At 44.4% G+C, this 258,676-nt stretch overlaps 2 protein-coding genes and 2 long non-coding RNA genes across 4 annotated transcripts; 2 read left to right on the forward strand and 2 right to left on the reverse strand.

Annotated features, from left to right (window-relative positions):
* Positions 1–19,595: 19,595 nt before the first annotated feature.
* LOC115087897 lies at positions 19,596–26,805 on the reverse strand. The gene is made up of 2 exons (XR_003855649.1): positions 26,566–26,805; positions 19,596–19,892 (listed from the first exon to the last, which is right to left on the reverse strand). It is a non-coding gene; the product is annotated as an uncharacterized LOC115087897 (long non-coding RNA).
* An 82-nt stretch (positions 26,806–26,887) lies between these two features.
* SLC17A5 (solute carrier family 17 member 5) lies at positions 26,888–109,305 on the forward strand. The gene is made up of 11 exons (XM_029595621.1): positions 26,888–27,018; positions 48,294–48,490; positions 66,712–66,945; positions 76,568–76,655; positions 79,374–79,460; positions 80,318–80,436; positions 92,675–92,833; positions 93,151–93,283; positions 96,779–96,926; positions 104,828–104,918; positions 106,440–109,305. The coding sequence occupies exons 1-11, from the start codon at positions 26,928–26,930 to the stop codon at positions 106,575–106,577; spliced, it is 1,485 nt and encodes a 494-aa protein (XP_029451481.1). The 5' UTR covers positions 26,888–26,927; the 3' UTR covers positions 106,578–109,305.
* Positions 109,306–126,142: 16,837 nt separating this feature from the next.
* LOC115087898 lies at positions 126,143–161,373 on the reverse strand. Its single transcript, XR_003855650.1, has 3 exons — positions 161,241–161,373; positions 158,259–159,011; positions 126,143–127,202 (listed from the first exon to the last, which is right to left on the reverse strand). It is a non-coding gene; the product is annotated as an uncharacterized LOC115087898 (long non-coding RNA).
* Positions 161,374–207,977: 46,604 nt separating this feature from the next.
* EEF1A1 (eukaryotic translation elongation factor 1 alpha 1) lies at positions 207,978–214,166 on the forward strand. The gene is made up of 8 exons (XM_029595622.1): positions 207,978–208,131; positions 209,340–209,514; positions 210,237–210,416; positions 210,728–211,024; positions 211,499–211,649; positions 211,885–212,141; positions 212,759–212,993; positions 213,155–214,166. Exons 2-8 carry the CDS (start codon positions 209,371–209,373, stop codon positions 213,277–213,279), a joined length of 1,389 nt encoding a protein of 462 aa, XP_029451482.1. The 5' UTR covers positions 207,978–208,131; positions 209,340–209,370; the 3' UTR covers positions 213,280–214,166.
* The last annotated feature ends 44,510 nt before the right edge of the window (positions 214,167–258,676 follow it).

Raw genomic sequence — 258,676 nt, forward strand, 5'->3', positions numbered from 1 at the left:
TGATTCATAGCTGAGGTACATGTAAAATAGCAACAAGGGACAGAGGAGCCAGGAGATGAAAGACTTCCTTTCCAGAGATATCCAGGCCCAAGAACACATGGCTAGATCACCCTCCTAAGAGACTGAGTTAAATAATCTAAACTTTGCACAGACAGCAGAGGAGGAAGAAGGTTTATTTCTTTGCCTTTTTGTCACAAATTCAGTATCTCATCCTAATTGCTTCAGCCTTTCAGCGGAAGTCAGGCATAAACCCTTGCCACAGCCACACCAGATAGAGCAGGGAAAGAGAAGCTGATGAACTGTGGTCTTTCTGTAAACAGGCCAGCTTTCTGTTTAGCACCAAGTAAACCATTTGGGGAAGCTCCCCAGGAGAGAGAGACCTTCCGCAGACTGCAATGCTCATCTGTTTTGTTTGTCATCTAGCCAGCTCCACCACTAAGAGGGACTTCTTAATTTTCTTGATGGGTTTTTTCCCACAAAATTTTGTGTTTAGGACAGGGTGCACCCTTTACAAACTGGAGCCATTGTGGTGGATCTGATGTTTGAAAGCTGTGTACGTCACTGCTTTTCCCCCCCAAACCTTTCTCTATTATTGCTCCTTATTGTTTTTACTATCCAAATGAGTATGTTGCTTGCCCTGGCTAACAAGCCATACCCAGTGTTATTTTTGCATTGCTTGATATAAAATAAGAAAACTGCAAGTTTGTATTATATTTCACTACTAAACTTTTCCCATTTAATGTTCTGGTTGGATTTACTGTCTACTTACATAATACTAGTAAAAAACGTTTTATTCTGGTGTGATGATTTTATCTGGTCTGTGGTGCCCCAAGTGAGAGGTTGTTTGGGAAGTGCACAGAAAAAAAGGATCCACACCCTGGGGAAAGAGACCTTGAGAAGAGCTAGTCAGGTGTCCCTGCCCCAAAGAACTATAAATAACTTTATGGCCCCACCAGAGTGAACATACCTCCTGAGGTGAGGTTACACGTACATACAAGAGAGAAGAAAAAAATGTCCCATGGGGTTGAAAATCCTTTTCTTGGGCATTAGGAACATAATGCTAGTAACTAGAATGAAAGAAACTTTTAGAATAACGTCCAGTCCTTATGGATGGGATAGTATTTAATACCATGGTCAACTTCTCCTTCTGAAGTCCCAGTTCTGTAGGTTAATGGGTGACACTATGAGCCAAGTCATGATTATTGAAACTAGGTGTAGAAACCAATACCATATCCTCTTCTCCTTCCACTTCCACAGTTTCTTCTGCTGCTAGAGTCCAATAAGTGGATGGACTAGCTTGCAAGGACACAGCATAATGAACTTCTCCCTCAAGCCTTCTGTTTAGGGTTTTAAGTGTGCTCTGCGCAAGTTACCCCCATGTAGAAATCTTACACCAAAAGTTACCATGGTTTTTCATTTCTATCCTCTAGGCACTAGAGAGCCTCCATGTTTATCCCATGCCCTTCTGAATTCCATTGACATTCTTGTCTTCACCACTTCTTCCAGGAGGGCATTCCAGGCATCCACCATCCTTTCTGTGAAAAAAAATATTTCCTGACTCTCTTATCCTATACCCTTAGGGCTTCATATCATGACATTAGTTCTACAGGTCCTTTTGTCAGGACCACGCTGACCGGTGAACCCCCAGGACAGGAGCAGCTGGCAGGCTGGAATCAGGGTCAGGGCAGGAAGGAGTTTTCACTTGTATCAGCCACCTCCCCCTCGAATTGGGCCCCTGGGTTCTGGTGGCTGGCAGGGCTTGGATGGTCCAAGAGCAGAGACTTAAAGAAACCCAAAAGAGCAAGGCTAACTGCAGAAACACACTCAGAACAAGGTGCCCGCAAGAGACAAACAGTATAAACAAGCTAGCCAAGACAGGGAGACACAAGACAGAAAAACACAAAGAAACCAGAAGGCCACAACTAAGGCCGCAGACAAGACAGGAACAAGTAACAGGAATACACAGAGCAAGAAGGCCTCTTATCAGAGAAGGGCAAAATCCAAGACAGGAGCAACTGGGGGGGGGGGGGGGCAGGGGGGGTCAGAACAAAGAGCAAGGAGACTCCAAGATGAAACAATGGTGGTGAGCATGAGGCAGGCTTTTAAGGGTGAAGCCAATCTGCTTTAGGAAACCTGCTAGGCATAAGCCTATACAACTCAGTCTGCAGCCCACTGAGGGCCCTTGCTGGAAGGAGGACTGTACAGCAGCCAGGATCTTCTCATTTTTCCACTGTAAAAGATTTGATTCTTGTGCATTATTAATTTATTTCAGGTATTTAAAAGTCTGTATAATATCCCCCTGTCTCTCCTCGCCTCTCGGGTATACATATTTAGGTCCTCAGGTCTCATCTCAATACCTTCTGGTGCAAAACCTATACCATTTGGTTGCCTTTCTAGTCTAGTCTCTGTAAATTTCATAACCCAAGCAATAGAAAGAAAACAACAGAAACAAGACCCCAGTCTAGCAGCCACTCTAGCATAAGCAAACAAGCAAGAAAATACATCAGGAGTTTAGGCTCTTTAGACCTTCCCCTGGCCCACAGCAATCTTTTTGCAGCCACTTTGGCTCAAACAAACAAATAAATTGTAACCCCAATCCATGGTATGTACTGAATTATGCTGGGGGCCACATTCAATCCCAGGGCTAATTCCAAGTTGCGCTGTCACCAGACCTTTCACCCCAGGATGTTGATTCATCTTGAGAAGGGAAAAGACTATCATTCAAGGCCCAAGATGTGTAAGTGGAATCTCTTCCTGTGTAATATCAGCTCTTTGGGGTAAATATAATGAAAAGAACAGAAAGGACTCACTGGTGGATCAACTGCCTCTCCCTCTGTGGAAATGTCCCTCAGTACTGGGTCCCGAGATGAGCTTTCTTTCCAGACTGTGGAAAGGTAAGTATCTCAGGTTGGTCGAGGTATCCAATCTAAAGGGATCCCTTCCCCAAACAGTAGTTGAGGTCCCAGCTGAACTCCAAATCTTCAAAAGTCAGTCAATGTCTTGTGTACCAGAGTGAAGACTCCAGTGGGTGTTTCAATACTTCTTCTTGCTCCCCTCTGTAAACTGCTAGTTGGACCTCTCAGGAGGAAGAGTTCTCAACTGGGAAATAAACAGATCTTCAATTTCCCCAACTTTAGGGAAAAGAAGGGTGGCTTCCAATTTCCTCCCCAATAGCAGAAAAATACCAGAAATAGAATCCTCACAATATTCCTGTTGTGGGCAAGGACCCTTGTACCAAGGTGGAGTTGGCGCAAGCTGCAGGGAGGAGCTGTTCAGGTCCCCACCAGTGGCTGGTGGAGCTGAAGGAAGCAGAGGCCCAACTGGAGCTTCAGCAATACCAGCCTACATGACCCTTAGGTTGAGTCCTTGAGTGCCAGGGCCAGCTGGGCTTAGGCATGAGCCTCTGCAGAGGTGAAGATCCGATGAGTAGATGACATTGCAGGCCACAGCGCAGGAGGAATACAGCAGAGATGGTGTCTGGGCAGCCATCGGTGACAGGCAGAGTTCAACGGGGTCAATATCCAGGCAATGGTCAGTGACAGGCGGAAGGCAATCAGAGTATTGTGGCAGGCAGTGGTCTGTGGCAGGCAGAGTTCAATCAGCGTCGAGAATCAGACCAAAGTCAAACCAGAGAGATCCGTCCAAGGGCAGGCAGAACGGAAGGCAGGAAGGAAGGAGAGGACACTGAAGAACTGAAGACCAGAACACAAGGAAGACAGGAACTGAAGACTGACCACGGAAGAAGATGAGAATTGAAGACCAAGACCAGGAACTCAGGACCAGGTAAACTCCATTTACCACCACCCTTTTTCACCTCTTACTCAGCCAGTTTCTAACCCAGTCAGTCACTCTAAGTTCCATAACAAGGAAGCTCAATTTATTTATAAGTCTTCTGTACGGAAACCGTGTCAAAGGCCTTACTGAAATCCAAGTACTCTAGCACTCTCCCCTGATCCAACTCTCTGGTCACCTAATCAAAGAAATTGATCAGATTCATCTAACAAGATTTACCTCTGGTAAAACATGCTGCCTTGGATCATGCTATCCATTGGATCCTATAAACTGCACTATCCTCTGTTTTAGCACTGATTCCATCAATTTGTTCACCACAGAGGTGAACCACCATAGAGGTGTTTAAAATCATGAGAGGTCTAGAACGGGTAGATGTGAATCGGTTATTTACTCTTTTGGATAGTAGAAAGACTAGGGGGCACTCCATGAAGTTAGCATGGGGCACATTTAAAAGTAATCGGAGAAAGTTCTTTTTTACTCAACGCACAATTAAACTCTGGAATTTGTTGCCAGAGAATGTGGTTAGTGCAGTTAGTATAGCTGTGTTTAAAAAAGGATTGGATAAGTTCTTGGAGGAGAAGTCCATTACCTGCTATTAAGTTCACTTAGGGGCGGATTTTCATACTCCGCGAATAGGCCTACTTTTGTTTGCGCTCCAGGCGCAAACAAAAGTACGCTGGATTTTAGTAGATATGCGCGGAGCCGTGCGTATCTGCTAAAAACATGGATCGGCGCGCGCAAGGCTATCGATTTTGTATAGCCGGCGCGCGCCGAGCCGCGCAGCCTACCCCCATTCCCTCCGAGGCCGCTCCGAAATCGGAGCAGCCTTGGAGGGAACTTCCTTTTGCCCTCCCCTCACCTTCCCCTCCCTTCCCCTACCTAACCCACCCACCCGGCCCTGTCTAAGCCCCCACCTTACCTTTGTTGGGGGATTTACGCCTCCCGGAGGGAGGCGTAAATCCCCCGCGCCAGCGGGCCTCTTGCGCACCGGGCCGCAACCTGGGGGCGGGTACGGAGGGCGCGGCCACGCCCCCGGACCGCCCCGGGCCGTAGCCACGCCCCCGTACCCGCCCCCAAAACGCTGCCGACACCCCCCGAAAACGCCGCGACGACCGGGACCGCCCCCGACACGCCCCCGACACGCCCCCCTCGGAGAACCCCGGGACTTACGCGAGTCCCGGGGCTCTGCGCACGCCGGTAGGCCTATGTAAAATAGGCTCACTGGCGCGCAGGGCCCTGCTCGCCTAAATCCGCCCAGTTTTGGGCGGATTTAGGCGAGCAGGGCTCTGAAAATCCGCCCCTTAGAGAATAGCCACTGGCATTAGCAATGGTTACATGGAATAGACTTAGTTTTTGGGTACGTGCCAGGTTCTTATGGCCTGGATTGGCCACTGTTGGAAACAGGATGCTGGGCTTGATGGACCCTTGGTCTGACCCAGTATGGCATTTTCTTATGTTCTTATGTACAGAGGGCAGACTAACTGGCCTGAAGTTCCCAATCTTCTTACTTCCACATTTATGAATATAATAACATGCAGAGTGCCTGTGCATTCTAAGAGGCATGGAAAAATGTTCTTCACTCTTAGAATGCACACACTCTGTATATTTGTGCAGTTCCCCCACATAAACCAGCCCAAAGCTAAAGGGCCAGCCAACCCCCTTTATGCGCGTGAGACATCCCTGTACCTTCCTACATCCCCCATCACAATAGATAGGTGCCTCCTAGCACAAGACAGATTCTTCTGTACTAACCGAATACATACACACACACACACACACAAACACACACACACACCCCAGTACAGGGGTGGTTCTATAATGAGGCAGGGTGAGGTGGCTGCTTCAGGTGGCAAAATTTTGGAGCGGCAAAAAGTGCCCTCCAAAACACTCAGTGGCCGCCTCCCCCTGCCTCCTGATACATATTTAGCTAAATGTCGGCGGGCTTCCAACCCCCTGCCAGCGAACGAAATAGAATACCCTGCGCGTATCCGGAAGCCAGATGGAGGGTTAAAATGTCCGGAAATTGGCCGGATTGTATCCCTCCAGTCCAGCGCAGCAACACATCTGCTATCTAGCCTGTAAGAGCTGTGGTTTCACTCCACAGCCTACGGTGGTGCTACACTATGAGAAATTGTATAAGTGCTTCCCCTTTCCTTCTTGTAGCAACAGCCCGTGCCTTGAATCTCCTTCTTCAGACTTCTGCCCACAGTGCACAAATTAAAGGTCACAGCGTGGCACGAAATGAGGAAAAGAGTGCATGGGGGTAACTTGCTGGTGTGGAGGTTACTACCCTTAACCAATAAGCCTTCATACTGTTGATGCAACTCCATTATTCCTCTCTACTTTATCGGCAGGGGGAAAAGGGGAATTCGTTTCAGACAGCAACCAACAAGGACGTTGGGAAAACAAATAAGCATGGGGTAATTTGCTGATGCAGCTGTTACTACCCTTAACCAATAAATTGGCCTTATACTTGTGATGCAACTCCAACCTTGCTCTCTGCTTCAATGGCAAGAGGTAATGGAGAATTGGACTCAGACAGCAACCAACAAGGGTCCTGCCTTTGATGGTATGGGAAACTAAATATGTGGGTGGACTTGTATGGCACGGCAGATGCTAATATTATGGGGGAGACATGTATGATACGGCTGATGCTACCATAAGCTTGCTGGGTAGATTGGATGGACCATTTGGTCCTTTTCTGCCATCATGTCTATGTTTCTATAATGGATTAAAAGTTTAAAAATGTGCACAAACTCAAAAATGTGCAAGAAGAAAATGCTTAGCAAGCCCAAAAACATTATTTCTCCACATACACCAATGGCTGATATTCAAAAGCCATTTAGATGGATAATTGAAAGTTATCCATCTAAATGGCAAAAGTGCGATATTAAAAGACTAATGGCTATAGTCTAGCTGTATAACCAGTTATCTGACTAGATTATAGCCGGTTAAGTCAGAGGTGGTCCAGGAGCAGGTAATAAGCATTCCAGGGAGGAGCACAGGTGGCCAGTTAGTTTAACCAGCTAATTCCGATATTCAGAGTCAGCCAGTTAACCTAAACAGCTAACTCTGGCTGCATCATAGGGCTGGTCTAAAGTTAACTGGATATACACTGAATACCCTGGTTAAGTTAGCTGGATAGGTGTATCCAGCCACTTTACCTAGTCGCTCAGCAGCTGATTATCAACCCCCATGTTTTCTGTGCATAAAATCCCAATGACAGGTTCTGCACCAGAATTACAGCTTCCGCACATAGTGGACTGGAGTTAATTTTCCAGCACTAAAAAAACATGAGGTAAGCCAGCACACCTCTCTGCAAGGGGGAGAATAGCTTATGCGATTGCCATCACTAGCAGGCATTAACCTGTGCACAAACTCCTTGCTGCACTGGCAGTACAGTTTGTGCATAAAAAATGTGAGCACAACTGCACTCTGTTGAGCGCATTTTATTACATCAACTCCTGTGTTTTTTTTGCATAACTTCATGTAACCTGTGATTTTTGCTTTCTTCTTCTCATGCAGCACTATGTATACTGATGTTGTTCTATAAATAAAAATGTGGCCATCATCCTCCTGTTGACAAAATTTGCTAACTTCAGTTTTTAATCTGGGACAGAAGTATTACTGAAATAAATTTAGACATTGATGCATCCGACAAAGGACGCAGGAACAGAAAAGAAGATCTGGAACGAGGGGTCAGGCGATGAAGGCGAAAGGCGGTAAACTGAGGCGTTATCTAAGGAAGTGTTTCTTTACAGAACAGCCTCTCCATGGAGATAGTGGAGACAAGGATAGTATCTGAAAGCATGGTATAAGCACAGGTAGTCTCAGAGGGTGTTGGAGGGGTTGTAGAACTGAGCAGTTTGTATAGATGGGCAGACTAGATAGGCCATCTGGTCTTTTTCTGCTGTCATGTTTCTATGAAACATGACAGCAGAAATACAAGCCAGTTACTTCATAACTGGCTTGTATTTACTTTTGCAAGCAATACCCAACTGGTAAAAGAGCAGAGCATAAAAAGGAAAGGACCACCCTCTAATGGCCAGAAGGCTGAACTACTATAACACAGTACAGGGTATTGCTAACAACAGACAAGGAAAAACTGCTTCCATGATCTTACAATCAGGATACTTAAAGGAAATTTCTAAACTATCCAGGAACCTAAGACACTCAAACATAAAATGATCAGACACTCTGAAACCTGCACATAAGGACTTAATAAAGACATTGGCTTTCTCACCCATTATCAAATACAGCTCTCTTCTCTCTCTCCTACCTTACTGTTGCTCTTCCCTCCCCCTTAGCACTCAGTCCTACTGTCAGCTTTGTTACATCCTCATGTAGAGTTGCCACCTTATCAAGATCAACCCACACAGACTGATTCAGACCTGGTTTTGCCCCATTGTTTACATGGAAATATAGTCCCTACTTTTCACAGAGAAATCAGAACTTCAACTAATGGAATTGCTGCTACAACATTGGATTCCAAAAATTGCACTGTCCTCTGGATTGCAAGATCTGAGGCAGCATAGTTTTACCAGAGTGTCAGACAAATCTGATCAATTTCTTTGATTGGGTGACCACAGAGTTGGATCAAAGGAGAGCGCTGGATGTAGTGCACTTGGATTTCAGCAAGGCCTTTGATGCAGTTCAGCACAGAAGACTTATAAATAAATTGTGCACCCTTGGTTTGCATCCTAGAGTGATTGACCGGGTTAGAAACTGGCTGAGTGAGAGGTGAGAAAGTTTGGAGTTTTCTGAGGAGGGGATTGTTACTAATACTGTGCCTCAGAGATTGGTCCTTGGACTGGTTCTTTTCAACATTTTTGTGAACAACATAACAAAAGAATTACCGGGAAAGGTTTGTATTTTTGACAATGATACCAAATTCTGTATCAGGGTAGACAGCCAGGAAGGAGTGAAAAACAAGAGGAAGGATCTAGCATAGCTCAATAAAAAGAATAAGGTCTGGCAGCTAAGAATGAATGCTAAAAAATGCAGAGTAATATGGTTAGGGTACAAAAAACCCCAAGAGAAAGGTACAGTTTTGGAAGTGAAATTCTTCTAAGCACAAATGAAGAGTGGGATCTGGGGGTAATTGTATCTGATGATCTTAAGGTTGCCAAACAAGTGGCTAAAGCAACATTAAAAACCAAAAAGATGCTTGTCTGAATAGGGAGAAGAATGGTCTGCTAGGTAAAGAATACATTGTACAAATCTAATCTTTTTGTACCTTTATTCACTCCAAATCACATAAAATCTTCACTGATGGCAACTGTGCTGTTCGTACCTCTGACTGTGCATGTAAAACTGACCCCCAAAACCTAGTCCACCCCCAAACCTCACCCCTAGTTACTAGTGGCCCCTCTTACAGTGGTATAAATAGTTAACTTATAAGTGAGCCTCCAGAGAGGTGCCAGAAAAATTAGCCTAACCACAACCCTTTTTTTTTTTTATCATAGGCGCTATTTTCTCTATATTTATAGCAAAATGATGAATCTAGGTCTTAGCAAGATAATTTTAGGCCTGCCTCAGAGTATTTCTAAAATTATCTGGCCCCATAAATGACACACACATAAAGAAATTCTGGGTCTGGCCTGATTCCCCCAGCTCAGTTACAAATAATTGGGGCTGTTGTGACGACACCCTCCCCCAACCCCCAAATTTAAAAAAAATTAATCTGTTGGGGCTAGTGCCCTAAGCCCAAACCCCCTCCCCACCCACCTGCAACCTCTATCCCTTACCTCAGATGACCTCCCCCCCCTAAGAAACCTCCTAGATCAGGAAAATCCCCAATAGTCTCTTGTCTGCTCCCAGCACTTCCAGTGTTGCTCTGCTAGCAATCCTGGACACGTCGAATCAACGTTATGTATTTCGGATCTGGTAACAATGACAGTGAATCAACTCCTATCCAGTAGAGCACAAAGGTTGTGAGTGCCCAATACCGAGGAAGTAGTATGCTCCTGTGGATTTGTTTAAGACAGCATTATTGCACCAGGTAGTAGAACTAGAGAAGGAAAGCCATGGCCACTAGAAAAAGTGCAGCCTTAGCTACAAGAGGAAAGCTGTGCACCACTTACAGGAAAGCCACATCCTGATTTCTATAGGATCTGAGGAGTGGCCCAGGCATTGGCTCCTGCTAGGTAAAATGGCCCCCAAGCTGTTGAGGCAAGATTGTGTGCAAGTCCTGGAAATAAAAGGGTCTGGGCTGCATGGGGTCCATTAGAGCAACAGCAGGAAGAGATAAGCTCCACCAGTCTGGAGTGGAAAACAACTTGGAGTGGTCAGGATCCAGAAGAGAGTGAACCCAAGTTTGATAGGGAGCGAATCTATGATACTGGGACAGGTGTTGGGAGTTACAGGAGGGTTATCAGGAATGCATCTGAACTGGCCAGTGGGGCTGGGGAGTGAGGTTGGTATAGGAGGGCTGACTAGTGGCGTGACTCAGACAGAAGCATCAGGGCCATTTTGAGGACATGTGAGTCTGAGACAAGGGACACATAGACTTACATTGCAAGTAAAGAGAGTTGCAGTAAGAGTCTGCAAATAAGTTGATGTGCAAGTATTAATTGTAGACCTTATAGTGATTATTATGTAGGCAAAGGGGTCGCACTCAGTCTAAAAACTTAGTCGTTGCAAAGTCCCAAATATCCCTGGCATGGATTCTCTGAAAGTGGGGGTGGGCTGACTTCCAGATAATGATGGATTTAAGATTCTGCCAGTCCTAGTCACTGTTTTACTGTCGCCTTCCCCTTCTCCCTCCCCTCCCACAAGCACAGGGGATCTCTGAGGGAGTGCTAGACAGACAAGATAACCTGAATGGTCTTTTTCTGCCATCACATTTCTATGTTTCTATGTAAAGTCGAACAACAGAATGTAGAAGGGCCTAAGGCTCAGCTCCACAGTTTCTGGCAACAGCTTGTGGATAGATTCTACGGCAAACATTTCAATCGGGGAATTTTTTTTGTGCGGTCCGATCGGTTCTTTTTTTTTTTTTTACCAGCTGCGCCTGAGCCGATAAACAAAAAACCCACCCCGACCCTTTAAAACACATGCTTTAGCTTCCCCCACCCAAACTTTTTTAAAGTACCTGGTGGTCAAGTGGGTGTCCCAGGAGCGATCTCCCGCTCTCGGGCCGTCGGCTGCCACTAATCAAAATGGCGCCGATGGCCCTTTGCCCTTACCATGTGACAGGGTATCCATGCCATTGGCCGGCCCCTGTCACATGGTAGGAGCACTGGATGGCCCGTGCCATTTTTAAAGATGGCGCCAGCCGTCCATTACTCCTACCATGTGACAGGGGCCGGCCAATGGCATGGATACCCTGTCACATGGTAAGGGCAAAGGGCCATCGGCGTCATTTTGATTAGTGGCAGCCGACGGCCCGAGAGCGGGAGATCGCTCCCGGGACCCCCACTGGACCACCAGGTACTTTAAAAAAGTTTTGGGGGGGGGGGTCGGAAGGGTGGGGGAAGCTAAAGCATGTGTTTTAAAGGGTCGGGTGGGTTTAGGGGTTATTTTTGTGTGCCATTTTCCCGCCCTCCCCCAAAACGATAAGAGAACTCCACGAACAATTTTATGGGGTTTTCCTATCGGTTTCGGGGAGCCCCCGATTTCTGACGAGTTTGAAAATATCATACAATATTTTCAATCGTCAGAAAAACGATTCACATCCCTAATTTGAACCACATTGCTAATCATGTCTATCTTGTATTTTATATTATACAAATAAAGTAGTTTTCCAACCTTGCTTGTGCCTGTATAATTTATTTTCTTTTTACTGGGTGAAGAAAATGGATCTCAAGTATCAGAACTGGAAGGAGAACTCAGGGAAGGGGAGAAGCAGGGCAGTGCAATGGTATTAGGTGCCCTAGGTGAACCTTCAGCCTTGCAATCCCTTCTGCAATTAGCTTTAAGGATGTGATGCCCCTGATATTTTATTTTAAATCTATTTTATTGTTATGTCATATAACAAGACCAACAAATCAGTTCATGTTGTGTTCGTTTCACATGTAGTACAATGAAAGAAGTTACAGATAAGCAAACAGTATTACACAAGTCATGTACTGATTCCCTCCTGACCCATCCAACCCCTTGTTCCAAAATTCCATTACTCCTCTTTCCCACCCCAAGCTGTCATAGATAACATAAAAAACAAGAAACAATATTGAAACTGTATCCTCTTTTTGGAGGATTTGTTGCTTCTAAGAGCACACAACTAATATGTTTATTTGTTGTTGCTCCGGCTAACCATTCCATCTCTTGCTGATTCTTAATCCCTGGGGGGGGGAGGGGACACCTCTTGTTAAGGAGGGGGGGGGGGGAAGATCTCGCTTATGGCCTAGACGATGAAATAAGGTCACGAGCGTGGTCATTTGGTGCTTCCCATGAGGTGATTGTTGCGACGTGGACCCTTGGGCTGAGGTGAGATTGACCCTACCCACAGGGGGGACCCCTCATATCCTCACCGGTGGCAGGCGGAGCTGAGTGGAGCAGAGCCCCAACAGGAACTTCATCAATACCAGTCCTTGTTCCCCTCAGATTGAGCTCTTGAGTGCCGGGGTCAGCTGGATTTAGGCGCTGACCTCTTGTGTGGAAAAGGATCCGTTGTAGAAGTGGTAGGCCAGCAAGAAGAAGACAAGGTCAGTCCAGGCTGAGGTCGGGGCAGGCAGCACATAGCAAAGCAGGAACAAACCGAGGTCAGGGCAGGCAGCAATCCAACAAAGTCAAAGGGGGTCCAAAGTCAAGCCAGGAATTCAAACAAAGATGAAGCCAGGGTCCAAGCAGAGGTCAAGCTGAGGAGTCAATCCAGAGGGAGGAAGGCAGGGCAAGACTGCAAGAGGAACGAAGACGGACAAGGGACCACCAGACAAAGACGTGGGACCATCGAGGAAACAGGAACAGGAACCAGGAACTGAAGACAGGAAACGGGAACACAAGCAGGATCAGGAACCAGTATCAACATGGCAAACAGCTACAGCAAGGAGTGGGACCTATTGCTGAGGCATCTGAGGCTGGTCTGGGCTGGCCTTAATTAGGGAAGAGACAGTGACGTCATCTGCGGGTGCTGCAGTGGTTTTTTTCCGCAGGCCCTTTAAATAGTTGCATGCACGCGTGCCTAGAGACGCCCCACTCAGCTGAGTGTCTTCCTCCATGAGGAGCGGCTCAGCCTGTGTAGTAGCCTGCCGCATCTTTGCAAGACCATTGCGGAGTCAGTGGCCTTCCTCCGGTCTGGAGCAAGAGGTGAGCAGCTGGTCGTGGAGCTGAGCCGCAACCAGCTAAACGTAACAGTGAGAGGCTGTAATGAATAGACAGGACCAGACTCTGGGTATTAAAATAATAGTTTACTGATTGGTAATAATAAATTAAAGTCCATTATCCAGAAGTGTGATTTTCCTTGGTAGGTAGGTGTCCTTTAAACAGACGTCTGGGTAGAGCCCATGGTGATTTTAATTGTACAAACTCTCCCAGTGCTCTCTGGGAATCCTATTAAAGGAGTTCCCCACTTCACTTTAAAAGTCCTACTTTTAGCTATCTTCAACTCAGACACCCAGCCTGTCCTGGTTCCTTGGTGTTGGTGGAGATCCGATTGGGGTCTCCTGCATTTGATCATCCATTCCTTCATACTTTAGTTGTTACTTCAGGGGATTTCTCTTGGGGAAAAATCTTTGGGATCAGGCTAGTTCTCAGCTCTAGATAAAAGTGAAAATGAAACACCCCAACATACACTTAACAAAAGCTGACTGGATATCTGCATAAAAATGATGATGAAAAGATAGTGGCACTAACAAAATGTATTGTGACAAAAATGATAAAATCTAAAATGTGAATACAATAGCCAAGCAGTTTTAACATCACCAATAGAAACATAGAGAGGAGGACATGAGATCCTTGATGTGATCTCTCTTATATACTGTTTACAAGAACAACTTCTGAATAGGTCAACATGTTTTGCATAGCTGCGTCAGGAAAATTCACATATACCTGGCTATTTACACATTAAAATGATCTCTAAATAAACCTCCAAGTAGCCTGGATATAGTTTCAAAAGGTGCGTATACAGAGCTTTAAAGTCTTTTGCTGAAAGTTTCACATTACAAGCTTTGATTCCTAAACAGAATATAATTTTACTTTTTTAAACAAATGAAATGGCATATATAGCTTAAAAATCTTTCACACAAACGGCTCACCACAATGAGTTGTAATAAAAGCCGTTGCACAGCTTTCTCTAATCAGTTCTTTATTCAAATGTGAATGCGTTGAATGTTGTCCTCAGCTTGTCTCCAAATGTCGTTGAGCCTTTTAATGGAGTGCCGTTTCATGAACCTAATCAGGCTAATCAGGCCGTTTCATGAACCTATGAATGTTTCACAGAAACATTTAAAATCCTACCAAGCATAATGGGGATTTGCTTGATCTTGCTTAGGAATTTCATTTGTTGTTATACTGGAAGACGTCGGATAGCAGTGTGGCATCATGAATGGCAGCTCCAGAACTCAGTTGTTAATAACAAATGAAATTCCTAAGCAAGATCAAGCGAATATACAAGAATTCTAAATGCTTGGCTGATGATACCATGCTTTTGTTGGGTTAAAACAGTGTTTTTAAGATTTTGCTTATAATCCACATTATGCTTGGTCTTAACTCTACTAGCAAGAAGAACCACTATCCTCTTCCCTTGATCTCCGAGCTCTTTAATCACCTTTGGGGTGCACAGATATTTACCAAGCTAGACCTTTGGGGGGCATACAACCTGATCAGGATCCGTGAAGAAGATAAACTGAAGACTACCTTCAACACTTGTGACGGGCACTGAATATCTAGTGATGTACTTTGAGTTGTGTAACGCCCCCGCAGTCTTTCAATTTATGGTCAGCGAGAACATCTGGGACCTTCTCTATACCCATGTGGTAGTTTACCTGGATGATATCCTCGTCTTCTCCAAGTCTTTGCTGGAGCATCAACGTCATGTGAAACATCCTCCAGAAACTCTATGAGCACAACCTCTACACCAAGTTAGTGAAGTGTACCTTCCGACAGGAAGAATTTCCCTTCTTGGGATATATTATCTTCCACCGAGGCCTATGAATGGACCCAGACAAATTAAAGACCATACTGGAATGGCTCCAGCCCATGGGCCTCAAGGCGCTGCAGTGCTTCCTGGGATTCGCAAATTACTATAGGCATTTTATTCATGATTACTCCTCCTTGACAGCTCCACTCACAGCCTTAACCAAAAAGGATGCAGACTTGAAAAACTGGACCACGGACACTATCCAAGCTTTTGAGCATATCAAAGAGGAGTTCACCCTTGATCCATGTCTACACCACCCAGACCCATCCAAGCCATTCATTCTGGAGGTAGATGCATCTACTCTTGGGGTAGGCACTAAACTCCTGCAGCATAACTATAATATGCTCTTGTGACCTGCTCCTATTTCTCAAAAAATTCTCTCCGGCAGAGAACTATATCATTGGCAACTGTGGGCTGCTAGCAGTCAAGCTAGCCTTAGAGAAATGGTGACATCTATTGGAAGGAGCTAAACACCCAGTAACCATCTATATGGATCACAAAGCCCTAAAATACCTAGCACAGCCACAAAGGCTGAACCCCCAGCAAGCCCACTAGTCACTGTTTTTTAATCAGTTTGACTTTGAGTTGCAGTACCATGCCCTGGCGAAAAAACAATGAGCCAATGCCCTCTCACACTTCTTTGAAACTGAGGGCTTTCAGGAGACTCCACGGCATATCATCAACCCTGTGAAGATTGTAATCGCTGCTACATTCATAGTCCCTCCTGGGAAGATTGTGGTTCCCCAGCATCTATGTCAAAAGGTTCTTCAGTGGACTCATTACTCCCACCTAGTGGGTCACTCAGGTGTCATCTGAACCTTGGAATTAATCTTCCGACACTACTGATGGCCCCAGATAAAGACCAACGTTAATACATTATGTGGAGTCCTGAACCATGTGTGCCATGAATAAAAATGTGCAAGCTCAACCTTGGGGGTTGTTACAGCCATTGCCAGGCCCCAATGAACCCCAGACCCACTTGGCCACTGACTTTATCACTGACCTTCTCTCTGGCAGCAACATTACCATATAGGTGGTAGTGGATAGATTTTCTAAGATGGCGCATTTCACAACCCTTCTGGGCTTCCCGTCAGTGCCAGAACTGGCTAAACTCTTTGTCCAGCATATCTTCCGTCTGCACAGACTCCCTCTTCACATTCTCTCAGACTGAGTACAGTTCATGGCCCGCTTCTGGAAAGGCTTGTGCAGGAAGTTTGGAATTACATTAGATTTCACTTCAGCTTTCCACCCCCAAAGCAATAGACAAACCAAGTGAGTAAATCAGAGTCTCAAAGCCTTTCTTTGAGTCTATGTGAACCAACAGCAGGTTAACTGGGCCTCCCTTCTCCCATGGTCTGAATTCTGCAATAACCACCATGCAAACAGTTCCATTGGCTCATTACCCTTTTATATAGAGTTCAGACGTCATTCCTTTATACCAACACCTGTTCCGATTTCAGTCACTTGCCCGGCAGCTAACCTAATGGGGCATGAACTTCAGGAACTTTGGCAGAAGACACACCACCTCCTAGAACAAGCAACAAAGTGGTTTAAAAACCAAGCAGACAAGAAACATCACCCAGTCTCTCAACTTCACCCAGGAAGCCTGGTTTGGCTCAGCACTAAAAACCTGCAGTTCAAAATGTCCTCATTGAAATTTGCTCCACGATTTGTAGGTCCATTCCCCATTGAACAACAACTTGGTCCAATAGCCTATAAACTCAAATTACATCATCTCAGACCATCCATGATGTCTTCCATGTAGTTCTGTTAACACCTGGAATTCTCTCTTGGCCAGGCCAACCGCCTCTCCAGGTCACCAAAGTCTCTACAGAGGAGGACACCCAATTCGAAGTCCAGGAGATGTTGGATTCCCAGAGGGTCCCAAATCAATTACAGTATTTAATCTCATTGAAAAACTATGGATCCGAGGAGAATTTTTGGGAGCCAGCCTCCAATGTCCAAGTCCTGCAGATAATACACTCGTTCCACTGGAGATTCCCCAGGAAACCCAAGCCCAGAAGATGGGGAAGGGGGCTATAGAGGGGGCTATTGTTACAATTGGCGGCTCAGAGGAGGGACCCACAAGCCGCCTCACTCACCCCTGATGTGGCCGGCCCTGTCCTGAGGTCAGTACACAGCCTTCTGATCCAAATGCCGCCAGCCACCGTTCCCAACACCATCTCTTAGACACACATGCATTATATAGGCCCTACAGCGGGAAATGTTGAGCAGCGCCCTCCGATATCTGACCGGCCTACTTAACCAAGGGCCTCACAGTATTACCTCACCTCATCAACAGGTCTCCTGCCTTACCAGTGCATTTTGCCTTTGAGTTCCTGTGTCCTGCATTCCTGATTCTTTGTTCATCCTTGCCTCTCAAGCCTTGCCTCATCCAGCCTTGTCTCTACAGCCTTTTCTATTCAAACCATCCTTGTCCATCCTTTCCTTGTATTGCCCATCTCGTACAGTGTCTTCTGTGTGTCCTTCTCCACAGACTTCTGGATCTGACCTCTTGCCTGTACCTAACCATGATTGCCTGCCATCTGGACATGATTTCTTGCCTGGACCTGACCACCATTGTCTGCTGCCTGCCCCGTCTTGGCCATCTCCAACTCTGTTAGTCTGCTGCCTGCTCTGATTCCAGCAGGCCATTGGTCTCATGCTCTAGCCTCCACCCTAGGGACCCGCCTAAGTCCTGCTGGCCACCAGAACCCAAGGACTCAGCCTGCGGGAGAGGCGGCTGGTATAGGTGAAACTTCAATCCGTCCCACTACAGGGCACGTACGCCAGCTGCCAACGTAGGCCTCGTAGGTTTGCGTCAACTATGCCACAGCACAAAGGGCTCACACTCATGCCACCCTTCACAGATAATATGCATAATATACTCTGAAGTACAAAAACAAGTTGTCTTTTTCAAACATCTGAAAGCTGCTGCAGGCATTTTTGTAAAACGGTAGTTTTCCTGTACCTGAACAAAATAGGCTGATACATTGTATATTAATATAACAGAGACAGTAAATATTAGCTTTACAAGATTACTCCAAGGAGAAATTCTTAGCTATGGCATTTTACAAGTAGGCTAAACCTATACCATAACGCATTATGATGGAATAGGCTCTTTCACAGTTGATATTATATTGAGAACCCTTTTCATCTGTAGAAGATGCACAAAAAATGGTATGCAGGGACAATTTAAGGAGCCAGTGTACTATTAAATGCACTAAATTCGACAGTTAACGCTTGTACTAATGGCAGGTGTTAATGACATGCAAATGAAGCAGATGGTATGGTAAATATGTGAGCATATCTGAATGGTATTACAAAACTGTAACCTCATTTCTCCAGATTTAAATAATGGGACACTGTATTTGCAGGGTACAAACTATATCAAAGTGACAAAGTAGTGGTCTTGAGCAGCCAATTGAATGCACAGGGGCCGCTTTCCCCTGTGCTGGCAGCCATCTTCCGGGGGAGGTAGGGGAGCAACGATATCTTCTACAGATGGCCGGACGGCTGCAAAAGTAAGTCGGGTCGGGTCCGGGTCGGGTCAGGTCAGGGTTACCTTTTGGTTTTTTCGCTTTTTTTTTTGGCTTCGCCGCTGTCGGGTCCGATCGGATGCAAAAGTAAGTTGCTTCGCCGCCGTCATCTCTTTCCCCTTCTCCCGGAGCAAGGCTGCTTTTCGCGCCCTGCTTCGGGAGGAGGGGAGAGAGATGACAGCGGCGAAGCAACTTACTTTTGCATCCGATCGGACCCGACTTCCTGGTATCTGTCATTTCAAATGACATTTGAAATGACAGATACCAGTGTGGCGTGAAGCCTTAGGCCCGCGCACCCAGGATACTGTATAGGCGCTCTATCCAGTAAAATGGGTTGCGCGGGCCTAAGGCTTCACGGACGCGGTTTACATTTAAATAAAATTAGTGTTCAGGATCGAGCGGTAGGTGAGCTGCACTGTGCGTGCGGCAACCGCGGGTGCCGCAGCTCTTCCTACCGCTCGGTACTGGATAGACCTGAAAGCAAGCTACTCACATCCTCCTTTGATCCCATCAATCATTCCTCCTTGTGTCCTGTCGTGTGGGAATTATAAGCTTTGCCAGCAAGCCATTTCATCAGGGTTTAACACTAACTTCCCTTCTCCCTGACCTTTGCGCTGAATAAAGCATCACTTGTGCTTAAGCCTCTCTGCCTAGGAGAGGATACCTGACTGTCATGTATTTCTCTGGCTTATAATTAACCCTGATTGCCTGAAAGAAAAGCTGGGTGTTCCCTAGTCAGAGGCAGGACAAAGACAGGAGGTATAGAATTCAGCAGCCAATGAAATGATCCGTACACACTCCCTGAGCCAAGCCAATAGTGTAGAGTCACGTCTGTTGCTATGTGGAAAGGAGCCAATCATGTGATGACACATCATCTGCCTTTGTATGAATGTACAATAAAAAGAGCACCCTTGGGAGTGCTCGGCCCTTTTCCTGCCTGCCATGCAACCTGCCTGATGCGTCTTCATTGCCTCCATATTCAATACTGTCGCACAAGATGTGTGCCACTGTTTATTGACTAATCTCATCAAGTTATCAAAAAATCCAGCTTTACCCCATTGTCCAACTTGCAGATTGTATGCATGGCTAAGACTAGTTCTTGCATTGCTCTTGGGATGATCATATTGGCCTGTTTGCTGTATTTTTTCATCATATGTGCACAAACTGCAATATTAGGAGACTGAGCGTCTAAATAGCAGATGAAATTTAATGTGGACAAGCGCAACATGATGCACATAGGGAAAAATAATCACAACTAACATGTACACAATACTGAATTCCTTATTAGGCATCACCACCCAGAACTGGACCACAGAGTCCTTACAGAGAATGTGCTGAAATCCTCAGGTCGCTGTGTGGTGGTGATCAAAAATGCAGATAATGTTAGGAATTATTTTGAAAAAATGAAGACTATCATAATGCCTCTGTATCAATCCATGGCGCAACCGCACCTTGAGTATTATGTGCAGCACTGGTCTCCTCATCTAAAAAAAATAAAAAATGATAGTAGAATTAGAAAAGACACAGAGAAGGGTGACGAAAATAATAAAAGTAATGGAACAGCTTCCTTATGAAAAAAAGCTAAACAGATTGGGCTCTTCAGCATGGAAAAGAGATAACTGAGAGGGGATATGATAGTTTATAAAATTATGAGCGGGGTGGAATAAGTAATTATGGGATGATTATTTCCCCTTTCAAATAATGCTAAAACAAGGGAACAATCCATGAAATTAACAACCAGCAGATGTAAAACCAAATTAAGGAAAGTATAATTTTATTCAGCGAACAATTTGATCATGTCCTCTGTTGCCAGAGGACATGATCAAAGAGACTAGCATGGTGGGGTTTAATAGAAGTTTGGATAAGATCCTGGCGTGAAAGCCTTGAATAGTTATTAGCCAGGTAGATTTGAGAAAACTATTGCTATTCCTGACCTTCCCCTTTCTTCCTCAATCGTCCCCATCTCCCATCTTCACTATCCCCAGTCCTCTTATCTTCTGTTCACACAATTCCTGATCCTCCTCCCTCTCCTCTCCATGTACGTGGTCCTTTCACTCTCTTTCCTTCTCCCCTTCTTAACCCAAAGATCTGTCCTGTATTGAGGTATCATTTCCTCATCCATTAAAAAAACAAAATAAATTATGTGGCAGGTCTCCTGCAAAGGAGCCCTCTTTTGTCACTGGGAGGACTCCTGGAGGGGATTTTGGGTGGGAGAGACAACTTAACCCTTTTTAGATAGTGATGGAAATTTTTGTGGATTAAAAGAGGTGTGAAGATACTGTAGGAGAGTCAGATAGATTTGCTGTTGAAGTGTGGTATCGCGAATAGCCACTAGATGGCATCATGTATGGTAAAATTACACTATGCATGTGTACTAAGGAAAATGTGAGAAGCATCCTTTGAATCTATGGGGGAAAATGTCTCCTTTTAAGAGGTGATAGGAGAGAGATCCTTTACGAAGAGTGTATTGGGACACTAAAAGTCTGAGTTAAAGGTCTGTTTGGTGGGAGAAGTTGCAGGGATCTCCCTTAATTGGTTGGTGCGGAATCTGCAGGGGCTTTCCCCCTCAAGAGGAAAGGCCCAAGGCTTGAAGGTGTTTCCTCTCACAGAGAAATAACCCAAGGAACTTGTCCAGGTTCCCAGAGAAAGAGAAGTGGCAGAAGGCCTCACCAGCAGGGAAAGACTGGGGAAAGAGGTGGTCCAGTAGAGTCTTGGATTTGGGGAGTCCGGAGAAAACCCCCTTCCGAGATATATTTCTAGAGCTATCTTGGGGAAAGAGAAAACTCCAGGGTGGTAAGAAGAGATTATGTGAGTGTATGGAAAAAAAGCATTAGTGTATCACTACCGGAACTTGTGACATGGCTCTCGTTAAGGGAGGGCACTGAATGATGGGAAAGAGGTACAGGTTACGTTGTATGTAGTACTGTTTTAGAAGTTAATGTTGGGAAGGATAAAGTGTATCAAATTATTAGACTGAAGGCTAATGCTGTTACCGCCTGGATGTAGAAACCTTGAGCACATTTGTGTATTCTGAGTTCATTTGTGACATCTGACTGCTGATAATCCCCAGTAATAAAAAGTTAATTGATTATATTTTGGAGAGGCTCTCCTAGCTTTATCTACTTGTGTGAGCTCCTGGGGAGCAGTCAATCTCTATCCAGCCAAGATTAAAAAAAAAAAAAAAAAAAAAGGAAAATCCCACCTTTGCCCCTGGGTTCAGGTCCGCTACTTCTTGACCCTGAGTGAGCCGAGAGAGTGGCACTCTATGTGCCTTCTGATGAAGGTTACATACAGACATAAATAACCAAGTTTGGAAAACTACTTCATTTTTATAATATAAAAGATGGGTGTTAGCTAATGTAACCCCCTCTTGGTTTTAGAACACTTAAGCTGGAGGCTGTAGTAATGCCCAGGGCCTTTCTCACCAGCCTGGTCCTTTAATTCTTCATTCATGCATCAAACTTCTAACCCTGGATGCTGGGTTCTACCCGCAGGGAGGAGGATCTAAGCCTCTAGGGCCCACAGTTTTGTGGGTGGGTGTCTCACACAGTCATTCACTTCTCACTCTCAATGACCAAAAGGCTACTTACTTACAGGTCAATACAGTAAAGTGCGGCCGCGGTTACCCTGCTCCTAACCCGCTTTCTACTCACTTTTCGGCCGCGTTAGTCCAACCCGCGATACACTATCCCCTTTAACCCACTCTTACCGCCTCTTTAAATCACCGGGTAACCCCTTCCGCCCGCGGCATGTATATTAGATGTAAACGATCGAATTAGCTATTCCCTCCCATACAGTAACGCGTGCCCCGACTATCGCTTTTTTACCCTGCCGTTTTGCCGCGCGTTTAACCTACTAACTTACTGCCTACCCTTATCCCTGCGTTAGAGGCAGGGGTAAGGGTAGGCAGCAAACTTTCCCCCAGCCCCCGCTCACCTGCCCTGGCCGCATTTCATGGGTGCTGGTCTCCGGGGCAGCCCCAGTCCTCTCCCCTCCTCCCGAAGCAACGAAAGCGGAAAAAAACGAAAAAGCAAAAAAAAAAAAAAAAGCAAAAAAAAAAATTGCAACGAAGTGGACGGTTCTCCTACGCTCGGGATCGCCAATCCTCTCTCCCCTCCTCCCGAAGCAAGGCGCGTAAAGCAGCCTTGCTTCGGGAGGAGGAGAGAGAGGACTGGCAGTGTAAAGCAACGAAGCGACTTACTCTTCTTGCAGCCCCCCTCCGGAGACAGACATCGGCGGAGATGGACCGCGGCTCCCCTGCCTCCAGCTGCCGGCGAAGATAGATGCCTGCACGGGCGAAAGCGGCCCCTGTGCGTGCAATTGGGCCGCTCAAGGTCCATCAAGCCCAACATCCTGTTTCTAACAGAGGCCAAACCAGGCCACAAGAACCTGGCAATTACCCAAACACCGAGAAGATCCCATGCTACTGATGCCAGTAATAGCAGAGGCCATTCCCTAAGTCAAATTAATTATTTAATTTAATTTATTTATTTAGATTTATATTCCACTTTTCGCACTTTTTGCAGCGCTTCAAAGTGGATTACATTCAGGTACTGTCGGTATTATTAATAGCAGTTAATGGACTTCTCCTCCAAGAACGTATCCAAACCTTTTTTAAATCCAGCTACACTAACTGCACTAACCACATTCTCTGGCAACAAATTCCAGAGTTTAATTGTGCGTTGAGTGAAAGAGAATTTTCTCCAATTGGTCTTAAATGTGCTACTTCCTAACTTCATGGAGTGCCCCCTATTCCTTCTATTATCCAAAAGTGTAAATAACCAATTCACATCTACTTGTTCAAGACCTCTCATGATTTTAAAGACCTCTATCATATCCCCCCCTCAGCCATCTCATCTCCAAGCTGAACAGCCCTAACCTCTTCAGCCTTTCCTCATAGGGAAGTTGTTCCATCCCCTTTATCATTTTGGTTGCCCTTCTCTGCACCTTCTCCATCGCAACTATATCTTTTTTGAGATGTGACGACCAGAATTGTACACAGTATTCCAGGTGCGGTCTCACCATGGAGCGATACAGAGGCATTATGACATTTTCCATTTTATTAACCATTCCCTTCCTAATAATTCCTAACATTCTGTTTGCATTTTTGACTGCTGCAGCACACTGAGCCGACAATTTCAATGTATTATCCACTATGACGCCTAGATCTCTTTTCTGAGTGGTAGCTCCTAATATGGAACCTAACATCGTGTAACTACAGCAAGGGTTATTTTTCCCTATATGCATCACCTTGCACTTGTCCACATTCAATTTCATCTGCCATTTGGATGCCCAATCTTCCAGTCTCGCAAGGTCTTCCTGTAATGTATCACAATCCACTTGTGATTTAACTACTCTGAATAATTTTGTTTCATCCGCAAATTTGATAACCTCACTCGTCGTATTCCTTTCCAGATCATTTATTAATATATTGAAAAGCACCGGTCTAAGTACAGATCCCTGAGGCACTCCACTGTTTTCCCTTTTCCACTAATTGACCATTTAATCCTACTCTCTGTTTCCTGTCTTTAACCAGCAGTCTCCATCCTGCTCCTTCACAGCTCATTCTCTATAGGGCAAAAATCTCTTGTCTTCACACAGGGAAAGCCCCTTCTGGTCAGTGAGGGCACAAAAATAGAATTTCTCCCTGATATCCCTTTTTTGTAGGCTGTGGGGCCAACTGGGATAACCAGTAAAGAAAATGCCAAGCTTCCACAACTCAAGTCTGCAGCCAAACACGCTGGGGTAGATTTTATAAATTTACGCGAGCACGAACAAAAGTACACTGGATTTTATAAGATACACGCATAGCCTCGCATATCTTATAAAATTCGGGGTCGGCGCACACAAGGGGGTGCACATTTGTGCAACCTGCGCGCGCTGCCTGTTCCCTCCGAGGCCGCTCCGAAATCGGAGCGGCCTCGGAGGGAACTTTCCTTCCGCCTCCCCTCACCTTCCCCTCCCTTCCCCTACCTAACCCCCCCGGCCCTATCTAAAAACCGCCCCCCCTACCTTTGTTGGCAGATTTACGCCTGCCGAAAGCAGGCATAAATCTGCGCGTGCCAGCGGGCTGCTGGCGCACCATCACCCGACCCGGGGGCTGGTTCGGAGGCCTCGACCATGCCCCCGGGCCGGCGCCACGTCCCAGGACCCGCCCCGAACCGACCCCCCAGACATGCCCCAGACACGCCCCTTTTACGAAGCCCCGGGACTTGCGCGCGCCGACGAGTGCCCTGCGCGCGTAAATCCGGCCGGATTTACACACGCAGGGCTTTTAAAATCCGGCCCAATCTGCGCATACTCAACTCAGTTTATTAGTGGAGAACTTCACCAATCCCAAAACAATGGGGAATGGCCAAAACCTATGGAGTATCCTAAAATGAAAAAATTCTCCCAGCAGATGGAAACAGGAAAAATGTTTGATAAGGATGCAAAGCCACCATTACAAAAATATGCATCAGAATTTTCTGATTTTTGACACAAAATTACACTCAAGTTGTCACAGGGGCTGTGCCTCAGACCTTCTGTTTCCTGTTGTCCAAACTTACTGAATGCAGGGAGGGGAGAAGGTGATAGCACCAATTGTGCAAAGGGGGTAAAAAAAAACCCCCAAAATCCATTACTGCTCCCAGGTACTTGTGACCTAATTTGTCCAATGTCAGAAACAGGATGATGAGATCAATGGACCTTGCTAGGATGACATATCATGTTCTTATACATTGTAAATGTGTCTACGACAGTGTTTTCCTACTCTCTCCTGGAGGCACACTTATCCAATTGGATTTTTCAGGATTACCATGATTGATATGTATAAGATAGATTTGCATACCCTAGGTCTCCAATGTAAGCAAATCGATCTCATGCATATTCATTATGAATACCCTGAAAACCCAACTGATTAGGTGTGCCTCCAAGAGAGGGTTGGGAAACTGATTTAAAAGCAGTTGGTGTCTACTTTGCACTGCGCTAACAGGTAACAAGCTATTCTGCATTGTTTGCAACTCATATTAAACTTCATGTTAAAACTATCTTGCATGTAAACTAGCTTACTTGTATGTGCTAATAGTGCTTTTGCTTTTAATGGTTAACACTTGTGACAGTGTTAATCCATTTTTATTTAACATAACTTATTACCCACCTCCCCAATATGAAAATCACCCAAGGCGGCTTACAAAGGTATCATGCATAATATATTTGTAAATGACGTTGCAGAAATGATAGAATGGCACTGATACCCTGTCACATGGTAAGGGCAAAGGGCCATCGGCGTCATTTTGATTAGTGGCAGCAGAAATGATAGAAGGAAAAGTTTGCCTTCTTGTGGATGATACTAAAATCTGAAAGAGTGGACAAGCCTGAAGGAGTAGAGAGAATGAAAAGTGATTTAAAAAGCCTGGAGGAGGTCAAACATTTGGCAGTTGGGATTCAACACTAAGAACTGCAGTCATGCATCTAGAACGCAATAAGCCAAAAGAGCTGTATGTGATGGGGGGGGGGTGAAAAATTGATGCGCATGGACCAAGAAAGATCTTTGGGTAATACTGTCTGGAAGAGAGGATGTGTAGGAGAGATATGATACACTCCTTCAGATACCTGAAAGGTTTTAATGACTCACAAACTTCAAATGTTTCCGGTTGGAAAGGAAACTAGAATTATGGGTCACAAAATGAAACTGCAGGGGGGACAACTCAAAACCAACATAAGGAAATATTTATTCACAGAGAAAGTTGTGGATACCTGGAATGCCCTCCCGTAAGAGGTGGCAAGGACCAAAAACTTTTACAGGGCATGGGATAAACAATACAAGTCTCTAGAGGCTAAATGTTAGAAATTAAGAAGCGAGTGCATGGGGGTAACCTGCACGGAGCAGAAATTACAACCATAATCAGCTAGATGGACCATAGTTGTTACTATTCATTAGTACGTTAGCTCCTAAGTGAGAATCCGCATTAAACAAAACTTGGGGGATGCCGAAAATGTGGGCAGAACATCGGAGGGGCTAGGGAAAATCTCAGGCATCATGATCACAAACCAACCCTCTGCAGGCTGTAGCCATAATAATGAGTTCTTGAACCGTTCGGCTGCATTTGTGAATCGTTATTCGTTGATATTTCTGTGCCCCCTCTTGCTTCATTCTTTATCAAGTTGCATGCTTACATCTGTCCACAGGCGCGTTTCCTTTGTACGGGTGTGAGTGAGTGAACCCAATCACGCAAGTGTCCGGACTGCCAAAAAGAGAAAGACGAGGGCACCAACGGCCAAGGGCAGAGCGCCAGAACGAGGACGTGGAGGGGACGCGAGAACCGGCAGACCAGGACGCAACCATTCAGTCCATCAACTTCCGGCAGCCGCTTCCTGCCAGCGCAGGCACCAGGGCTGAGGTACTTCCGGGGGCGGGGCGAAGCCTGGAGTCACGTGCTGGGAAGCCGCTGCCCCGGCAGCTGACCGGGGCGGGGAGCAAGCGGCGGCGGCTTCTCGCCCCATTTGCTGGGTTCCGTGGTTCGGCAGCGGCCGGCGGGATGCAGTCGGAGACGGAGGAGGACTCGGACTCCAGCCCGCTGCTGGTGAACTCGGGGGAGCGGCGGGAGCTGCTGCCGCCCCCTGCCAAAGGTGAGGCGCAGCCGGACCACTGTTAATCATGGCATTGGCTTCTGCCCGTCCCGGACGCTCTCGCCGTCCCTTCGGCTGTCGCGGCTTTCTCTCCCCGATCGCAGCTGCAGCAGACACGGGTGGACTCGGAGCCGCGGACCCGGCATTTCCGGGACACGGCCGGCCGGGAGAGGATGGGAAGGTTGTTTGTTCCTTGTTATTGATTGCGCTTTGGATGACAGTAGAACCCGGATCTCCGGTACAGACTCCCCAGCCTGTGTTCTCGCCGGCGAGACTGTGCTTCCCATGCGTGACATCGTATAGTTAAAGGCAGCGAAGTGAGGCGTGCTGAGGGATGGGGTCTGCCCTGCCTTATTGTTCTTTCAGTCTCCCGTTCTTATTTTCCGCCGCACACAACTTTGTTACTGATGCAAGATTAGCTGTCAGGGGAAGCTGTCACGGGTTCATTATAAAGCGCTGTCGGTCCATCTCCCCAAGTCTGCCTTATTCTTGTAGCGCTACTGGATCTACACAGCGCTGTACAGTGATTATAAATATTCTGGGTGCTGCAATCTTGTGGGTACCTGAGGCAGTGGGCGATCAGGTGACTTGCCCGAAGTCACAAGGAGAGTGAGTGGGCGATGTGAGATTCTAGCCCTGCTTCCCAGCCCATTGCTCTAGCCACTAGTCCCTGCCTCCTGTCATAACAGTTTCTGAGGGAGTTTTGCCCGATAGAATGTGTTGAGTGTTTAAAAAAACATTTTTCTAATAAGATCATAGTTTTGAGCTAAACCCCTAAGAATTAGAACAAGTATATTGTACTCACAGCAGCTGAAAAAAATGCAGGTGCCAGAAAAACTATTTATATTCTTTAGTTTTGAAGTTCCTTGATAGTTTGGGGAATTTTTTATTTGTTTTTCTTTCTTTTATCTGAAATGTGCTGTTTACTGTTTATCTGCAGTGTTTTTCTAGCAGATGTTGAGTTTTGTATGTATTCAGACTTTACATATACTGAGTCTTCATGGATATCCTGAAAACCTGACTGGTTGGTGATCACCCAGGACAGGTTTGGGAACTTTTGTCCTAGAGCAAAATAAGGCTGGAAAACTTTTTTGACATTACTTTAATTAAATCTCCAGTCCCTATAAAAATATTCTTCAATATCTTGGTAACCCTGCTCATAACATTGTTTAAATTGTAGATAAACACTATTCCATGTGCTGGCTCTATTTAGTGATAGTGTCTGCAGATGACGGGTGGTGTAGTGGTTTTCTGTATGTATGTCAGAATCCTGATCAAAATCCTTGTTTTCCATTTTTTGTTTTTTTTGCACATCCAGCTACTGTGCAAAGGATGTGTATTTACTAGAGCTCATGAGAGATTAATGGAGCATAGACATTATGTAATAATAGGTAAGGTGATTTATGTCAGCCGCAAAGAAAACACTGCAGCAACTGAGCATGTCAAAGGGATGTGATCTTATCAGGGTTCAAAAATGGATGAAGAGCCATTTTACAGAAGATAGGTCAGTCATAGGCTAATGTGCATAACCATCTGGCACCTAGGTCCAGAGCAACTCTAGACCGTGGCTGCTGGGAAATGGAAGGGTATGGCAGGAGATAGTAGTCGTCACATGCACACATTCTTTTCTTTCTTGTAGCTTTAGGAACTGGGTTTTAACCTGCCACACAATATGTATTTAACCCTTGCGATATGGAATGTCTATTGTTGATGTATAGATAGCGCCTAAACATTTCCCCTGAATGCAACTATGGAAAATCTGAACAAACTATGGAGCACAAAATAATATGCTGCTCCAGACAGAAGTTTGAGTACATTATCCTGGAGCCGCATTTGCTCTCCAGCAGAGTAGTGAGCTGTTGAGAATTTAGAATTGAAATTCTGGTGATTATTTCCTTGTTTTTGTATGTTTGGCTGGAAACAAGATGATTATTTAAATAGGTGAGTTTTCTCCAAACTTTCCTCCAAGATTTTTTAGTATTAAACATAATGGGTACTCACCTTGTGGCCAGAATGGGTTTGTAGAATCTAGCTAGACATTAGGGGTAAAGCGCAGGACTGATGCTACTGCCAAGTCCAAAAGCAAAGCACATTCAAGCAGCATTGTCTGAATTATTAAGAAGGTTGCTTACCCTGTAAAAATGTTGCTAGCTGTAATTTTGTTATGGGTTTGACAGTTGCTTGGCATTAAATGTAAATATTACTAGCCTTAACATAAGGCTTGGGAGTAATCAGCACTGAGCAGCAGTTACTACCCATAGCAGAAACATGGGAGTAACCTACACAGAGTGGCAGTTACTACCATAAGAAACTTGCTGGGCAGACTGGATGGACAAGTTGGTCTTTTTCTGTCATCGTTACTATGTTACTATAGAAGGTCTCTGTGAATGTGAAGGTTTGGATTATGGTTGCTAAATGCTCTTTTCCTAGGTACTTTTGCATCCTGTTAAGTAGGAGAGATAATGCTTGAAAGTATTGGTAGCTACAGAACTTCCCTTGAAGCACTTCCTGCTTACTGCTGTTGGAGGCAGGATGCTGGTCTTGGGATGAACCTGTTGATCTTGGTACTGAGTAGTTCTTATGACATTAACCAGCCAGCCAAGGTATAAGTTAAAAATTACAGTTCAGTCACAAAGAGACAGCTAGAAAGTCTTACTTTCACATGGTGATATTACCATTTTATGGACATTTTAATTTCTGTGCTGGCAAAGTTGTCATTTAATTTGTATTCTGAAGAAAAGGTAAGTGGAAAAAAGTTGGCTTTGGGATGACTATAGCAGCAACAGACAAAATCTGAGAGAAAATATGACTCCTTAAGATTTTTTTCTCTTCAGACTTAAGTATTTTTATTTATTTATTTATTTATTTATTTATTTAAAACTTTTTCTATACCGTCGTTAAGGTGGGTACCGTCACAACGGTTTACAGTAAGGCACAAAAGAAATGCTATTAACCTCTATCAGTTTACACAGGTGCCATAAAGTTCGGTAACATAGTTTTAATCAATGTTAGTTGTTAAATGAGAGTGAATGCTATCATGTCCCGTTTGATTCTATAGCATAAGTATAAGTTTGATAGATCCAGCCCAGAAAAAGAATCTCTACTTTTAAAGCTTTACTAATCCACCATCATGATGAACTAAGCTGTTGAGTCGTGTCTCCGTTTTGTTATTGTGAATTGCTTTTTATACATCCTGACAAAGAATGTTGTCATGGAAGTTATTTTTGGAAGACTGGAGCGTTTCAAATAATTCTTTACAGTACATATATTGTGGAACATCTTGGACAACTGTCCAGCTGTGTCTAACTTAACTGCATAACTTTTCCCGTCAGTGAAAATGTTATGCATGTAAGGTGAAAAACATAGACAGAAAATAGTAGGGTCCAGAGCAGCGAGGCTGTCCAGGCCACACCAGCTGAAGAGCAACTGGAGGAGCTGGCTGGTGGGAGTCCCTAGGTGCCACCAACCTAAAAGAGGGAGAAGGAAAGTTAATATTTGCTGCTCTGCCTCTGTCAGCACCTGCAGCCATCTTTCCATGGCTCCTTGTTTGTATCGTGAGAGCACAGAGCCTACATCTGACACCAGTTGTGGTACTTGACTGGTCATTTACAGATTGCAACTTCAGAGGGCTGGATTGTCTCATAAATGCGCAGAAGGTAGAAGTGAGTTTCCCAATTTAATATTTTATTTATTGCTGCTAAGTGCAGAAGCCAGAGTAAATCGAGAACACTGCTCAAGTCCATAGCCCTGTTGATTTGGCAAGAGTCTGCAATCTTTCCAGTCAGTCAAGTAGGGCTGTTTTCTGTCGACTCAAGTTCTGTTTAGTCTTCGATTTGCTTTAATTTATTTTTTTTTGTATTTTTTTATGTTTTATATTTGATTAATTTGGTAATTATGGTTTGTATTTTTATTGGGTAACATGTTTGATGAAGTGGGGTGTTCAGTTTTAATGATATATATTAACAAATTCTTGTGGTGCCAGGATTTGCCTGTCTTGTGGCATAAAGAAAACGTCTGGTCTGTCTTCCGCCTGCTCCAAGAAAAGCCTCTCCCCCTTAGTCAGCAGCTTTCTGTGGACTGCTTCGCTCGTTTGTAGGCCCAGCTCTCGAGGTTATGTGCCTGACCATGTCCTTACTGTCAGCACATCTGTCCTGTCGTCAAATTATGCTTGTAAGGTAGAACACATGGAGAACAGTGGGAGAAGCCAGAAGCTGGTGCATAGGGGCTGGTGGGGGAGATTGAAGAGGAGTTGGTGGCCAGAGCAGCAGAGGCCAAGGAGTGAGGAGGTGGCTTTGTTCCATTTAACACCCAGAAGGGAGGCGTCGGCTTTTAAGCCTTGAATTGATCCTGGGATGGAGCAGGCATTTTCAGCTCCAAAGAGCATGGGAGGCAGGACTGGGGGAGAAGGAGAAAGGAGGAAAAGCTGCAGCAGGGGAGGTGGGAAATAAGAATTCAGAGAGGGGAGATGGGAGAGTGAGGACAGTTCTGGGCTGGGAAAGGGAGCGGAGGAGGAGGGCTGTACTGCGGTGGGATGGGGCAAGAAATGCACTCGCAGGGGGGGGGGGGTGAATGCCTTCCTTCTGGAGGAATTAGACTTCCCACTTGGCATAGCCGCATAGTTCTCTACCGATCACGGGATCTGCATAAACTCCGTACTTTTATTTGGCTTGGCATGGCACATTCTTCCCTCTGCAGCTCAATCAGGACCAGCCTCTTCAGGAGCTAGGATGATGCTACCTGTGAATTTCTCCCATGTTTAGACTACTTTCCGAAGGCAAGAAGGCTCGTGTGTGTGTCCCCTTTGTATTCGGTGTCGAGATGGGGGCGGTGCAGCAGGATCTTGACAAGGCGGCTTTTTTTTTTATGATCCATATATACGCACGGATCACGCACGCTGGAATGCTGGCACCATTAGTTTTGTATGGGACTTCTTGTTAACCTCCCATCCTCAACCAGGGGTTGCCTGCTGCATGTGCACCATGAGTCTGGCCACTAGCTGTTAACATCACGCACAGAATTAATGATTAGTGCAATAAAAAATGTTAAAACCACATAATCAGTCATACGTATTCACCCATCTCAATCACATTCAATCCAAGAATAGACATTTTAGTGAAAGTGGCAACATTTGCTTCAAAGAATGATTCATCCATTGTTTGTGCACGTGAGGCATTGGAAAAAGTTTAATATGAATAAGTAAATACCACTCCGATGTAATACTTTGATGTTCTCAGCCACCGGGTGATTATTCTTCAGATAAATCCATGAGGATTTTTGCAAAACTTCAGTTCAATACTTGTTTATTCCTGCCGCTGAGAAAATCACATTCCCCTGATGAAGCCCATTAACAGGTGAAACAGAGGCCTCTTGTTGGGATTTGAATTATGTTTATAAACGTTTTTTATTGATTTTAATCATCAACAATTAATACAACACTAAGGAGGGCGGTACTCTGAGCCCCCTCAGAACCAAACGTCAACATGGTACAACCCCAGAAATGTGTCCCCCCCCCCTTCCATCTCCCCCCCCAGCGATGGTCTATAGGTGAGTGTCATTCTACTAAATTAGTGAAGTCCATCCAGGCACTGGTCGCAGTATTAAAGAGTTAGCCATTTACTATGAGACTTCGTGCCCGATGTGGAAGAGACTGAAGATAAGGTTGTCACACCGTAAGAAAAAGCCGCTGATGTCTTGGGGATGTCCGGGACACCAAACATTCTATATTCATCATGTCATGGAAGCAGTTTCTCCAGACCCAGAAGGACGGAGCATTAGGAGATCTCCAAACTTAAAAGAATCACCTTTTTCCCCACAAGACGAGCTCTGTGTAAAAGCATGCGTGAGCCAGGATTTCTAATTCGAACTGGGGGATATGCATCCAAATAATAACCAAAGTGGGGTGACAGGAAAAGCCGCATCCAACAGGTCAGCCGTATAGTCTGCCATTCGATGCCAAAACCGCTGCACTGGGGTGCATGTCCAAAAAGCGTGGGACAGTGTTCCCATGGCTTGTCCGCAGCGGGCACAGACCGCCGATGGAGCTATAGTCAAGTGAAATGATTTGAATTAATATGAGTAATGAGTAAGTCACAATCTTAATGAAGCATATAGATGGATATATATAGCTGATTCTTTGATGTTACATCTCTTGCATAATACATTGTCAGTTGAGTTTAATGCGTGCATGTTATACATAAGCTGTGATATTTATATTATATATTTTTTATAAGCATTTATGTATTGTCTATTCTGGGATTGTGTATGATTGAGATAGAAGAATGTGTATGACTGACATGGTTTTCTGCAAAAACACCTAAGTGTTCTCTCAAACATTTTTTATTATTTTAATGCCTATTGCAAATGTCCCACACTAGATTAAAAAATATATAACAAAAATTCAGCATACCAGTGTGGACATTGATCCAAGCTAAGTGATATTTTGATCTAAGATTTATATGATTTAGAATCTTCAGTCAACTGGTATTTCCTGTCATCGTTTAGTTGCTGGGATGTCATGCACTTTCCATGAGATTAAGTGATCATTTTACAGATTATTTGGAGTCCCAGAAAATAACAATATTTTTCTTCTTTTAAAAAAAAAAATATTAAAACAGCCAAAAAAATAAAGGGTGGTTGGAGGTTTTTTGACCAGTGATTGAAATAAAGCAAGCCCTCAAAGCGTGATTCAAGGCATGGCTGTTTGAACAACCCTTTTAGAAGCCAGCATGTAGGCCACTTTGACTGTTTTGAGAGAGAGAGTGTGTGTGTGTGTGTTTCATTTTAATAATGTATTGAACAGTTTTACTTGTAATGCCCTTTGAGGTGAGAAATAAAAAAAAAATAAAATTAAGCCCTGATACCATTTATTTATGTATATTTCTTTATAGCCTGCAGCATGTGTATTTCCCCCATGGATTACAGCAAGCATTCATAAGATAAGTCATAATTAAAAGCAAACAATAATGTATCCTAATAGATAATGCAGTGTTAACCCAGCAATAATAGATTCTTGACTCCGTTTCTTCATCCTCTTGTCTTCTGTCTGATCCCCATGCTTCCTTGAAGTAATGTTATGAATGTGAGCCTCTACTTTAAATAACTGCCCTAAGTGTGATGCCTGCATGAGGTTTTTCTGAGAATCGGGCTCACCCCTCTGCTGTGCTCGTTTCATTTTCCGCTTCTAATGGTCCAACCGTGCTAAACAGAGTACAACCAAAACAGATTAAGAAAAGAGGGAGCTTTCAAAACTTTTTGATACCAGTAATCTCCTCAGGAATGATGGGTACAGACTGAAAAAGGACTGATTTAATGACCGTACTTGGCTGAACAGCCTGTAATGCCAGTACTGCTGCCGAAAGGAAAGGCAAGAGTCTCGTTGTTCAGCCACCCATTAAGCACATACAATGGTCTCAATCACGTGATTCACCCCAAGGTAATGATCGCAGAATAAATAGCCTGCAGGAAAACCAATTTTAAAACAGGATAGACAGGACTGGGGACCAGAAGAGACTAAAATATAAAATACTCTTTTGTACTGTGAAGCCTGACCTGCCAGCTAAGCCCAGTCTGGGGGAGGTTCCGCTCTTTCCTTCCCATTTGCTTTCTGGGATCACTGTTCTCTGATTCCCCTTTTTTATTTTCAGATATTTTGCAAGGGCGCTAAAGCTGTGGGAGTTTCCTCTTTCTACTTTGGTACCATCTATCTTTTGAACCAGCGCTCTGTGGGATTGGAGTCTGCTCTGCTTTTGTTTTTGTTTTTTTGACTGCTGCTGCACACTGAACTGAGGGTTTCAATGTAATGTCCATGATGAGTCCAAGGTCCTTTTCCTGAGTGATAACTCCTATTGTGGAACCTACCATTGTGTATACATAGTTCAAATTATTTTACCCATGCGTATCACTTTGCATTTGTCAAGTTAAATTTTATCTGCCATTTAGATGTCCAGTAACCCAGTCTTGAAATGTCCTCCTGCAACTCCTCAGAATAATTTTGTGACTTCTGCAGGTTTCATCACCTGACTGATTTGTTCCTTTTTCTAGATCATTTAACTAATAATCTAAACACTGGCCCCAGTACGGATGCCTAGGGCACATCACTACTTACTTCTGGCCATCCGGTCCTGATGTTCATTTCCTAACTTTAATTAGTTACCAGTCTATAATAGGACATTGTCTCCTGCCCCATGACTTTTTAATGTCTTCACCTTCTCAGAATCCAGGTAGACTGTATGGCCCAGCTCCTCCTTATCTACATGCTTATTTACACCTTCAAAGAAGTCTGTTAGATTAGTAAAGCATGTCTGCTAAATCCACACTGCCTGACTTGCCTATTAAGCAGTCATTTATGAGATCTAAAAACCAAACTTCTCCGGCCGTCCCTGATGAGACATTCACCCAGTTGATATTTATAAATAAATTACCCTGCTGTTTGATAATCTGTCTCATTATTATTGTTTCCAATTTTAGTAGCTTGTCCAGTCTTTTAGCATTTCGCTATGTTCCACTACTTGGTCAGTTGATGCTATTAAACCTTCACCTCTCTGCTCTTCCTTGTCAAATGTGAATTTATGTCCATAGAGATTCCATAGTGCGGGTTATTTCCTGTAGAATTTTATCCTACTTGACTTGCTGCCGTCCAAACCATCTAGTGCCACCCCACCTTCTGTTCAATCTGCGCTGTCATTTTTGAAATATTTTCTAGCCTCTTATCAAAGTATCCCACTGGTTATCCTCGTTCCACCATGTCTTTATGATATCTGTATCTTCATTTAGTGACATACACTAATTTGCCAGTCTTATTTTTAGACTTCTGGCAGTTGCATGTAGATCCCTGAATGTATTCTTTTTATTGCTATTACCCCACTTGTTAGCAGTTGATCCAGGTAAAATGGAATTGTTAATTGTGTATTCTGTTTTTGTTTAAATCAACCTGAGCTACCTAAGCTTTTTCCTTGTCCTCGGTAGGAGGATGGTGTAAGTTCCCTGTTTTAACAGTATCCTTTGAAGATACCTTACTCTGAACCATGTTGGCTTTTCCCTATCATTTAGTGTAAATGTTTCTGTCTCCGTTTTACACTGTTAGTGCCAGCAGCCAGATTCCATTCTGGTTAAGGTGGAGCCCATCTTGTTGGACTAGGCACTCCCTTCCCCCCCAAAGTATTCCAGTTCCTAAATCCTTCTCCCTGCACCAGTTGCTCCATAAAGCAGTCGCTGATGTTGTCTGGAAACTTTGCCCTCCCGACGTGCCCTGATGAGACATTAACCCAGTCAGTATTGGAATAGTTGAAATCCCCGTTACTATTTCACAGTCTGTTTCCCCATCCTGTGGTCAGGTGGACGGTACTGAAGTCCCACTTCTCTGCGCTTCCCTTTTAGTCATGGAATTTCTATGGGTAGGGGGTCCAGTGTGCGGTTTGTATCCTACTAGACTGTGCAGTCTTTAACACATGATGCCATGCAGCCACCACATCTGTCATTTCGCTGTATTTTGTACCCCAGTATCACTGTGTCCCGTGGGCTGTCCTTTTTCCACCTGCCCTCGCTATCTTCATCTAGTGCCATGTGCCCTCCCAGCTTCATTTTTTTGATTTCTGGCATTTTCGTACAGACCCCAAAATGCATGCTCTTATTCTTTTCCCCAGCCTGCTTACTGGCAGTTGATACGGGTAATGTGGAGTCAACATTTTCCACATCCTTATTATGGGGATGCTTTCATTTCTCTTTTGTAATGGTATTCTTGTTAGGTACCCTGATCTGAACTGTGCACTCCTGAGCAACCATCACTTTCCCCCATGATCTACTTTAAAAGCTGCTCTAGTCCTTTATTTATTTATTTATTTATTTATGTATAAATAAATAAATAAACATTTAAAATTTATATCCACAGGTGAACCTTGTATGAGAAATACTGGACAGCAAAGTCAGTAACTTTTTTTTTTTTTTAATTTATATTTTTCAAATTATAACACTTACAATGAAATGATATAATCAGGTATTACATAATATTCACATCACAACTTTTAAAAAGAAAATAACAATATTCCAGCCCACATTTCTGGAGGAGGAGAGGATTACTGACTCTACAGCTTTGACATTTCTTATAACAATCCTATATCCCCTCTTTACCCTTTCATAAAACTTGGAGTTTTATCTATGATAAAACGTTGCAGGTGGGATGGATCTAAGAAATATAAATTTATTATTTTGAAACATAATCTGGCATTTGCATGGGAATTTTAGGAAAAAACTAGCCCCAATATTCAGCACAGATTGTTTCATAGAAAGGAAAAGTTTCCTCCCGTGCTTGTGTGGCACGGGAAACGTCCGGGAAGACTTGAATTTTTCTGTCCACAAAAATTCCGTTCTTTGTTTTGAAAGTATTTAAGAAAAAAGAGTCCTTATCCCGCTTTAAAGAAAAAGTAACTAGCAAAGTTGCCCTCGAATTTATCAAGTCCAGGGAATCTTCCAAAAAGGTAGAAACCCCTGGACTTTCTAAATTGTCCACTTCTCCCTCCTTGTTCCGTTCTATCCTTCTTTTAGGTAAATAATATAACCTAGAGAGTACAGGAATTTTCTCTACTTCAAACTGTAATACCTCAGTCACATATTTTCTATATAACTCATCAGCTGAAAGTAGTCTAGAAATAGGAAAATTCAGTAATCTAAGATTACCAGATCTTATTTCATTCTCTAGGATTTCTAATCTACTATGCATTAATATATTATCTTTAATAGAAGCAACATTTACAGTCTGTATATTATTTACTACAGGGTTCAATTTTGCAACTTCTTGTTCTAAACTCTCTGTTCTTTTATCCAATTCTACAAGCTTTTCCCTTGTTTCCACTGAGAAGGTCTGTACATTTGACATAAACCCTAACATTTTCTTATCTATCTTTGCAGACAGTTTCCATACATCTAATAATGTTACTTTTTCAGGTTCGGCAATGCTCTCCTCTCTATCATTGCTTGAAACGGCAATGATAGATGGGCATTTAACCTTGGAATAAACATCAGTTGCTTCGCTACCCAATATTATCACTTGTGAATGCATAGTCATTTCCGGTGGTGATCCAACACCGTTTAAGGTTGGTATCATTCCTCCGGCTTGGACTATAGCTTCATCAACTGCATTTGTTGCTTCTGGTGCGGGAATTGGGGATGATTGTATAGCCCTGGGGGTCCCCCCATCAATGGACTCACCAGCAAACACCACATGGGAGTCCATTGGGCCAATTCTTTTCGTCATGGGAGTGGTAGGTGAAGAGGCATATGCTTTTGATTTTCTTTTCCTAACCCATATTTTTTCCCCAGGGGCGCGCCCCTTTGGCGCACGGCTTTGGCGCGCCGCTGTGCCCTTGTTTTTATAGCTGTCCCGGGGCACTCACCGATGACGTCACTGGGGCGGGGTTCCGCCTCTCCCTCTCAGCCAGGAAGCAGTTCGTTTTTCTTTCTCTCTACTCAAGGTAGAACTGGACGAGGATTCCCAGCGCGTAGGTCTCTCACTCTCCTCCTCACTCTACACGCCGCTGTGCCCTTGTTTTTATAGCTGTCCCGGGGCACTCACCGATGACGTCACTGGGGCGGGGTTCTGCCTCTCCCTCTCAGCCAGGAAGCAGTTCGTTTTTCTTTCTCTCTACTCAAGGTAGAACTGAACGAGGATTCCCAGCGCGTAGGTCTCTCACTCTCCTCCTCCCAAAGTCAGTAACTTTTACATTAATCCTGCCAGTCAAGAAACAGGTCAAAAGAAAAGAGAAAAACCCTTGACCTGTCACATACACATTAGAGCCCAAGATCAGGGGGGAGAAGTTCAGCAATTGAGAAGTAAATCAAAGAAACAAAATGTTAGTGCCAGCACCAATATCTGCTTGATTTCCATTTTTTTGGTTAAGGTAGAGCCTATCCTGTTGGAATCAGCTCCTTCCTTCCCAGAAAGTTTCCCTGTTGCTAATGAATCTAAAATTATCCTCCCTATGCCATGCCATTTATGCTTTGAGATGCCAGAGCTCAGCCTGACTCTGGGGTCCTTCACATGGACCTGGGAACTTTTCGGGAGAATACTACCACGTAGGTTCTGGATTTTAGTTCCTACCTAGAAGCCTAAATGTATCTTCTGACACCTCCCTCCTGCACCGTCCTATGTTATTGGTACCCACATGGACCACAACAGCCGGCTTTTCCCCTACGCACTCCAAAATCTTATCTAGGTAGAGCTAAAAATCCACTACCATGGCACCAGGCTGACAAGCTACCAATCGATCTTCATGATCTTAGCTACTCTGCCGTCTATATTCCTAATGATGTAATCACCAATAATAGCAGTCCTAACCCTACCTTTGTGGACACACAGCCCTGAAGATGCATCCTCAAAGCAAGAGGGTAACATATCACCTGGAGAGCAGGTCCCAACTACAGGATCACTTCCTGGCCGGACAGGTGAGGCTCTTGTTCTTGGTGACCTTGCAGCCTGTATGCTGCTTGGAGGGCCCCCCAATGGAGGTGGTACCACTCTACCACATCTCTGAAGGTGGTCTTTCGATACCTGTGTCTGCCTCGGCTCCTCTAGTTCAGCCACTCTAGTTTCCAGAGACCATATTTGTTCTCCGAGTGCTAGCAGCACTTTGCACCAGATTCACACATGGAGACTCTCCTCAACAGGAAGATAATATATGTGGCAATCAGTGCAAAAGACTAGATAGCCCTCATCCCGCTGCTGGACTGCTGTCTGTATCTTTCTTTTTTCTAAATCAGAAAGGGGTTCAAAGTTTCCAAATAATTAACCCAAGATGTTATTGGAATTCTTCCGAAAATAACCTTTAAGAGAGCAGAAGAGAAAATATGCAAAGTTATGAATTTGTGCCAAAAAAAGCCATCTCTTCCCCCCCTGTAAGTTTAAGGGTGTGTAGAAGAGAGAAAAAGGAAGTGAGGTGGGTGGGGAAGAAAAACTTAGGTTCAGTTTCCAAGTAGCAGATTCTTTCTAGCCACAGAAAAACAAATTAACCAAAAAGAAGAAATATGTTTAAACAAAGCAAGCTGGTGATGAACCAGCAAGTGAAATTCAGAAGGTGTAATCGGAGCATTTCGACTGTCAAGCTCCCCTCCTGAGGCAGAAAATAGTCTAAAGCTGCTCCAAATAAAATGGCTTATTAAAACCCTATGGAGGGGAAAAACCTTCTTAGCAGGGACTAGATAAAACAAAATGATTACGTTTCCAAATAGAAGATTCTATCCAGTCACAAGCGAATATCTTGACCAAAGAAAAAATTGTTATAGTTTGATTTCTGTCTCTCTCATGCCACCCAAGTACCGTAGAGCTCCTGCAGCATCTCTGCCGCTCCACGCTGGGTTGGTGGCTGAATAAGGAAGGCTAAAGGAAGTCTGATAAGAGCTCTTACAAAGGTGTTATGTTTAAATAGGAAGAATGCAAGATGCACACCTTAAACTGTGTGGTTTCAAAAATTAATCTGAAGAAAGGAACTCCGTGGTCTCAAATGCTCCTGCACTACAATGTTTAGAGAGTCTTCTTCTTATTATTATGTTGATATCATAACCTATAAGGAATAATTTTTTTAAACTTTATTCAGAGACAAGAGATGTGTAGTTAACGTTGTTCAATAGAAATGTGCTATACGAAGACCCCCAGACTTTGACAGTCACAAGAGAATAGGGAAGAAATCACAGTAGGCTAATTACTTGAAGGTCATTCCAATGTCTTCTGGCTATGCTGGATCCAGCATTTATTTTATTTTATTTTAAAATGTATGAATCACTTTCCAGATTATACTAAACCACCCAAAGTGATGTATATAATATACATAAAACATAAAACAAAAAATTAAAATACAGATGATACGCTCAAAAAAATTCCCACCACAGGGCACCTTTCTGTCCTTTTGTTTTCAACTTGTTAGCAATTGAGTGAATCTTTCTGTTACAGCAATATCTGTCAGATGATTTTGCCAGGACTCCAACTGCAGTGTGGTTTTCCAGAAATAGGATGGATTGGGGAAATGTTAACAGGAAAGGGCATTCCTAGTCAACCTCAATAAACCAGAGATATAGTGCTGGAGCCAGAGAGGGAAGAGCTCAGTGACAAAAACCATTTCGAATTCCACAGCAATTCAGAAATTCACCTGCTAGAACTCTGCATTTGAAAAGGAGAGGGCTAGCCCGGTAGCTTCATAACAGATGCAGTGCGCGGCCATGTTAGGTCTCTGGATAGATTCCCGGATTGCATCTTCCTCACCCTGGGTCGGCCAAGGCTGGGGATGATGCGGAGGCAGTGTTAACAGTCTCGAGGGAGGAAGGGGAGAGGAAGTAGTCATCAAGGGCGACACCTGGCGGCTAGGTTTAGAACCCATGTCACAGTTCCAGAAAGAGCCGTCTGCCAGTAATGAAAATGGCCGCCGATAAACTCGGCGTCCATTTTCATTTCTGGCAGACGGCCGGTTATGAAAACCAACGCCGCGTTTACCGGCATCAGTCTTCATAACGGGCAGGGTCGCGTTAGCAAGGAGGCATTAAGGTCACGCAAGCGACCCTAGCATCTCCATGCTAGCGTGACCCCCTAATTTGCCTATTGCATGGCACCTCCCTTGCGGGCGCCGTGCGTGCGTTAAGAAAGCGGGCGTTGAAAAGTCAGCACCCGCTTTCCGTGAAAATTATTGCATCTGCCCCTTAGTTTGGGAAGAGGGGGTTCAGCTCTAATCATACTTAAGAACATAAGAAAATGCCATGCTGGGTCAGACCAAGGATCCATCAAGCCCAGCATCCTGCTTCCAACAGTGGCCAATCCAGGCCATAAGAACCTGGCAAGTACCCAAAAACGAAGTCTATTCCATGCTACTGTTGCTAGTAATAGCAGTGACCATTTTCCAAGTCAACTTAATTAATAGCAGGTAATGGACGTCTCTGCTATTAATTAACTTCAAGCTGTTTTTTAGACACCTTAAGTTAGAGAAAGCACCGCTCTCTTTTTCCAAATTGCATGTAGTCTGCATAATGGCTCTTTGTTAACTCTGAGGGGTTTTATTTTTTTGGATTTTTTTTTTTGGTGTGGGGGGGAGAGCTTAGAGTTCATATTTTTTTCCATCAACAAGCAGGGCTAAATTAGCTATGACATGGGTAATGTCATCCAGTGGCACCAAACGGAGCTCTCTATTAGCTAGTAGAGCTTTTGTTCTACTGAGCATGTGTGGGAGTTCCCACATGGGTGTTGGCTCATCAGCCCTTTCAGTCTTTATTGTGTCCAAACACTAGCACAAAAATGTCCTTTTTACCTCTCTGTTTTTTATGATAAAATCTTTATAACTTTTTTTTCTAAACATTGCCTTGCTGCCTCAGCAGCCACCAGACAGCACTTTTCAGTGCCACTCTTTTAGAAAAAAAAAAGTATCTTCACAGTGTCCGGAAAGAGAAAAAGCCACAGAATCGCTTCAGAGAGTGCATTTGCGGTAAGAGAATGTCTATTACCGATGGACATGACTTGTTACCAATGCCTAGGACAAGAACACGATCGAGCCAATTGCAATTGTGGACAGATGTCCCTGTGTAACCAAAGATTAAGAGCCTAGAAAATAGAGGAACTACATAAGTCTTTCAGAAGCTGCAGTCGATCTCATAGTTTGCCTCCCCGGGAATGGAGTTGAAAAGGAGCTCCCCCAAAATATCTTCCCCATCTATGGCACAAGCCGGATCCTTGGGGTCAAGTGCTCAGGAATGGCATGCATCAAAGAAAAAGAAATGCCATTCGGTGAAGCTGCCAGTGCAGCTGACACCGAGAAGCACCAAACCTCGAGTGCATTGGCACCATCAGTGCATTAGTGCATACCTCATTGCTTTCAATGCATCGAGCCCTGGAACATCAGTCCTCAACACCTTTGGCTATGGAAGCAGTCCCATCATCGACGCATCATGTTGCAGTACTTACCATGCAGCTGTATGCTAGCATATCGAGAGTATTAACAAGAGAAAAAGGGAATATGATACCCCCTACCTCCACCAATTACCAGGGCACTTATACTAGCAAAGTTCATGAAGCAGGGGCTGTATCTGGAAACCCCAGATCCCATTTGCTGTCTGGTATCCCTAAGTCTACTTGATTAATAACAGTTCATGGACTTCTCCTCCAGAAATTTATCCAAAACCTTTTTAAACCCAGAAACACTAACTGCCTTAACCACATCTTCCAGCAATGAATTCCAGAGCTTAATTGTGCATTCAGTGAAAAAGGATTTTCTCTTATTTGTTTTAAATGTGCGGTCTCACCATGGAGCAATACAGGAGCATTATGACATTCTCCGTTTTACTCACCATTCCCTTCCTAATAATTCCTAACATTGTTCGCTTTTTTGACCGCTCCAGCACACTGACCCAACAATTTCAAAGTATTATCCACTATGATGCCTAGATCATTTTCCTGGGTGGTGGAACCTAAGATTGTGTAACTACAGTGTGGGTTATTTTTCCCTATAGCAACACCTTGCACTTGGTCTACATTAATTTCATCTACCATTTGGACGCCCAATCTTTGTGTCTCAAGGTCCTCCTGCAATTTATCACAATCCACTTGTGATTTAACTACTCAGAATAATTTTGTGTCATCTGCAGATTTGATCACTTCACATGTCATATCCCTTTCCAGATCATTTATAAATATATTGAAAAGCACCAGTCCAAGTACAGATCCCTGAGTCACTCCACTATTTTACCTTTTTCCACTGAGAAAACTGACCATTTAATTGTACTCTGTTTCCTGTCTTTTAACCAGTTTGCAGTCCACGAAAGGACATTGCCTCCTATCTGATGCCTTTTAAGTTTTCTTAAAGCCTTTTTATGAGGAACTTGTCAAATGCCATCTTAAAATCCAAATATACTACATCTACCTGTTCACCTTTATCCTCATCTTTAATCACCACTTCAAAATAAATGTAGCAGATTGAGAGGCAAGACTTCCCTTGAGTAAATCCATGCTGGTTTATGTCCTATTAAACCATGTCTTTCTGTATGTTATGTGATTTTGTTCTTTAGAATAGTTACCACTATTTTTCCCGGATTGAAGTCAGGCTCACCGGTCTACAGTTTCCCAAATCACTTCTGGAGCCTTTTTTAAATATCGGGGATTACATTGGCCACTTTCCAGTCTTCAAGTACAACAGATGATTTTAATGATAGGTTACAAATTACTTGTAATAGGTCTGAAATTTCATTTTTGAGTTCTTTCAGAACCCTGGAATGTATACCATCTGGTCCAGGTGATTTGTTACTCTTCATCTGGCCTACTATATCTTCCAGATTCATTGTAATTTGGTTCAGTTCATCTGAAGTCTCACCCTTGAAACTGTCTCCAGAACAGGTATCTACCCAACATTCTCATTAATAAACACCGAAACAAAGTATTCATTTAGTTTTCACTCAAAGGCCTTATCTTCCTAAGTGCCCCTTTAACTCCTCTATCATCTAACAGTCCAACAGACTCCCTCACAGGTTTCCTGCTTTGAATATATTTAAAAAAAATTTTATTATGAGTTTTTGCCTCTACAGCCATCTTCATTTCAAATTCCTCACAATTGGCTAGTGATCTGACAACTTTGAACAATTTTGTAATCTGCAAATTAGAAATATAGAAGCATGATAGCAGAAAAGGCCCTATGGTCCATCTAGTCTAACCATCCATACCAGCTATTCAGCTTTACAATCCCTATCACTCCAACAGAGATCTTCTGTATTTATACCATGCTTTTTTGAATTCATGTACCTTCGTCATCTCTACCACCTCCATGGGGAGGCTAATCCGTGCATCCACTACCCTCTCTGAAAAAAAAAATTCCTTTTAGGTTACTCCTGATTCCACCCCTTCATCTCATGACCCCTTATTCTAGAATCTCCTTTCCTTTGAAAGGCCTACTTCCTGTGCATGAAAACCTTAGACACTTAAGTATCTCCATCATATCTTTCCCATCCCACCTTTCCTCTATAATATACATGTTTACATCTTTAAATCTGTCCCCATATGCTTTAGAATGAAGACAATTCATCATTTTATTAGCCACTCTCTGGACCAACTCCAACTGGTTTATATCCTTTTTGAAGATGCAGTCTCCAGAATTATACACACTATTCCAAATATGGTCTCACCAGAAACGTATGCTAGGGCAAGATCACCTCCCTTTTTCTGCTGACCCTTCCCCTCCCTATGCACCCAAATATTAGTGTTTTGCTGTCACCTTATCCACCTGTTTGGCCAACTTGAGATCATCAGATACGGTCACCTCCAATGATCTGCTATTGTTTTTTGCTTAGAAGAATTTCACCTCCTAGACTGTACTGCTCTTTTGGATTCTTCCAGCCCAAATGCATGACTCTGCATTTTATTTTATTTTTTTTTTAACATTGTCTTAGCTGCCAGACTCTAAACCACTACTGAAGTTTCTGTAGATCCCTCCTTATTTTTTCCACACTTCAGGGTTCTGCTCTGTTGTAGATTTTGGTATCATCCACAAAAACAGTTGAAAGCATATTTATTTAGGCAAGCATTTCAGTATGTCACCTGAGACCACCATTTTCTGGGCAGCAGTTTTATTAAGAATTATGCTTGTAAACTATTTAGGCCACAATATTCAGTGTACTATACATTTTTAAAATAAATTTAAAAAAGACAGAATTTTCCTATTAGTCCTTCCGCAATTTCACTTATGAAAATGTTGAAAAGATTTAATCCAAGGACCAATCTCTTGAGCACACCACTAGTAATGCCCCTTTCCTTGGAGTTAACGCCGGTTTCCACTATCTTTTATCACCTTCCACTCGACCAGTTTCTAACCCGGTCAGTCACATTCTGGCCCATACCAAGGGCATTCAATTTATTTATACTGTAAGTTGCCATTGCAGAACTGTGTCAAAGGCCAACTGAAATCCAAGTACTCTCTAGCATTCTACCCAATCTAATTCTCTGGTCACCCGATCAAAGAAATTGATCAGATTCATTTGACAAGACCTACCGCTGGTAAACCATGCTGCTTTGGCTCTTGTAATCCATTGGATCCCAGAAACTGCACTATCCTCTGTTTTGGCTGCGATTCTGTTATTTGCTCACCACAGACGTCAGACTCACCAGCTTGTAGTTCCCAGCCTGCTCCTTACTTCCAGTTTTGTGAATAGGAACCACATCCATTCTCCCGAACTACTCCCAATTCTAAAGAAGGATTGAAAAGATCAACCAGCAGAGCTGCCAGACCTTCTGTTACCTTAAAACTCTTAGATGTATCTTGTACAGCCCCATCACTTTATCTAATTCTGGTTTAGCTAGTTCTTCACAGTCTTTTGAAAATCGTTACAGGTTTTCCTCACTTCCAGTCCCATTTGTGTCCATTTTCTGTGTACCTACCCCTCTTCTTCATCAGTTAACACTGAACAGAAATTTAAGCAGTTGTCAGCCTCTATATATTCCACCCCTTTACCTTTTGAATTTCACAGTGCTAGTTTTTGAACTTCTTCCTATCACTAAAATATCTTAAACAAATGTCTTGTCCTTCCCTCCAAACTGGGAGATGCATCACAACCCGGTAATGCTCTAACACGTGTTAAACAGCGTATATCACGTGATATATGCAGTATTTTGCATCTCCCTGCCCAGGTTCCCTCCCCTATTACTGTGATCGTCTTTGCATGCATTTTGCATTCATGAATAATGTAAATGCATGTAAAAAAAAGGTCATTGCTAGGCAATCTGATGCAAATATTTTATTGGGACTGACCAAGAAGGTGATGAGTCATGATAAAATACCCACACCTATTTGAAAAGTGGTAAATGCGAAGCGGAAGACCTAGGACCCTGACATGGGTCCCAAGGCTCTCGTCTCACATTTAAAGAGCCGGCAAAAAAGAAATGTACCAGTAAAATGGGAAAGTTGAGCAGGGGGTCAGGGCTGACCTCTAACTCAGCTTGGGACTGCCACTCAAGGCAACCTTGATTTCCCCCAAAGTAAAAAAATAAATAAATAAATAAAAATAAATAATTTTTAAATTGCATATTTTGCCAAACTGTGACAGCCCTGGCTCCCCTCACCCCTCTGAAAGACCACCATTAAAGAAGGCACCCTCTTCTCCAAAGGTATCAAATTGAAATAGGGTCCCGGGCCCCATCCCCCCAAAACCTTAAAGAAAGGAGTAGGTCCTGTGTCAGGATCAGGGTGTACCCTTCCACCCTGCCCAGTCAGCAACATTTTGAAAAATGGCGACAACTGGGTCGGGTGCGAGGTTGCATCCCAGAACCAATGCGGAACCCGCTTCTTTATTTAAAGGTAGGGTGGGCCGGGACCCAGGACCCTCTCTTTCTTTTTTTTTTTTTTTACCTTTTAGTGGGGGGGGGGGGGGTCGATCCAGGACCATATTTTAATTTGTAACACCTTTGGGGGAAGGTTTGCCTAATTTAATGGTGGCCTGTGTAGGGTGGGGAGCCGGGTTGCCTACTTTAATTGTGGGGAAGTCGGGGCTACCTTGAATGGCAGCCCTGGGTAGAGATGGAGGTCAGCCCTGACTCTGCTCAACCTCCCTGTTTGGCTGCACAACTTTTTTTTTTTTTTTTTTTTGCCTGGTGGCCCTTTAAGATGATGGCAGTCCCTGAAGGTTGGAGTCACCATTGTGTTAAAGGGACACTAGGCACATTCTTTTGCCCCACGGTGTTTAAGTGCAAGACAAAAGAACGTGCCATAGAGCTGCAAAGCTTTTGGGGGGGAGGGGCCCACTATCATGGCATCACCCCTTGCAATAGTGGGACCCCTCCCATGATAACTTTGTAGCTTAGTGGCTCTAGGCCCAAATTAATTTTTTTCTTACATTTGCATCTTTGTGTTCCTAACTGTTTTCCCAGCTTCTCTTAGCTTTTCCAGGTATTGTTGCCTGTTTTCCTCTTTCTGCGTTCTCTTGTAGTTTATGAACGCTAACCTTCTTTTTTTCCTTATGTTTTCAGCAACTTCTTTGGAAAAATCTAGCAGCCTTTTTTTTCCTCTTTCCTTAGATTTATTTTCCTAAAAAGAATTTGTTAGGAATTATCCACAAACATATTCTTCTGTCCATATTGAGGCAAACGCATAAAGCTTTTTAATGGCTACTTAACTTTCAAGTAATTTATTATACATTTGTAATTTGAATATTTTTTTATAAGGTGAGACAACAAAGGGGTCATCTTCATTAGTGTATTTCGTTTTGAGTTGCGGTTATTTTCAGTGACCTGTATAATTCATTCATTCATACATATTTCTCTCTCTCTATTTCAGCGCCCAGATGCTGCTCAGCGCGCTACAACCTGGCTATGCTGGCCTTGTTTGGGTTCCTCATCCTGTATGCGCTGCGTGTGAATCTGAGCGTGGCGTTGGTGGACATGGTGGAGGTCAACTCGAGCATGGCAGAGAATGGAAGTGCCAGCGTATGCCCAGCACACACGACCTCCCCAAAGATTCCTCATAATACAACGGTACAGCTGGAGTCTCTTCTCTTTGCCAAAACACTGTTCGAAGCAGCGGTGTGGTTCCATCTAGGCTAGCTGAATCGTTGCTTCCTGCTCTGATTTTGCACTAGAGCTCCCACTTCTCCTCTGTAATAATTCCATGATGCATCTCTTCCTTTCCTCATGTGGGATTTGATGTGGCTGCATGGAGAAACTGCTACATAGCACTCATCTTTCTTTAGAGATTTTGGGGTCCCCCATTTTTCTGCAGCTTCGTCTTTAACTGTTAGGAGGGTTTCACCATGCTCGTGTGTTCTCTGAGACGAACGGGTTCCTCTTCCCCCTTCCTCTTTCCCCCTACCGGGTAGGTGGAATTAATCTTCCTTTATGATATGGGATTCCTGTGGGATGGGTGCTGTGTCTGCTGAAATATAGCACCTGCTGCAAAAAAGTGATCTCCTCCTATATCATAAGAAATACGCAGCACCATAAAGAAGCCATGTGTGGCTTAGAAGGTAAATTGTTACTTCCAGCATATTAAAATAGAATGATGATACTTTTTTACAGAGATTACATATACAGGTCTGGTCTTTCTCAGACAGTACTTTATGAAACTGACAAAACAATTTTAATTTTATTTTCTAAGGAAGCGAAGGGAAAGTTAGAGATTTAACTGTGATTTATGACATTTCAGCAGGAAGTACGTTGAGCAGACTAGATAGGCCTCATAGTCCTTATCCGATGACATTTTTATTTGCAGGTTTTTGTATACCGACATTCGTTTAGTGAAAAACATCACATCGGTTTACATTCAACAAATATTCTAGGTTTCAGTTTCTGTGTTGTATTTGTTACATTGGTAATGACTTCTTGTGCAGTCTTTTTCACTTGACATTAACGGACTCTGTCTTGACCATAGAAGGAATATCACCTCCCACCCAATACATGTGCTCTGTGCCCAGATGTAAGCCCTGCACCAAGAAGCCTCCAGGATGGCTTTGGTCCAGAATTCTAAGCCTTAACTCAGCAACCTTCATATTAAAGTTACTAATAATAATACTAGTAATAATTTTTATAGTGCTACTGGACATTCTCCTCACTATACAATGGTGCTAAGTATTCAGGTACAATAAATCTCAGCCCCTCAGTGGGTATTTGAGGCAATGGGAGCTCAATGACTTGCCCAAGGACACATGGAGTGTCACTGGGAGAAATGGCATTTGAGCCTTGGCTTCCTTAGATCTCAGCCCATTGATCTCCTCACTAGGCCACTCGTCCACCATTATGAGAAATATCTCTACTGTTATTGTTTAATAAAAACTTAAAGTCAGCAGCTTGAGGAGAAAAGTCCTTCTATTAAACACAAACCAATAATATAAGTAACATACGAACATGCCATACTGGGTCAGACCAAGGGTCCATCAAGCCCAGCATCCTGTTTCCAACAGTGGCCAATCCAGGCCATAGGAACCTGGCAAGTACCCAAAAACTAAATCTATTCCATGTTACCGTTGCTAGTAATAGCAGTGGCTATTTTCTAAGTCAACTTAATTAATAGCAGGTAATGGACTTCTCCTCCAAGAACTTATCCAATCATTTTTTAAACACACCTATACTAACTGCACTAACCAGATCCCCTGGCAACAAATTCCAGAGTTTAATTGTGCGTTGAGTAAAAAAGAACTTTCTCCGATTAGTTTTAAATGTGCCACATGCTAACTTCATGGAGTGCCCCCTAGTCTTTCTACTATATGAAAGAGTAAATAACCGATTCACATCTACCCGTTCTAGACCTCTCATGATTTTAAACACTTCTATCATATCCTCCCTCAGCCTTCTCTTCTCCAAGCTGAAAAGTCCTAACCTCTTTAGTCTTTCCTCATAGGGGAGCTGTTCCATTCCCCTTATCATTTTGGTAGCCCTTCTCTGTACCTTCTCCATCACAATTATATCTTTTTTGAGATGCGGCGACCAGAATTGTACACGGTATTCAAGGTGCTGTCTCACCATGGAGCGATATAGAGGCATTATGACATTTTCCATTTTATTCACCATTCCCTTTCTAATAATTCCCAACATTCTGTTTGCTTTTTTGACTGCCACAGCACACTGAACCGACGATTTCAATGTGTTATCCACTATGACGCCTAGATCTCTTTCTTGGGTTGTAGCACATAATATGGAACCTAACATTGTGTAACTATGGCATGGGTTATTTTTCTCTATATGCATCACCTTGCACTTATCCACATTAAATTTCATCTGCCATTTTGATGCCCAATTTTCCAGTCTCACAAGGTCTTCCTGCAATTTATCACAATCTGCTTGTGATTTAACTACTATGAACAATTTTGTATCATCTGCAAATTTGATTACCTCACTCGTCCTATTTCTTTCCAGATCATTTATAAATATATTGAAAAGTAAGGGTCCCAATATAGATCCCTGAGGCACTCCACTGCCCACTCTCTTCCACTAAGAAAAATTGTCCATTTAATCCTACTCTCTCTTTCCTGTCTTTTAGCCAGTTTGTAATCCACGAAAGGACATTGCCACTATCCCATGACTTTTTACTTTTCCTAGAAGCCTCTCATGAGAAACATTGTCAAACGCTTTCTGAAAATCCAAGTACACTACATCTTACCAGTTTCACCTTTATCCACATGTTTATTAACTCTTTCAGAAAAGTGAAGCAGATTTGTGAGGCAAGACTTGCCTTGGGTAAAGCCATGCTGACTTTGTTCCATTAAACCATGTCTTTCTATATATTCTGTGATTTTGATGTTTAGAACACTTTCCTCTATTTTTTACCTGGCAATGAAGTCAGGCTAACCAGTCTGTAGTTTCCCGGATCGCCCCTGGAGCCCTTTTTAAACATTGGGGTTACATAGCCACCTTCCAGTCTTCAGGTACAATGGATGATTTTAATGATAGGTTACAAATTTTTACTAATAGGTCTGAAATTTCATTTTTTAGTTCCTTCAGAACTCTGGGGTGTATACCCATCTGGTCCAGGTAATTTACTACTCTTCAGTTTGTCAATCAGGTCTACCAACATCTTCTAGGTTCAACGTTATTTGGTCAGTCCATCTGAATCATTACCCATGAAAACCTTCTCCAGTATGGGTACCTCCCCCAACATCCTCTTCAGTAAACACCGAAGCAAAGAAACAGAAATAATTTAATCTTTCTGCGATGGCCTTATCTTTCCCTAAGTGCCCCTTTAACCCCTCGATCATCTAATGGTCCAACTGACTCCCCTCCACAGGCTTTTCTGCTTCGGATATATTTTAAATAATTTTTACTGTGAGTTTTTGCCCTCTACGGCCCAACTTCTTTTCAATTCTCTTTAGCCTGTATTATCAATGTCTTACATTTAACTTGCCAACGTTTATGCATTATCCCTATTTTTCTTCTGTTGGATCCTTCTTCAAATTTTTGAATGAAGATCTTTTGGGCTAAAATAGCTTCTTTCACCTCCCCTTTTTAACCATGCCGGTATCGTTTTGCCTTCTTTCCACCTTTCTTAATGTGTGGAATACATCTGGACTGTGCTTCTAGAATGGTATTTTTTAACAATGACCACGCCTCTGCACCCTTTTTACTTTTGTAGCTGCTCCTTTCAGTTTTTTTTCTAACAATTTTTTCTCTTTTATCAAAGTTTCCCTTTTCAAGTTAGCACGAGAGCTGTGGATTTGCTTACTGTCCCCACTTCCAGTCATTAATTCAAATTTGATCATATTATGATCAATATTGCAAGTTGGCCCCACCACCGTTACCTCTCTCACCAAATCTTGTGCTCACTGAAAATTAAATCTAAAATTGCTCCCTTTCTTGTCGGTTCCTGAACCAATTGCTCCATAAAGCTTATCATTTATTCCATCCAGGAACGTTATCTCTTCTAGCGTTGTCCCGATGATTACATTTACCCAGTCAATATGGGGTAATTGAAGTCTCCCATTATTACCGCACTACCAATTTGGTTAGTTTCCCTAATTTCTCTTAGTATTTCACTGTCAGTCTCACCATCTTGACCAGGTGGACGGTAGTATACTCCTATCACTATAGTCTTCCCCGACACCACAAGGGATTTCTACCCATAAGATCAATTTGTATTTAGTCTCATGCAGGATGTTTATCATGTTGCACTCATGCCATCCCGGACATTAAAGCGCCACACTACCTCCCGGGTGCTCCTCTCTGTCATTGCGATATAATTTGTACCCTGGTATAGCACTGTCCCATTGGTTGTCCTCCTTCCACCATGTCTCTGAGATGCCAATTAAGTCTATGTCATCATTCACTGCTATTCATTCTAATTCTCCCATCTTACTTCTTAGACTTCTGGCATTAGCATACAAACATTTCAAAGTTTGTTTTTTGTTTGTATTTTCATTCTGCTTTTTAATTGATAGTTATAAGTTAGAATTTTTTAGCTGAGGTGAGTTTTTAGTTACAGGCACTTGGACTACCTTTCTTATTATTGGAATCTCACTGTCGGGATGCCCTAATTCTAATGCATCATTAGTATCTTTTGAAGATACCTCTCTCCAAACCATGCGCTGCTGTCGACTTTCCCCTTTGTTCTAGTTTTAAAAGCTGCTCTATCTCCTTTTTTGACGGTTAGCGCCAGCAGTCTGGTTCAACCCTGGTTAAGGTGGAGCCCATCCCTTCGGAAGAGGACTCCCCCCCCCCCCCCCCCCCCCCTTCCCCAAAAGGTTCCCCAGTTTCTAACAAAACTGAATCCCTCTTCCTTGCACCATCGTCTCATCCACGCATTGAGACTCCGGAGCTCTGCCTGCCTCTGGTGACCTGCGCGTGGAACAGGGAGCATTTCAGAGAATGCCTACCCTGGAGGTTCTGGATTTAAGCTTTCTACCTACAAGCCTAAATTTGGCTTCCAGAACCTCCCTCCCACATTTCCTATGTCGTTGGTGCCCATATGCTACCACGACAGCTGGCTCCTCCCCAGCACTGTCTAAATCCTATCTAGGTGATGCGTGAGGGTCCGCCACCTTTGCACCAGGTAGGCATGTTACCAGGTGATCCTCAAGACCACCAGCCACCCAGCTGTCTACATTCCTAATAATCGAATCACCTTGCTACAGGATCCTTTCCTGCTGCACCAGGTTGATGCTCTCCAATCATGAGGACCTTCTTCCTCCAAGGCAGTACCAGGGCTGCCAGTCTGAAGTTGGGACTTGGCTACTATGTTCCTGAAGGTCTCATCTGTATACCTCTCTGTCTGCCTCAGCTCCTCCAGGTCTGCCACTCTAGCCTCCAGAGATCGGACTCGTTCTCTGAGAGACAGGAGCTCCACTGATTCTGGATTGACCTGCCTGTACTGAAGAAAAGGAAAATATCAGATAAGTAGTAATTTCTCCTCTTACTGTTTGGTATGCAAAATATAACCTCCCCCCCCCCCCCCCCCCCCCCCCCCGACTGCTTATCTCGCGTGCAATTCCTGAGTCTGGGGACCGACCTGGTGGGATTCCCCCTAGGGAAGCCTCTGTCGGTCCTCACGTTCTTGGTGCCCGGTGCCTCTACCTGGGGGAAGAAGTGTTAGTGGTGGGATTTCCCTCCCTTCACCGCAGGAAAACAAATGGGACTGTGAACAAGGCTGGCAATATATACAAATATATACAGGTTTATTAGACTATATAAGTATATACATTTCTACATCACTATGTGTATCACTAATAGGATGTCAAAAAGGACACCTATATACTTGTGGTTAATAGTCTCAAGCTACAAAACTATATTCATTTTTACAAGGTAGCAAGAACATTTAATATTTGTCAATTTGGGGTTGTTGGCCCCCACAGTACACCACCGTATAGACTAGAAGTGTCCTCTTGTTCCTGCTTAATCAAATGTTAATATTATCCTCCCCCTTTTTATCCCAAGTCTCACCCATGTGAAAAGATGCAACTGGGCTAGTGGGCAGTGTAGGCCTGGGGGAGTCCATTATATCTAAACTGCTGCCATATTTTCAGTGCCACTCCCGCCTCTACTGAAAGGTCTGTGCCAATGCTGGGTCATCGCTTTCCTGAGAACCTGCCACCACCCCTTTTGGAGGACCGCTCGACCTGCCACTGGAATCCACGCCTTCCTGGGGAACGCTCAATCTGCCGCTGGAGTCCCTCCTGGGGGACCTCTTGATCTGCCGCTGGGGTTACCTTACTCAAGGGGGGCACAAGGTCACCTCCCAACCTACTGCTTTTACCTGGGCCACCATTCGATCTGCCACTGGGGTCTCCTTGCTCAAGGGGGACCACTCCGCCTCCGGATCTGCTGCTGTCCTTTGGTTCCTTTTCCTTGTTAGGAGGCTTTTCCTGGCTTGAGTTTACAGCTACACTAGGCACAATGGCTTGTTTTAGTGTTAGTGATTCACATTCTCAGCTTTTAGTGATTTTTAGCTAAGCTCATGGTCAGTCATTCGTTGTAACCCAGCCTGGATGGGTCTCATTTCTCAGCTAAAATGCCAAGACTCAGGCAGGACCATGGGAAGAGAATGTGTGCACACCTTTTCCATTCTGCCTGGCTTTTTCTTTTCTCTTGATTGAGAACTGGGTACCCAAGGGTCTAACTTCCCTTGTTAGGGTGAGAATCTGTTTGCTTCCTAGGACTGTTTTTCAGAACATTTTTCTCACAAATCCCTCTCTCATTCAGAATTCTCCAATGTAGGACTTTCTAGTCCATAGTTCTGTATGATTTAAAATGATATTTCACTGCAAGTTACCAACCATAGTCGCAGGGGGCTGTAACATGCAAATTCTCCTACCTGAGTCTGACTCATCTATTCAATGGTCATTTAAGCTCCTTCACAGTAAGGGGTCTGGTAATCTTTCAATCTCATTCTAGGTTTCCTGGCTGGTAGCTCATGTTACATAGCTGCATTGTCCTCTTTGTTTTCTCTGCTGCAGTTCACTTAAATGATAGCATGCTTTAACACTCTCTCCCTTGGTTGGGGGGGTTTTCAATAAAAACAAATGGTTTGCCTAACAATTATTCTCTTTTGCACTTTTTCCTCAATAAAAAGGTATCTAAATAAAGTATTCAAACAAAACACTGATAAGCCTGAAGCTTTTTGGAACAAAGTGCTTTGGAATGGGGAATTTAAAATTGAACTTTAAAGCCACAATCACACAAGATCCACTTAAAGAAAAGAAGGGTGGAGCATTGGAAGAAAAGTATAGGACTCTTAGCTGGCTACAGGAAGCATTTGGAAGCTGTTTCAGCCAAAAGTATTACAAAGTATTGACTGAAAGGGTGGACAGACATTTGCTTGTGCCATATTCACTGTTTGCTTATTTTAAATTTAATTAAAAAAAATTGCAGATAATCCTGCATTACAATTTGCAGAAAGAAGTCTTGTTTCACATTGTACCATGTAGAGGTTGTGTCACCTTCTGTTTATTTAGAGATTCATGGAAACATACAATTTCACTGGGGTGCTTAACATTTTTTATGCAGTGTTTAAAAAAGCCTTCTGTTTAGAGATGCCCAGCATTTATGAATCTGAGTTACATCAAGGTTCCTCTGTGCTGACATCATGTTGGTACTTGCAAAGCGTGAATATAGTACAGGGCCTGAAGAGTGGACACTGGAAAGGAGGGTTGGGAGATGTGGGTTCTGTGATTTGGGGGCTTGATACACTGGTAGGGCCACTAAGAGGGTCACCCTCTCATAGTCTTCCAAAATAAAACTGGTCTGCTCAAAAGAGTTCTGTTCCAAACAGAAGAAAAAGTTACTAAAACAATCAAACAGGCCCATATAGTAAAGTGTGCGGGAGAGCCGGCGCTCCAAAGTGAGCTCCCGCTCTCTCAATGCGTGCCCAGGCACCTCTCCTGAAGGCGTGATTCACTATTTAAATTAGGGCCCGCGCTAAAAGGAGGCGGCAGCTGTCAGCGGGTCTAACAGCCGACGCTTAATTTGATCAGCGGCTATTGTCAAACCCGCTGACAGCGATGGGTTCAGAAAACGATGCTGGCAGATTTTTTTTTAAGATTTTTATTTTTTTTTTATTATTGGGGCCTCCGACTTAACATCGCTATGATATTAAATTGGAGGGTGTACAGAAAAGCACTTGCCTGGTGCCGTCTGAAATTAACTTCTGCGGCTTGGCCGCACATTTTGCTTTTTGTATTGCGGGTGAATACCTAATAGGCTCATCAACATGCATTTGCATGTGATGAGCGCTATTATTTTCTGGAGGGTTGGCTGCACATTTTCCACACGCTATTACCACTTATTGTATAAAGGGTAATAATAGCGTGACAAAAACGCGCATCCAAATGGGGGCTAATGGTGTGCTCGGCTGTGCGCACTGTTCTGTATTGGCCTGACAGCAGATATACAAAAATACATACTGTACAATAAGGCTTCAAGCATATTAAAACAATTTCTTTGAATTCCAAAACTCACATAAAGGTGAAACAAATTGTTAGGCAACTTAAGTCCTCTCAAACCACTGAAGTCTCAGAGAATTTTCCCAAAAGCTTTTGACTCTACAGCCCCAGGAAAGAATCCAAGAATCCTTCTCTTTTTTTTTTTTTTTTTTTTTAAAATTTATTTATTTATTTTTGCAATTTTCACAACATAATACAATTGTAAATTCATATTCAATTTGTCATTGAAATGTTAACTCTATATTCCAACATTACAATAGATTAAACACAAGAATAATCCCCAAAAGAAAAATTCACTGCTGATGTTGAAATGCTAACATTGTAAATTATTAAGTTGAATAATAACTGCACAGGAATATATAATATGAAACCTGAGATCATAGGAAATCAATGTATAGGAGAATGAAAAAAGGAAACATTACCCTAATTTGTATGGTACAGTACAGCAGTTACTTTTTATTCATGCCTGACACCTCAAGGTGCTATAGGGGAGGAGGCAACTGGCTCTCTTGCCTCCACAAATTGAGTTAGATGTTCTATCTGGGTGAAAATAAATGACTCATTTCCCCGCTTTATTATGCAACGACAAGGGTATCTAAGAAGAAATGAAAACCCCAATGCAATAACTCTTGATCTTATTGCTAAAAAGTCTCTTCGTTTACTACGTGTGGCAGGAGCCAAATCTGGAAAGATTTTTACATCTTGTCCAAAATAAGAGACTGGAAATTTCTGAAAATTAAACTTTCATTAATTTACTTATATCAGACATTGTTATAAAAGAAACAATTAATGTATTTCTATCTATCACCTGTAAGGTTGAATTTTCTAGGAAAGTCGTAAGATTTGTTGGTATAGATACACCTGGGTCCGAGGGTCTTTTTTTTACAAAGAAACAAGAGTTAATAGATCGAATATTATTTTCAGAGAAACCAAGAACCTCGGTAAAAAATCTTTTCAAAGACACAAATGAGATTTCCCCCACTATTCTAGGAAAATTCACAATCCTTACATTCAATTGTCTTATATTGTTTTCAAGTATTTCTAACCGCCTAGAACATGCAACTTGATCCTTTATCATTAAATTATTCAAAGACTGAACAGATTTTATATTTTTTTCAGTTTCCTCCAGTCTAGTCGTCACTTCAGTAACTTGTCTCTGCATACCTTGAAATTGTTGCTGTAAATTGGAGAGGAAACAGAGTCTATTTTCCCCTTCAGTCTATTCACAGTGACATTCAGGCCACTACCAGGTCCCAAATAGTTCCTAATGTGACCGTCTCTGGCCTTGTTGTTAAAGGCTGCATGCCCACGGGAATTTCGGGGTGGGGGGATTCTTGTTGTTGGCCTACAGCTAATGCTGAAGCTTCCCCCTCTAAGGAGGCCACCTCGGAGAAGTTCTCCTCTACTCCTCTCTCCCCCGAATTTGGTACGGGAAGTGCTCCCTCAAGAGCTAAGTTTCGGTGCACCTCCTCTGTGGGCAAAACTGCTGCATCTCAGACTAATCCACGTTGAACTCGAGGCGGTCTGTGATCAGGACTGAGGGAAGCCTCATCCTGGGGAGCCTCTCGTTCTCCTTCCAAGGGGCTACCAAAGGATTCACCGGAACCCTCTTTATCTAACTGCGTCATAAAACGATCGATCTCAAGTTGAAGTAATGGGGGCAAGGGTTCTGAGGGAAAACCACTTACCTTAACTTTCTTTTGGCTGGCATAGCACGAAATTGCAATCTGGAAACAAAGTTTAACCCAACTTGAGAAATCAAAATGTTTTCTGTACCTTCTCTTATCCTTGATCTCAGTAAGTAGAGTCCGATATGCAGAGCTTCCTCCTTTAGTCCGCCCTAGTCCGGACTAAGCCGGACCAAGCCGTGCGCACCCCTTAGGCGTGCACAGCTTTGGCAGCGCGCCGGCGGCAGCTGGGCGCCACTACCGTGCCGTTTTTATGGCGCATATGGCTCCTCTCCCTCGGGTCAGCCCTCTGCGGTGGTGGTGTTCCGGGCCTGTCCAAGGCTCTACGCGTCGGTCTCTCGGCGTCCACTCACTTTCGCACCGTTTTTATGGTGCGTATGGCTCCTCCCCCTCGGCTCAGCCCTCTGCGGTGGTGGGCCTGTCCAAGGCTCTACGCGTCGGTCTCTCCAGAATCCTTCTCTTGTTCACTAGTTACTCACAAATGGATGGCTTGTCCAGAACAAATCTTCACACAGCTGTCTTGTGATCAGATCTTCTTGAGTTGCACCTTTGCTAATTTTGAGAACAAAATAACCCCCCTGTCTTCTACAGATTAAATGAAAGTCCTAGAGCAGATCATAATCCCTTGGCTGCTCTCCCTAGCTCTTCATAAGATATCTTAACTCCAATTCCTCTGCTGACTCAAGGAGTCATTGTATATATTCCAACCTCCCTTGACCCACCCCTTTAGGAGTTGGACCTCCTGTCATGCTTATGTGACAAAGAGTCCTTTGAAATCCCTCTGGAAAATTCCTAGTATTCGAGGACAAGCAGGATGGTAGTTCTCACACATGGGTGACTAATGGATGGAGCCCAGCACGGAAAACTTAAGTCAGAGTTTCTAGAACTTTGACTGAACCTCATTGGGCATGCTCAACATGCATTATACTGCACTTCCATGTGGGGGTCCCCTTCAGTCTCTTCCATGGAGCGTGTCATTTCATGGGTGGGTGAGAGCCTCCTTTGCGGCTCCCGGCCGTGGTAGGCCTTGGCTGGTCCCCCCCTACCTTTTTCGCTGCCCGGCACGGCGCGCCCCGCTTTGCGGCAGGCCGACCACAGCCTGTCACGCGGCCGCCAACACAGTCTTCTTCCAGCCAGCAGGCTCCTCCTAAGCACGTGTGGGAGGCTCCGCCCTTTAAAGGGGCCACGGCGGGAAATCTCGGCCCAGCCCCGAGAGATGATGTCACACTACCAGGATATTTAAACCCTGCAGCAGTCTCCAGCTCCTTGCCTTTGCAATAGGTCGTCTCCTCGGAGTGCTAGTTGCTGTTCTAGACGTCTCTTCTTCCTGCACCTGCTTGATTTTGTTCCTGGTTTGTTCCTGCTTCTGCTCCAGTCCTTGTGATCCTGTGTCCAGTCCTGCGTTCCAGCTCCTGCCTTCCTGACCATGAGGGTGAAGTACCAGGCCAAGGGTCGAGATGGGCAGCAGACAAGCAAAGATGAGAGAACAAGCCAAAGTCAAGCCAGGAGCTCAAGCTGAGGACTAGGTCACAGGAACAGAGGATCAAGGAGAAGGCTGGAGGCAAGGACGAAGGCACGGTCAGGAAGGCAGGAGTTGGAACGCAATGAATTTCAAGATTTTCCAAGGTTTGCATTCAAACGGACTTCCAATTTTAAAGATCTTTTGGTTCACTCCAACTCTTCGGTGACTCAGTCTTCTACTAATATAGGAGCACATACATCTTGTGGTGCATGTACAGTCTGCCATTTAATGATTGATACATCCTCCTTACATTTTGCAAGAATTGATTTTACTTTTGTTCTTAGAAACAATGAATTTCAATGATTTTACTTTTGTTCATTGAAATAATGAATTTCAAGATTTTCCAAGGTTTGCATTCACATGGAGTTCCAATTTTAAAGATCTTTTGGGGGCTTTTTTAAAGGGTAAGTAGTTCAGGTCGTTCTCTGTCCCGTTCATATTAGAATTGTATTGGAGACGTTTGCGTCCAGGATGAAGGTTGGTGCCGCTGTGACATCTTGAGTTAAGTATCTATCTTATTTTGTGGAATCAATACATTTGACTTCTATTCTTTTTGAATTAATAGCATCTGTCCTGAAAATATACTTCTAAAAATTTACTCCTGAAGAAGCGATTGTGATATTGCGAAACACCGGCCGTTGTCGGGCTTAATTCTTCAACTTTACTTCGGGGAACAGATGATTGACATATGATTTTTTGAATGAACATTCTTATATGACTTAAGTCGCTCGGACTTTGAAAAGATCACACCGCAAATGACGAGTGGTCCGGACGGCAAGTTGAAACACTGCCGTTGTCTGGCTTGCTGATGCGGTTTCATCTCATTAATCTTATTAATTTTCATATTATAGTTGGTTGTCACAGCATGGAGAAATAATTTACAGTGTCTTTTTGTTGTTTTTGCTTTGATTGATAAGACTGTGGCTTTTTGGTTCTTTCTATTTTGTTAGAGATTCAACACAGCCATCAGGTGTCAGCCTGGAACATGTTGATGATGTTGGGCCATATAGCCACGATAATTCATGTCACTTCCATATCAAGGTTATAGATGTGAACGGCCCAATGGACCCTGAGGTTGAGTGGCACCAGGCCACGCAGAACCTCCAGGATCGCATCTGAGTCACCTCGTCTCTCTGGGACTTTGTCCTGGTGGTGGGTAATTTCAAATCTGGAATGGGGGATCTCCTTTCAAAGTCCTCCTACCCAAATTTTCCTCACCAGGATGCATCCATCCTGGGTTGGAGAGGTCATGTAGATGGGCTCAGCACTCAGGATCTCTGGTACTCCCAGGAATGTCTCTGACAAATCAATTTCCTGGAGCTCTGGTCAGTCAGATATGCGCTATGGGTTTTCAGAGATCTGCTGTCCAACAAAGTTGTCCTGAACCAAATCGACAACTAAGTAGCAATATAGTGAGGATCAGGATCATACCACCTGTGCCAGGAAGAAGTTCACATGCACTCATGGGATCTATCCCATGGAATGGTGCTCAGGGCTATATACCTGGCTGGAACGGGGAATGTGATAGTGAACAGAGTCATGCCTTCAGACCTAACTAATGGTCTCTAGAGCAAGGGGTTGCGAATTAAATCTTCCGCTTCTGGGAAGCCCGGATATGGATCTCTTTGTAGCATCTTGAAACAGGAAGGTTCCTCAGTTCTGCTCCCTGAACAGGATATGCAGCAAACTGGCCACAAATGTCCTTGCCCAGCACTGGGACAAGGATCTTCTGTATATGCATCCTCTAGTTCTACTGATAGCAAAGACTCTCTTGAAGCATTGCAAGGACAAAGGGACTATGATTTTCATAGCTCCTTATAAGTCTCATTTCCACTCCTGCCAATCAGACTGGGGACTTCCCCAGATCTCATCATGCAGGATCAAGGGAGATTGTGACATCCCAACCTCCAGGCCCTGTCACTCACAGCCTGGATGCTGAGAGGTTACTATTGCAACCACTCGATCTCTTTGAAGATGTGTCTTGGGTCCTGGTGACTTTTAGAAAGCCTTCCACTAGGAAATCCTGTGGACTGAAGTGGAGGAGGCTTTCTGTGTGATGTGAGCAGAAGGCCCTATATCTTTTCTCTTGCTCCACAAAAAAACTACTTGATTACCTTCTACACCTTTCAGAAGCTGGCTTGAAGATCAATTCCGTTAGAGTTCATCTGAGTGCAATTGGCATATATCATCATGGTGTAGATGGTATGTCCATCTCTGTACAGCCTATAGCTGTACATTTCATGCTGGACCTGCTTCAGTTGAAGCCTTCCATAAGGCCTCCCACTGTATCTTGGGACCTGAACTTGGTGCTAGATCAGCTGATGAAAGCTTCCTTTGAGCTTCTGCACTCTTGTGACCTGAAGTAGCTGAGCTGGAAGGTTATATTTTTGGCGGCAGTCACTTCAGCACGCATGGTCAGTGAGCTCCAGGCCTTAGTGACTTATCCACGTTACACTAAGTTTTTTTCAAGACAGGGTGGTCTTAGGTACACACTCTAAGTCCCTCCCTAAGGTGGTGATGGACTTCCATCTTAACCAGTCCATCATCCTGCCAACATTCTTTCTGAAGCCCCATTTGCACCAAGGTGAACAATCCCTGCATAGTTTTGACTGCAAGAGCCTTAGCCTTCTATCTGGAGTAGATCGAAGCCCTTAGACCACCCAACCTTTTGTTTCTTTTGATAGGAATAAGTTGGGCATTGCCGATGCCAAACAGACCCTTTCTAATTGGCTAGTAGACTGCATCTCCTTGTTATTCTCAGGCGGGTCTGCATCTTGGGGGCAATATCAAGGTTCATTCTGCTTGGGCCACTGACGCTGCCATGGCCTGCTTGCGAGCAGTTCCTATGGAGATCTGCAGAGCTGCGAAATGGAGTTCTCTCCACACATTCACATCACATTACTGTCTGCATAGGGATGACCGCAACAGTAGGTTTTCCAATCTGTCCTTCAGAACGTGTTTGAGGTGTAGATCCCAACTCTGTTCCTGCCTAGGGCCCGTTCTTTGTGTTCAGACTGCCCCCCACCCCTTTTATCAACAAACTCTCTTGTGCCCATTTGCACCTAATTTAGATTTTTTGTTGGTTCCCTTTTTCATGGGGGGGGGGGGGGGTAGCCTGTAGCTAGGGATTCACCCATGTGTGAATCCTGCTTGTCCTCAGAGAAGGAAGAGTTGCTTACCTGTAGCAGGTGGTCTCTGAGGACAACAGGATGTTAGCCCTCACGAAATCCACCTGACACCCTGCGGAGTTGGGTTTCCACTATGTGGGTTTCTTCTCCTTTTTATTTTATTCTTGAATTGTATGTTATAAGACCAAAGGGGACTCCATGTGGAGTGTGGTATAATGCATGCTGAGCATGCCTAATGAGGCTCAGTCAGAGTTCTAGAAACTTTGACATATGTTTTCTGTGCCGGGCTCCATCAGATGATGTCACCCATGTGTGAGGAATAACATCCTATGGTTCTCGGAGAACACCTGTTTCAGGTAAGCAACTCTGCTTTACTTACTAGTTAGACATAAGCACCCCTATAATTGTATACTATTTTATTACAAAAGGAAAGTGTAAATAACTGTATTAAAAGACAGATATAGGGAGGCTTAAGAAAAAGACCAAAAAAAGGAGCTGTAGAGACGGGCATATTTATATTTTGAAAGCAAGTGCTATGCTGGGTCAGATCAAAAGCCTATCAAGGCCAGCATCCTGCTTCTGACATTGCTCAGTCTGGATCATTTGGAGGTACCTGGAAAACCCTAATTGGGAAAGCTCATCCTGTTGCTGACACCCAGAAGTGAGGTGCCAGTTCCCCTGGCTAATAATTAACTAGTGCCATGTCTTGGATGGGCAGGTTTGCTCATATGGTAACATAGGTTCATACTGTATTGAGAAGAAAAACATTTACTTATCTACCTATCTGTATATTGCTATTCAAGACATAATCTACAATGTAAAAGTCATTTACTGGGATTACTGCTATTGAATAAAACAGATTTATTTTGGGTGATATTGGGAAGAGGGTTTTATCCCCAATATCATAATCTGGGCTGTTCTGTCTTTAGGTAGGGTGAGGCAGCAAGTGCATCCCAAAACAATCCGAGACGGCCACCTGACGTTGCATCCAGATGAAAAATCCAAGCCGGGAGGCTTTATAATGTGCCTGCAAGCAGAAAGACACACACACCCCCAGCAGCTATTGCATCTGCACTACCAAATGATGATAGGCCCAAGGGCTTCCCATCCCCCACAGGCAGGAACAGGACCCCGCAGCGGTGCAGGCTGATGATGCGCCTGCCGGGTTTAAGAAGACCTGGTGGGTGGGTGGGATAGGAGGGAAGGGAAATGAGAGGGCTGAAAGGGGAGGGGAGATGTGAATGAGAGGGGAGGAATATTCTAAAGTTGTTAGAGGGAAAGAAAGGAAAGCGGTGTGAATGAGATGAAAGAGGGGAGTAAAAGAGAAGGAAGCATAGGAAGTAGAGGGAGCAGCACTGTTTGGGGGGGGAGGTGTAAGTGGGGAGAGAGTGCAAGGCTAGTGGAAGAACTAGGTGGCTGCCTAGAGTGCCACAGTTTGGGGGGGTCTCACACAGCGGTGGCCAGACTAGAATGATTGTGACTCCCGCATGGGCCCGGAAGAAGGAATTTTGGCATGTGTGGTTAGAAAGGAGTTGGAATCACCACAGCTGGAATGAGCAGGAGCAGCGTCTGTCAGTGCCTCAGGACTGAAGGTGGAGGCTGCTGCTACATGTGTGTTTCAGAGGGGGAGAGGCGTGAGCATGATTGAGCGAGAGAGTGAGTGTGTGTGTGTATGTAAGAGAAAATGGGCAAAGTTTCTGAGCACCCCCTCCCACCCCTTATCCAGGACAATCTCTGGGTAACTGGAAATCAGAAGTTCCCAGGAATTTTTTTTATCCTTATTAGTTGTAATTATTATTGGGGGGGGGGTTCGATCTCTGTGCTCTTTTGAAAAATCTTACCCGTTTTTGAGAAATGTTTTTTAAAATTTTTACAGGAGTTGAATTATAAAATGTTATTCTATATATCAGCTGTTTTCAAATATTTATTCTTTGTATTAGTATGGCCTTTACTATTATGATTGTTTTATATTTCCTGATTTTATTGTTGTGTTATGAGGAATGGTGATGCCTGTTTTTCAATTATTTCATTACATACAGTCTGGCTTTTTGCGGTTTCCAGTTCAGTTTTTGTCTGTACATTTTTATTTATGGTCTCTCTATGCTGTGTTTGGTGCAGGTAGGACTGTGTCCTACAGATGTGACCAAGGTGAGGTATTCTGCTAGTATGTAATTTTTCTGTATGGATCTAAAGGTAGCCTGATGTGTTCTCTTTTCCTAATAGGAGGAGTATTGATGTTTTAGGGCCTGATGTAATGTTTGCAGTATTGCATTTGAGTGCTGGCAGTTAGGGCTGGGTTTTGTTTAGGAGGTTTTCTAGTTTATAATTACAGTTCAGTTTACTCTTGGCTTTCCGAGGGCCAAACCAAACCCAACACACTTTACAATAGTCCTAATACCATATGGGTACTAAGCGTGTCTTTTGTAGGATTATTCTCATTGGCACCACAGCAGTGTCTGTAAGCTTTCCCTTAGGGGGAGGAGTGAGGTGAGGAAGTATCCCTGACCTTCAGCACTTTTATTGGGCTGTGGCAGCTGCTGGTTTATTATTTAATCTTCCTCATGCACTGTCTATGATAGTTATTAGGTGGGGAGGGAGAGGTTAGGGAGGTTTCCCAAGCAGCTTCTAGAATCTATATTGTTCTCTCCATGCTTTGTCGTTTAGAAGAACAGACTCGCGACGGACATTTAACTAATCGGGAAGAAGGGGTGAAGGGTCTGGAAAATACAAATTTTTGTATGTTACTTGACTGTTTTACATGTTGACCTTGACATGCATCAGAGCTCAATGTATATTAAGCATATACTGTATTTTATTTCCAATAAACAGTTTAAACATAATATACATTTTGTTGTAAGTGATAGTTTTACCTCAGAAGACTACTTTGAATGTCATTGTTCATGTAAAGTCTGTTACTATAAATGCATCGTTTTTAATTGTGAGTAGCGGTGGGGGAAGGGGGCGTAAGGCTGTAAGATTCATCTAGGGTGCCTAATACCCTCGCACCCACCCTGAAAGAGTTTCTCACACAGTCCCTCTCAATTTACACATCTCCCACTTCCCCCGGGTGGGGGGGGGTGCAAATGCTGGGGGAAATATAGGGGAGGCAGTTTGTAGGGTTCCTGGGAGTGTGGCAGGGTTGCCGGCTTCCTAGAAACACAGTCGGTGATAGTCTCCTCCGGGAATCCTATGCACTGCTTTCCCCCTTCCCCAGCATTTCAGATCACTGAAAGGGCCAGACTCCGAGGCCCTCACTTGGCCCTCTTGGTAATTTGAGCAGTGCTGTGCCTTGCTTGGGGAGTGGGGAGGAAGAGCACCAACGCATCCCTCTCCTCAGGCGGCAAAAGGCCTTGATCCACCCCTGATCATACTAGGTTGACCTTAACATCTGAAACTTTTAAGTGGGTGAAACCGAGCATTGCTCATAATCTAACTGAGCACATTAGTCACTCTATTTATTTTACAATCATTTGTTATTCTCTTTTGGTTATCTTTACAGGGAAAGCGGTATCCTTGGGACGCAGACACCCAGGGCTGGATCCTGGGCTCCTTCTTCTATGGCTACATCATCACTCAAATTCCTGGGGGCTATCTGGCCAGCAGAATTGGTGGGAAGCTGTTAATGGGGTTTGGGGTCCTCGGCACGGCTGTCTTCACTCTGCTCACTCCGTTAGCTGCAGATTTAGGAGTTGGCTACCTCCTAGCAGTCAGGGCATTGGAAGGCTTGGGAGAGGTAAGGCTTATTGTCATCTTCCTTGTTTGCCAAGGTGGTTCTGTAGCTAATATAAACTTGTATGTTGAAATGTTTGCATAGCTGGGTGTATTAATGGACATGGACCTACAAGGATAGAACAGGTGCTGATGTCAGAAAGCTAGACCTGGAAGGTCTGCACAAGGTTTTGGCCTGGTTGTTGCCTTTAATCTCTGAAGAAAGCCCTCCCTCTGCAATCTGAGTATTTTCATTGTGATGTGGAGCGCAGAGCTGTGAAACCTGAGCCAATATTCCTTCTAAGGATTGGGTTGCTGTGTGCAAAAATGTTTTGGTTTCATTACCCTGTAAGTACTACTTTCTTTGATGCAAAAAGCCTATCAATTTTATGCTCACAGCAACCCAGTCTTTAGAGAGAACATTTGGAGCAGCATGCACACAAACTTTCTCACATACACACTAACATGCTTGCATATTCACTTTCATACTCTTTCTCACATATACAGGCTCATTCTCACAAACACACACACACACACACACACACACACTCACTCATACACTAATTCAGTCCCCAGATTCTCATGCCCATGCACACTCACTCAGTTCTCCTCCTCCTCCTCTTCCACACACACATACTCATCTCAGTATCTGCAAACCCTTCACTGCAAACACTTTGAGAAGTAACACAAACCCCCATCAACAGTCTTATCTATGATATGGCAGCAATGCAAATATTATACCACGCCCTAGACACTAATAAACTACCTACTGGGGTTAACAGAACAAAGCCTTACAGAAAAACTACATGCCGGTAGGAATACTGCACCTCAGTTGCACATGCAGAACACAGACAGACCCTTACCTAATATAGAATAAGGGACTACAAATTAGAAACAGAAACATGCAGACAAAAATAAAATGGAAAGCCCGAGAAATCAGACTCTGAACAGTGAAATATTTTTCTAATCTGTTGGTCCCAGACTTTTTTCCCCATGTTACCTTTCTCAGTCTCTTTTTTTTTTTTTCCTCCACCTGTACCAACACACAGGCTTTCACCCAGCCACACACACACACATTCAGGCTCTCACACAAACACACACAGGCAGTCACACATACACCCCCACTCACAGGATCTCACCCAGTCCCACACACACATAAGAACATAAGAAAATGCCATACTGGGTCAGACTAAGGGTCCATCAAGCCCAGCATCCTGTTTCCAACAGTGGCCAATCCAGGCCGTAAGAACCTGGCAAGTACCCAAACACTAAGTCTATTCCATGTTACCATTGCTAATGGCAGTGGCTATTCTCTAAGTGAACTTAATAGCAGGTAATGGACTTCTCCTCCAAGAACTTATCCAATCCTTTTTTAAACACAGCTATACTAACTGCACTAACCACATCCTCTGGCAACAAATTCCAGAGTTTAATTGTGCGTTGAGTAAAAAAGAACTTTCTCCAATTAGTTTTAAATGTGCCCCATGCTAATTTCATGGAGTGCCCCCTAGTCTTTCTATTATCCGAAAGAGTAAATAACCGATTCACATCTACCTGTTCTTAACCCCCACATACCTGCAGCTTCTCTCAGACACATGCACACAGCATCTCATCCACCCAGGAAATCATCTACACCACCCCTCACATAAACACACATAGCCTGGCTCTCACACCCAGGTACTCATCCCCACACACACAAGCAATCACACATACACACAGGCAGGCAACACTCCATCACGTAGGCTCTCACCCAGTCATACACATACACACAGGGTCTGGGCCTTGTCTTCAGCTGCTAGTGGGATGGGGTCTGCTGATGACCTCCATGTCTTCTCTCACTTGCTCTCTTCAGTTCTTGCAGGACAGGCTCTGCGTGGCCTGCCAAGTTGTGGGGTGGGTGGCAACAGGAGTCACGTTTATCAAAATGTCATCTCCTGCTGCCAGGGGGCTGATCTCACGGGGACTCCATTTCCTTCTTCCCTGGTTGGAGGTGTAGGGAGGTGTGATGCCCTGTGGTAGTTGGCATGCAGTTAATACTCTCCTGCACATACTTTGTCATTTGCCAGTACCTAGCCTCAGTTCTTGAAAAACAGGCAGGTTACCTTCCATGTAACATGAGTATTATATACAGCTGTCCTTCCTGTTATTGTTTGAAGAATTCTGTATGCCAACAGCATCTCATTCCTCTTCATCCAGTCAGACTAGTCCGGATAAGTGGGTTATGTACACCAACCAGCAGATGGCGATAGAGAATAACAAGCTTGCTGATGTCACTCTTCATATACCTCCGTGCTGACACCAGCCTTCCAGTATTCACCATCTCCAGCAGATGGTGGGTGAGCTTCTTGTGCTGGAAGCAAAGGCGTGGTTTAGCTGAGTGAAGAGAGAAATTCTGGTGTACAGCTCCTGAGGTGACAGATAAATGTTCTCTCCCTCAGTTGAGCCTGGTCTTAAACTGAAGAGGATAACTGTGGTTGGCAGCTTCTGAGGTGACAGCTTCATGCTCCCTCCCTCAATGGAGCACTGCTGGAAACCATATGTCCACCAGTGTAAGTACTTGGTTGCCTCTCTCTCCTCCTCCCCCCCCCCCCTTCTGCCCTACTCTCCTTGAGTATTGAGAGCCAATTCAGGTCCAAAGCCTTGTGCTTTCTCCTTCAGTGGTGTACTCCAGAACCAAGGGTCCAGGAGGACTGATAAAAAGTTTTTCCATTCTCTGCCTGCCCTCCCTGCCATTTTTTGCTCTCAGGATATATTTGCTGCTTTCTCATTAAAGTCTTAAACTTGTTTGTAGCTGCAGCAGTAAAGTTTTTTTTAAAAATCCCATAAAAAGGAATGCTGGCTATTCAGCAGCCAGAGGTTCGTGACAACTGGAGAACGGGGTTGCCCTCTGGGTAGTAGACAAAGCCTTCGTGTGTATCTAGTTGGGCATTTTGGATTGCGGGCAGTGCTCGAAGGGGAGTGAGGGCAGCATGGGGGCATGCACAGCATCCCGCCTTAGTGCCTTTGAAGATCAGCTACACTGGCTACCCATCCACTATAGAATTCTCTTCAAGACACTGACCATCATTCACAAAACCATATTCCAGCAATCCTCTCTCCAACTTACCATACCCCTCGAACTACACTCCTCAGCAAGACCAACCAGATCAGCATACAGAGGCTCCCTCCAGGTTCCCCCTAGCAAATCCGCTATACACAACTCCATTGGAAAACGAGCGCTATCAACTGCTGGACCGCATCACTGGAATTCTCTCCTGCCAGATATACGCCAGGAACATTGTCATCTCACCTTCAGAAAAAAACTGAAAACATGGCTGTTTGCCCAAGCATATCCATGAAGAAGTCTTATGGTAACCCACACGGACCAACACCCCTCGGTTGCGTCCTCTTTCCACCTCACAAAGGAACTGTTATGCTAGAACTGCTCTTGCATATAACTTGTAAACTGTATATAATTTCCATGTAAGCAATTGCCTCTGCTTACCTGCACTGCTCTCTAGTTAAAAATTATTAATCTATCCCTTTTCTTCTAACGGCCGTGTTCTATGCTCCCTGTTGTAATGTAACTTTCGTTTTCCATGTTAACTGGTTTACCCCCCCCCCCCCCTAGTTTATTGTAAACCGGTATGATAAGACTTGATCTTGAGCATCGGTATATTAAAAGAACTTAAATAAATAAATAAGCTCTGAATGCTGCCTGGGGATGTAATGGTGCGGGTAAGTTTTCCCAGCCTTTCAGGTGGGGTTCCTTGACTGAAAGCACTGCTTTTTTTTTTTTTCTGGGCTACAGGTGATGGTTGGGGGCACCGGTGGCCATTTTGAAATTTGTGGAAACAGCAAGCGCTGGTCAGCGATTTGGTGCTGACTGAGGTGGTCCTTTATTAATTTTTTGGGGTCCATGTATCATTCAGTGGCGAGCATGATGGTGGCGCAAGCAGAGCGTGGAACAGAACCGGGCTCCTCTCAGCATCTAGTCTGAGGAAAGTAGTAGATATTGTTAGGATTGCTGTGAAGTTCAGGATTGCCATTGCAGGATGTGTCTGTGGGGTGATCACCGGCTGAGACCATATTTTGACAACACTTTTCAGATTTCAGAGGGAGTTCCGGTGTCCTTTTTGTTGCAGCCGAGCACTTATGGTGGGATACGGCCCTCCTGCCCCGAGCCCGGAGATGTACGACTTAAATTCTGCGGTGGTTCCTAAATCCACTGCGGTTCCTAAGCCCAAAGAGGCGTGTTTTCGGATTTTGCGGTGGCTTCCAGCTCCACAGCGGCTGATATAATAATAGGGGTCTCATTCCATACTGGATGCTGCTTCTTGGCCCTGGGCAACAATTTCACAGGAAGTTGCCAAAGTCTGCAAGCCTTTGTAGGGGCAACGTGCAGTTGCAGGACTTAATTCCCTTGGATTCGAATGGAGCCCAGGGTTAAGGTATGGGCCACGTGGAGGAGGAAAGAGTTTTCAGCTTCAGAGACTTCTCTTTAGTGGGCTTTCTATCCCTTTGCCCTGAAGGGCATTTTGTGGATTCTGGTTTGCGGTCACCATGGCTGCTGCAGTGCTGGGGGGGTTTGGTCCTCTTATAGCCCTGAGGGGCCGTTATTTTGGTTTCCACAGTTGCCTTTTGGTTACCATGGCTGCCGCAGTACTGGGCTGTTCGTGCCTCCTTTTCTTGACATGAGGTCATGTTTTGGATCCCACAGAGCCTCTTAGGCCTCTGCAGCAGTAGCAATAGGGAGTGCAAGATTCCTCTATGAAGGATAATTCTTTCTGGCTCTACACTGTGTTTCAGAGATTTATTTTTTGCCAAAGGTCTACAAGTATTTTATAATGAGCAGGGTACAGTTTTAGGAACTCCCTGCAGTTTCCCAGTATCATTGCCCTCAATTGGAGCCCAGCATGGCAAAGGCTAAGCACAGCAGCACAGGTATTTTCTGGGGCTTCCCTTAAGGGCTTTTTACATGAGGGATCAGTGAAGAGGGTCCAGACAAGGGAGAATGTGCACCTAAGGATTAGTGTGATATCTCTTCTGTAGAAGAGAGCTGGTCCTCTGGTCTCCCAGTCTTTGCATTATTTTAGTGCTGCAGAGGAATGCAAGGAAAAATCTGCAGCACCGTAGATGTCTTTGTCATGGCCGTTCCAATTGCTGAAAGGGTCTAGAATAGCAGTCCCCGATGCGCAGAATACCACCCTATAATGTGCAGTCCTTAGTTCTGGGTCAGCCACATCCCTGGCACATTTTTTCAGGCTTCTCTGGCTGGTTTCAGCAGATTCCCAGAAGTAGAAAAGGAAGTTCCCAGAAAAGAGTGGATGGATATAGCTGCCATGGTCTCCTCCTTGGGAAAGGCTTAATTTTCAGCTGTTGTGTGTTTGTTTAGGTCTGCTAGCAGGTGGTAGAGCCTCCCATGTTCTCAGTAGACTCCATTAAGTTTGTGAAGGACCTGCCTGGATCTACAGGAGAACGAGGAATTTAATTTTTTCTAGGGTGGCCATCTTGGTGGCACTTTAATGTCATGCAAAGAAAAAAAGAGACAGGCCTAAGCACTGTGTGCATGATTTTCCTATTATGGCGTGTAGCTCTGTTGTGGCAGATATGAAATATGTCTGGCACAGAATGCCCAGGAAGACCTGAGGCAGAATTTCCCACCAATAGAGTCAGGGACTGTGTGTCTAGCTGAGATCGGATACGTTCTGGTATGCTCCTCAGCCAGCAGGGTAGCATCCATGATAAATGTTCAGGGTTTTGTATAGAAATGCTGCTGATCCACAGTCTCCATATTTACTGATTTGGCTAGGCAGCCCTTTCAGGATCAGCTTTTGTTGGGTGAAGAGCTGGAGAGAGTGGCAAAGGCATGGGGCAACTCTAAGGTCCATGTCTTCTGGAGGACTGAACCAAGGTTCTGCTTCAGAGTCATTTTCCTTTCCACCTTTGAAAGGAGATGAGGCTGGTAGAATAGGCTCCAGCTCCTCTGGAGCAACACAGTGAGTGCTTGGGGTCCTATCTCAGGTTACAGAGAGAAATGGTAGTTTGTCCATTCTTTCAGAGGTAGTCCCAAATTACAGGAGACCAATGGGCCAAGAACCTAATAAGAAATGTTTATGTTCTACGATTTGCCTGTTCTAATTCCATTGCCTTTATGGTTTTCTCTTGTCATTCGACCGTAGGAAGACAGACAGTAGAGCTCCTTGTACTGAAGGGTGTGCTTCCTATTCCAGGAAGCCAGGAAGGGTGAGGGCGCTACTCCATTTTCGTCATTTACTTTATTTCAATGGTGATCCTAAAAGGAGTGGCAACTTTTTGTCCCACCCTGGACCTGATGTGGTCCCTGACTTCTTGAAGATAGTCCCTTATAGTTGGAAATCTTAAGATCAATATTCAGAGCAGTTCACAAAGGAGAGTGTCTGACTGCTTTGGATCCAACGGGTGTTTATTTTCATTTTCCAATCTGGCGTTTCCTCAGGTTTGCAGTATTAAGTCACCATTTTCAGTTTCAGGTGCTACCCTTTGGGCTAGCAACAGAACCGAGAACTTTCTCCAAGGTGATGGTGGCATTGGCTGCAATACTGCACAAAGGTTTTTTTTGCTGTACCCTTCTTTGACTGATTGGTTGATTAGAGCAAAGTCCTTTCAAAAGACTGGGTTAGACCAAATGTTCATCAAGCCCGGTATCCTGTTTCCAACCTTTGGGATCCTGCCAGGTCATAAATACCTGGCAAGATCCCAAAAGTTTGATGGATTCCATGATGCTTATCCCAGGGATAAGCAGTGGATTTTTCCTAGTCCACCTTAATAATGGTTTATGGACGTTTCTTTCAGGAACTTGTCTAAATCTTTTTTAAGCTCAGCTACACGAACATCTTTCTCCATATCCTCCAGCAACGAATTTCAGACATTGTTTGTGTTGAGAGAAAAAAAATATTTTCTTCTGTCTTAATTGTATTGAATAGTAACTTCATTAAATGCCCCCTAGCTTTTGTAAATCTTTGAAAGTAAACAACCAATTTGCGTATACCTGTTGCACTCCACTCATTATTTTATAGACGTCTATCATATCTCCCCTCAGCAATCTCTTCTTCAAATTGAAGAGCCCTAATCTCTTTAGCTTTTTTTTTTATAGGGGAATTGTTCCATCTCCTTTATCATTTTGGTCACCATTCTCTGTACCTTTTTCTTATTCTGCTATATCTTTTTTTTGAGGTATGGGGGGACCAGAACTATAGACAATACTCAAGTTGAGATCGCACCATGGAGCAATACAGAGGCATTATGATATTCTCTGTTTTATTCTCCTTTCCTTTCCTAATAGTTCCTAGTATTCTATTAATTCCTAGTATTCTGTTTGCTTTCTTGGCCATCGCTGCACACTGAGCAGAGGATTTCAACATATTATCCATGATGATGCCTAGATCCTTTTCCTGGAAGGCGACCTCCAATGTGGAACCTTGTATTGTGTAGCTATAATTTGGATTGCTCTTCCCTTCGTGCATCACTTTGCACTTGTTCATATTAAACGTCATCTGCCATTTGGATGCCCAGTCCTGCAAAGTCCTCTTGCAACTTCTCACAATCCTCTTTGTATCATCAGCAAATTTGATCACCTCACTTGTTGTTCCTATCTCTAGGTCATTTATAAATATGTTAAAAAGCAGTGATCCTAGAGAACTTTCTGCTTTTCAGTGAATGATCCATTTGTTGCTGGGTTTGGGGTGGATTGTCTTTCCAACAGTCAATCCTCTCACAAAGTGGTTTTCCAGGGAGCTGTGCGGCAGTCTTCTAGGCTTCAGCCTCACAAGATATTCCTATGCCAGGATCCCATAAAGGCACATTTAGTGCCATGGTGGCTGCACGCCTGACAACTAGAAAATGTTCCATTTCCTTGGCCTCGGTGTATATTGAGGAGTTTTTTTGAGGACTGGTGTTCTGGGCATTGTGATGCTGCTGGAAATGCATCAGTCCCTTGATTCTGGATATTTGGGAGAAGGTCTTCCTAAGGGATTGGCTCTGAAGGCACTCCTGGTGCAGGGGGCGGGCCTCTGTTGCTATAGAGAACTTATACAAGACAGGCTACTGCCTTCTCATCTAGATGTCTCTTGAGTTTTGAAAGGTGAAAAGCATGTTAGACTTCCGCTGCAGATTCTGGTTCATCCTTGTACCGGAAATTAGTTTTGTCTGTCTTGGTGGGATCATAGTTTGTTCCTTTTAAGGCTAATTGTGCTAAACTGCTTACTTTCAAAAGAATGCATGCCTCTTTGATCCTTGGATGTAAAGGAGCATCCTTTACAAAATTTCAGGATCTCTGATCTAATTTTTGTTCTGTATAGTAGAGTGCAGAGAAGAGGGGCGCCCAGTGGAGCTACAGTAGCATGCTGATTTAAAGAGGTGTTTACAGAGGTTTATGTGGTGTCTGGATCTCCATTGCTGAACTAGATTCGGGGTCATTCCACAAGGGCTCAGGTTTCTTCATGGGCAATGTGGCAATTGGTCTCTTCTTGGAGATCTGTAGAGCAGCATCTTGATCTATATTACATCCTTTTCTGGATGTTGCAGTCTGGCTATCAGGGTTGCAGAGGTAGCATCTGAGACCTTGGCAGTTTCGTGGTGTCCTTGGGCAGCATCCCGCCCTATTAGAGAGTAGCATGGGTACTTCCCATTTGTCTGGACTGGTCTGTCTGATGATGAAGAGGAAGGTGAAATTACTACTTACCTGATAATTTCCTTTCCTTGAATATAGTCAGATCAGTCCAGGACTCTCCCTATCCTACTGCTATCTTCATTGCCTTTGTTCACTCTATGCCTTGCAGCAAATGTTTTTCGCAGGTTGGAAAGTGTTATGGCTTCCTATGCTTTGCTGCAGATGAGAGGTTTCTTATGCTGTTATTGGAGACTCTTCATTCATTGCTTGCTTCCTAGTTTTTTCTGAGATTATAATAATGATAAATGTAGTTATAATTACCGCTATTATGGTTCTATTAATGTTGACCTCAGTTGTATTGATATAGAAATACTGGCATGCTTGTGTCAGCACAGAGGTATATAAAGAGTGGCATCAGCGACCTGTTCTCTGTTTCCATCTGCTGGTTGGAATGCATAACGCACTTATGCAGTCTGATCGGACTGTTCAAGGAAAGGAAATTATCAGGTGAATAGTAATTTCACCTTCTACAGAATCATATTGTGATGAATAGTACTTAGCACACCCTAAACATAAAATTAAAAGTACTGCAGATCTTTTAGTCCTCTCTGTCCCCAATTTTGCAGTTTTTCACCTACAGTACTGTAATTCTATAATTCACAGAATTAAAATAATTTAAAAGAAAATCACAGTAATTGAATATTAGTAATAACTTTATTAAAATAATGAATGTTTGAAGAGCAAACTGTTGAGACAAATAATTGCTTGAAGAAGGGAACTTAGTAGTCCCAAATATTTACAGTTTAAAATAGTTGTTGGTCTCTCCCTGTCTGCTTCGATTTTATTTGTGACGGGATGAGTGAAGTCTGGAAGATGGCACAATTTGCCACACCCAGCTTAGGATTTTAAAAAAATTGTCCTTTTAAATTAATCAAAGCCAAAAGTTGATGATGTACGAACAAGCTTCTTGTGGTGATTTTTGAGAGTCTGATTTTTCTTTTTTTTGTTTGTTTTTCAGGGTGTTACCTTCCCTGCAATGCATGCCATGTGGTCCTCCTGGGCACCGCCAATGGAGCGCAGCAGGCTGCTCAGCCTTTCCTATGCAGGTGAGTTTATAAGTACATGCTGATTTATTAGAGTAAATTAAGTTTGTTACATCAGGCAACCATAACCTGCCTAACCAGAAAACCCAGCAAGGAGCATTTCTGTGACGTAGCAGGGAAATTGCACAAGAAATGGTCACACACAAACCATTGCCCTGATCCCTGGTGGGCATGGAACCCAGGGCAAATCAGCCAGAGCAGAGCCCAACCACCATGAGGTTGAAGTGTGGGGTTCCTCTCCCTCATGCCTACAGTAACTCCTGGTCTGCCAGAAACAAAGTCTCAGTCCTCAGTCTGCGTGCCACATCCCTTAGTTCCAGCTATTCACCCCCCCCCCCCCCCCCCCCCCCGACACACACACACTCTCCCTGTGACCCATCTTGAAAGCTGCTTCTCTGCCTCCAGGGTGCCTCCCCTCCTGCCTAACCCGCACCTTCATGGCCCAGCCAACAGGAGAACGGGGCCGATAGATCCAGTACTTCTGACCTGCTCCTGCTGCCTCTAGCCCCTCTCCCTCCCCTGCTGATTGAGCACCGAGGGAGGAAGAGGACCTAGTGGTGGCAAGAAAGGGTAAGAAGCTCTGGACCCGCTGTTTTACTAGCTGGGTCACGGAGGGAGATGGCTCTCGCCTCCCGGGCCACAGGGCGCTGCGACCAGCAATTCTTTGCCAGGGGGAGGGGCATGGCTTAAGTCTGTGACAGCAGGGTTACCGCAGTAGCAGTCGCCCCACTTGTGCTCCCTCCCCACACCCAAGGGATGACCCTGCTCACACAGCTGTTGCCACTTTTAGGGTTATGAAGAAAATAAAGGTCTAGGTTTGAGCCTTGTTGGTGGCACCGTGTGGTATCAAGAATGACGCCAGGGTTTAATCTTGAGCCCAGTACTCCTTCCTACTGGCAGCAGTGGCTCCGGCGCAGTGCTTCCTCCTTTGGCAGTATTGGCTTTGGCACAGCATCCCTCCCGGACTTGAACTAGCAAGATTTTAGTATCCCCAATAATTTTGGCGCTCTAGGGGACCGCCTGGTTTTCCTAATGGAAGCACCAGCCCTGGTGGTGTTGGTGGTGGCAGATAAATGTTCACGCATGTCACACAATACGAGATCAAGTTTATCCACTTTTTGCTGGAGTATTCAGAAAGTTTTGGGCTGCATACACAAAAGCTGCAAACTGGCCTGCTGAGCTTTTGAAAACTTGTTTCGTAATTTTTCAAATTCCCATTCTGTAAAAAGCAAATTTTATTTATTTATTTATTTATTTATTTTATGTATTAACTTTTTTTATATACCGACATTCGTGGGGCACATTATGCCAGTTTACAATGTAACTGAAGGAGTGAACTAAACCTAAATATAGTTTTTATTCTAAATTTAAAAAAACCAATCTGAAACTGAAATTTAAAAAAATGAATTTTGTTCTCAATAGCTTTTCTGTACTGGTAACCTGCATCTCTTCAGACCTGGCCAGAGTTTGTTTAGTTTAAATATTAAGATTTTCATTTTGCATGCCTATTATCCTGTTAGCTTACCTCCCATAAGGAGTACTGTGCTAATTTGATTTCCTTCCCAGGGCTGGAATAGACATAGGGTAACAAACAGTACTATTTATTATTGTAGTTCAGACTCAGCAGCTGTAAAGCCTGATGGGGGGAATCCAGCGACTTTCCAATAGTCCAAGCAGTGAGTCAGAGGAGTGCTGTGCCTGCGGCATCCAAAAGGAATTCCTCGGCATCTCAGGAACATAAGTTCTGGTTGCACAGTTCTTTTTTTCTGAGCGTGTTTTAGCATGGTACACCTTTGGGGAGCATGGCAGAGTTTTTGGCTGGATTTCTGAATATTCCTTTACTCTCTTCAGTTTACCCAGAGATTCTTCTCTTTGCTTTGATGTCACACGTTGGGATTGTTTTTGCAGCACCCTTTTCTAACTCCTGAAAAGAAACACTGGTAGAAAGCATAATTTTCTAGATAGCCTCGGTTCAACACCACATGCTTTTCTTATGGGGAAAATTGCCAATTTTAGACCCTCCTTTCATGCGTGCCCCTCCCTCCTCCCCCCCCCCCCCCCCCCCCCAAAAAAAAAAAGTCAATTAGGGCCCAGTGTTTAGTAAGCTGGTGAGTGAACAAGTTATCCAGCTGCTGTTAACCAGATAACTTGTCCCGGATATTCAGTGAGAGAAACTGAATATCCCTGATGAAAATTATTCAGCTACTAGTATCCATAAAACTTTTAAACCTAATTGGATGACTGTAGTCTTAACCAGCTATATTAAAAAAAAAAAAAAAAAAGTCTGGGTCTAGTGGCCTTAACACAGCCCCCTGCCCACCCAAGTAGAAATACATAGCCCTGCCAAGGCTGCGCCTGCAGCACCTTCTCCCCACCCCCAGTGCCCTAAGTACATTTTAAGGGCCTGTGCCAGCCTGCTTCCTGGTCCTGCCCAAAGTTTCCTTCCTGTGGCACCTCATAGGAACAATTCAGTTTGCTGGAGCTGGATCCAGCCATATCAAAGTTATGGGGAGACAGGGTCACACACACGCAAACACACAACAGACCTTCATTACCATGTGAGAAGTCTCTGTATAGAAGGAGGATAAAAGCATAAACTCCGATTGCTTTTGAAATCCCCTTATGCTGATTTCCGTCTGTGATTATATATGGCCAATGCCTGCTTTCCAGATCTAAAGATATCAAAGTAAATGTTCTCTTTTTATTTTCTCATCTTCCCAGGTGCCCAGCTGGGAACGGTTATCTCCCTCCCAGTGTCTGGTTTAATTTGCTACTATATGGACTGGACCTTTGTATTCTACATATTTGGTAAGCTGGTTCTCATTTTAAATATAATATTCATCTCTGGGGTATGCCCCAGTGCAAATAAGATTATACAGCATTTAAAGTAAAGCTTTTTGTATATTCAAAGATGTTATCTTGTGGGTAAACAAAGGCCAAAGGGTGATGGTGACCTGACAGGGGCCACATAGAGTGCAGGGCAGTGCATCCCAGGACATCTCTTGACTTGTTTCAATGCTTTAACCACCACTTGGCTAAAGCTTCTCCCACCTATGGTATGTCAGGTGTCTGGTAATATATTTCCTTGGGCTCTTCAAGCTGTGAGTAAACAGAGTGCAAAGAAGGCAAAGATCACTCATTTGTACCTTCCATTTCCAGCAAAAACGAAACTTTATAATGGGCGTTGCGTACGTCGAGGAGCAGTATAAAAGTGTTAAGTGGAGTATTAAGTAGAGAGCCAGCATGTCAACATAATAAGGATGCAGTACCACTGGGGATCTCTCTCTTAGAGTTCACAGCTGTCTTGTTTTTATGGGAGCCTGCCTCCCCAGCTTGTTTTCGGAAGCTGAGGAAATGATCTCTAGAGCCTCTTCCCATCATTTCCCTAGTCAGCACATTGCTGCCACTTCAGAATAGGGAAAATAAATAGGACAGGTACACAGGTGTTACCAGAAACCAACCACATCTAATGCTCCATGGGAGAAGGGCATCACAGACTTCATTAGGACATCTTACCCATGGTGAAGACTTGTTTTTGTTTGTTTGGGGGAATTTTTTTTTTGGCACACAGTAATTTGTTTGTGAAATTTGTGTTTGTAGTAAACATATACAGAATTATTGATGTGAACATGCAGCAGCTGTCTTTTGATATTCTTTTTTTCAAGGTGCATGTGGAATAATATGGTTCATCTTTTGGTGGTGGCTCGTTAGCGATACCCCCAAAACTCACAGAACAATCTCACAGTCTGAAAAAGATTACATTCTTTCATCTCTTCAAAATCAGGTACGGAGATTCCTGACTATTGGGCACTGTCAGAGCTAAAAAAGGTACAAACATGATAAAGGTATTTTCGTTTAAAATTAAAAAAAAAAATACACATATGGGGTAGATTTTATAACATGCGCGCAAGTTATAAAATCCAGGATCGGCGCGCGCAAGGGGGTGCACAATTGTGCGCCTTGCGCGTGTCGAGCCATGCTGTCTTCCTCTGTTCCCTCCCACTCCGATATCGGAGCAGCCTGGAAGGGAACTTCCCTTCCCCCTAACCTAACCATCCCACCCCTTCCCCTCACCTTTTCCACCCCAGCCTTACTCTAAGCCCCCCCCCCCCCCCCAAAAAAAAATCTTCATTTCACCTTTTGTGCCTGCCTTGAGGCAGGCGCAGGTTGCGCACACTGGCAGCCTGCCAGCACGCGATCCTGCGACACAGGGCAAATGGCCGCTGTGTCAGAGGCTTCTGGCCCACTTTTTGCAAGCCCCGGGACTTACGCGTGTTGCCGGGCCTTTTGAAAATAGGCCCGGCGCGTGTTAACCCTTTTAAAATCCGGCCCATAGCTTCTAGGACCCTGGCAGTGATGGCTTTCCCCAGTGATTAATGTTTATAATCAGCTAAATATGATTGACTTCCTGTCAGCTTAGTGTTTAGACCCAGACAGGCCGAAGCAATAAGATGCGTCCGGCCTAGTGCATGGGTTTACTTGTGGTTGAGCATGCATTTCATGCACACGATAATGGCCCCTGATGCAATAAGTAGATTCGCACGTCTACAATGTGTGTCCAAGCCAAACGCATACTGGATACTGCCCAGCGCATTTAAATTCCATGTAAATGAAAACATTAGCTATTATTGCCCGACGCAGGAAAGTTCACCCAAAGTCTGGATGCCCAGTGCACACTTTTTGATGCAGGAAAATTAACTCCAGCTCTGGAAGTGGAGTAAAGTTTACTCACAGTCAAAGGCTCGTGAGCAACATTAAAAATGTGGCCCTTTGTGTTGCGATAAATGTGCTCCTTGTTGGGTAGAGTTGTTTAGAGAGATTAGTATAAGATTTAGTTATTTGGGGTTAGAACAAAAAAATAGAAAAATGTATATAGGGAGAAATGGAGTGGAGCATAATAATTAGCTAAACTGCACCTTAAAAAATCGCAGGCGATTCCTTTCCTCTTGGTAAACAGGCATTGCAGATTTCCATAACTTAATGTACATGATGCACTTTTGTTAGAAACAGACAATTTAGACGTTTTTGCACCTGATGCAATAAACCTTTGAGTGCCAGAGACTCATTTCTCCGTCAGCGCGCCCTTTTTTACGATGCTCTGATTTTGTGCTAATTTGAAAACTGCCTTGGTCGCACAGGGAATGTGGTTGCTTGCGCGTTAGGGAAGTGGGCACTCCTATTCGGTGCCTGGTTTTTTGCATCAACCTTAGCTGAGGGTTTTTATGCTCTGTATGAGACTCTCAGCTTGCCTCCCTCTACACAGGGCTACAGAGCATGCTTCAGTTTTTCCCTTTGTTGTCTGTGGACTGATTTGTTTGCTTGGGCCAGGGTTTTAGGGTAAGGACTTTAAGGCCCCAATGTATTAAGGTGCCCTGAGCTGTGCAAATTTTTTTTTTTTTTTGTTACCCACACAAACAAACGGGTATTGGGGACGAGGGAAATGTGAGTTTGCATTTATTATATTTATTTATTAATCTCTTACAAAAAAACTAAGCGATTTACAAGTTACATACACAATTTAAAACGAACAAGTCAGGGAAATACAGATCACAGTCTCCAAACAGAGGACAGACAGATCTCTATAAATACTTAATCAAAAGCTTGTTTAAATAAATGGGTTTTTAACAGCGATTTGAATGCCTTTGAGTCTATTAGATGCAACGCTTCTAGAAGGGAGATCCAAATATTAGGGACTACTACAGAGAATCAGACTCTCTGGTCTCTGCTAATTGCGCCTGCCTTACCCAAGGACGGTCCAAACATTCACTCTGGGATGACCTGAGAGATCGAGTTGGATTGTAAATTCTCAAAAGGGCATACGCCTAAGGAAGCGAGTCTAGCTGGTAGCAAACAAATTTGAAAATCAAATATAGAACCAATGCTTGACCAACAAAATATTTCTATAGTTTATTTGCTGATGAATCCTATTAGTGGTGCAAAGCTGGTTAATGCAAATGGTGCGAATTGGCACTGACAGGAAGGAGGGTAATTTTCCAAGAGCCTTCGGCAGGTAAAGTAGTGCTATACCAGCAGAAATGGCTCTTTGGACAATTGCATGACCGATGCACTCATAAAGTTAAACACACACACACACACAGGTGAGAGGCATTTCAGGGGGTGAAGTCTGACCAGGATTGCGACTTAAATGCATATTTTATTATTATTAAAAAAAAATATGAATGTAAATTTGCTCAGCAAAACCACACACACCAAATAGGAGGTGTAATTGTATGTGAGTAGTTTTGCCAGGATAATATTCAAAGTGGATGTATGCACATAAGTCTGCTTTGAAAAATGGTGTAATTTAAGTGTATATTTTTGCTGGCCAATTTATGCATGATGTTACAAAATTACCCCCAAAAACCTGTAATCCCTTACTGGGATGTGTTAATAGTTTCTCATATGTAAACCTCTCTATCCCTCTAAAAAGTGATTCACACTTCTATGTCCTGCAGAGCACTGACCGACTGGTAGCAGAGATGTGCCCTGGGGGCATGATTTAATGTGCAGGGCCACTAAGATTTACACCCCAAATCCACAAAAATAAAGCCAGTCCACACCAGTAAATTAGGTCTTTAAACAAAGAGAAAGTTCACTGAATTCAACAATCAGCAGGAACAAAAATGAACAATCCAAATCTCAAATCTAAAAATATAATGCAGTTCCCTCAATCTTCTAAAAAAAAAAAAAATCACATATTGAAGCACAAATCTTATGCTGCTTTAGGTTACTTAAACACCGGAATTTCTAATCCATTGCCAAAGCCTTTCACACCAGCTCAGGAAAAGGAATGGAATCCTTCTTGTAATTCACCAATCTACTCCGCAACTGGCTGACTGTCCCCAGGACAAATTTTCCCACGGATATCTGGTGGTCTAAGGTTCCTGAATTGGCCTTTGGCCCCTTGGAGAAGAGAACTCCTCTCTTCTCCAGATCACACTGGAAACCCAGGACAGGATGTAGCCCGTGCTCTTCTCCCCAGTTCCCTTTAAGTTCTTTAATAAATAAACCTGCTCCCCGGTGCCTCATGGAAGCTTCATATATACCACTAATTTGCCTTTCCTCTTTTGGAAGAAGAACCCTCCTGTCACTCAGCATTACTGGACATAACTCTTGGACCTTGCAACGCTGGAAAATTCATCCATTGTAAAGAACAGTGAAACCTAGACAGGGATCTCACACATGTACAACTAGTCAAGTCCTCTTGCTATATTTCAGGATTAATCCAACTTTTTGATAATGGGCAGCACCCACCCTGCCCAAAACATGACTACCAATCTCTGGGCCTCTTCCCCTGTGCCTGTTCCTCAACTCCTATGCTTTCTGAGTTGGACAAGCTATTCCACTTCATCACCCTTCCTCTTTACTTCTCATCCCTCCATCTCCCCATCTTGTTTTGCATTCTTACATCTCCTATTGACTCGGTCACTCATAATTTCATCGCCAACCCTCTCCATTTCCCCTTCCTCCTCCACTTTATCTGCCTTTACCTGTGCTATCGTCTTATCCTCCCACTTCTTCCCTTACCTCCTCCAAACTGATCTCAGCACGTTATTCTCAAGGCCACAAATATCAACTCACCTGCTGCATCATCACAGACAGTCCAAGTTTGCATTACGTGTGCAGTGATACCTTTTTTAAAGGACCAGGAAACAAAGATTTTGTAGTACTTAAGCTTTCGAGATCTCTTCTGTAGAAGTCAGTGAAGACTCCAGATTTCTCCAGGATCGTTATGATTTCAAGAACTTGAACTTTAGACAATCTTAAAAAGCTGCCGTATATTATATATGTTATAAAAATAATTAAAAATTAAGTTGTATTCAATATAATATTTAAAGTAAACTCATATATTCAAATACAGTTGAATTATTTTTCTTTTGTTTTATTCCTTATAGAATTCTTAGTCATGTGCCACATTTCTTCTTGTCTCTGTCTCATGATTCCTTTTCTTGGTTTTCCTTCTGTTTTCTTCTTTCTTCATCTTTCCCCTTCATCTGTCTCTCTCACATCTTTCTCTCTCTCCTTTTATTGTCTTTCTCTCCATGTCTTTTCTTTCCCTCCTCTGTGGCTTTCCCCACATATTTATTTATTTATTTGAATTTATTTATTTAAATTCTTTTAATATACCGATGCTCAAGACGAAGTCTTATCGTACCGGTTTACAGCAGAACCAGGGGAAAACATTTAACAAGAAGAGAGAAAGTTACAATAAAACAGGGAGTATAAATTTGGGATCAATAAGAGAGAAAGAATTAGTTTAACATAACTCAACTAAAGAGGTAATGTAAACAGCAGACAACAATTGATCGGCATAGGGTGCTGATTTAGCAGTTGATTTAAATAGGCAGTTGATTTAAATATTTCAAAATCTCTCACTCCTCTCACTCTCTCAGCATATTGAAGCAGTAATGTTTCTCCTGCTTCAATATGCTGCTTCAATATGCTGCTCTTGCACTCTCACATATCACTGGCCCTTGATGAAGGCTGTTGATGCCGAAACGCGGTCCATGTCAAGTGCAATTTTGCAATGTTCAGTATGGGTCTCAAATGGGCCATGTATATATTTCTCACTCGAGCATAAAGAAAAAAAACCAAAAAAAAGTGGAACCCGATACCATAAAACCTATGATTATACTGCCGGTATACTGTGTGCTAATTAGCAGTGTAAACGTATGCCTTGTATGAGGTCTTTGTTCAACAAAATTCTAACAACTTAGTCGTGTACCTACACTGTTTAATTTGATAAATTTTTTGGGATAATAGCATTCTTTGGATTTGGACACTTTGTCACTATTCCCTCTGCCATATAGTGTGCTTAAGGATAGATACTTTCATTGTTTAAAAATACCATCTTAGAAGCACAATCCAGATGTATTCCATGCATTAAGAAAGATGGAATGAAGGCCAAACGATTACCGGCAAGGTGAAAGAGACTATTTTAGCAAAATAAAATCCTTCAAAAATTGGAAGAAGGAGCCATCTAAAGAAAATAGGAAAAATCATAAGCATTGTCAAGTTAAATGTAAAACATTAATAAGACAGGCTAAGAGAGAATTTGAAATGAAGTTGGCCGTAGAGGCAAAACTCATATTAAAAACTTTAAAAAATATATCCAAAGCAGGAAACCTGCGAGGGAGTCTGTTGCACCATTAGATACGGCCTTCCCATATCACAGGTTGGTAAAGAAGCTGGTGAAAGCAGAATGGGGAGCTCCCAATTCAGGGTTAACGGTGGGAAGGGCTATGGTGAAGCTTTATCCATTGCCTGAGCAGGCATTGGCTTTCCCTAAAGTCAATGCTGCTGTGGTTACTAAGAGGACGACTCTCCCTGTGGTAGGCTCCACAGTGTTGAAGGACATTCAGGATCATAAGTTTGAAGGTGCACCTCGAGGATTTTTTAGATCTCTGCTCTGGTTTTGCTTGCTGCTATTTGTACTAGTTTTATGCAATGTGCTTGTCTCTGCTGGGTGCAGCAGATGCAAGAAAGCCTGCTGAAGTCAGGCGAGGAGGCAGTCAGGGCTGAGCGAGTTGAGGCGGCGGTTGCCTACGGAGTGGATGCTCTGTATGATTTGGTTCATACCCCATCTTAGATTATGGCATCTGCGGTTTTCGCCAGAAGGTTGCTCTGGCTGTGAAACTGGGCGGCGGATGTTTCCTCCAAGTTGTAGTTAGGCTTGCTTACTTTCAAGGGTCTACTCTTATTTGGTGAGGACCTTGAGCAGTTGATGCAGTTTCTTGGATATAATAAGGTCCTTAGGTTGCCGGAGGATAAGCCTGAGGGCAACAGGTTTTATCAGGTGCGTTCCCATTTTCAGGTAGATAGAAGGACTCATCCGGCAAAGGCTGCAGCTGGGCCTCAAAGACCATTTCTCCTTCAGGGGCAGTTCTGGAGTCAATCCTTTTGAGGTGCCCGAAGGCCATTCAGTGATGCCTCCAGGGGGGAGTGCATCTGGGCTTAAGTCCTCGCAATGAGGTGAGGCTGGTCCACTCTGTCATTCCTATTATAGGAGGTTGCCTGTCGCGGTTTTACAAGGATTGGGCCAGAACTACTCAGGACCAATGAGTTCTCAGCGTGGTAAGGGATGGCTACATTTTATAATTTCCTCGTCCCGTCCGCAATTTGTTTCTAGTTTCCCCGTGCGGCTCCTTGTACAAACAAGTAGCGGTTCAGGAAACGCTGGACTAGCTGCATTGCCTGGGGGCGGTGATTCCGGTTCCCCGCAAAGAGGTTCGCAGGGGAAGGTATTTCATTTATTTTGTGGTCCCAAAGAAGGAAGGGACTTTCCGCCTGATTTTTAGATTTAAAGAAAGTAAAGGCAACACTAAAAGTTTCGTGTTTTCGGATGGCAACCTTAAGGTCGGTGATTGTGGCAGTTCACAAAGGAGAGTTTGGCATCTCTGGATCTAACAGAGGCCTACGTGCACATCCCCCTTCATCAGGACTCCCAGCATTTCCTGCGATTCATAATTCTGCGGCAACAATTTCAGTTTCAGGCCCATCCTTTTGAATGGGCCACAGCGCCACGCACCTTCACCAAAGTGGTGGTGCATCCGTATCTGGACAACTGGCTTATCAGGCGAAGTCAGAGGTTCTTTGTCGCCGGTCGGTCCAGTCGCTAGGTTGGGTGGTGATTGTGGCGAAGAGTCGCCTGTTACTGATGCAGTCCCTGAAGTATCGAAGTTCGACACTCTAGTCAGCAAGGTGTATCTCTCAGAGGAGCATGTGCTGAAGCTGCAGGGGCAGATTTGGCAGTTGTTGCAGTTATAGGTGCCCAAGGTATGGGATTCTTCGCAGGTTCTGGGCTGTATAGCCTCGACCCTGGATTTAGTGCCGTGGGCTTTTGCTCACATGAGACCGTTGCAGAGAGCACTTTTGACTCAGTGGAACCCAGTTTTGGAGGAGTTTCAATTTCTATTACCACTTGAGGATGCCGCACGGAAGAGCCTGTCCTGGTGGCTTCTCACTTCCGATCTTGTCCGGGGTGTGGACCTCGAAGTCCCGGATTGGGTGGTACTTACTACCACATAGCCGGGGTCAAAAATGTTCAAGTGGATTACTTGAGTCGGACAGTGCTGGATCCGGGCGAGTGGGAATTGTTGGAGTCCGCGATGCAGCTCATTCGCAAGCGGTGGGGCTTCCCCCATGTGGACTTAATGGCGACTCGTCTGAATGCCAAGGCCTTTTGATTTTTCAGTCTGAGGCGAGAACACAGGGCTGAGGGTGTTGATGCTCTGGTACTACCTTGGCCGTCGCCAAAGGTTTGCCTCTCAGCTCACTTAAAGTTCAAGTGGCAGCTCTAGGTTGTCTTCATGGCAAGACAGATGGGTCCTCTATTTCTGCACATCCGGACGTTATTCGGTTCCTTAGGGAGACAAAGAATTTGTGTCCTCCGCTTCGGCGGGTTTGTCCATCCTGGAATTTTAATCTTATCCTGAGGGCTTTATATGAGGCACCTTTTGAACCACTTTGGAGAGCGATGCTAAAGGACTTAACTCTTAAGGTTTGTTTTTCTGGTGGCCATATGTTTAGCTAGGAGGATTTCTGAGTTGCATGTTCTGTCGTGTCAGGACCCATTCCTTCAGATTTCGAATTCGGGGGTCTTGTTGAGGACAGTACCTTCCTTTTTGCCAAAAGCAGTTTCAGCATTTCACGTGAATCAGACAGTGGAGCTCCCAGCCTTTCCCACGGTGGATGCATCCACTCCTCATGCGAAGGAGCTCAAGTTGTTAGATGTAAGAAGAGCTTTTTTGAGGTATCTCAAGGTAATGAATGACTACAGGAGATCAGATCACCTTTTTATTCTGTGGACTAAAGAGGGGCTTTCAGGCTTCTAAGGCTACTATTGCTCATTGGATTAAGGAGGCTATTGGTTCCACTTACATTATTTGTGATCGACCGGTTCCAGAGGGGGTTGCGTGCTCATTCTACACATTCTCAGGTGGCCTCATAGGCGGATGCTCAGCTTGTTCCTTCACAGGAGATTTGCAGAGCAGTGACTTGGAAGTCACTACATACCTTTGCAAGACACTATCGTCTGGATGTGGGAGGTACGGGTTCCCCAGCTTTTGGCGAAAGTGTTCTGCAAGCGGGACTCTCCAGGTCCCCCTCTGAGTAGGGAGCTTTGGTACATCCCAGGAGCCCGGACTGAACTGGGTACATACAGGGAAAGGAAAATTGGTTCTTAACCTGCTAATTTTCATTCCTGTAGTACATAAGAACATAAGAAATTGCCATGCTGGGTCAGACCAAGGGTCCATCAAGCCCAGCATCCTGTTTCCAACAGAGGCCAAACCAGGCCACAAGAATCTGGCAATTACCCACAGATCAATCCAGAACCCGCCCATTCTATTGAGGGGGAGAGTCGTCCACTCATTCTGTTTTTTGTAGCAGAGAATATTTTTCATATTTTGTAAGTTTTGGAAAGTTTGGATGTGTTCGAAATTTGTTGTGATTGGCTTGGGTATAGATTAATACTGAGGAACTGCAGTTAGCACATGTGGTTAAATAGCAGTGTCAGTAAAACTTTCTCTGTCTCCATCTGCTGGAAGGGAGGCAAAACCCAGGAGTCTGGACTGATCTGTGATACTACAGGAACGAAATTTAGCAGGTAAGAACTAGTTTTCCTTTCCGCATCTCAAAAAAGATATAGTTGCACTAGAGAAGGTACAGAAAAGGGCAACCAAAATGCTAAAGGCATTGAAACAGCTCCCCTATGAGGAAAGACTAAAGAGGTTAGGGCTGTTCAGCTTGCAAAGAGATGGCTGAGAGGGGATGTGATAGAGATCAGAGAAAATTATTTTTCATTCAACGCACAGTTAAGCTCTGGAATGAGTTGCCAGAATATGTGCTTAGGGCATTTACTATAGCTGAGTTTAAAAAGGTTTGGGTAAGTTCCTGAAGGAGAAGGCAATAAACTGCTATTAATTAAGTTGACTTAAGGAATAGCCACTACCTTTACTGGTATTAGTAAAACAGGATTTATTTAAGGTTTGGGTACTTGCCAGGTAGTTGTAAACTGGATTGGCCACTGTTGGAAACAGGATGCTGTGCTTGACAAACCCTCAGTCTGACTCAGTATGGCAACATCTTATGTTCTTACGTTGTTAGCTTGTGCATATTCATTGTGAATATCTTGAAAAACAAACTGACTAGTGTTTCCCCAGAACTGGGATGAGACTCGCTGCTCCAGAGATAGCTTGGACATTTATGTGGGATGCTTGGGATCTTGGTTGGAAGCAGGGGAATGGACTAGATGACTTCTTACGATTCCTTTCAGTTCTTATTCTATAATTCTGTAGAGGAGTAGCCTAGTGGTTAGAGAAGCAGGCAGTGAACCAGGGAAGCCAGAGTTTAAATCCCTGTCCTTGTGACCTTGGGCAACTCACTTCACCCTCCATTGCCTCAGGTACAAACCTAGGGTCTCATTCACTAAGCTGTGATATTTTTCCCGAGGGGAAAGTACTGCAAAAGTCACACTGCCATATTGATTGGCCCTGCAGCTTTATGATTCATGTGGTATTTTTCTTCATGGTTAAATATCACAGGAAAAATACCATGGCAGTAAATGACCCCAAACGTGTGATGGTAGCCCTGGGACTGTGGACTCATCATTGCTTAAAGGGGCCAATGGCCCCCAAATAAGCCCCCGCCCCAAAGTAGTAAAAAATACCAGGGGTCGCCTCCTGTCGCCCCCGCCCCTCCCCCCCCCAACCTCCTACTCTTCCCCAGGGGCTGGAATTCTCCCTTACAAAATTAAACGTGGCAGACCTGTGGGGGCCCAAAGCGCCCCCTTGCCTCTGGGCCTGGCAGCCACCATTTTTCAAAATGGCGCTGCCCAGCTTTTGCCCTTGAGACCACCGGACCACCAGGGCTAATAATATGAGTAGGAGCGAGTCCAAGGGGAGTGGGAGTCCCTGTGGGGCCTGGATTTTTTGATTGAAAGAGCCTGGCATTGATTTATAAGTTTATTTTGTTTGTTTGTTTTTTATATTTTGATGGCAGGCCTCTTCCAGAGATGGCTTGGGGGAGGGAAGGACAGTGGGTCTATAGAGACCCCTGTAGTTTTTGACTACTTTGGGGAGGGCTTACTCGAAGTTGTCGGCCTCTTTAAGACAGGACCCCAGGAGCATCTGAATGTGCATTAACGTCTCAGTGCTTCCGTGGTATGTCAGCTACAACTCTTCAGTTGTAGCTAACTTCAAATCAAATAATGCAGCTTGTGATTTTTTTCATCAAGCCACCTTATTTGATTTATATCATTTAGAGTATTCATGAGCTAATCAGTTCATTTAAAAATGTGTGGTGACAGGGCCAGATTAAAGTGAGGTGTTTGAAATATCTTGTATTATCCTGCATCAGGCCATTTACTGTGCAAAAATCAGCATTTATCATGTGGTAAATTCTTAATGTGGTTTATTTATTTATTTATTTATTTATTTATTTATTTGAACCTTTTATATACCAACATTAGTGTGAATCATCATGCTGGTTTACATTAGAACTGAAAGATGGAAAAATACAAAAAACAGAGGTGTGGGAGTGGGAGAATACTAGTAATTGCAACAAGAGCCAGACAGAGAGGAAGAATATAGAGCAAATAAGCAATCGTAGGCTACGAACTAACAAGAGGATAACATGTACATGGGGTATACATGTGTATATATTTTAGTGAATGAGCCCCTTAGATTGTAAACCTTCGGGGGATAGGGTAATATCTACAGTATCTGAATATAATCCTCTTTAAGTGTCACTAAAGGAAGCATATAAAAAAGAATAATTTGTACTTAGAATGGACTGCACAGAATGCAACCCTGTTAACCTGGATCACAGTATGTCCCTGATGATCCAGTCCAGTTTTTCCTTTTTTGCTGTTGTCAGATTGCTGGGGAACTCCGTAGCAGGCAGCCAGTGAAACTAGCCCTCTAATCAGGGAAACTGAGCAGTTGAGACTTGGCAGTGGCCTAGAAGTGGGCAGACTGGATAGTTCCTTGCAGTCCTTGTCTGGCATCTTTTTCCTTGTTTCTGTGGAAATCTTTACACAGTCTGGAGTGGTTCAGCTGAGAGTGGAGTGTGCTGTTTGTAAAGGTGGTGTTGAATGGAAGGAAGGGAAGAACTCTAAAACCTGGACTGATCCCTTGCTGCTGAGACCCATCTGACTCAGCACTCAGAAGCTCCCTGCAGTATATGTGTGGTTTGGGGGATGGGACGGTGCAGGGGAACAGAAATTTGTGAAAGAGGTTAGGTAAGGGAGAATCCACAGATTGTTGCTTCCTTTGTAACCATGACAACAAGAGTAAGACACAACCAGATGCATTTATTTATTTCTTTAAAATGTTATATGCCGCTCAAATTAGCCAAAGCTGCCAACCAGCTTTGCTTTCAGTGTACAGCACATCCGAAATTACGTTTTATATAGCAGTGGCATGCCGCTCCTGTGTTCATTTAAGAGCACAGCGTGGTAACTTGCTCGCTCGTTTCAGCTGAGCAGCAGTAACGGCAGGTTCTTCACATGTAGTGAGATGGCTGCGCTGGTGAAGTCTTTGTGGAATTTGCCCTGTAGCATCTAACTGGAACCATAGGTGTAGCTTTTCTAGCCCCCATGCAGGGCAGCTTCCATGCTGCCAGCGTAACTGCAAAGTCTGTGGGGGTGGATACTTCTTACCCCCTCCCCCCCGGAGTTTGCACTACGGATAAAGTATCCCCAGACTTTGCCACCACGCACCTCTCTTCCTTTTTGTGCAGGCACGGTTTTTTTCCCCCCAAAACAAAACAAGGTGCATATTTTAGAAAACTCAAAAGGGCACCGTGTTTTGGTCCTCACTCCATTCCCACCTGCCACAAAGCCTTAGGCGAAAATATGCATCTACTTTTTAACCTGCATACAGGGAGGGCATTTTCTAACAGGCTTCATTCCTGCAAGTAAAACATGTTTTACCCGTGGAAAATGGCCTTGAAACGTCCCTCCCTAGGGATATTCTTGGGGTTTATCCAGTTATTAAGCCAGTGTTTTCTTGTTGTTTAAGCTTTCAGCACAGAAGTCTGTACCTTGTGGAGCCATGATCATGTCCATGCCCCTTTGGGCTATTATTGTAGCACATTTTTCTTACAACTGGACTTTTTACACTCTGCTCACACTGCTGCCAACGTATATGAAGGAGATTCTGCGATTTGATACACAGGAGGTGAGTGCAAGAGAGTCCTCGCTCCTAATTCATTCACCCTGACCCTAAAATTGATGGGGGTCATTTAAATAAAGCAACAAATACAGTTTTATTTTGGCTTTAAAATTTTGAACTGCATTTCTCTGGAAAGTGCGGGACTTTATTTTCTTCTTTTCATTTTAAGCAGATTGTTAGATCTCAGGAAGCTGGTTTGGAGCTCAAGCTCCAGTCTTGGATGTGAAGCACTAAAGCTGTAGGAGAAGTTGAGCATTCAGGATTTCTTTTGCTAATTTTCCTCTTCCTAGAACGTTCTCATCTTTGGTTTTCTTTTACAACAGGAGGGGTTTTTGTCGGCACTGCCGTATTTTGGCTGTTGGCTGTGCATGATCCTGACGGGTCAACTTGCCGACTACATGAGAGAACGACTCAACTTCTCAACGGTGGTTGTTCGCAAGACATTTAACTCTATAGGTAGGTGAATATCTTTTGCTTGCTGCCTCAATTGTCTAGTAACTTCTTCAAAGAAACAGAGTAAGTGCTTCTATTTTCATCTTGGAGATATAGTTACAGAAGAGATTCCACTGTTTTTGTCCCAAAGTTTTTATAACTGTAGCTTGTGCAGTAGATGTTGGAAATAGACAGATTCAGTTGTATATTATAGTTTAGAAGGAATGTTTACAGGACTGAAAAATGACCAGGTGCTCTGCTTCACATGCCCATCTTCCATTCATAATTCTTTCCACTCTAGCAAGCATATTTTAGTGGTTGTCGGTTGACCTCGGCAAGATCTTACATTGTGTGCAGAAGCTGTCCTCAAGCAATGGCCAGACCAAAAGGTGTTGCATGGCCTGCCTCTCACTACAATTGCAGGTGGTGGGGCTGGTTGAGTATCCTTACTCTGTCATGTTGGCTGTGGATCTTGCTGACTTGAGTATGGAGTGGTCTATTCCTCCTCCTCTCCTGCAGAAAGTTGCTCAGTCGCTCTGCTACCCATGTAATTCTCATTGGCAAGATTTCCAAGTCATACTTGCCATATCTTCTAGCTCCTCACAGGCAATGTCAGGTGTGGTGTTAATTTCTACTATTGCAAAGAAATACGGTAACTGTGCAACTTCAAGCCATTTTTTTGTCAAAGTGTGACTGTATAGAAGGTGTCTAGTTTCCTCTGTCCTCAATTGCTGATCATATGGGAGCCTAAAATGTAGGGGCAAGGGGGTGGGGAGAAGGGGAGGACCAGTCTCAGGGCCAGAAGCGAGTAGTCTGCATTTTCTCACTCAGTTGCTGGCCAGGTGACTTTACATCTGCTCTGACCAGATGGAGGAAAGATTATGGGACATGAGAGAGAAGACCCCTGGTGGGGATGGGGTTTTGTTTGCCTCTAGCTCTGTTGCTTTCAACCTTTTTTGAGTCATTGCACACCTGCCACAGGGTTCACTTCATCACAACACACCATCGCCCTCCCTTCTGGTATCATCACGGCTGCACACTATCACCCTCACTTCTGGTATCATCATCCTCCCTTCTTTCTCCCTCTCCCCTCTCTCTCCTCCTCACTTTCTCCTCTTATCTCCCCTGACAATGCCGTCCCTTCTGATTCCCTCACCCCCTTGCATCATCCCTTTCCCTTCCTTACCCCCTTCTCCTGGAGTATTCATATGTCCCTCTCCCCCACACACTCTGGCAGATTCATATGCCCCCTCCCCCCACCCCTATCCTCTGCAGTGGGCAGATGGCCAGCAGCGCTTACTTCCTGCTGCTTCTTCCTCTGCCAGCTTCCTTTTGAAGTTGAAACTGCACAGGGTTGGCAGGTCTCCTGAGACTGTGGTGCCCCACCTGGTTTTGATTTGCAGAGGAAGAAGCAGCAGCAGATAAGCCCTGCTTGCTGACTTCGCCTGCTGCGGAAGGATATTCTGCAGGTCTGGAGGTGTGAGGGGAGTTTGCTCTGGGTTGGCAGTGTTGAGTCAGGCTCACCTCATAAGAACATAAGAAGTTACCATACTGGGTCAAACTGAGGGTCAATCAAGTCCAGTATCCTGTCTCTGATAGTGGCCAATCCAGGTCACCTCAATACAGCTGTGAGGAACTGGAGGAAAATTTTGTGACACAAGTGACTAATGGTATCATATATCACTGTGATCAGAAATGGTCAAGCAGATGTTTGTGCAATTAATTACAGACATAGTATCTGACTTATCACGCTTATAACCATTTACCACTAGTCACAGTCAATATATTCCTCACTTGTTGATCATATTTTGTTGCAAGTAAAATAATCCAATTCCTCCCCAATAAGCCAGAAACTTCAAAATCATCAATTAAATGAATGTTATCTTTTAACAAATTAGAAGGCATTCCAAACCAACCGAACAAGCTTACAGTTGTGATCATGGGTTTACATTTCCTGCCTGGCAGAATTTGTAAGATCTGTAGCATTTTAAGAAAACATGAGTAATCAACAGAACACATGTTCGTTATTTTTAATGCATTTCAAATTAAAACTATTATAGGTCACAGAATAGCACAATCATTAAACAAACCATAGCAGTAAAGGATATAATAAAATGCTCCTGTTTTTGCTTCCACCACCTTCCCTGGAAGGCTGTTCCACACATCCATGAATATTTTCTAATGTTACTCCTGAGCCTGCCTTTGTGGCTACATACGAGCTTCCTTTCCGCTGTCAAGTTTGCCTCCTGTGCATTATTTACAAGTTTGAATGTCTCTTATCAAATCACCCATGTTTCTCCTCTAAGGTAATCACGTCTAAATAGTACCAAGCACTACCAGATATTAGGGAATCGCTGAGAGTTATAACCTAAGAAAAATACCAACAGTATTCCCTTTATATTATTATACTAATTCAAGACGCTATAATTGACCATCATAATAGGCATCATAGTTCAATAAAGGGTCTCTTTATTGCTCAGCCTTATCTATAGTCATTGGTCAGTCAACACTGTAATTGTGGTTTTTTTTTTTAATTTTTACTTTTTGCATGTGTCAACCACCACCATTGTTAGTTAAAAAGTTATTAATCTTCATTTATCTTGATATTTTTCTTCACCCATGCGGATACTTGCTGATGCCAAATGCCCATTTAAACTGCTGCCAAATGGGCATTTGGGCATTTGGCACCATTAAAAAAACACAATTACAGTGTTGACTGACCAATGACTATAGATAAGGCTGAGCAATAAAGAGACCCTTTATTGAACTATGATGCCTATTATGATGGTCAATTGTAGCGTCTTGAATTAGTATAATAATATAAAGGGAATACAGTTGGTATTTTTCTTAGGTCTCCTCTAAGGTATACATATTTTAGGTTCTTAAGTCATAGGGCTTTTGTTGCAGACCCTTTCCCATTTTTTGGATCGTATCTATTGTTATATCCTTTATATTCATGTAAGTTTGGGGGTCCCCAATCTATCTAGCCCACAGAATATGTCCAGCGGCCCACTAAACCTTTGCTTCTCGTGGCCAGATCAGCCCAGGGCAAGGTGGGGTTTTTTTTTGGCTCACATATGGCAGCACGGCACATGCTGCAATGCCAGCAGTTGTCCCAGCCGCTGCCGGCAAAAGAACACCCAAGAAGCACTGCCAGCGAAGTTCCCAGTCCCCACCGGCAGAAGAGCGAAGACAACAGGGTAATAAAGAAGCAGAGGGGAGAGTGTGAAAGGGGAAGGGATGAGAAGAAGGGGAGGAAGTTTTGTTGATCTGTGTCAGCGAGCCAGCCTTAAGACAGACCTGGCAAACTGATTTGCTCTTTGTGTCCAAGGAACACTTGGGGGGGGGGGGGGGGGGGGGAGATTTAGTAGGTGGCAGTAATGTGCAATGACAGATATCACTGTGGCATTATTGCTGTCAGAGCACGTCATGAAATTGGTTGGTAAGAAGGTCTAATTGCAAGATTTGGAAAGCCTTTCTCATTTGATTAAAAATACTTCAATTTCCTTCCTCCCTCAGGAATGATTGGGCCTGCTGTATTTTTAGTAGCAGCTGGGTACACGGGCTGCAATTATGTACTGGCTGTTACCTTCCTAACCATATCGACAACACTTGGAGGGTTCTGCTTGTCTGGATACAACATAAATCATCTGGATATTGCACCTTCGTAAGTACCTGCCTTGAAACAACAAAAGAAAAAGAGCTGTCTCCATAGAATATTCCAGTGTTGATTATGTTTTTGACATGAGCTTCACCTTTGAGACTTTTGTGTTTTGACAGGGATGGAAACGGTGTTAATCATTATTTGGTGTTGGGAAATTTTCCGAGTTAAAAGTGCACAGTATTGGGTTACTTGTGTGTTGATTTGCAGCAGAGTAAGGATAAATGAGTCCAATTGGATCAGCTCTGTCCTATAGAAGTTTCACCTTGATCGCTTCTAGCTTTCGTCCAGTCTAATGAAATTCTCTCCCCCCCTTGGCTCTGGGACCTGAGCAAATATTCACACTTTCTGAAAATCACCAGTATGATTTTGAGTGTAGAGGTGAGAATATAACATTTTAACCCGGAAATGGCAACCCAGAGATTGCCTGATGTGATTAATTTACCAATGAGGATGTTAGGGATGTAGCAAGTAGCACATTTAAGACTAATCGGAGAAAATTCTTTTTCACTCAACGCACAATAAAGTTCTGGAATTTGTTGCCAGAGGATGTGGTTAATGCAGTTAGTGTAGCTGGGTTCAAAAAAGGTTTGGATAAGTTCTTGGAGGAGAAGTCCATTAACTGCTATTAATCAAGTTTACTTAGTGGTAGATTTTCAGACGAGCGCGAATAGCCTACTTTTGTTTGCGCTCCAGGCGCAAACAAAAGTACGCTGGATTTTAGTAGATACGCGCGTAGTCGCGCGTATCGGCTAAAATCCTGGATCGGCGCGCGCAAGGCTATCGATTTCGTATAGCCTGCGTGCGCCGAGCCGCGCAGCCTACCCCCGTTCCCTCCTAGGCCGCTCCGAAATCGGAGCGGCCTAGAAGGGAACTTTCCTTTGCCCTCCCCTCACCTTCCCCTCCCTTCCCCTACCTAACCCACCCGCCCGGCCCTGTCTAAACCCCCATCCTACCTTTGTCGGGGGATTTACGCCTCCCAGAGGGAGGCGTAAATCCCCGCGCGCCAGCGGGCCTCCTGCGCGCCGGGCCGCGACCTGGGGGCGGGTACGGAGGGCGTGGCCACGCCCCCGGGCCATAGCCACGCCCCCGTACCCGCCCCCAAAACGCTGCCGACACGCCCCCGCAACGCCGCGCGCTCCGGCCCCGCCCCCGACACGCCCACTCCGAAAACCCCGGGACTTACGCGAGTCCCGGGGTTCTGCGCGCGCCGGTGAGCCTATGTAAAATAGGCTCACCGGCGCGCAGGGCCCTGCTCGCGTAAATCCGCCCGGTTTTGGGCGGATTTACGCGAGCAGGGCTCTGAAAATCCGCCCCTTAGGGAATAGCCACTGCTATTAATTGCATCAGTGGCATGGGATCTTCTTGGTGTTTGGGTAATTGCCAGGTTCTTGTGGCCTGGTTTGGCCTCTGTTGGAAACAGGATGCTGGACTTGATGGACCTTTGGTCTGACCCAGCATGGCAATTTCTTATGTTCTTAATTGGTTTTGAAAGGGAGGCGCTGTCAGGTTTTCATCCTTGACTTTTATACCCCAGCAACTGTTACAGTTAGAACAAAAATGCATTAAACAGGAGTCTTCATATTTATTTATTTATTTATTCATTTTTATATACTAATATTAGTGTTGGCTTCATTGGCTTCAAACAGCAATACAGCAAAATCAATTGGTAAACAATCTTAAAACAATCAGACATTAATAAATCAAAGGTGAGACAACTAATTAAAATTAAATTCTAACCTGAAAAAACTCTAAACTCTCTACCTCTAAAACTGCCCTTAAAGTTATAAATAATAAATAACATAGATAAAATACAGTAAGTATAAATCTAATAAAGCTAAATAAATAAAAGGGATAAATAATAATATAAAACAAAAATAAAAATATAAAATGTTTTTTGCCATGGTTGGGGGAGGGGGTGTCTGTCAGGGTGGGGAGGGGGAGGATGTCAGCTGTGGACTGGGGCATCCTGATCAGGGTATGCTGTGGGTCTATGCTCAGAAGGGTCCTGTAGGTTGGCACATCTGCTGCGTCCTTCATCCATGTAGAGGCAGTGGGTTCGCTGATGACATCACTTGTGTTTGCACAAACTACAGAAATAAGCTAGTAGTTTTGTGCTGATTTCAGTGCTCTGGCTGAGGGTAGTACTGTAATTTCAAGGGAAGTTTTTGGATTGGTCAGCTTGAAAGATGCTCTCTGCTTTCCGAAGAAGACAAGGCCTTTCCTCTTTAACCAAAAGAGCCAAGAAAATCAGGCACATTGCTATTTTTCAGAATTCAGTTAGTACCACTGATTTAAACAAACTCATAATTGGGGTCAGGAAGGTCTTCAAAATGTACAAAATACAAAGTTAAAGACCAGGGCAATGACGCCTGGAAGGCCTGGACTGGCGTTACGGCACAAGGAGGTAGAGCTCAGAGCTATAAAAGCTGGAGACTCCATTTGATTGTCCTCTCCACTGTTTACTTACCGACCCTGAGAGTCATGTAACATCATCAGCTTGTGTGCTGTTGAGGGCGGGGACCTTGTAAACATGAATTATCTTGTACAGTGCTGTGTGACATGGCACTATATAAATAAAATATTGCATGCAAATATTTTAGTACAAATGCAGTTGAGGAAACTCTTCCAGTTATGTCAGTGACATTTTTCACTCTGTAGTAGTTGTGATCAAAGTGCTTTTATATGCAGAGCTGAACCAAATTAATTCTGAAAATTTTTTTCAAAAAATGTGTTGACTCTGTTCTCAAGATACAGAGACAACAAAAACATTGAATTTGCATCTGTGCCCCTTCGCAGTCCTTCTGGCTATTATATCACACCATATCCATATCCCACTCTTTATGTTTTTATCCTCCCTCCTCTCTGGATGTCATGTGTCATGTTGTCCTGATTTTTCCATTGTTATACTTTGACCAAAATTGACGAATGTCAGGACTCTGTACATTTCTTAATTTCTCCCTCTAAATCCTCCCCAGCAATGTAACAGAAAGACTATTTATTAAAAGTGTCACATTGGCAGGTTGTGATTCCTTTTAAAGGACCAACAAAAACAATGATTGATGCTTGAAGAAGTGACCTTTTGTAGGCCATTTAAAAAGTGTCATGGCCTACTTAGATTCCATTTTTCTCTAGACCAATATGGCTATGAGAACTGCACTTTAAGATGGTGCAGGAAATGGTTTCCCCAATCTCCTTTCTCCCCTCATCCAAGTTTCCCATCATGGCCCACATCTCAGAATGAGTCCCCTTCCCTAGCTTTTTGCCTGCTAACAACTGCCTCCCTAAAAGTAAAGGTAAAGAAATAAAATAACAAAAAGTATGTGTATCAGGAGATACCTTTTTATTGGTCTAACTTAATATGTTTCTTGACTAGCTTTTGAGAACTAAAACTCTCTTCCTGTTCATACCCCATATCAGTCCAGACAAGTGGGTTTTGCAACCTTACCAGCAGATGGAGGCAGAGAATAAAATCTTTTCAGGCACTGCTTTTTGACAGAGTTCCACCTGCAGTCCCTCAGTATTTCTCTGTCTCCAGCAGATGGTAGAGGTGCAAACCTGCAGTCTAGATTAAAGAAAAAAGGAAATGAAGAAAAGAAAGAGAAGTTAAGAAGTGATCTTTAAGAGGTGGTGCTCGGTTCCTTCGTGGGCCATCCCTCAAGTCAAGGAGGGGGGTTGGTGATCCCTGACAGATCTTGGCCCTCAGCTTTCAGAGGAGGTGAAAGCCAGGGGTCCTGGTTCCCTCCCTACCTCTGAGGTCTTCTCTCCCCCAGCCAGCAGCCAAAGTAGGAAAGTTTAACCTTTTTTACTGGGTTCTTGGTGAAACTGTTCCTAAAAAAAAAAAAAAAAAAAAAAAGGCTGAGAGAGCAATGCAGGGCTGATCGGACTCCGGGAGCCGAGCAGCAGGGGTGAGAAGCAGGCACATTTGTCTTTGAGGCAGCCCTCGGGGTTCCGGTGCAGCGACCGGGGAGTGTTTTCGCGCTCTTGGCTGTGCTCCCGACATTGGGATGACCGCAGCACGGGCCTTTGCACAAGGGAGCCCAGGGCCTCTCCTCACCTGCTTTCTCCAGTGGGTCTTTCCTCGAAAGAGGACCAGGAAGGAACGGGGGCCAGCTGAGGACGTGCTGGTGATAAGACCAATGCTTCAGAGAGGGTTTCCTCTGATTTTTGTCTGGCTACTCCATAAGACCTATTTGACAATAGGGAGACCAAGGAGCAAGCATCTGTCCTCCCAGAGTCCCACCGCCTGGCTAAGAAGCCTAGGCTTGCTTTGCTGGCAAGGTCAGGGGGGCTTCATCATCTCTTGTGATCTGGATGGCTGTCAGGAAAAGAGGAAGAAGCCTTGAAGGATTCGGATATGGGACAGGATGATCTGGGGGATGATTCAAAAGATATTCCAGGTGAGCCTGCGGACGCAACGATATTCCAGGTGAGCCTGCGGACGCACAGGATGCCAGATATAGATAAGGAATTATCGGATCCGGATGAGGTTCCCTTCACAGAAGGAAATGACCCTAGGGTGGTGCGCTGCTCTAAAAGGAGGAACTACATCCTCTTCTTTCCTATATCTTGCATAGGATCAGTATCACACAGGAGGATTTGCACAATGGAGTGGAACCAGTCCTGGATGGACTGAAGGAGCTTCCAAAGGCTTTCCCTTTACTGAAGAAGTTGTCCAGGAGTGGGATACTCCTGAAGTAGACTTTGAAGTAGCTAAGGCGATGACTAAATCATATTCCTTCCAGAGGATACCTTGGAGCTCTTGGGCCTTCCTAAGTTAGATTCAGCGGTTACCAGGAGATGACCATCCCGGTGGCAGGGTCGGCTGTGCAAAAGGAGATCCAGGTCAGGATGTTTGAGATTCAATTAAAGAGAATGCTTGAATCTTCGGGCAATGGTCTGTGTTAGCCTAATGCGCAAAGGGCATGCTTATGCTGGGGGCAAAAGTCACAGGACAAAATGGCAGCTGATGCCGAGCAGGCAGCCCATTTGGAAGCAGGGTTCACCTGGGTTGAGGACGCGCTGTATGACAGACCTCGACCAGGAACATGGTTTCCATGGTAGCATCACAGAGTCTTCTGTGGTTGCATAATTGGTCAGCGGATGTCCGTCTAGGTAGCAGCTGTGTACTCTCCCTTTCAAAGGAAAACTGTTGTTCGGTGAAGATCTGGAGCAGTTTAGGATGCATTTGGGGGAGTCAAAGGGCAATAAATTGCCTGAGGATAAGAAGGCCAGCAAGAAGACTTTCTGACACGATCTTACTTCGGCACTTGAGGTTTCGCTCCAACAAGAAAGCTACTGCTTCAATACAAGACAGCAGGCCTTTTGAGGGACGCGTAGAACTTCCCAGGATAGTTCCGGCCAAGGGACGAGAGGAAATACAAACTCCCGATGAAGGCAGGCTGCTCCTTTTAGGGAGAGACTAGCCCGCTCTTAAAAGGAGTGGACCAAGATCTCATCAGACCAACGGGTTCTGGATGTGATAAGAGACGATTATGCCTTAGAATTTTCTCGTCCACTTAGGAAGCCTATGTAACTTCCCATTGAGGTGATGCAGAAAAGAGATGTTACAGCGGCTATAGCGACTGGATGCAGTTGTCCCAGTTCCTCCAGGGGAGCAGAGACAAGGAATGTACTTAGTGTGCTTTGTGGTTTCCAAGAAGGAAGGCACCTTTCAGCCCATTTTTGATCTGCAAGAGGTCAATGCAACTCGGCGGGTTCCATGTTTTCGCAAGAAGACGTTGCGGATCGTTGTGGCTGCAGTTTGCAAAGGGGAGTTTCTGGTGGTGTTGGTTTATATGGAGGCCTAGCTGCACTTCCCATTACAATTGAATCATCAGATGTTTCTGCAGTTCAATTTTAGGCTCTTCCCTTCGGGTTGACAACAGCGCCACAGACCTTCGTGAAGGTGATGTGGTGGCGGCGGCGGTAGCACTCAGAAAGGAAGGGAATCTAGTTCATCTGTACCTGGATGACTAACTCATCTAGGTGAAGCTAGCATTCGATTCGCAGAGAGGTTGGGCTGGGTAGTGAACCTAGCGAAGTCTCTCCTGCAGCCGTCCCAGTCATTGGGGTATCTGGGGGCATGAGTCCATACCTGTGTAGGCAAAAGTGTTCCTTACCTCAGACAGGATTATGAAATTGCAGTGGCTGGTGCTACTGCATCTGTCTGTGCCCAGGCTCTGGGATGATTTGCAAGTCCTGGGTTCTATGACTTCTGCACTGTATTTGGTTCCATGAGTGTTAGCTTACTTGCGGCCTCTTCAAAAGGTGCTTTTGTCCCATTGGAGTCCTTTCTCAGGAGTTTCAGTTTTCCGTTGCTACTTCAAGAGGTTTCCAGGTCCAGTCTCGCATGGTGGCTGTCGTGACCTGCTTTGGAGAGAGGAATGGAGCTGGATATTCCGGACTGTGTGGTAGTGACTATGGATGCCAGCCTCAAATGTTGGGGGGCTCTATGTCAAGGATGGGTGGCTCATGTTCAGTGGTCAACTGTGGAGATGTCCTGGTCAGTCAACCTTTAGGAAATGAGGGTGATTCACAGAGCATTGCTGGCCTTTTCTGCCACGGATTCAAGGGCGGACAGTACATGTGTTCTCAGGCAATGTGATTACGGTGGCATATATCTTTCGTCAAGGTGGGACAAGGAGTCGACTTGTGGCTCTGGAAGCCAAAGAGCAATTTCTCTGGCCTGAGAAACATCTAGCAGGATTAGTGGAGGCTCACTTGGCCAGAGTGGACAATGTGCAGGTGGATTATCTCAGCCAGCAGCAGCTAGATCTGGGGGAATGGGAGTTGGATGCAGAGGCTTGGGCTCTCCTTCGGACCAGGTGGTGCCTTCGCCACCTATATCTCCTGTTGTTGCGAGGGAATGCCAAGGCAAAGCAGTTCTTCAGGCTCTGGAGGAAAATCGAGTCTGGGGGGGATTGACACTCTAGTTTAGCTTTGACCAACAAGACTCCTTCTGTACATGTTTCTTCCATTGCCCCTCACTGGTTGGTTTTTCAGAGTGGAGATCTTGACTTCGGAACAGGTCAGTACTGAGGGACTGCAGGTGGCACTCTCTGTTAAGTAGCAGTGCCTGAAAAGATTGTATTCTCTACCTCCATCTGCTGGTAGGGATGCAAAACCCACTTGTCTGGACTGATCTATGGTATTCCAGGAACAAAATTTAGCAAGTAAGAACCAATTTTCCTTCCTTCAGGTCAGAATTCGAATGAGCAAAAGATATGACCAGAAAGTATAACGCAGTGTGGCTGCCACAAGAAAACCAGTTGCTAGAACACAGTTGTATCTAAAGCAGCCAACAAGCAGGAGAAAGTAAAGAAAGCTGTGGGGTCAGCAACAGTCAACCAGGAGATGCAAGAGATGCTTGTCTTCTGTAGCATCAGCTGTCCCCTCCTTCCTGACATAGGCAGGACCTCAGAGTCCTAGGTTTCTTTTCTATTTCCCACAACTCCTGTTTCCAGCATCAAAGTTTACTTTCTTCCAGTTACTCCTGCTACAGTTCTCATCGCCCCGGTATGAGGATGAGTTCAGTCTGCGACTCTAGTGCCCTGGATCATTTTGCTTTGTGGGTGGCCTGATTTATGCAGAAATTGGGACAGCTACTTTTTTTTTTTTTGTAGTGAGCCATCATCAAATGAAAGCCTCTGAAATGCATTGTGTTATTCTTTGAAAGAAAAAACAAATTTTCCACTGGTTAACTTTTTCTGTTGTTTTCTGGTTTAAAAAATAAATACTTTGGCTATAGAGTTGCAGAAAATAAGATGTATAATTTAAAAAAAAAAAATTATTGCAGATGATTGCTAACTGTGATGCAGGATTTGGCACATACAATCCTTCCCACAGTTGTGACAGAGAAATCAGACACATGATAGAGGTTAACCTGCTATGAAAATGTTTTCCAGTTATGCAGGAATCCTGCTTGGAATCACAAATACATTTGCCACAATTCCAGGAATGGTAGGACCAGTGATTGCAAAAAGCCTCACTCACGGTGTAAGTACACTACCTGCTTGCATCCATGATAAAAAAAAAAAAAAAAAATGTGCAAGAACAGAGATCACTCCTCTGAGGAAACAAGTTCAGAGAAGCTCTGTGTTTTTTGTATAAGAGTGTGAGCCTGTGCAAGGGACAGCAAGACATATATAGAGGCAGCACAATTCTGTCTGGGTTAACACTCTATCAAGTAGATTTTAAAAGCGTTGCTCGCACAAAAACGGCCCCATACACGCGTATGTGGGCCACACGTAGCAACGCAAATTTTAAGAAGCCGGGAATTACAAGAATAAGGGTTCTAGGGTGGGGCCAAGACTTACACGCATAGCAGCCGAATTTTGCAAAGCTGAACAGGGCAACGCATGCCATGTTACCTGCGTAACTTTACCACTGGTCCTGAGGGGATACTGACACCGAGGGGAGGAGGGAGAGAGAGACAGAGACAGACAATCTGACACTCTATATATATCTCCCACTGTAAGAGGGGCACTTTCAATTCAGGGTGGGTTTTGGAGGGGGCGGTGTTAAATGGGTCTGTACAGCCTTGTAACACAGCACCCCCCCCCCCCAAAACCTACTTTGAGTTGAAAGTGCCCCTCTTACAGTGGGAGATGTTTAGTGTCAGACTGTGTGTGTCTCTTCTCCCCCCCCCCCCCCCCCCCACCTATCCCATATGGTCACTTCTGCGAGTACACACGTAAAGGCTGCACAAATACGCGCAGAAGGGATATTTTAAATGATACGCGAGTACTTGCATGCACGATATAAAATTAAGTGTATCTTTGCTTACGTGCGTTTATGGGTGCACACACGCTCCTTTTAAAATGTACCTGTATGGCTACAAGAGATGCTTATACAAAGCAGTTATGATATTTACAGTGATTACTGAATTTTATTTTGGTAGGGGGTGTGTTTGTTTCTCCTACCACTGAGCACAGTGGAGCAGTTCTGCTGTCCTCCCACTGTGTAGGGCAGTGCCGTGATTGACTGATCACCACCCCTTGTTCTTTTATCGTGTACAGACTATATGCAGCTGTCGTACCGAAGCTAATCACACGGTTTAGTTGTACCACACCTTTGGGTCCCCAGTCTGTCCCCCATCTCCTGCCACCCTCTTTATTCCCTGCTGGCTGCACTCCTTTTGATTCCCAGTCTCCTTGTTCTCTCCCCCCTCCGCCAGCCTCCATTTTCATCCCCTGTTAGCTGCACACCCTTTCATGTCAACTTATTCCTTCATCTCCCTGCTGGTAGCACATCCTCTTTTCACCTACATCCCGTTTTTTTGTTATTTTTACTACAACTAAAAATGTTTGAGAGACCTCCCCTTTCCTAACAGCTTATTCTATTTGGTTTTTGGGGGGGGGATTTTTTTAGGGCAATGTGTACACCAGATTTCATCTCAAAGGGTTTTATTTTGCCCTGTAGAGTTTTAAAGAAAGCAAAGTTTAGTTCTGTCATGAAACCTCCGCAGACCCGAGCCTGCAGCTGTAAGGAAAATTCGTCTGTTTTTTCTCTTTGCAGAACACAGTGGAAGAATGGCAGATTGTCTTCTACATTGCTGCTGCCATTGATTTATTTGGAGCCATTTTCTTTGTGGCGTTTGGCAGCGGAGTGGTGCAAGACTGGGCCGTCGGTGGTTCTCACTCGCATCGACACTAAGGGAAGCCCAGGACGGCGACATCCGTGCTCTCCCGTCCTGGCCTCAAAGTGACTTTTGTACTCCCTACTTGGGAATCAGCAAGTGCTTTTCTATCCGTGAGATTTTTTTCAACCTCGCCATTCTCGGAGCACGCCTATCTTATCGTTGATACACAGTAGAGAAGGGTGATGGATTTTTTTTTTGTTTGTTTGTTTCATTCCAGTGTAACTTGGAAGTGGACCGGGCCAGGCCATCTCACCGTCTGCTCTAGGATCCATGTGTAGCTCGAAGACATCTTAGCCGCCTGCATTGATTTGATTGGGCCATGCTTGGCCTGTTGTAACGGGTGCCCTGTGCTGCCTCTATGCTGCATGCTCGCACAGAGCAGCTCCCAGCCCGATGCAGCTGCTGGTAGAGCTGGTTTGAGGTGGCAGGGTGGGGCACAATGATGCCAGTCTGCTGTGTCGCACATGGGTCAGAGCATTTCTTAAGGGGAAGACTTGCTTGGGTACTCCAAAGTTATACTGTTACTATTAGGATGTAATTTGTGATACTTCAAATTATCTTTTTATTTGATCTGTAGATCCAATATTTAATGAAATGTAAAAGTCAGGAAATTATTTCAATCAGAGTAGAGTATAGACCTCTAGAAACTGTTTGGTCTTGGAGGATATTGAATTCTTTGTGGACTGTGATACTTTTTTTTTTTTTTTTTTTTTTTACTGAAAATGAAAAAACAAATAGGAAGAACTTAATGTATAGAAACACTATTCAGGGAAAAAGGGAACATTCTTTAACTGCACTCACTCGCTCACAGGTGGGCAGAAAGAAGCAGTATCTAACAACAGGAATTAGGTTATAAAGCATAATTACTCTCCTCAATAGCAACCATTTATCCTTAAGTGAATGCTATTTTTTTTTGTTCTTTGCTGACACTTGTTTTACCGACAAAACATGTATAATTACTCTAGCATAAGGCAAGAAACAAAAGCAATCCCTTCCTGAAGGAGAGCACAGCAGAGCTGGTCCAAAGCATTCAGGAAATGAATGCTCCTGTGTTGGGAGTGGAAGCTGATGGGACCCAGATGCTCAGGAGCACAGCTGTGCTCAGACGGAGGCGAGAACCTGTAGTCTTTCTACTGGGCAGACATAAGAATAAGCCAAAGAGAATGATGCACATGAGCTCGAGACCTCTTAGGTCCCAGCTTCAAATGAAATGCTCAGCTTTGGGGACATTTGCTAACACATGTAGAACATCAGATATTCTAATTTTTAATTTTAATTCTAACACACAAAAAGAGCTAAAGCAAATATGTTGTGAATGTGTTGTGTGTTATCTTCAGTGCTTACAGATGTTTTCTTTCATTTTCTTAACGTGTTTGTAAGACATAGACTTCCTTAGGGAGATGGAACCCTCCCTTTGGCAATCTCAGGGATTCCTATCGGCCACAGATGCTGATACTCCTTTTTCTGCACTGGCAGTGGATTTCACATTATAAAAATACAAATTCTTGCACCAAGTATCACTTAGATGATTATAGGGGTGGTGGTGAACACAGTCCCACCCTACTGACTCCAGTCATGAACATGTGGTCATGTGCCTTATTCAAATCATACACTAAACGTCCTCGCCTCTTCCTCTCAGACATGTCTATTACAGCCATCTCTGGTTCCCCCTTTGTAATAAAACTTCTGTTTTGAAGAGAGGTAATAAACCTGCCAGTGGTATATGTAGTGCTGTTTGGTTCATCAGTCAACAGGTGGCACTGGTGTACTTGCACTAACCTTCCAGTGTATCACAGCCATGTGTACAACATGATGAACTCTGTAGGTTCAACAAGAAATTTTGAAGGTGAGAAGAACCTCCAAAAGAAAATAAGCCAAGGTTAGGAGCACTATACATTTCAGTAAACCTACAGTTTGTTTTTGGTTTTTGGGTTTTTTTTGGTGAAGGCACCCTATCCTTTAATTTCTCAGATTTCTTTCTTGGGTGTTGGGGGACTGGATAAAGCTATACATAATGCCTATGAATAGGAAATATTTTATGGCAAAAATGTTGCATAGCAATCATTGCTAGAAAAGGTTAATTTCATGTAACAGTAAGTCAAAACTGTGTAGCAGGCTTGCCTGGTGGCCAAATGGCAACTGCTGTGCATTGCCATGTAGAGAACCTAGGTACAATTTGTAAGCCAGCCATGGCTGGGATGCTGCAGAGGCGGTGGTCAAATTTTGACCTTTGTTCAATGCTGACACCTAGTGGCCAGACTCAGGATTGATGTTACTGTTTTTCAGAGAGAAGAACCATGATCGATCAGGCCCCTGGTCATGGATCATTGCTACGATCGCTGGGCAAAGTGAGGAGTTATAAAACAAGGGAAAAAACCATGAGTAGTTGTAAGTGAAGGCTCTTGGTGCCATAGTCCTAGCTCGGGCTGGGTCCAATTAAACTGGAAGTCCAGAGGAGCAGGAAACACTGCCGCACCAAAAAAAATAAATTATAGGGGCAATAAATAAACTACCTGTGTTGAAGCACACTTCACAAGTACTTTTTACCTGCGAGATTTGCACCAATAAAGCAAAACTATGCAGGAACTTTTACATGCATACAGAGTGGGCATTAATCAAAGAGTCATTTCCCCAGGTAAAACATTGTTTTACTTGTGGAAATGCCTCTGGTTATAGCCATCACAATAATTGTGTAGCAAATTTAATATGATGTAGCATGTTTAATAAACATTTTTTTTCTAACCTGTCTGTGTAGTGTTTTATTCCCCTCCATCTCTTTTGGTCCCTTTTTTTTCCCCCCTCTGTTTTGTTCACTTCTCATGCTTGTACTGTTTTCCCATCATCTCACCTTCCATTCCCACACCAGCCCTTCTGTTTTTCACACAATCTTTCTTTCTTCCTTTCTGCTTCCCTCTGGTACCTCTACAGTCTTTTTCCCTCACTGTGATGAGTGACATGGGAGTGAACCTTTAGTGCTGTTGCGTAGTTGACGCCACCTCATCGGCGCATCTGTGAGGCCTATGCCAGCAGCTGGTGAATGTGCCCTGAAGCTGGACAGACTGGAGCTTCACCTATACCAGCTGCCTCCCCCGCAAAGGGAAGGACTTAGGTGGGATCCTAGGGTGGTAGAGAGAGCAAGAGTCCAAGAGCACACCGGGATCAGAACAGGCAGCAAACTGGAGATACCGTGAACAGGCCAAGGGTTGGGGCAGGTGCCAGACAAGCATAGTCGGAACCAAGGCAAGAGGTCAGGTCCAGGCAGCAGGCAAGTGTGGTCAGGTCCAAGGCAAGAGGTCAGTATCAGAAGAGGCCAGTGTGGACAAAGACACACAAAGAGACGCTGGATGAAACTGGGAGAAGGAGACGAGATTGGACAAGACAGGATGGGCAAAGCTAGGCTAGATGAGGAACACAGAAACAAAGGATGCTGAAGCACAGGAATGGCTGAAAGCTGGAGCAACACACACTGCACTAGGCAGGAGAGCTGTTGCTTGAGACATCCTGAAATCGTCTTGGGAAGTCTTATATATAGGGAGAGCCAGTGATGTCTTCACAGGGTGCCACAGGAGCTCTTTACCACCACTAGCCCTTTAAGTCTGCACGCCTGTAAGGGGACCTCGGCACGGAGCAGGAAGATGCCGGTGTCCAGGCACGGGTGCCACCCTCGGCAGTGCTCCCTTGTTGCCAGCATCTGTGCCACGGAAAGAGGCCAGCGGGGTCCGGGCTGAGTGCAGCTGCTCACTGAGCCGTCCCAGGAGCTGCCAAACATAACACTCAACTTTTTACAATTTTGTTGCCTCTTCTCTCCCTCAACCGTTTCTCCTGCCACAACCTTTCCTCCTGCAATCTCTTACCCTTCCCTCCATCCTTCCCCCTCAACTTTGTCTCGATTCCCTGGTAGGGCTATGGTCTAGTACAGTTGATTCTGTGACCATAAGAGAACCTGCTTCTGCACTCCCAAGCCCACCAGCTTTCAAGTTGATACATAGTATTTGCATAGTAACCACTTAGTCAATCGGCATGCTGTCAGTTCCTTTAAGTTGTTTTATAGTATTTTAATAGTGAAAATTGTGGAAACTGGTTATTTTAAAGGCATAGCTAGGTATGTGATACATAACAAAGACTAAGTTAATTGGTGTACATTTGCTGTTTTTGAGTCAATGATGAGCCACGGTACTAAACATATTAAGTCATGTAAGATGTGGCTCACAATTATAAAGGCAGCCACATTAGATGGCGTAGCTTAATCATATTAATTATTTTATATCATTTTCTTATAGTAAAATATGACTATCTGATACTATCCCCATAAAGGAATGTTAGTCTGAATTTCATTAATCTGCACCATGTACTTATTTTGGTCAGTCAGATTTTTGAAGTCATTTATATTCGTCGGACACTGTACCTTTCCTGCCATAACAATTTTAATTGTAGACACGATGTAAATTATAGTTTTTAAATTTATTAGTCTATTGTTGACCTTGATTTTATAGGCATTATCTATAGCCCATACAAAGTACTACACTCTGAAGGAGACATAGCATCGATACTTGCTAAGAGTAAGCGCTTACATGTTTGTCATTAGTTTTACTACACTTTCTTTTTACTTTTCTCCTTCTTTCTTTTTTCCCTTTTTTTTTCTTTTCTCTTTATCTTTTTATACATATCATATACACGTGGCGAGCTCTTTTATTTTATTTTCCATACATTTATCTAATTTATGGCACTCGTAACTTTTTATAGTTAAAGGCAATATGCATTTGATTTGTACTGTTTTACCTGTTTAGCTGGTGTTTACTGACTTTACTGTGCTTATTTTATGGTGCTGGTTTTACTATTTATTGGTTTATTTATTTCACTTCCATAATAATCCCATGTTACCATTTTATATGTTCATTTTAAATGTTTATTATATGTTTTTATCAGTCCTATTCATTTTTATATTTTTAATGTCATTTATTGTATGTTTTAGCCCCTGATGCAGCCCTACTGAAAGAGGGCGAAACTCGGCTGGAGTCTGGCTCTATTGCATATATTTGCACACAATAAACCTCTACAAGATCGGACATTTGGTTGCTTATTGTGTACTGTTGCTCTCACGGCAGATCTACATGAGACAGGTTGGCTGGTCACAGGCACATATTACCATCACTACAGCTGTACTGGTGATGAATATAGGAGGGTTTGCACTGCCGCACATACCAGCTGGCCTGCCTGATGCAGCTCTGACTACCAGTAAATGAGATTAGGAGAGGAGCCTGCTAAGAAGGGGAGCCGGGCTCTGGCTTGGAAAAGTGGATGGACTTCACTTTTGAATTTGGAACAAGCAGTTCAAAATTATTTGTATCTTAAAGCAATGAGAGTTGACTTGATGCCTGATACTGGGAAATTTGCACCTTGCCTATGGAGCCTAAACCTCTGAGTTGCCCTTGCTTCTGCTAAGCTAGTAAAGCTGTTGTATGAATGAACAATATTAGCGAGAAGTGATACGTTCACAGTGAAGAGCTTCCAGCGGGATAGCCATGTTATCCTGTAATAGTAAGAACAACACAGAGGATGGTGGCACCTTATAGACTTAAGATTTTTTTGAGGACTAAAGTCCAATTCATCAGATCACTTGCTCATTGTGAATGCTACAAGTCCATGAGGAAGTGTGCAGCAATATTAACAGATTCATAGGAATCTGCCAGGCTCTGCAGGGTGAATGCTGGGATTTGAACCACTGGCTATGATCATTTCCCTGAGGTACATAAATCTGAGGGAGCAATACACATTGGGGGTGGGAGATTACTGACAAGCTGATGTGCGCTGATCAAGAGAGACCTTGGGATGATGTCTAATGATTTCAAGGTTGCAAATTTGTAATAGTGGCCAGGGCCAGATAAATGCTGGGGTGTATAGGGAGAGGCATAATTAGCAGGAAAAAAAAATAAAGCAATAATACCTCTGTACAAATAGTTGGTGAGACCTCACCTAAAATATTGTGTTCAGCTCTTTAAAAAGATAGGCTAGAGGTGGTTCAGAAAAAGGCACCCAAAATGGTGCAGAATCTTCATCAAAAGTCATATAAGACTTAAGAACCTAAATAGGTTTACCCCATCTCAAAACAGCAGATAATAAGAGGTGCAGAGAAGGGCAACAAAAATAATAGGAGGATGGAACGGCTACACGGGTTAGGGCTTGGAAAAGAGGCAGCTGAGAAAGGACACGATAGTTATAAAATTATGAGTTGGGTGAAACAGTAAAGAGAGTGGTTATTTACCATTTCAAATAATACTAAAAGGGCTGTTCCAGAAAACTTAACCAGCAGATTTAAAACAAATTGCAAAAAGTACTTTTTCACTCAACGCAGAACCAAGCTGTAGAATTTGTTGCCAGAAGACATGATCAAGGCATCTAGCATAGCTGGATTAATATGGGCAGCCAGGACTGACACTTCTGCCCAAGCCCACCCCTTTACAACCACAAAATACACAACACAGATTTGGGAGTCAACAGGCCACAGCTTTATTAAACACCCCGGAGCCCGAGCCATACACATAGAGGTAGATCTTTAAAAGGAACGAGCGTGCGTACTTTTGTTCGCACAACCGGCGCAAACAAAAGTACACCGGATTTTATAAGATACGCGTGTATCTTATAAAATCCGGGGTCGGCGCGCGCAAGGCTGCGCAAAATCGGCAACCTGCGCGCGCCGAGCCATGCAGTCTGCCTCCATTCCCTCCGAGGCCGCTCCGAAATCGGAGCGGCCTCGGAGGGAACTTTCCTTCCGCGTCCCCCCAGCCCTACCTAAATCCCCCCCCCTGCCTTTGCTTGAGGCAGGCGTAACTTGTGCGCGCCGCCTCGGCTTCCCCCGGCACAGACCGCCCTCCCGGCCCGCCCCCGAACCGTTGCCACGCCCTCAGACCCGCCTCAGACCGCCCCTGACCCCGGACATGCCCCCAGACACACCCCCGGCTGGCTGACATGCCCTGGACACGCCCCCTTCCACCCCTTTTACGAAGCCCTGGGCTTTGCGCGCGCCGGCGCATGGCTTTAAAGATCTACCCCATATAATCTTAATCCCCCATATGCATCCATCCACTGCAGTCAGCAAGATGGGCAACCCAGGCTATCCCAGCCTGCAACTTGTGCCAACCCAGGCTATCCTAGCCTGCTGGCTGGGCGCGCCCCCCCCCCCCCCCCCCCCCCCCAGGCTATCCCAGCCTGTATGAAGCACCTACTTTTACATGTCCCCCATGACTCCCGCCGCCATCAAGCAAGAAGCCTAATAAATCGACCCCCGCCACCGTCCAGCAAGGAGCCGAACCAGCCACAACTGCGCCCAGTTGTTTGGCTAGGGACCACTGACCTGCCCCCTGTCAGGTCAGCCACCAGTTACCAAAGCACAACCCCCCCTAATCAGCTCGGGCTACCCGCCAAAGGCGCAGGTGAGGATCACCTGTGACCCCCAAAGATGCGGCCCGGACTCCCGCGGAGAATGCATTCCGTCGCCTCCTGCAGCGAATTCAAGAACAAATCCAAACCAATAAAAGAAAGATGCACACCATCCCACCGGAAGAAACCTTTAACCAACTCCCAGGACCAGTCATGGCGTATATGGAACTCCCCTATCGAAGTTAACCAAGAACCGATCTGTTGATTGGCCTTGGTGCGACAATGATGCCAAATCTTTTGCTTGATCGCTGCAGGACGTAGAATAATGTCGGACCAACAGAGAACCGTGGCTGGTAGCAGGAGAGAAACCCACCTCAGATCCCTCTGCACCATACCAACGAACCGTCGTCCAGACATCTTCCCCCAATCGTTCCCCTAAAGGTGAATGATCAAAATATCCGGGGGACTGAGACAATCCAGCCCCCATCGCAGGCACCACAACAGTTCCCTCCAAGACATCCCCCTCCGCCCCAACCAACAAAAGGACACCCCACGCTCCCCAAAGTCCAGATTCGTCCCGTAAGGATGGTCTTGAGTGTGTGAAAAGGCCCATGCCACGTAGGAGTGTCCCACAATCCATATGATTAGCTCACGGGGGACCGCACCTGCAAGGAGAGAAATGTTAATATCCTGTGTAATTACGGAGACCCTTTGCGCACATACCAGGTGAAAGCATCCGACTTCCACTTGCCAATACACTGGATCACACCGCCCGAGAGACCAGAAAGTGCCGTGGAGGTGGCAGCCCCAATGCGAAAAGAGTGAGTCCCGAATCTCGAAGAATTTAGCCCCAGAACAGCCAAACAGGCCTGCAACACTGCCTCGAACTGGTACTTCGTCAACGGCTTCAGATCTCTGTGCACCAGAAAATGAACTCCACCCACCGGACAAATACGCCCGTAGGCGTGGCCGTTCACCACCGGGCAAGTACGCAGACCTGGTATGGGATGCAGCACCACAGAAGCCCCTCTGCCAAGCTGATCCGTCTTGGACTTATGAATACACAAAACAACAGAATCCTTGCCGATTTGCATGTGCTTAAATAGAAGCCCGGACACCTCAGACCCCTTAGCCGCCCGTGCCACCAATTCGCTCACCCGAAAAGCACCGAAAAACACCCAAACAAAGGCCAGCCGGAACAGACAACACTCAAACTCGTTGTAACAAATCCTGTACAACACATCCCACAATTGACATAACATATCCTGAGTAATAGGCAGGCGTTTGTCAGCCAACTGGGGAGAACCGCGAGCCCAACCTGCCAGTAACCGCTGGATCAGAAATCTCCCCACCGGGAAGCCCCAGCCGTGAGCCCTCATAAAGAAGGAAAATTCAGCTAGCTGTCTGTACACTGCTGACCTAGAATCACCCGACATTCTTGCCTGCTCAACAAACCACACCAGCAACTCATCAGATACCGGACCCCACTGCCAACCCTGACTTGCCAAGAAGGACACTACCTTGTGTGCAGACTTCACATAGCAATTCCAAGTGGACGGAGCTAGCGAAGCCCGGAGCAGCATCCATGCTTCTGGGTGCCGAAGCTCCAGAGGAAAGACTGCACCAATGCTCCCTGCAGATCCGCTTCTGGTGCAAGCTCCCGAAACAAGGTCCACTTGCAACGAGAAAGAGAATCAGCGATAGTTAGCCATACCTGGGACATGCCTGGCCCACACCGTTATGTTCAATCCCATGCATCGCAGCATGAACTCGCGCAGCAAATCCGAAACCAGCATGCACTTAGCAGCCCGTTTGTTGATAACCTCTACCACCCCTAAATTATCACACCAAAAGACAACCTTTCAATCCCGCAGACACGAACCCCAAAGGACAACGGAAACCACAATCGGAAACAGTTCCAAGAAGGTGATGTTCCTGGTGACACTCATCTCCTGCCAATCCGCAGGCCAGACGTCTGCACACCAGGCACCCCTAAAATAGGCTCCGAACCCACCACGCCAGCCGCATCGGTGTAGAGCTCCACATCGCTATTGGATACCGCCTCGTCTTGCCACAGTGAGCAGCCATTGAAATCAGCCAAGAAGCGGTCCCAGATCAACAAGTCTTCCCGCAGCCGCCGAGTAATGTGAATTCGATGTCTGCTTTTCCGCAGTCCAGACATACTATGACTCAACCTACGGATGAATACCATGGCCATAGGGATCACGCGACATGCAAAGTTAAGACTTCCCACCAACGACTTCATCTGATGCAGTGTCATCTTCTTGGCCCGCACTGCCTGGGAAACAAGACCTCTTAATGCCCTAACCTTGGCAGCTGGGAGCCGCGAAGTCATCCTGACAGAGTCCAACTCGATGCCCAAGAAGGACAAGCAAGTACAAGAGCCCTCCGTCTTGCCAGCAGCTAAGGGAATACCAAATTCTGCCACCGTACCCTGGAAACACTGCAACAACTGCACACATGATGCCGAAGATGACCCCCCACGAACAGGAAGTCGTCCAGGTAGTGAACAAGGGTATCAATCCCGGATCATACCGCCACCACCCAATGCACAAAGGAGCTAAAGGCTTCAAAATACACACACGCAATGGAATATCCCATTGGCAGGCACCGATCATAGTAGAACTCATCCTGAAATCGGAACTCCAGCAATGGAAAACAGTCAGGGTGGATCGGGAGAAGCCTGAAGGCCAGCTCGATGTCCACCTTGGCCATCAAGGCCCCCACGTCACAACAATGCACCATGTCTACTGCCGACTCGAAGGACACGTACCGCACCGAACAAAGATCCCTCGGGATGTAATCATTAACTGACTTACCCTCCAGGTAGGAAGGTTGTGAATCAGTCGGAACTTACCAGGCTCCTTCTTCGGCACCACCGCCAAAGGGGAGAAAACCATATCATCCATCGGAGGGACCAGGAAAGGACCCCCGATCTGTCCCAAAGCAATCTCGCTGTGCAATTTCGCCTGGACCACAGAAGCCAATTTATGGACAGACGGACAATTATGACCACCACCCACCCCCACCGGACCCTCAAAGGGGATACGAAAACCTTGTACAAAAACCATCCCGCAACAAACTAGCAACTTCCACTTTAGGATACCTACCCAGCCATGACAACATGGTGTCCAAACGGACAGGGGTAGGAGCTACCGTCGAAACCTCACTTAAGAGGGTTCTTAAAGAAGGCCCCGCCCCCTTTCCCCCCCCCCCCCCCACTCGCTTCTGACCCTTGGTGACCGGGTGGCCCTGCCCGCAACTGGAACAAACGTGCTTGAACTTGCAATCTGGAAAATTGCATGCCGAGCGATTGTACTTCCAACACACGTCAGGAAAGGCCCCTCCCACTCAATTTCCACCCGCTGAACCCACCCTAGGCCAAAAGGACTGCACACCAGCAGACTTGCCCGTGTCCGAGGACGTAACAGACCCTACTTTAGAACCCATCTGTGTCAGCCACAAGCCAACATCCCTGATCCCCCACACCATGTACTTATTCTCCTCCATTAGGTCATGGAAGCGCTCATCATAATTGAGCCACGACCATCCCTCATATACCCGACTGGCATCCAAGACAGCATCAGCATAAGCCAGCAATGGCCCATACTGGGCAGGGTCACGATGGCCCACCACACTGGCCAGCCGAAGGAAGGAGCGGGTTCAATTTAACACATTACGCGACACCCGGCGATCCCCACCTTGCGGCCTATCAGCCCCGCGCTGACTCTTCTTTGCCTTCCGCCTCCCCCGCCGCCCCTCAAGCAGCGTGAAAATGTCTATGTACCTCCGCTGCCTGATCTCCACTGCTGCGGCTAGTAGGAAGAGCCGTGACAGCAGCACTCGTTCTTAGCCCCTTCTCTCTCTCTCCCCCCCCCCCCCCCCCCCCCAGGACAAAGAGACCTCAGGAGCCAGAGAAAACACTCTCACGACAGTGGCTCTCTCTCTTCTAGCCACAGTTGCTCCCTGCTTCTGTTTGTACCAGGGGGGTATCTTTGGAGCAGTGGGGACCCTCCCCTACTGCAGGTAAAGTTTTAATTTTGGTTTTTTTTTCTCTTCTGTCTACAGTAACATCCAGACATGAAAGGTATATCTGTAAAGATCACTTCATCATTGCACATAATTTCAGTAAAAGTAATGTTGGAAACCAAATCAGCTTCCAGTGTTTCTTAATACTTAGATAAAGTCAGGACTCATCACTGCTGTATACCAACCATCTCTTCTGGGAAATGATTAATTGCAATGCACAGGGCTTGAAAAAATTACCTTTCCCCTGATCAAGGAATCTTGGATATTAAGATAATAGACCATAAAGGGAATTGTAACAAAATGACTGCATTTAAGATATAGGCCTCTGGAACCTTTATCCAGGACCACCAGCCCAAGGGATACACAAGCTTAAAATTCAACATCTCAGGGAAAGATTGTGTGGTTGTATGTTCTGTTGTCCACAGAGAACACCTGTTAAGGTAAGCAACTTCGCTTTCTCTATGGACAAGCATCACATACAGCCACACAAGATGGGAGTCTCCAACTAAAGATTGCATGGTAGTAAATTTTGTTTAGTTTTTTCCTTTTTTTGCAATCCGTGAAGTAAATGTGGGAAATTGTTGCACTAATGTAAAATGTAAGCTAATACACATTGCCCAAATTTAGTATCAGAATGTGATTTTTGGTCTAAATAAAGGTGTTTTGCAAATGTATTTGTCAATCACATTGCTGCCTTACAAATATCTTACATTGTTAATGAGTTGAGGTGAGCCAAGGTAGAGGTGACATTTCTTAGTTGATGTGCTCTTATGTTGTTTGCAGCTTGGAAGCCATTTTGAAAGGATTTCCTTAGTAATGAGCTCCTTTTTTAGATTGGTCAAAGGATACGAAGAGCTGAGCTGAATTTCCTAAAGACTTAGTTCTGTCAAGGTAGAACAAGAGTGCTCTTTAACAGTCAAGTGTATGCCAAACCTGTTCCTTAGATGGCTGATATAGTTTTATGAAGAATATAGGCAATTTAATAGCTTGGTTTATACAGAAAGTTGAGACTACTTTTGGTAGCAACTTAGGGTGAATTTCCAACACTACCCATTTCCTAGCGTGTAGCCAGATGGACTCAGGACCAGTGGGTTATGTGCTCTTCTGCTAGCAGATGGGAGATGGAGTCAGATTTCAAAGCTGACGTCACTCGAGATATACCCCTGCAGTATCTCTCCATCTCCTAGCAGATGCGAACACTATCCTACACATTAGACTAGTGTTAATTACAGCAAAGAAGAAAGAAAAAGAAAATTTACCTTAAAGAAGATCAAGCCCCACTCTCCTGCGGTGAAACCTAAGGGTCCCCCTCCCCCAGTTGAGAATTCCTGAGGAGATTTCTGATATCCCTCAGAGGTGTGCCTTGGTCCGGTAGCCGGTTCCCGACGTGGACTTAGCCCCCAGAGTGGCTGAAAGGCAGTGGGTGCACAACCGAGAGCCACCAGTGAAGGTAAAGCTCTCTCCCCCCACAGCTGGAGACCGTCCCGGCACGCGATCGGTAAGCGCCAAGACCAGGTAAGCAGAAAACTTTAAATTCAGGTCTCCGAGGCTCGCTCGGATTACCATACCATTTTGATTTCCTTTCCGGCGAGGTAAAAGGGAGCACCAATCGGATTCAGCAGCCCTGGTTGGGCTAGGTCCTGATCCAGTGCAGGGGTCCACATGGAGACCCTCAGGGGTGCTATCTTACACGCGGGGGGGCGTCTGCGCCATCTTCCCTTCTCGACTGGCGGTACGCGCAAGGCAGGCCGGGCGGCTGATGCGCCTAACTTGTGCATGTCCAATACAAATGCGCGCACAGCTGCACGCACAACTACAGGCACAGCCGCGTCTACAACTACAAGCGTGCATTGAAGCTAGCAGCAATGGCACCAGCACCCAAGAAGGCCAGAAGGCACTCTCTTTGCACAGCCTGCCACATAAGAGCCACGCAGCCTGAACTGGAGTCCTGCCTGTGCCAGCATTGCGAGGAAGCCCAGGGGGAACCAAAGCCTGGTCCCTCACTGTCTGGGGATGGGTCAGGAACTACTACAGACGATAGTTCCCCGGACCTATGCATCTCTGAGATGACCTCTCCACAAGAGGGCACATCAGAGGCTCCTACGCCAACTCCCCCTGGGATTAACATGGACCCAGGGACCTTCTCCTGGTTAGAATTTTTCCAAGGGCTGCAAGCCTTCATTCAGGTGCAATCAGTCCCGGCTGCATCCCAGGCTCAACCCCGGCCGGAAGCACAAGATCTCCCCAGCCCTGCTCGGATGCCTCGAGACATGCCTTGCCTGACCAAGAATCTCCCTGACAGGGACCCAGACACTTCGGATGATGGTGGAACCATACCGAACCATGCTTCGCTTCTTCCACAAGGATGGATTACCAGCCCTTGTTTCTCAGACTGAAGACTCTGGGTATTCCAGGCATGGACCCGATGGCAGAACCAAAGAACTCCATCCTGGAGTCCCTTCATAAAGCCTCATGCTACTTCCCAATGATGGAAGCCATCCAGGAACTGATTGACCTGGAGTGGGATGCCCTGGAGGCCAGGTTCAAAGGGGGTCGGGCCTTGGAAGCCCTATACCCTCTAGAACCAGCGACCAAGGAACGCCTGCATTTCCCGAAAGAGTACGCCATGATCTGTGCCGTCTCAAAGCGAACAACAATTCCCGTTGAGGGAGGGGCTACACTGAAGGATACTCAGGATAGACGATTGGAATCCATCCTTAAGCAGGCCTTTGACGCAACAGCAATGACACTGCAGATTACTTCCTGCTACGCACTGGTCGAGAGAGGCAAATAACTCTGGAACATATACCGGTGAGACAATGGAACCTGCAGCAGCCTTCCTGACAGACGCAAGCTCAGACCTAGTACGTACCTCAGCCAGAGGCATAGCCTCGGTAGTGGCAGCCAGAAGACAACTATGGCTACAAAATTGGTCTGCTGATGCGACATCTAAAGCGAATCTCACAAGAATACCCTTTAAAGGATCTCTCTTTTTCAGAAGTGAATTGGAGAAGTTAGCCAGAAAGTGGGGCGAATCACCAGTGCCTCGGCTACCAGAAGATAGGAATAAAAGATCTGTGTCCCTCTCCCAGAAGAACCAAGGGCAGAGGCTCACAAAGCTTTAGACCCCGCAGTTCCAGGCACCTCGTCCCTCTGGAAGGTCCCAGCCCTCTCTTGGTTTGGATCTCGAGATCACGTTGGACAAATGGGTTGGATCTCGAGATCACGTTGGACAAATGGGTACTAAACATCATTTGAGAAGGTTACTCTCTGGAGTTCCACAGCATCCCTCGAGACAAATTTATGATGTCACCCTGCCACTCCCACACCAAGAGACTGGCAGTGAAGCCACCCTGACAAGACTACTCAGTCTGAAGGCAATAACTCTGGTTCCCATGCCACAACAAAATACGGGCCACTATTCCATCTATTTTATCATTCCCAAGAAGGAAGGATCATTCCGACCCATCTTGGACCTCAAGAACACCAACTGTCATCTGCGGATATTACACTTCCGCATGGAGACTCTTCACTCAGTCATAATGGCAGTACAACCAGGAGAGTTTCTGACCTCCCTGGACCTCTCCAAAGCCTACCTTCACATTCCAGTCCATCAAGATCACCAGCGTGTTCTACGCTTTGCGATACTGGGTCACCATTACCAGTTCTGAGCGCTACCTTTTGACCTAGCAATCGCCCCCAGAACATTCTCCAAAATGATGGTGGTTGTGGCAGCAGCACTGAGGAAGGAAGGGATCTTAGTACACCCTTACCTGGACGACTGACTGATCAGGGCAAAGTCTTCGGAAGAGAGCCGGCAGGTGAGCAGCAGAGTCAAGAGCCTACTGCAGGAACTTGGTTGGGTCGTGAACACGAGCAAGAGCAGTCTGCAACCCTCTCAATCTCTAGAGTACCTGGGAGCCCATTTCAACACCAAACAAAACAAAGTCTTCCTCCCTCCCCCGAGGAGAAGGAAACCGATGGAACAATTACGACGATTGATGACCAATGCACACCCCAAGGTATGGGACTATCTTCGTCCTCGGCCTCATGGCATCAACCCTGGAGGTCGTCCCGTGGGCACAGGCCCACATGCAACCGCTCTAATGCTCCTTACTGTCACGATGGAACCCACTGTCTCAGGAATACTCAATTCATCTCCAACTACCAGCAGAGGTACGTTCTCAGCTCCAGTAGTGGCTACAGAAAGACCATCTAAGCAGAGGAGTAAGCCTATCCCCATCAAACTGGATCTTGCTCACTATGGATGCGAGCCTGCGAGGGTGGGGAGCCCACTGTCAGGAGCTGATGGCCCAGGGACAATGGAACATAAAGCGCCTGGAAGCTCGAGCGTGTCTGCGATTCAGCCACAGACTCCGAGGCAAAGCGATTTGATGATGTCTGACAACATTACAATGGTGGCTTACATCAACCGCCAGGGAGGAACCAGGAGTCAGCAGGTGTCTCTGGAGATAGACCCTCTCATGGCATGGGTGGAGATAAACCTACAAGGGATCGCGTCCTCCCACATCGCAGGAAAAGACAAATTCTCAGCAGACTTTCTCAGCAGAGAGAGCCTGGATCCGGGGGAATGAATGCTGTTGACCACAGCCTTCCAACTGATAGTACAGGTTAAGGTTCATTCTATGAGGGCCCAGGCAGTCTCTTGGGCAGAGACCAAGATGCTGTCGCCCGCCAAGATCTGTCGGGCGGTGACGTGGTCCTCCATACACACCTTCTTCAGGTTCTACCGCCTGGATGTTCAGGCCCGAGAAGACACAGCCTTCGCATGGGCAGTATTAAGTGGGCCACGGGCAGCCTCCTGCCCTGACGGGAATAGCTTTTGGCAAAAAGATAACAAGGTGGAATCGGTAAAAATGGACTTTATTGAAACTTGCCCGACTCTGGCCGAGTTTCGCTCAAACGAGCTGCCTCAGGGGCTATGGCACACAAATAAAAACAAATAAAAGTACACACAAACATAAATATTTGTGAATAACAAATAAATATAATATAAAACACACGTAAAACATATTAAATAATATAAATACAAAATACATAAAGGGAAACAAATACCTAGTTTGTGTGTGTATAAAATAGCAAATGTTTCATAAGACAATTGTGTATTTGGAAGTACAGATACTTATCACTGAAATGGCAAACAAAAAATGACTAAAAAAAGTGTGGGAACCTATGTTTCAAAAATGACATAGTCTATAACAACTCGATGGATATCAAAATATAAAAAAATATAAAAAACAATCTGACATGACACTTCATCAAACAGCCTTTTTCATGTACATGCAATATGTGATTTAAAATCATCGGAAAAGTGGAAATAAATACGTACACATAAATCAATTAGTGTGAATGGTTTTAAAATCTACTAGAACTTCATGAGATACAATTGTATCACATGAAGTACATGTGAACTACATATGCACCGAGGCCTGGTTCTTAAGATTTTAATACTGCTACAAGTAAGCACTTTCATGCTGCAGATGCCAACTGCCTATATCCAATATTTAATAATATAAAAATTAAAAACGAGTACAGAAAGCAGTAGTCCTAGGAAGAAGAAGCTAATTTAGTTGACATTAAGAAGACCTGCACCTCCTTTTTTTTGGCCCAACTGTCATTTTTTCTTTCCCTAGCTGAGTATTACTGACAGTTCTTGAACCGCTCCTACTTAGCCACACCCAACCTAATACTTTGAACCCTGAGAGATTGTCATACCAAGAGATGTAAAATATGTAGATAATATGAGCAGCTAAAAAAGTGCCTGAAGGAATAAGATGCTAAAAATGGGAGGGTGACATATATTCTAAAGTTGTGAAAAATCTGCAAAAGAAAAGATTTGAGGAATAAGAAACACAGGAAACACTAGGACCCAAAGTCAAGGAAACTTCTTATTTTGAAGAATCTCTTTCATGTTATCGCAGTAAATAAAAGGCTAGCAGTTACTTCAGATGAAACTTGTTTTTTGGAAATGTCTGGGGAGAGCAAAAGGCTTTGTGAGTAGGATATAGCGAGGAATCATTTCCCTATAAATGGAAACAGTGGCATGACAAAAAAAAAAAAAATCTTGATAAGGAGAGCTGTATTAGGTGGTAATATTCATAAACAACAAGAAAAATGGTCAGAAAATATGACTATATTGACCCAAACATAAAATGGCTTTAAATAGTAAAGCCCTCCTTTTCTAGATCAAACTAGAAAAAAAAACCTGAATTGTATATAAACACCGCCCTCCCTCCTCAGCTGGGATTGAATTGCGCCCTCTTCTGCAGCCGCTGCCGCCACCTCCATTAGCTCTAGGTAGGATGCTGTTGCCTCCTCCTCCCTTATTGGGCCCAGGCTGAACTCTGCTGCTCCCCTTCCCCCACTGGGACTGACGGAATAGTGGCCACCTCCAACAAGCCCCGAGCAAGTCGCTGCTCCTTCCCCCATCTCCAGGGGAGTGGTGGCCACTCCTCTGCCCTGCTGTGTCATATTTATATTATTAAGCGCAGCTTTACATAGTAGCACAAACGGATTGTTGTTTTAGGTAAAACATACAGGCATGCATCATAGCAATTGTTAAAGACATTGGGTGCCTATGTTAAAAATTCACTTGACACTTGCCGTCTTTTGTTTCTCTTCCCCCCCCCCCCCCCCCCCCGCTTCACCCCACATCCATTGAAGATGCATAGAGGTTGAGTTAATGGGTTTGGAGAAATGTAGTCGTGACAGATCCAAGGAATGGTTTTGGTTTGTCTGCCAGTCATATAACTGCTCCAGCATTGTGTTATCTAGATGTATACTCGTTTTCTTTTGTACCTCTGTTTGTTGAAACTGTTGTCTTGATCTTAAAGTGATGCCAAACATCCGCAAACCTTTTAGAGCTGGGGGTACCAGCTAAGTCCTTCACATTTGTCAGCTTGCCCTTTTCTTGGTCCTCCTGTGGCCTCCTCGTTTTGGACTTTCTCTTGCATCGCCTTTCTTTTCATACTAACATTTTTTTTTTCTTACGTACGTAGACATAATTGGGATTAAAAGGTGTGCACCTTTTTATGATGTCCCCATCCCCTGTTTTTCAAGCTATTCCTGCTGACTGCTGGGTCGGTGCACAGCCGGCACGCGGTTCTAATAATGAACCGCACAGCACTGCCCAGATTTATCTGGATTCACAATGATGGTATTGGCTAAATAAACTTTGAATATTTGCATCATTCCAGAAAATAAATACATACCAAAAGAAAAGGGATCAAGATTTTTCTTGTTTTAACTACCAACTCTGAATTATCAAACCAATGTTTTATTGTTTGCTAGTTTTGGGTGTTAAGACCTGCTGGCCCATGTATCTTGTTTAAATCCAGGTCTGTAAGACAGAGTTCAGTTTGCTCTTCCAGAGGACGTGGTGAATACAAAAACAGTCATAGATTTCAAAGGAGAATGGGATAAACCCTGTAGATCCCTAAAGCGGGGGTTCCGGACCGCCGCTGAACGACCTCCTGCAGTCGATCTCCTGCCGGCGCCATTTTCCGTACGGAAAACGATTCGCAGCAGGAGATCGTTTTCCGGACCCCCAGGGACTTTTGGCCAGCTTGGGGGGGCCTCCTGACCCCCACAAGACTTGCCAAAAGTCCAGCGGGGGTCCGGAACGACCTCCTGCAGTCGAATCGTGTTGGTCTATGGCCGCCGCCATTTTGCGCCGCCATTTTGAAAAATGGCGCCGGCTGAAGACAACACGATTCAATTGCAGGAGGCCGTTCCGGACCGCTGCCGTTCCTGACCGCCGCTGGACCCCCAGGTAATTTAAGGCATTTGTGGGGGGGGGGGTTCGGGAGGGTGGGGGATTTAATTTAAAGGGTCGGGGGTTGGTTTTAGGGGGTTTTAGTGAGCCGGCTCACGATTTTCACGATACTTTAAACACCCAAACGGCAACAATACGATTCCCTCCCCCTCCCAGCCGAAATCGATCGTTAAGACGATCGAGGACACGATTCACATCTCTAGCGGTTATTACCCTTAACCAATAAGCCTTGATGCTTTTGATGCAACTGTAACATTGCTTTCTGCTTTGATAGCGGTGGGGGGGGGGGGGAAGAGAAAGGGAAATTGGATTCAGACAACAACAGTCACGGGCCGTGGTGGTTCTATAATGAGGCAGGGTGAGACGGCCACTTAAAGCGGCAGAATTTTGAGGAGGCAAAAAAATGCATCTCTTAGAACGCTGCTGTGGCATCTGCCTTATTAGTAAACTAAACCCAGCTAACCACCCTATTGATTTGATTAATACATCAGCATTAAAAAGTTGCACAGTCATCATCAATCCTTGCATAGTTGCACTAATAAATCAGTCACTCAAGGAAGGTATTATCCATGAGATGTTAGGTGGTAAGACCAATGTTAGGTGGTAAGACCAATTTTAAGAAAAAGAACTTAAGGATCCACCAATGTAAATTACAAAGAAGAAGAAATGGTTGGTGTATATTAAAATGAACTGTGACTGCAATCTAAATCATGCTATCAATGCTTTTGTAGAAAGTTTTAAACAACTGGAGGAAAAGTCCTCAGCACTGGTATCTTTTCTGAATTAATTATCAGAGTGTAAACCAGTTGATACAGTCATCGGTCAAAAATCCTCCACTATATCTCTTCTTTATTAGAAAAACATTTTATATGTCTTTTTTCCTTTCAATAAATTTTATCTGCTCTTGCTCACTGTGTATTTGTATTAATTTATTGAGTGAGTAGCAGACATATCAACAGGGGTTATCCTGGTTCACAATGGGGAGTTGAAAATTCAATCCCTTGGTGAAACACTTTTTACGAACCAATTGCAGTCTCAACTGCATTGCCCAATTGACTACAGAAACTTTAAGACAATATTGCCTTCTAAGTCAAAATGGTGAGACTCATAATGCTGCTGATAAGGCAATTCAAAGAAACACTTTAAGCGACACTTTAAAAGTTGCCGAACAAGGCTTGGTTTTCAATTACTCTACTGTTCTTATGTAGACAACAGTGTGATTCTGTAATGCTGTGGTTCTGGCACTTCACAGATTGCCGCCAGTATTTAAAGCTCTATAAAAGCTGCTTGTAGTACAGAAATCACTTATCTTGGCATGGTGGTTAATCCAAGTTGTGCCGGAGGATGCCTGAAACGCCGATATATGTTTCGCTGGAAATGCTGCGTCAGGGCAGTATCGCGTCTCAAAGGGTTACATCTTAAATGAAAAACATGTTAAATAAATTTCACAGTTGAATCATTCTTAATGTCAATGTGAAAAAATAATTTCATTACTCACAGTTTCTTGTCTGTTCAAACTTTTGGTCATCGGGCTTCGAGTCAAAAGGCAGAGTGCATGTATACTCATGACTGATTTTATAGGTTGCTCACAAGAGACGTAATGATGTTATGACAATTTACAGGTGTATTCATTAGTGATTCGACTAGATGTCTGTATGTTGTATTATAAACTGGACCAATCTATCTTAATATTTAATCCCACTGGTTCTTCACTGTGTAATCTGAAAATCCACTGTTGCTCTTTGCGATACAACAATGCTGCCCGGTCCCCACCTCTTATGTGTGGTTTGACTGTGTCGATAACGAACCATTTGAGTTGCTGAAAAGTGTGGTTTAATTGGGCCCAGTGGGCAACGAGTGGTGCATTTTCCTTGAAATGCTTTATAAAACTTATGTGCTTGCAAATACGTTGCCGAAAAGATCTTGGGAGCATGGGCATGTGATAATATACACTACAAAGGTTGATGCACAAGTGCTGTAATGTTTTATGTTAAATCTTTGTTTTGTAACAGGATTGGTAAATTCCTTGGTTTGTATTGTTTGGGAACAGATAGAACAATGTCCACATCTGTAATGGCCAATACATTTGTTTCCTTCTAATGACATTTGATGTTTTACTTCATCTGATAAGAATGCCGGACTGAGAATTTCTGTGAAATTTCGGCTGCGGGAAAAAGCCATGCGAAAGTCCAAGTTTTGAAAGCCTTCAATGTTTTGGATGATGGACCAATGAGATCGAATACTTTTGATGATCTGCCTGCTTAAAGGAGAATAATGAGTAATACAAGTAGCTAGAGTGTTGGCTTGTTCTGTGTTGTCTAGTCAATTGGGCAATGCAAATGAGACTACAATTGGTTCATAAAAAGTGTTTCACTAAGGGTTTGAATTTTCAACTCCCCATTGCGAACCGGGATAACTCCTGTTGATATGTCTGCTACTCACCCAATAAATTAATACAAATACACAGGGGTAAACCTACCCCAAACCCCCCTGCGCATGCCGAGGCTATTTTAAATAGGCTTGGCGGCACGCGCAAGCCCTGGGACGCACGTAAGTCCCGGGGCTTGCAAAAAGGGGTGGTTGGGGGCATGGCCAGGGGTAGCGTTTGGGATCAGGGGCGTGTAGGCGGTCCGGGGGTGTAGCCGAGTGCCCCGACATGCGTAAGTTACTACTGCCTGGAGGCAGTAGTAACTTTTCCGATAAAGGGAGGGGGGGGTCTAGATAGGGCCGGAGGGGTGGGTTAGGTAGGGGAAGGGAAGGGAATGTGCGGGGGAGTAGAAAAAAAGTTCCCTCCGAGGCGGCTCCGATTTCGGAGCGGCCTCGGAGGGAACGGGCAGCACGCGCAAGTTGCACAAACGTGCACCCCCTTGCGCGCGCCGACCCCGGATTTTATAAGATACGCGCAGCTATGCGCGTATCTTATAAAATCCGGTGTACTTTTGTTCACGCGTGCGTATGTTTTTAAAATCTACCTCAGAGTGAGCAAGAGCAGGTAATTTTTATTGAAAGTAAAAAAGACATTTATTTTTTATTTATTTATATATTTTTATATACTGACATTCGATCGAGATATCACATCGGTTTACAATTGAACAATAACTAATAAGGCAGAGTCTGCTTATTTTTACATTGTAACATGTTAACATGGAATAAACATGGAAGAAGAATTAAGGCGATACATTTAAGCATAGGATTATAACATAGGATATTTAAAGTTTTTCTAATAAAGAAGAGATATAGTGGAGGTTTTTTGACTGATGACTGTATCAACTGGTTTACACTCTGATAATTAATTCAGAAAAGATACCAGCGCTGAGGTCTTTTTCTCCAATTGTTTAAGACCAACTTTAAAAGAAAAAGATGTAGATCCAGCTGATTTGAAAAATTTTAGACCCATTTCAAATTTGCCATTTATAGCCAAATTAATGGAAAAGAGGTAGTAAATAAACAGCTGACTGAATATCTAGAAATGAACAATATACTGTATCCTGCGCAACATGGGTTCAGGAAATATTTTAGTACCGAGACATGCTGCTATCATTAACTGACACAGTCCTGAGAGGGCTTGATGGGGACCAATGTTTTCTCTTAGTGCTCTTGGATCTGTCGGCTGCTTTTGATGTGGTGGATCATGAAATTTTAATTTCTAGGTTGCAAGAAATAGGCCTGACGGATGGAACATTAAAATGGTTCACCTCATTTTTAAATAATAGAACCTTTTCAGTAAGAATTGGGAATAACATTTCTGATAAAGTAAAACTTACTACAGGGGTACCCGCAAGGCTCATCATTGTCAGCTACCCTTTTTAATATTTATTTGCTCCCTCTGTACCATGTTTTAACTGGCCTTGGACTGAAGTATTTTATTTATGCCGATGATATTCAGTTTTTAATTCCGATCGTGAATAGTCTTGATGAAACTTATAAATTAGCAGCGATGTACCTGAATATAATTAGCCAAGTACTAACACAAATGAAGCTTGTCTTAAATGTAGAGAAATCCGTTTTTATCATATTAGAAAGAAAAAACATGAGCTCAGAACAGAGTAAGCACTTTTTAGCAATAATTTACATTTTAAAATAGAGATACAACCAGGAACTTAGGACTCTTTATAGATACTGAACTAAACATGAAAGCACATATCACTGGCCTGGATTACTGTAACTTCACATTGTTGGGTTTACCTAATTCTACACTACACCCACTTCAAGTTTTACAAAATACGGCGGTGCGTATTTTAACGAACACAAAGAGAGATCACATTACCCCGGTGTTAAAAGAGTTACATTGGTTACCTATTGAGCAATGAATAAAATATAAGACTTTATGTATTATTCATAAAGTTTTATATGGTGAAATGACGGAATGGTTAAACACAACGATCAGATTGCCTGTTCCACAAAGAGAACTAAGATCAGCAAATAAAGCTCTGTTAATAGTACCTAATATAAGATCAGCACGTTTGAGTGAGGTGAGAGATCGCTCCTTGTCAATCGCAGGACCTAGGCTATGGAATCAGTTTCCATCAGAATTGAGGCTTCAGCAAGACAGAAAGAGATTCAGGAAAGAATTAAAAACATGGCTGTTTTGTCAGGCCTATGAGAGTGATAACAAACAAGGAAACTGAGATACATATATTTTGGTTTGATGTGTTAGTTTGTATTTGTGTTTTTAGGAGTCATTTTAAGATTTTATAACTGTTTGTATTAAGTTAATTTTAATAATATGAGTTGAGTTTTTAATATTTTGTATCAGTTTTGTTTATCTCATGTAAACCGTAGCGATGGAATATTACTGTGCAACGATATATAAAAATTGTACAAATAAAATAAATAAAATAAATATTGCCTGGAGCTCTTCAAGCCGGATGCCTATCTCTCTGTTTTTCTTGTTCAGCCTTTTTAGATGATCATTCCTACAGTTTACTGTTCAGTTTGCTTTGAGCCCTGAAGCACAGCTACTTACCAGCATTTTACCATCTCAATGTCCTTTACTCATTATGGGAGCCCGATGTGATGCCACCCTTCACCGCCATGAGTTAGAATAAATGTCCGCATTGGTTCTTTCTTTTATCTGGATCCCCAATCGTGGCCGCTACCTATGGGCCTCCATTACATCTGTTGCGGGTCACTGGTTATCGTGGACTCTCCTTTAATATCTGCACTCTGTTGGCTCTATGATTGTTCATAATGCCTGACTTTTATTTCACTGGCTGCCTATGAAGATATTCATGTCTTTCAAAATATTCTGTTTCATAATGCACTATTACTGTTGGGTTTGTTTTGAATCTGAGGCACAGTTGGCTTTTGATTCCAACTATTTTATGTCTCTTTCACTTTTTGCTGGGAGCTGCTTTGGTGTGGATGGGGTCAGGATGGGGGGGGGGGGAGGGTTCACCAGCATGGTAATGCTCTCCATTTACAGTATGGGATACTGGGTAGGGGAAAAGGATGAGGGGTTAGGGGGTTTGGAAGGGTTAGGGAACGGGGGGAAGGGGATATGTTGCGCTATATCTCTGCATGGACTGGGTTTCCTGTAGGGTTGTGTTCTCACTCTGCTTTACAAACATTCAGTTCTTATTCATTAGACAGTTGGGGGCCTTTGCTGGGAAGGCTCTCACTGTGGGTTCTGCTTTGTACACTTTTTACACTTGACGACATTGTATGTTATCTCTAGTACCACCACTGGTCTAATTACTTGGAATGTTTGCGGGATCAATTCCCCAATTAAGAGGTCCAAAATTCTCTCACTTCTCAAGCACCAAAAAGCGGCTATCGCTTTCCTACAAGAGACACATCTTAATGATAGCGAGCATGAGAAATTGCATGGAATTTGAAGGGGGGGGGTGCATTATGCCTCTGCCACAACCAGGTCAGCGGGGGTTGCCATTTTGGTCAACAAAACTTTACCTATTGGTATTCACAAAGAAATCAAAGACCCTCTAGGTCGCTATCTCATCCTAGTGGTGGAGATTCATCACTCTACAGAGGAATCTTTTTCGTATCTTGGAATTATTATCCCGCGCTCAATGGCCACAACTCTATAAATTAAATGCATTGCCATTGCTTAAATATACCCAAAATAAGTTATTAGCATGAAGGGATTTACCAATGTCCTTGGGAGGCAGAGTTAATCTTTTTAAGATGATGCTCCTCCCGAAATAGCTCTACCTCTTTCAGAATTTACCCTTACATGTACAGCAGGCGGAACTGATTCAACTAGATAGAGCTCAGAGGAGATTTTTTTGGAGGAGCGGCAAGGCGCGAGTACCATTAACCTGGTTGAGGGATAAGTGGGGTTTGGGGGGTTTAGGGGTCCCGGATTTAGCACTCTACAATTTGGCTAGCAACTTTTGTCTAGTTAGGGACTGGTTGCTGGCTACTTCCACCTTTATTAATGTTCTGGCGGATGCTGCTCTGGCCAGCCCTTTAGCGTTAAAATTTGTTCTCCAGTCACTGGCTGATAAGCTTCCCATGTTCCTGGTACAAAACATCCTCGTTAAACCCCTTCGGACTGCTTGGGCCCATCTAATGAGGTTATTACAGGTTGATTGTCTCTGTGCGTATTTTTTGCAGATTCGGGGAAATCCAGATTTTACCCCAGGCTCACAGAAACTGGCCTTTCATGACTGGGAAGGCAGGGGCATTTCACTATTGGGTCATGTGCTCACTCTGGAGGGTTTGATTTTACCTTGGTTAGATCTCCGGGAGATGTATGGCCTTTCGGCTCAGGAGGTGTTCTCATATCTACAAATTCAGCATTATGTGGAATTGTTATCCCTAAGTTCATGTCGGGCCTCGACTTTCCAGTCGCTGGATACTATGTTTTTGTTTGAGCAAATCAAAGTGCCTTCTCTCTTGTTTTATTATAAACGCTTGAAAACTTTAACTGCTATTTATTCATGCTCCATTCTTGTAGAGCGATGGAACAGTGATGGGGTATTTGACTACGGGGGCTATAATTCGAGCATGCTTTAAACAGGGGTCCCAGATCTCTACAAATATGAACTATAGGGAAATGCAATTTAAATTTCTTCGAAGGGGTTATATTTCGCCCCAAGGCGCTTTTTATTTGAGGATTTCAATTATGGCAGAATGTGGGAAATGTCGTCATGTGTGCGTCATGCTGTCTCACGCCTTTTGGGAATGTCCCCTGATTAAACACTATTGGGGGAGAGTGGTGTGATACCCTGTTACTCTTCTAGGTTGCTTTTTGGGTGTATTTCTCCCTTAAAAGTCAAAGCTCTGGGATCTCATTTACTAATTCGTAAGGCGTGCTTGGTAGCCAAAAAGGTCATTTTAAATCATTGGAGAGACACAGCCCCTCCTTCCTATTGGACTTGGCGCAATTGTCTACATAGGATGATGCTAATGGATGCTGCAATGATGCGACACTCTACACGTCTCATGAAACAGTTTCTGAGTGTCTGGGATCCGTACCTACAGTCTCTACCACATAAGTCTCGCAGCTTGATAATAAATGAATGAGCTTAATTTGAACTGAAGTTGTGTTGCTCGATTGACTGTGCAGAGTGATGGATAGAATCATGGCTCACTTCATATTCCTGGTTTACTCTATCTCCACGTGAGGGCCAGTATCATGGGGGGTGGGAGGACCTTACCTTCGGATTAATTTGGGGTCTTATTGATGCAGAGATTCATTCTACTGTTTTCTATTTTATTGCATTATTATCTGGTTCTGCATATCCTCATAATAAAAATTGTTTTAAACTAAAATTCTGTCCTCTCCTTCAAGAGATCCCCCTACACTTGTCTCATGTTTTCTTGAATTGTTATACCATCCTCCTCTGCCACTTACTCTGGAAGGTTCTTCCATGCATCGATTACCCTTTCCCTAAAGAAATATTTTCTGAGATTACTCCTGAGCTGGCCCTTTTCACCTTCACCCCTGACCCCTTGTTCCAGAGTTTCCTTTCAGTTGAAAGAGGTCTGCATCCTGTGCATTTATTCCCTGGGGGTATTTAAACGTCCCTCCTTTCCTTCAGGGTATACGTGTTTAGATCTTTGTCTGTCCCCATATGCTTTATGATAAAGACCATGGACAATTTTAGTAGCCACCCTCTACCAACTGAGGAGAGAAATGGGAACACCAAGCCCCAGCTTGCAGAGAAAATAAAACTTGAGTGATTTGCTACTTGTTAAGGTGCACAGCGGAGGATATTTTGCAGTGCTGTCTATCCTTGAGGTAGAATAGATTTAGCTGTCTATATGTAAATGGTACTTTTTTGTATGACTGTAGTTTTAATATCTTTTCGTTTTATGGTTTATATTGTAACTAGCTTTGATGTGCCTATAAAAAATGACACGTCAAATGAATAACAAAGAAATGCCAGAAGTGTGCAAAATAAGATTGGAAAGCTCGTGTATAGCACTAAACGAAGATGGAACTTGCAGAGGGATGGCATTATATGTTAATTGATGGCTTACAGTCCTGTAGAATAAAAGTTCTGCAGGAAACAAACTGCACTCCGGAATCTCTATAGATATAATTTCCATGCATGTCAGGGAAGAATATGGCAGTGAGGGTAAATCATCACCACTCTGACCAGAATGGTGAGACAGTCTATGAAATGTTAACAGAGATTAGATTTGGCTACTAAAAGTTGGAAATAAAATAATGATGGGAGATTTCAATTATCGTAATATTAATGGGGGGGGATATGTCATCAGGGATTGCCGTGGAGGCAGTTTATAGATGCCATAAATAACTGCTTCTTGGCACAGACTTTGCTTGGCAGAGCCTCATTTTAAAAAATGTGGGACTCTGGCCCAGGGTAGATCCTAGGCCAACTGGCATCCTTGCAGGAGGGTAGGGATAGGGATTCCCCTCCAAACAGCCGCAACTCCTTGGGCCAAAAGGAAGCTTGCATCTGTGCAAGCTTATCAGTCTTCTCACTGTTCAGGCAGCAATAGACGCACAAGAACTTAGGAAGGAGCTCCTGCAGCAAACCCCAGAAACAAATGAGCACAGCAGCCGCTCGTTTCTGGCACAGGAAATACCCTGCATGTGTTCCTTACTGTGGATGTTTAATAATTCTAGTAGTGTCCTCCTCAATCATATTTCTTTAACCTAGCACCATAGCATAGGGTCTGAGCAGGGCTCAAAAACCTTTGCTAGCCATTAAAGATTTTTAAGGTCGCTAGCTAAAGCAAATTATTAAAAATGTCTCAAGTCTGAGCAGGATACTTTTCAGTAATTGGATATACAATGAAAAATTGTATAGAAAAGCTAAAGTTTAATACTGCCAAGTGTTAATTATTTGTATTCATTTCTATGGTGCTAATCCTTAGTGCTTATTCTTAGCAGATTACAATAAAAACATGGAAATAAAGTCATACAGACTACATAAAAACCTGAAAACGTGGTGTATCCGGCAAGCATACGGCCCTAATTCCCAAGAGGACAGCTGAGAGTCACGTCAAATGCTAAATTTTGATTAGTTTAATTTTTATGTCTTATTATTCTTACGTTTTTAGAATTTTTTACTATACTCGTATTTTTAGCTTTTAGTCTTAATAATTGAAGTTTTAGTGCTATGAATATCAAATAGAGTTTATATTGGATTTTATTGTATTTTTTCTTTTCCTTTTCTGAAATTTATTTGATGATTGTTTTTTTTGTATTATGTAAACTGTAGAGATAGAAACTTGTTTTCTGTGCCACGGTTTATAAAAATTGCATAAATAAATAAATATAAATAAAGCATCATTAAAATATGAATACTCTTTTATATGCATTCATAATGCTAAGAAAAATAAAAATATAAAAATTGGGCTAGCATCATTATATAGAACAATAAAATATTACAAACAATGGCAAGTTAAATGTAAAACACTGATTAGACAGGCTAAGAGAGAATATGAAAAGAAGTTGGCAATTGAGACAAAAACCATAATAAAAACCTTTTAAAATGTATCTGAAGCTAGAAGCCTGTGAGGGACTCGGTTGGACTGTTACATGATTGAGGGATTAAAGGGAAATTTAGAGATAAGGCATTGCAGAAAGACTAAATAAATTCTTTGCTTCAGCATTTACTAATGAAGATGTTGGGGAGATACCGATTTCACAGACGGTTTTCAAGGGTAATGATTTAGATGAACTGAACCAAATCACGGTGAACTTGGAAGATTTAGTAAGCCAGATTGACAAACTGAAGAGAAGCAAATTGCTCAAACCAGATGGTATACACCCCAGGATTCTGAAAGAACTAAAAAATGAAATTTAAGATCTATTACTAGTAATTTGTAACCTATTATTAAAATCATCTACTGTACCTGAATACTGAAAGGTAGTCAATGTAATACCAATATTTATACAAGGCTCCAGGGGTGATCTGGAAAACTATATACCAGTGAGGCTGACTTCAGTGCTGGGTAAAATCGTGGAAACTATTCTAAAAAAAAACCCAAAATCCCAGAACATATAGATAGACATTGTTTAATGGGACACAGCCAGCATAGATTTACCCAAAGGAAGTTTTGCCTCACAAATCTGCTATAGTTTTTTAAAGGGGTTAATAAACATATGGATAAAGGTGAGCTGGTTAGATGTGGTATATATGGATTTTCCAAAGGTGTTTAACAAAGTTCCTCATGAGAGGCTTCTAATAAAATTAAAAAGTTATGGGATAGGAGGCCATGTACTTTTGTGGATGCACACAGGTTAAAAGACAGGAAATATAGAGTAGAATTAAATGGTCAGTTATCTCAGTGGAGAGAGGTAAACAGTGGAGTGCTTCAGGGATCTGAACTTGGACCAGTGCTTTTTAATATATTTATAAATAATCTGAAAAGGGGAATGATGAGTGAGGTGATCAAATTTGCAGATGACACACAATTATTCAGATTAGTTAAATCACAGTGATAAATTGCAGGAGGAACTTGTCAGATTGGAAGATTGGGTGTCCAAATGCCAGATGAAATTTAATGTGGATAAGTGCAAGGTGATGCATACAGGGAAAAATAATCCATGCTATAGTTACACAATATTAGGTTTCATTTTAGGAGTTACCATCCAGAAAAAAGATCTAGGTGTCATAGTGGACAATACATTGAAATTGTTGGCTCAGTGTGCTGTGGCACTTTAGAAAAAGCAAACAGAATTTTAGGAATTATTAGGTAGGGAATGGTGAAGAAAATGGAGAATGTCATAATGCCTCTATATCACTCCTTGATGAGACCGCACCTTGAGTACTATGTTCAATTCTGGTCTCTGCCTCTCAAAAAAGATATATTTGCATTGGAGAAGGTACAGAGAAGGGCAATCAAAATGATAAAGGAGCTAGAATGACTCCCCTATAAGGAAAGTCTAAAGAGGTTAGGGCTTTTCAGCTTGGAAAAAAGATGGCTGAGAGGGGGATATGATCGAGGTCTAAAAAATCATGAGAGGACTAGAATGGGATAATGTAAATCAGTTGTTTACACTTTCAGATAATACAAGGAATAGGGGGCAAGCCATGAATTAGCAAGTAGCACATTTAAAACAAATTGAAGAACATTATTTTTCACTCAACATAGAATTCAATTCTGGAATTCATTGCCAGAAGATGTGGTTAAGGCAGCTAATGTAGCTGGGTTTAAAAAAGGGGTGCATAAGATTCTGGAGAAGTCCATAAACTGCTATTAGTCAAGTTGACTTAAGAAATAGCCACTGCTTATTACCAGCATTAGTATCATGGGATCTATTTGAGTACTTGCCAGGTATTTGTGTCCTGGATTGGCCACTGTTGGAAACAGGATGCTGGGCTCAATGGTCTGACCCAGTATGGCAACTTCTTATGTTCTTAACATCTGTGTCCAGCTACTCTTCTAAAAATATATCATAGAAAAAATCTTGTGAAAAATAAAATGACTTCAATTTTTATATGAAACCTCAATTCTTGTCTGCTCATAATTCAAAAAGGAGGACATTCTACAAAGCAGGCCTATTAAAATACTCCATATATATTACATATTCTAATAATTACGAAAAAAATAAAACCTTTGGGGTAGATTTTTTAAAAATATGCGTGTCATCCATGTGCGCGCACACATGGATGCACGATTTTATAACATGTGTGCGCCAGTGCACGCAAGTTACAAAATCTGGGGTGGCACGCGCAAGGAGGGGTAAATTTTTGCTATATTCGGAGGGTGACGCATCTGGGCCTTCCCCAGTTCCCTCCCAGTCCGCTCCAATTTAGGAGCGGACTGGGAGGGAACTTTAATACCCCCTACCCTAACCTCCCTTCCCCTTCCCCTCTCCTCCCCACCTTCTAAAAACCCATTTTAAATCTTTTTACCTTTTTTTTTTTTTTTTTTACAAGTTACTTCAGGGCCCAATATGAAGTAACTTGTGCGCGCCGGCAGCCAGGACAGCAAACAATGGCACTGTCCCGTCCCGCCCCTCACTGCCCAAAACACGCCCTCTGGCCCGCCTCTTCCAAGAGGCCCAGCACTTGAGCGCGTCCCGGCCTTTATACGTGTGGCTGGGCCTCTTGGAAGATTCGCCCGGCACACGTGAGGCCCGGATTTATTTGCGCAGAGCTTTAAAAATCTGCCCTTTTTCTACCTTTGTTTGAGGATTGTTTCATCATACGTCAGAGATGGATGACCAAAATGATAAGGGGCATGGAACAGCTTCCCTATGAGGAAAGGCTAAAGAGTTTAGGGCTGTTCAGGTTGGAGAAGAGACGGCTGAGGGGGGATATGATAGAGGTCTACAAATTCATGAAAGGACTTGAACAGGTTATAGTAAATCAGTTATTTACTCTCTCTGATAATAGAAGGACTAGGGGGGGCACTCCATGAAGTTAGCAAGTAGCTTATTTAAAACAAAGAACATTTTTTCACTCAGCGCATAGTTAAGCTTTGGAATTCATGGCCAGAGCAAGGGGTTATGACAGTTAATGTAACTGGGTTTAAAACAGGTTTGGATAAAATCCATAAACTACTATTAATCAATATGTAATAGTAGCTTGAGATCTATCTATTGTTTGGATATTTGCCAGATACTTGTGACTTAGATTGGCCACTGTTGGAAACAGGATGGTGGGCGTGATGGACCATGGCATATCTTATGTTCTTATGTCTAGCTATCTTTATTCTTGTCTATATCCTTGCTCTGGTTTCCTTTCATTTTATCTTTCCTCATGTATCTTCCTTTTTCCATCTCTCCCACCCTTTCCACCTTTTACCAACTTGCTCTCTCATATCTCACTTTTCATTGTTCTTTTCCACCTCTGTCTTTTTCCTGTCCAATGCCTTGTCATTTCACCCCATCTCACTTTTCATCTTTGTCTCATACCTTTCTACCTCTCCTCTCAATCTTTAACAATTATCTCCCTGTCTCCTTCCCCTTAACGTCTTTTACTCTGACCTTTTGCTTGCCTTCCCTATCCTTTTCTGGCTCTAAAATACACATATGCCTTCTGCCTTCTATTTTCCCCTTTATCAAACATAGTCCTCCCTTTTCCCCTTCTGAGATTTTTCCAGCCACTTCCTTAGTGCTTCCTCTCCCCAGCTTCACTCATCCTCTTTAATGCTTACTTTCTCAGCCTTACTTATTCTTCTCCAGCGTCCCCGACCACTCAAAACTTTCCCCAGTGTGATAGATGTCCTCACCCAATCTATGTGCCTTAGCACTGTTGAAGCAATGTATACATGTGCATTCATTCTCCTCACAATACCTTGCCGATTTTCCATAGTTTACACTGCAAATAGAGGTGGCAGCAGGACTGCCATGAGGGACAATGAATAGATATGCTTCAACAGCTCTGCAGCACACATGGGCAGCTGTGTCCTACTGTCACTGGCTCTAGATTTTTGGAGCCTTGTGTCAGTTGCCAAAGCTTGCTAACTTGGGGGCACTGTCAATTACTGAGGCATAGACTCCATTTTCCCATGCTTAGCTCTGCTGCTACTTCTCTTAGTAGCTGATCCTGGAACTGACAAGAGGAAGAGCTACTTTAGATCTAGTTCACAGTGACGCGCAAGGCCTGGTAAAAGGAATTATACTGGAGGAGTCACTTGGCCATAGTGATCATAACACAATCAAATTTGGAAGAAGAATGGGAAGGATAATGATAAATAAAACTACAATGAGACATGAGGCTTGTTTAAAAATACAACTTTGGAAGACCAGATAAAATGCATTCCATAAATTAAAAAAGGTTTAAGGAAGATCAGCATGTCTAAATGGTGCAGTGCAAAGGATATTAAAACCCAAAGGCATACTTTAAAAAAAATGGAAAATAGGTCATAATTAGGATATTAGGAAAGAGCTTTACCATGCACACCTGATCATGTCCAAAGAGACACCAGTATGCCATGGCACACAGTTGAGAGACACTGCTTTTTGTTGTGGGGCCCAAAGCTGAAAACATCTTCAAGTCTTCCAAGCTAAGGGAGACAGGAACTGATATGAGCAGGTCTTGGAAAAGTACAATGAGTACTTTATCTCCAATCTAATTTGAAACTGCTTATATGCATTCATAAACTGCTAAGCAGGGAGAAGCAATGAGAGCTTTCATTAGGCAGCTATATGTGCTGGCTGACACTGACTTTGGAACTAAAGAAAACCAGATCTGGGACAGGCTGGTGTTTGGAATTCAGGACAAAGGTCACTGAAGTTGCAAATGCAGAAAACCTAACAGTGTCCACAGATGACTATGCCCTTTGAACTGGTTAAAGCACAGAACCATGTTCCAAGCACACAGAGGAGGTGTTATGTGACAAAAATAAGCCTCAGAATGGGAAGCAAAGCCAGAGCAAACTGGAGTACCAAGCAGAGATCTAGAAACATTCCTCTCAGAGGAAAATGTGAAAGGTGTAATTGAGATTTGTCCACCAATGCATGCCCAGTCTTAGAAGTAAAATTTAAGACCCGCATGTATGTACACATGAACGCTTTTGCCATCGCATGCACAAGGACGTGCCAATTTTATAACATACACGAGTATAAGCGCGTATATGTTATAAAATTGGCTGTGTGTAGATGCAAGCACGATTTTATATTGGGCTGCGCATGTGAGCGTGAATGCCTTCTCAGACATGTAAGTGGGGTGAATTTTAGTAGGTACATGCAGTGACGCAATAGGCCTTTTCTCAGTTCGCCCCAGTAAAGGAGAGGACTTCCTAAACCCCCTAGCTGACTTGCCTCCCTTTTACCCTATTAGCCCCAAGCCTTAAAACCTTGCTGACTAACCTTGTTTTTTTTGTTTCATGACTTACATGCCGGCTATAGCAGAAGTAAAGTTATGCGGCATGGAACCTTGTGCATGTAACTACTTAGGCACTGACTTCATGGTGCAGTCCCGGCCTGCCCATGCCCCATCCACACCCCACCCAGACCATGCCCATGCCCTTTTTTGGAAAACTATTTTATGTGCATACCAGGAGATACGCACGTACCCGTGCAGTTTTTAAAATCCACGTGGCGCACACCAGGCCGAAGCACACGTGTATCTCCCAGCTTTGGCGCACGTAGGGCTTTTAAAATCGATCAGTTGGGCAGAAAATGCAGTAAGTGCAGAAGGTTGGCCACTTTGCAGCAGTGTGCTGCACCACACAGGTTCAAGAAAAAGTCACACATGAAAGCAAGGAACCTTGGTTTCTAGGCTCTGTAACTCGAAATATAGCCAGTGACAAGCTGTCTGTGAAGAAGTTAGTGTCAGAACAGGAACCAGCTTGGAACATCACTCTGAAAATTGCAGGTACTCAAATGAAATTCAAATTGATTCTACAGTAGACACTTTTATCATAACTGCAACTGCTTATATAAGAAACCTTCCTTGAAGCCAGTTAAAATGACTCTGCTGTGCCCAGGAAGTGTGGTACCCAAAAGAGGTCAGTTCATAGCATGCACACACCTTGATACCTGTGATGGACCCAGGAAATATTTCTTCTAATTAGGGCTTTATAAAGAGAGGCATAACCAGAAGGAAAACGGAGGTGATAATGCCCCTATACAGGTCATTGGTGTAGCCTCACCTGGAGTATTGTGTTCAGTTCTGGAGGACAATATTGCAAAAAGGATAGAGATAAGATAGAAGCAGTCCAGAGAGAGGCAACAAAAACAGTGTGGGGTCTGCTCCAAAAGACATATGAGATCAGATTTGAAGACCTAAATATGAATAGCCTAGATGAGAGGAAAGGCAGAAGGATATGATACAGATTTTTAAATACCTGAAAGGAATTAATAATCACAAAAATCAAACCTTTTACCGATGGCAAGGAAGCTGTAGAACTAGGGGTCATAATATGAAACTTCAGGAAAGTAGACTCAGGAGCAACATCAGGAAATATTTTTCATAAAAAGAGTGTAAGATGCTTGGAATGCCCTCCTGAAAGAGGTGGTGAAAACAATAATAGATATAGAATTCAAAAGGCATGGGATAAGCACAGAGAATCTGTAATGGCTAGAAGATGGAAATCAAGAAATGGGGTAACCTGTTGAACGTTTGGTGAATTACTATGTGAAAGTTCATACAGATTCCAAACATACAAATTGCAAAATACCATAAAAGAAATCCCAATTTAATGCCATTTATTATCAACCCATAAATAAACAATTACAGTGCAAATATAAACATTGCTAAGATATTAATGTATCACTATTTAATGCCATTTATTATGAATCCATAATCAGTTACAGTACTGATATAAACATTACTAAGATATTTAATATGTCATTTCAAAAATCCAATAAATACTAATGAATGGCAAAATACAACAAATCAGTATGTGACTGGTTGTGTGTGTGTGTGTGTTAGCATTTATGTGTGAATGAGTGTGTGTGACAGTGTCTGAGATTGTATGTATGATCTATGTGTGTCAGCGTGTGAGAATATGTGTAAGTGTGTAAGTTAGAGAATGCATGTATATGAAAGCATAAAGATAGTCTATGCATATCCCCAACAATCTCAAGGTGTTTGGAATCAGAAGTTCCCAAGGAAGAGCAGGGATTTTTTATCCTTATTAGTTTTAATTATCGGGTGTTTAATGTGTTTACTGTTTTGAAATATTTTATTTGATTTGGGAAATTTTTAAAAAATGTTTGCATTTTTAATTATTGGATATTTTATTCAATTGTATTGAAATATGAATTTTTTATTATTATAGTTTTACTATTATGATTGATTTATATTTCTTGATTTTATTGTTTGATGTATGAGGAATGGTGGCTATTCTGTTTTTCCACTGTGCACTACATACAGAGTATGGCTTGTTCCGGTTTCCAGTTCACTTTTGGTCTGTACATTTCTGTCTATACTTTATGGTCTCTCTATTCTGTGTTTGATGAAGGTCTGTTTGTGTTTTGCACATGTGACCAATATGAGGTATTCTGCTAGCATGTAGTTTCTGTATAGATTGCTATAGATCCTTATGTTCTGTTTTCCTAACAGGAAGTGTATTGGTGTTTTAGGGCCTGGTGTAATATTTGCAGTGTTGCCTTTTCATAGGTAGGGTTGTTCCTGTTTGAGTGTTGGCAGTTGGTGCTATTTGATATGGGAGGTTTACTATATTGTAATTGAAATTCAGTTTACTCAAGGCTTTGCAAGGGCCAAGTCCACACCCAACATGCGTAACAATAGGCCTAATACCATAGGGGCTCCAATTGTCTTTTTTTTTTTTAAGCAGGGTTTTCTGGTTGGCACCACTGCAGTACATGTAAATATAATATAAATATACCATAAAAGAAAAACTTGCACAACTGAAACTCTCAAAAAACCCAGAAAAAAATGACCCTAGAATTGATCTTGGAAATTGCCAACTAATTCCAGCAACTGAGGTAAAGGATCTTGGAGTCTGTCAACGAAAACTTAACTATGAAGACCCACATTAGCAAACTGATCAAATCTGGTTTCTGCAAAGTATGAATACTGAGCCGACTGAAGCACAGTAGACTTCAGAACTGTTTTACAATCTCTAATATTCTCAGACCTAGATTACTGCAATTCCCTACTTCTAGGACTACCGGCTAGTCACCTTAAACCTACTGCAAAATGCTGCAGCAAGATTATTGACCGGAAAAAGAAAATATGACCACATCACCCAACCCTGATAGCATTACATTGTATATTATTCTTGACCGTACAGGGAGCCAAAGTAATAGCCAATAATATACACCAACATGAATCCAAACAATGACTTGATGGGAATAACATTTAAACCACACATTCCCACATGAACGCTTAGATTTCAGAACAAAGGCCAGCTAGAAATCCTGACCATAAAAACTCTCATCTAAAACAAACATGAGATAGAGCAATATCAATTGCAGGCCCAATACTATGGAGCTCAATGCCAGAGAATCTTCAAACAATAACTGACATTTAAGAAATTTAAGAATGAACTGAAAACTTGGCTATTCGATAATGCCTACTCTCTGACTGGTATAACCAATTCCCCCTCATTCTGATAACCAACTATGTCCTGCACATTACTCTCATCCCTGCCCATAATGATTACAAATGCATCTTATATCTCTGTCTTTGAAGTACACCCTTAAATTTGGAATATTTACCTGTATGTATGCCTGCCTTTGTAACTCATCCTTTGTCTGTGAGTGTCAAACCTGTACACCCTTACGAACTAGTAAAGGTGTACTTTCATTGGTTTCATTGGTTGCCAATTAAATACCGAATTCAATTCAAAATATTATCAATTATTCATTCTCTTATTTATAATACATCATCTACCTGGTTATGTACTAATCTCCGTATATACAAACCTTCCAGACATCTCAGATCTCTTTCCAAATATCTATTAGACGTACCTACTATCAAACTGGCAAAACATGAATTAACTAGAAAAAGGGCTTTTTCAGTAGCAGGCCCTGTTTTATGGAATTCACTTCCAGACTTCCTCCGCCTTACTCCTTCTACACAACAGTTTAAAAAATCACTAAAAACCTATCTATTTCAGAAAGCCTATAGTTTAGTCTCTAATTCATAAAATCAACACTCACTTATCTCCCACATTGTTATTATCTTCTTCAAACAGACAATATTTAAAGAAAATAATACTTACATTCAATCCAATTTTGCTGTTTAAAGTTGTAGGGCATGAATGTTTATGGTGCTATTATTTTTTAATGTTAGTTTTAATTTGTTTTTATTCATTATGTATGTCTGGTTGTAAACCGTTTTGATTAAATCTTTTGAATTGTAAAGGCGGTATATAAACATTTTAAAATAAATAAATAAATAGTAATTCTCACATGGAATGAGGCAAGCACCAGTGAGATTTTGATGGCCAAGATGTATCCTGATTTTTTCCAGAAAGGACAGGTGCTGAAATCCTGCACCCTTTGGAGAAGGCTAAAGACCTGTGAGCCCTAATCTACTCCCCAGATGGGGCAAGCACCTGTGAAAGTGAAGCAGCAGTAGCTGAGAGATTTTTCAGAGAGCAAGTATTTGCATATTGATTGTGGGGAGGGGGTTTTTTTTTACTCGCCCCTCCCCACAGGGTTCCAGGGCTGGGAGAGCCTGGTTCCCACGTTCTAAAGACTTTTCCTGCCAGAGAAGTCACCAGTGCCAACATCAAGGGGGAAGGACCAAGATCTTGGAGTTTCCCAATCAGATCTCCACCCCTTGGGACAATGACAGGTTAGGCAATCGTGAATAAACTGGACTCAGGTAGGACTTTCCATGTTTGAGGGGACCCCTCCAATAGGATTTCTGGGGCAGATTTTTGTACTTTAATATCACCATAGGAAGCTTTACCCAGATACCTGAGATAAAGGGTACCCACCCTGAGGAGAAAAAAAAAAACACCTTTGTACATCAGTCAGCTGTAAATTTATCTTTATGAAAAATGGGCTTTAAAAATGGGAGTAAAGAATCAGTAAACATTTAATTTACACTGACCACTGCCTGGGCTATAAGCGAGAGCTTCCCCCTACAAAAAGGATTCCACCCTTGGGACAGAGCGTAAAGTTATGGGAGAAGTGCTGGCCAGAGCAGCCCGGAAGAATAAATAAGTTTGTATGCCCTTGGGACTTAAACCCCCCCCCCCCCCCCCAGCAAGAGTTACACTGTGTTAAATAGTTAAAAATTAGATGTTTTTTTCAAACTAGCAGTAGTGTATTTTTACCTCCATATTTGTTTTTTTTTTTTCATTATCATGCTTATATCCCACCTTCTGTGTATGTGAAAATGGGAAATGCTCTTCTCCTTACTTTATATTTAAAACTTGTATTTTTCTTTTTAAATAAAAAAAAAGCATAACAGCACCACACGGGCACACAAAATGTAGGGACAAGATTACAATTCAGGTCACAGAGAGATACTAGCACCATTTCTTTGGGAAAAGTGAAGAGAAAATTACAGTATTCAGAAATAGTATTCAGATGTTGCAACCCAGATCAGATAATTGCTTTTCCAGGGCATGCAGGATTCTACTTTTAAGAGCGTCTTTTGAAGTCTCCTTGTGTTTCCTTCTGTGGAACAAATTATTCTTATAAGAGTATTCTGCTTGTAAAATAGATTTTATCTGGCCTCAGTACTGTACTTATAAAAGGGATCTTCAAAGTGTGCAAATTATAATATCTTCCCTGGGTTTTCTCAATAAGGATACCTGGGGGGGGGGTTGTTGGTTTAATTGATAAATATGCCAGGGGATAAATGCCACCTTCCCTCCCCCTTCATTCCCCTGTAACCCTACCTCTGGGGCCATAAAAATATTTGTTTCTCTTCGGGGCTGGAACCTCAGGCTAGCTCTCTCAATGTCTCTTTCCCCCCAGGGCCTTGATCCTTTTCCTATGGAGAGGGGGGGGGGGCGGAGGGAGATTCTCTCTTCCAGGGCCCAGAGTGCTAAGGGTGACTTGGATGCGCGTTTCTCTTTACCCCCGGGGTGGAGTGGTGTCTTTCTTTCACGATGCGGGTGCAGTATGAAGCCCGAAAACCCATGGTGGAGTCACTGTGTTAGCGTCCAAACAAGAAGTCTCTACCGATGGGCAAACCAGTTTGTAGAACGGCAGTAATAACGAAATCCTCTGCACCACAATGTCTCTCTTTTTTTTTTCTCATAGTCTTTTCCCTCTGTCTGTGCAGGAATCTCTGAACCACCTCCAGGGCTTGGATAGGTGAGCAGGGCCTCCTTTAGCTGGATGGGAAAACCCCTTCCAACTCTGGTAAAAATGGGAAATGCAGTCTTTTGCGCAGAGAGTAAAATTCCCCCCTCTCTCTCTCCCTCCAGGGGGTGAAGATGCCGGATGGGTGTCCTCAATGACCTTCGCTTTGCTCTTTCTCATGGTTAGGTGATCTTCCATATTTTTTTTTCCCTCTGGTTTCCCTGAATTCTTTCTCTCTCTGTCTCTGGATCCCAGATGGGAGGGATCCCCCCTGGACACAGGCAGCTCACCCCCCACACCAATGCAGGAAGGAAGGGGTGGCCAAGATCTTTCTCCTGGATCTCAAACTCAAGCCCTTTCCCTTCCAAAAAAAACTTAACACCGGAGTGATTCCTTGCAGCAAGTCACCACCTCTTCTTCCATCCTCGCTGAGGATATGGAAGAGCAGGTCTTCCCTAATCTGAGGTCTTATTGGTAACAGAACCAGGTGTCTGTTACATCCCTCCTGATTTATTCTATCTTTTGCCTTTCCCTCACCCGTTTTTGGTTGGTTTTTTTTCCAGCACTTACTCAGGTCAGGACCAGTTTGTCTTGTTAGCTTAATGTTGTGCATGTGGCCAGATGTGGGTGTCACCTCTCAAATCACTTATTGGATGTAAAGAGGGACACTCCCAAGCAATCCAGGTTTTGTTTTTTTTTTTTTCTGACAAGCAAACAATTCTGCTAAACTAAGCTGCAAATCACATAAGGAAAAAAATAAACCAGAAGGGGAAAAAAATACAGTCCTGCAATTGTGGTTCACTGATGGGTTTAGGATTTTGCTGCCCCCAGGCACTGCTGGTACTGTCACCCTCTTCCCCCTCCCAGACAAGGGACAACAGAGCAGAAAGTCTAAGACAGAGCCGCCTTTGCTCTACTCTGTCTGCTCCAAGCTCACCTCCTCTCTTCATGTCCCTGAATGACAGGAGGAGATGGGCTGGCTTAGGGAGCAGAGTGGCTTTTCTTTGCTGGCTGCTGTGTGCTCTGGCCTTACCTCTCTCCTCCTGCTCCCTGCATAGAACAGATGGGGAGGGACTACAATAGAGAGGAGAGCAGTTCCTTTGCTCTGTCCCTTTCAGAATCGCCCGTGCACTCCAGTTCTCTGCAGTGAGAAAGCCGATGCGATAAGACACTCGCTCAAGATGGGCGCTTGTATTGAGCACCTGTTTTCCTAACGCGCGCGCGTACAACCACAGCCCCCGTGTGCCCGATGCAGTATTTAAATGAGAGAGAAATCGAAGCAATGTAAAAAAAAAATAAAAAGAGGGAGAGCTGAGGAAGACATGTTTCTGGTGCTCAAAGGAGTTTATTGCATCGGGCACTTAATTTGTGCTTTTGTAACAAAGCTTGCTTCTTTTTGGTTATTTTGCTAAGGTTCATAGACTTTGCTGATTTTAATGTTGGACACCCATTGCTATGGGCATCTAAATTTGAAGGTCATAATTAAAGTGTGCTTTTTTTTTTTTTTTATCAAATCAATCTATATATATTTTTCTACACTGGAAGCAGAAAAATCAAGAGTCAAGATGACACTAAGGAGGAGAACACATTTATCTCACCACAGAGAACCATATTTATTATGTTTTTCAAAAGCTCTTGACTGCAAGTTAACTTTACTTCACCTCCAAAGCTAGAGTTAAATTCCCCGTGTTAAAAAAAAAAATGTGCATTGGGCGCCCAGCCTTTGGGTGTGCTTTTCTACATTGGGTGATGATAGTTGTCTTCATTTACATGGAATTTAAATGCGATGAGTGCTATCCAGTACATGTTTGTTAGGACGTGCATTTTAAATGCGCTGACTTCCTTGTTGTACTGCTATTATTGCGTGCTCAAAAAATGCGCGCCCCACCACAAGTAAAACCAAGAACTTGACTGGGCATGGCTACAGCAGGAAACAGAAGGCCGTTTTCTTCTAAGTGAGATTCAGCATTGCTGGGCGGCAGCAAATCTTCAGCTGCTCTGCTGCCCTCCCCAGATTTTTGCCACCCTAGGCACAGGCCTAATGCATCTGTTGGCAAATCCAAGCCTGTTGTGGTTTTCATTATGAGATGACAGAGGCCAAAGACATTTACCTTCTAGGACACCCCTGGGGCATATATTTGGTATTTTGGATCTCCCAGATATACTAATGCCCCTTCCCCATGAAACAGATGAGCCTGTAGGTTTTTTAATGTGTCCAAGTAGGCTAGGACTAACATACCACCTGAGACCTGGGTAGTTTGATCTCCCTGATAGAAATGAATGTTTCTGTACATGATAAACGAAAATAACAGTGAATGCAATTTAGCAAAGTCTCAAATCACATTAAGATAAACTATGAAATGGTATCAAACATTGGGGGATCACTAAAGCTTTTTTCAAGTGGAAAAACTCCACTCCTTATCAGTTGCCAAAAATCCTTTTGTTGTTGGCTTTTTTCAATAATTTTGCTTTTTCTTGCATGATAAATTGTGTCAAAAAAATTAATTGCCATTGCCATGGAAAAACAAATCTTGAAAAGGGCCACCATAAGGAATTGTTTTTTCAAATTCAGTCACATAAAGGTTGGCGATGTCTGGAACCATTGCTACCCCCATCATGGTCCTTTTTACTTGCAAAAGAATCGATTTTGAAAAAGGAAGTAATTTCTAGTAAGTGCCAATTTGGCCAATTCACACAAAAAAATGGTAAGTATTCATTCATTAATTCATGAATCCAAAATGTCGCGAATGGTTTCCAAAGCACGGTGTTGAGGGATATTGGTGAGATGCAAGGTGTCATTGACAGAAGATTCGATGGAAGATTCCAACCTTTATATTGGAAAACAATTCCTTCCAGATGACCATTTTCAAGAATTTTTTTCCTATGGCAATGGTACGTCGATGATGTACTTTTATAATGGACTGGTTCAACTGAAGATCTTCAGCAATTCTTTCTTTGGCTAAACAACTGCGATCAGAATTTGCAATTTACTTACCAAGCTGATCCTCATATGATTTTGTTTTTGTATAGTAACATCTCCCTCATCAACAGTCAGTTTTCATTTTCCATTTTTAAGAAACCAATGGATCACAACATGCTACTCAGATTTGACAGTTGTCATTCTCATCATTTGAAAACTAATCTGCCTACAGGGCAATTTTTTTGCCTACCTACGCAGAATATGTTCTACAGTGTCAGAATATAAACTCTAAGCTCAATATGTGGTTTCCAATATTTTGGACAGGGGTTACCTGATTACTTGTTTAAAAAAAGCATATAAATGTGGTTCATTTGCAAATTGTGACGTATTACTTTTGCCGCAGAAGCATGAGCCTCTTCAGAGAATGTTGTGTGATTCCTTTTTCAGCTCAAGCCAATATTATACACTGGATCATTTTGGAATGTTGGCCTGTTTTTTGTCCATTCAACTTTCATTACACCTCCTCCTTTTTACATACAGTTGTGCTAAGAATTTACAAGATTATTTGGTATGCTTCTATGTGACATCTGATGCTATCGCAACTGTTTCTAGACCTATGAGCCTGCAGGAAGTGGGGTTCATTACCTGCGACAAGATGTATGTGACTTGTTGAAAAGCTGTAACAGGTTCGCCTCTAATTTTTCATAATCGTTGCTCTCTTTATTTGAAATATGGGGGTTTTTTTGTGGTTCTAAAGGGATAATATACTTCATTCAATGTCCTTGCCTCTTGTTGTTCATCGACAAGATATCTCATATGTTTCGTGAAAGGATAATTGAACACCACAGTTGTGTAAATAATCAACAGGCAGAAGCACCCATTGTGGAACACTGTATATGGCTGAACATTCTATCACTTCCTTAAAATGGGGCATTCTGGATATTGTCACACCATCGATCCGCAGAGCAAATTTGGATCGGGGATTGTTACAGTTTAGAACATAAATGGATTTTTAAGCTACAGACTGTTGCTTCAAAGGGTCTTAATCAGAATGTGGATTGGGCTGCTTCCTTTAAATATTTTGTGATAAATCATCTCTACTACTACTACATATGTTCCTGTGGTTTCTTTAAACATCTGAAGCATTATCATTGGGTGTATGTTGTCACGTGATTAGCAAAGACTTTTCACTTCCATTTTGTTATTTTTTTTTAAATTATACTTAACAGTTTATGAACTTTTTTCAGTTCTCTGATGCAGGTCTCCTGAAGAAAATTCGTTCAAAACATTGATGGTGAGGCTTGCTATTCATTACATCATTTTTGGTTTGAGACTTATGTACTGTGGTTGAAGATGCCTCCAGTTTGAAGCAGTCATATGTGACTGACAAGGACTTATTTTGATTCACTTGTGCACTTAATTTTTTGATATAATTTATTTCACAAGAAAAAGCAAAATTATTGAAAAAAGAAAAAAAAAAAAACCAAAATGACTTTTGGCAAATGATGACAGGGGTGGTGTTTTTCACTTGAAAAAAACCCTTGCTGATACTCCACGTTTGATGCCATTTCATAATAATTTATCTAGGTGTGATTTGAGACTTTGCTAAATTGTGTTCACGTTTATTTTTGTTTATATTTCTTTATATGTGGATCATTACTCCTTGATATTTTGTCCAGTTCTGTAGGTGATAAAACATTATTCGTCTAACTCTTCTGCATCATTCAAAGAGTCAAATTACGATTAATTGGGAAATAGTGATTACGATTACAATTAAATGGGGAATTGGTGGGAACCAACAAAGTGAATGTGAAGTTTAGAATCATCAGCAAGCAGGATGTTGTTTTTAAATTTGAGGGCCTTATCACTTTTCCACCAATTTAAGAGGAAATTTTGAACAGCCTGTGCTATACGTGGGCGCTCTTTACCCGGTGTAGGCTGAAGCCAGCTTTCGAAGGGAAACCAGGTGTTGCGATCCCCCCTGTTGCTGCGCTACAGGAGGTATCTTACCTTCCTCCAGAGGCTGCTTTGAAGCCAGGGCCTCGCCTGTGTTCCATCCGGGACTTGCTCCAGGGCCTGAGAGGCCTAGCTGTTCCTGTGGCGTCGTGCTTGTGTTTGGACTTCCTGCTTCCAGCCACGCCCGTTTCTCTAGGGGCTGGCCCGCAGCTCTCTTCCCCAGTTATAGGGCCAGCAAGGGGCGGTCCTGTCTAACTCCTCCCAGGGAGTTGCCTACAACCTCCAGTATATAAGGACTTGCTTGTTAGTTCCTGTTTGCCTTCGGATTGGGTTACACAGTTGTCTGTGGCCTCTCCCGATCCAGGTCCTCCGTGGTCTGCCGTGTCTAGATGGTACCTTGTCTCGATGTCTGTTTCTGACCGTGCCTAGATGTCTGTTCCTGTTCCTGCCAGCCGTAAGGGCTTCGGATGTCAGTATCCCAGCATCGGAGTTCCTGTTCGCCTGGAGTTTCCCTGCACCCTCCTTTCTTCAGCGTGGTCCGTGACCAGCCTTCCTGGGCTGTGTAGGGCGCGTCTGGGACGGGGTGGTCCGTGACCAGTCTAGCTGTGCTGGCTGAGTAGGGCGCCCTGTTGGACAGTGCCATGTTTCCGTCCTGCCTTGTCTACAATGTCTTGCTTCAGCCTTTGCCCTGATGTCTTCGTGTCTCTGCCTTGACCTACATCCTCGTCTGGTTCCTGAGCCTTCTGTCCTGTTGGGCCCTGGAGTGGCCAACAGGAGGGATTCGTCCCACGGGCTCTTGAGCTTCTGTTCCTGCCAGCCGAGGGGCTTCGGATGTCAGTATCCCAGCATCGGAGTTCCTGCTCGCCTGGACCTTTCCTGCCCTCTTCTACAATGTCTCGCTTCAGCCTTGTCCTGATGTCTTCAACGTCTTGCTTCAGCCTGTTTTGGATGTCTGCTTTAGCCCCCGTCTGACGTCTCAGTGTGAAGGACTCTGTCTGCCCTCGCCTCCGTCCGGCCTGCTGCCCATTGCCGTTCCCTGCGGCAGGTCCGAAAGGGCCAGGAACAGTCGGAGGACCGTTCATTAGTCAACTTCCCCGTGTTGGCTACCATGGGCATGCAGGTCCGGCTGAGGGTCGGACTCCCTGCTTCTGTTCCTGTCTGCCTGGCTCACCATGCCTGCTCAGTTCACCTCCCACAGTGTGGCTTGGGGCTCCTCCTTGAGTCCTGCCGTGGCCCAAGGGCTCACCACCCGCTTACGACGACCGCGCCCGCGCGCGCTCGTAACACCAGGCACACGGAAAATCAGTAGGCACAAGGCTGCGCACACTACAGCAGTCATGCACTTTCTACCTGCTGTTCGTGTGGACCAAAATAGCATGAGCGCATTTGAAAAGGAAATGCGAACTCGCTGTTTCCCTCCCTGAATCTGACACCTCCACAGGAATACCTCTATTTCACATGGTAAAAGCGCATGTGCCATGGGAACCTACACACACTAAGCCATGCAAAAGAAAGGAAAATTTCAGACAGGGCCAATTTACCTGGGTAAATCGCTTTGAAAATTGTCCTCTGGATGTTTGGTGGGTTTTGTTTTGTTTTTTATCATCGGATCTTAAAAGTGGAAACCAATAAACTTCAGCCCAAGGAGTATCTCCATTCTTAGCTCAAGGTTTACATTTGTGATCCACAGGGAGAGTTTGTGTTCAGTCTTTAGTTCTGGCCAATGAACTGAGAGAACATTACTAAGACATCTGGAAGCCACAGAGGAAAAGCAGACGGAGAATCCTGGCATTTGCCATTCATGCCAGTGTGATCTACAGACCTCTGAAGGAAGCAAAGGAGGTGAGTGAAGATTTAGTGTGGACTCCTTAAAAAGAGCGCGCTTCAGTCAACAAAACCCATAAAAGAGGGGGTGACACTGGAACTAGTATCTGGCAAGACCGGTAACACACACAAAAAACCATTTTTGTATACTGGATTCTTGTTAGAGGGAGGCGACAGAGTAATTCTCTGTTAGACCTTTCAGAGAATCAGGACCTAGGCAGACAGCTGTTTTTTTACCCCTCCAAATAATATGGAGTGCTCTAAGTGTTAGGTTCCTAAACTCTTTTTACTGCAGAAAATTGGCAAGAAGCTATGTACAGTCTATTTATAGTTTATCACAAGGATTGTTCAGAAGGAGCATGTTTGTAGCAATGATTTAGAGCCAAAAGTGTGTACAGCCGGGCAGACTGGATGGACCATTCAGGTCTTTATCTGCCATCATTTACTATGTTACTATGTAAAGATTATATTATACCTTGCTCAAAGGGTAAGTTGGTAGGAGCACAGCCTCAATGAGTTTTAGGGAGAGTGTTGTTTGCTTTAGAACAGGAAGGATGCACGTTTCTTTTTCTCTTCGTACCTAGGGAAAGAGGTAGGAAAAGGTCTCTTCCCTAAGGCTCTCTACCATGTCTGAAGGGACTGGAGGAAACAATGAAGCTGACAGCTGTGAGACTTTCTCCCATTGTTGCTGAAAGATAATGCTGATCTGTAGAACCTGAAGCTGATGAGAAACTGAAGATCCAGTGCAAGACCCTGTGGGTAACTAACTTGACTGGACTGGTTATCAAGTGAGATAATCAGTGGGACCAACTCCTGTCCTCCCTTCTCAATCCTTAAGAATGTATTTCAGCAACTGTATGATGAAGCACTTTAGTATAAGGAAGACTGGATGCAGCATTTATTACCTTGTGAAGGGTATTTTTTCTAACTGAATTATGACTGTTCTTTTCCTTTATCAAGTTGTTCTAAGAAAAAAAAAAAATATTTAATTTGGGATCCACCATCTTTGCTCTCCAGTGTGTTGATTTCAATACAGGGATAAGGCCTATACATTCACTAGGAGGTCCTAATAGAGGAGTCTGCCTCCCTAAGATGAGGACCCCAGAGTGACTCTTGTTTGTCTGCAGACCCTATGGGATCTCCACTGGATGGACCCTTGTAACTGAGAGTATAGATGTGGAGCAAACCACTTGTTGTACCACCCCTGTGAGGTGGCTGCAGTGGTAGGGCCCAGCCTGCTCAAGGGAAGACTACATCAAAGTTCGGTGTTACAATTTTAGTTAACACTCAAAGGGAAAGGAGCTAACTTTTCTGCCTGGTTGTCCTATCCCTGTAGGCTAGGCTTTACACCCCTGGCTATCCAGTATAGAAAAAGGAAAGACTTGCTGTTCAATCTCATATCCACTGTATGTACAGTGGTCACTCTCTACAATTTTGGAGAGCATCCCTTTCAAGCCACTTCTGTGAGTTTTGCCTTTTGTTTTGGGAGGAAGTTTTGTCTGCCACTTTTCCTGTTCAGGAGTGGGGAAGAGGAAAGGGTTTTCCCTTCTATTCTACAAAGGACTCTTCATCCAAAAGTCATGGAACACCTGGAAAGGAGAACTGTAAATAAAGGTTATTTTTCAGCTGCAGACACCCATCGGAGTCTTCGCTTTGGGAAAAGGGAAGTCGAGAGAGCTAGATTTTCTGAAGTACATTTTTTCTCAGGAAATTCTGCACACATATAGGAGACTCCTGCCAACTGGGATTCTTGCTTCTCCATGCCTTGGATGGTGAGTTATTTCTGGGACCTCCAATTACTGAGGGTCACCTGCATACATAGATAAAAGACTTTTGGATATCTGAGTCTGGATCTGGATGTGAAGGAATCAATGTGTATGGTGCCAGTTAATTTTATCTGAATATTGTCTATCGTAAAGTTTTAAGTTGGAACATCCATCTAGCGTGTCCTGCCTGTTCATTCCGGTGCCCACATTTCCCCACAGCATACGCCTAGTAACACAGCACCCACGCTGCAAGAGTCACTTCCTGCAGCTTTGGTCCTGGAGTCTATTCTCCTCGGCTTTCAGAGAATCCATGCTCTGGAGCTGATGAGACTGTGTGAGGACTTAGTCCCCGGAACTGAGTGTGACCCACTGCCATCCTGGATAATACCATAAGGGCTACATTTGTGTCACCATGCATGCCGGGAGCTTGCACTTACATTTCATTCTTTCTTTCTCTTAATGTAAACTTCTCATAGCTGTTGCTTTCCACAGTCCTCTCTGCAAGGGCATTGTTAACACTGGGCACACGAGGCCCATGCCCCAAGTCCACAGATCAATGTCTCGAGTTTCAACTGCATTTCCCGCTAATGTATTTTTAAGCCCTAATTTAGCTCCAACTATTCCTCATTGCTCTGCTCGGGATTAGGGATAGTCTGCAGGAGTCTTTTGCTCCACTGGGTCTCTCCTTCCTGTGGACCGAAAAGAAGTCTGCTACAACTGCTGGGCCCGCGCAGCAGAAGAAAGAAAGCTGCTGAATTACCTGGGCATGTGCTGCCGAAAAGAGAAGGCTGCTATCTGCCAGGCCCCATGGCTAAAAAAGAGAAGACCGCTGTTAGCTGGGTCTGTTGGGGGAAAAATAGAAGGCAGGCCTGGCGCCACCAGGTGTGCAACAGTGCAATTGCACAGGGTGGCACACCTGGTGGTGGGTGTTGGGAGCAGGGAGAGGCATGTTTTGCCACTGGTGGACCTGTTCCCACTGGCAGCAGAAGAATTGGAGTCCTGTGGGGCCGCCGGTGGGATCGGGTCCACCGGCAGCAGAAAAAGCAGGAAGCAGTGGCGTACCGGGGGAGGGCACAGGGCTAAGGGGTTGCTGATTGCCAACAGGGAGGCAGGATACAGTTTACACTGAATATACTCGACTACAGTTAGCTGGATGAAGTTCCCTGGGTAACTTTAAGCTGTTCTCCAGCTTACTGAATATGGACATAACTGGTGAAACTTAGCCGGTTACAGCTCCGAATGAACCCTGGAGACCTCCACCCCACCCCTGGATTTACCAAAAAAAAAAAAAAAGTTGACTGCCCCCAGCATCCTCCTGAGCACCTCCCATCGCTGCCTAATGCCCCTGCTGAAAGAAATCACAATATCTGCTGCTGCCCATCCGTGCCCTCCAGAAGCCCAACTCATCCCCTTCAATAGGAAAAAAAAATCTCTACTAAAAAGCAGTCTTAGTGTTAGATGGATAAGTTAACTGGATAGTGCTAAATATAGGGACTAGCCAGTGAACTTAGGGGGTAAAGTAACTCCACCCCAGAACATTTCTAGAATGCCTTTTTTTAATATCCAGCTTAAATGTACCCCGATAAGTGCCAAGAATATTCACAAGTATACATTTAACCGGATAACATACAAGTTATCCGGCTAAATGCCTTTGAATATTGATCTTATGGCTATCAGCTTTTTAAAGATTAATTGCAGAATAATCTGTTTTAACTTTTGGACTAATTTTATGTAATTTACTGCATTTATTATATTGTTTTTGATCTGTTTTGTGTGTCTGTAAGGAACCCTTAGGTCTCCACTAGATGGCCCTAGATCCCTGCCCTTGAACTTACATAACTAGAAGGGAAATACCATCCCTGCAGCACCTCCCCCTGAGGATGGCTGAGGTGGTATCATCCCTCTCCAGAAAGGGGGATGAGCTTAAATCAGCTTGTGGCACTGTGGGGTTTCTTTGCGAGAGAAGGCCATGTGTTGATGTGATCTCCCAGCTTAGGCCCTGCCTAGGCAAGGAAGGGAAAGACACTGCATTGCCAGCTCTCAGTACCAAGCTGGCATGGAGGTTGAAGAGAGAGAGAGGTTTTGCTGCTTTTCTTGGGGGGGGGGGGGGGGGGGGGTTCTATTTTTGACCTGGCCTTTCTGTTTCCCTTCCTCATGAGGTCAGGAGGGAGATGTACACCCTCGCTCCAAACAAAAAGAGGTTGCAGAACCCACAAAGGTGAAGACGTTTTCCCTGTTTTTGCATCTAGAGGGAAGGAAGATTTCTGCCACCCTTCCTTGCCCATAGCTGACCGTAAGAACTGTTTCCAGTAAAAGGCCTTTCCTCCGGGAAAGGTCTGCCAGCCGTTTTGGAGAGGAATCCAAGGGAGAGAAGAGAAGAACATCTGGAGACCCCAAAAGACGTTTCCACCCCGGGCACACAGGACTCAGGCAGGATAAAGATCGAGGGTGCCTTTGGACCTCAGCTACCATAGGAAACGGGGGACATCCAGCACTAGGACACCCCCAGTCAAACTGGGACATTTGTTTCTCCACCCCCATGGAGGAATGTAAGGATTATAAGCGTATACTGTAGCCCGTGTGATACTGCCTGCTTCCTTTCCTCCCTCTCTTGTAGGGACTGCCAGTGCCACAGACAATCACCGCTTATTTCTTTCACCTTTCTATATAACTCGATCAGCCCAGGAATTCACACCCATCTGTCTCAGAGAAGCTTTTTTTATCATAAGGCATGGGTTACCAAAGTTATACTAACAACGTAGCGATCTTAGAAACGTATAATAAATCCTAAGCACAGAATACACTTCTGGTAATCAGCAGAGCAGATATGAATAAATAAGAAGAAATATAAGACATCACCTCCTACTTTAAAACAGTTCTAACTTGCTAGCCCATATTAGATAATAAGACAGGAATTAACCCCCTTCTCACCACTTTGAAGATCCCTGGTCTCAGAACTGCGAGGGAAAGCTGATAGTACCAAATGCGGCCTCTCTCTCTGAAGCAAGCTGTGGGTCTCACCCCCTGAATGAGGGCAGAGGACTTGCCTAGTTCCTGGGAAAGTCCCCCGGCAATTGTGATTCTGGATACCATAGCAGAGCTAGACAGCTCTTCCAAACAGCACTTCAGGACACTGGATCTGGTCGGTCAGTGTAGTTGCAGGGGCAGGGCAGGGAGCAATGTCTCAGATGATCCCCTGAGCCCTTTATTCCAATGGATTTTAAAAGCCAGTGTATGAATTTTCAGAGACTTAATGCATTTATAATTTAGTGACATGAGTCCAATTCTTATTGGGTCCTTCTTCATGTAGATTTCTTGACCCACCCAGCTTGACCATCAGGTAAGCACGTGACAGAAAGCTGACCAGGTCTTGTGATGGGGCTGACCTGTCTCAAAAGGCCCCTTTTCGTGACAAGAGGGTTCCCATCTCCAGGCAAAACTGAGCCCTGCTGACAGGTTTGGATCTGTTCTTGCACATGCACACTTGGCCTGTATTGTCTTTCTGAGCCCCCTTGCTTTTTCTGCTGCACGGGTCTGATGCTCCTGCTTCCCACCTATGCTGCACAGCTGATTTCTTCCTCTGGGTCCACTTCTGCAGCAGGACACAGAGTTTTTTGATGTTGGCCTGAACACCTGGCAATTCCTTTAGACTTCTAGAGTCTTCTGGCCAAATCCGGACAGTTCCTAGATATGGCAGTTTATAGGGAGAATAGGAAAGAAATCTGTAATAATCGGACCTCAAAATAGGCAATTTTTTTGATACCCACAAGCATATTTTGTTAGCACAAAGTATAAGGAGCCAGACTGTCATGGCTGGAGGATGTGATCTGCACTGGAGGGAATTAATGGTGTGCCAGATGAAGTTAAATCATCCAATTAAGTTTAGCAGTTTCCTGCTTGCAATTCTTTCTACGTGGCAGATACATCCAGGTCCTGATACTCTGAATTGGTCCCAAGATATTTTGCATTGATTAGTTAATTTATATTCTCTATCAGGCAATAAATTAGTTTCCAACCTTTGCTGTGCCTGACATTTATTTATTTTATTTATTTAAAAAGTATTTCTTAACTGCCCAAAAATAGTGTGCAAAAAAAAAGTCACAAAACAGTACAAATACAAACAGGATTCAAACACAGCTGCCCAGCCCGATCTACACAAATAGCTCACTAGCCCAGATTAATAATCCAGAGGAAAGTTTTGAGTTTTTTTCTTGATTTTCAGGCTCAGCATGTCTCTTTTCTCATTCTCCAATCAGGTCTCTTTGGTGTCCTCCTTTCTTTTTTGTTTCTCTTTCAGATTTGTCACTTCCTCCATTTTCTTGTCTCCTTTTCCTTCAGCAGTGTAGTTTTCTCCCTTTCCTCTATTCTTTTTCCTGCCTCTTTTTTCTTCATCCTCCTCCAATTTCTCCTGTTCTTTCTTTTCTCCCATTTCCTTTGTCTCTATCTTCCTCCTGTACAACTCTCTCGCTTACCTCTTCCAACTGCTCTCTCTCCTTTGCTCTCTCCTCTTTCCATCTTCCTCCAGTGCTTTCTTCTTAATCACACCTTCATCTTGCTCTCTCTCCTCTCCTCTTGTTCCTGTGCTTTCTCAGCCCTAGCTCTTCCTCCTGTGCACTTTCTGTCCCCCCCACCCCCGCCGCCTCCAATACTGTCTCGCCTCTGTCTGCTTTCTGTATTTTCAACCTTCCCTCCTCCCCCCTCAGGCACTCACTTTCTCGACTCTCTACTCTTCTCATTCCTTCTAAGAGATTTCTCTTCTCTCCCTTCCCCCTGGCCATTGCTACCTCTTCCTCTATCTCCAGCATTGTCTCCTCCATCGGTGCTACACTCTCCCCCTGAACTCTCTCTCCACACCCCTTCCTCCTGCATCCTCTCCTTACTCCAGCACTCTGCTCTTGCATTCTCTACATTTCTTCTGTAGGTGCTGTTTCCCCCTTTCTTACACAGCCCACACAGGCCTCATGCTCACAGCATCTGTCCCCTCCTCCCCCCATTCAGTTACAGCCTCTGTATGTCCTCCTATTCACAAACTCACAGAATTTACCCCACATCATACTCCTCCTCCTCACATGGCTCTATCTCCATCTTCCATTTTCACTTCTCCATGGCTCTCATGGTTTTTCCATTCCACTCACCCAATTCCTCACTCACCCCTCCACCCCCACTTCTCCATCTCCCTGCTCTGTTGCCACCTCAGACCAATTAGCAAACCTAAGCACAGAAAAACTGTTGGGGAGGCCTCCCTTGTGCCCAGAGAGCACGGCAAAAGCAGACAGTGAGTGAAAGTCTGAACCAGCACATGCTCATTGGTCCTGCCTCCTGCAGAGAATCCAGCAGGAGGCATGGTCAAGGAGCATATGTTCAAGATCCTCCCTCCCAGCCTGCTTCTGTTGCTGCTGCGACTGACTGAGCAAGCATACCTGGGAACTTTTGATTTCCTGTCGCCTGAAGGGAGGTAGCAGCATGTGCACAAACTTTCTCTCTCACATACTAGCACATTCACATATTCACTCATACACATACATGCCCATTGTCACACACACACTTCTCTCCCTTGTCCACACACACATGCATACTCACTACTCTCCTTCTTCCACACACATGCACTCATGCCTCTCCCTTTTTCATAGAGACACTCAGTCTTCCACACACATACATGCACACTCACTCCTCTCCTTCCACCCACATGCACTCACTCCTGTTTTCCACACACACTCACATGCATACTCACTCCTCTCCTTCCACCCACATGCACTCACTCCTGCTTTCCCACACACTCACTTCTCTTCCTCTTCCATACATATACATGCACACTCACTCCTCTTTCTTTTCCACACACGCCCATAAATGCATACACTCATTCTCTTCTCTCCCTCTTCCACACACACATGCACTCTCATTCTCTCTTCTCACCTCAGTTCTAATTAGCCACAGGCGCCTTCTCTTTCCCCAGGCCCACGGGACATGCACTACACTTCCTCCTCCTCCTCCTGCAGCATCAGGCCGCTCTGCCCTTGTATTATTTTCAGTGCGCCGCCTGACGCTGTTGCTCCTCCTCCTGAATCCGAGGTTTGTTTCCCGTGGGGGAGGCCAACGCTCCTGCTGGTCTCGCTGTTCACGTCATCTTCCTGAGGCACGGGGACTGATGCTCCTTCTTCCTCAAGCCTGCGCTACCCCAGACCCTTGTTCTTGCGGCCTTCTGCAGCAGGGCACCTGGAGTTTTCAGGTGTTGGCCCGGAGACCCAGCAATTTGTTCAGAATTCTGGAGTCTCCGGGCCAAATCCAGAGAGTTCCCAGGTATGCGACTGAGGGCCATCCACCACAGCATTCCCATAGCCTTTGCGTGCGCTCCTGGAGCACTCCTGTCAGACAGCGTGCTGACATGCATGACCAGAAGGAGGTATGGGGTAAGGGAGAGTGTGATGGATGATGTAGAGGGGTTTGCTGATACTCAGTTGGGGCCTGAAAGCGGAAGGGAGATAGGACCCAGGAAGTGGGAAAGCAGTCGGTGTCTCAAATATTTTCCAACATACTGGTCTGTAGTTCTACAGTGTTAAAGTCCAGCATGGCTGACAATACTTGGGCACTAGAAAACGTATTTAGACAAGTAAAGGTCCCTGCATACCAACACCCCTGTCCTCACTCCCAGCTGGTGGCACCCTTTGTTGCACGACGACGGCCTGAGCGACTGCCCTATTCACTCTATCCTAAAGCTGGCAATGTTGGCGTACAAGTACAGTGTTTCCCAAGCAATGTGGCTTCAGACCTCCTCAAGAGTGCCATGGAAAAGTCACCACTGCCTGATGCTCGGATCCAGGCCAGCACCTGGGCTCTGCTCTCAGTACTCTGTAACAAAAGAAACACCAGCAGTGGTTCTTAAACTTGTTGGAACTCCTTTCAGAGAACCAGTGTAATCATGCATCCCTCTTTCTCCTAGCTTCAGCATAAGCCCTGGAGTGTGGTAATTTAATGGGTAGCAGGGCATGGATAACTAGGACCTGTTTTATACAGGTGCCGAGCGCATTGTATAACCCACAGTCGGACGCCAGATAAATAGGTGCTAATCCACCCCCTAATGTAATAGGGGGATTAGCGCCTATTTAACGCGCGTCTGACGCAGAGTGAATGAGATAGCACTCATCACATGCAGGAGCAGGCATTAATAGCTGAGCGCATTGAAAAGAAGTACAGAAAAGAAGAAAAAACTGCTTTTCTGTACTTTTTTAAAGTAAAAATAAATAAATAACTCGGCAGATTGCCAAGTTATGAAGACTGACGCCGGGTTTTGGCGACCATTTTCATTACTGGCAGACAGCCAGTTATAAAAACCGAGGCCGAGTTTACCGGCGTTGGTCTTCATAACTGGCAGCTGCGGTGGGTCGCGTTAGGAAGGAGGCGCTAAGGTCGCGCAAGCGACCCTAGCGCCTCCTTCCTAGTGTGACCCCCTAATTTCCATATTGCATGGTACCCCCCCTTGCGGGCGTCATGCATGCATTAAAAAAGCGGGCGCTGAAAAGTCAGCGCCCGCTTTCAATGCACATAATTGCATCGGCCCCACATATCTCACCGCACCTCCTCTTCTTCCCCGTCTTTGAGCCCTTCGAGCCTTTGTATTATCTCCAGGCTGAGTGAGAGGGGCAGAGCGTGCACTGAGCACTAGAGGTGACTCACTTGTGGCGAGAAGCAACAGTGTAGGAGCTCTGGCCAGCAGCTAATGTAACTGAGCCAGCTACCCGCACCACACTGACTTCTCCCTTCTCTTCCTTTTACATTTGGAAAACAGTGGGGCTTTCAGTGCTTGCCTAGCTCTTTTGACTATATGGTCCCTCTCCATGTCATACTGCTCTGTGGAGGCTGGTGTGCCACACAGCATTTTTGTTAATGCAGATGCACCTTGGGTGTGAAAAGGTTGTGAAACACTGATCTATTTTATCTGGGCCCAAGATATCTTAAATATAAGCTTCTAAGCTGCATTTCTGAGAGGGTGCTAAAATCTTTACAGGTGATCCTCCCTTCCAATTCCATTGTGGTCTTAGGCAAAGTGAATGGGGTTTTTCAGTAATAGTGCCTTTCTTATGGAAAGTGTTACCAAGAGAAGCCCGCCTAACATCAGACTTCTGTCAAAATCAGTTTATTTACTCTTGCATTTTCCTGATGTTTCTATATTGTCAGTGCAGGATGCGAGTTTACTGAATCTGTTTACTTTTATTAATTTGTGTATCTTAATTCAAAATATAAACTTTCATTAGAATTATATTCTTTTTGGGTTTTATTTGGGGTACTTATTTTTACTTTGCTTTTAATACTGTAATTCACTTACAAGTGAATTTTCAAAGGAATCAGTATGTTACATTTACATGTATATCATAGCAATTTTCAAAAGCCCATTTACATGGGTAACAAAATAAGAACACAAGAAATTGCCATACTGTGTCAGACCAAGGGTCCATGAAGCCCAGCATCCTGTTTCCAACAGTGGCCAATGCAGGCTACAAGTACCTGGCAAGTACCCAAACACTAAGAAGATCCCATGCTACTGATGCCAGTAATAGCAGTGGCTATTCCCTAAGCCAACTTGATTAATAGCAGTTAATGGACTTCTCCAAGAACTTATCCAAACCTTTTTTAAACCCAGCTACACTAATTGCACTAACCACATCCTCTGGCAACAAATTCCAGAGTTTAATTGTACGTTGAGTGAAAAAGAATTTTCTCCAACTAGTTTTAAATGTGCTATTTGTTAACTTCATGGAGTGCCTAGCCTTCTCTTATCTGAAAGAGTAAATAACCGAGTCACATTTCCCCAGTCTAGACCTCTAATGTTTAAAGACCTCTATCATATCCCCACTCAGCCATCTCTTCCCTAAGCTGAACAGCCCTAACCTCGGTAGCCTTTCCTCATAGGGGAGCCATTCCATCCCCTTTATCATTTTATCGCCCTTCTCTGTACTTTCTCCACTGCAACTATAACTTTTTTGAGATGCGGCAACTAGAAATGTAAACTGTATTTAGATGCATAAAAACCCAGTTTTACGCATGTAAATGCTTTTGAAAATCAGGCCCTTAGAGTGCTGGTTGTTAAGTGAGTCATAAATGTAAATAAAGATCTGTGATTGTGTTGGTGTGGTTTATATTTTTAGGTAGGGCTTGTGTATGTAATATGGTATTATGTAAATTGGATTTTATATTGTGTCATCTGAGTTTTCCTGTTGATGCCATGTTTGAGTCCTTGTCCTTTGTTATGTATGTAAATTTATGCATGATGTTACCCGCCTCGAACAAAGAAAAGGGCAGGATATCAATGTTTTAAAATAAAATGAACAGTGATTTCTATTAAATAAATAAGTGTGAGAGAGAGCTGCTTTCAAAGAAAACTGAAGTTCTGCTCCTTGTGAAGAAGTCAAGGCCTCAGCGTGGACATTTTTTCTGTTTGCAGCCTGACAAAAGGATCAGCAGCAAAAGAGCTGTAAAGTTTCCTGTTAGGCAACAGCTGGGTCCTGCTTAGCTTTGAAACAGCTGTCCCTTCATTTGCCTTGAATTTTAGATTAGATATGCTTTTTTTTTTTCCAGACCTGAAAAAATATGATTTTACTTCGTGAGAAAGGTAAGTGCCAGGCATATTTAGACTTTTTATTATTTTATTTTTTTTTTACAGATTTGTCCATGACTCATAACATGACTCAGTAGAGTGTCTGTAAGTTAAGGCCTGGCCACAGCTGCTCCTGAGAGGCTAAATCTTGACTGGCAGCATTTCAGCTGTGCCTAGCATTATAATAATAGCATTGTGGTACATTGTTTTGTCCCAGCCACCCAGGCAGTGAGTTTAAAGTTCAGCACAGCTATCCCCAGTAGAGGAAAGTGATTTAGAATGACTGACAGCAAACTGCTGAGCTGGTGCCTGCTTCTGCAACAATGGAGAGTAGTTGCAGGCATCCACTAGAGCAAACAGTTGCAGGATTTACTTTGAGTCATGCACGCGCATATCCTCCAGCAGCAAAAGCTACGGGAGCCAAGGGACCAAGAGAAATGGTAACGTTCACTGAATTGTTTACACTGTTTTCATCTTATCTATGTGAAACCAACTTTTCAGTGGGTGTACTCAATACGAGGGTACACAGTTGTCCTAGGGCCACAAAACTCCCTATCTTGCTCTCTCTCTTGCTTTTAGGGGCACCTCTTATTCTCACAAAAAACACTGGATACACTGGTGGAGTTTTCCAACAAAACCTTTACTGCAACCAAAAATATCTTCAATCCAATTGGCAACCAAATTCTCCAAATGCTCTTCAACCACTTCAAAAATGTACTTCTGGTCTCAGACCGGTACAGTTGAGTTAGTGTTCCTTCAGGTGGTAGGCACTAGGCAAAGACCCAGTCTTTACACAGCAGGCAGTATGGACATGGAGAGGGATCGTATGGCCAAAAGGAAAGCTAGGAAAGCACTAAAACCCCACCAGTCTCTCTTCCAAATTTTAAAACAAAGGGAGCCGAGGGGGCAGGGACACATGAACCCATCACGATGGACCCAGTGCAGAAGAAGGGAAAAGTCTGTGTGATGCGGGCAGCCGGCTGCCATATACAGTTTCTGGAGCTCCTTCACTGCTGCTATCCTATTGCTCAAAGTGAATCACATCCAGAGCTCAGTGCATGCTGTCTCTAGGAATATGACAGAGGCTGGAAAGACTCAAAGATGTGGAAAAGGAGGAGGTGCTGTGTGTAATGTGTGTGCTGCACAAAGTGAGGTCTGGTTATTTATGCCCTGCATGCTGCCCACTCTCTGGGACTCATGCTGTAGCTAGGAAGAGGTGGCTTGCATGATTACACCTGTTCTCAGGAAAGAGTTTCTGCAAGCTTAAGAGCTACCGCTGGTGGCTCCTGTTGCTGCGAGATCCTGATAGCAGAGCCCAAGAGCTGGCCTGGATATGAGCATCAGGCAATGGTGACTTTTCCGTGGCATGCCTGATCAGGTCTGAAGGCGCACTGGTTGGGAAATGCTGGAATAGGGAACTCTACAATTAATCAGTTTTCTATAAAGCCCAATAGGTGTCACTTTCCCTTTAACTATCTGCAGTACATGCACTTTCCTACTGCAGATGGAAAGAAATGGGCATAAGATGGAAAAGGAATAGGGTTGTTAAGGAATGGAAACTTTGTAAGTGATGATACTATGGCAAAACAGGAGGTTTAACTGTTAATTAGGGATGTGCATTCGTTTGCAACGAAATAGGAAATACAGACGATATTTCCTATTTTGTCACGTTTCGGGGGGGGGGGGGGGGAATCGCCGAAACGATAGGGAAACCCACGAAATTTTGTGTGGTTTTATTATCGTTTTGGTGGGGAGAAAGGGCACATTAAAAAAAAAACTCCAAACCCACCCCAACCCTTCAAATTTAATTAATTGCAACCCCCCCCCCCCCCCCCCCAAGACTTACCGAAAGTCCCTGGTGTTCCAGCGGGGTCCCGGGAGCGATCGCCCCCACTCGGGCCGTCGGCTGCCACTAATCAAAATGGCGCCGGCCGTCCATTGCTCCTACCATGTGACAGAGGCCGGCCAATGGCACAGATAGCCCCTGTCACATGGTAAGGGCAAAGGGCCACCGGCACCGCTGGACCACCATGGACTTTTGGCAGGTTTTGGGGGGGGAGGGTCGGGAGAGTGGGGGGTTGTAATTACTTAAATCTGATGGGTTGGGTAGGGGGGTTCGGTTCGGGACAGCCAAAAAAAAAAAATAGGCCCGAACCACAGGAAACAAAATTTCCCACGGCGGGCCGATAACGAAGGCCGAACCAAAAGGTTCGGCCGAATCACATCTCCCTTAGAGAAATTTTTTTCTGACAATTTTGAGCTGGATAACAGGTGGCAATGCAGTGTTCCGTAGTCATCAGCAGCTGGACCTGATGGATTTAATCCCAGAAAGGCTGATGCAGAAATCTAAGCGTTAAGGGGCAGATTTTCAAAGGCTACGTGCATAACATACATGCGTAACCCGAGAAAATCTGCCCCTGCACGCGCTGAGCCTATTTTACACAGGCTCGGAGGCTCGCGCAAGCCCCGGGACGCGAGTATGTCCAGGGGCTTCGGAAAAGGGGCGGGAAGGGGGCAGGTCTGGGGCGTGGCGGCAGTACGAGGGCGGGTCTGGGGTTCAGGGGGCGGTATGGGGGCAGGTACGGGAGCGTGGTGGTGGTCCGGGGGCGGTCCTGAGGTCTCCTTCATTGCGGCCGTGCCGGAGGTTCGCGCGCTGGCAGCCGGCTAGCGTACGCAAGGTACACCTGCCTTGGGCAGGCTTAAGAAAGAAATAAAATAAGGGGGGGGGGGATTTAGGAAGGGCTGGGGGGTGGGTTAGATAGGGGAAGGGAGATGAAGGTGAGGAGGACCGAAAAAAAGTTCCCTCGGAGGGAACGGGGAAAGCCATCGGGGATCCCCTAGGGCTCGGCGTGCACAAGTGTGCACCCCCTTGCGCACGCCATCCCCGGATTTTATAACATGCGTGATGCTGCGCGCGCATGTTATTAAATCGGGTGTAGATTTGGGCGCGCAAGGTTGCGCGCCCAAATCTACGCCCCGCATAAGTTTTAAAATCTGGCCCTAAAACTGTGTGCTGCAGTTCAACGCACAATTCCATATTGCATAAGCTATTTTTTTTAACTCCCAATGCAGTAAGCTAATGGTATGCTAATGCATCTGGAGATAAAATCTGAGCTCAAGGGGGTTCACTCTCCAAGATCCGTTTAAGCAGGCTATCCTTTAAGAATTGCTTATTAAAATCTTTTTAAAATATATCCAAAGCAAGAAGCCTGTGAGGGAGTTGGTTGGACAGTTAGATGATCAAGGGGTTAAGGAAGATAAGACCATTGCGGAAAGACTAAATGGATTCTTTGCTTTGCAGTTTACTAATGAAAGGACTTGAAAAAGATAATGTAAATCAGTTATTTACTCTCTCGGATAATAGGACTAGAGGGCACTCCATGAAGTTAGCAAGTAGCTCATTTAAAACAAATTGAAGACAATTCTTCTTCACTCAGTGCATAGTTAAGCTCTAGAATTCACTGTCAGAGGATGTGGTTACAGCAGTTAGTGTAAGTGGGTATAAAAAACATTTGGATAAGTTCCTCGAGGAAAAAGCCATAAACTGCTATTAATTAATAAGCAATAGTAGCTTGAGATTTACTTAATGTTTGGGTACTTGCCAGGTACTTATGACTTGGATTGGCCACTGTTGAAAACAGGATACTGGGCTTGATGGACCTTTGGTCTGACCCAGTATGGCAATTCTTATGTTCTTATGTAGAATGTTGGGGAGATATCCATTACGGAAATTATTTTCAAGGGTGATGATTCAGATGAACTGAAACAAATCATGGTGGAAGATGTAATAGGGCGGACAAACTGAAGAGTAGCAAATCACCCAGACAGATGGAATACACCCCAGGGTTCTGAAAGAACTCAAAAGTGAAATTTCAGATCTTTTACTAGTATTTTGTAATCTATCATTAAAATTGTCCATTGTACCTCAAAACTAGAGGGTGTCCAATATAACCCTGATATTTAAAAAGGGATCCAGGGTGATCCAGAAAACTATAGACCGGTAAGCCTGATTTCAGTACCAGGAAAAATAATAGAAAATATTCTAAAGAACAAAATCACAAAACATATAGATAGAGATAGTTTAATGGAACACAGCCAGCATAGGTTTACCCAATGGAAGTCTTGCCTCACAACTCTGCTACATTTTTTTAAGGGGTTAATAAACATGTATTTGGATTTTCAGAGGGCATCTGACAAAGTCCCACTTGAGAGACTCCTAAGAAAATTAAAAAGTCATGGGATACGAGGCAATGTCCTTTTGTGAAATGCAAAGTAGTTAAAAGATAGATAGGAAACAGAGAGTTGGATTAAATGGTGAGTTTTTTCACTGAAGAAAGATAAACAGTGGAGTGACTCAGGGATCTGTACTGGGACCATAGTATTTTTTTTTTTACTTTTTATTTAACCAATGGGCAGAAACATCGATCATATAACATTACAGGTCACCAAGGTACACAATCTTGTCAGTATAAGTAATACACATAACAAATAAGTTTACAGCATTTACCTCCTGCATAGGCTAACTTCACAATGCCCCACCATGCAAAATAACAATCCTCCCTTCTTACAGTACATAAACCTCTACGCCAAAACCTCCCCACGTTATGAGACTAAGGTGGGATTGCCCAGTAGGGCCCTCAAATCTTTTCATAAAGAGAAGACTTGTGTTGGACCGTTGCTTTATTTTTTTTTTTAATAATTTATACTTTATTAAATTGTACATCAAATTATAGAATACAAAAATTAAAGAATATAAGAAACGTAAAAGTCTTCATATTCGGTCTTTTCAAGGAATCTTAACAAGTCCACATTACATGGGGCTGCAAACCATATACAAGAAATGATTAAACTAATACTGAATAATGATCTCCCCGTTGATTACATCACTGAGACTTACAGCAATAAATATTTGGAAATGTACTGGATCAAAAAAGTAAACGTATTCCCCTGATAATGTTATCAAGCATTTACAGGGGAATATTGGAAAAAATGTTGTCCCAAAAGTAAGCACATGTTGTTTCAATTGGGGAAAAAAAAAGACTTCCTTTTTCCTGATGTCTCCCTAGAGACATCCAGGAAGATACAAACTTTTTGACCACAAAAAAAGTGAATCTTTATGTTTGAAATACTGATGGAATACAAGCTCTCTATCCATTTCCAGGGAAATCGATACCACCAAAGCAGCCCTAGATGTAACAGTCATCCTGTAAAAACTGGAAAAAATCAGAGCTAGATATGAGGGCAAAATATCTGAAGCTCCCCAGAAACTGTCTTTAAATTACGTAAATAGTAGAAACTGGAGAGAAAAACCCTATCAGACATAAACTAAAGTATTTCAGTAACATAACGCTTAAGAGTTCAACCCCAGAGAGCAATCTAGATCTAGGAAAATTCAGAATTCTTAGACTTTTAAATCTAATTCGATTTTCCAGCAGCTCAGAATGATAATGTATATATTAATTTCAAATTATCTTCAACTATAGCTAACCATGCATTTTGCAATGACTGGGTCAAAGTTTGACTTGATGTTATAGTCCCCTGGTTACTAAATAGTTGAGATTCAAGAGCGTCCACTCTACAGTCCAAATTTAACAACTTGGCAGCTGTTCCCTCTGAGAAGGTACAAAGATCATTCATTGATCTTACTAGGGAGTTATCAATTCTCTTAACAATCCTCCAAATATCTTTTAAGATGATATTTTCAGGTTCTCCAATAAGAAGAGTCCCAGGCTTGAGAAGACCAAGACAGCAAGAAGCCACAGGGACAGTGACAGCTACCACTGAACCCTGTGGATTAATTAAGGAATGATTACTAGTATCATTTTGTGAAAGAGGATCTTCTGGAACTGAAGTGCTCACAGTCTTAGAGGCAGTAATTGATCCAGCTAATTCAAGTCCAAGAGTTGGAGCAGGTGATTCAAAACTTCCTACTGATGTTAAACCCTTGGACTGTTGATTTGGGGGGGAGTTTCAGGCACCAAACTCAAGCAGGTGTCCTCACTTCTGTTACACATATTTAATTGCACTTGTGAGTGAGGTTGATTTACCTTATAAAGTTCGGATGTCAAAGGAGTTGAAGGGAGGCTCTTCCCCATTCCGTTTTGTTCCCATTATAACAGCAAGTTAAAAAATTACTACAAGGGGTGCGCCCCTTTGGCACACGTCTTAGGCATACCAGTGACAGCTATGCATGAATTGGCTCTTATCCCTCCGTAGGGGCCTTTCAGCTACTACCTCCAGGATTGGACTGTCCTCCACACTGCACACAGCGCGTCCTCCTCTCAGGTCCTCCAAGCTCCCTGGTCAGGTGGAATCACCTCATGCTGGCTCTTATCCCTCCGTAGGGGCCTTTCAGCTACTACCTCCAGGATTGGACTGTCCTCCACACTGCACACAGCGCGTCCTCCTCTCAGGTCCTCCAAGCTCCCTGGTCAGGTGGAATCACCTCATGCTGGCTCTTATCCCTCCGTAGGGGCCTTTCAGCTACTACCTCCAGGATTGGACTGTCCTCCACACTGCTCACAGCACGACCTCCTCTCAGGTCCTCCAATCTCCCTGGTCAGGTGGAATCACCTCATGCTGGCTCTTATCCCTCCGGAGGGGCCTTGCAACTGCTACCTCTGGGGTCTGGCTGGCCTCCACACTGCCCACAGAGCATATTCTCTCAAGTCCTCCAGTCTCCTTGGTCAGCTGTTAAAAACATAAGATATGTCGTACTGGGTCAGACCAATAGTCCATCAAGCCCAGTATCCTGTCTCCAACAGTGGCCATTCCAAGTCACAAGTACCTGGCAAGTACCCGGCAAGTACCCAAACATTAAATAGATCCCATGCTACTAATGCTGGCAACAAGCAATGGCTTCCCAGGACCTTTGCTTTTTAATATATTTATAAGTGACCTGGAAAAGGGAACGACGAGTGAGGTAGTCAAATTTGCAGATGACACAAAATTATTCAAAGTTGGTAAATCACAAATGGATTGCGATAAATTGCAGGAAGATCTTGCAAAACTGGAAGACTGGGCATCGAAATGGCACATGAAATATAATGTGGACAAGTGCAAAGTGATGCACACAGGAAAAAGAAACCCACATTTTAGTTACATCATGATAGGTTACATATTAGGAGTTACCACCCAGGAAAAAGAGCTAGGTTTCATAGTGGTCCATACATTGAAATCATTGGCTCAATGTGTTGCAATAGTCAAACAAGCAAACAATCGAGCCGATACAGTACAGAGCGCACTGTTAACCCGCCATTGGACGCATGTTTTCCCTTACCCCTTATTCAGTAAGGGGCTGAAAACGCGTGTCCAATCCCCCGAACCTAATAGCGCCCACAACATGCAAATGCATGTTGATGGCCCTATTAAGTATTCCCACGCGATTCAGAAAATAAAATGTGCAGCCAAGCCGCACATTTTGCTTTCAGAAATTTCTTCAGGCACCGGGAAAGTGCACAGAAAAGTAGTAAAAACTGCTTTTCTGTGCATCCTCTGACTTAATACCATGGTGATATTAAGTCGGAGGTCCCAAAGAGTAAAAAAAGTTAAAAAAAAAAAAAAAAAATTTTGAAGTCGGCCCGCGGCTGTCGGGTCAAAAGCCGGACGCTCAATTTTGTCGGCGTCTGGTTTCTGAGCCCGTGGCTGTCAGCGGGCTCGAGAACAGACGCCGGCAAAATTGAGCGTCGGCTGTCAAACCCGCTGACAGCCGCCGCTCCAGTCCAAAAGGAGGCGCTAGGGACGCGCTAGTGTCCCTAGTGCCTCCTTTTACCTGGTTTTACCACCGGGCCTAATTAGCATACTGAATCACGTGCACAGGAGAGTGGCCTGTGCGCGCACCGGAGCTCTCCCGCGGACTTTACTGAATCGGTCCAAATGTTAGGAATTATTAGGAAAAGAAAGGTGGATGTTTGTATTTTATATATGAAGTGATACTTTTCTCTTTTTATGATTTTGTGATGTTGTTCTCTTGTCAAGTAATTTTACTTTTATTTATGTGAGTTCTAAGCTGCCTAGGCCAGTGGTTCCCAATCTGTAATCCACAGACCCCTAGGGTCTGCGAGATTATGACAGGAGGTCTTCAACTGCCACCGGCGGAAATTAAGTTTTCCCGTGCATCCCACAGCACCCCAGGAAAGAAGGGGCCCAGTTGCGCTACCGCAGCAAAGAAAGGCTCATCAGTGCTGAAGAAGCAGCCCAGAAGAAAGGGGGAGGCCTGGAGTTTCAGCCTGAGAGAGAGTGTGTGTGGAAGCATATGAGGGAGAGAGTGTGAGTGTGTGTGTTTGAGAGAGAGAGAGAAGGAGTGTTTGTACATGACAGATGCATAGAACCTCTCTCCACCTTTCCCTTTTTAATAACAGTAAATGATGGCAGAAAAAGACCCAAGTGGTCCATCAAAGTTGTTAAGAGTAGTACCTGTCAAAGACCCACATACCCTGCAAGTTGTTAAGGGTAATACCTACCACTTTGTGCAGGCTACCTCCATGCCTTCTGTTAAGGGTAGTACCTCTCTCTCCCCTCCACCCTCCCCCAGTCTATTGTGGATCAAATAAATGCTTAGCGCCAACAGCTGTGGAGAAAAAAAATCCTTTTTTTTTAATTAAATGCTACAATTAATTAATGCTACAATTAATATAATAAGGCTGCATAGAGAGAGGAATATCGAGTAAGAAAAGGGAAGTGATTATTCCCCTGTACAGGTCCTTGGTGAGGCCTCACCTGGAGTACTGTGTTCAGTTCTGGAGACCGTATCTTCAAAAAGACAAAGACAAGATGGAAGCGGTACAGAGAAGGGCGACCAGGAAGGTGGAGGATCTTCATCAGATGACGTACGAGGAGAGATTGAAGAATCTAAATATGTACACCCTGGAGGAGAGGAGGAACAGAGGTGATATGATACAGACTTTCAGATACTTGAAAGGTTTTAATGATCCAAAGACAACGACAAACCTTTTCCGTAGGAAGAAAATCAGCAGAACCAGGGGTCACGATTTGAAGCTCCAGGGAGGAAGATTCAGAACCATTGTCAGGAAGTATTTCTTCACAGAGAGGGTGGTGGATGCCTGGAATGCCCTTCCGGAGGAAGTGGTGAAGACCAGAACTGTGAGGGACTTCAAAGGGGCGTGGGATAAACACTGTGGATCCATAAAGTCAAGAGACCGCCAATGTAGAGTGGGTGGCTCACCAGAAAGATGGCTACTGCCCGGAGACAATACCCTTATTAAATAAACATACAGATGCTTACTGTGACTCCAACATCGCTCTAAGCTTCAACGGCAAGAGGAAATGTGGAAAAAAGGATTTGCTATCACAAAGAGGGGAGTAGCTGGCTTGTTACGGCGGTTACTACCCCAAACCAAATAAGCCTAATACTTCACTTTCCAAGCATATACAGCATAGTTCTCTGCTTCAACGGCAGGGGAGAAGAAAAGAGGGTTCGCACTCACAAAGCGGGGAGTAGCTGGCTTATTACGGCGGTTACTACCCCAAACCAAATGTGCCTGATACTTCGCTTTCGATGCATATCCAGCATGGCTCTCTGCTTCATGGCATGGGAGAGGCTGATACATCAAGCATTTCCAGCATAGCTCTCTGCTTCAACAGCAGGGGAATAAGAAAAGCTGAGGCTTCACGCATATCCAGAATAACTTCAACTGCAGGGGAGAAGAAAAAAAAAAAAAAAAGGATTCGCACTCACAAAGCAGGGAGTAGCTGGCTTGTTACGGCGGTTACTACCCTAAACCAAAAGGGCCTGATACTTCACTTTCAATGCATAACCAGCATGGCTCTCCGCTTCAACGGCAGGAGAGAAGAAAAACAACCAATAGGGGCTGTATGACAGTCTGGGTAAAGGGAATAAACATGGGTGTAGCTTGCTTATTGCAGCAGTTACTACCCCTACTACCCCTAACTAATCAAGCTAGGTATTTCACTTGGATGCAGCTCCATCACTGCTCTCTACATTAATGGTGGGGGTGGAAGGGAAATAGAACCAAGAGTTAAGAGAAAATGATAAGTATGAGAGAAAAAAATGTGTGAAGCTTGCTGGGCAGACTGGATGGGCCGTTTGGTCTTCTTCTGCCGTCATTTCTATGTTTCTATGTTTCTACCTTATGGAGAGAGACAGAATGCCACACAAGAAACCAGTAGGAAGCTCTCAGATGATTTTATTGAAAAGGCAACATTATATAGGGTTTACACTTCATACATTTCTGACCCCTAAACCAATAACTGGATTACACAATTGTCAAAATATTTCTATGTCTGGCCATTTATTATAAACAATCCAAATGGCTGCATGTCAATTCACTCTCGCTCTGTATGAAAATGCTATCTATGAGTCTGCAACTAAGCTGAAATGCCAGCACGACATTGGTGTGTCCTAAACATAATTCTGTAATACCGTGGCCTAGTAACCTTCTAGCCTGCATAGCATTTTTATCTAATAACTTCCATTCTGTGGCATCTGTCTGTCTATCTAGCAAAGGAAAAGCATAAAACTGAAGCTTAAATACTATAGCGAGACTAAGAGGGAGGAAAGCATTACTAAGGTTAACAGTCCAGTAAGCGGTTTTTGCCCCTCCTGCAGCCCACAGGTGAATCCCTGGGTTGCAGTATTCGGTATAGTATTTTACATTATGGGGCAGATTTTCAAAGGGTTACGTGCATAACATATGCGCGTAACCCCCGAAAAGCTGTCCCAAGCTGCCCCTGAGTGCACCGAGCCTATCTTGCATAGGCTCGGCGGCACACGCAAGCCCCGGGATGCACGTATGTCCAGGGGCTTTACAAAATGGGCGGTCCGGGGCAGGTCCAGGGGGCGTTCCTGAGTCTTCTGGCACAGCGGCGCCGGCAGCCAGCCAGGGCAGGCGTAACTCGCCGAAACAAGGTGAGGGGGGGATTTGGGTAGGGCAAGGTGGAGGGGAGGCAAAAAACGTTTCCTCCGAGGCCTTGGAGGGAACGGGGAAAGCCATCGGGGCTCCCCTAGGGCTTGACGTGTGCACCCCCTTGCACGCGTCGACCCTGGATTTTATAACATGCGCGCGGCTGCGCGCACATGTTATAAAATCGGGCGTAGATTTGTGCACGCCGGATTGCGCGCACAAATCTACGCCCGCGCATAAGTTTTAAAATCTGGCCTTGTGACCCTACAAAGGAAATCCTTTTCATTAGCATGGCATTCGTACAGTTTAAAATCACTTTGGAATATAACAACTGCACCTGGAACAGTTAACTTTTAATGGGAGGTCTCTTTGCGATTTGAAAAAGATCATTTTCTAGTAGTATCGGATATGATCCAGTGTATATCATCATCAAAGAGTTAATATTCTTGTTCACACTGAATGTATGGTTCCTTTCAACAGACCAATGGTTTTCCCCTGAGGAAGCCACTATTGGTAAAACAAGGGCCTTTTCAGGGATCAACATCACATTCAAGGATTACATCACATCACTCCATAAACAAACACACATACATACAACTGGAAAAATCTATGATGTACTCTCTTTACAGCTGTTTTGGAATCTCATATACTATTGATACTTAATGCACTGGTTCTTTTACAAGTGTTCTAAAACTCTTGATAACGTGACATTGAATCAATGAGAACCTTTATAAGTATTGTATATATGTATTGCGTCATTTAAATAGGATAGCACAACACTATTATATTAAATGTATATGACGAGTGTCTGACTATGCACAATTCAACGATGTTATATTTTATTCCCCTCTAGATTGTTTCAATTCTAACATTCTGATTACTGTAATCCGCTTAGATCTTACAAACATTTGTATAAGCGGTATAAAAATGATTTGAAATAATAAGTAACTACATGTATGAAATTGTTTGCATATAGCCAGAACTTAGGATAGTTCTATTGTGTTTTTTTATGTATGAAATTTTTTGTACACAGTCAAATAAACATTCACAAGTGCTCATTCTATGAAATTTGTATAATGTATTCTTTTAATTGATGGGCATTTCGCATTAGTGCTATTTTTCCTTTCTTTTGGATATTTCTCAAATTCAAGCACTTTAGGTAGTATTTAAATTGCCTAATATCTAGTGGTTTATAAATATATATAGATATATATAAAGACAGAATATTAGATGGAAAGATATAATAATGTATTCCAACTTGGGGGTGGGCACAACCAGTTGCATGGATGGAAGAGGGGCTGCGGCTTCAAATGTTTGCTCAGCCATGGGCTAGACAGGATGGAAATGAAGAAACCTTTTGATGTAATATTTCTATATGGGGGTAAGCTGCACAGAGTGGCAGTTACAACCCTAAATAACTTGATGGACAAACTAGATGAACCAGTTGAGTATTTATCTGCCATTATTTACTTTGTTAACTGGGCATAGGCAAACTTCTTTAGTTCTAAAATACAAAAGTACATAGAAACACAATACATATCTACATTTCAGTATGGAGTAGGGTTGCCAACATTTCCACAGACCAGGTGTAGAACGCAGAGCAAAAGACAGCTCTAGAAGACATAAGCCCGGATTTTAAAAGGGCTATGCGCGTAAATTTCGGAGTTTGTGTGTGTGGCCGGGCCTTGCAAAGCATTTTACGACAGGCTCGGCCATGCGCATAAACCCCGGTACACGCAGAAGTGCTGGTTGAGAGAAAAGGGGCGGGCAATTAGGCCCTATTCCAGGAAAGCGCGAGCCGGAACTTACGTCTGCTTGTTAGAGCACGTAAGTAAAAAGACAAAAAAATATGTTTCTAGTCAAAATAATCATTCAACACATTGTGATATTAGTATACCTGAGGATGATTCTTTTTTTGATAAATCTGTTGTTATGTGTATTTTTGCAATTCAATGAAGATTGAATGTAATAATTAACATAATTGTAAATTGAAAAATCATAAATAAATAATTAAAAAAAAAAGACAAAAAAATGTTAGGGAGAGATTAGGGGTTGGGGAAGAGAGGAGAGGGGAAAAGGTAGGAAGGCCAGGAAGGGGTGTAGGGAAGGACTGGGAGGGAACTGGGAAAAAGGCAAATCGTGTCACCATGCACAATTAAACCCCCCCCCCTGCCCCGCACACAGAAGAGCCCACATGCCCGAACATGCATGCGGATATTAAAATCTGACATGTGCATGTTATAAAATCGGCGTATCCATGTGAGTGTGCGGGTCTTAAAATCGACCCCATAATGGGGTACATTTTAAAACACAGCGCGCGCGCGAACAAAAGTAAGCCGGATTTTATAAGATACGCACGTAGCCGCGTGTATCTTATAAAATCCGGGGTCAGCGCGCGCAAGGGGGTGCACATTTGTGCAACTTGCGCGTGCCGAGCCCTGTGCGTGCTGCCCCCCCCCGCGTGCGTGCGGGGGGGGTGGTGGAACTTTCCTTCCACCACCCCACCGCACCTTCCCCTCCCTAACCCACCCCCCCGGTCCTATTTAAACCCCCCCTACCTTTATCGCACAAGCTACGCCTGCTCAAAGCAGGCGTAACTCGCGCGCGCCGATGCCGCTGCTGCGCCATCACCCGACCCGGGGGCTGGTCCGGAGGCCTTGGTCACGCCCCCGGAACGCCCCCGGGCCGGCACCACACCCCCCGGAATGCCCCCCGGAACATGCCGAATGTCGCGCCGCCCCCGACTCGCCCCCCTAGCAAAGCCCCGGGACTTGCGCGCGCCGCCGAGCCTATGCAAAATAGGCTCGGCATGCACGGGGGGGGGGGGGGGGGGATTTAAGGGTTACGCGCTTAACTTAAGAGCGTAACCCTTTTAAAATCCGGCCAAATGTGTACACACCTAACTGCAGCTGTGGTGCTCATGAGCCGTATCAGAAAAGAAACATTGCCAGCAGGGAGATCTGATAATCAGACAAAAGGGACACATGACAAAAGAGACTCATGATGCCAAAACCACTGACACCAGGTGGGGCTGAAACTCAGACAGAAGGCAGATAACCTGTGGGAACAGGAAAGATATAATGTTGGGGTCAGAATAGTGGATTAGGATGAAAAGGATCAGAACCAGCTGTCATGATGCTGAGATAAGAAGAAACTGGAAAACAAAGAAAGAAATTTTCCATATAAGCAGCTAATATGCAGGCAGAAAACTGAAGGAGCTCCAGCAGTGACTGTAAGGCCCTTCCCAATGCTCTGTCTTATTTTGCATTTGTAGATAGAGTGAAAAATAAATAAATACATGTGTCCTGGGCTGGTGTGGCGAAGATCCACCTTCCCTCGGCTGAGTGGGCCTGTGCAAGTATTGTCCTGATTTTTTTTTAAATTTAAAATAAAAGGAGGGAGGTGGCCCCCATTGTTGTGGAGCTGGAGAGGGGGTATGGCCCCGATATAAAGGAAAAAAAAAAAGAGGGATGCACGTGCAGGAGGCAGAGAGGCATCGGGAGTTGGAGTGGGCCCCTGACAAGTACTTCAGCAACTGCTCCGAGGCTCAGGACAAGCACCAGTGTGCCAGCCAGCGAATGCAAGTGGCACGAGAGAGAGGGGACTCCCACCAGCACTGACTTGTAATAACAAAAAAAAAGAAAACCGCGTGCATGGGGGAACCTAGGGCAGGTGGCGGATGGCGTCACTGCCCTGATTTGGGTCTCCTGTGTGTAGGATGAGTAGACCCAGCACCACCACAGGGATCCCCCGTATAGTTACGGGGGATCCCGTAACTATACTGGGGAGGGGAAGTGCACTCAGTGCCGGGAGCCTTGGGGAAGCTCCTGGCGCATTGTGAAGTGAAGGCCCTTGCTGATGTCATCAGCAGTTGACCAGCAGAGTGCCTGAAGGTGCTTTTTAAAACAATTTATTTCAAGTTTAAAAACGCAGAGATTTTGGTGAGCAACACCAACAGAGGCTCCCATAAATGTTTTACAGGGATACACACTCATTTTATACCCGCTGTTGGAGAGGGGGGGGGGGAGATGGAGGACCCTTAAAACTTTAGAAATTGAGGGTTTTGATGGTTGTGATCGCGAGACGAGTTCTTTAAAATATAACCCATGTAAAAACTGGATTTTGCATTTATTTAAATAAAAAAAGAACGTTGTTTTCCTGGGTGGCTCTGAAGGCCAGGTGGAAAGGTACAGATATATAGAAAATATGTAGAATTAATAAACATCTAGGGAAGTTCTGAGAAACCTCTGGTTAGTTTTGAATTTATTCTGAAATATTTTTAATTTTGGATATGGAATTGGGGGAGTCTGGGGTGGTTTCTGGGAGATTTCAGGAGAGTGAATGCTGTGGTGATCTTATGGATGGAGACTGAATGGGTTTGAGGTGTTTATTTTTCATTTTGGAAAAAAATAATATTTTATTTGAGAAACATGGGGTAAATTTGAAAAAGACTGCACGGGCTTCCTTGTGCACGTGGTTCCCGGCACGCGCACATGTGCACATCGATTTTATAACATTCGCGCGTCACAACACACGTTATAAAATCTGATACCCACGCACACATGCGCGTCCCATTTTTATATCGGCAGGCATATGTGTGCGTGGGTTCCGACGCATGCAGCGACGTGATCGGGCCTTTGCCCAGTTCCATATCCCCCTAACTAACCTTCCTCCCTTTTCTCCTCTCCTCTCCACCCCAACCTAACTATCCTATTTTTTTTGTTTGTTTTAGAACTTACTTGCTCGACGGAGCAGGAGTAAGTTCTGCGCACTGGCCAGCTACCGGTGCGCGCTGCCCCAGCCAGCCCCCACTCCGCCCCTTTTCAAAACCCCAGCTCTTCCGCTCATACTGGGAGATACGCGCGTGGCCAGGCCATTTTGAAAATGCACTCGGCGCATGCTTGACCCAGCCATGCGCGTATCTGCCAATATTGGCGTGTGCCGGCATATTAAAAGTCCCCCAATAGGCTTTAATTTTATTTAAAAATTCAGTCTCTGCCACTTAGAGAATTAAAAGCAATAGTAACAAGGGAAGTCAATAATATGGAGTCTCCTTGTCAACGGTACGCATTCTTGAAGTGAAATCAGATGGACTGAACCAAATCACGGTGAACCTTGAAGATGTGGTAGGCCTGATTGAAAAACTGAAGAGCAGTAAATCACCTGGACCGGATGGTATACACCCCAGGGTTCTGAAGGAACTCAAAAATGAAATTTCAGACCTATTAGTAAAAATTTGTAACCTATCACTAAAATCATCCATTGTACCTGAAGACTGGAGGGTGGCTAATGTAACCCCAATATTTAAAAAGGCTCCAGGGGTGATCTGGGAAACTACAGACCAGTTAGCCTAACTTCAGTGTCAGGAAAAATAGTGGAAAGTGTTGTAAATAGCAAAATCACAGAACATATAGAAAAACATGGTTTAATGGAACAAAGTCAGCATGGCTTTACCCAATGCAAGTCTTGCCTCACAAATCACTTTTTGAAGGAGTTAATAAACATATAGATAAAGGTGAACCAGTAGATGTAGTATATTTGGATTTTCAGAAGGTGTTTTACAAAGTTCCTCACGAGAGGCTTCTAGGAAAAGTAAAAAGTCATGGGATAGGTGGTGATGTCCTTTCGTGGATTACAAACTGGTTAAAAGACAGGAAACAGAGAGTAGGATTAAATGGACAATGTTCTCACTGGAAAAGGGTAAACAGTGGAGTGCCTCAGGGATCTGTACTTGGACCGGTGCTTTTCAATATATATATATATATATATATATATATATAAATGATCTGGAAAGGAATACGACGAGTGAGGTTATCAAATTTATAAAAATATTTTAAAAAGTTTCATGCATGATGATAATGGCTGTTGCAAATTACTTAGAAAGCCATTGTAGGGTGCAGTATATGGCATTATTTATCAATTAGAATACAATTAGTAGGTCTCAGACTGCATGCCTACAACCTACCCATGTTAACCTTGTGCTCACCCCAAAAAAAAAATCAATTCTAGCTACGCCACTGCCTCTGGGGATAAGAAATACTTATTGTGCCTGAATGTAAGTGACCTTGAATTACCTTGGGCTAAACATAAACTAAATCAAAAGATTATTGTTCATCATCTTTTAGTGCCCCCCCCCCCCCCCCCAGTATGTCTCACATAAGAGAAGTCACATTTGGAACAAGCATGAAAACACAGCACAAGTCAACATTCACTCCAGACGCCTGCTAATGCATGATTTTCCCTATCTTGTTTTTCCCTATCCTTCCCACTGCCTTTCTGTTCTACCCCCGCCCAGTTACATTCTCCTTGTTGAAATGTATTTTCCAATCTTTCAGTTATTATGTGAACCGGTATGATGTCCCCACAAATTCCGGTATATAAAAGTTTCTAAATAAATAAATAAATAAATAAATCTATCTTCTGCATAAGAAATGAAAGCGAGACCTGTACTCCTTTCGTAGTAGTGTGCACTGGCAGAGTCTTTCAGGAGCTCCTTATTAGATTTTAAGGGAAAGGCTCACACTCATCAAGTGAGGGACATGTGAAAGCCCCTCGTCAGGTAACCAGGGGCATATTAGGGAGTTTTTCTATCCTTTTCCATCTCTTACCAGCAATAGTTACATTAGTTTGGCATTTGTCCATGCTCTGAATGGGTGCCGTTTTGGGTAAACATATGCCTCACCGCTTCTCTCACCCTTCCAGACTGTTTTGGTAGAAAGTTCAATTATTTTATCATTCCTTCTGAGCCATTATTGGAGAAATTACTTACCTGATAATTTCGTTTTCCTTAGGGTAGACAGATGGACTCAGGACCAATGGGTATAGTGTGCTCCTGATGTCAGCCCTAGTACATATACCCCTGCAGGAAGCTCTGCTCTTCAGTATTCTCTTCGAAAAGCAATTGTGGATATTTGTGTGACTGAATAACTTGATTAACTTGGTTAACTTTGATTAACTGGAATAACTTGGTTAACGTGATTAACTTGAACTGGTTGATGTGGTTATAGCTGGAGTCCGCCAGTGCACTCAACCGAGAAACGCCGACACCCGGTAGGTATGGGTGTCTTAATTAGAGGGAAGCTTGGCTTACCCGTGTTTGTCTTGCTCTCGGGGACTGTCATCCAAGGTTTCCGTGTTTGTTGGCAGCCGTGGTTGGAATGCTGAGATCATCTGTCTACACTAAGGAAAATGAAATTATCAGGTAAGTAATTTCTCCATTTCCTAGTGTGTAGCAGATGGACTCAGGACCAATGGGATGTACAAAAGCTACTCCCGAACCGGGTGGGAGGCTGCCCGTGGCCCACTTAGTACTGCCCTTGCGAATGCCATGTCCTCCCGAGCCTGAACATCCAGGCGGTAGAACCTAAAGAAGGTGTGAATGGAGGACCATGTTGCCGCCCGACAGATCTCGGCGGGTGACAGCATTTTGGTTTCCGCTCAGGACACTGCCTGGGCTCTAGTGGAACGGGCCTTGACTTGTGGAGGTGGAGGCTTGCCTGCATCTATGTAGGCCGCCTTGATAACTTCTTTGATCCAGCGGACTATGGTTGCCCGTGAGGCCACTTCCCCTTGTTTCTTCCTGCTATGAAGGACGAATCGGTGGTCCGTCTTTCGTACGGATTCCGACCTTTCCAGGTATCGGACTAGGAGTCTGCCGAAGTTAAGATAGGGAAGGCGGCGAGATTCTTCAGAGTCCTTATGCTCGTCTGGCGATGGCAGCGAGATGGTTTGGTTTAGATGAAAGTGAGAAACCACTTTTGGGAGGAAGGAGGGGACCGTGCATAGCTGTATGGATCCCGGTGTGAACCTGAGGAATGGTTCTCGACAGGACAGTGCTTGAAGCTCGGAGATGCGACGGGCCGAACAGACTGCCACTAGAAATGCAGTCTTCAATGTTAGTAGTCGGAGGGACAGTCGGTGGATCTGAAGGAGGCTCCTGCTAGGAAGTCTAGGACTAGATTGAGTTTCCATAAGGGTACCGGCCACTTTAGGGGTGGTCAGATCTGTTTGACCCCTTTCAGGAAGCGGGAAACGTCTGGATGAAAGGCTAGGCTGCCGCCCTCCACCTTGGCTCTGTAGCAGGCCAACGCGGACTCCTGCACCTTGATGGAGTTGAGAGACAACCCCTTCTGTAAGCCGTTCTGCAGAATTCCAGAATCGTGGGAATTTGGACCGTCCGTGGGAGGATGTCGCGGTCTTCACACCAGGCTTTGAATATTCTACATATTCGTATGTAGGTTAGAGATGTGGAAAACTTGCGTGCTTGGAGCAGAGTGTCAATCACCGCCCCCAAGTATCCACTTTTCTTCAGGCATGTCCTCTCAATGGCCAGACCGTAAGAGAGAATCGAGTTGGGTCTTTGTGGAGGATCGGGCCTTGTTGGAGCAGATCCCTGTGTGGAGGTAGAGGGAGAGGGCTTCCTGTCAGTAGTCTTCGCATGTCTGCGTACCATGGCCTTCTTGGCCAGTCCAGGGCCACTAGAAGTACTGGTCCCCTGTGGTGTTCTATCTTGCGGATGATCCCGCCCAGAAGCGGCCACGGAGGGAAGGCGTATAGCAGGATTTCCTGTGGCCAGGCCTGAACGAGGGCATCGATCCCTTGGGATTGTGGTTCCCGTCTGCGACTGAAGAAGTTAGGAACTTGGGCGTTGGACCGGGTTGCCAGGAGATCCATGACTGGTGTTCCCCAGCGGTTTACTATCAACTGGAAGGCTGTGGCAGACAGCCTCCATTCCCCTGGGTCTAGACTTTCTCTGCTGAGGTAATCTGCAGTGATGTTGTCTTTTCCCGCAATGTGGGCGGCTGAGATCTCTTGTAGGTTTGACTCTGCCCACGCCATTAGAGGGTCTATTTCCAGGGACACCTGTTGGCTTCTGGTTCCTTCCTGGCGGTTGATGTAGGCAACTGTTGTGGCGTTGTCCGACATGACTCTGACCGATTCGCCCCGGAGTCTGTGACTGAACCATAGGCAGGCTATCCTGACTGCCCGTGCTTCCAGTCGGTTGATGTTCCATCCCGACTCTTCCTTGCCCTATTGCCCCTGGGCGGTCAGTTCCTGGCAGTGGCAAAAGGGGTAAAGCTAGTGCGTCGAAAACGCACGTCCAACCCCCCCGAAACTAATAGTGCCCGCAACATGCAAATGCATGTTGATGGTCCTATTAGTTATTCCCGCGCGATACAGAAAGTAAATGTGCAGCCAAGCCGCACATTTTACTTTCAGAAAGGTTTACCCCTTATACAGTAAGGGGTAATAGCATGTATTCGATGCGCTATTACCCCTTACTGTATAAGGGGTAAAGCTAGCGCGTCCAAACCTGGGCTAACAGTACGCTCTACTGGAGCGCACTGTACTGAATCGGCCTGTAAGTTGGTAGCTGTATAGGTGGAGATCCCAGCAGGAAGTAGTTGTATACAGGCACCGAGCCAGGGAAAGCAGGCCCTCGAGGAGCGAGTACCTGATCCCAGATAGGCACCTGAAAGAAAGCAAAGGACCCCCGAGAAGCAGGTACCCAAGTTAGAGAAATACCCTGAAGGGCAGAGAGAGCTTCCAGCGACAGCAAGGAAGCGGCAGAGTAGCTCAGACCGGAGGCTTTCCATCCATTCACGATCCTTGCTAACTCAAATAGCTGGCAAACAAGGGCAGGCTAAATACCCGGATGGCGTGACATCACTCGAGGGGGACGCCCCCGAGGTTCCCGCCATAACGTGGATAAAGACGTGGGTGGCGTGCACGCGCGCACCTTAGGAGGCCCTAGGAGAAACATGGCGTGAGGTTTTGCTATTGCCATTCCAGGGACGCCAGAGAGAGTGGCATGCAGACGCAGCGGTAGCCATCTTCCCAAGGCTGGTGGGGAGAGCAGAGAGAAAGGTGAGGCACAAAGGTCGAAGCCGTCTGAGACCGACGGACACAACAAGTGCCCAGTATTTTGTTGATGCGTGGGCACCGGCATTATGGCCTTTAAGTCGAGCAATTTGGTCAGTGTGGTCTCCACTGCCGTCCTCTTGGAAGGGTCCTGACAGGGAGATTTCACAAATTTGTCCGGAGGAATGTTGTGGAATTCCAGATAATCACCCTCTCGGATGATGGTTAGGACCCACTTGTCCGAAGTTATCTCGACCCATCTTTGGTAGAATAGGGCAAGTCTGCCCCTATGGCTTCTTCCTGTGGATGGGTCGGCTAATCTTCATTGCGGGGTGCAGCTGGGGCATGGACCTGCACCGGCTCCCCTTTTGCTGTGTTTGTTCCGAAAGGACTGGTCCCTGCTTGCGAGGCGAGATGCTTGATATGTACTTTTGTACAGTTTGAAGCGCTGTGATCCCCTGCCCTTAGATATTCGGGGGGAGGGGCACTGGCTTCTCTTGTTCTTGTCCTCCGGTAGCCCCGCTATTGGGGATTCGCCCCATTTGTCGGCTAACTTCAACAGTTCGCTTCCGAACAGGAGGGTTCCCTTAAAAGGCATTCTCATGAGTCTCGTCTTGGACATCGCGTCGGCTGATCAGCTTCGGAGCCAGAGTTGCCTTCTTGCTGCCACCACGGACGAAACGCCTCTGGCTGCGGTACGCACCAGGTCGGAGGTCACATCTGTGAGGAATGATACTGCTGGTTCTAGTGCTTCGATGGGTGTGGTGGTGTTCCTGGTCTTTGATAAGCAGGCACGAGTCACCATGGCACAGCAGGCCGCAATCTGTAGCGACATAGCTGATACATCGAATGACTGTTTGAGGATGGATTCCAGACGTCTGTCCTGGGCATCCTTGAGTGCCGCTCCTCCCTCGACTGGGATAGTAGTGCACTTTGAGACCACGCAGACCATGGCATGCACTTTGGGAAATGCCAGGAGATCTTTGGCAGTGGGGTACAGGGGGTATAGGGCTGCCAGAGTCTGTCCCCCATTGAACGTGTCCTCCGGAGCCTCCGATTCCAGGTCAATCAGCTGTTGGACGGTTTGCAGCAAAGGGAAATGGCGGGAAGCCTAACAGAGTCCCTCGAGGAGGGGGTTCGTCTTCGGTTCCCCTGTGGCACTCATGCCTGAGTTAGCGAGCTCTTTCAAGCTATGAGCCACAAGGTCTGATAGTTCGTCTTTGGTGAAGAACCGCCTCATGGTTCGGTAAGGTTCCATTCCTGGGGGAATTTCCCCTTCCTCCAGGGAGTCTTGATCCTCATCCGAGGTGTCCGTGTCCCCAATGTTGGGGCTTTTGGGTGGGAGAGGCACTTCTCTGGGTTTAAAGGGTCCCGGGATGTTAGGGTCCTCTGGGGGGGGGGGGGCGCTGTGTCATTGGAGGTGCCGGTTTCATGTGGACAAAGGTATGTAGGCCTTTGAAGAATTCTACCCAGGAGAAAAATGCTGGGTCTAAATTAAGAGGAGCTGCGAGGCTCCCACTGGGGGTAGAGAGGTCCGGTGTACTGTTGGTGGATCCAGATCCCAGTACTGGCTGGGGTGGACCTTGACCTGGTTCACCCAGGGCCTCCTCGCACTGTAGACACAAAGCCATGGCCTCTTCGTGCTGAGCAGCTATGTGGCATGCTGGGCAGAGGACCTGAGCCTTGAGCTTCTTGTCTGGTGGCACCATGGCTTGTGCATGTAGAATTGCAGAAACCCCCGGTTTGTGCGTTCAAGTGTACGCTGGGAGGCTTAGTTATGCACACCGGCCGTGCTGAAGTTGTGCATGTAGGTCGGATGCTCGCTCAATAAGATGTGTGCGCTGTTGTGTGCACAGATTTAACTTATGCGCCCGGCACAGTTGAGCGTGTGGCTGTGCGCCCGGCACCCTTGCGCGCGTCGCTGTGCGCATAGCACTTATGCGTGCGCCGATGTGCGCACAAGTGATTTGTGTGCCCGGCTCGCCTCTGTGCGCATGGATCGGATCGGTGGACAGGGTGGCGATCAAGGGAAAATGGCGTCGGGGACCATGTGAGCAATATGGCGACCACCTCGGAGGGTCTCCACGTGGGAGGATCCTCGTATCGGACCGGGGTCCTAGTCCAGACAGGGAGGAGGAATATCCTAGTGGTTAGAGCAGTGGGCTACGAACCAGGAGACCAGGATTCGAGTCCCGCTGTCGCTCCTTGTGACCTTGGGCAAGGCACTTTACCCTCCATTGCCTCAAGTACAAAACTTAGATTGTAAGCCTTCTGGGGATCGAGAAATACCTACAGTACCTGAATGTAAACCAATGTGATATCTCAGATCGAATGTCGGTATATAAAAATAAACAAAACCCAGTAGCGCTGCTGCTGGCTGGCGATCTGTGCGGCTATTCGAGCCTCGGAGACCAGAGACTTTTAAGAAGTTTTCTACCGTACCTTGTCTCGGCGTTTCCCGGTCTCGTTCCGGGCAGTCTCCGGCTGCGGGGGGAGAGGGAAAGGTACCTTCACCACCGCGCTCGAAGTTGCACCCGTTGCCTCTCAGCCGCAGCCATTGCCGGGGGATAAGTCCAAGCTGGGAACCGGCTGCCGGACCAAGGCCTACCTCTGAGGGATTACGGAAATCACCTCAGGAATTCTCAACTGGGGGAAGGACCAGTAGGTATCACCACAGGAGAGCAGAGCTCGTCTATAGAGGTAAGATTTCTTTGGTTAGAATACTCTAAAGCTGAGCAAGCGTGTATAGAGTCCCGAACTGCTATGGAGACGGAAGAATACTGAAGAGCAGAGCTTCCTGCAGGGGTATATGTACTAGGATTGAAATCTGACTCCATCTCCAACTGCTATCAGGAGCACACTATACCCATTGGTCCTGAGTCCATCTGCTACACAAGTTTTATGATTCAGAAACTGAAAATCCAACACAACTATAAATGCAAACCCTTCCTCGCTCTTCACATAGCACTTTAGCAACGTACATTCAGATTAAACACCACAGAACTGGGCCATACGGGGGTGTGCAGCGACTGCTTTGACGACCCTAATCTACAGGTAGGCTCCCTGGAAAAATCGCACTTGCAACTAAATCCAGACAAGGCTTAATTTTCAGGCGTAGTCACCGTTTCCTTCACACTTCTTCCTAGAGGGCTGCAGCAAAGAGTTTAACAAGCATTTGATCAGATTGCAGGCCGTCTGTTCTTTACCTCCCGGGAAGCTAGAGATCATTGTGACCATCAAGACTATCGGCACCCAGAGAAGGCAGGGCAGAAAGGTGAAAAGGCAGGGGAGGAGGTGCTAAGTGTAGATAAAAAGGAAAAAACATGTGGAGACAATCGCAGGCAAACAGGGATGAAATACAAATGACGAAAAAGAGTAACAGTTCAATCGGCACCCCTTTTTTAAGGTTTCAAACTTATTTTCAAATATTCTAAAGATATCAGGTTACTTCATACAGATTTAGCACTGCAGATATTTTTACCTGAGGTCACAGTCAGCTTGACCTGCATAGGTGCAGCTGTCAATGTTTTACTATCATTATCATGTTTTCCTTTCCTCCGTGGAGCACACTGTGTGATGTAAGCCAGGGAGGGCTTGGAGTTCCTGAGGGAGTATAAACCCCGAAGTAAAGAAACAGAACTAGAAATGAATCCTTTTCTTCCTTACTGTACGGGGGTCAAATCTGGTAACTTTGGAAGAGAAAAAAAAAGGCCTGTGGGGGACAATTCTGGGAAGGAAATGTAAAAGCTGGTAGATTCTATAAAATGCACCCCCCCCCAAAAAAAAAAAACAAAAAAACAACCCAACAAAACAAAAACAAATAAAACACCTTTCCCATTTTTTTCATTCTTGCAGCCTCTTTGAATCTTCTTTTTTGTCTGTCTGTTCTTTCCTCGCTATACTAGGGTTGCCGACTGGACAGCCAGGTTTTTAGCACGCTGTGTAGTGTCCAGTCACACCTACTGACCGGACGCTAAAAGTCCGGATTTGCAGGTGGCGCCTCCTCTCCCTCACAGTCTCCTAGTTACAGGGAGAGAAAGGCAGGGTTGGAGTCTCTCAGAGGAGAGCTGCCTCGTATTTCGGCCCCCACATCTATTTTTATGCTGTGATTGGACAGCATAGGGAGAGGAGGTGGGGCATGGCAGAGCAGCAACCAGCGGTTCTACAGATTTCTGCAGTAATGACCTTCTTGGAACCACCCCCCTCTCACAGCATGCTGGGCAAGGACCTGAGAGGGGCTGCAGTGAGCCAGCTCAGACACAGGCACAGAGGAGATGGTGGAAAAACAGACAGACAGATGGAGGTCCAGGGTGAGGAGAAAGGAGACACAGAGGGGACAGACAAAAGGGGAGGAAAGGGTAGATAGACACATGAGGGGCATGATAGGCTTAAGATACAGAGAGGAGCATGGAGGAAGGGAATGAGTCATAGGGACTCTTGCTCAGTCCAGTTGACAACTGAAGCTGTTTGGGAAATTGCTCTAGGGGCTGTACCTTCCCTGCTCAGGTCTCACACTGGACACTGGTCTCTTAACAACTTGGAATTTACCTGATGTTGAACAAAAACCTATAGTGTACTGTGGTGACCCCCCTCTTCCCCTCTCTGCCCATGCCTTTACCACTTTCCTGGCCCATCCCCTGTCCAGCAGCCTCTGCTCTGAACCCGCTGCCTATTATCTCACTGCTCCCCTCAGGCCTATTGCTGGGCTGCTCAGTGCCCCAGACAATGTAGGCCATATGGCTGGTTGTGGGGGCCCCTGGCAGGCAGTACCTCCACGGATGACATGACTGGCCCACTACAAAAGTGGCATGCAACACTGGTGGCCAGTCCCCTGATGAGATGCATTAGTGCCCCCTGGACTTGGCACTCTGGGCAGTTGCTTGCCTCTTCTGACAACCCTAGTTTTCCCCTCTCTCCGCCCTTCCCTACCCAGCATGCTTCTGACCTTCTGAGCTCATGTGTGAAGGCGTGAGTGTGTTTGTGTGTGACAGAATGAACGTGTATGTGTATGAGAGGACACATGAAAATGTTTGTGTCACCCATAACTACTCCCTAATAATCCATGAGATAAGAAATGGGCAGCAGCTGCGGGGGTGGGGGTGCCCCGATCATTGCCAGAAAAGGCTGGAAGAGAAATTGTTGCCTGTGTGTGGCCTGTCAATTCATTATTGCTCTTTAATGCTACACAGATACAGTTCACTGCCAGGATCTAAAATTTATGCAAATGAGGGACACTATCTCTCTTCTCCCTACCCCCAGTCTTCAAGTGTCTAGTCTTGCGAATGAAGGCTTCTTACAGTGCTTATCTCCTTATTTTTAGATTAGCCTCTCTAGAAGTGAATACAGCAGGTGGATTTCTTATTAAACTCAAGGTTCCTAGTACAACCAGAATGTGATGTTTTAAGTTCTATGGTTTTGTTTAAGATGCAGTTATCTTTCATTCAGGGTGTGATTTGCTAATCTTTTATCCCAGGAAGAGAGATAAGTCTGGCACCAACATCCAGACTTGACTTATTCTTGTGGCACCACTTAGAGTAGTGTATATTTGTTTATTTAAAATGATTTATATCTCACACAATCCAATGTACTGGGCAGATTTCAATAAAAACATACACATTCATTATACATAAATAAAACATGACTTTCCTAGTGTGTAGCAGATGGACTCGGGACCAATGGGTATAGTGTGCTCCTGATAGCAGTTGGAGACGGAGTCAGATTTCAGTCTGATGCCAGCACTACATATACCCGTGCACGAGGCTCTGTTCCTCAGTTTTTTCCGTCCCCATAGCAGTTCGGGACGTCACAAACGCGTGTACAGCGTTAGAAAACCAAACTCCAAATTCAAATAAGAAAGAAAGAAAGAATCTTACCTACAGACGAGCCCCGCTCTCCTGCGGTGACACCTAAGGGTCCCTCCCCCAGTCGAGAATTCCTGAGGTGATTTCCGAGATCCCTCAGAGGTAGGCCTCGGTCCCGGCATGGACTTAGCCCCCTGAGAAGGGAGCAGCTAAGAGGCAGCCTTGGTTCGGTCGCCGACCCGGCGTGGACTTAGCCCCCTGAAAAGGGAGCAGCTGAGAGGCAGCGGGTGCAAGACCGAACGTGGCGGTGAAGGTATTATCCTCTTCTCCCGCAGCCGGAGACCGCCCGGCAAGAGACCGGGAAGCGCCGAGACAAGGTAAGGTAGAAAACTTTTCTCTAAGTCTCTGCTCTCCAAGGCTCGGATAACCGCACAGATTGTCCCTCCAGCTTCTGTCTAATCGGGTTGAGCAGCCCCATCCGGGCTAGTCCCCGATCCGACTCGAGGGTCCTCCCATGTGGAGACCCCCCCGGGGGGGCCGCCATCTTGCCGCATGGTCGCCGGCACCATTTCCCCCCCCCCCCCCCTTAGTCACCACTTGTCCACACAACTGAGCTGTGCGCACAGCAGCGAGCTGGGCGCATAAAATACTTGTGCGCACAGCGCCACATGCTTATACACCGTGCGCACAGTGATGTGCACAAAGGGTGCCGAGCGCACAACTAGGCCCATGCGCAAAGCCATACGCGCATCTTCCGTTCTTAGGCGCACAACGTAGGCACACCCGGAACGCATAACCAGGCCTCCCAGCATGTGCATCAATACGGGATACACGCGCAAGTCATGGCACCGTCGTCCAAGACAGCTAAAGGCCCAGTCCTTTGCCCGGCATGCCACCTGAGAGCGGCACAGCCCGAGATGACCTCTGCCCTGTGCCTGTTGTGCAAAGAAGCTCGGGGGGAGACAAGACAAGTCCCCCTTAGCCTGTAGAGGACTCCGAATCCACCAGCGAGGCTACCCCGGACCTCTCTATTCCCGACTCGGCCCTCCCACAGTGGGGGCCCTCGGGGAACGCCGCCGGACCCAATGCGGTCCCAGGCAACTTCACCTGGGCAGGATTCTTCGTGGAACTACAATCCTACATCCACGCACAGACAGGACCACCAGCGGCACAACCACAATCCCCGCCAGTGGCCCAGAACCTCCCAGGGCCCTCCCGGTCTCCACCAGATGAGCCACCCCTGGACAAATATTCCCCTTAGGGGACACAGATGATTCAGAGGAGGAACCAGAACCCCTGGAAGAAGGGGAACTCCCTCCAGGAACGGAATCGCATCGCACCATGACGCGCTTCTTCCCAAAAGACGAATTATCAGATCTCGTAGCCACGAGTCTGAAGGCATTGGCCATCCCAGAAACATGCAACACAGCAGAGTCCAAGGCGAGCCCCTTCCTGGCCAGGCTCCGCCAAACCTCACACCACTTCCCTATGCTACAGGCCGTACAACAACTGATCGACCTGGAATGGGACGCCCCAGAGGCCACCTTCAAGGGGGGTCGAGCCCTAGAAGCTCTCTACCCCTTGGACCCCGCAACAAAGGAATTTCTGAGGTTTTCCAAGATCGATGCCTTGGTCTGCGCCACCACAAAGCGCACCACCATACCAGTCGAGGGTGAAGCTTCCCTCAAGGATGCCAATGGCAGACAGCAGGAATCCATCCTCAAGCAGTCTTACGATGTATCAGCTATGACCCTACAGATCGCTGCTTGCTGCACCGTGGTATCATGCGCCTGCCTGGCGATGGCCAGGGACGCAACTATGCCAATCAAGGCATTAAACCCGGCAATATCATTTCTCACGGACGCGACCTCAGACCTGGTGCGCACCTCAGCCAGGAGCCTCTCGTCCACAGTGGCAGCCAGAAGACAGCTCTGGCTTCGAAGCTGGTCAGCCGACGCGTCCTCTAAGACGAGGCTCACAAGAATGCCCTTTAGAGGATCACTCCTCTTCGGAAGCGACCTGGACAAACTAGCCGACAAATCGGGCGAGTCCCCAGTACCCCATCTACCGGAGGACAGGAGTAAGAGGAACCAACGCCCCACTCCCCAGGCACCCAAGGGCAGAGGATCCCAGCATTATAGATCATACAAAAACACTTACCAAGCCCCCCGCCCTGCCGGCAAGGGGCAGTCCTTTCGGAACAGACACAACAAAAGAGGAGCCGGCTCAGGACCAGGCCCCTGCCGCAACACGCAATGAGAATCAGCAGACCCATCTACAGGAAGAGATCATAGGGGGTAGGCTTGCCATTTTCTACCAAAGATGGGTCGAGATAACGTCGGACAATTGGGTCCTATCCATCATCCGAGAGGGATACTACCTGGACTTCCACAGCATCCCTCCAGACAAGTTTGTGATTTGTCCGTGCCTCGATCACTCCAAGAGGAAGGCAGTGGAAACCACACTATCAAAACTACTTGCCCTAAAGGCAATAAAACCAGTGCCTCTGCACCAACAAAATTCGGGTACTATTCCATCTACTTCATCGTGCCCAAGAAAGAGGGAACATTCCGGCCCATACTGGACCTCAAGACCTTCAATCGCTACCTGAAGGTACCCTGCTTCCGCATGGAAACCCTGCGTGCGGTCATAAGGGCGGTACAACCGGGAGAATTCCTGACCTCCCTGGATCTGTCAGAAGCCTACCTCCACATACCGATCCATTGCATCCACCAGCATTTCCTATGCTTCGCAATATTGGGCCATCACTACCAGTTCCAGGCCCTACCATTCGGGTTGGCTACGGCTCCCCGAACGTTCACCAAGATCATGGTGGTAGTAGCGGCAGCACTGAGGAGCTGATCAGAGCGAAATCGCCAGAGGAAAGCCAGCAAGCAACCACCAGAGTCAAGGAACTACTGCAGAACCTCGGGTGGGTCGTCAACACACCCAAGAGCCACCTGCAGCCCTCCCAATGCCTGGAATACCTGGGAGTCCGGTTCGACACCAAAGGGAGCAAAGTCACCCTTCCCCCTACAAGGAGAAGGAGATTGATGGAACAACTACGAGCATTGTTGAATTCCACTCTCCCCACGGCTTGGGACTATCTCCAAGTCCTCGGACTCATGGCATCAACCATAGAAGTCGTCCCATGGGCAAGGGCCCACATGCGGCCCCTACAACATTCCCTACTGTCTCGATGGAACCCGATGTCTCAAAATTACTCTGCCCCCCTCCGGCTACCGGCGAAGGTTCGGAACCAACTACGATGGTGGCTACAAGAAGACCACCTGAGCAAAGGAACAAGCTTATCCCCACCGGAATAGACCTTGCTCACCACGGACGCAAGTCTGTGGGGATGGGGAGTCCACTGCCAGGAGCTAACGGCTCAAGGGCAATGGGATGAAGAAGAGTCAGCATGGAACATAAAACGACTGGAAGCCCAAGCAATCAGACTAGCCTGCCTACGGTTCAGCCACAGACTCCGGAACAAATCAGTCAGAGTCATGTCGGATAACGCCACAAGAGTGGCCTACATCAACCGCCAGGGGGGAACCCGGAGCCAGCAGGTGTCCCTGGAAATAGAACCCCTAATGACGTGGGCAGAATCAAACCTACAAAGGATATCAACCGCCCACATCGCGGGAAAAGACAACGTCACTGCAGACTACCTCAGCAGAGAGAGTCTGGATCCAGGGGAATGGACACTGTCGACAATAGCCTTCCAGCGGATAGTAAACCACTGGGGAGCACCAGCCATGGATCTTCTGGCAACCAGGTCCAACACCCGGGTTCCCAAGTTCTTCAGCCGAAGACGGGAACCGCTGTCCCAGGGAATCGACGCTCTCGTCCAGACCTGGCCTCAGGAGGACCTACTGTACGCCTTCCCTCCATGGCCACTACTGGGCAGAATCATCCGCAAGATAGAACACCACAGAGGGCTGGTACTTCTAGTGGCCCCAGACTGGCCAAGAAGGCCGTGATACGCAGACATGCGAAGACTTCTGGTGGGACACCCTCTACGCCTACCTCCACACAGGGATCAACTCCAGCAAGGACCGATCCTCCACGAAGACCCAACGAGATTCTCGCTTACGGTCTGGCCATTGAGAGGTCTCGCCTGAAAAAGAGTGGATACTCAGGACCAGTGATAGACACACTGCTCCGAGCGCGCACGTTCTCCACCTCCTTAACATATATACGAGTATGGAGAATATTCGAAGCCTGGTGCGAGGACTGCGACATCCTTCCACAGACAGTCAAAATCCCCATGGACCTGGAATTTCTACAGGACGGCATGAACAAAGGGTTGTCTCTCAACTCCATCAAGGTACAACTGGCCGCCCTGGCCAGCTTCAGACCCAGGGTGGACGGCAGCAGCCTAGCGGCCCACCCAGACACCTCCCGCTTCTTAAAAGGGGTCAAGCACATTCGACCACCTCTAAAGTGGCCGATACCCCTATGGAATCTCAATCTAGTGTTAGACTTCCTAGCGGGAGCCTCGTTCAGACCAACTCGCGGCCTGTCCCTACAGCTCCTGACCTTGAAGACTGCGTTCCTCGTGGCAATCTGCTCAGCTCATCGAATCTCCAAACTTCAAGCACTATCATGCCGGGAGCCGTTCCTCAGATTCACGCCGGGAGCCATACAGCTGCACACTGTACCCTCCTTCCTGCCAAAGGTGGTTTCTCACTTCCATCTAAACCAAACCATCTCACTGCCATCTCCAGATGAGCATAAGGACTCGAAAGACTCACGCCTCCTTCGCCACCTGAACGTCGGCAGACTTCTAGTCCGATACCTGGAAAGATCGGAACCTGTACGAAAGATGGACCATCTGTTCGTTCTTCACAGTGGGAAGAAGCAAGGGGAAGCGGCCTCACGGGCAACCATTGCCCACTGGATCAAAGAAGTAATCAAGGCGGCCTACATAGAGGCAGGCAAGCCCCCACCTCTACAAGTCAAGGCCCATTCCACAAGGGGCTTTCACATGTCCCTCACTTGATGAGTGTGAGCCTTTCCCTTAAAATCTAATAAGGAGCTCCTGAAAGACTCTGCCAGTGCACACTACTACGAAAGGAGTACAGGTCTCACTTTCATTTCTTATGCAGAAGATAAATCATGCATTAGCAGGCGTCTGGAGAGAATGTTGACTTGTGCTGTGTTTTCATGCTTGTTCCAAATGCGACTTCTCTTATGTGAGACATGGGGGGGGGGCACTAAAAGATGATGAACAATAATGTTTTGATTTAGTTTGTTTAACCCAAGGTAATTCAAGGTCACTTACATTCAGGCACAATAAGTATTTGGATCAGCTTCTGCAAAGAGAGGAGTAATGGTCTGATGTGGTTAGCTCCCACAGAGTGGTAGATGATAATTCCACTCTATTAGTGTAAGGAGTAACACTTAGTAGAAATAGTGAATCCCTGGGCCGATGGCAGATGACAGCGCCCTCAAGTAGAGATCCTGAGAGGGACCACCAGCTAGGCTGGAGTATTGAGACAAACATAGATAGTTCTTTATTAGACTGGAAGTAGAACCACCAGAGGTGGCAGTAGTGAGCTGAAGTGCCCGGCAGGGCTGAAGTCCCTCTGATACTGGTAATACGATCTCTGAGTTGCTGAGCTGTAAGGAGAGACTATAGGTAGTGAGTAGACAGGGTATGCTGACCATAACCAGTGGTAGATGATACACTCACACTTGTAGATATTTGCAATGTCTTCTTATGCAATAGAGAGTCTTCAGTATTCAGGAACAGGAGCCGCAGGCGAGTACTGGTTCCTATAGGCAGTCTGAAATAGAACTCACAATCACTATGTATGGGATGGCTTCTGGAATAGAAGAGAGGCGAGGAGAGATTTAGGAACATAAGCCCTTGTGGAGCGAGTACCGGTTCCTATCTGTTAATCTGTAATAGTAATCCATAAGATATAATTATGCTTTATCTTCTGAGGAAGAAGGGAGTTTGAGAAAAGTATTAGGAACATAGGCTCTCGTGGAGCGAGTACCGGTTCCTATATGCAATCTGCAATGGTAACTCACGATCTCCGTACCTGCAATAACGTCTTAGATTGAAGAGAGTCTTAGAGATTAGGAACATGGGCCCTCTTGGAGCGAGTACTGGTTCCTGTCTGTATTAGGACTCACTGAGTTCAGGTCTGCGATCGCCTCCAGGCAATAAGAGTCTTCTGAGTCCTCGGGAACGTAGGCCCTCGAGGAGCGAGTACCGGATCCCGTTCAGCAATCTGAAATCAAGAAGAGAGAGAGCGAAGCCCCCGAGGAGCGGGTACTCCTAGTAAGTTGGAAAAGGCCGAGCAGTTTCCCCTTGCTGACTCGGATCGTAGTTGCAAGTAGCATGGACTGCCGAAGCAAGTCCCGTTGGAGTTCCTTGCTAACTCGTTTGAGGTTAGCAAACAAAGACCTTTTAAATTGAAAACGGATGATGTCAGGGGGGACGCCCCCGAGGTTCGCCCCTTGCCGGTACATCTCTGGAGCGCGTGCGCCCTTACGTCATCAGGAACATGGCGGATCTGTGGCATCAAGCCAGCCCGGAGATTCCAGGAAACAAATGGCGAGAAGCCGCAGCAGCATCTGTCCGTCAGACTCAAAGAGAGTTGCCATAAGGTAGAGAGGGTGGAGCAAGGGCGAGAATAGGCACGAACGCAACAGTACCCCCCTTTAAAGGGCGGTCTCCTCTTCGGTTGCCAGGTTAAGTACCAGAGATGCGCGAGGTGGAACTGATGAAGCATCTCTTATCCAATAGGCCTGAGGCTCCCAAAGATGGTTTTGGGCTGAAGCCTTTTCAGGCAACAAAACTCAGTCTCTGTATAACATCCAGGGTCTCCAAGTTCTTGAATTCAAGTTCGTTTAAACACGATGACAGGTAGATGATGAGATTTGAAGAATCTCGCAGAATGTATAATGAAGTCAGCAGCAATGAGATGGGCTGCCGTAGACATCACTGAGGTTTCAGTGGAAGTGGTGATGTAGACACTGGTCCATGATCCACTTCTAAGTCGCTCTTCCGCAGGATGCTGGAAGAGAGATGATGGCAATACCAGCAAAGTGAATAGGCTGATGGATGGGGACATCTTCATCTTCGGAATCAGCAGTGCTATAAATCTCCAGCACGACCTCCGAGCAACCAAACGTTAAGTTGATAGATAGAGATATCTTCTTCTTCTGAATCAACAGTGCCAAAGACTTGCGGCACGACTTCCGAGTGAACCAACGAAGTTGATAGTGAAATATCTTCTTCTTCGGAATCAACAATGCCATAGGCTTGCGGGCACAACTTCCGAATTAACCAAATACGAACTTCTTCATTGGAACTGACGATGGCACAGCAGAAAGTCAGGCTGGGAATGAGAGATATCCTCTTCCTCCTTGGAATCAACAGTGCTGAAGTACTTCAGCACGACTTCCAAGTGGATAGAATGTGGTGAATATCTTAATTTTGTAGTCCAGGAAGACATTAAGGATGTAGAGCGCCACCTAGCTATGGCGCACATAGCAACCACTATGTAAAAACAGCAGGAGATGGAAAAACTGCTGGTGATGTTGGTAAGATCCTCAAAAGAAGTGGTGATGAAAAGAATCGTACAAGGCCCACTTCAAATTGTGATACAATAGTGGATCTTCAAATTTACCAAATGGACTCCTCAGGTATTCCACAAAACATCTGAGATTAGAATAGTCTCCTGTCCCTGAGTCCTTCAGGGCAGAGATTCGAACCGTCACTGGTTCAGGGTTCACTGAGATTGGACGAGAGAGTGGAGGAGATATTGCTGTATAGCCCAAGATCAGTCTTCCCGCGGGACTCAGGCTTGTCCGTTTCCTGGACGAATAGGAAAAGCAGAAACATCATGGCCTGGCTGACCACAGTACATGCACAGGCTGTTCTTCCTTCCTATCTCTTCTCTCTTTAAAAGTCAAGTGTTCGTGACTAGGTTCCTTCGGTTCCTTCTTCTCTACAGCAGGAGGTGCTGTACCCCCTCATAGTGCCGGAGCACAGGTTTGCTTCAAACCCAGGTAACACCTTAAGCCGAGTTCCTTTACCTTGTCTCGGAGCCGCCAGTCAATCCGAGTGGCTAAGGATATTAATTCTTCCAGCGAGTCAGGTGTCTGATGAGCAGCCAGCTCATCCTTTATACGGGTGTCCAGGCCTCTGCAAAAGAGTGCCTTCAGACATCTGGGGTCCCAGCGAAGCTCTGCTGCTAGAGTTTTAAATTCAATGGTAAATTGTAAGCTGTACTGGTTCAAGAAGCCTTGAGTCTTCTGGAGTTCTCCGGAGAATCGAACAGGCGCCGCCAGTGGTACAGCTGACTTTAAAGTTACCTTTGGTAACTGGACTTCTTGTATAGAAGCTGTGCTTTGAGTCTTCTGCGTATGAAGCTGGTGAAAAGTTGCAGTAAGTTTCTCCAGGGTTTCTTGCTGTTCTGAAAGGCGTTGAGCTAAGCCTGGAATAGCCTGCAAGGCAGAAAGATGAGCCGGGTCCATAAGCCACAAACTTCAAATACCTTTAGCTGAATCCTGAGTTTACTTAGGGAATAGCCACTGCTATTAATTGCATCAGTATTCACCAACCAACCTCTTTCCCTATACAAAATATACTCCAAAGAACAACCACTTTGTGATTGTCCCTATTTATAGCCCCGTGTTTTACTCTTTATTGTTCACTCTTTATGTCCATTTTTCTCTTTTTTTCTTTTTTACTTTCTTTTTATTTCTTTTACACTTCTCCCTGGCTGCTTATCCGACCCAATTATCAGTTTTGCCTTTTGTCATGTACTTATCAAGGCTGCCGCCCTGCCTTGCAGGGCAGGCGGATCCGAACCCGTGAGAAGCATGTAGGTTCTGTGTAGGAATCTATAGCAGTCTATCTTGGTGTTTTAGCCTGATGTAATATTTGCAGTATTGCCTTTTCATAAGTAGCATTGTTACTGTTTGATTGCTGGCAGTTACTGCTGTTTTGGCATGGGAGGTTTACTATATTGTAATTGCAATTCAGTTTACTCATGATTTGGTTTTTTTGGGCCAAGCCCACACCAAAGACCATTACAATAGGCCTAATACTATATGGGTTCCAAGTGACATTTTCCTTTTTTTTTTTGCTGAGCTTTCTGGTTGGCACTACAGTAGTGCATGTAAATATAATATACATGTAATTTTTTAACTCTGAAGATTGTACTTTGAATATCCTTTTTTCATGTAAAATCTGTTATTAGGAAAGGACCTAGGCTGGGGCTGGGGGAAGGGGAGGACCTGAGGGAAGATGAAGAAAACGCCCTAGGATTTTTCATGTGCGATTAAAGAATTACAATTGAATTTAAACCAAAGAAAGCTAAGTATTATTTTATTTGCTCTTTTCATTTGCAAAGCAATAGAATATTCAAATCTTTCCTGATTTATACCACAGACACACCATCTGAAAAAGCTCACCCTTTGGCCTTCAATCTCACTTATTGGGACAATAAATCTCACTCTGGTATGGGAGGGCGGGGTAAGGACAGAGAGAAAGGGAAAGTTAGGTGATTATACCAGGCAGTGGGGTGGGGGAGGGGGAAGGAGAGGAAAGGAATGTGATAATATCCTGGGGGAGAGGGGAAGGTGATACACTTTGAATGTCACCTCATGCCCCTGACTGGTAGAGAGCATTACATTGTATCGATCTCCATATCCCCCTCCAATTACACCATTCAACAAGACCGACAAGAGATGCTTACAAAGGATCACTTCAAGTACCTCCAGCCAAAACTACCAGACACATCACGCTTAGAGATCGGGCATTCTCCACAGCCGGTCCAACTTTATGGAACTCCATTCCCCCGGATCTTAGAATGGAACCCAGCATCTCAACATTCAAGAAAAAACTCAAGACGTGGCTGTTCACGCAGGCATTTCCTAACTCCAACATTATTTAACTCCCATCAATCAACACGCTTCGCTAGTAATAACGTTAATAAATGTTATTTATTCAATGCTATTTATACATATATATAATTATCTGATCTTCATTTTCCTTCTCACTCCAAGTTATTGATTTCCTTGTTATATGTAACTGCTTTTCTGCACTATTGTTCAAATTGTAAAGTTTTATTATTATTGCACCCCTGTTTCTTGTGAACCAGCATGATGGGACTATCGTCCTGAATGTTGGTATATAAAAAAACGTAAATAAATAAATAAATAAATAAATAAATAATAAATAAATGTGGGACTTGGCTTTGCCTGTCACTAAAGAGTTTTTCTCCAGTAATTTTTCATCATGGGCAGTGGAAGGAGATTTTTTTTGTCCTTTTTGAAATTCTCCCCTGGCTGCAACACCACCTTTCTATGGAAGGTTTCAGTGGGGTATACATCCACCTGGAGCATGCTCAGAAATCAGTGAGAAGGAGAAGAAGTGAGAGTTGTATTACAGTTAGTTTAGCTGTGTTTAAAAAAGGATTGGAGGAGAAGTCCATTACCTGCTATTAAGTTCACTTAGAGAATAGCCACTGCCATTAGCAATGGTAACATGGAATAGACTTAGTTTTTGGGAACTTGCCAGGTTCTTATGGCCTGGATTGGCCACTATTGGAAACAGGATGCTGGGCTTGATGGACCCTTGGTCTGACCCAGTATGGCATTTTCTTATGTTCTTATGTTCATTGCCTCATCCTTGGAGGTTATTGATCAAAAGGAAGGGAAGGTGTTGCTATTAATCGCTGGAGAATGTTTTGGAATTTTGACCAGTCTGGAAAGAAGGGATTTCCTTCCCCCATTTGTCCAGGAGGGCTGGTCATTGATCTGTGTCCAGCTAGGGTGAAGAGAATTTAAGAGAACTGAGGAGACTTTTGAGAGTTTTGGATATTACAGTTGGAGTTTTTTGACTTGTTGGATTTTTGAAGACTGTTTTTGCACTTGGGAATTTTTGTCACATTTTGCCCAGCTTATGCTGGAGTTGCATTGCATCTACTCTACCCTTCTAGGGGAAGGTTTGTTGAGTATGGATGGCGGTGCAGAAGTGAGAAGACCAATTAGGAGGAACTAAATGGACAAGGAGACTATGATTTTCTTGACATTGACATTGTTTATGTTGTTTCTCATCTTCACTAATCTGCTTCTTGGAATAGAGGAGCAGACTAAGGGTTAGAATAGTAGGCCATGAACCAGAGCAGCCAGGGTTTCAATCCCACTACTGCTCCTTGTGATCTTGGGCAAGTCACTTCACCTTCTATTGCTTTAGGTACAAAACTTAGATTGTGAGCCCTCTGGGGACAGAGAAATATCTACAGTCCCTGAATGTAATCCAGTTTCAAGTGCCCGAAAAAAAGCAGAATATAAACTCTGTGGATCCATAAAATCAAGAGGCCGTCAATAAAGAATGGGTGGCTAGCCAGAATGATGGCTACTGCCTGGAGACAATACCCTTATTCAATAAACATACACATGGTTACTGTGACTCCAACATCGCTCTAAGCTACAACAGCAAGAGGAAATGTGGAAAAAAGGATTCGCACTCACAAAGTGGGGAGTAGCTGGCTTGTTACGGCGGTTACTACCCCAAACCAAATAAGCCTGATACTTCACTTTCAATGCATATCCAGCATAGCTCTCTGCTTCAACGGCAGGGGAGAAGAAAAACTGATACTTCACGCATATCCAGCATAGCTCTCTGCTTCAACGGCAGGGGAGAAGAAAAACTGATACTTCACGCATATCCAGCATAGCTCCCTGCTTCAACAGCAGGGAGAAGAAAAACTGATACTTCACGCATATCCAGCATAGCTCTCTGCTTCAACGGCAGGGGAGAAGAAAAACTGATACTTCACGCATATCCAGCATAGCTCTCTGCTTCAACGGCAGGGGAGAAGAAAAACTGATACTTCACGCATATCCAGCATAGCTCTCTGCTTCAACGGCAGGGGAGAAGAAAAACTGATACTTCACGCATATCCAGCATAGCTCTCTGCTTCAACAGCAGGGGAGAAGAAAAAAGGATTCGCACTCACAAAGCGGGGAGTAGCTGGCTTGTTACGGGCGGTTACTACCCCAAACCAAATAAGCCTGATACTTCACTTTCAATGCATATCCTGCTTCAATGGCAGGGGAGAAGAAAAACTGATACTTCACGCATATCCAGCATAGCTCTCTGCTTCAACGGCAGGGGAGAAGAAAAACTGATACTACAAGCATATCCAGCATAGCTCCCCTGCTTCAACGGCAGGGGAGAAGAAAAACAACCAATAAGGGCTGAATAACACAGTCTGGGTAAAACAAATAAGCATGGGTGTAGCTTGCTTATTGCGGCGGTTACTTCCCCCTACTACCCATAACTAATCAAGCTTGATATTTCACTTGGTTGCAGCTCCATCACTGCTCTCTACATTAATGGTGGGGGTGGAAGGGAAATAGAACCAAAGAGCTAAGAGAAACAGATAAGTATGAGAAAAAAATGTGAAGCTTGCTGGGCAGACTGGATGGGCCGTTTGGTCTTCTTCTGCCGTCATTTCTATGTTTCTATGTTTCTATAGAATATAAATAAATGCTTGGATGGATCCTTATTTTTAAACTAAAGTGAATTTTTTCTTTTGAACATCAATTGGACTCTGGCTATTTTATTTTTACTCATTTCTCTTGTGGTGAATTGAAAGTGATTGGAGTGACTGGTACTGGACATTGTCGTTTCCTTTCTCTTCCTTGGTCCTTTTGTGGTTTCTTCTGTACCTTCTAAGCATCACCCAGCATACTGTGGGGTTTTGAGGATTGGACTTACTGACCATGCCAGGAGCCAGGAAAGTGATTCTTCTCCCCCTCCCTGCCAGATGAACCCAGCAACTGCAGCTCCCTGGATGAAGTCTAACCACCAAACTGAAGTTGCACTACATATGGGATAGAATTCTTGACCATATCAGAGAAGGGGACCAACATGATAAAGGGGATGGAAGGGCTCTCCTATGAGGAAAGGCTAAAGAGGTTAGGGCTGTTCAGCTTAAAGAAAAGATGGCAGAGAGAGGGGAGGATATGATAGAGATCTATAAAATCATGAGACGATTAGAACTGGTAAATGTGAATTGGTTTACTCTTTCAGATAATAGAAGGACTATGGGGCACTCCATGAAGTTAGCAAGTAGCACACAAATCAGAGAAAATTCTTTTTCACTCAATGCACAATTAAGCTCTGGAATTCGTTGCCAGAGGATGTGGTTAGGGCAGAGTTTAGTTGTGTTTAAAAAAGGTTTGAGGAGCCCATAAACTGCTATTAATCAAATTGACTTAGGGAACAGTCACTGATATTACTGATACAGTATTAGTAGCAGGGGATGTATTTGGGTACTTGCCAGGTACTTATAACTTGGATTGGCTACTTTTGGAAACAGGATTCTGGGCTTGATGGACCCTCGATCTAACCCAGTATGTCAATTTCTTATGTTCTTATGTGAATCTAATTTATGCCCATTATGATCATTCCAACTCTCAACTGAACTCTGAGTTATAAACCTCTTAATACATTCTCTTCACCCTGAACTGCATACCCTCCTCTTTCAACCTAATAATGCTCTCTGGACTTGATATGCTTATTTCTGATATTGTTCAAATTGTTTTTTATTGTTGCACAACTGCTAAGAAAAATGTATATTTTTGTAAACCATTATGATGGCTCCACAGAATGACGGTATATAAAACTCAACAAATAAATAAATAAATAAATAAAAAGGATTTGAAAATCACTTTTTTTTATTTTTAACCACTGAGGCTCCCTTTGCTGTAACAACTCACGGGATATAAAGTGAGCCTGATTGTACTACTGTTGGTGCTCTTCTCGCCCCTGCCAGAGCAATTTAAAATAACTGAAACTTGACCCGAGCAATTTCTGTTGAACTGTTGCCCGCAGGGGATTTTGTGACAACTTTGGCCTGCTCGATTCTGTTTACATATACAGTTGCCTTACTATTACACTTACCATACTTACTGGCTGATGTGACTGACTTGTGATCTGTGATCCTTTGAAAGCAAGTCTGGGTTTTACATAACGGGTTTGAACTACTAGCACTTGGAAGCTGATCAGTTGGAAGAAAGGCTCAGGAGAAACAATCAGGTTTTAAAGAGTACCACTTCCCGTCATTGAGTTCATTCAGCATGTTATCTATATTGAAAACTTTACTTGACTGAAGTAAGATTACTGCAGCTGCTTCTAATTCAAGTATGTAAAAACTATATTTCAGCCGTTATATTCTCTAAATCAGCGAGCAAGTTGCAGGAGAGCGGGCGATTCAGGGGGTAGAACATGCAAATTAGGGCCCATGGTAAAAAGAGGCACTAGGGACACTAGCACGTCCCTAGCGCCTCCTTTTTGACAGGAGCGGCGGCTGTCAGCAGGTTTGACAGCTGACGCTCAATTTTTCCGGCATCGGTTCTCAAGCCCGATGACAGCTACGGGTTTGGAAAACAGACACCAGCTAAATTGAGCGTCCATCTTCCAACCCATGGGCTGCCGGCCGATTTACTTTTTTTTTTTTTTTTAATTTTGGGGCCTCTGACTTAATATCGCTATGCCGGCTGTTTATTTCTGAAAGTAAAATGTGCGGCTTGGCTGCACATTTTGCAGGAATAACTAATAGGGCCATCAACATGCATTTGCATGTTTCGGGGAGGTTGGATGCGCGTTTTCGACGCGCTATTACCCCTTACTGTATAAGGGGTAAAGCTAGCACGTCAAAAACACGTGTCCAAACCCGGGCTAACAGTGCGCTCCACCAGAATGTACTGTATCGGCCTGTATGTTTGTTCATGGCCGATCGTGACTTTTCCCAAGGTCAAAGGCATAGTGTATGTCAGAGCCAAAGGAAAGCACGTTGCTACTGTAACCATTATATAACTTGCTCTTCCTAATATTAGAGAAACCGTATGAACAAGCGCTTGAGAATGTTGCTGTGTATGCTCTAACTTTAAAGCACTGATGTATCTTTACTTCTCTATTCTATCTTATCCAGGATATTAAAATTAAAAACACATGTAAAGTTGTGCTGTAATACATTCGAACTTTGTATATTAGTTGTTCCAACTCTAAACGTTATCGTTTGTCTATAATTGGGCCGGTATCACAACAGACTTTGATAACTTTCAAGTCCAACCGTTTCCACGAATTCAGCCTTTGAAGGCATCACTAGTTTGAAAATCCACCGCACCATTACCATAGTTTCAATGAAAAAGTTAAAAAGACTCTTTATATGTATTGAAATTCCCAGAGCGAGCGCCCTCACACTATCTAGGGGACGCGGTTGCCTGGGACTGATGTAATAAGCGGAGTTAGACAACGGTGCAGGGCGTGCAAGGTTCACGGAGCGGCGCGTGGCCACCACTACCTCAATTTCCTGACGCTCTTTACGTCGCGCATGCTTAGTCAGTCTCCAGGCACACAGAGTATTGCAGTCGATTGCGTTTCCGCGCGTTCACGAGAAGCCTCTTCTGCTCCTGGTGCGAGCTTGGCGAGTATTCGCACGGCGTGGACCTCGCCCCTCGTTGTGTGTGTGGTGTGGACTTTGCACGGTACCCCGGTAGGGCGCTTACCGTACTAGGTGAGAGACGGAGTCTGTGGCCGCGGCTGTATGAGGTACACAAAATGGCAGCTCCCATTGTGCAGCTGCCGCTGAAGGACGCAGCGGGAGAAGACTTCGCCCGCGGTATTCAGCTCAGTTCGCGCTTCTCCGTCTCTCTGTTTTGGTGTTACATTTTTTTTTTAAACAAACGATTCGGAGATATTGAGAGCGGGTGGACTCACGAATAAGACGCGTTCCATGTTGGAATTAGGACTGGAAACACTACAGTCTTTCCTATGAGAGTCCTGGAGTGTGTCGCAAATCTTTGCTAGGTTCAGGCACCCCCTTCCCCCGCCCCATAAGAAATCCCAACCACCGAAGGCCCTATGTTACATTTTTATGTATGAAGTTCATTCAAGGGACAGATAGCTGGACACACAGTTAGATTTTTTAGTTTTTATGGACAAGAGGAGTTCACGATTTTAGGCTACACGAGAACACGAAGTACTTAATCTCCTCACTGCCATCCTGTTTGCTCAGGGTTCCCTTAAACCATGCTGAGGAAGGGGCGTCTATCGCGCGCAGAAGTTGCGCTTTTGTATGAAAGTCGGGTCCGTGTTAGTCGTCCTAAGGCGCTGAGGATAGATTTAGAAGACAGAACTTATCAATTACTAGACTACGCGAAAGAAGAGAGAAGATGTGTACATTACACTTTCATGGCAGTTTCAAAGGGCCCAAACTATTTTCAGTATGGCTAAATAATTCTAGTCGTTAAGTAGGCCGCAGAGCAATTCCTAGCCCTAGAGGCCACAAGGCCCCTCGTAAACATTAGAAGGTGTATGACTGCTGGTGAAGCTATTGACCCTGAGTATTGCCAGAACGAAACTGAGTGGATAATTTATATTGAAAGTTATATTATAAATAACCCAGTCTGGTTTTACTTGTTCTCCAATAGCGCTTTTAAAACTTTAAGCTGGTAGTGATTTCTCCTTTAGTTTCAGGGCCTCCGCCCACCGCTTTGCGAAGAGGGGTTGGAATGCTGGCTAGTAATGACGTCAGTTCTGGCAGCCCCGCCCGGCGGTTGACTATATAAAGCGCGCGCCGCTCGTTCTCGCTCTTTTTCGTACCGGGTTTGTCGCCAGTTCACAGGTAAGAGAGAGCCGGATGGTTCGCAGGAGATGGTGGGCTGGGGTGGTGGATTTGTGGCGCAATCGGGTCTCGTGGACGCTTTGGTAATGTTGGATTTTTTTTTTCCCCCCTAAAATTTTTCTGTGTTTCTTGTATCTTAATGTGGCCCCAGTCTGTGCTGGGGCTGGTTGGGACTCCCCAATTTAGCCATGGCAAACCGGCCCAGGCCGAATTGGAATCCGAAGGATATCTGTGCTTCCCGCGGCCATCCGGGCCCAAGTATCTACTGAGACGGGGCCTCGGACCTGGGATGGGCCTTTGCCCTGCGTTATTGGAGGAGAGTGGTAGCGCACCGGGTTCATATTTTCCGGTTTGGCGGAGTGGTAACTGTTCGTAATTGGGTGGTAGTGAAGTCTTTTCTTCCCGCCCTGGTCGCAGTGTTTGGCGTGTAGGGGGGGAACCCCGGAGGGGTTGGGTAGCGGCATAACTCTCTGGTCCTGTGGTAACGGGAGAGGGTGGGTTGGCGCCATACCCTTCCCCGGGTGTGTGAAGAAAGGTTTAGTTGATATCTCCAGACCGGTGATGGGAAGCCTGAACCTTCATGTAGGAGTCGCTGTTTGTAACGCGTATCTTCTCGGGCTGGGTTTTTTGCGTTTCATTGGGGGGGGGGGGGGGGGGGAGAACAGTAGAAGTGGCGGTGGCCTCACGTGACGGGCCCGGCTGCGAAATGGCGGCTCTGGGGCTCTGTTTCTTAGCCTGGCGCTCCTAATCCAGGCGCATTTCTAAAGAGATGGCTTACGTGTGTAATACTTTTAGTTCTGAGATTTTTAGTGTAACCTTTTTTTTTTTTTTGTAAAAGCTGACTCCTAGGGTTCGCTTGTTTTAATGGGAGGAAAAAACATGGCGTCTTGTCTCGGCTGGCGAAAGGCTTCCACAAAATGGAGGACGGCGGCTGAGTCAGACTGCGAACACAAAGGGAGGTGGCGGCGGCGGCGCCCCCGCCCGCGCCGACACGTTCGCCATTTCCTCGCAAACTCCTTTCTCCAGTCTCTTTTTGTAACGGAGCTGCAGGGCTGAGTTTTAACGCCGATTTTCCTTATTTTGTACTGGGTGAAGCCATGTGTTCAGTTTTGAAGAGGCCCGGCCCACTTGACTTCATTTTATTTTAATGTTTTATTATTTTGGAAGGGTAATGGTTTTAATAAGGCACGTTAACTTTCGTTTTTAAGGTGTCAATCGGGAAACATTTAACTATCAAAAATGGGGAAAGAGAAGACTCACATTAATATCGTTGTCATCGGACACGTAGACTCCGGAAAGTCCACCACTACTGGCCATCTTATCTACAAATGTGGCGGCATCGACAAGAGAACCATCGAGAAGTTCGAGAAGGAAGCTGCTGAGGTGGGTCTGCTCTCCACTACCCGCGGTGGGGGTGGGGTTTCTACCACTATTACCTACATTTCTTGAGAATTGAATTAGTGGTGAATTCCTGTTAACATCAGTATTTGCTCAGACCATTAGAAAGCTAGTTTGACAACGTTATATATAGCAAGTTTGGGATTTAACAAGAGACAACCTCAACCAATTTTGAGCTGGAAGTAGCAAGTTCTGATGCATTTCTGTGGATATTTATCAGTTTTGAAGATGTACTGTTTTGGGCATAATATAGGAATTGATCCCATTCCACCCCATATAGTTATTTAAATTCATGTACAGACATAGTTTTTAACTTTAGTTTGGACAAATGGTCACAATTTATGTTGCTATGAAAAGTATTTACAGTTTATTTGACTTCTGGCCATTATGTCATAATCACATGTGGACTTAGCCCAGTAAGAGATTCTTAATGTCCATTTCTTAAATTTGAGATGTAGTAGTACATGATTAAAGGGCATTTACAAACTGAAGCACCTAGCATGCCAAATAACTGAAAGGGTGATGAGTGGAATCTGTCACCATTTATGCCAGCTTTACTTGAGCCAAAAATATAACAGTATTGGTTTCCTGAGACAGGGGAATAGTCTTGTGTACTGCTGTTCAGAGGTTTGCTTTTCTTAGTGTTCCTTGTGACATGCATTATTTTTTTTTTTTTACATATGCTTCATATTTTCCCTTTGTATTAGATGGGAAAGGGTTCCTTCAAATATGCCTGGGTGTTGGATAAACTGAAAGCTGAACGAGAGCGTGGTATCACCATTGACATCTCCCTGTGGAAGTTTGAAACTAACAAATACTATGTCACTATCATTGATGCCCCTGGTCACAGAGATTTCATCAAGAATATGATTACAGGCACATCTCAGGTTTGTATGTTTTTGGTATTTTGGGGTGGGAGATACAGGTATTTGTCAATGTTACCATAAACATCCAATTTTGATCTAATATTCGCAGAGTTCAGTGGGGTTGGGTGGCCATTGTAACCCCAGTATTTAAAAAGGGCTCCAGGGGTGATCCAGGAAACTTGCAAGGTACTTGTAACCTGGATTGAACACTGTTGCAAGCAGGATGCTAGTCTTGATGAACCCTTGATCTGACCCAGTATGACAGTGTCTTAGGTTCCTAATTTTTATGGGAAAATGTTTTACTGAAATACTTGTTCCCTGTAAATTTTTAGGCTGACTGTGCAGTCCTGATAGTTGCTGCTGGTGTTGGTGAATTTGAAGCTGGTATTTCCAAGAATGGACAGACTCGTGAGCATGCCTTACTAGCCTACACTTTGGGAGTAAAGCAGCTCATTGTTGGTGTTAACAAGATGGATTCCACTGAACCACCTTATAGCCAGAAGAGACATGAGGAAATTGTCAAGGAAGTTAGCTCTTACATCAAGAAGATTGGCTACAACCCAGATACTGTTGCTTTTGTACCAATTTCTGGGTGGAACGGTGACAATATGCTTGAGCCTAGTTCCAATGTAAGTATAACTTTCCTACTGTTTTGTTTTTTTTTTAAATTTATTTTCCTCTTGGCTGACCAATCATCTGGAAATGGGGCTGGGATCCCTGGTGCCATGAGCCTTCATTTGCAGCTGCCCAGGGGAGGGGAGAATAAGGATGTTGTAAAAGCTAGCCATACAGAATCATTTGTTGAACTGAATAGTGGTAGATACCTGATTCTGTCAAAATTGGAACATTTCGCACTTCACTACTAAGCTGGCCATCCTCAAGGGAAAGGGGGGCAGTGCTAGAGCTGGGGATAAAATAGCTTTTTTTCCTTCTCAATAAGGTAGTGTTGGTTAATAATGAGCAAACATCTTAATTCATGTTCTAGTCAAAATTTTCTGTTCCTATTTAGTCTTTATTTTGGTGACAGGAAGTAACAAATACTTTCTATGGTTATGTCAAAGGAGTAGTGAGGCTTTGTGACTAACTTGTTTTCTTTTGAACAGATGGCTTGGTTTAAAGGATGGAAAGTCACCCGTAAGGAAGGTAGTGCCAGTGGTACCACCCTGCTTGAAGCTCTGGATTCCATTCTGCCACCAAGTCGCCCCACTGATAAGCCTTTGCGGCTGCCTCTTCAGGATGTCTACAAGATTGGTGGTAAGTAATTACAGTGTGGCTAATCTACATTCCACTAAGGTTACCTATAGGATCAAGCAGAACAATCAATGAGGTTATAATAGTCCACACTTTATGCTTGTAAGTAAAATTATGGTAGTGATATTGCAGACTTGATAGTTACAGATGTGTAAATTGGTCCAATGTGCAGCTTTAGCCAGCTCATGTTCAATTATCCTGAATGTTCAACTAAGTAGAGAGAAACATTTTCTTCCAGGTATTGGAACAGTTCCAGTTGGTCGTGTGGAAACTGGTGTTCTGAAACCAGGCATGGTGGTAACTTTTGCCCCGGTCAATGTCACAACTGAAGTAAAGTCTGTTGAGATGCACCATGAAGCTCTAAGTGAGGCCCTTCCCGGTGATAATGTTGGCTTTAATGTTAAAAACGTGTCTGTCAAAGATGTCCGTCGTGGCAATGTTGCTGGTGACAGCAAAAATGATCCACCCCAGGAGGCAGCTGGCTTCACAGCACAGGTAACATGATATTTTTGGCTGATTTTTTTTTTTAATATCTTAAGATTTCATATTAAACTAAACTACATTGAAATGGTGGTCCTTGTTCATAACAAATCAGAATGACTTCAATTTACATCCAAGACTTCGTCTTGGTTCTCATGATTTTTAAAACAATTTAACATTTTTGATTTAGAATTCTCCTTCACATCTGAAACCTGCATTTTAAGACCTGTTATTGCTTAACCTATTTTAAACGTCTTTCTGAGGGATGTAATGAGCAACCCATCTGGAAGGGGGGGGAGGGCAATCTGGTCGACTCAGGCTAGCAAGTTGACCTAGAAAAGAGAACTTGGACACTTAATAGCAAGTTAGACAAATGAACAGCTACTGTAGAGAAATGGGTCTTAGATTGTATAGGGGAAAATGGTTAACAGTGGTAGAAATGCTGGAAGTTTAGGGAGGTGAGATCCTCATCTAATCTGTCAAAAACCTAAAGGTAAGTGAGTGGGGGGAAAAGTGCAAGTTGGAGGCAGGAGGCTGAGCTTCCTTGCTGTTCATTTTTCCAAAATGTATGTATTTTAGTTTGCAGTTCATGCATATTAAGACAATTTTTTTTTTTAAATTTTACTCAAAAGGTTATCATCCTGAATCATCCTGGCCAGATTGGTGCTGGTTATGCCCCTGTGCTGGATTGTCACACTGCTCACATTGCTTGCAAATTTGCTGAGCTGAAAGAAAAGATTGACCGTCGTTCTGGTAAGAAACTAGAAGACAATCCCAAGTTCTTGAAATCTGGTGATGCTGCCATCGTTGATATGGTCCCAGGCAAGCCCATGTGTGTGGAGAGCTTCTCAGATTACCCTCCTCTTGGTAAGTTAACATTCCCAAATTTTTTTTGTCTTGTTTTTAAATAAATTGGTGTTTTTAATAGATAACATCACAAATATGTAATGTAGATATAAAGGTATAACCAGGTCATTGAAAAAAACTTGGTCTCAAGTTCCTTTATTCTTTGACTTACCTCCTTGTAGGTCGTTTCGCTGTCCGTGACATGAGACAGACTGTTGCTGTTGGTGTCATCAAGGCAGTTGATAAGAAGGCTGGAGGAGTTGGCAAGGTTACCAAGTCTGCTCAGAAGGCCCAGAAAGCCAAATGAATGTGTGCATCGCCGACCACCTCTGTCTCCACCAATGGTGGAAGAAGGGTCTCTGAACTATTTGTCTCAATTGGCCATTTAAGTTTAATAGTAAAAGACTGGTTAATGATTACAATGCATCGTAAAAGCATCCGAAGGAAAGGAATGTTTGTGGACCATTTGTTTCGTGGCAGTTTTAAGTTATTAGTCTTTTAAATCAGTAATTTTTAAATGAAAACATCTTGACCAAATCTGTCACAATTTTTATTTGAGACCATTAAAAAGTTATTGCAAAAATGGTGTGTTGGTTTTGATATTGGCTAAAAATCCTTTTAATGCAAAATGGTATTAGTTTTTTATCTTGCATTAAATGCAACATTGGATTAATTTTTATTTTATCTTGCTATCAGACAGTCTGTACCTTAAAACATTTATTTCTTGTTTTTAAATAGTAAATGCAAAGCCAATACAGTTCTACAAAATGCAGGGTAACTTAACTAACCTTAATTTTTTTACATAAAACAATTTGAGTGGAATTTTCAAGTAAACTGTATTGTAAACAGTGTGCAGGGTGTTAAGTTAATGTAGGCTGTCTAGCTGTCTAAACTGATCACTTATTTCTGATGTGATAGAGAATGTAAACAAGTTTTTTTTTTAAATTAACAAATATAAACCAAATATGACCTTAAGGTCTGTCTTGTCTACCCTTTCTTCTGTTGCAATACCATAGACCCCACCTCATTTTTGGCTCTGCCTTCCATCCTTTGTAATGAAAATCAAGCCTCTGTACTACATAAGTTGTGATATTTGAGCCTTGTTGGAGACCATTTGTATTTCATATTCCCTGGCTTACTAATTGTACAAATGGCTGGCTTGTCTGCATTAAAGCTGCTGATCCAAACTTCTGACATTTCTAGTATGAAGCAAGTGGATCCATGTAAAGTATTCAAACTACTTCAGATATTACCATTTGTTCTGTACCCCTTTTATCATCCTTCAGGCTTGGCTCAAAAGAATTATGGGGAGGCAGTTGTGCTTGAATTGGAAGGTTAAAATGAAAGTGACAGATGGTTTCTTGCTCAAATGTTTCATGGAGAGGCATGCTTTATGGCAATTCAGACTTTTGAAATAAATGTAGTTCAAATATGGTTGTTAGGGTTCTATGTATAGTGTTAATTAGGTTGGGAACCAGTGATATGTGACTTAAGCTTAAGTTCTCTGCAATAAAGAAAATATCACACCAAAACTATAAATCTGGTTCACCTCATTCTCCCCAACCTCTTACAATACAAGGTGATGAAAATGGTTGGGGAAACATTTGTGTGAATATTATATATTCACTGGGGTATAACCTTGAGGAGAAAAGTTGTTAATGTGATCCATAAGGGCAGAGTGGGTATTATGATGGGTGTAGTTTTAAAGTGAAAAGCTAGGATTCTTACAGGGAGATTTGCACAGTTCTGCATAGTGCAAGGTCAGCTTTACATTTATAAGCTAACTATAGATTATAATGAGGTAAATTCAGGATGATTTTCACTAAATGTAAAAAAAACCCATACAAACCTGATAATTATATTGACTGCAATCTGCATATAAACCAGTTTGTGTATACAGTAGATACACTGCACATGTAAATATACTTTGCAGTTATCTAGTTTCATAAACCTGATTTTTATTTTTGGACTATTTGCTAACTTCTGTTCATTTAAGTGGAGTAATGGCAACAAACCTAATGTACATCTGCTTTAAGGCTTTAATTTTTTTTATTTAAAAATACTTGTAACTTCCAGATTTAAAAATTAGCCAGGGCCATTGTATTTTGGATCCTCTACTTGTTTTATGCTTCTTGAATTCTGTTTTAACCTAACATATGCCGTGGTCTTGTGTGGTATTTCCGTGTATTTTTAGTTAAAAGATGCTGGGGATTTTTTTTTTTTTGCATTGACTTGATTGTAAGGGAGTTCCTATTTCCATGGCCAATGAGACCCTGACACTAACCCCACAGAATAAAAGCCTAGCTAGCGTTAGAAGAAAATGGATATGATTTCAGCAACACTGTCAAGTAGGGTTTAATATAGAAATAAACAACTCTTGTCTTTGACTACCACAAGCAAAGATGTCTACACTGAATATCGAGACAAATGGAAATATCTCCATCTTGTTGTAGATAACTGAAAACTGACAATTTGGCTGGCATGAAAGTGTTGTGTATGCTTGACTAGGGGCATAGGACTACCTTACAACTGTACTTATTAATCTGAGACATGAGGTAGCTTGCTCTCTACTATAAATGTAGACGTATCTTTTTACTCCGCTTGTTCATATCATCCCTTTCAGCACCACTGATCCATAATTTCAATTTTAGTGCCACAGAATGGAAGTATGTTTAGCTGAAGTGAGTGAAGAGGAAATACATTCACAAGTGGTATACCTCTACCAGCAGATGATAAAGCTGACTTGCTAATGGCATGGACATACAGCCCTGCCATATCTGCCTGCTGCTATTCTGTCTCAATGGATGGATCTGCCTTGCTAGTGGTAAAAAGAAGGTAAGATGTTGGAGCACTGCTTGAGCTCCTAAGGTGACATCAGTTCCCCTGTATATACCAGATCAGTCCAGATGCCTGGGTTTTGCCCTCCACCAGAGGAAGACATCACAGTTTGGATCCATCCTTTGCCTTGGTGGAATTTTTCCACCAAGGCACCCTCTGGGTGGACATTGTTCAAACCCTAATAGCTTCTACCTCATCCTTTGGCAACAAATTCCAGAACTTGGTTATGCATTGACAGAAAATATTTTTTTAATTTTTTTTATTTTTAGATTTTTATATACCGGTGTTCCTATATGAAATAAAGATCACATCGGTTTACATTGAAACAGAACATGAAAATTGCCAAAAGGCATTACATAGAACAAGGTTATGAAACTTGGAACAGTGTACATAAGTTCAAAATTTAACAATAACGTTGTAACATTGATGACCAAAAGATAAAGGAGAAAAAAAAAAAAGACTTAAACAATTAAGTTGACAGGTCTTATTGAGCATAAAAATTATAACGTATAAGTGAGAAAGTCTCAAGTGTCCTGCAGCAAGAGATTAGATACCGAAGTAGGTAGTGGTATGGAAAATGGGGGTTTGTGAAGAAGATATGTTCTTGCTGGTTGGAGGGGAAAAAATGATGATCATGGTCCTGGAAAAGCTTGGCTAAAGAGCCAGGTTTTAAGTTTTGTTTTGAATGAAGAGTGGCAGAACTCAAGCCGAATGTCTGGTGGGAGCGCATTCCATTGAATGGGGCCTGCTGTAGATATGGCATGTTTATGATGCGAGGATTTTGTTGAAGGTACATAGTGTGCCTTTATATGCTCCTCTGATGGGTCTAGAGGAGGAGTGAGGGCGTAGTTGGTTACATAATTGAAGAGGAGAGATATTGTGAATGGATTTATGAATTACGGTGAGTACTTTATATAGGATCCTTTGCTTTATAGGCAGCCAGTGGAGGAGCTTGAGAATGGGGGTGATGTGATCTCTTTTATTCGTATTGGTAAGGATTCTGGCTGCAGAGTTCTGTAGCATTTGGAGGGGTTTGATGGATGAATATGGAAGGCCAAAGAGAAGCGAATTGCAATAGTCGACTTTTGATAGAATAATGGCTTGTAGGACCATCCGAAAATCGTTGAAATAAAGAAGAGGCTTCAATTTTTTTAAGACTTGTAACTTATAAAAACAGTCTTTGGTGGTTGTGCTTATGAATTTTTTAAAATTGAGCTGATTGTCTAGCATGATACCTAGATCTCGAACATGTGGTGAGTGATTTAATATGGGAGTGGATGAGTTGAGTAGGTCAGCTGGGTTTAGAAGTTTGATGTTGATGTCTTGATTGATGATTAGGATCTCAGTTTTGTTGTTAAGAATGAGGCAAAGGCTGGAGAGAAGATGATTGATCTGTTGCAAACAATTGTTCCAGTGAGCCAAGGTTTTTTGTAAGGATTCTGAGATTGTAATAAATTAAATTTATTACCTAGTAACTTCATTGTGTGTGCCCTTTTTGAAAGAATAAACTCCTTAAAGTTTACCCTTTATTTTATAAGCCCCCCCCTCGGCTATCTCTTCCAAGCTGAAGAGTCCTATCTCTTGTCTCTTAATTCTGCTATATCATTTTTGAGATGTGCTGACTAGAACAGTACACAATACTCAAGTTGAGATCACACCATAGAGTGATACAGAGGCATTATGATATTCTCTGAGGACAAGCAGGATCATAGTCCTCACAATGGTGACAACAGAAAAGGTTTCTAGAATTTTGACTAGGCATACTGAACGTGCCCTTTATACCATGTATCCATGTGTGATTCTCCAGTCTCTTTTCCTCGCTGTGTGAGCTTGCTTTGACTGGGGTTTTTTTTTTTGCCTCGTGGAAAACTTGCTCAAGTCCGTCCCGCGCCCCCCCCCCTTTTTTTTTTGCAGTTTTTCTTTGGCTTTCTCTCTGTGCCTTCCTGTAGTGTCACCAGTCAGGGTTCTTGGTGTTTTGGTTAAGTTTCCTTTCACAGCCCCCCCCCCCTGTGGTGGTGGTGCCTGCTGGCAATTGCTACCTGCTGCCATTGCTCTCAACTTATGGCCCTTTTGCTCTATCATTTATTTAATACTTTTTTATACTGACATTCATGATACAGATCATATTAGTTTACAGTGAACAGGGGCTTATAACATTAACAGAGGAAAAGGCAAAAGTTATGTTAAAACAAGGGTACTGGAACTAGGGAGAAGAGAAGCCAGGAGCAGAAGGTAACTAACAAATCATTTACAGTGTCAGTAATGGAGTGCATTGAATAGAAGGCATTGGTGTAAGATTATAGCTGAGATAGCTGTGATGGGCCTGAGTTAAGGGAAGGCTTGTTGAAACAGCCAGGTCTTGAGTTTTCTGAAAGTCAACCGGTAGGGTTCTTGTCAGAGATCAGGGGGAATAGCATTCCAGATGGCTGGCCCTGCTGTCGAGCAGGCCCATTTTCCAGTGGTTGAATTGAAGGGTGGATTTGATTGGAGGGGCATGCAGAGATCCTTTGTAAGGATAGGTTTTGAGGTGTGGAGGCTGAGTGGGAATTGAAGGTTGATGGAGATCTGGTTGTGAATGATGGTGAGGGACTTGTTTAGGATTCTAAAGGTTATAGGTAGCCAGTGTAAAATTTTGAGGATGGGCGTGATGTGATCTCTTCTGTTGGTATTTGTTAGGATTCTAGCGGCTGCGTTTTGAAGCATCTGAAGATGGTGGAAAAGGCGGGGAGACCTAGCAGAATAGAGTTGCAGTAGTCTAACTTAGAGAATATAATGGCCTGGAGAACAGTTCTGAAGTCATGAAAGTGCAGAAGATGTTTAAGCCTTTTTAGCACCTGTAGTTTGTAGAAGCAGTCCTTGGTTGTTTGAACTTCTTTAAATTCAGATGGTTGTCAATTATTACTCTAAGATCTCTTGCTTGAGTGACTAGGGTGTTAGGGTGGGTCAGCTGCAAGATATCGCTGTAGTCAGGAGATATAAGGAGGAATTCCGTCTTAGCAGAGTTCAGCACAAGGTTTAGGCTATTGAGGAGGAGTTTGATATCTTTGAGGCAGTTGTCCCAGAACTTAAGTGTTTTCGTGAGGGATTCAGTTATAGGGATCAGAATTTGTACATCATCGGCGTAAAGATAGTGTTTTAGTTCTAGGTTTGTTAGCAGCTGGCAGAGGGGAAGGAGGTAGATATTTATTTATTTATTTATTTAACATTTTTCTATACCGAACTTCATGACAAGCTTCATATCAGGCCGGTTTACATCAAACTTAGGGATTAACTGAACATAACCATATAACAGGAAGGCCGAAGCGCAGGTACAAATAACAGGGAGAATGAACTTGGGGGCTAGAGTAGCCAGGAAATAAAGGACAGAAAAAACTGGAGAATCATAACATTTAGTTCAAAAAAATGCTATTTCAGATACCATGGAACACAGCATGGATTTACCCAAGGGAAGTCTTGCCTAACAAATCTGCCTCTTTTTTTGAAGGGGTTAATAAACATGTGGATAAAGGTGAGCCAATTGATGTAGTGTATTTGGATTTTCAGAAGGCATTTGACAAAGTCATCATGAGAGGCTTCTAAGGAAACTAAAAATATTGAAGAGAGTGGGGGACAGGAAGCGGCCTGAGGTATTCCTAGTGAAGAATTGATGTGTGGGGACTCTTTGTTGTTTTTGACTTTATAGCCTCTATTACTGAGAAAAGAATCAAACCAATGTCGGATAGTCTATTTAAGAGAATGGAGTGATTCACCGTGTCAAAAGCCGCCGAGATATCAAGAAGTACTAGTAGGAAGGAGTGCCCTGTGTCCAAGCCCGTGATAAGGTGGCCTGTGAGGGAAATTAGGGTTTCGGTGCTTAGCGATTTGTGGAATCTGTATTGAGTTGGGTGGAGTATTTTATGGTCTTCAAGATAATCTGACAATTGGGTATTGACTAGTTTTTCCATAATCTTGGCGAAAAAAGGCAGATTGGAGATGGGATGGAAATTGTTGGGTTCCCTGGGATCTAGGTTCGGTTTCTTAAGAAGGGGTTTGAGAGTGGCGCGTTTTAGAACGTCAGGGAAGATTCCTTGTGATAGCGAGCAATTTATAATATCAGCCAGATGCTTGGGCATGGTGTCTGGCACCGATGGTAGTTTAGTTGGGATATGGTCGTAAGGATGGGTAGAGGATTTCATTCTCTTTATTAGGGATTCAATCTCCAGGGCGGATGTAGGTTCAAATGATTCAAGTGAGGCTCTTGTGTTTGAGGAAGAGGAGATGGAGATAGGAGTTGAGGTAGAGCTGGGGGGCAGGAGTGTTAGAAGGTTGAAGATTTTGCTTTGGAAGAAGGTTGCAAGTTCGTTGGCCTTTAGATTGTGCTTGGTTGTCCAGGATGGACAGGTTGGTGGTTTTTGTGAGATTAGATACATAGGAGAATAGGGCCTTAGCGTCGAATACGAGGTTGTGAATTCTGTGAGTGTAAAAATCTTTTTGATTATAGAGTGGAGTTCCTGTAGAAGTGGAGGGCGGATTTGTAGGCAACTAACGTGCTGGGGCAGGGGGCCTTGCGCCATTTGTTCTCTTTCTGTCTAAGGTTTTGTTTGTTTTCGGAGTTCATTGGAGAACCATGGTTGTTTTCTGTTTGAGGCCGGACTGATTTTTTTGGCTGATAGAGGGCATACAGGTCGATCCAGTAAAGTTCAGTTGAAGATTTCTCGTCTGTAACGAGCTCGCTGCGCACAATTCGGACGCATAAGGCAAACCAGCGATACAGTCTCCAGTTTTGCGCGTCCGTAGCGCTTCTTAAAACAGACGCGTAACCCTTCCCGCACCCGGCATGTAAATGAACGAATTAGCTGTATAATGAAGGAATTAGCTATTCCCCTCCGATACCGTAACGGGCACTCAGGTTCTCTCATTAGTAACGCACTGTTTTGCCGCGGCCGTAACGTGTTAGTTTACCGCCTCCCCCTAGTAGGAGTTAGGACTGTGAGTCTAGTAACAAATCCATCGACACCGCTTAAGATACTCAAAACAATAAAACACAATTTAAAAAAAAAGCGATACAGAGATGATGGAGAAAATGTAATGATGTGGGACACATAAAACCTGTCAGAAGAAAAAATACCTGTCGGAGGGCCGCGTGGTTCCAGGCGGCCGGCGGCGGCGGGAGCCGGGTGGTCGCGTGTTAAATCTAGGCCGCGGGCGGGTGGGCGCCTGTTCCGGGCAGCGGCGGCGGGGGGACACGCGTTAGTTCGAGGCGGGCGGCGGGTGGTCGCGTGTTAAATCTAGGCTGGGTCCGCATAGGCCGTGAGCGCCGAATCGCAGGGGTCGCACAGGCGCGCATTCATTCATTCACTGCGCACAGGCCGTGAGCGCCGAATCGCAGGGGTCGCACAGGCGCGCATTCATTCATTCATCCAGGCGGAGGAGCTGGCTGCTTTCGCCACCGGCTCCTCCGCCTGGATGAATGAATGCGCGCCTGTGCGGACCCGGCCTAGATTTAACACGCGACCACCCGCCGGCCATCTCGAACTAACGCGTGTCCCCCGCCGCCGCTGCCTGGAACAGGCGCCCACCCGCCCGCGGCCTAGATTTAACACGCGACCACCCGGCTCCCGCCGCCGCCGGCCGCCTGTACCCACGCGGCCGTCTGAAATGACAGGTACCAGCGCACCCAGGTTAATGTATAGGCGCTGTATTAAGCACCTATACAGTAAGATGGGTTACGCGGGCATAACCCTTCCCTACCGCTTTAAAGCCGCGGCATGCATTTGCATGCGATTAGAGGAGAGTATCGGGGAGTTAGTGAAGAGAACTGTGTGTGCGGGGAGGAAGGGTGCGCCTGACACTACCGCACTGTTTCTACCGCGGCCTTACTGGATCGACCTGATAGTTTGTTAGCCATCGATTCTGTGTCCACCTTATGGCCATGTCTGGTTATGCCAATGCCCGCCCTGCCCCCCTGCTCAAGGACCATGTCTTGAGGTTCATCCTGTGCCTAGGGCCATTGCATGATGTCTGGATTTTCCACTTGTGCACCCAGATGACACCGAAGGGACATCTGCATTAACTCGACAAGATGGATCAGCTCTTCGAGTTGAGGAAGTTCAAGCCATCAGCATTGCTGGCATTGGCTTTGAAGGACCTCTGAGCTACAGCGATGGATACCACGCCATCGGTGGGACAGTTTGTTCTGTTGATATCACCGGTGGATTGGGAAGTTGGAGACCAAGCATTGTTGTTCTCCTATGGGCTGAGGACACTGGGTTCAGATTTGTCATCTTCAACCTCTGCAAAAGGGAAAGACCAGGCCGAGCATCAAGTGAAGCTTAAACAACATTGGTATCTTTCCCTGTCAATGGCCTGGGGTTGCACCAGCTTTTGCTGTGATGACCCTGAAGCGGCCCAGAGCTAAGGACCCATCCTCTATTGATTGCTGGGGTCCCTGCCAGTTTCTACCAGAACGGTGCCAGTTGCTGATTTCCAACCCCCCCCCCCCCCTCCTCCTCCTCTCATGGTTCCAAGGAAGATTTGGCCACCCCCTCCTTCCTCCCAGTCTATTTGCATTGGCAATGTTTAAGGAGGATACATCCTAACTAGACACATAATACTGACTAGCCAGTCAACATTCACCCCCATTCATTCATTAAAAACCTCAAAGTATAAATAACACATAGGCAGGTATAAAGACAGCGTACATTTATCACTTTCTTATAAATCCTATTCACAAGGAAAAAATAAGGTAATAAATAACATATAGAGACTAATCTCTTCCTCCAAGTGTATTACACTCTCAATTTATCCTTTGTTCACAATTAACTGCTGTCACAATGTTGTTCAAATACTTCTCAGCCACATGGCTATACTCCTTTAAGCGCTGCCACAATGTTCATTCAAATACTTCTCGGCGCAGTTTCCCTCTCCGTTATCCACTGCCACAATGTTGTTCATTCAAGTACCGATCCCCGTTCATTCATTCCAACGAAGATCTCCGTTTCACCCGTCTAGCGGGCTTCCTCAGGGGAAAACTTTTACCAATCTGTAATAACCAATATACTAAACCCAACACTATTAACAAACACAATACTTACAATCATTACCTTAAACCCTTACCGAACAAGTCCAGTGTTTCAACACCACAAATGCTTGCTTCCAGTTAATTGGTTTTCCCAAAAACTTTGAGCATGTATCATCTTCTCCAAATATTCATAACCATTCATCAACTAGTCGCGAAACTGCAACCAAAAAATAATGTTCTCATGAATCAATAAACTATAATCAGAAAAGGAGGACACTACACCATACCTGAACGGACGCCAACAGCACATGCCTTCAAAATCCAGAAGTGACGAAACCACTTCCTTTCTCCACTGCCATACAAACACTCCACTCCTTATATTGCCACCAAACACACAATTATTCAATTGAATAACAACGACCTGTAGAGGAGGTCTCAAATCCCACTCTATAGGACCATTAAGGCCATAGGGACTCACAGTGTTCCAATTAAAGATAAAACGTTGTTCAACCTGCCTCAAAATTGACGATAAATCCCCACCAGATTCAAGCTTGATCTTTTTGATAACAAAAAATTTCAAATCTTCAAAAGAATGATATAAATCAGACCAATGCTGCACCAACGGAGCATTCTCAACATGAGATTGAATTCTACTTCTATGTTCCCCAATACGCAATTTGACAGCTCTAGCTGTCTGTCTAATATAAATAAATTGGCATGGACAAATTATCGCATAGATCACTCCACTAGAGGCACATGTAAACAACACTGGAAGAACATATGATCGAGTTAAGTTGGGATGATGAAAAACCTTCAAAGATAAAACATGGGAGCAAACTGTACAAGATCCACAAGCCAACTGGCCGTGCTCAGAAACTACCCTTGCACATTGATCACCATATTGTTTTAAATTGTCACACAAACTCTTTCGTTTCTTCAATGCAAAAATAGGTTCATCAACAAAAATCTTCAAGGGAGTGAGCACATGCCAATATTTTTTAATATCTTTAATTTGAGAAGCCTTTGTAGAATATGGAATGGTGCATATCATTCTCAATGGTGTCTCGCAATGTGACTTAATCAGTAAATTATCTCTATTGGAAAATAAAGTGCGTTTATATGCCCTTTTAACAACTGGCTTAGAGTATCCCCGATTTCTAAATCTATCACCTAAACTTTGAGCTTGCATTTTAAACTCATCCACCGTGGTACATAACTGCCTGTACCTAAGGAACTGTCCCACTGGTATGTTATTCTTCAATTGAAAGGGGTGAAAACTTTGGTAATGCAACAATGTGTTTTTGTCCGTGGGCTTTCTATATTCAGTGGTCAAAATATTGGAATTACGGTATGTAAGTTGACCTTCACATCCAAAAAAGAAACAGTATGTCTATCCATAGTAACTGTAAATTTCAAATTTGGATCCCCACTATTAATTTCCTGAAAGAATTGTTCCAAATGTTCAATTCCACCTCGCCAGGCCAAAAAAATGTCATCAATGTATCTACCCCACCAGAGGACCTGCGCGTACCATACAGAAGAATAAACAATCCGTTTCTCAAAGGAGGCCACATAAAGACAAGCCAAAGTGGGCGCTATGGGCAAACCCATAGGAATACCCTTGATTTATAAAAAATAACGAGATTTATAAGAGAAATAACTGTTCATGAGAGTGATCTCTGCTATAGAGATAAAAAATCGATACTTTTTTTCAGAAAAATTCATAAACTTAAGCTCTTCTTTAATTATCTCCAGGGCAGTGGATTGTGGGACATTGGTATAAAGAGCAGTAATATCGGCTGTGGCCAAAAGCCAATCTTGTTCCACCACAGGCAACAACTTTGATTAAGAAAATCAATAGCATCCCTAATATATGAGGGGATAAGGAGTGTCCTAGGTTGTAGAATTTTATCTAGATATTTCGCTAGAGGCTCAAAAATAGATCCTATTCCCGATACTATTGGCCTACCAGGAGGAGACGTAAGCGACTTATGAATTTTTGGTAAAATAAAAAAATGAGGACTAGATGGACAAGCTACTGTAAGAAAATTAAAATCCTTACCAGAAATGATCTTATCTTTAAGTGCAGCTTGTAAAATTTTATTAACCTTCATATGAATATCGGGAGTCGGATCAATGTCCAATTCTGTATAAAATTGGGCATCCTCTAACTGCCTCAAGATCTCACAATCATAATCTACCTCATCCAATACCACAATCCCTCCGCCCTTGACCGCTGATACAATTTTAATAGATGTATCATTTCGTAAATCTGTCACGGCTAACCATTCCTCTTTAGATAAATTATACAAAGGGACCTCTTTTACTTTGTCTAACTTGTTCAAATCATCTAAAACTAAAGATTGAAAAGCCTGTAGCAAGGTACTTGGGGGCAAAGGAGGAGACCACCCAGATGGTTTATACAACACATTCTTATCCGGAATAAAATCACTAGGTCCAAAAAATTCTCTGATATGAAGGCTGCGAAAAAAGTTTTGCAGTTCAATGCGAGTCTGGAAAGGATCATATCTACAAAACGGAATAAAGGAAAAACCCTTATCCAACACATTAACCATGGCTGCAGATAGATGTTTTGAAGACAAATTAAAAACAGCAGCACGGTCATACAACTCATTATGTAATACACCTTGCATACCCCCATTTTGATTCAATATCAACGGCATAAGTTGTAATTTGTCTGCGTTCGAGAATACTTCTGCGTGCGTGATTCCTTTACATTTTTGTTGCCCCGGGTGCGAGACCCTAAAAAAAGATGAATGCAGTTCAGTGTTATCATTAGTAGATTCCTGAAAATGGACATATCGTGGATCTTTCCTATTTTTTATTGAACTCTCACTATAATCATCCCCTGAATCATCCAAAGATGAAAAATCCCCACGTTTTTTCAAACCCTTCTTCCTATTAACATTCATCCACGGGTACACATAACCACCTGTGTAATCCCTTTCATCACGTCTAAACTTGTCAATCTTCAATTTTTTGGTCTCCTTCCTAAATTCATCTAGTTGTACCTGCAAATCCACTAACTGATTTTCCACTGTTTCTTTAAGACAACATTCAAAAACGTTTGTCAACTCATCCTCAATTTCCTTCTTCACATTATCAATCTTAGTTTTGGTGGTTTCCACAAGGAGAACCATTAAATCGTGGGAACACTTGTTTAAAATGGAATTCCATTTTTGTATGAATGCCTCATCATCATTAAACATCGACAGTTCTTTGTTAAGTCTCAAACCACGAGGTATACGCTTAATATGGCAATATTCAGCCAATGTGGCAGCATGCAATTCCATTCGAATAGCTTTTTTTCTGTTCTTAACATAATTTTCCCAATTACCACTGGAAGTTTCAGTGGAAACATTATCAAATAAATGATAACCAGCCAAAATTTCAGTGGCAGCCTGTTCAGAGTATGTGTGCATGTCATCCATGTCCCTCTATTGTGGAAACCACCAAGGCAATACAAATACTGAGGGCAATAATAAAAATAGGTTCTCTAATATTCAATTAGTATTAACCCCACAACCAATGAGAACCCAAATATCATCACATCCCACAAATTATATATAACCATAAAAAAATGTTTATTAAGATTAATACATCCTAACTAGACACATAATACTGACTAACCAGTCAACATTCGCCCCCATTCACTCATAAAAAACCTCAAAGTATAAATAACACATAGGCAGGTATAAAGACAGCGTACATTTATCACTTTCTTATAAATCCTATTCACAAGGAAAAAATAAGGTAATAAATAACATATAGAGACTAATCTCTTCCTCCAAGTGTATTACACTCTCAATTTATCCTTTGTTCACAATTAACTGCTGTCACAATGTTGTTCAAATACTTCTCAGCCACATGGCTATACTCCTTTAAGCGCTGCCACAATGTTCATTCAAATACTTCTCGGCGCAGTTTCCCTCTCCGTTATCCACTGCCACAATGTTGTTCATTCAAGTACCGATCCCCGTGCATTCATTCCAACGAAGATCTCCGTTTCACCCGTCTAGCGGGCTTCCTCAGGGGAAAACTTTTACCAATCTGTAATAACCAATATACTAAACCCAACACTATTAACAAACACAATACTTACAATCTTTACCTTAAACCCTTACCGAACAAGTCCAGTGTTTCAACACCACAAATACTTGCTTCCAGTTAATTGTTTTTCCCAAAAACTTTGAGCATGTATCATCTTCTCCAAATGTTCATAACCATTCATCAACTAGTCGCGAAACTGCAACCAAAAAATAATGTTCTCATGAATCAATAAACTATAATCAGAAAAGGAGAACACTACACCATACCTGAACGGACACCAACAGCACATACCTTCAACATCCAGAAGTGACGAAACCACTTCCTTTCTCCACTGCCATACAAACACTCCACTCCTTATATTGCCACCAAACACACAATTATTCAATTGAATTACAACGACCTGTAGAGAATTGATCAAATCTAATTACTCACAACCACGCTATTGAAACTAACTTTATTTAATGAATGCAGACCACTCTATAGGACCATTAAGGCCATAGGGACTCACAGTGTTCCAATTAAAGATAAAATGTTGTTCAACCCGCCTCAAAATTGACAATAAATCCCCACCAGATTCAAGCTTGAGCTTCATGGTGCATCTCAACAGACTTTACTTCAGTTGTGACATTGACCGGGGCAAAAGTTACCACCATGCTTGGTTTCAGAACACCAGTTTCCACACGACCAACTGGAACTGTTCTTTGAATGTATTTATTGTAGTGGAGACATCTGGCATCTATTCTTCTGTTGTTTGTTTCCTCCAAGGCTATTATCAATCACCTTCCTCTTTGCATCTTGGGTCCATTATCTGTCAGGTGCATAAATTAAATCTATCTGTCCTGTCCAATTGCCCCCTGTGCCCACAACCTGATCTGGACCACTTCCTGACACAGGAGGTACAATTCCGTGCTCCCCTGCTTGTTGACATGCCACATGTCTACTGGGTCGTCGGGCTGGATCAGGACTTTGTTGGACAGCCGGTGTCTGAAAGCTCACAGCGCAAACCAGATCACTCCAGGAAGTTGATTTGACAAGAATATTCCTGAGTGGACCAAAGACCCTGCGTACCGAGCTCATCTACATGAACTCCAGGATAGATGCATCCGTGGTTAGAACAGCTTGAGTTGTTCCAGACTGAAAAGTACCTGCCCCAAGGACAATGAGTCCATGAGAGCTGGGGCAACTAGGAGGCTGTGAATGTCCTCTGGGTCCATTAGACTCCTTGCATGTGTAAACATGCCAGGGAAGTAACAGACAGTTGCAGCCACATGACCCAACAGCCTCAACCTGTGCCAAGCTGATACCTGCTGGCTCTGTCAATCTCTGCTGTAACTGTTGCCACAGGGAAGGCCCTCTGGCTGTGTGGAAAGGCCTTGACCTGAGCGTTGACTAGTAGGGTTCCTATAAAGTACAATTGAGATGAGGGGTTGAGATGGGACTTTGGGTAGTTGAGAACGAACCCTAATGACTTCAACACCCAAATGGTTAAGCGTCCTGAGCTGTTCGCCTGTGTGAGGCAGCCCATCATCCAGATACAGGAAGACATGCATTCCCAGTCTTCTAAGGTGCACTGCCATCACAGCCGTGTTCCCACAATAAATTGGAGATACATCCTTTGGTTAGGGAAGATCTCGATGTGAGTGTATGCATCCTTTGGGTGAAAGAGCAAAGCCAGCCCCCTTTTTGCAAAAGGGGGATCAAGGTGCCCAGGGCAACCATCTTGAACTTTTCCCTTTTAAAAACTTGATCAAGGTCCTTAGGTTCAGGATGGGATGGAGTTCTTCTGTTCTCTTTTGAATCAGGAAGTACCTGGTGTAGAATCCCTACCCTCTTTGCCTTAGTGGAACAGGATGGAGTGCTCTGGCTGTTAAGAGGCCCCCTGTGCCTCCAGGCCCTCTTGTTCACAGCCTGGATGTTGAGAAGTTGATTCTGCAGCACTGGATCTTTCAGAAGATGTGTCTCGGTTCCTGGTGGCTTCTAGAAACCCACTAGAAAGTTCTGTGGACTGAAGTGGAGGAGGTTTTCCATGTAGTATGAGCTGAAGGCCCTAGATTTGTTCTCCTGCCTCACACAAAAACTGCTTGATTACCTTCTACATCTATCAGAGGCTGGCTTGAAAACCAAGTCTGTTAAGAGTTCATTTGAGTGCAATTGGCACATACTACCATGGTGTAAATGATGTACCCCTTTCTGTACTGCCTATAGTTTTACATTTCATGTGGGGCTTGCTTCAATTGAATCCTCAGGCCGTCTGCTATGTCATGGGATATCACCGCGGTGTTAGCTCAGCTGAGCTCCTTTTGAGCCACCGCGCACCTGTGACCCGACGTTCCTGACCTGGAAGCTTATATTTTTGGTGGTGGTCACTTCAGCGTACAGGGTCAGAGCCCTATGCCATAGTGACTTGTCTACCTTATACTAAATTTTATCATGACAGGATGGTTTTGCATAAACACCCAGGGGTAGATTTTAAAAGGGTTACGCTCATAAGGTACGTGCGTAACCCTTTTAAAACGCCCCTGCACATGCCTAGCCTATTTTGCATAGGCTCGGCAGCTTGCGCAAGCCCCGGGACGCGCGTAAGTCCCGGGGCTTCGCTAGGGGGGCGTGTCGGGGGCATGTCGGGTGGGCGGTGTGACGTTCGGGGCATTCCGGGGGGCGTGGCGCTGGCCCGGGGGCACGGCCGAGGCCTTCAGAAAAGCCCCCGGGTCGGGAGATGGCGCGCCAGCAGCCCGCTGGTGCGTGCAAGTTACGCCTGCCAAAGGTATATGGCTACGCGCGTATCTTATAAAATCCGGCGTACTTTTGTTTGCGCCTGGTGCATTAAGAGATACTAATGTTATCTCAACCATTGGTGATACATTTTAAAAAATATATCATATACCCTGAATGCCAGTCTCCAGCCTGGTGGTTACCAAATAGTGCATACACAAAAGACCAATTCCCATTTACCATTTCCCTATTAACCCCCCCCCCCCCTTTCCCTGTCCCCAATCATAGCCATAAGTGAGGTCCCCATCCTTACCTTGTCAAAGAGGAATGATGTCTCCTCGCAGGGCCTTAAAGAAGCTAATCATCTAAAGTGGTAAAACAAACTGTAAGTCTCCCCCCCCCCCCCCCGACAAACCTCAGATAAAGCATAGCATAACATCTCCTGGTACCCAGTGTTGTCCTGGCCGTTTCATTAATTTAATATGATTATAGGAGCAACAATCCTCTTTGGTGACTATGAATCTGTAAATGTCCCTGCAGGCCAATGAGCCTCATCCAGGGTTTATCAATCAGAAAACTAACTAAGGGTCTCCCGCATATCTCAGTTACTGATGCCCACTTCCAAGGAACTGCTTCCCAAATTTCTTCTCAGTCTTTTGCCTCCTTTTCTGGCCCTCTGCCAACATGTTGCTTCCTTGCTCGTGGTGGAAAGCACTGGTTCCTGATTTATTTTAAGTTCAATGCCATTCTGCCTGAAGAACTTTTCCGCCGCTTCATTAGATCTCGCAAATCAAGAATGGCCACTGATGGTAAAAGAGAGACCAAATGGATATAGCCACTTGTATCAAATATTTTCAGCCCGTAGTGACTCATATTTCATGGCTTTACATCTATGTAAGGTTAGAGCTGAGAGATCATTGTAGATTTGTATTTTTGTGCATTTCCTTAAGATATTCCCCAGTGTTCTCGCTTTATTCATTATTGCCTCCTTCACCGGGTAGTTGTGCAGGCACGCAATTATATCTGGGTTGGTTATTATTAGGCTTCCCCAGCGATCGATGGGCCTGATCTTTCATGATCACTTTGTCATAGGGTGTAGTTGAGTCGGAATTAAAGATAGCCTTGCAGATATCCTGGACTAGCGAAAAATAGTCCGTATTACCCTGTTCTTCCGGCACACCTCTAATTCTGAGGTTATTTCTTCTATTACTGTTCTCCAAATCATCTAATTTGGAGGATAAGTCTTCAGTTGTTTACTTTAGGATTTGGGCTTCTTTTGATTGCTGCATCAAAGCAGAGTCCTGGTCCTCTGTGGCCTGTTCCAATTCCTGGACTCGGTCCTCCCAGTTCTTCCACCTCCTTTCACAGGTCCCCAATCGCTTCCTGTATCTCCGTTTTAATAGCTGCTATGATCTCTGCTTTTAAGTCCTTAAACCAGGTCTGAAACTCTTTTCGCTTTGGGCCTGTCTCTGCGTCAGATTCCGATATAACCCCGGCGGTTTCGTGATCTTCCAGTGTATTTCCTTCGTCCTCCTCGGAGGCCGCCAGTATGTTGTGTGCGGCGCTGCCGATGTAGGAGAAATCGGCCAGGTCCACCATTCGCCGACGTGTTGTCATCTGCCTGGGTGTTTTGAGTATTATATTTTCGCCCGGAAGGGTCCTCCGCTCTATAATTTTATGTCACAGCCATGCGGAGCTGGAAATTCAGGCGGCCATCTGCTAAGGCTAACGTCACTTCCTCTCTCATTCTGCTTTTTAATTCTTAGGAATAAATTGGAATTTTTAGCTCAGGTGACGTTTTAGTTACAGGCAGTTGGATTACTTTTTTATTATTGGAACCTCACTGTTGGGATGCCCTAATTCTAATACATCATTAGAATCCTTTGAAGATACCTCCCTGAGTGACTGTTGGCTTTCCCCTTTGATCTAGTTGAAAAGTGTAGCAGTAATGAAGAGCTTTCATGGCAGGCAGGAGGAGGGAAGGCAAAGAGGGCAAAGAGGGTTTGACCTCCCGAGCCTCTTCCTTTTATTGTACATTCATACAAAGGCAGATGATGTGTCATTACATGATTGGCTACTTTCCCATAGCAACAGAAGAGTCATTACACCATTGGCTTTGGCTCAGGGGGTGTGCACGGATCATATCATTGGCTGCTGAAATCTATACCTCCTGACTTTGTCCTGCCTCTGACTAGGGAACACCCAGCCCTTCTTTCAGGCTAACAGGATTAATTATAGGCCAGAGAAATACATGAAGTCAGGTATCCTCTCCTAGGCAGAGGGGCTTAAGCACAAGTGATGCTTTTATTCAGGCAAATGTCAGGGAGAAGGGAAGTTAGTGTTTAACCCTGAAATGGCTTGCTGGCAAGCGCATATTTCCCACATCTCACCCTTTCTGTTTTTGTTTAGGGCAGCTCAGTAAAGCTTTAGACCCTAACTGAAATCTGTTATGTCTTGGTATGGGCTGGAAATAGGGGAAGAGGGATTATGGAGAGAAGAAAGCTATAATTCGACGTGGTGTGCCAGCTGTCGATGAGCTTCTGAATCTCCATATCACCCAGAGCTGGTGCAGGTGGTGTGCCAACTCTGCATGGCTCAGGATTCCCTATTAGGCATCGTACAAGACATCTTTGTATTCGGGCTGAGAGCAAGGTTTCAATATGGATATGAGGGTTGGGTATGCACTGAATACAGCATCACAGGCAAACAATTAAGATAATTACGGTCATTATAATAGAAATCACCCCTTTTGAGACCAGAAATATCAGGGAGTCAGGACCATAGCCAGTCCCATGGAGAAGTAGGTATTCTGCCTGAAAATGGTGCATCAGCAACCATGGTTTCTATCTGCTCTATGGTATGTGTGAGGTTTGCTTTATAGTCTGATATGTACACACAGCAATGAGATCCAATTAATGCACAAACACCACCCTTAAAGGCTAAAATGGTTTCTAAGGTATAGCTGTTCTGAATGCTACTTCTCTAATCTGAGAGACTTCTGTTGTGAGTAGTTTTAATGCATGGACTGTCTGATTAAATATGGCAGTCGTCCAGTTAGCTAGAATGTGTAAGTCTCTGTAATTCATAGCTGTCCCCATTGGGGGAAACTGGCTTCTAGCTATCTGAATTTCTGTATACTTTTCTATGGGATTATTTATCGCCTCCCTTTTGTTACGGAGCCTTGCTTTGGGTAAATTTATGACTGCATAGTATGAGGGGAGGATGAAGCCTAAAGTGCATCTGTCTCTCCATCTTGGGGAAATGTACATATATGCTCTACGCCCACATAACATCCATATGTTTCCTAACAGATTAGTGGACATGTCATTGGTTATCATTTGGGCTATATAACTACAAAAGGTAAATCCTTCATCCCCTCTATACTTTCTGTACTTGCTTGGGTCTCCCACTGCACATCCTGAAATCTGCCAATTGCATACATATATGTGGTATAACTATGCAAGTGTTCAGTGATTAATACAAAAGTTCAGTTACAATATGGATATTTCCCACCTGAATTCCCTTTCCATCCCCTGTATCATAGTCCCAACAAAGAGCGGCAGTCTCTTGAATACCGCTACCAATGTGTAGTATGGTAGTATTAACTGGAGAGTTAATGAAAACCTCTCTGTAAAGGATAATTAGTCCATACTGTAAGGTTAAATGGTACAGCATGCATCAGTAGTTCTCCGCAGGCTTGGGTTGGCATGTGTGTGCAGATCTAACAGTCTGTTCGATTCAACAGGTGTGAAAAGTTCTGATTCGAGGATGTACATGTTGTCCTGTCAGAGTCCTTGTTCTGAAATCGCCATAGCTGGAGAAATAAGGCAAAGGAGGAGGATGCAGAACACAATTGTTAATGAGTTGGCATTCAGGCAAGAAAAAGCGGCTAATAAGTTCTCTGGAGTTTTCTCAAGGCCTTGCTGTTCTAAGAGTTGTGCAGATTGGTTGGATAGGGCCTTGATCTGTCCCCAGGTCATGTGGTGCTGCTTTTTGCAAGGAGTCCGGTCTCTGTCCTTCTGAGGGCTGTGGAGGCTCAGGGAGAAGTTGGGGTCGGGTCCTGTAGACCTGGACACCTTTCCATCTTTCCACGGCTTGATTGAACCTGTGGAAGCAAGCAGAGAAACATATCCTCGTTCCCCATTTTAAGGGAACGGGATCGTACCAGACATTAAATATTCTATACAAAACTGATGGCTGTGGGTGACTAACCCTAGTCCCATAATGATTACTCATGGCTGTGGTCTTAAATTTATTTTAAGTGATTTAAAACAATACTTTGTTCAGGGGGAAAATCCAGGGGCAATCCCCCTTTTTTCTTTTTGTTTGGTCCAGAGCTCTTAAGGGTATGATTTGCTCTCTCCACAATGGCTTGCCCTGTGGTGTTGTAGGGGATGCCAAATAAGTATTTAATATTCAATTAACAAAATTCATGCAAAGGAATGGCTGCAGTAAGCAGAGCCATTTTTAGTTTTCAGAACATAGGGTAGGCCCATTATCAAGAATTTTTTATGCAGTGATCAATTTTCATTCAGTAAAATAGCAATAAATGTAAATTAATCATTTAAAGGAAAAGTCATTTGCAGTAAGCAGAATCAAATGACAAGTATATTAGACATTACATTAAACATATGTTACACAAGACTGACATATATTCATTCATCTTGCAAATATTAATTTACACAAAACTGACACATATTCATCCATCCTGTAAATATTTCTTGCATCAAGACAGACAACAGATAACACATAATATGAGCTAAAAATCTTATCAAAAAGTTATCAAAAACAAAATTAGATCAAGGATCAAAAGTCAAAAGGTATTAGAAAAATGTTTGAAAATGTTAAAATAAACTGCAAAGTGTCCATCTTCACATCTCTTCATGGCAGGAAGGCTGTAAATCTGGAAAATATTAAAAACTGGCATACAGCAAAAATTTACTAAGGTAAGGATAAAAGTGAAATTCTTACTTTTTTAACCTTGAAGAAATCAATTCTATGATTCAATTTAATAAAATCAATTTGGATTTGCAAGAAAAGGCTTGGGAGGGATTGCTTTAGATGTAGCAACCTCTGTCAGTAAAAATTTTAAGGTTCAGAATTCTGTAAAAATTTTGTGAAAGAAAATAAAACTGAAGTGTCCTTAATACAGAAGGTCTGTAGGCCTGAAAAATAAAAACTATTATACAACAGAATTATTAAAACAATAATATAATATAACTTGTAGAATAACATAGCGCCTCCTAGTGGAGACCTCATCATTACTTTATAGATTGCAACTATTGTTCCAGGTTGCAATCAATAATACTCTGAGCTTAAATTCAATGTGGAATATCAGAATAGAATTTCTTCTTATAATTATTAGAATAGGAAATTAAACACGCTGTTTGCTCAGCTCTGTCTGCTGCATGCTAAAGTTTGAAAGTATTAAAAGATTAAAGACATATAGAAAGTAGAGAGAGAAATTGCAGGACTAAGTCCAGGTTTTTTTCTTTCTTTTCAAAAGTTCTCCCTCCCTCCCCCATGAGTGGCTAGCAAGAGTTACAGAAAAAGGGGGGGAGGAGCAGTGTTTCTCAAAAGAAAAGAACTACACCCAAGGAGTTAATCCTTCAGTCAATAGAAACTTAAAGATAGCATTGTTTAACAATTGACCACAGACAATGGCTGGCCCAGGATTTGCTGATTCTTTGCAGACAGATACTATTTTTTAATTTACTTTAGGGAGAATCACAGTAAGTTCTGTACGCTAGCAATTCAAACTATAAACTTAAATCTCAGAGAAATGGAGTCATTTTAAATGTGAGCCAAATAAACTTTGCAAAAGGGAAATTTTCACATGTAATTTACACAGAATATTATTCAAATTTCAGTACAGTTTGTAACATAAGCTCTGCATACACTTTGTGGGGGAAAATATTCTCAAAGTATGCAGATTTTTTGTAACAATTCAAATAGGAATAGAAACCATTTTTTCCAAATTTGTACTGTTTGTAAAGAGAAACCATTTTTTTTTTTTTTTTTTCATAGTGATATTTTCTTTGCTTGTAACGCAGGAGTCTAATTAAATCCTTTTTTTCATAATGATATTTTCTTTGCTTGTAACACAGGCCCAAGATCTTACACGCTGATTTCTTTGAAGACCTGGGGGCATAGTCACTGCACATGGCACTCAACTCTATTGCTGCCACACCTAGTTCTTTGTTTCTTTCTGTAATGGGAAGGGCTTGAATCCCTTTCAATAATTCCTCTCTTGTGAGATTTCCATGTTCTAGGTGAAATCCCATGGTGGTTGGTGGGGGAAGGGCTTGCAGGCAAGATGGAGGAAGGCTAGTTTTTCTGACCTCAGTGTTTTCTATTTCCTGGGGCATTTTCTCTGAGGTGGATGCAGAGGAAGCCACAGGAGCCATGTGAGTGTGTGTCTCCAGATGTTCTATTTCATTTTCTGTCCCCCTTTGTTCATGGTTCTTTTCTGAGATGGGGAAGGCTTGAAGTCCTTCTAATAATTCTGTTTCTGTAAGGTTATCTTTCTGCAGTTTCTGCTGAAATTCAATGCTAATCGCCCCACCCAGGCCAGGTGGTGGCTCTATTGTTCTCAAGGGTTGCTTTTCTGAAGAAATGGGGAAGGTGTGAATTGCTTGTGCTTTGGGTGTAGGTATGAGGAGCTGAGGATACAAAGAATTTGCTGTCTCTGAGGAAGACTGAGAAGATGGGGGAAGGGTATGTCTGCCTGCTTCTAAAAGCACATGGTGTTCAATGGCTTCTGTACATTTTTGCCAGATTAATCTTAGCTTTATGGGAGCTCTGGGAGCCGTATGAAGATAATTGCCGATTGAAATCCAATTCTGGGTATTTAGAGTTCCAGACTCCATGGAATACCAAGGGCAACGGCAAGCTATTTCACTTATTAATTTTTCTAAGTCCCCCAGGCTGACTTGCGCTATTTTTCTTCTGGTGATGAAATAATGATTATTGATGATTTGCTGCAACTTTCTGGCATGTAGCCGCTGCTGTACAGTCAAATCATTACCCATTCTTACGAGTGTGGGGAACAAACTTGCTGAGAAATACTTAAATATACTAAAAAGTACTTTAATATACTTACGATTGCAAATCTGTTGAACGATACGTATCTAGGCTATGACCAGCCGAAATAAGCATGGAGTTTATCATCACTGTCGCGGGTCACCAGATGTAGCAGTAATGAAGAGCTTTCATGGCAGGCAGGAGGAGGGAAGGCAAAGAGGGCAAAGAGGGTTTGACCTCCCGAGCCTCTTCCTTTTATTGTACATTCATACAAAGGCAGATGATGTGTCATTACATGATTGGCTACTTTCCCATAGCAACAGAAGAGTCATTACACCATTGGCTTTGGCTCAGGGGGTGTGCACGGATCATATCATTGGCTGCTGAAATCTATACCTCCTGACTTTGTCCTGCCTCTGACTAGGGAACACCCAGCCCTTCTTTCAGGCTAACAGGATTAATTATAGGCCAGAGAAATACATGAAGTCAGGTATCCTCTCCTAGGCAGAGGGGCTTAAGCACAAGTGATGCTTTTATTCAGGCAAATGTCAGGGAGAAGGGAAGTTAGTGTTTAACCCTGAAATGGCTTGCTGGCAAGCGCATATTTCCCACAAAAAGCTGCTTTATCTCCTTTTTAAAGGTTAGTGCCAGCAGTCTGGATCCACCCTGGTTAAGGTGGAGCCCTACCCTTCAGAAAAGACTTCCCCTTCTCCAAAAGGTCCTCCAGTTCCTTACAAAACTGAATCCCTCTTCCTTGTACCATCATCTCATCCACGCATTGAGACTCCGGAGATCTGGAACCTTCTCTGAAGAGAGAGCGGTTTTAAGAGGTGTACCGCAAGGATCGGTGTTGGGACCGGTCCTGTTCAATATCTTTGTGAGCGACATTGCGGACGGGATAGAAGGTAAGGTTTGTCTTTTTGCGGATGACACTAAGATCTGCAACAGAGTGGACACGCCGGAAGGAGTGGAGAGAATGAGACGGGATCTAAGGAAACTGGAAGAGTGGTCGAAGATATGGCAGCTGAGATTCAATGCCAAGAAGTGCAAAGTCATGCATATGGGGAGTGGAAATCCGAATGAACTGTATTCAATGGGGGGGGGGGGGGGAAAGGCTGATGTGCACGGAGCAGGAGAGGGACCTTGGGGTGATAGTGTCTAATGATATGAAGTCTGCGAAACAATGCGACAAGGCGATAGCAAAAGCCAGAAGAATGCTGGGCTGCATAGAGAGAGGAATATCGAGTAAGAAAAGGGAAGTGATTATTCCCTTGTACAGGTCCTTGGTGAGGCCTCACCTGGAGTACTGTGTTCAGTTCTGGAGACCGTATCTACAAAAAGACAAAGACAAGATGGAAGCGGTACAGAGAAGGGCGACCTGGAAGGTGGAGGATCTTCATCGGATGACGTACGAAGAGAGATTGAAGAATCTAAATATGTACACCCTGGAGGAAAGGAGGAACAGGGGTGATATGATACAGACTTTCAGATACTTGAAAGGTTTTAATGATCCAAAGACAACGACAAACCTTTTCCGTAGGAAAAAAATCAGCAGAACCAGGGGTCACGATTTGAGGCTCCAGGGAGGAAGATTCAGAACCAATGTCAGGAAGTATTTCTTCACGGAGAGGGTGGTGGATGCCTGGAATGCCCTTCCGGAGGAAGTGGTGAAGACCAGAACTGTGAAGGACTTCAAAGGGGCGTGGGATAAACACTGTGGATCCATAAAGTCAAGAGGCCGCCAATGAAGAGTGGGTGACTCGCCAGAATGATGGCTACTGCCTGGACACAATACCCTTATTCAATAAACATACACATGCTTACTGTGACTCCAACATCGCTCTAAGCTTCAACAGCAAGAGGAAATGTGGAAAAAAGGATTTCCACTCACAAAGAGGGGAGTAGCTGGCTTGTTACGGCGGTTACTACCCCAAACCAAATAAGCCTGATACTTCACTTTCAATGCATATACAGCATAGCTCTCTGCTTCAACGGCAGGGGAGAAGAATAACTGATACTTCACACATCCAGCAGAGCTCTCTGCTTCAACGACAGGGGAGAAGAAAAAAGGGTTCGCACTCACAAAGCGGGGAGTAGCTGGCTTGTTACGGCGGTTACTACCCCAAACCAAATGTGCCTGATACTTCACTTTCGATGCATATCCAGCATGGCTCTCTGCTTCAACGGCATGGGAGAAAGACTGATACATCACGCATTTCCAGCATAGCTCTCTGCTTCAACAGCAGGGGAAAAGAAAAACTGATGCTTCACGCATATCCAGCATAGCTTCAATGGCAGAGGAGAAGAAAAAAGGATTCACAATCACAAAGTGGGGAGTAGCTGGCTTGTTACGGCGGTTACTACCCTAAACCAAATGTGCCTGATACTTCACTTTCAATGCATATCCAGCATGGCTCTCTGCTTCAACGGCATGGGAGAAAGACTGATACTTCACGCATATCCAGCATAACTCTCTGCTTCAACGGCAGGAGAGAAGAAAAACTGATACTTCACGCATATCCAGCATAGCTCTCTGCTTCTACGGCAGGGGAGAAAAAAAACCTGATACTTCACGCATATCCAGCATAGCTCCCTGCTTCAACGGCAGGGGAGAAGAAAAAACAACCAATAAGGGCTGTATAACATAGTCTGGGTAAAACAAATAAGCATGGGTGTAGCTTGCTTATTGCGGCGGTTACTACCCCTAACTAATCAAGCTAGATGTTTCACTTGGATGCAGCTCTATCACTGCTCTCTACATTAATGGTGGGGGTGGAAGGGAAATAGAACCAAGAGCTAAGAGAAACAGATAAGTATGAGAGAAGAAATGTGTGAAGCTTGCTGGGCAGACTGGATGGGCCGTTTGGTCTTCTTCTGCCGTCATTTCTATGTTTCTATGTTTCTACCTCTGGGGACCTGTGAGTGGAAGAGGGAGCATTTTAGAGAATGGTATCCTGGAGGTTCTGAATTTCAGCTTTCTACCTAAGAGCCTAAATTTGGCTTCCAGAACCTCCCTCCCACATTTTCCTATGTCATTGGTGCCCATCCCAACCCTTTAAATTTAATTAACCACAACCCCCCACCCTCCTGACCCCGCCAGGACTTGCCAAAAGTCTCTGGTTGTCCAGCAGGGGTCCTGGAGCGATCTCCTGCACTCGGGCTGTCGGCTGCCGGTATTCAAAATGGCGCGATAGTCACAGGGGCTACCGATGCCATTGGTCGGCCCCTGTCACATGGTAGGAGCACAAGATGGCGCCAGCTGTCCATTGCTCCTACCATGTGACAGGGGCTGACCAATGGCACCGTTAGCCCCTGTGACATAGTAAGGGCAAAGGCTATCGGCGCCATTTTGAATACCGGCAGCATTCGCCATACGTTTCGTGACCCCCATGAATACAACGAATATTGCATATATGTTGCGAATTGCCAATATGTTGCAAATGAATGCACACCTCTAGTAGGCATGTTACCAGGCGATCCTCAATCCCACCAGCCACCCGGCTGTCCATTATTTGATGTATCTGTTTTGAAATAATTTATGGGTGTATGGAACCTTTTTGTATGAGTTTTTAACTTTATTTTTATATACCGACATTCAAACTAGTATATCATATCGGTTTACAAAAAATAAACAGAGTTGCTTACAGTAGCATCTTCACAATGTTTCTTAAAATAAGACTTAAAAACAGATTAGTTGAAAATTCAAGTAAAGGTAAAATCATTTAGTATTGCATACATTCTTATCTAGAGTAATCATAGGTAAAAAGGCAGGTAAAATGCCAATTTCAACACTATAATCAAGCATTATTAAAAACAGATCTTATCACATGATATCAACTTCATCAGGATAGTCAAGCATCAGGCAAAAACAAGCATAGCATTTCTTAACAAATATGCACTATGGGAATATGTATTGTATGGGAATATGGCAGTTATTGTAAGCCTAGTTACATTCAAACGAAAGATTTCCGGAAAAGCCATGTCTTTACATTTTTCTTAAAGGTTTGTATCAGGGGCTCCATCCTTAGTTCTGTTGTAGGTTGTTCCATAAGATGGGACCCGCCAAAGATAGGGCGCGCTCCCTGACTGTGTTCAAGTGTGCTAATTTTGGGGAGGGGATTGGAAGAAGTCCAGTATTTGAAGAACGTAAGCTCCTTTGAGGTATCTAAAAATGCAAAGCAGCATTGAACCAGTGTATATTATCGTTAGAAAGTGTTTTATGGATGAGAGTCAAGGCTTTGTATTGGATTCTGTCTAGGAGGGTAACCAATGTAACTCTTTACTGTTTGTGAGCATTTTTGCTGCTGCATTCTGTAGCAGTTGCATTGGTCTTAAGGTGGACGCCGGAAAGCCCAGAAGAACAGCGTTGCAGTAATCTAGTTTTGGGAAAAGTATTGCCTGTAGTATAGTACGGTAATCCTGATTGTATAGGAGTGGTTTGAGGTTTTTTTAGTACTTGAAGTTTATAGTATCCGTCTTTTATCACGATGTTAATATATTTTTTGAAGTTTAACTCACTATCTAGGAAAATTCCTAGGTCTTTTACTGTAAAAACAATTTGATTTTTTGTAGGACATGTTTTGAAATCAGGGCTAAGTACTGATGTAAGTTTATTACATATATATAATATTTCAGTTTGTTATGGTTAAGTGAAAGGGTTCATTTGTGATAATAGCTGTCTTATTGCTGAGAAGTAGATGTCCCAATATTTTTAAGTATTCTCAAGTGTATCTTTTATGGGGAGCAAAATTTGCACGTCATCAGCATAAATGTAGTGAGAGAGGCCTAGTCCAGTCAATAGTTTACAGAGGGTTAACATATATGGGGCAGATTTTCAGAGCCCTGCTCGCGTAAATCCGCCCAAAACCGGGCGGATTTACGCGAGCAGGGCCCTGCGCGCCGGTGAGCCTATTTTACATAGGCTCACCGGCGCGCGCAGAACCCCGGGACTCGCGTAAGTCCCGGGGTTTTCGGAGTGGGCGTGTCGGGGGCGGGGCCGGAGCGCGCGGCGTTGCGGGGGACGTGTCGGCAGCGTTTTGGGGGCGGGTACGGGGGCGTGGCTGCGCCCTCCGTACCCGCCCCCAGGTCGCGGCCCGGCACGCAGGAGGCCCGCTGGCGTGCGGGGATTTACGCCTCCCGGAGGGAGGCGTAAATCCCCCGACAAAGGTAGGATGGGGGTTTAGACAGGGCCGGGCGGGTGGGTTAGGTAGGGGAAGGGAGGGGAAGGTGAGGGGAGGGCAAAGGAAAGTTCCCTTCTAGGCCGCTCCGATTTCGGAGCGGCCTAGGAGGGAACGGGGGTAGGCTGCGCGGCTCGGCGCGCGCAGGCTATACGAAATCGATAGCCTTGCGCGCGCCGATCCAGGATTTTAGCCGATACACGCGACTACGCGCGTATCTACTAAAATCCAGCGTACTTTTGTTTGCGCCTGGAGCGCAAACAAAAGTAGGCTGTTCGCGCTCGTCTGAAAATCTACCCCATATATGTTGAATAGAGTGGAGGATAAGGATGAGCCCTGTGGGAACGCCTTATGGAAGGGGTATTTGCTTAGATTCTGTATGGTTTATTCTTACCTTATATGACCTGACTGATAATTGTAATATCATCTAATCCAATTTCCCTTAATCTGTTCAGCAGACTTTTATGATTGATGGTGTCACCTTATTCTCCACTGCCAGCAGGTGACGGCAGAGAATAGCATTTTCTTTGATATCATTACTATTTACATGTGATGCAGTTCAGATAAATCCAGTATCCTTTACCTCTAGCAGATGGTAGAACATACTGATGTGCAGCTGGAATTTTTTACACTGGGGTCTGCCTGATGGGATTTTTAAGCAGGGGATCTTGTTTCCCAGTCATTGGCGAGCCAGGCACCTGATTTCTCTAGATTAGGCACTGTGAAGGTTTCCCGCCTTAGAGAGGTTGATCTCTGCAGAATATATATTGAAAACAATTAGAGGGTCCCCGAGACTGCCTTTCCTCATTTCCTTTCTCCAGTCCTCCTCAATTTATAAAAATAAGGGAAAAGGCTTGTGAGTAAGGCAGCCTCAGAGGACAGTTTTGTTGAGAGTAGTGCTTTCCTTCGGTTATTTGTTTTTGTTTATGGATGGAGAGTTTGTTCAGCTGACTCTTGTCTAAGAACTGCCCCTTGCTGCATTTGCTGTTATGGAGAAGATACATCAAGGCTCTATTTGTGGGGCCTGCAGATGCAGCACTCCTCCGGTCCCCTTTGTGCCACATGTATAAAGAGAAGTCTCCCCCATATTTTCCCCGTTAAGGGTTTTGAGCCACTCTAATCAATGGCTATTGCAGGGTCGCAGCCTGCTCTTGTTTCCCGTCTGAATCATAAAGCAGTTAAGGCCTCAGAAACAATAGTTTGAGTAGGAACAGCTGCCATTTTAATTTCAATGCAGGTGGAGCAAATGACTTCTCAGGTGCTGGTAGATTTGTTTGGGGATCTACCTCTCCCACTCTCTGATTGAAGATGGATCTAGGATGCTGTTCCGCACCCCACCCTGGCCACTTAAGGGATTTTACCCTAGAATTTTATTGATTTCTACGTCAGGCCTTCTGTGCAATATAGAGGCCTGTTGATGAGGTGAGACCTGGTGGGTCAGCGAAAATGTGCGCATCTTGTTTGGCCTGCGCCCAGGAAAACAGCTATTTTATAACATACACGTGTATATGCGCGCATGTTATAAAATAATCTGAACGCGCACATGTGCGCACAATTTTAAGTGGATAAGCGCCTATGTGCACAAAAGCCGCTTCTCCGCATAAGTGGGAGGATTTTAAAAGACATGCCCGCCGTTGCCAGGACTTTCAGAAATGGTTCGGTGATCTTCGTGCAGATATGGGCCAACTAAAGCAGGAACTTAAAAATATAGTTTCAGAATTGAAAGCGGAATACACCGAGCTGGGCAACCACATGGAAGCACTTGAACAACGACAAGAGGAGCAGGACACAATGAATGAGGAATTTCAGCAAGACCTACAAAATTTAAATGATGAGAATAGCAAGTTGAGGGACTGGGTCGAGGACCTGGAGAATAGGTCCAGAAAGGGGAACTTGCACGTGAGAGGGGTTCCAGAAGCACCAGCGTACATAGACAAAAGTTAGTGCTGGATATATGCAGCCAGATATTGTACCTTGATGCGACATTGGAGGAACCCGCTACAATAAAATTGGCAAGGGCTCACAGAGCTTTAACCATATTGCGCAATGGACAACCCCGTGATATTGTGGTATGTTTTCATGAGTGTGCAGTGAAGGAACGAATCATGACTCAAGCACGGCAACTTCAAGATATACAATGGCACGGGCACAAAATTGAACTGTTTCAGGATCTATGCCCGGTGACGATAAAGAAAAGGAGGGATTTCCATGAGGTGGTGCAGGTGCTGAGATCCGGGAATCATAAATATAAGGGGCTGTTTCCATTTGGGCTACATTTCATGATTAATGGAATCTCATCAAGAGTGCAAACAGTGGAAGAAGCGAAGACAATTATGAGGGCAGCAGGCCTACAGGTAGGCCTTAATACAAAACTGTGATCCTCCAGTGTTTCACTAAACAAAGATCCCAGCACTCGTTGGCAGAGGGTCACCCATGGAGGAAAGAGACTACGCAAGCAATCAGATGAAGGCAATACACAACAAGAAAGTGCAACCCGAAGCCTCAATGGGAAGCTGAGCTGAGTCCTCGAGTTTACATGAAAATGTGCTGGCTTTATTGAGGCTAGTAAACCCAAGTTTTAAGGGCTTTAAATCTCTATTTCACTGTTGTTAAGCTCATATGATCTAACTTACCCTGCTCGCAGAAAGGGACAGTTTTGTTGTTATCATACTAATGGGTGGGGGGCTGGGACTCTTCATGGGCTGATGGAGTACCCAGTGTCGTCATTCCTCCAGGAAGAGGAGAGTATATCAGAGGGAGAGCGGGGGGGGGGGGGGGGAGTAAATACCCAGGAAATGAAGGGTACTATATCCATACATCTCTATGAATGGCATGCTATAGGTAACGGGTCACTCGGCCACTCCCATTTCTAAGGATCTATTGAACAGGTCACGCAGCGGACCCACCAGCACATCTCTGAGCTCCCTCAATATCCTGGCATGAACCTCATCAGTCCCCATGGCTTTGTCCACTTTCAGTTTTCCTAGCTCTTCCCATACATTCTCTTCTGTAAACGGAGTTTCATCTACTCCCCTCCAGTTTCTTGTTAACTAGCGACGGTTCTTCTCCAGGGTCCTCTTTAGTGAACACCGAACTGAAGTATTCGTTTAATATTTCTGCCATTTCTTCGTCTCTCTCCACACATTGATCCTTTTCACCTTTCAATTTTATTATACCACTTTGGACTTTTCTCCTTTCTCTGATGTATCTGAAAAATGTTTTGTCATCTCGCTTTACATCTTTGGCAATCCTATTTTCCGCTTGACTTTTTGCTGTCTTGATTACTTTCTTCATCTCCCTCAGTTCCACCAGATATTCTTCCTTGTGATCCTCCCTTTGGGATCCTTTATATTTCTTAAACGCTGTTCTTTTAGCTTTTATTTTATCAGCCACCTCCTTTGAGAACCAGATAGGTTTCATTTTTCTCTTGCTTTTCTTTACTTTTCTAACATATAGATTAGTTGCCTTGGCAATTGCTCCTTTTAGTTTGGCCCACTGTTGTTCCACTTCTCTCTTGTTCTCCCAGCCTTCTAGTTCTTCCTCCAAGTACTTCCCCATTTCAACAAAGTCCATGTTTTTGAACTGCAAAACTCGGGTCTTCGTGCGATTTCTCCGTATCCTATTTGTGATATGAAACCATACCATTTGATGATCACTAGTGCTAAGGTAGGCACCCACCTGGACTTTAGAGACATTATCTCCATTAGTGAGCACTAAATCGAGTATAGCTCCCTCCCTCGTGGGTTCCAGTACCATTTGTTTGAACAGAGCTCCTTGCAGGGCATCCACTATCTCTCTACTACTGTTAAGATTCTGCAGAAGGGATTCTCCAGTCTACATCCGGCAGATTAAAATCTCCAACTTCTCCCTTCTTTCCCATCTTTTGGATGTCTTCAACCACATCTCTGACAAGTTCTTCCATTTGATTTGGAGGTCTGTAAACCACTCCAATAAAAATGGATGCCCCATCATCTTTTTTTAGGTCGGCCCATAGTGCTTCTTCTTTGCCCCATCTTCCTTGCAGCTCAGATACTTGGATATCTGAGGGCTACAATTCCAGTACCACTATTACCAGTTCTAGGCATTGTCCTTCGGCCTGGCAACTGTCCCCAGAACATTCTCCAAAATTGTGGCGGCGGCACTGAGGAAAGAAGGGATCCTGGTGCACCCTTACTTGGATGACTGGCTGATCTTGGAGAAGTCATTGGAAGAGAGCCTCCAGGTGACCAGCAGGGTCAGCTCTCTCCTACAGCAACTCAGTTGGGTCATGAACATGGACAAGAGCAGCCTCAAGCCCTCCCAGTCCTTAGAGTACCTGAGGGTCCGATTCGACACCAAGCAGGACAAGGTCTTCCCTCCTGCCCTCGTCCAGAACTGGCAAGAAGAAGACTTACTGTTCGCCTTTCTTCCGTGGCCTCTACTGGGCAGGATCATCCGCAAGATCGAACACCACAAAGGACTAGTCCTTCTGGTGGCCCAGGACTGGCCCAGATGCCCATGGTATGCAGACATGCAGAGGCTTCTCATGAAGAGTCCCCTTTGCCTCCCCCTGCACAGGGACTTATCCAGCAAGGTCCGATTATTCAAGAAGATCCAACTCAATTCTCTCTTACGGTCTGGCCCTTGAGAGGGCTCACCTGATGAAGCGTGGATATTTGGTGGCCATTATTGCCACATTGCTCCGTGTACGGAAATTCTCAATATCCCTGATGTACGTACGGATCTGGAGAATATTTGAGGCCTGGTGCAAGGAGCACGGGGTGCCCCCGCAAACGGCCAAGATCACCATAATTCTGGAATTTTTACAGGATGGCCTGAACAAAGGATTGTTCCTAAACTCTTTGAAGATCCAGGTGGAAGCCCTTTCCCGCTTCAGGGCTGAGGTGAACGGAACCTGTCTGTCAGCGCATCCGGACATGGCCCGTTTCCTAAAAGGGGTTAAACAACTCTGACCACCCTTAATGTGGCCAGTCCCCCTATGGAATCTCAATCTTCGCCATCTAAACATCAGTAGACTTTTATTGTGGTATCTGGAATGTTCAGAACCAGTGCGCAAGACAGATCGCTTGTTTGTTCTTCATAGGGGAAAGAAACAGGGCGAAGCGGCTTCGGAGGCTACGATAGCTTGCTGGATCAAAGAAGTAATCAAGGGAGCTTACATAGAGTCAGGTAAGCCTTTACCCCTCCAGGTCAAAGCTCATTCTACCAGGACCCAGGCAGTATCCCGGGTGGAAGCTAAACTACTGTCTCTCCAGGTTCTACCGCCTGGATGTCCAGGCCTGAAAGGACACAGTCTTTGCGATGGCGGTGCTAACCAGACCACGGACAGCCTCCCACCCCGTTTGGGAGTAGTTTTGTACATCCCATTGGTCCTGAGTCCATCTGGCTACACGCTAGGAAATGGAGAATGTACTTACCTGATAATTTTGTTTTCCTTAATGTAGACAGATGGACTCGGCATCCTGCCCATGGCTGCCCATGAAAGGTACCAAGAAATCGCCTATGAGGCAAATCTCAATCCCATGAGAGTGCAGGTATGCCGTCGCCTTATCCCCAGATCAGGCATCTATAGTATTACTGGGATCCAGCGCTTTCGTGGTTGAGTACAGTTACGGTCTCCAGTTTTTTAATCAAGTATTAAGTTGTATCCAAGTTCAAATTAGATTTTTCAATAGTATGTCCACAATGTCTTTGGAAGAGAATACTGAATGGCTGAGGTCACTGCAGGAGTATATCTGGGGTGAGGTCAGCTTTGAAACCTGACTCCATCTCTATCTGCTGGCAGAGGAGCACATAACCCATTGGTCCTGAGTCCATCTGTCTACACTAAAGAAAACAAAATTATCAGGTAAGTGATTTTTCCATTTTCCTCATTTTATCAAAGTTTCCCTTTTGAAAATTTAGTATTAAAGCTATAGATTTACATATTGTCCCCCTTCCAGTCATTAGTTCAAATTTGATCATGTTATGATCATATTGTTCAATAATCAAGTTATAGTACTCAAGGCCAGACTGAATGGATAAATTACTACTTACCTGGTAATTTCCTTTCCTCTAAGAAAGGCAGGCCAATCCACACCAGTGGCTTATGCACTGCTACCAGCAGATGGAGATGGAGTAAAGCTGGCTCGCTGACATCACTGACATAGAGCCCTGCCCTGACATCAGCCTGCCAGTATTTCTAGAAAAGCCAAACTGTGGACAAACTGATTAGTCTTAAACATGACTAACAACAGACAACCACTCATGTTTCCAGCCAATTGGGAAACATTGAGCTGAGCCAAAAAGATAAGATTCTCTAATCTTAGGGCTGGTTATGTCACTTACTAGTAGTTCAAACGAATTAACAGAAATAACTCTCTTCGTCGTCCGCATATAATGGACAAACTAAAAGTAAGTAGGCAGCCCAGGGAGGGTTATGGATTGTCTTGCCTTCCTTAAAGGAAAGGAAATGATCAGATAATTAGTAATTTCTCCTTCCTCTGCACTCAGGCAAGCCAATCCACACCAGTGACAAAAGCTAATCCCAAAAAGGGTGGGAGGCTGCCCAGGTCCCGTCAACACGACATGCAAGAAAGCTGTGTCCTCTTAAGAAAGTGTGTAGGGAGGACCATGTTGCTGCTTGGCAAATCTCGATAGGAGACAACCACCAAAGCTCCGCCCACGAAACTGCCTGAGCCCTAGTGGAATGTACCTTGATCTGTCTAGATAAAGTGAGATAGGCGGTTGTGATGAACACTTTCATCCAATGGGCTATAGTTGCCCGCGTCGCTGGTTCACCTTCTTTACCCCCACCATGGAGTACAAACAGACTTCCTGAAAGAGCACGTAACCTTCAAGTACTGCACCAGGTGCTGCTTGACATCCAAGGCATGCAACAGACAATAATCCTGTTATTACTTAATAAGCAATAATAGCTTGAGATTTATTTAATGTTTGGTTACTTGTCAGGTCGTTGTGATTTGGATTGGCCATTGTTGGAAACAGGATACTGAGCTTGATGGATCCTTGGTCCGACCCAGTATGGCATATCTTATGTTCTTATGTATCTTATCTGTATCCCTGTCCAGAGTGGGCAGGGAAAGAGACTGTTGCACTTCCCGGCCGCGGAAGGCCTGCGGCTGGCTCCACTCACCCCTGACACTGGGGCCCCAGATTTGGCCCATCCTCTCTGGCAGCGGTACCTACGTGCTCGCACTCTGTCTGTGCTCCCAGGCCCCTCTGTCTGTGCTCCCAGGCCCCTCCGGTGCTGCTTCCCGGCGCTGCTTCCCGTTTGACCTCGCATCCCGACAGTGGGGACCCATCAACACCACCTCGGGCCAAGAGTCCACCTCCACAACAGAGACTGTTTCAAATGAAACTCTGAAACCACTTTTGGCAAAAAGGAAGGTACAGTCCTAACCTGTACCACTCCTGGAATCATTCGTAGAAACGGCTGATGGCAAGAAAGAGCTTGCAGCTTGGAGACCCGACGTGCTGAACAAATTGCTACCAGAAAAAACTGTTTTCAAGATGAGCAGCCGCTAAGAGAGACCATGCAGTGGCTGAAACATAGGACCCGCCAAAAACGCAAGACCAGATTAAGGTCCCAAAGAGGCATTGAGAACCTCAAGGGAGGATGTAGATGTTTAACTCCCTTCAAAAACCTAGATACATCTGGATGGGAAGATAAAATTGCACCATTAACTCACTCCCTAAAGCAAGCGAGAGCTGTTATTTGCACCTTGAGAGTGTTAAGGGCCAAGCCTTTAACAAAGCCCTCCTACAAAAATTCCAATATCAGTGGAATTCCAACCTTGAGAGGTGGGTCCTTGCTCCTTACACCAGCTTTCGAACACTCTCCAAACTTTAACATAATCTAGAGATGTAGAAAACTTCCTGGCCTGGAGCAAAGTGGAAATTACTGCAGAAGAATAACCACATTTCAGCAACCAAGCCCTTGAGAGAGCTAAACCGTAAGACAAAACTGACCCGGATCATCATGTAGAATGGGTCTCGGATGCAACAGAACCTTCCGGACTGGTAGTCTGAGAGGACTGTCCACCAGTAGCTTCTGAAGATCAGCATACCACGGCCTCTGGGGCCAATCTGGAGCCACCAGAAGTACAGTTTCAGTATGACTTGCAATCTTACTAATGACCCTGCCTATCATCAGCCATGGTGGAAAGGCATACAAACTCCGTGGCCAAACCTGAACAAGAGCATCAATACATAGAGCTCTCAGATCTCTTATGTGACTGAAGAACCATGATACCTTTGTCTTGTTGGAGGTTGTCTGTAAATCCAGGTATAGGCAACCCCAGCACTTCAATATGAGTCGAAAGGCTTAGTTTGCCAACTCCTACTCTTCCAGATCCAAGATCTGTCTGCTGAGGAAGTCGGCCCTGACATTGTCCTTCCTGGCAATGTGGAAGGCAGATATGTCCTGGAGATGCTGTTCTGCCCACCCCATGAGCACATCTACTTCCAAGACACCTGTTGGCTTCTGGTTCTGCCTTATTGATTGATGTAGGCTACAGTCGTGGCATTGTCCGACATTATCCATACCACTTGAGTTTTCAGTCGCTCGGAGATCCAAAGGCATGCCAGTCGAATTGCATGTGCTTCTAACCGATTAATGGTTCACTAACATTCCTCGGCATTCCAGCGGCCTTGTTCCACAAACTCTTAACAGTGAGACCCCCAACCCAGAAGGCTCGTGTCCGTCCTGAATGCTAACCAGTCCGGTATCTCCAAGGATATCCCCTTTCTGAGATTATTCATTTGTAAATACCACTGCAATTGCACATTCACCTCCAGTGACAAGTGGAGTCTCACTGTGTACCCTTGGAACTGCAGATTCCATTGGGAGAGCAACGTGCACTGAAGAGGCTGCCATCGATCCCAGGACCTGGAAATAAGGCCACATCATCAGGCAAACGGTCCTTCTCAGGACCAGAATATGAGTGATTATCTTCTGAATGCGTCTGTCTTGCAGAAACACTCTGCTCTGCTCTGTATCGAATCACAAGCTGAGATACTTAAGCATCCGAGATGGCTGTAAATTGCTCTTAGCCAAGTACTCCACTCAGCCTAGCTCCTGGAGCAAGGAGATCACTTTTTGAGAAGCCAAGTGACTGTCTTCTGCACTTTTGGCTTGAATCAACCAGATACAGATGGACCAGAATGCCCTCCTTGTGTAGAGATGCTGCTAATACCACCATGAATTCGGGGGAAGGTCCTGGGTACTGTATCCAGCCTGAAGGGCAGGGCCTAAAATTGGTAATGACATCCCAGATAGGCAAAGCATAGAAAACGCTGATGTTCCCGTTGAATGGAAATATGTAGATAGGCCTCTGTCAGGTCTGGAGATGTGAGAAATTACCATTTATACTGCCATTATAATGGAATGTAGTGCTTCCATTCTGAAATGAGTGACATGCAAATACCGATGGCCCCCTTTCAGATCCAGGATGGGCTGAAAAGACCTCTACTCTTTCTTGGAAATGACAAAATAAATGGAATAGCACCCTGTATTTTTTTACAATCAAGGAACAGGAATTATGGCCTTCAAATCCAACAGCCTCCTTAACGTAGTTTCCACTGCCATTTTCTTCTGTAGAAAGTTACATGGAGAGGCCATAAAGGCACCTGGAGGAATTCGGAGAATTTTTAGAGCATAGCCATCTCTTACCACTTCCAGGACCCATTAGTCTGTTGTAATCTGGGCCCACCTTTCAAAAAAAAACAGATAGATGTCTGCCTATCTCCTGATCCAGTAGGTGAGCTACCACACCTTCATTGTATAGATTGAGGCACTCTGGCTATGGAGCCCGCATCTTTACGAGGCTTCTAAAGCCGAAAGGACTGAGGTCTTCTGAAGGGACGAGACCTTTGAATAGTTGCTCCTCTGTAAGTATGAAACCAACAGGAATCCCTGGAGCAGCCTCTTGCCCCAAAAGGATGTGATGCTCCCTTCTTGTCCTCTGGCAATCAAGGGACCTAGGATTCCCCCCAGCTATTCGCCATCTTCTCCAATCCACTGCCAAATAAAAGAGAAAGGGTAACCTTGTGAGTTTAGTCTTAGAAATAGTATCTGACGATCAATTTCGCAGCCACAACTGGCACCTAGCTGCTGTCATGGAAGCCATCCCTCTAGTGGCCGTCTGCACCAAGTCAAAGCCCATATCAGCTAAGAATGCGGCCCCTGATTCCATCACCGATCTGCCATCGGACTCCGTCCTTGTGTCTCCTGAGAGTGAGACGCAAACCAGCCCAAACTACCAGGCAGCAGCAAGAATCAATTTGCAAATTCATTGTCATGGCCTCAAAGGCCTGCTTAAGGATAGCTTGAATCCTTCTATCCTAAGCATCTTATACAGCTGCCCCCTCCTTCCACTGGAATAGTGGTTCGCTTGGTCACAGCATATACCAAGGCATTCACCTTCGGGAATTGCAACTGATCCCCTGCCTTCAGATCCAAGACTAAACTGAGTCCCCCCTTAATACTTGCTTCTGGGGCACTCCACTGAAGATCAATTAACTCTTGAATTGGATTCAGGAGGGAAAAGAAACAAGACGCTTTGTATAAGGTGACCAATATTTATCCAGGGATGTTAAGATAATGTTATCTTTGAGTTTGTTCTCTACTGTGAGTTGAAGTCAGGATAGAGACCACTCAGTCCAAATAGAGAACTGGAATAGAGAGGTATGGTGTGAGAATCCCTCAGTACAGCAAAATCAACAAAACATACATTCCCTTTAAAATAAGATCAGGCTGAACTTTGGGGATCTCTCTTTTCACCAGTAGGTGGAAGCAGAGAACTTCCTTCTTTTTTTTTCTTGCTGATATATCTTCTGGGATAACCTGCAACTCGTCAGATGGTGGAGGTTCTCATGTGATAACAGAGATTTAAAAAAAAAGTTTTTGAACAGAGCAAGAGCAACATATGCATGGGCCCTTGGTAAAATCCAGACCTTTTCAGGCTTGTGCAAAGTTCCTCTTTCCCCTACAGAGCGCAGGGGAGTTCAATTGGAGCAGGATATTGTAAGGGGACACTGAGGAGAAGTAATTCTGTAGCCCGGAGGTGCACATCTGCAGGATGGCAGACTGGTGAAACAATGTCCCCAATGTGTCCACTGCAAACACAGCAATATAGCAGGATCTTACTGCCGCAAAAAGAAAAAACGTCTCATCGTATTTATCTAACTACCGTCCAATTGCAACACTTCCCTCTATGGCAAAAAGAATAGAATCGGTTGTACTACATCATAAGAACATAAGAAATTGCCATGCTGGGTCAGACCAAGGGTCTATCAAGCCCAGCATCCTGTTTCCAACAAAGGCCAAAACCAGGCCACAAGAACCTGGCAATTACCCAAACACTAAGAAGAACCCATGCTACTGATGCAATTAATAGCAGTGGCTATTCCCAAATCTCTGACTATACAGAAGACAATAACCTCCTGCATAATAACCAACATGGCTTTAGAAAAGCTCACAGTACAGAATCCTTGCTGATATCATCATTTGACACCATCATCAGAGGATTTGACTCTAATACCAACTACATTTTAGTACTAATTGATATATCTGCAGCATTCGATACTTTAAATCATAATATCTTAATCACCAATCTATCTCAGATTGGAATTTCTGGAACAGTACTACAATGGTTTTCAATATTTCTCAAACTGTCCCCAGAGAATCACAATGGGAAAAGCAAAATCAGAATAGTATACCACCAAAATGGGTGTTCCACAAGGTTCATCATTATCTGTGATCTTATTTAACATATATCTTTTACCGCTGTGCCTTTTATCTGGACTTAATCTAAATTTCAAAATCTACGCTGACGACATTCAGTTTACGATACCTTTCTCCGACTCATGGTCCAAAACACTTTCTTCTTTATACATTTACCTAAAGACAATAAAAGCTTGGTTATCTCACAATAGGCTAAAACTAAATGCTGCAAAAACAGAACTAGTATACTTATCAACAGTACCAGATTCAAATAACCAACCCCCACAAACATTTACATTTGAAAACCAACACATACCCATAAAACAATATGCAAAAAACCTAGGTATGATCATAGACTCCAAACTATCAATGACCACGAACATATCTGAAACAGTTAAAAAATCGTTCTTTAAACTATATATGCTCAAAAAATTCAAAGCCTTACTATCACAAACCGACTACCGGACAATTACACAAGCTTTAATATTAACAAAACTGGACTATTGCAACTCTCTATACCTAGGTCTACCTCTATCAACGATACATCCACTGCAGCTTGCTCAAAATGCTACAGCCAGAACCATTTTTAATTTATCACGAAGAGAACATATAACACCCATACTACAACAGCTTCATTGGCTACCAATAACCCACCGTATTACATACAAAATCTTGTCAACTATCCATAACCTGTTATACAATACAACTTCCGTCTGGCTTTGCTCTTTACTGCAAATATACAGACCATCCAGACAACTTTGGTCCATGGACAAATGTATTTTGGAGATTCCCTCAATCAGAACAGTAAGTTTAGCACTAACCTGAAAATGGGCCTTTTCCGTGGCAGGTCCAACTCTGTGGAACACTCTCCCTGAACACATCCATTTGACTGCAAACTCTAAAGATTTTAAGAAGAAACTGAAAACCCACCTGTTTAACAGTGCATACAATATACAAATACAAGCCGTTAACTACATTACATTTTTGTTTTCGGTCCATTTTCGAAAACAGCACCTTCCTACACTTTTTCTCCCTCATTCCTCCTTCCCCTCAGTCACTCACCCCCTTCCCACCCCTCAGTCTTACTCACTCTCTGTCTCCCACTGCCTCCTTCCCCTCACTCTCACCTCCCTCCCCTTCCCTCAGTCACTCCCACCTCTCTCCCCCCACCCTGAGACAGTCACTCCCCACCCTGTCTCAATCCCATCCCCTCTCCCTCAGCCCTCCTCCACTCCCTTTTTCTCTGCTCCACAACTTCTTACCCTTCCACTTACTCACATCCCTGTCTCTCACCTCTCCCTCATTCTCCCTCTCCCCTCACTCTTCTCCCCCTCTCAGTCCCTCCCCCTCCAACTCAGTCCCTCCCCCTCACTCAATCCCTCCCCCTCACTCAATCCTTCCCTCCCTCTCACTCAGTCCCTCCCTCCCTCTCACTCAGTCCCTCCCTCCCTCCCTCTCTCTCTCTCTCCCTCCTCCCTCCCTCTCTACTGGCTGCCGCTGCTCCTCGTCGTCGTTCGCTGCCGTCGCCGCCGCCGCTGCCACCCGCCGCCGCCACCCAACGCCGCCATGTTTGTTTTTTTTTTACGCTGGCTAAGACCGACGTCCTTGCCCGCACATGCGCAGTAGAGCTGCGCTCTACTGCGCATTTGCGGGCCGTCGGTCATGGCCCATTTATAAGGTAGATAGTAGTAATGACAGTATGTCCACTAATACTACCAATCAAGACAAAATTAATAATCTGCTTTTTGATGTTTTTACTTTTTATTTTTCTGTGAATGTTTTGATAATTGATATATTGAATGTAACATTGCAAACCGCCTAGACGGGCATATACATGCCTTATTTGCACGGTATATTTATTTATTTTTATTTATTTAGCTATTTTCTATACCTGCTTTCACTGGAACAACTGGAACAACTAACTGGTGCAGAAAATACAGTTACAATGAACAAGGAATTATACAACTGGGAGAGTGGGAAGAAGAAGAAGAAGAGAGTATAACAATTAATAAAAATGCATTTACAATGGATCTTTACAAAATATGTAACTTAAAGACCCAGACTGAGAGCAGTCCTGGTCTGGAGTAGGTGGTGGATGATTAAGACTTTATAGTATATATAGTATATAAAAACTTTTAAATAAATAAGTGTGAAGCACTGGACCCGCTGAAGGAAATAGCTCATGTAGGAATGGGGAGCCAGGAGGTGGGGCAGCAGGACACAGATGCATGTGAAATGCTCCAGGGAGAGGAGCTAATGCCTGCACAGAGAAACAGCCGATAGCGGCAGTGGTGCAGGGGTGCAGTGCTGGGGTGCAGTGCTGGAGCAGACAAGCTCAAGTAACCCTACCAGCAATCCAAAGTAGGAAGAAAGTGAAAATGAATTATTCTCCTCTGCATAAGGCATACTGTGAACTGAAAGGTGGTGATATGAAGCAAAACCATCCCCCGGGTAAGCCTGGAGGAGAGGTAGATATGAAGATAGCCAGAAGACGGGCCAAACTTCACCCAGCATTCTCCCCAGTAGAGGAGATTGACCCTCTAGAGTCAGGAGAGGACATAGAGGCAGATGAAGAGGAGATGGGGGAAGGTAAGAACATGGCACTAAGGTTGTTTAGGAGAGAGGAACTGGGCCTCTCATACAGCAAGTGGTGTCCTCCCTGGAGCCGGTTAAGAGACAGGGAGACTCCATTCTTAAAGGCATAAAAGGCAGGCTAAGGCATTCCCCCTAAATCAAGAAATTGCAGATAATATAAATTTGGAATGGGACATCCCAGATACATAGTTAAAGGCTAAACGCACTATGTGTAATCTGTATCCCCTGTATCAGGAGAAAGTGGAGCAGTTTTTTAAGTTGCCCAGAATTGATGTCCCAGTAGTAGCAGTCTCAAAGAAACACTATTCCTGTAGAAAGGGGTGTGGCCCCCAAAGACACACAGGATCAGAAAATAGACTACTTCCTAAAAAGATCCTTTGAGGTGGCAAGTTTCTCCCTGCAGGCTGCAGTCAGTGTTGGATGTGAAAAAAGTAAACAAGACACCTAAGAATTCCTAGCTTCAAGGTGGCAACCATTTTCAGTTCAAGGCATTACCATTTGGTTTGGCGACAGCACCACACACATTTACCAAGGTAATGGCAGTGGTGGCAGCATTTCTGAGGAAACATGGAATTTTGGTCCACCCATATCTGGACGACTGGTTAGACAGGGCCAAGCCCCGCCAGGAAAGCAGCAAAGGTCAGACAACTATTAGAGAGATTGGGGTGGGTAGTGAACAAAAACAAGAGCCACTTGGAGCCCGCCCAGTCCCTAGTGTTTTTAGGGGCACAATTTGACACAAAGGTAGGGATAGTCTTTATGACCCGGGAGACGACCCGGAAATAACAACCAGGTGACGGGCCTCAGAAGGAGAAACCCCCCAGTTAGGCTGTATCTCCTGGCGTTAGGGTCAATGACAGCAGCCATAGACTTAGTTCCCTGGGCAAGGGTCCACATGTGCCCCCTGCAGTCAGCCCTTTTGGCAAGATGGTCCTCAGAGGCAGGACTACAACAGGAGGTTGAGGCTTCCAGGTAGCACCAAAAGAAGCGTATGGTGGTGGTGGATGCTAGACTGGAGGACAGTGACAACAGATGCCAGCCAGACAGGAGGGGGGGGGGGGGGGGGCACATTACAGCAGGCAGACAGCACAAGGCAGAACTCAGGGCAGTCAGGGTGGCCCTCAGGAAATTTAGCTCCAACCTGCAGGGGCAAGCAGTAAGGATATTCTCAGACAACGCCATAGCAGTTGCATATATAAACAATCAGGGAGGTACTTGGAATGCTCAATTGCAGAAGGTGGCAAAAGCCTTGATGAGAGTGGACAGAAGCCCACCTAGTGGCCATATCAGCAGCACATGTAGCATGAAGGGCCAACAGACAGGCAGATTACCTCAGCAGACTCATGCTAGATCCTGGGGAGTGGGAACTTGTGGAGGAAATGTTCAGGAGGGTAGTTCAAGCATAGTGGATCCCATGCTGGAATCTGATGGCAATACAGGACAATGCCAAGGCAGAAAAATTCTTCAACTGAGATAAAGAGCGGTTGTCAAGAAGGATATATTTATTAATCCAAAAGTGGCTGATGAGTTACTGTACATCTTCCTGTCGTGGCCAATATTAGGGAGGATCCTCAGGAGGATCTCTTATCACAGGGGCTGAGTCATCTTGGTGGTCCCGGGTTGGACCAGGTGCCCATGATACGAAGATCTTGTGAGATTACAGGATGGCCCAATCAGGCTAAAAAGCAATAGAAGCTCCCTAAGTCGGGGTCTGGTGTCCTTGGAGGATCCACCAGAACCCTACTGTCTTACAGCCTGGCTGTTGAGAGGAGAGGATTGAAAGCCAGGGGGTTTTCAGAGGCAGTCATTAACACCTTATTTAAAGAAAAGCTTGACCTCCCTAGCATATGGTAGCATGGGGAAGCTATTTAAAATGTAGTGTAAGAGTAAAAAATATGGTCCCCGCTAACACAGAGATAGGATCGATCCTACAGTTCCTGTAGAAAAGTTTGGAAAAAGCGCTAGCACTAAATTCTTTGAAAGTCCAGTTATTGGCCCTGGCATTCTTTAGGGGCCAAATTGAGGGGTCCTCATTTTCTGAGGGCTGTGAAGTATGTCTGCCCTCAGGTTCGCCAGGTAAAGCCAGCTTGGAATCTGAATCTAGTCCTGAAGATCTTAGCAGAATCCCCTTTTGAACCTTTGCAGGCAGCATCAGTGAAGGAGTTGACATTAAAAACAGTTTGCCCGGTAGTAATTTGCTCTCCAGGCAGAATCTCAGCGCTCCAGGTGCTCTTGTGTAAGGACCTGTATCTGGTTTTTCACAAAGATAGGGTTACAATAAAACCAGTCCCCTCCTTTCTCCCAAAAGTGGAATCAGAATTTCATATGAAGCAGGAAATCATACTCCCAACATTCGAGAAAAGGAATGCAGAGGAGAAGATAAAAGTTACATTTACTAGATATTAAAAGAATCCTCATGAGATATCTAGACATCATGAGATATCTAGACATCACGTCATGAGATATCTAGATGTCACGAATGATTTCAGGAAATCCGATAGGCTATTTGTATTGTTCAGTGGCCAAGAAAAGGACAGGCAGCTTCGCAAGATGGATCAAGGAA

Source organism: Rhinatrema bivittatum, chromosome 3 (assembly GCF_901001135.1).
Source record: "Rhinatrema bivittatum chromosome 3, aRhiBiv1.1, whole genome shotgun sequence".
Classification (NCBI taxonomy): Eukaryota; Metazoa; Chordata; class Amphibia; order Gymnophiona; family Rhinatrematidae; genus Rhinatrema; species Rhinatrema bivittatum.

Coding starts and splice junctions, on each gene's coding strand:
- SLC17A5 (XM_029595621.1), top strand. CDS start 26,928: ATGCAGTCGGAGACGGAGGAGGACTCGGACTCCAGCCCGCTGCTGGTG. Junction 48,491..66,711: donor AGATTCCTCATAATACAACG/GTACAGCTGGAG, acceptor TTATCTTTACAG/GGAAAGCGGTATCCTTGGGA. Junction 79,461..80,317: donor CTTTGTATTCTACATATTTG/GTAAGCTGGTTC, acceptor CTTTTTTTCAAG/GTGCATGTGGAATAATATGG.
- EEF1A1 (XM_029595622.1), top strand. CDS start 209,371: ATGGGGAAAGAGAAGACTCACATTAATATCGTTGTCATCGGACACGTA. Junction 211,650..211,884: donor GGATGTCTACAAGATTGGTG/GTAAGTAATTAC, acceptor ATTTTCTTCCAG/GTATTGGAACAGTTCCAGTT. Junction 212,994..213,154: donor CTCAGATTACCCTCCTCTTG/GTAAGTTAACAT, acceptor ACCTCCTTGTAG/GTCGTTTCGCTGTCCGTGAC.